Genomic DNA, 288,358 nt, shown 5'->3' with positions numbered 1-288,358 from the left:
CAGGGTTAAAGAACAGTCAGGATTAAAGAACAGTCAGGATTAAAGAACAGTGCCAGGATTAAAGAACAGTCAGGATTAAAGAACAGTCAGGTTTAAAGAACAGTGTCAGGGTTAAAGAACAGTCATGATTAAAGAACAGTGTCAGGATTAAATAACAGTCAGGATTAAAGAACAGTCAGGATTAAAGAACAGTTTCCGGGTTAAAGAACAGTCAGGTCTAAAGAACAGTATCAAGGTTAAAGAACAGTGTCAGGGTTAAAGAACAGTGTCAGGGTTAAAAAAACAGTCAGGGTTAAAGAACCATATCAGGGTTAAAGAACCGTATCAGGGTTAAAGAACCGTGTCAGGATTAAAGACCCGTGTCAGGGTTAAAGAACCGTGTCATGGTTAAAGAACAGTCAGGGTTAAAGAACAGTGTCAGGGTTAAAGAATACTTTCCGGGTTAAAGAACCGTGTCAGGATTAAAGACCCGTGTCAGGGTTAAAGAACCGTGTCAGGGTTAAAGAACAGTGCCAGGGTTAAAGCACAGTGTGAGGGTTAAAGCACTGTGTCAGGATTAAAGAACAGTGTCAGGATTAAATAACCGTGTCAAGGTTAAAGAACAGTGTCAGGGTTAAAGAACAGTGACAGGATTAAAGCACAGTGTCAGGATTAAAGAACAATCAGGATTAAAGAACAGTCAGGATTAAAGAACAGTGTCAGGGTTAAAGAACAATCAGTATTAAAGAACATTGTCAGGATTAAAGAACAGTCAGGATTAAAGAACAGTTAGGATTAAAGAACAGTGTCAGGGTTAAAGAACAGTCAGGATTAAAGAATAGTGTCAGGATTAAAGAACAGTGTCAGGGTTAAAGAACAGTCAGGATTAAAGAACAGTCAGGATTAAAGAACAGTGCCAGGATTAAAGAACAGTCAGGATTAAAGAACAGTCAGGTTTAAAGAACAGTGTCAGGGTTAAAGAACAGTCATGATTAAAGAACAGTGTCAGGATTAAATAACAGTCAGGATTAAAGAACAGTCAGGATTAAAGAACAGTTTCCGGGTTAAAGAACAGTCACGTCTAAAGAACAGTATCAAGGTTAAAGAACAGTGTCAGGGTTAAAGAACAGTGTCAGGGTTAAAAAAACAGTCAGGGTTAAAGAACCATATCAGGGTTAAAGAACCGTATCAGGGTTAAAGAACCGTGTCAGGATTAAAGACCCGTGTCAGGGTTAAAGAACCGTGTCAGGGTTAAAGAACAGTGCCAGGGTTAAAGCACAGTGTGAGGGTTAAAGCACTGTGTCAGGATTAAAGAACAGTGTCAGGATTAAATAACCGTGTCAAGGTTAAAGAACAGTGTCAGGGTTAAAGAACAGTGTCAGGATTAAAGCACAGTGTCAGGATTAAAGAACAATCAGGATTAAAGAACAGTCAGGATTAAAGAACAGTGTCAGGGTTAAAGAACAGTCAGGATTAAAGAACATTGTCAGGATTAAAGAACAGTCAGGATTAAAGAACAGTTAGGATTAAAGAACAGTGTCAGGGTTAAAGAACAGTCAGGATTAAAGAATAGTGTCAGGATTAAAAAACAGTGTCAGGGTTAAAGAACAGTCAGAATTAAAGAACAGTCAGGATTAAAGAACAGTGCCAGGATTAAAGAACAGTCAGGATTAAAGAACAGTCAGGATTAAAGAACAGTGTCCGGGTTAAAGAACAGTCAGGTCTAAAGAACAGTATCAGGGTTAAAGAACAGTGTCAGGGTTAAAGAACAGTCCGGATTAAAGAACGGTGTCAGGGTTAAAAAACAGTCAGGGTTAAAGAACCATATCAGGGTTAAAGAACCGTATCAGGGTTAAAGCACAGTGTCAGGATTAAAGAACAGTGTCAAGATTAAAGAACCGTGTCAAGGTTAAAGAACAGTGTCAGGGTTAAAGAATAGTGTCAGGATTAAAGCACAGTGTCAGGATTAAAGAACAATCAGGATTAAAGAACAGTCAGGATTAAAGAACAGTGTCAGGGTTAAAGAACAGTCAGGATTAAAGAACAGTGTCAAGGTTAAAGAACAGTGTCAGGGTTAAAGAACAGTGTCAGTATTAAAGCACAGTGTCAGTATTAAAGAACAGTCAGGATTAAAGAACAGTCAGGATTAAAGAACAGTGTCAGGGTTAAAGAACAGTCAGGATTAAAGAAGAGTGTCTGGATTAAAGAACAGTCAGGATTAAAGAACAGTCAGGATTAAAGAACAGAGTCAGGGTTAAAGAACAGTCAGGATTAAAGAATAGTGTCAGGATTAAAGAACAGTGTCAGGTTTAAAGAACAGTCAGGATTAAAGAACAGTCAGGATTAAAGAACAGTGTCAGGGTTAAAGAACAGTCAGGATTAAAGAACAGTGTCATGGTTAAAGAACAGTGTCAGGGTTAAAGAACAGTCAGGATTAAAGTACAGTGCCAGGGTTAAAGAACAGTCAGGATTAAAGAACATTCAGGACTAAAGAACAGTATCAGGGTTAAAGAACATTCAGGACTAAAGAACAGTATCAGGGTTAAAGAACAGTGTCGGTGTTAAAGAACAGTGTCGGGGTTAAAGAACAGTGTCGGGTTAAAGAACAGTGTCGGGGTTAAAGAACTGTGTCAGGGTTAAAGAACAGTGTCAGGGTTAAAGAACAGTGTCATGGTTAAAGAACAGTGTCAGGGTTAAAGAACAGTCAGGATTAAAGTACAGTGCCAGGGTTAAAGAACAGTCAGGATTAAAGAACAGTCAGGATTAAAGAACAGTATCAGGGTTAAAGAACATTCAGGACTAAAGAACAGTATCAGGGTTAAAGAACAGTGTCAGGGTTAAAGAACAGTCCGGATTAAAGAACAGTGTCAGGGTTAAAAAACAGTCAGGGTTAAAGAACCATGTCAGGGTTAAAGAACCGTGTCAGGGTTAAAGAACCATATTAGGGTTAAAAAACAGTCAGGGTTAAAGAACCATATCAGGGTTAATGAACCGTATCAGGGTTAAAGAACAGTGTCGGTGTTAAAGAACAGTGTCGGGGTTAAAGAACAGTGTCGGGGTTAAAGAACAGTGTCGGGGTTAAAGAACTGTGTCAGGGTTAAAGAACAGTGTCAGGGTTAAAGAACAGTGTCATTATTAAAGAACAGTGTCAGAGTTAAAGAAGAGTGTCATGGTTAAAGCACAGTATCAGGGTTAAAGAACAGTGTCAGGGTTAAAGAACAGTGTCAGGGATCAAGAACAGTCAGGATTAAAGAACATTGACAGGATTAAAGAACAGTGTTGGGGTTAAAGAACAGTGTCAGAGTTAAAGAACAGTATCAGGGTTAAAGAACAGTGTCAGGGTTAAAGAACAGTGTCAGGGTTAAAGAACAGTCAGGATTAAAGAACAGTGTCAGGGTTAAAGAACAGTCTTGGGGTTAAAGAACAGTGTCAGAGTTAAAGAACAGTGTCAGAGTTAAAGAACAGTGTCGGGGTTAAAGAACAGTGTCGGGGTTAAAGCACAGTGTCAGGGTTAAAGAACAGTGTCAGGGTTAAAGAACAGTCAGGATTAAAGAACAGTGTCAGGATTAAAGAACAGTGTCAGGATTAAAGAACAGTGTCAGGGTTAAAGAACAGTGTCGGGGTTAAAGAACAGTGTCAGAGTTAAAGAACAGTGTCGGGGTTAAAGAACCGTGTCAGAGTTAAACAACAGTGTCAGGGTTAAAGAGCAGTATCATGGTTAAAGAACAGTGTCGGGGTTAAAGAACAGTGTCGGGGTTAAAGAACAGTGTCGGGGTTAAAGAACAGTGTCAGGGTTAAAGAACAGTGTCAGGGTTAAAGAACAGTGTCATTATTAAAGAACAGTATCAGGGTTAAAGAACAGTGTCAGGGTTAAAGAACAGTGTCAGGGTTAAAGAACAGTCAGGATTAAAGAACAGTGTCAGGGTTAAAGAACAGTGTTGGGGTTAAAGAACAGTGTCAGAGTTAAAGAACAGTCAGGATTAAAGAACAGTGTCAGGGTTAAAGAACAGTCAGGATTAAAGAACAGTGTCTGGATTAAAGAACAGTGTCAGGATTAAAGAACAGTGTCAGGGTTAGTTAAAGAACAGTGTCGGGGTTAAAGAACAGTGTCAGAGTTAAAGAACAGTGTCGGGGTTAAAGAACCGTTTCAGAGTTAAAGAACAGTGTCAGAGTTAAAGAACAGTGTCAGAGTTAAAGAACAGTGTCAGGGTTAAAGAACAGTCAGGATTAAAGAACAGTGTCTGGATTAAAGAACAGTGTCAGGATTAAAGAACAGTGTCAGGGTTAGTTAAAGAACAGTGTCGGGGTTAAAGAACAGTGTCAGAGTTAAAGAACAGTGTCGGGGTTAAAGAACAGTGTCAGAGTTAAAGAACAGTGTCAGGGTTAAAGAACAGTGTCAGGGTTAAAGAACAGTCAGGATTAAATAAGTGCCAGGGTTAAAGAACCGTGTCAGGATTAAAGAACAGTGTCAGGGTTAAAGAACCGTGTCAGGGTTAAAGAACAGTCCGGATTAAAGAAGAGTGTCAGGGTTAAAGAACCGTTTCAGGGTTAAAGAACCGTGTCTGGATTAAAGAACCGTATCAGGGTTAAAGAACCGTGTCAGGGTTAAAGAACAGTGTCAGGGTTAAAGAACAGTGTCAGGATTAAAGAACCATCCGGATTAAAGAACCGTGTCCGGGTTAAAGAACAGTCAGGACTAAAGAACAGTGTCAGGGTTAAAGAACAGTGTCAGGGTTAAAGAACAGTCCGGATTAAAGAACAGTGTCAGGGTTAAAAAACAGTCAGGGTTAAAGAACCATATCAGGGTTAAAGAACCGTGTCAGGGTTAAAGAACCGTATCAGGGTTAAAGAACCGTATCAGGGTTAAAGAACCGTATCAGGGTTAAAGAACACTGTCGGTGGTAAAGAACACTGTCGGGGTTAAAGAACAGTGTCAGGGTTAAAGAACAGTGTCAGGGTTAAAGAACAGTCAGGATTAAAGAACAGTGTCAGGATTAAAGAACAGTCTCAGGATTAAAGAACAGTGTCAGGGTTAAAGAACAGTGTCGGGGTTAAAGAACAGTGTCAGAGTTAAAGAACAGTGTCGGGTTAAAGAACCGTGTCAGAGTTAAAGAACAGTTTCAGGGTTAAAGAACAGTGTCAGGGTTAAAGAACAGTGTCGGGGTTAAAGAACAGTGTCAGAGTTAAAGAACAGTGTCAGGGTTAAAGAACAGTGTCAGGGTTAAAGAACAGTCAGTATTAAAGAAGTGCCAGGGTTAAAGAACAGTGTCAGGGTTAAAGAACCGTGTCAGTATTAAAGAACAGTGTCAGGGTTAAAGAACCGTGTCAGGGTTAAAGAACAGTCCGGATTAGAGAAGAGTGTCAGGGTTAAAGAACCATGTCAGGGTTAGAGTGTCAGGGTTAAAGAACAGAGTCAGGATTAAAGAACAGTGTCATGGTTAAAGAACAGTGTCAGGGTTAAAGAACAGTCAGGATTAAAGTACAGTGCCAGGGTTAAAGAACAGTCAGGATTAAAGAACAGTCAGGATTAAAGAACAGTATCAGGGTTAAAGAACATTCAGGACTAAAGAACAGTATCAGGGTTAAAGAACAGTGTCGGTGTTAAAGAACAGTGTCGGGGTTAAAGAACAGTGTCGGGTTAAAGAACAGTGTCGGGGTTAAAGAACTGTGTCAGGGTTAAAGAACAGTGTCAGGGTTAAAGAACAGTGTCATGGTTAAAGAACAGTGTCAGGGTTAAAGAACAGTCAGGATTAAAGTACAGTGCCAGGGTTAAAGAACAGTCAGGATTAAAGAACAGTCAGGATTAAAGAACAGTATCAGGGTTAAAGAACATTCAGGACTAAAGAACAGTATCAGGGTTAAAGAACAGTGTCAGGGTTAAAGAACAGTCCGGATTAAAGAACAGTGTCAGGGTTAAAAAACAGTCAGGGTTAAAGAACCATGTCAGGGTTAAAGAACCGTGTCAGGGTTAAAGAACCATATTAGGGTTAAAAAACAGTCAGGGTTAAAGAACCATATCAGGGTTAATGAACCGTATCAGGGTTAAAGAACAGTGTCGGTGTTAAAGAACAGTGTCGGGGTTAAAGAACAGTGTCGGGGTTAAAGAACAGTGTCGGGGTTAAAGAACTGTGTCAGGGTTAAAGAACAGTGTCAGGGTTAAAGAACAGTGTCATTATTAAAGAACAGTGTCAGAGTTAAAGAAGAGTGTCAGGGTTAAAGCACAGTATCAGGGTTAAAGAACAGTGTCAGGGTTAAAGAACAGTGTCAGGGATCAAGAACAGTCAGGATTAAAGAACATTGACAGGATTAAAGAACAGTGTTGGGGTTAAAGAACAGTGTCAGAGTTAAAGAACAGTATCAGGGTTAAAGAACAGTGTCAGGGTTAAAGAACAGTGTCAGGGTTAAAGAACAGTCAGGATTAAAGAACAGTGTCAGGGTTAAAGAACAGTCTTGGGGTTAAAGAACAGTGTCAGAGTTAAAGAACAGTGTCAGAGTTAAAGAACAGTGTCGGGGTTAAAGAACAGTGTCGGGGTTAAAGCACAGTGTCAGGGTTAAAGAACAGTGTCAGGGTTAAAGAACAGTCAGGATTAAAGAACAGTGTCAGGATTAAAGAACAGTGTCAGGATTAAAGAACAGTGTCAGGGTTAAAGAACAGTGTCGGGGTTAAAGAACAGTGTCAGAGTTAAAGAACAGTGTCGGGGTTAAAGAACCGTGTCAGAGTTAAACAACAGTGTCAGGGTTAAAGAGCAGTATCATGGTTAAAGAACAGTGTCGGGGTTAAAGAACAGTGTCGGGGTTAAAGAACAGTGTCGGGGTTAAAGAACAGTGTCAGGGTTAAAGAACAGTGTCAGGGTTAAAGAACAGTGTCATTATTAAAGAACAGTATCAGGGTTAAAGAACAGTGTCAGGGTTAAAGAACAGTGTCAGGGATAAAGAACAGTCAGGATTAAAGAACAGTGTCAGGATTAAAGAACAGTGTTGGGGTTAAAGAAAAGTGTCAGAGTTAAAGAACAGTGTCAGGGTTAAAGAACAGTGTCAGGGTTAAAGAACAGTCAGGATTAAAGAACAGTGTCAGGGTTAAAGAACAGTGTTGGGGTTAAAGAACAGTGTCAGAGTTAAAGAACAGTCAGGATTAAAGAACAGTGTCAGGGTTAAAGAACAGTCAGGATTAAAGAACAGTGTCTGGATTAAAGAACAGTGTCAGGATTAAAGAACAGTGTCAGGGTTAGTTAAAGAACAGTGTCGGGGTTAAAGAACAGTGTCAGAGTTAAAGAACAGTGTCGGGGTTAAAGAACCGTTTCAGAGTTAAAGAACAGTGTCAGAGTTAAAGAACAGTGTCAGAGTTAAAGAACAGTGTCAGGGTTAAAGAACAGTCAGGATTAAAGAACAGTGTCTGGATTAAAGAACAGTGTCAGGATTAAAGAACAGTGTCAGGGTTAGTTAAAGAACAGTGTCGGGGTTAAAGAACAGTGTCAGAGTTAAAGAACAGTGTCAGAGTTAAAGAACAGTGTCAGGGTTAAAGAACAGTGTCAGGGTTAAAGAACAGTCAGGATTAAATAAGTGCCAGGGTTAAAGAACCGTGTCAGGATTAAAGAACAGTGTCAGGGTTAAAGAACCGTGTCAGGGTTAAAGAACAGTCCGGATTAAAGAAGAGTGTCAGGGTTAAAGAACCGTTTCAGGGTTAAAGAACCGTGTCTGGATTAAAGAACCGTATCAGGGTTAAAGAACCGTGTCAGGGTTAAAGAACAGTGTCAGGGTTAAAGAACAGTGTCAGGATTAAAGAACCATCCGGATTAAAGAACCGTGTCCGGGTTAAAGAACAGTCAGGACTAAAGAACAGTGTCAGGGTTAAAGAACAGTGTCAGGGTTAAAGAACAGTCCGGATTAAAGAACAGTGTCAGGGTTAAAAAACAGTCAGGGTTAAAGAACCATATCAGGGTTAAAGAACCGTGTCAGGGTTAAAGAACCGTATCAGGGTTAAAGAACCGTATCAGGGTTAAAGAACCGTATCAGGGTTAAAGAACACTGTCGGTGGTAAAGAACACTGTCGGGGTTAAAGAACAGTGTCAGGGTTAAAGAACAGTGTCAGGGTTAAAGAACAGTCAGGATTAAAGAACAGTGTCAGGATTAAAGAACAGTCTCAGGATTAAAGAACAGTGTCAGGGTTAAAGAACAGTGTCGGGGTTAAAGAACAGTGTCAGAGTTAAAGAACAGTGTCGGGTTAAAGAACCGTGTCAGAGTTAAAGAACAGTTTCAGGGTTAAAGAACAGTGTCAGGGTTAAAGAACAGTGTCGGGGTTAAAGAACAGTGTCAGAGTTAAAGAACAGTGTCAGGGTTAAAGAACAGTGTCAGGGTTAAAGAACAGTCAGTATTAAAGAAGTGCCAGGGTTAAAGAACAGTGTCAGGGTTAAAGAACCGTGTCAGTATTAAAGAACAGTGTCAGGGTTAAAGAACCGTGTCAGGGTTAAAGAACAGTCCGGATTAGAGAAGAGTGTCAGGGTTAAAGAACCATGTCAGGGTTAGAGTGTCAGGGTTAAAGAACAGTGTCAGGATTAAAGCACAGTGTCTGGATTAAAGAACAGTCAGGATTAAAGAACTGTGTCAGGATTAAAGAACCGTGTCAGGATTAAAGAACCGTGTCAGGGTTAAAGAACAGTGTCAGGGTTAAAGAACAGTGTCAGGGTTAAAGAACAGTCAGGATTAAAGAACCGTGTCAGGATTAAAGAACCGTGTCAGGATTAAAGAACCGTGTCAGGGTTAAAGAACAGTGTCCGGATTAAAGAACAGTGTCCGGATTAAAAAAGAGTGTCAGGGTTAAAGAACAGTGTCAGGGTTAAAGAACAGAGTCAGGGTTAAAGTAGAGTGTCCGGATTAAAAAAGAGTGTCAGGGTTAAAGAGCAGTGTCAGGGTTAAAGAACAGTGTCAAGTTTAAAGTAGAGTGTCCGGATTTAAGAAGAGTGTCAGGGTTAAAGAACAGTGTCAAGGTTAAAGTAGAGTGTCCGGATTTAAGAAGAGTGTCAGGGTTAAAGAAGAGTGTCAAGGTTAAAGTAGAGTGTCCGGATTTAAGAAGAGTGTCAGGTTTAAAGAACAGCGTCAAGGTTAAAGTAGAGTGTCCGGATCAAAGAAGGGTGTCAGGGTTAAAGAAGAGTGTCAGGGTTAAAGTAGAGTGTCTGGATTAAAGTAGAGTTTCCGGATTAAAGAAGTGTGTCAGGATTAAAGTAGAGTGTCCGGATTAAAGAAGAGCGTCCGGATTAAAGAAGAGTGTCCGGATAAAAGAAGAGTGTCAGGGTTAAAGAAGAGTGTCCTGATTAAAGTAGAGTGCCAAGATTAAATTAGAGTGTCAGATTTAAAGTAGAGTGTCTGTCTGTGTTTAGCCTTTTAGGAACGTTTTTAAAGCATCCATCTTGGCGTCAGGTAGCCTATTGCTTAAGAGTGTTGGGCCAGTAATCAAAAGCCGGCAAATTGGAAAAATCTGCCCTTGAGCAAGGCAGGTACCGATGATGTCGCTTAAGGCAACCCCCTGAACCTCTCTGATTCAGCGGTTAAATACGGAAGACATATTTTTGTTGAATGCATTCAGTTTTGCAACTGATTATGTATCCCCTTTCCTTGTATTAATCTTCTCCTTAACTGTGTTTAAGACGTTGGCATAACAACTATTATTTAAAAATTTTTATTTAATTTAATTTCACCTTTATTTAACCAGGTAGGCTAGTTTAGAACAAGTTCTCATTTGCAACTACGACCTGGCCAAGATAAAGCAAAGCAGTGTGACACAGACAACAACAGAGTTACACATGGAGTAAACAATAAACAAGCCAATAACACAAACAAGTCAATGACACAGTAGAGAAAAGAAAGTCTGTATACAGTGTGTGCAAAAGGCATGAGGAGGCAAGCAATAAATAGGCCATAGGAGCGAATAATTACAATTTAGTATAAATGAGCAGATGATGATGTGCAAGAAGAGATACTGGTGTGCAAAAGAGCAGAAAAGTAAATCAAATTAAAACAGTATGGGGATGAGGTAGGTAGATTGGGTGGGCTATTTACAGATGGACTATGTACAGCTGCAGTGATCGATTAGCTGCTCAGATAGTTGATGTTTAAAGTTGGTGAGGGAAATAAAAGTCTCCAACTTCAGCGATTTTTGCAATTCGTTCCAGTTATTGGCAGCAGAGAACTGGAAGGAAAGGCAGCCAAATGAGGTGTTGGCTTTGGGGATGATCAGTGAGATATATATCTGCTGGAACGTGTGCTACGGGTAGGTGTTGTTATCGTGACCAGTGAACAGAGATAAGGCGGAGCTTTACCTAGCATAGACTTATCGATGACCTGGAGCCAGTGGGTCTGGCGACGAATATGTAGTGAGGGCCAGCCGACTAGAGCATACAGGTCGCAGTGGTGGGTGGTATATAAGGTGATTTGGTAACAAAACGGATGGCACTGTGATAGACTGCATCCAGTTTGCTGAGTAGAGTGCTGGAAGCTATTTTGTAGATGACATCGCCGAAGTCGAGGATCGGTAGGATTGTCAGTTTTACTAGGGTAAGTTTGGCGGCGTGAGTGAAGGAGGCTTTGTTGTGAAATAGAAAGCCGATTCTAGATTAGATTTTGGATTGGAGATGTTTAAAATGAGTCTGGAAGGAGAGTTTACAGTCTAGCCAGACACCTAGGTATTTATAGTTGTCCACATATTCTAGGTCGGAACCGTCCAGGGTGGTGATGCTAGTCGGGCAGGCGGGTGCGGGCAGCGAACGGTTGAAAAGCACGCATTTGGTTTTACTAGCGTTTAAGAGCAGTTGAAGGCCACGGAAGGAGTGTTGTATGGCATTGTAGCTCGTTTGGAGGTTAGTTAGCATAGTGTCCAAACAAGGGCCAGAAGTATACAGAATGGTGTTGTCTGCGTAGAGGTGGATCAGGGAATCGCCCGCAGCAAGAGCGACATCATTGATATATACAGAGAAAAGAGTTGGTCTGAGAATTTAACCCTGTCCCCATAGAGACTGCCAGAGGTCCGGACATCATGCCCTCCGATTTGACACACTGAACTCTGTCTGCAAAGTAGTTGGTGAACCAGGCGAGGCAGTCGTCAGAAAAACCAAGGCTATTGTGTCTGCCGATAAGAATACCGTGATTGACAGAGTCGTAAGCCTTGGCCAGGTTGATGAAGACGGCTACACAGTACTGTCTTTTATCGATGGCGGTTAGGATATCGTTTAGTACCTTGAGCGTGGCTGAGGTGCACCCGTCACTGGCTCGGAAGCCGGATTGCACAGCAGAGAAGGTACGGTGGGATTCGAAATGGTCAGTGATCTGTTTATTAACTTGGCTTTCGAAGACTTTAGATAGGCAAGGCAGGATGGATATAGGTCTGTAACAGTTTGGGTCTAGGGTGTCACCCCCTTGGAAGAGGGGGTTGACCGCGGCAGCTTTCCAATCACTAGGGATCTCGGACGATACGAAAGAGAGGTTGAACAGGCTGGTAATAGGGGTTGCAACAATGACGGTGGATAGTTTTAGAAAGAAATTGTCAGATTGTCTATCCCAGCTGATATGTACTGGTCCAGGTTTTGCAGCTCTTTCAGAACATCTGCTGTCTGGATATGGGTGAAAGAGAAGCTGGGGAGGCTTGGGCGAGTAGCTGCAGGGGGGGCGGAGCTGTTGGCCAGGGTTGGAGTAGGAGGAAGGCATGGCCAGCCATTGAGAAATGCTTATTGAAATTTTCGATTATCATGGATTTATCAGTGGTGACCGTGTTACCTAGCCTCTTGCTCTTGTTCTCCATGGACTTTACAGTGTCCCAAAACCTTTTGGAGTTAGAGCTACAGGATGCGAATTTCTGCTTGAAAAAGCAAGCCTTTGCTTTCCTGACTGACTGCGTGTATTGGTTCCTGACTTCCCTGAACAGTTGCATATCGTGGGGAGTATTAGATGCTATGGCAATCTGCCACAGGATGTTTATGTGCTGGTCAAGGGCAGAGTGAACCAAGGGCTATATCTGTTCTTAGTTCTGCATTTTTTGAACGGGGCATGCTTATCTAAGATGGTGAGGAAATTACTTTAAAGAATGACCAGGCATCCTCGACTGACGGGATGAGGTCAATATCCTTCCAGGATACCCGGGCCAGGTCGAATAGAAAGGCCTGCTCGCAGAAATGTTTTAGGGAGCGTTTGACAGTGATCAGGGGTGGTCGTTTGACCGCGGACCCATAGCGGATACAGGCAATGAGGCAGTGATCGCTGAGATCCTGATTGAAAACAGAGGAGGTGTATTTGGAGGGCAAGTTGGTCAGGATAATATCTATGAGGGTGCCCATGTTTACGGATATAGGGTTGTACCTGGTGGGTTCCTTGATGATTTGTGTGATGTTGAGGGCATCTAGCTTAGATTGTAGGACTGCCGGGGTGTTAAGCATATCCCAGTTTAGGTCACCTAACAGAATGAACTCTGAAGCTAGATGGGAGGCGATCAATTCACAAATGGTGTCCAGGGCACAGCTGGGAGCGGAGGGGGTCGATAGCAGGCGGCAACAGTGAGAGACTTATGTCTGGAGAGGTTAATTTTTAAAATTAGAAGTTCAAACTGTTTGGGTATAGACCTGGAAAGTATGACAGAACTTTGCAGGCTCTCTCTGCAGTAGATTGCAACTCCTCCCTATTTGGCAGTTCTATCTTGACGGGAAATGTTGTAGCTGTATGGAAATCTCAGAATTGTTGGTGGCCTTCTTAAACCAGGATTCAGACATGGCTCGGACATCAGGGTTGGCGGAGTGTGCTAAAGCAGTGAGTAAAACAAACTTAGGGGGGAGGATTCTGATGTTAACATGCATGAAACCAAGGCTTTTTCGGTTACAAAAGTCAACAAATGAGGGTGCCTGGGGACACGCGGGGCCTGGGTTTACCTCCACATCACCCGAGGAAGAGGAGGAGTAGGATGAGGGTACGGCTAAAGGCTATCAAAACTGGTCGCCTAGAGCGTTGGGGACAAAGAATAAAAAGAGCAGATTTCTGGGCGTGGTAGAATAGATTCAGGGCATAATGTGCAGACAGGGGTATGGTGGGGTGCGGGGGTAAACCCAGCGGGGGTAAACCCAGGCACAGAGTGATGATAAGAGAGGTTGTATCTCTGGATAAGCTGGTTATAATGGGTGAGGTCACCGCATGTGTGGGAGGTGGGACAAAGGAGGTATAATGAGTGGAACTAGGGGTTCCATTGTAAACTAAAACAATGATAACTAACCTAAACAACAGTCTACAAGGCATATTGACATATGAGAGAGGCATACAGCGAGGCATAAAGTAATCACAGGTGTTGATTTGGAGAGCTAGCGAAGACAACAACAACAGCTAATCAGCTGAAACAACAGGTAAAATGGCGATGAATGGGCAGAGGGTTGGTTAACTACACACAGAGCCTGAGTTCGCGGCTGGGGCCAGCAGATAAACAAACCAAAAAAATAACTATGTAGTGTTTACATTAAGCAGATCTTCCCATCCTGTGTTGTTTTGGACTTTTAACATCTCAAAAGAATCATAAGCATGAATGCAGCATGCTTACCTCTCACAGAGTAACCATATCCTCTGTACTCTTCACATTGTACTCACAGATGACACATAGCTGGCTTTTGAAGCCCACTCGGCAAGAAAGGACTAAATCTGTCATTTCACACGCAGAAGGAAATCCACACTGGGTGGCCATTGTGCCAGAGTCAGCCAGACAATAGGTAGGAGGTGGAGAAACATAATTTTGACATGTACATTGAGCTTATGACAGGGACAGTTTTACTGCTGCTGCCAGAGGGTTGTCTGATGTTACAGTACTTTTACCATCTCTCTCTCTCTCTCTCTCTCTCTCTCTCTCTCTCTCTCTCTCTCTCTCTCTCTCTCTCTCTCTCTCTCTCTCTCTCTCTCTCTCTCTCTCTCTCTCTCTCTCTCTCTCTCTCTCTCTCTCTCTCTCTCTCTCTCTCTCTCTCTCTCTCTCTCTCTCTCTCTCTCTCTCTCTCTCTCTCTCTCTCTCTCTCTCGTCTCCTCCCCCTGCTAACTCTAAGCCTGACATAACTGCACGTTTTGCTTTGTCACTATGTCACACTTCTGCTTCAAGTGAGATGATTCCTCCCTCTTTTCCTCCCACTCCTCCTCTCTTCTCACCATGGCTCTCAGCTGTTTGACCATTCAGAGGTGTGAAGTCCTGATGTCCACCTGGGGACAGACCTGGAACAGAGCAGAGCAGCTGTGGCGATGGTGCAGAGCAGAGCAGCAGTTGGGTTGGCTTTAGTGGTGGGGGGACATAGTGCCTGACGGCTGGTTGGACGGCTGGTTGGACAACTGGGTGTCTTGGAGGTGTAACAGAAACAATCCCATTAAGGGGTGGATCGCCTTTCACACAGATTACTGAGCATCTGTTAGTCCTACTGGAGGGCCAGGGGCAAGGTCCCCACAGGGCTGGTCATGGCTCCCCCTGTTTCCCTCCATTCCCCAGGGACACATAGAGAGGGCTGGTCAGGGACCCCTGGAGCTGCTGACAGAAAATGGACAGACTGTAATATTTGATTTTAGATTATAATGATTATAATGTTTTTAGACAAGTCCAGTTTATTCAATTTTACAATACATTTAGGATGAATAATCAATTATACAGAGATATTTATCCTTCCATTTTTCCTCACCAGGTCTGTAATAATGACAACAAGGACAACACAAGACTATTGTGCATGTCAGAGAGTGTAACCTGATCTTTACTGTACTGTATATCTTCCTTATTAACACATACTGTAGAAATAAAAACCAAGAGGTCCTCCCCTCCACAGTCTGTAATGGATCCTCTGGATGACAGGATCATTCGTTTTCAGCATATCTTTGACACGTGTACATTTTCTCACCAGGTGTCATGTCTATCTTGTCACCAAAAAATATCAACAGTTCTCTGAGAGCTTCGGCCTTAGACTATAGAGGGGAAAGAATAGAACTGACCAGTTCAAGTGTTACACACTGATCCCATCTGTGTTCAGAGTGCCACACACACACACAGACACAGACACACACACACACACACACACACACACACACAAACGTAAAGGAGCAGCAGAGATGTCACGGAGATGACATGGACACAGTGCCATCAAATGATGGTTAACTGAGTAAGTGTAAATGGTAAATGACGGACGCACATCACGTCACAACGACACACTACTACTATCTAAAACTAAAAAGGGTTCTGCGGCCATAGGAGAACCGGTTTTGGTCCCAGGTAGGACTCTTTTAGGATTCCATGTAGAACCTTCTGTGGAAAGGGAGGGTTCTACATGGAACCCCAAATAATTCTACCTGGAACCAAAATGTGTTCTTCAAAGGGTCCTCCTATGGGGACAGTCAAATAAGCCTTTTTGGTATTAGATAGTAGTAGTGTGTCCTTAGCATTAGCCCATTGGAACAGCAGGTGGCAATGCTTTGTGTGACGTGATGTGCATCCGTCACGGATGAGGTGCGGAGGTGGGAGGACAGACCGTGTCAAAGGGCTGCAGTCTCTAATTAGGTGTGGCGGGACAGTGTGTGTTTCTTCCTATAGACTAAGTGTTATTGTGTTATCGTGTTCTCCTCTCTGTTGGGCTGGGGCTCTGTGTTTTTTCTCTGTCTGTGTGTGATGTCGCCTCTCCTTCTCCCTGGGTGAAAGGTGAGAACTCTGAGAAAGCATTCTGGTCTGCTAGAGAGACCTGACTTGTTCTGCATGCTTGACTTGGGGAGGGAGGGAGAGGAGAGGGGGGAGACAGAAGGGGGAAGGATATGGTGAGAGAGGGAGAAAGGAAAGCAGGGGGGGGAGAAACATAGAGAGTACAAGGTCGACAGAGAGACAGGACAGCGAGTGGAAGAAGGAGGTAGGTACAAAGAATAATGAGATAGGGAAAGAAATAAACAGCGGGATTGAGTAAAGGAGAAGCTCAGATAAACATAGAGAGAGAGGAAGAGACAGAGGGACAGAGGGAGACAGATAGACAGAGGGAGAGCTAGAGGGACAGGGAGAGAGATAGACAGAGGGAGAGATGGAAGAGACAGAGAGCGAATAGACAGAGGGAAGAGATAGAGAGGGAAGAGACAGATAGAGGGAAGAGACAGAGGGAAGAGACAGAGAGGGAAGAGACAGAGAGGGAAGAGACAGATAGAGAAGAGAGTTAGAGAGAGAGAAGGGGCAGGCAGACAGAGAGAAGAGGGAAGAGACAGAAGAGACAGATAGAGAGCAGATACAGAGAGAAGAGACAGATAGAGAGCAGATACAGAGGGAAGAGACAGAAGAGACAGATAGAGAGGAAAGAGAGACAGACAGAGAGAGAGAGAGCAGATACAGAGAGAGAGAGAGCAGATGCAGAGAGAAGAGACAGATAGAGAGAAAGAAAAAACAGATAGGGAAGAGACAGATTGATAGAGAGAAGAGATAGATAGAGGGAGAGGGAGAGACAGATAGACAGAGGGAGAGAGAAGAAGAGAGGGCTGTAGCCAGTGTCTGGTCTGGCCTAGTAGTAGTAGTAGTAGTAGTAGTATCTGTTTCAGGGGTGCATCCTCTCATGTCACTGGATACAAGAGGAGTGAGCAGAGAAGAGATGAGAACTAAGATGAGAACATCTCCACCTGTATACATCTTAAGTCTCCACCCCTTACTTATACCCACCACCCACTCTCCACACAGATACTGATCTCAGCTTGAGAATTAAGAGATATTCATACAACATTATTACAGGAACACTGCATTCGGACCCCTTGAAATTTTCCACATTTTGTTAGGTTACAGCCTTATTCTAAAATTGATTAATTGATTTTCCATCATCAATCTACACACAATACCCCATAATGGCAAATCTAAAACAAGTTTTCAGAAAATATTGCTAATTTAAATATCACATTTACTTAAGCATTCCGACACTTTACTCTGTTGAAGCACCTTTGGCAGCGATTACAGTCATGAGTCTTCTTGGGTATGATATGCTCAAGCTTGGCACACCTGTATTCTTCTATGCAGATCCTCTCAAGCTCTGTCAGGTTGGATGGGGAGCATTACTGCACAGCTATTTTCAGGTCTCTCCAGAAATGGTCGATTGGGTTCAAGTCCTGGCTCTGGCTGGGCCACTCAAGGACATTCAGAGACTTGTCCCAAAACCACTCCTGTGTTGTCTTGGCTGTGTGCTTAGGGTCGTTGTCCTGTTGGAAGGTGAACCAACGACCCAGTCTGAGGTCCTGAGCTCAATGGAGCAGATTTTCCTCAAGGATCTCTGTGTACTTTGCGCCGTTCATCTTTCCCTCAATCCTGACTAGTCTCCCAGTCCCTGCCGCGGATAAACATCCCCACAGCATGATGCTGCCACCACCATGCTTCACCGAAGGGATGGTGCCAGTTTTCCTCCAGATGTAACACCTGGCATTCAGTCTTTAGGTGCCTTTTTGAAAGCTCCGGGCAGGCTGTCACGTGCCTTTTACTGAGGAGTGGCTTCCGTCTGACCACTCTACCATAAAGGCCTGATTGGTAGAGTGCTGCAGAGATGGTTGTCCTTCTTGAAGGTTCTCCCATCTCCACAGAAGAATTCTAGAGCTCTGTCAGCATGACCATCGGCTTCTTGGTCACCTCCCTGACCAAGGCCCTTCTCCCCCGCTTGCTTTGGCCGAGCGGCCAGCTCTAGAAAGAGTCTTGATGGTTCCAAACGTCCATTTAAGAATGATGGAGGCCACTGTGTTCTTCGGGACATTCAATGCTGCAGAAATGTTGGTACCCTTACCTAGATCTGTGCCTCGACACAATCCTGTCTCGGAGCTCTAAGGACAATTCCTTTGACCTCATGGCTTTGTTTTTGCTCTGACATGCACTGTCAACTATGGGACCTTATATAGACAGGTGTGTGCCTTTCCAAATCATGTCCAATCAATTGAATTTACCACAATTGGACTCCAATGAAGTTGAAAAACATCTCAACGATGATCAATGGAAACAGGATGCACCTGAGCTCAATTTCATTTCTCATAGCAAAGGTTCTGAATACTTATGTTATTTCATTTTTTATATTTTTTTTGACTACATTTGCAAAATGTTTTAAAAATCTGTTTACGCTTTGTCATTAATGGGAATTGTGTATAGATTGATGAGGATTAAAACTTTAAAATACATTTTAGAATAAGACTGTAACCTGACAGAATGTGTAAAAGTTAAGACGTCTGAATACTTTACGAAGGCACTGTGGTAGTGAACGTTGTCATCAAATGAGTTGGAGATGTATTGACAGCTTTGTGACAGCTTTTTATTGATTGCTTTGTGTGACATATCTTCAAAATCAGAGAAAGAGAAACTGAACTCACATTCCTTTCGCTCCTTCCTCAAATGAACTCAGCTGACACAGTTGTCCGTTTATCTCCCTGAGCATCCACTCCCGTGATGAGTAGACGGGAGAGGGAGGGGAAGGAGGACACAAAAAGTGGAGGGCTTTATAAATAGCAAGCCACTGGAGTGGAGACAGGAGAGCAAAACAAGTTGCTGAACGCTTCATGGCTGCTGTCTTCAAAACAATGCAGATGCGCTTTCATTTATGGCCACTCTCTGGGATGGGAGAAGAAAACTCAGGATCGATCCGTGGCCCTTGCTTTCACCTGTTAAGAGCTTTCCTCATAATTGGCTGCTACCGCCGCGGCTGGGGCTGGGTCCCAAATGGCATCCTATTCCCTATATAGGATAAATGCCATTTGGGATGCAGACTACAACTGCTGCCAAAACCCCTGGCGGCAGCTGCATCCTCCGACAACGCACACTAGTATGTTAAAGTATGTGTAAACCATGGCTATTTTTCTTCCCCTCAGGCTATTGATTTTAAATGAAGTATCAAAGAAAATCTATAGTAATCAACAAATAGAAGGCAACCTGCTGTAGTGTCACATCCAGGGGCTGGGCTTAATCAATTTGGCTGCCTGTCACAACATGTAAGGGTGGAGGGAAGGGGGAAAATGAAGTTTGGAACCTGGATGGAATGGAAAGTGAGTTGTGGGATGGAATGAATCGTTTGTCATTGGAAGAGAGAAAGAGAGCGAGAGCGAGACACAGAGAGAGAGAGAAAGAGGCAGAGAGAGAGACAGAGAGACAGAGAGAGCGAGAGACAGAGAAAGAGAGAGAGAGAGAGAGCGAAAGCAAGGTTGTATGGAGGTACGGGATAGAGATGACAGGCATGTCCGATCCACACCCCTCCCTTCAAATATATGTTCATCCCCCTTTCCTGGAGTCTCCTCTCTGCCTCTCTCCCTCCTCTCCTCCTCACCTCTCCTCTTTCTCCTCTCCTCTCTCACCCTGTGACGGAGCAGTCACCTTCGGTTGGGTATTCTGGTGTAAAAACATTACAGTATCCCCAGGCTGTGTATCATGTTACCGTCAACCGAGGCCCAATCCAAAGAAACCTGTCCAAAATGCTTAATGAATGTCCTAGTGAACTGTGAAACTGGTAGTCTACCTGCCACCACCTGTCAGCACCTAGCCATCTGTCTCTGCCACAGCTCTCCTTACATACTGCATACCTGAACGTTGAGCCAACGTTGGGGCCACAACGTCGACCAGGCAGACAGATTTAACGAACCGAAACAGAATGAGTATTTTGGATTGAATGTGTTGATGTGATGGTGGTTTTGTCAGGCAGATTTCCTACTTTGTGTTTTGGGCCAGTTGAATGAGTCATTTACTGAAGGTGTTAACATACTGTAGGTTCTCTGATCATATCAGTCCTTTCAATTAGATGTTCTGTATTAGTTTGATGACATCATTTGATGTACAGGGCTTTTATACAGACCAATAAATGCATAGAGTGGTCTGTTCTACAGTTTTTTATTCGTATTTATTTTTACCTTAATTTAACTAGGCAAGTCAGTTAAGAAAAATTATCATTTATAATGACGGTGTAAAGGTTTTCCTCCTCTTCTGAGGAGGAGTAGGAACGATCGGACCAATGCACAGCGTGGTAAGTATCCATATTTGAATGAAATCTAACCGAACACTGAATACAAACAAACAAGAGAAAATAAATGAAAACCGAAACCGTTCTGTATAGTAAAACACAGAAAACAACTACCCACCACCCATAGTGGGAAAACAGGCTGCCTAAGTATGGTTCTCAATCAGAGACAACGATCGACAGCTGCCTCTGATTGGGAACCATACCAGGCCAAACACAGAAATACAAAACCTAGAATACACAACATAGAATGCCCACCCCAACTCACGCCCTGACCAAAATAAAACAGAGACATAAAAAAGGAACTAAGGTCAGGACATCACTGTACAGTAAGTAGCTAAGTGGCCTGGTTATCTTCTGTACATAAAGTGGTACGGTAATATTATAATACATGTCAATACTGGAGAAAATATCAAGTTTAGAAAAGGGTCTGCACACTGACCTGACAAAGGGTGAATTAATGTCCTTGTCACGCCCTGACCTTTGATTTGTATGTTTATAGGTTTTGGTTGGTCAGGGTGTGATCTGAGTGGGCATTCTATGTTGGATGTCTAGTTTGTCTGTTTCTGTGTTTGGCCTGATATGGTTCTCAATCAGAGGCAGGTGTTAGTCGTTGTCTCTGATTGGGAACCATATTTAGGTAGCCTGTTTTTGTCATTGTGGGTTGTGGGTGATTGTCTATGTGTAGTGTTTGTGTCAGCACAGTTTGTAAATAGAGTCCCGGTCGTTCATTTATTGTTTTGTTCAGTTTACTTTGTTTTCGTCATCCAATAAAATGATGCATTCACACCATGCTGCGCTTTGGTCCGCTTCTTACGCGATCGTGACAGTCCTGTGATGTAAAGATGTGATTAGAGCACCTGAGTGTGCTGGTGTCACATCACACTTAGCACTTTTCTCTCCACTCAGCCACAGACTGCCTGGTCCAAGTGTCCCCTGCTCCTGCTGTGAAAGTTGGTCTGAATAAAGCTTTACACCCCATCACCTTCACTTATTAGGTGTTTACCTGTGACTTTGTCCCTGCTAGCAGCAGCACTCTAGTGTTCATCAGAAAATGGCCCTCAGGTTGAATAGTCTAATAAAGGGACTGGCACACAGTGTTTGTGTGTCTGTGTGAGCATGCACGCATGCATGCATGCGCGTGTGTATGTGCGTGTGTCAGCCAGTGGTGAGAGAGTGACAACACGAGGGGCATTCTGTTCCCTGCCACTCAGACACAACCACCACAACCCCATGCAGGCCTGCTGCTGTTAAAAGGAAAAAGCTTTTAGAGGTTGTAAATGGCCATGGCGATGGGAGGAATTGTGTGTGTGTGGGGGGGGGTCCAGGCTGGTGAACACCACCTGGGTGAGATTAGCCATTTTATTGAGGCACATAACCTGTCAAATGCTTTCTCACAGCACGGACAGACCCATGATTACCAAAGACTCGTGAGGTTAAATACTGTGCTGTGTTTCCTTCTAAAATGTGACCTTTTTTCTTCAGTCTTGAAATTACTCTGTGTTTTTTCCGTAAATGTACTCCCTATGTTTGAGTTTTTTTTTTTTTTTTACAGGGACAGTGCACATTAATCAATGTTTCAGTAAAAGTGCCGGTTTTAGCCAGCCGGCTAATTTTCAACAGCTAATTTTCAACAATTTTCGCAGTCCCGGGGCAGATTACTAACAACTATTACAATTACGATACAGACAATCAATGAGCAGTGAGCACATGCAGAGCAACGTAGGACAAGCAACACGTAGCATGCACTTCTACCACTCCTTTCTTTAAAAAAAGCTTGTATTCAAAGATTCAGTCGTTTTCATGGCTCCATCTAATTCCAGATCACTCAATTGAAGACCAACACAGGATGACCTGTTCAGATTTGCTGTGTTTCTGGTCCATGAATGCATGTGCTCGCTACTTACACAGGCTGCCATTAAACTAGATATATGAGTTCTGTCACTTTGTGGTAAGCAGCATTAAATAATGTACAGAAATTCCTCAGCGAGCTCTTTTTATGACACAAGCTGTCTGCATCCATCTTCAGTAGAGTTGAATGGAGAGACAGCTAACTGATGAATTGATTATAAGTTCAGGCTTTGAAGCCTTCGCTGTGTTTTCCCCGCTGCGACTGATTACTCATATTTATAACCCCGGCCCATTTAACTGGGCCTGCTGTTAGGTCTGCTGTAACCGCAATATATGGCTCAGCAATTGGTCCTTGTTTAACCTTGGTGATTGTAAAGCTGTCATTCAGGAATAATGTAATATTCACCTTGATGAAGGATGCCAAATATGGGTCATACAGGTTCGACTGAAACAGAGAGAAATTGGAAACTCTGGAGTTTGGTTCTGTGTCTCCAGGAGATTAGTAGAGACTAGAGATAATATACTTAGGATATTACTTGCTGGTCCGGGAGCTGTCGGTCGGTGTGTGACTGACTGCTTCTGAACTCCCAATGAGAATACACAGGGCAAGAGCCTCTCAATTCTTCCTTTTCCACGTCCTCTCCATGTTACTATGACTTCCTTAGGGGACTTCCTGTATCTAATATGTGATTTACTGTTAGCAGGAACAGCTTTGTTGTACTGTGTGAATTGTTATTTTGTGCAAGGATCCTCCTCTCCCTCTCTCTCTCCCCACCCCCCCTCTCTCTCTCTTTCTCTCCTCCCTTATCCCCCCCCCTCTCCCGCCCTCTCCTTCTTCTTCCCTATCCAAATAAATTATTCCATCCCTCCATCTTTTGAATCTGTTTTGCAAGTGGAAAAAATATCTGGCCCCTATCCACTTACTGCATGACAATATATTCATATTGTTGACTTTGTCCTGATGTAATATTGTTTTCTCCGTTTGTGCAAAGCGCATAATTCTCAATCAGTGTAATTTCTGTGTGTGTGTGACAAGGATGCACTAACGTTGCCATAATCAGAGCTGGAGAGGGAGAGAGCCCTGAGCCTTATAGTTTATTTGATTATAGCTGTATCTGCTGAACACACTGGATGCTAATGGCTTTCTCCCATTATTACAACGGCTAGCCTGCCTAGCTACAGTCTTTCCTAGCGTGACTGTCTGTGTTCAGCAGGTCACATCAGGTACCCCTAGAATTTGACTGCGAGCATGTCTCAATTTGGCCTTCCTGTATAGCTAAAAACAAATGGATCTGACTGCATCATGGACCACAATAAGTAACTATTTTCCAGGAATATGAATACTTTTCCTTAATAGTGTCCATCTTACAATAAAAATAAATCTTCATCGTTTTTGATGGATTTATGGCACAGGGTCTTCTCCTAATAATTATTCCTGAAGGAATAATAACTAGCTTAGTTTCAGGTCATGTCTCCACTCTACCTGTGTCCAGCTGTGTCCATGCCTATTAGTCCGTACCTGGCCCTCTAGCCCTAGCATGGTGTGGTGTGATTGACAGGTGAAGGCTCTCACCTGTCATTGGCTGGCAGGGTTGTAAGTGGGATCTCTGGCGCCAGTCCAGTCTAAACAGGGCTTCACCCTACTGTGTCTGTCTCAACAGGTCTGCTGCTGCTCCACGCTCAGCACATCCCGTCACAGCCACACACACTGAGGAACTAGTCATCCATCACTCACTCTGACACACACACAGATACAGACTGATATACACACACACGCACGCAAAACACCATTCTCAACATCAACAGTAAAGAGGTGACTCCGGGATGCTGGCCTTCTAGGTAGAGTTCCTCTGTCCAGTTTCTGTGTTCTTTTTCCCATCTTAATCTTTTATTTTTATTGACCAGTCTGAGATATGTATTTTTCTTTGCAACTCTGCCTAGAAGGCCAGCATCCTGGAGTCACCTCTTCACTGTTGACGTTGAGACTGGTGTTTTGCAGGTACTATTTAATGAAGCTATTTGTTTCTCAAACTAGACACTTGTTTAGTTGTGCACCAGGGCCTCTCACTCCTCTTTATATTCTGGTTAAAGTCAGTTTGCGCTGTTCTGTGAACGGAGTAGTACACAACATCTTCAGTTTCTTGTCAATTTCTCACAAGGATTAGCCTTAATTTCTCAGAACAAGAATAGACTGATGAGTTTCAGAAGAAAGTTATTTGTTTCTGGCCATTTTGAGCATGTAATCGAACCCACAAATGCTGATGCTCCAGAGACTCAACTAGTCTAAAGAAGGCCAGTTGTAGCTTCTTTAATCAGCACGACAGTTTTCAGCTGTGCTAACATAATTGCAAAAGGTTTTTCTAATGATCAATTAGCCTTTTAAAATGATAAACTTGGATTAGCTAACACAACGTGCCATTGGAACACAGGAGTGATTGTTGCTGATAATGCGCCTATGTAGATATTCATTTACAACATTAACAATGTCTAACCTGTATTTCTGATCAATTTTATGTTATTTTAATGGACAAAAAATTTGCTTTTCTTTCAAAAACAAGGACATTTCTAAGTGACCCCAAACTTTTGAACGATAGTGTACATACATACACACATATGCACACATACGAGCACACTCACACATTATGAGGCTTGGGGTATCAGTTCTCATGTCTCTCTCCATGTCACAGTGTGAGCGATAGGAGGGAGGGAAGGGGGGCAGGACTGTGTGTGAGTGATGCAGGAGCCAGACCATCTGTTTAGCTGGGTCAGAGTGTGCTGATATCCCTTCTGTCTTGAACACACACATACAAACTGATACACACACACAGACACAGACACACACACACACACACACACACACACACACACACACACACACACACACACACACACACACACACACACACACACACACAAACACACACACACACATAGCACCGCAGCCCTGCTGCAGATGTTTCAGTTGTTTTTAGGTCAGTGTTGTTTTGGGTTCCATTCCTCCGTTTAGAGCTGAGGGATTAACATGGTGGTTCACTGAGGGACATCTGAAGAAGTGTTAGTTTGGACTGATGCTGAGGGTCACTCTTGTTCAAACAAGTCTCAACCCTAGCATGGTTCATACAAAGATTGTTGATCTGCTTATCATGCTTGTGTTTGAAAACAGTACATGGAAGGATGTATGTTGGCTTGTCTCCTTCAGTCATCTCTGTCCATGATTTACTTGGAATTATTCAAAACCGTTTTTCACGTTTGACTGATTGTCCGTTGTTTCCTTGTGCCTGCTATAGCCATGACTCACTGTGACTGACTGGTGCTAAGGAGACCTGTAGGTGCAGTGAGTCTGCTCTCTCTCTTCTCTGCTTCTGGACTCTGTTGTCTCCAGTTTATCTCCAGTCAGCTGGCAGAGGAAGTCTTGTCTGGTTTGGCTGGATCTGATTCAGAAGTCTTATCTAAGTGTGTCAGGGCTGGGTAGCTGGGTAGTGACAGACAGACAGCTATCAGCCTAGCTCTGGCCTGCCTCAGACCACCCCACACATCTAACCAATGGCAATGACCATAGGAGTTGGCTATGCAGCAGGAACAGATCTGGGACCTGGCTACCCCACATTATTATGGAGAATTTAAAGTTGTCCGTTGTATTAACTTAGCCTAAGGCCTGACAGACAAATAGTAATAATACAAAATATAAATATTTCAATGTTTCCTGATGATAGGAAACCTTCCATGATTGTTTAAAAATGTCCCTTTGTTTTTTTTTTAACTCACTGTCTATCACTAATGAGGAACGCCTGGAACCTCAAAAAGTTGTTATTCTTCACTATGTTTGGAGGTGTGAATGGAACGCTGTTGACTTACTGGTGGAGAGAGCTGGGCTGCGACCGCCATTACTGGATAGTCATTCCAGGTCGGATCATCATTGGAGCGCTGGAGAAACCAGGAAACCAGAGACAGGCCAAATAAACAAGCATGTCAGCCATAGCATGGCCCTCTGACCTCTCCTGTCCCAACTGTTTTCATATCTTCTCAAGGCCTAATGCTAAGAACAAGTGACACTTCTTGTTTGTAAGTTGTGGGTCTCCATTTCTGTGTTATCATTCCCTCTGTCTCCTTTCCTCTCTCAATCCTAGTTTGATCCTAGTCAAGAGAGGATAGTTTTTGTAATTATTCTAGCGCAATTCTGATCAAGCTACTGTTTATCATCTGTATGTGTTGATCCTGGATCATCATTTAACCTGTGTTGGACATCATTTAATCTGTGTTGATCCTGGATCATCATTTAACCTGTGTTGAACATCATTTAACCTGTGTTGATCCTGGATCCTCATTTAACCTGTGTTGATCCTGGATCATCATTTAACCTGTGTTGAACATCATTTAACCCGTGTTGATCCTGGATCATCATTTAACCTGTGTTGATCCTGGATCATCATTTAACCTGTGTTGAACATCATTTAACCTGTGTTGATCCTGGATCATCGTTTAACCTGTGTTGACCATCATTCAACCTGTGTTGATCCTGGATCATCGTTTAACCTGTGTTGACCATCATTTAACCTGTGTTGATCCTGGATCATCGTTTAACCTGTGTTGATCATCATTTAACCTGTGTTGATCCTGGATCATCATTTAACCTGTTTTGATCCTGGATCATCATTTAACCTGTGTTGATCCTGGATCATCATTTAACGTGTGTTGATCCTGAATCATCGTTTAACCTGTGTTGATCATCATTTAACCTGTGTTGATCCTGGATCATCATTTAACCTGTGTTGATCCTGGATCATCGTTTAACCCGTGTTGATACTGGATCATCATTTAACGTGGGTTGATCCTGGATCATCGTTTAACCTGTGTTGACTATCATTTAACCTGTGTTGATCCTGGATCATCGTTTAACCTGTGTTGATCATCATTTTACCAGTGTTGATCCTGGATCATCATTTAAACTTTGTTGATCATGGATCATCGTTTAACCTGTGTTGATCCTGGATCATCGTTTAACCTGTGTTGACCATCATTTAACCTGTGTTGATCCTGGATCATCGTTTAACCTGTGTTGGCCATCATTTAACCTGTGTTGATCCTGGATCATCGTTTAACTTGTGTTGATCATCATTTAACCTGTGTTGATCCTGGATCATCATTTACCTGTGTTGATCCTGGATCATCGTTTAACCTGTGTTGATCATCATTTAACCTGTGTTGATCCTGGATCATCGTTTAACCTGTGTTGACCATCATTTAACCTGTGTTGATCCTGGATCATCGTTTAACCTGTGTTGATCATCATTTAACCTGTGTTGATCCTGGATCATCATTTGACCTGTGTTGATCCTGGATCATTGTTTAACCTGTGTTGACCATCATTTAACCTGTGTTGATACTGGATCATCGTTTAACCTGTGTTGATCCTGGAACATATTTTACCTGTGTTGATCCTGGATCATCGTTTAACCTGAGTTGACCATCATTTAACCTGTGTTGATCCTGGATCGTTGTTTAACCTGTGTTGATCATCATTTAACCTGTGTTGATCCTGGATCATCATTTAACCTGTGTTGATCATCATTTAACCTGTGTTGATCCTGGATCATCATTTAACCTGTGTTGATCCTGGATCATCGTTTAACCTGTGTTGACCATCATTTAACCTGTGTTGATCCTAGATCATTGTTTAACCTGTGTTGATCCTGGATCATCGTTTAACCTGTGTTGACCATCATTTAACCTGTGTTGATCCTGGATCATCGTTTAACCTGTGTTGATCGTCATTTAACCTGTGTTGATCCTGGATCATCATTTATCCTGGATCATCGTTTAACCTGTGTTGATCCTGGATCATTGTTTAACCTGTGTTGGCCATCGTTTAACCCGTGTTGATCCTGGATCATCATTTATCCTGTGTTGATCCTGGATCATCGTTTAACCTGTGTTATCATCATTTAACCTGTGTTGATCCTGGATCATCATTTAACCTGTGTTGATCCCGGATCATCGTTTAACCTGTGTTGATCCTGAATCATCATTTAACCTGTGTTGATCCTGAATCATTGTTTAACCTGTGTTGACTATCGTTTAACCTGTGTTGATCCTGGATCATCGTTTAACCTGTGTTAATCATCATTTAACCTGTGTTGATCCTGGATCATCATTTAACCTGTGTTGATCCTGGATCATCATTTAACCTGTGTTGATCCCGGATCATTGTTTAACCTGTGTTGATCCTGGATCATCATTTAACCTGTGTTGATCCTGGATCACCATTTAACCTGTGTTGATCCTGGATCATAGTTTAACATGTGTTGACCATCATTTAACCTTTGTTGATCCTGGATCATCGTTTAACCCCTTGTTGATCCTGGATCATAATTTATCCTGTGTTGATCCTGGATCATCGTTTAACCTGTGTTATCATCATTTAACCTGTGTTGATCCTGGATCATCATTTAACCTGTGTTGATCCTGGATCATCGTTTAACCTGTGTTGACCATCATTTAACCTGTGTTGATCCTGGATCGTCGTTTAACCTGTGTTAATCATCAATTAACCTGTGTTGATCCTGGATCACCATTTAACCTGTGTTGATCCTGGATCATCATTTAACCTGTGTTGATCCTGGATCATCGTTTAACCTGTGTTGATCCTGGATCATCATTTAACCTGTGTTGATCCTGGATCATTGTTTAACCTGTGTTGACCATCATTTAACCTGTGTTGATCCTGGATCATTGTTTAACCTGTGTTAATCATCAATTAACCTGTGTTGATCCTGGATCACCATTTAACCTGTGTTGATCCTGGATCATTGTTTAACATGTGTTGACCATCATTTAACCTTTGTTGATCCTGGATCATCGTTTAACCCGTGTTGATCCTGGATCATCATTTATCCTGTGTTGATCCTGGATCATCGTTTAACCTGATTGATCCTGGAACATCATTTAACCTGTGTTGTTTCTGGATCATCGTTTAACCTGTGTTGACCATCATTTAACCTGTGTTGATCCTGGATCATCATTTAACCTTTGTTGATCCTGGATCATCGTTTAACCCGTGTTGATCCTGGATCATCGTTTAACCTGTGTTGATCCTGGATCATCGTTTAACCTGTGTTGACCATCATTTAACCTGTGTTGATCCCTGATCATCGTTTAACCTGATTGATCCTGGAACATCATTTAACCTGTGTTGTTTCTGGATCATCGTTTAACCTGTGTTGACCATCATTTAACCTGTGTTGATCCTGGATCATCATTTATCCTGTGTTGATCATCATTTAACCTGTGTTGATCCTGGATCATCATTTAACCTGTGTTGATCCTGGATCATTGTGTAACCTGTGTTATCATCATTTAACCTGTGTTGATCCTGGATCATCATTTAACCTGTGTTGATCCTGGATCATCGTTTAACCTGTGTTGACCATCATTTAACCTGTGTTGATCCTGGATCGTCATTTAACCTGTGTTAATCATCAATTAACCTGTGTTGATCCTGGATCATCATTTAACCTGTGTTGATCCTGGATCATCGTTTAACCTGTGTTGATCCTGGATCATCATTTAACCTGTGTTGATCCTGGATCATTGTTTAACCTGTGTTGACCATCATTTAACCTGTGTTGATCCTGGATCATTGTTTAACCTGTGTTAATCATCAATTAACCTGTGTTGATCCTGGATCACCATTTAACCTGTGTTGATCCTGGATCATTGTTTAACATGTGTTGACCATCATTTAACCTTTGTTGATCCTGGATCATCGTTTAACCCGTGTTGATCCTGGATCATCATTTATCCTGTGTTGATCCTGGATCATCGTTTAACCTGTGTTATCATCATTTAACTTGTGTTTATCCTGGATCATAATTTAACCTGTGTTGATCCCAGATCATCGTTTAACCTGTGTTGACCATCATTTAACCTGTGTTGATCCTGGATCATCATTTAACCTTTGTTGATCCTGGATCATCGTTTAACCTTTGTTGATCCTGGATAATCGTTTAACCCGTGTTGATCCTGGATCATCGTTTAACCTGTGTTGATCCTGGATCATCGTTTAACCTGTGTTGACCATCATTTAACCTGTGTTGATCCTGGATCATCATTTAACCTGTGTTGATCCTGGATCATCGTGTAACCTGTGTTGACCATCATTTAACCTGTGTTGATCCTGGATCATCATTTAACCTGTGTTGATCCTGGATCATCGTTTAACCTGTGTTGACCATAATTTAACCTGTGTTGAACCTAGATCATTGTTTAACCTGTGTTGATCCTGGATCATCGTTTAACCTGTGTTGACCATCATTTAACCTGTGTTGATCCTGGATCATCGTTTAACCTGTGTTGATCGTCATTTAACCTGTGTTGATCCTGGATCATCATTTAACCTGTGTTGATCCTGGATCATCGTTTAACCTGTGTTGACCATCATTTAACCATCATTAATCATTTAATCAACCCGTGTTGATCCTGGATCATCATTTATCCTGTGTCGATCCCGGATCATCGTTTAACCTGTGTTAATCCTGGATCATCATTTAACCTGTGTTGATCCGGGATCATTATTCATCCTAGACAGCTAGTTGTATAAAATAAATAAATAGCATAGATCTGTGTCTGGACAGTGGACACAGCCTATCGTTCATGTCCATGGTTTTCAGCCCTGTCACCCGTAACATTCCATTACTCCACTACTCCCCTCTCACCCTAATCAATAAGATGTAGATGGATCAGTAGCAGCTGCCATGGAGGTTCTATAGAGGTGAATATACAGTCCCTTCTACTGGCCAGCCAGCTGGAACACTGCTGCTAACCTGTAGGCCTGGGAATCACCAGACACATCACACATGTTGGGGGGCCATTTAACCTTTGTTGATCCTGGATCATCGTTTAACCTTTGTTGATCCTGGATAATCGTTTAACCCGTGTTGATCCTGGATCATCGTTTAACCTGTGTTGATCCTGGATCATCGTTTAACCTGTGTTGACCATCATTTAACCTGTGTTGATCCTGGATCATCGTTTAACCTGATTGATCCTGGAACATCATTTAACCTGTGTTGTTTCTGGATCATCGTTTAACCTGTGTTGACCATCATTTAACCTGTGTTGATCCTGGATCATCATTTAACCTTTGTTGATCCTGGATCATCGTTTAACCCGTGTTGATCCTGGATCATCGTTTAACCTGTGTTGATCCTGGATCATCGTTTAACCTGTGTTGACCATCATTTAACCTGTGTTGATCCCTGATCATCGTTTAACCTGATTGATCCTGGAACATCATTTAACCTGTGTTGTTTCTGGATCATCGTTTAACCTGTGTTGACCATCATTTAACCTGTGTTGATCCTGGATCATCATTTATCCTGTGTTGATCATCATTTAACCTGTGTTGATCCTGGATCATCATTTAACCTGTGTTGATCCTGGATCATTGTGTAACCTGTGTTGACCATCATTTAACCTGTGTTGATCCTGGATCATCATTTAACCTGTGTTGATCCTGGATCATCGTTTAACCTGTGTTGACCATCATTTAACCTGTGTTGAACCTAGATCATTGTTCAACCTGTGTTGATCCTGGATCATCGTTTAACCTGTGTTGACCATCATTTAACCTGTGTTGATCCTGGATCATCGTTTAACCTGTGTTGATCGTCATTTAACCTGTGTTGATCCTGGATCATCATTTAACCTGTGTTGATCCTGGATCATCGTTTAACCTGTGTTGACCATCATTTAACCTGTGTTGATCCTGGATCATCGTTAAACCTGTGTTGATCCTGGATCAGCGTTTAACCTGTGTTGGCCATCATTTAACCTGTGTTGATCCTGGATCGTTTAACTTTTGTTGATCATCATTTAACCTTTGTTGATCCTGGATCATCGTTTAACCCGTGTTGATCCTGGATCATCATTTATCCTGTGTTGATCCTGGATCATCGTTTAACCTGTGTTATCATCATTTAACCTGTGTTGATCCTGGATCATCATTTAACCTGTGTTGATCCCGGATCATCGTTTAACCTGTGTTGATCCTGGATCATCATTTAACCTGTGTTGATCCCGGATCATTATTCAGCCTAGACAGCTAATTGTATAAAATAAATAAATAGCATAGATCTGTGTCTGGACAGTGGACACAGCCTATCGTTCATGTCCATGGTTTTCAGCCCTGTCACCCGTAACATTCCATTACTCCACTACTCCCCTCTCACCCTAATCAATAAGATGTAGATGGATCAGTAGCAGCTGCCATGGAGGTTCTATAGAGGTGAATATACAGTCCCTTCTACTGGCCAGCCAGCTGGAACACTGCTGCTAACCTGTAGGCCTGGGAATCACCAGACACATCACACATGTTGGGGGGCGGGGGGATAGAAAGTTAATGGTGTCAATCATTGATAACTGGGCGGAGCCAGGGGCTGTTAATGGTTTTCCCCCGAGAGGGGAGGGGACAAGGGGAGGAGATGGAGGGAGAAAGCTGGGGGATAATGGGGGTGTTGTAATAGGAGGGGAGGGGACAGGAGAAAGAGGAGAGGGACAGAGCGATGAGGGGAGGGAGGAGGGGGACGGAGGGAGGAGGGGGAGGGGTGTGTAACAGGAGAGGTGGTGTTCAGGGAGGAAGCAGTAAGTGTGCAAGCTGTCATGCTGTAGGAGAGTGTGCTCCAGTGAGCTGCATCTGCTGGCAGCCACAGAGGCCATGCCTTGGGGTTCAGGGTTAGAGGTCACGGGGCTAGTCATCCCTCTCTAGGGTGAAGGGATCAGATATCCATCCTCACTAACTCAATAGAATAGAAGAGACAACTCACACGACTCCATTCACCATTCACCATACTCCTGACTCTATAGAATGAGAATTTGTGTTTTGTTATGTTATTGTTTACCAAATGAATGTCAAGTAAATCTGTGGTCAATACCATGGCTTAGTTTGCGTTCTGCCACACTGCAATAACATCATTGAGCGCAGTGTCCCACCTTTTTATTCAATAAACTTCCTTATACCAGAGACAGAGCTTTAGTGAGTGTGTTTCTAAAGGCTTGATCCTCTCATTTCCTTCACTTATTGAAACCTTGTTTCGGTCTCTGAGCTACCACCATCTTAGTTCCTCATCTTAGTTCAGTGGGATAGGGGAGGTCCAGAGGGGAGCGGCAGCCCTGTGAACCAGACAAGGGAGCACTTCCTGTTCCAATCCCCAGTCAGACGTAAATAAACTCAACCTGTTTCTATGCCGGTAGCCCATCTACAGCAGTCTGTCCTGGAGGTCAGGACCACGTCCTCCTTTGACCTAACCACCATCTCTCATGTCATGGAGCCACCCTACCTGACGTTTGTTTTCCCTTGCTGCACTATCTGATCCAGTGTCCACTTTCTGTCTTTCACCCTTTAAAGGCAGGGGGATAAGACCCTGCAGCGCCTCTCTCACTCAGACACGACACACTCCCCCCTGATATCCCCACCAAAAAAAGTCTGGCGACGTCTGTAACCCCTCTGCGCTTCTCCCTCTGTGACCACTAATGGTTTAGTTTGTGTCAGATCACATTTCAATTTTCCCCCTCAAATTTTCAGGACAACTTTCCCTGTTGCACGACTTTAACCAGTCATGAGCTCACATGTTTACGTTTCGATGCAGAGAGTTTGCCACTGGCTCTCAAATAAAACATAGCTGAGATGGACTGTGTTTATGGCACAGCGGGGACTGTCAGAAACACTCGGCCAGCAGATCTGTCCAGTACCGTGGGTATTTGGGGTAAGTAGGGGTAGGTATGGGTGGGTATTGGGGATATTTGCAGTCTCATTTGACAGTTGTCAAGGCCTGGCTCCTGGGTCCCTAGTGTGGCTGATTGGTGACTGGCATATGGCTTAAAAACAAAAATCGATGTTTTGAGTGAGAAGTAGGCATTGGTCTGAAGCCAAAGAAGATAGTAAATTCACAAGCACCGCAATGCCTAATCCACCCATGCTCTACCAAGGTTTTTCAGCACAAAGCTTTCACCTACTACAAACCTTCTCAAACAGCCTAATTCATACTCTTCACAGTACCAGTCAAATGTTTGAACACACCTCTCATTCAATGGTTTTTCTTTATTATGACTATTTTCTACATTGTAGAATAATAGTGAAGACATCAAAACTATGAAATAACCCATATGACATCATGGAGTAAACTGTAACGAGTGCGCTGAAAGTCAGGAAGCAAATTCAGTGAGTGTCTTAATAAATAAACATAACATAATCCAAAACAAGAAAACACAAACAACGCACAGACAAGGAACAGAAATAATGACTCCTGGGGAAGGAACCAAATGGAGTGACATATAAAGGGCAGGTAATCAAGGAAGTGATGGAGTCCAGGTGAGTGTCATAATGTTGCGCGTAACAATTGTTGCTCGTAACGATGGTGACATGTGTGCGCCATAACGAGCAGCCTGGTGACCTAGAGGCCAGACATAAACAAAAAAAGTGTTAAACAAATCAACAAATATTTGATATTTGAGATTCTTCAAAGTAGCCACCCTTTGCCTTGATGACAGCTTTGCACACTCTTGGCATTCTCTCAACCAGCTTCATGAGGAATGCTTTTCCAACAGTCTTAAAGGAGTTCCCACATATGCTGTGCACTTGCTGGCTGCTTTTCCTTCACTCTACGGTCCAACTCATCCCAAACCATCTCAATTGGGTTGAGGTCGTGTGATTGTGGAGGCCAGGTCATCTGATGTAACAGTATGTGGAAATATTGGCTGGGTTTAGATTCAACATAGCTAACTGTTTCCTCGTATGCCAACTCATTTTATCAGCTACAGTTTGTGGGATTCTGATCTGAGGAAATGTAGACTAGCATGTGTGGCAGATGGCGCCAGAGAGTAGGGCTGCCGTCTTATCAGCTCTTAACCAACCATGCTATTTTGATTGTCTTTTCAGGTTGTTCTTAAAACTTGTTTTGTACATAATGTTGCTGCTACCGTCTCTTATGACCGAAAAGAGATTCTGGACATCAGAACTGGGATTACTCACCTCAAGTTGGACGAGGTGTTCTTCTCAATGAGTCGGACGCAAGGGAAATACCATAGACGCCCAACCAGGCCCAGATCCCCGTGATTTGCTGGAAAAGGAAAGTTTGGGGTCACTTAGAAATGTCCTTGTTTTTGAAAGAAAAACAATTTTTTTGTCCATTAAGATAACATAAAATTGATCAGAAATACAGTGTAGACATTGTTAATGTTGTAAATTACTATTGTAGCTGGAAACGACCAATTTTTCTATAGAATATCTACATAGGCGTACAGAGCCCATTATCAGCAACCATCACTCCTGTGTTCCAATGGCATGCTGTGTTAGCTAATCCAAGTTTATCATTTTAAAAGGCTAATTGATCATTAGAAAACCATTTTGCAATTATGTTAGCACAGCTGAAAACTGTCATGCTGATTAAAGAAGCAATACAACTGGCCTTCTTTAGACTAGTTGAGTATCTGGAGCATCAGCATTTGTGGGTTCAATTACAGGCTCAAAATGCCCACTAACAAAGACCTTTCTTCTGAAACTCATCAGTCTATTCTTTTCTGAGAAATTAAGGCTATTCCATGAAAGAAATTGCCAAAAAACTGAAGATCTTATACAACGCTGTGTACCACTCCATTCACAGAACAGCACAAACTGTCTCTAACCAGAATAGAAAGAGGAGTGGGAGGTCCCGGTGCACAATTGAACAAGAGGACAAGTACATACCCCAACCAGAAGCCATGGATTACAGGCAACATCCACACTGAGCTAAAGGCTAGAGCTACGGCTTTCAAGGAGCGGGACTCTAACCCAGAAGCTTATAAGAAATCCCGCTATGCCCCCCGACGAACCACCAAACAGGCAAAGCGTTGTCATGACATTGGCCTAGGGGTTAGGTTTATGAAAGTCATAAATACCTCTTCCCCCCTTTTTCCTCTCTCTACCATACTGATGTTACATTTGCAAAAACCTTGGTTAACATAGAGATTCTGGGAACATCAAAAGGTGGGGGGAAATGAGCTATATTCTGGTAACCGAACAATTGAACATATGCGGTGGTACTTAATAATGAATATGATGTCAGTTTGGTTGTCATCTGGGACATTCTCATCAATGATAAGATGACATAAACTCTACAGTGGAAAGTCTACACATCAGAGTTATCGGATTCACATGTAATTGTTGTTCAATTTAAATGTTTGAATATGAAATTATTTGTGATGGGATGAAATGTGATTTTAGCTTCTAAAATGTGAGATTTGGGTTTTCATAAGACAGGGCTCTGCTCAATCAGTGGCCCGCCCCTGTGAAGGGACATGGGCTATAAAACTTTTCAAACACGCCCTCCTCTCCCTTCCTATATAAGCCCTTGACGACAATATAACTTCCTGTTCCGAAGATGTTAGGACGACGGTCCTATGTCAGAATGGTTCAGATAATAACTACAGAATGAAGCCAACATCAGCGTGAGCTTTGGTTGCAAATGGTATGAACTTTGAACTCTTATTCACTACAGAAGTGATACCTCCTAGCCGTTGAGTTAGCAACAGCAGCTGCAAACGCAGGTTAGGAATGAACAGACAGAGTATCCCGTCTACCACACAACGACGTTACTATAACGTATCAAATTGACAACCAGAGACATTCTTCAAAGGACTCGTTTGGGCAACACGGCCTTCCATCTACCACCAACCTACCGAAGCGCAGCTCAGAGTAAATATTTATTGCATTTTCCTTTTCCAAATGGGCGGTAATTTAGAATGCATAAGATACTGTATTTACGATAGCACAGCTTCGGCCTTTGTTCCTCAGTCCTCAGTTCCTCATCTCCTTCACTCAAACCCAGCCCCTTTTCTTTTGTGTAACAAGCTGTCATATCTGTTCCGCCCGCTAGGGGCGTTTTCCTTTATGACGTAATTTGTAATCACGTTATGATTTAATTATGTGTATGTGTAATTCTGTGTGATTAGTTAGGTATTTAGTAAATAAATGATTAAACCCAATTTTGTATTGCTTGATTTAAATTGCTAGCCAGGGTTCGTGCAGATAACCAAGAATTTACAACTTTCAGATGAGACTGAATTAAGACGAAGATTAATATTGACTGCCATTGATGTAAAATATTACTAGGTCTTTAAGAGTTTATTCAGAAGATAACAGCTCTATAAATATTATTTTGTGGTGCCCTGACTCTCTAGTTAATTACATTTACATGATTAGCTCAATCAGGTAACATTAATTACGGATAAATTATTTTATAGAAAAGCATGTCATATCACTTAATCCGGCATAGCCAAAGACACAACAGCATCAATACAGGAATAAGATCGAATCGCACTACACTGGCTCTGACACTCATTGGATGTGGCAGGGCTTGCAAATTATTACAGACTACAAAGGGAAGTACAGCCGAGAGCTGCCTGGTAACACAAGCCTACCAGACAAGCTAAATAACTTATATGCTCGGCTGCGAGGCAAGTAACACTGAAACTTGCATGAGAGCACCAGCTGTTCCAGACGATTGTGTGATCACGCTCTCCATAGCCGATGTGAGAAAGACCTTTAAACAGGTCAGACGAATTACCAGGAAGTCTCCCTGTCTGAGTCTGTAATACAGAAATGTTTAAAGCAGACCGCCATAGTCCCTGTGCCCAAGAACACTAAGGTAACCTGCCTAAATGACTACTGAACCGTAGCACTTACGTTTGTGGCCATGAAATGCTTTGAAAGGCTTATCATGGCTCACATCCAAACCATTATCCCAGAAACCCTAGACCCACTCCAATTTGCATACCGCACCAGCAGATCCACAGATGATGCAATCTCCATTGCACTCCACACTGCACTTTTCCACCTGGACAAAAGGAACACCTACAGTGAGGGAAAAAAGTATTTGATCCCCTGCTGATTTTGTACGTTTGCCCACTGACAAAGAAATTATCTGTCTATCATTTTAATGGTAGGTTTATCTGAACAGTGAGAGACAGAATAACAACAAAAAGATCTAGAAAAACGCATGTCAAAAATGTTATAAATTGATTTGCATTTTAATGATAGAAATAAGTATTTGACCCCCTCTCAATCAGAAAGATTTCTAGCCCCCTATTGTCCTTTATACAGGTATCGGGCTGAGATTAGGAGCACACTCTTAAAGGGAGCGCTCCTAATCTCAGTTTGTTACCTGTATAAAAGACACCTGTCCACAGAAGCAATCAATCAATCAGATTCCAAACTCTCCACCATGGCCAAGACCAAAGGGCTCTCCAAGGATGTCAAGGACAAGATTGTAGCCCTACACAAGGCTGGAATGAGCTACAAGACCATCACCAAGAAGCTTGGTGAGAAAGTGACAACAGTTGGTGCGATTATTCGCAAATGGAAGAAACACAAAAGTACTGTCAATCTCCCTCAGCCCGGGGCTCCATGCAAGATCTCACCTCGTGGAGTTGCAATGATCATGAGAACGGTGAGGAATCAGCCCAGAACTACACGGGGGATCTTGTCAATGATCTCAAGGCAGCTGGGACCATAGTCACCAAGAAAACTATTGGTAACACACTGCGCCGTGAAGGACTGAAATCCTGCAGCGCCCGCAAGGTCCCCCTGCTCAAGAAAGCACATATACATGCACGTGTGAAGTTTGCCAACGAACATCTGAATGATTCAGAGGACAACTGGGTGAAAGTGTTGTAGTCAGATGAGACCAAAATGGTGCTCTTTGGCATCAACTCAACTCGCCGTGTTTGGAGGAGGAGGAATGCTGCCTCTCCCCAGCCGCCTCCTCCGAGCATGCGCAGACCAGCTGGCTGGTGTGTTACCGGAAATATTCAATCAATCCTTATCCTCAGTCTGCTGTTCCCATATGCCTCAAGAGGGCCACCATTGTTTCTGTTCCCAAGAAAGCTAAGATAACTGAGCTAAACGACTACCGCCCCATAGCACTCACTTCCGTCATCATGAAGTGCTTTGAGAGACTAGTCAAGGACTATATCACCTCCACCCTACCTGACACCCTAGACCCACTCCAATTTGCTTACCGCCCAAATAGGTCCACAGACGATGCAATCTCAACCACACTGCACACTGCCCTAACCCATCTGGACAAGAGGAATACCTATGTGAGAATGCTGTTCATCGACTACAGCTCAGCATTTAACACCATAGTACCCTCCAAACTCATCATCAAGCTCAAGACCCTGGGGCTCGACCCCGCCCTGTGCAACTGGGTACTGGACTTCCTGACGGGCCGCCCCCAGGTGGTGAGGGTAGGCAACAACATCTCCACCCCGCTGATCCTCAACACTGGGGCCCCACAAGGGTGTGTTCTGAGCCCTCTCCTGTACTCCCTGTTCAGCCACGACTGCGTGGCCATGCACGCCTCCAACTCAATCATCAAGTTTGCGGACGACACTACAGTGGTAGGCTTGATTACCAACAACGACGAGACGGCCTACAGGGACGAGGTGAGATCCCTCGGAGTGTGGTGTCAGGAAAATAACCTCACACTCAACGTCAACAAAACTAAGGAGATGATTGTGGACTTCAGGAAACAGCAGAGGGAGCACCCCCCTATCCACATCGATGGGACAGTAGTGGAGAGGGTAGTAAGTTTTAAGTTCCTCGGCATACACATCACAGAAAAACTGAAACGGTCCACCCACACAGACAGCGTGGTGAAGAAGGCGCAGCAGCGCTTCTTCAACCTCAGGAGGCTGAAGAAATTCGGCTTGTCACCAAAAGCACTCACAAACTTCTACAGATGCGCAATCGAGAGCATCCTGTCGGTCTGTATCGCCGCCTGGTATGGCAACTGCTCCGCCCACAACCTTAAGGCTCTCCAGAGGGTAGTGAGGTCGGCACAACGCATCACCGGGGGCAAACTACCTGCCCTCCAGGACACCTACACCACCCGATGTCACATGAAGGCCATAAAGATCATCAAGGACAACAACCACCTGAGCCACTGCCTGTTCACCCCGCTATCATCCAGAAGGCGAGGTCAGTACAGGTGCATCAAAGCAGGGACCGAGAGACTGAAAAACAGCTTCTATCTAAATGCCATCAGACTGTTAAACAGCCACCACTAACATTGAGTGGCTGCTGCCAACACACTGACTCAACTCCAGCCACTTTAATAATGGGAATTGATGGAAATTGATGTAAAATATATCACTAGCCAGTTTAAACAATGCTACTTAACATAATGTTTACATACCCTACATTACTCATCTCATATGTATAGACTGTACTCTACACCATCTACTGCATCTTGCTTATGCAGTTCTGTTCCATCACTCATTCATATATCTTTATGTACATATTCTTTATCCCTTTACACTTGTGTGTATAAGGTAGTAGTTTTGGAATTGTTAGGTCAGATTACTTGTTGGTTATTTCTGCATTGTCGGAACTAGAAGCACAAGCATTTCGCTACACTCGCATTAACATCTGCTAACCATGTGTATGTGACAAATAAATTTGATTTGATTTTTGATGACCCCAAGAACACCATCCCCACCGTCAAACATGGAGGTGGAAAGATTATGCTTTGGGGGTGTTTTTCTGCTAAGGGGACAGGACAACTTCATCGCATCAAAGGGACGATGGACGGGGCCATGTACTGTCAAATCTTGGATGAGAACCTCCTTCCCTCAGCCAGGGCATTGAAAATGGGTTGTGGATGGGTATTCCAGCATGACAATGATCCCAAACACATGGCCAAGGCAACAAAGGTGTGGCTCAAGAAGAAGCACATTAAGGTCCTGGAGTGGCCTAGCCAGTCTCCAGACCTTAATCCCATAGAAAATCTGTGGAGGGAGCTGAAGGTTCGAGTTGTCAAACATCAGCCTCGAAACCTTAATGACTTGGAGAAGATCTGCAAAGAGGAGTGGGACAAAATCCCTCCTGAGATGTGTGCAAACCTGGTGGCCAACTATGAGAAACGCATGACCTCTGGGTTTTGCCACCAAGTACTAAGTCATGTTTTGCAGAGGGGTCAAATACTTATTTCCCTCATTAAAATGCAAATCAATTCTTAACATTTTTGACATGTGTTTTTCTGGATTTTCGTTGTTGTTATTCTGTCTCTCACTGTTCAAATAAATCCACCATTAAAATGATAGACTGATAATTTCTTTGTAAGTGGGCAAACGTACAAAATCAGCAGGGGATCAAATACTTTTTTCCCTCACAGTATGTGAGAATGGTATTCATTGACTACAGCTCAGCGTTTAACACCATAGTGCCTTCAAAGCTCATCACTAAGCTAAGGACCCTGGGACTTAACACCTCCCTCACAACTCGATCCTGGACTTCCTGACGGGCCACCCCCATGTGGTAAGGGTAGGTAACAACACATCTACAGTGCTGATCCTCAACACAGGAGCCCCTCAGGGGTGCATGCTTAGTCCCCTCCTGTACTCCCTGTTCACTCATAACTGCACGGCTAGGCATGACTCCAACACCATCATTAATTTTGCTGATGACGCAACAGTGGTAGGCCTGATCACAGACAACAATGAGACAGCCTATAGGGAGGAGGTCAGAGATCTGACCGTGTGGTGCAAGGACAACAACCTCTCCCTCAACGTGATCAAGACAAAGGAGATGATTGTGGACTTCAGGAACAGGAGGACTGAGCATGCCCCCATTCTCATCGATGGGGCTGTAGTGGAGCAGGTTGAGAGCTTCAAGTTCCTTGGTGTCCACGTCCCCAACAAACTAATGTGGTCCAAGCACACCAAGACAGTCGTGCAGAGGGCGCGACAAAACCTATTCCCCCTCAGGAGACTGAAAAGTTTTGGCATGGGTCCTCAGATCTTCAAAATGTTTTACAGCTGCACCATCGAGAGCATCCTGACGGGTTGCATCACTGCCTGGTATGGCAACTGCTCGGCCTCCGACTGCAAGTCACTACAGAGGGTAGTGCGTACAGCCCATTAAATCACAGTGCCAAGCTTCCTGCCATCCAGGACCTCTATATCAGGCAGTGTCAGAGGAAGGCCCTAAACATTGTCAAACGCACGGCAAGAGTTACCTGAGCACAAAGTCTAGGTCGAAGAGGCTTCTAAACAGCTTCTACCCCCAAGACATAAGACTCCTGAACAGCTTCTCAAATGGCTACCCAGACAATTTGCATTGTCCCCCCTCCCCCCCCACCCACGCTGCTGCTAATCTGTTATTATCTATGCATAGCCACTTTAATAACTCTACCTACATGCACATAATTACCTCGACACTGGTACCCCCGCACATTAACACATTGACTCTGTACCGGTAACCCCTGTATATAGCCCCACTATTGTTATTTACTGCTGCTCTTGAGTTATTTGTTATTCTTATCTCTTACTTTTTTGGGGGGTATTATCTTAAAACTTTATTGTTGGTTAAGGGCTTATAAGTAAGCATTTCACTGTAAGTCTACACCTGTTGTATTCGGCGCATGTGACAAATACAATGTGATTTGATTTAATTTGATTTAGCTAGTAGTGTTTGTGCTGAAACTGACATCTGGCTACACACGTAGCTATCTAACCAGTTAGACTGTATCATGCCGGAGTAACTAGATAATAAATGCCCATTGCATGTATTATAAGTTAATAGCATGGCAGTTAAAGTTTGGTGTGGACTATGCACTTTACTTCCTTAGCTAGCTATGCTTTATGGAAGAATGTAGCTAGCTAGGATATATTGTCAACATTGATTGGTACCTTCTTTTATGCTTGTAGTTAATTGGCTATAATAGCAGCCAACGATGTTCGCTAACTTATTTATTTGTACTCTGATTTAGTTTACACTGACTTCACCATATAAAAAACCATCCTCAGCAAAATATACCTAACTTTATTTGCTTGTGGCTTGATTCTCATCTGACTGGTGCTAGCTAGCTACAGCTGCTAGCATGCTACTCGCTAGCTGCTTCTGTTGCGCAGCAACCAAGTTGTTGGTCCTGTTTCAGAACTGAGATTCGGCTGAAAAGATGTTAGCGTTGTCAAAAATGCTACAAAAAGGTAGCACATCGAAATGAGCACGTGAGTGATACATTTTATAATCTGTTGCACCTAGAAACTTGGTCAAGCCAACATTTTTTTAATCCATTGGTCACTTTATAGACGCTATAGTCTCATTTTAATCCATCTAGTTTTTGAGCTAGGTAGGCACAGAAAATACTATTAAAACTGGTATATGGTTCTCGGTAACAGCCAGACGGTTCATGGGGAGAGGTTGATTTGCTCATTTTCATCGATTGATGTCATATTGGCTTACATATGATGGTAGGGAGCTTCAACCAATGCCTATCAGTGGAGGCTCCTCAGAGGAGGAAGGGGAGAACCATCCTTCTCAGTGAATTTCATAAAAATAAAAATAGTGAAGCATTACAAAGTTATTATTTTAACATAAAACTATACTTAATATTTAATATGTCACCAAATAATGTATTAAAACACATTGTTTTGCAAAGCAGGTCTACAGTAGCCTCAACAGCACTCTGTAGGGTAGCACCATGGTGTAGCCGGAGGACAGATATTTTCAATACAAAACCTAGGAGGCTCATGGCACCGCCTTCCATAGACTTACACAGTAATTATGACAACTTCCAGAGGACGTCCTCCAACCTATCAGAGCTCTTGCAGCATGAACTGACTTGTTGTCCACCTGATCAAAGGATCAGAGAATTAATCTAATACTGAAAGAATAAGCTACAGCTAGCTAGCACTGCAGTGCATATAATGTGGTGAGAAGTTGACTCAAAAATAGAAAGACAATAGGTGAACAGCTTTGAACAAATTAATTTCTTCAAAAAGGAAGGAGAAGCAAGAGAGAGAGAGAAAGAGTGAGAGCTAGCAATATTTTGTATTTTTTTCACTTTCACTTTTGCTTACTTAGGTAGCAAATGCAGCTAGCTAGTTTAGCCTACTCAAACACTCGGATCAAACAGAGAGAGATGCTATGTTACCTAGCTGGCTATGGCTATCCAACACTTGAACTCTTCCAAGTCAAGGTAAGCTTTTGGTTTTATTCATTTATTGCTAAAGGCGCACGCCGGTGTAACTGCTAAACTGCTTGCTAACTGTACACTGTACTGCATGACTGTAGCGGGTTTACTAACGCGTTAGTTCTAGTAGCTATGTTGACTGACATTGGCTAATATGGCGACAATGATGTAGGCTATGTGTAGAGGTTAGCGGTTATAATATAAAGGTTTGGCTTGGAAAGGTTTCTTCACCTGGTCACAAACAGCTAATGTGATGTGCACTGAAGTCCACAAGCGAAGGGAAAAGGTGGGAGGAGGAGAGCATGTAGATGTGAGAAGGAATTATCCAATGATCAAAGGGATAATGTGGTTTGTTTTGGGTGCCTTGAAATTGAACTGTGTTTGTGTGTGATCAGGGGTGTGTTCATTCCACCAATTCTGTTGAAAAATCTTTCTTAAATGTAAGCAAATGGAACCAGACAGGTGTAAACATACCTGAATTTGTCCAATAGAAACTCTGGTTTGCAACTGTTGGACTAATGTTTACACATACATCAGCTACTGTAGATGCAGGCAAGATTGTGCAAGGTGGTATTGAATGTGTGTCTGTTGTGTCTGTTACCTTGATTACTAAAATTTCTCTCCATCTGGTAGCAAACTCATGATGGGTATCGGAAAATGTTTTGTATCATGTAGTAGCCTAAACCTATCGATGTTCCATTGAGCTGGGTGAATGGAATGTGAATGACAGTCATTCAATGTGCTGTATTAGAAATAAGGCCATGCTCCTGAAAAAATAATAATCTTAAACGGCACTGTCCGCCACTAATGCCTATGCTATATTAGGGCATACTCATTGGTAGTAACTGCATTGGTAGAAACCCAAAGTAACACTAGTAATCTTCCAGCATCACAATGGAGTGGACCTCGAATGACTAATTAGGTGTATTTGCCTTTAAAATGCATTGTTTACTCTGACTGTTTTGTCTGATTGACGAGAACCATGTCAGACTAGTGAACTGCACTGACTTCAACCTGAACTACCTCTCTCCTCAGACATCCCCTAAAATCTCTCTCATCAGACATCCCCTAACACCTCTCTCCTCAGACATCCCCTGACATCTCTCTCATCAGACATCCACTAACATCTCTCTCATCAGACATCCCCTAACATCTCTCTCCTCAGACATCCCTAACATCTCTCTCCTCAGACATCCCCTAACATCTCTCTCATCAGACATCCCCTAACATCTCTCTCATCAGACATCCACTAACATCTCTCTCATCAGACATCCCCTAACATCTCTCTCCTCAGACATCCACTAACATCTCTCTCATCAGACATCCCCTAACACCTCTCTCCTCAGACATCCCCTAACATCTCTCTCCTCAGACATCCCCTAACATCTCTCTCCTCAAACATCCCCTAACATCTCTCTCATCAGACATCCCCTAACATCTCTCTCCTCAGACATCCCCTAACATCTCTCTCCTCAGACATCCCCTAACATCTCTCTCCTCAGACATCCCCTAACACCTCTCTCCTCAGACATCCCCTAACATCTCTCTCTTCAGACATCCCTGAACCACCTCTCTCCTCAGACATTCCCTAACACCACTCTCCTCAGACATCCCCTAACACCTCTCTCCTCAGACATCCACTAACATCTCTCTCATCAGACATCCCCTAACATCTCTCCTCAGACATCCCCTAACACCTCTCTCCTCAAACATCCCCTAACATCTCTCTCCTCAGACATCCCCTAACATCTCTCTCCTCAGACATACCCTAACACCTCTCTCCTCAAACATCCCCTAACATCTCTCTCATCAGACATCCCCTAACACCTCTCTCCTCAGACATCCCCTAACATCTCTCTCCTCAGACATCCCCTAACATCTCTCTCCTCAGACATCCAATGACATCTCACTCCTCAAACATCCCCAAATATCTCTCTCCTCAAACATCCCCCAACACCTCTCTCCTCAGACATCCAATAACATCTCTCTCCTCAGACATCCCCTAACATCTCTCTCCTCAGACATCCCCTAACACCTCTCTCCTCAAACATCACCTAACATCTCTTTCCTCAGACATCCCCTAATATCTCTCTCTTCAAACATCCCCCAACATCTCTCCCCTCAGACATCCTCTAACATCTCTCTCCTCAAACATCCCCTAACATCTCTCTCCTCAGACATCCAATGACATCTCTCTCCTCAAACATCCCCAAACATCTCTCTCCTCAAACATCCCCTAACATCTCTCTCCTCAGACATCCCCTAACATCTCTCTCTTCAGACATCCCTGAACCACCTCTCTCCTCAGACATTCCCTAACACCACTCTCCTCAGACATCCCTGAATCACTTCTCTCCTCCGACATCCCCTAACATCTCTCTCCTCAGACATCCAATAAGATCTCTCTCCTCAGACATCCCCTAACACCTCTCTCCTCAGACATCCACTTACACCTCTCTCCTCAGACATCCCCTAACATCTCTCTCCTCAGACATCCCCTAACACCTCTCTCTTCAGACATCCCTGAACCACCTCTCTCCTCAGACATCCCCTAACATCTCTCTCCTCAGAAATCCCTGAATCGCCTCTCTCCTCAGACATCCCCTAACATCTCTCTCCTCAGACATCCCCTAACATCTCTCTCTTCAGACATCCCTGAACAACCTCTCTTCTCAGACATCCTTACATCATCTTTCTCCTCAGACATCCCCTAACATCTCTCTCCTCAGACATCCCCACACCACCTCTCTCCTCAGACATCACTGAATCACCTCTCTCCTCAGACATCCCCTAACATCTCTCTCCTCAGACATCCCTGAACCACCTCTTTTCTCAGACATCCCCACATCATCTCTCTCCTCAGACATCCCCTAACCACTCTCTCCTCAGACATCCCTGAACCACCTCTCTTCTCAGACATCCCCACATCATATCTCTCCTCAGACATCCCCTAACATCTCTCTCCTCAGACATCCCTGAATCACCTCTCTCCTCAGACATCCCCTAACCACTCTCTACCCAGACATCCCTACACCACCTCTCTCCTCAGACATCCCTGAATCACCTCTGTCCTCAGACATCCCCTAACATCTATCTCCTCATCCCTGAACGCAGACATCCCTGAACCACCTCTCTTCTTAGACATCCCCTAACATCTCTCTCCTCAGACATCGCTGAACCACCTCTCTTCTTAGACATCCTTACATTATTTTTCTCCTCAGACATTCCCTAACATCTCTCTCCTTAGACATCCCCACACCACCTCTCTCCTCAGACATCCCTGAACCATCTCTCTTCTCAGACATCCCCTAACATCTCTCTCTTCAGACATCCCTGAATCACCTCTCTCCTCAGACATCCCCTAACATCTCTCTCCTCAGACATCCCCTAACATCTCTCTCTTCAGACATCCCCTAACATCTCTTTCCTCAGACATCCTCTAACATCTCTCTCTTTAGACATCCCTGAACCACCTCTCTCCTCAGACATCCCCTAACATCTCTCTCCTCAGACATCCCTGAACCCCATCTCTTCTCAGACATCCTTACATCATCTTTCTCCTCAGACATCCCCTAACATTTCTCTCCTCAGACATCCCCTAACACCTCTCTCCTCAGACATCCCTTAACATCTCTCTCCTCAGACATCCCTGAACCATATCTCTTCTCAGACATCCTCTAACATCTCTCTCCTCAGACATCCCCACACCACCTCTCTCCTCAGACTTCCCCTAACATCTCTCTCCTCAGACATCCCTGAATCACCTCTCTCCTCAGACATCCCCTAACATCTCTCTCCTCAGACATCCCCTAACATCTCTCTCCTTAGACATCACTGAACCACCTCTCTTCTCAGACATCCCCTAAAACCTCTCTCCTCAGACCTCCCCTAGCATCTCTCTCCTTAGACATCCCTGAATCACCTCTCTCCTCAGACATCCCCTAACACCTCTCTCCTCAGACATCACCTAACATCTCTCTCCTCAGAAATCCCTGAATCACCTCTCTCCTCAGACATCCCCTAACACCTCTCTCCTCAGACATCCCCTAACATCTCTCTCCCAGACATCCCCTAACATCTCCCCCCCGCAGACATCCCTGAATCACCTCTCTCCTCAGACATCCCCTAACATCTCTCTCCTCAGACATCCCTGAACCACCTCTCTTCTGAGACATCCTTACATCATCTTTCTCCTCAGACATCCCCTAACATCTCTCTCCTCAGACATCCCTGAATCACCTCTCTCCTCAGACATCCCCTAACACCTCTCTCCTCAGACATCCTTGAATCACCTCTCTTCTCAGACATCCCCTAACACCTCTCTCCTCAGACATCCCCTAACATCTCTCTCCTCATACATCCCCTAACATCTCTCTCCTCAGAAATCCCTGAATCACCTCTCTCCTCAGACATCCCCTAACACCTCTCTCCTCAGACATCCCCTAACATCTCTCTCCCAGACATCCCCTAACATCTCCCCCCCGCAGACATCCCTGAACCACCTCTCTCCTCAGACATCCCCTAACATCTCTCTCCTCAGACATCCCTGAACCACCTCTCTTCTGAGACATCCTTACATCATCTTTCTCCTCAGACATCCCCTAACATCTCTCTCCTCAGACATCCCTGAATCACCTCTCTCCTCAGACATCCCCTAACACCTCTCTCCTCAGACATCCTTGAATCACCTCTCTTATCAGACATCCCCTAACACCTCTCTCCTCAGACATCCCCTAACATCTCTCTCCTCATACATCCCCTAACATCTCTCTCCTCAGACATCCCAGAACCACCTCTCTTCTCAGACATCCACTAGATGGCTCTGCTAAGGAAGCAGCCAGGGAGCCACTGATCCAGAATCAGTGGCTGTTCCTTCCCTCTAGAACAGCTCCTGTGGTTCACTGATACTCTACGCTGTTAAGATTAGAGATGAAGGAAACAGGGGGAATCAGACCATGTGTAGTCATTCCTCTGCCGTGTGCTGTCAGCAGAATAACTCCCTGCCTCTGTGGCGCTGAGAAACAACTGCTTTCGTTCCTTTGTGTGTGGAGAGGGTCCTTGTTTCCCACTGCTGTTTGGAGGAGCTGTCCGAGACTGAGATCCAGACAGACCTATGTTATATAGGTCTGTCTGGATGAATCAGAGAGACTATGTTATATAGGTCTGTCTGGATGAATCAGAGAGACTATGTTATATAGGTCTGTCTGGATGAATCAGAGAGAGGGGGGGTGACTATGTTATATAGGTCTGTCTGGATGAATGAGAGAGAGGGGGGGTGACTATGTTATATAGGTCTGTCTGGATGAATGAGAGAGACTATGTTATACAGGTCTGTCTGAATGAATCAGAGAGACTATGTTATACAGGTCTGTCTGAATGAATCAGAGAGACTATGTTATACAGGTCTGTCTGGATGAATCAGAGAGAGGGGGGTGACTATGTTATATAGGTCTGTCTGGATGAATCAGAGAGAGGGGGGTGACTATGTTATATAGGTCTGTCTGGATGAATCAGAGAGAGGGGGGTGACTATGTTATATAGGTCTGTCTGGATGAATCAGAGAGAGGGGGGTGACTATGTTATATAGGTCTGTCTGGATGAATCAGAGAGAGGGGGGTGACTATGTTATATAGGTCTGTCTGGATGAATCAGAGAGACTATGTTATATAGGTCTGTCTGGATGAATCAGAGAGAGGGGGGGTGACTATGTTATATAGGTCTGTCTGGATGAATGAGAGAGAGGGGGGGTGACTATGTTATATAGGTCTGTCTGGATGAATGAGAGAGGGGGGGGTGACTATGTTATATAGGTCTGTCTGGATGAATCAGAGAGAGGGGGGTGACTATGTTATATAGGTCTGTCTGGATGAATGAGAGAGAGCGGGGGTGACTATGTTATATAGGTCTGTCTGGATGAATCAGAGAGAGCGGGGGTGACTATGTTATATAGGTCTGTCTGGATGAATCAGAGAGAGCGGGGGTGACTATGTTATATAGGTCTGTCTGGATGAATCAGAGAGACTATGTTATATAGGTCTGTCTGGATGAATCAGAGAGACTATGTTATATAGGTCTGTCTGGATGAATCAGAGAGAGGGGGGTGACTATGTTATATAGGTCTGTCTGGATGAATCAGAGAGAGCGGGGGTGACTATGTTATATAGGTCTGTCTGGATGAATCAGAGAGACTATGTTATACAGGTCTGTCTGGATGAATCAGAGAGAGGGGGGTGACTATGTTATATAGGTCTGTCTGGATGAATCAGAGAGAGGGGGGTGACTATGTTATATAGGTCTGTCTGGATGAATCAGAGAGAGGGGGGTGACTATGTTATATAGGTCTGTCTGGATGAATGAGAGAGAGGGGGGGTGACTATGTTATATAGGTCTGTCTGGATGAATCAGAGAGAGGGGGGTGACTATGTTATATAGGTCTGTCTGGATGAATCAGAGAGAGGGGGGGTGACTATGTTATATAGGTCTGTCTGGATGAATCAGAGAGACTATGTTATATAGGTCTGTCTGGATGAATCAGAGAGAGGGGGGGTGACTATGTTATATAGGTCTGTCTGGATGAATCAGAGAGACTATGTTATATAGGTCTGTCTGGATGAATGAGAGAGACTATGTTATATAGGTCTGTCTGGATGAATCAGAGAGACTATGTTATATAGGTCTGTCTGGATGAATGAGAGAGAGGGGGGGTGACTATGTTATATAGGTCTGTCTGGATGAATCAGAGAGACTATGTTATATAGGTCTGTCTGGATGAATCAGAGAGACTATGTTATATAGGTCTGTCTGGATGAATCAGAGAGAGGGGGGGTGACTATGTTATATAGGTCTGTCTGGATGAATCAGAGAGACTATGTTATATAGGTCTGTCTGGATGAATCAGAGAGACTATGTTATATAGGTCTGTCTGGATGAATCAGAGAGAGGGGGGGGTGACTATGTTATATAGGTCTGTCTGGATGAATCAGAGAGACTATGTTATATAGGTCTGTCTGGATGAATCAGAGAGAGGGGCTATGTCGTAGTTGAAGAGTCGTCCCAGTGTTGGAGATGCACACAGTAATCCATGTCGGGTGCACACAGTAAACCCTCCTTCATCCTGTCAAGGTGGGACTAAGAGAGGGGGAAAGGAGGAAACTGAGGAAATATCCTCTTTCTTGGACGTCTTGCTTCCTGATTTATTAGATTGCTAATGCATACAAAGCAGGATTTTGACGAGTTGAGTTGGGATTCATAAAATGCGTTTAAGACCTGTATTGTTGATTGTATGGAGTTTGCATTCCTATGGTACACACACACACACACACACACACACACACACACACACACACACACACACACACACACACACACACACACACACACACACACACACACACACACACACACACACACACACACACACACACAGAGAGCTGTTTATGTATAATCACCCTGGCAAATTGACTGCAGCATTCATAATAGAAATGATTCTGGATCTACCAGAAGGTTTTGTTAGTGCTGTATGAGACGTGTTTACCATGGCTTCACTAGGCATCTATTTAGGACTCTTGAAGTGCACACTACAGCATGTGATTTTCTACTGTAAACTAAATTCAAAAAATTTTACTGAAAAATAAACAATTTGAGGAACTGGCCATTTTAAGATTTGGTTATGGTTTTGGTTTTGAAATTGTGTGATTTAGATTAGAGCTCCACAGCCTCCATGACAGACACATAGACACATTAACCTGACGACTTGCAGGAACGAATATCCCAACACCAGACAGTCCCACTCAGTACAGACTGCAATACATCTCACTGTCCAATCAAAAGTATCTGTTAGAATGTTGTTACAGCACCCATCAACAAACCACACTGAAAATCTCTGGTGGGGAGGATAGAGGTAGAAATGTATAGTGTTGGAGACAGCAGGATGGTCCTGCACAGTATTTATATGAACATGGGCTGAGAGGACATTTCTCTCACTCATTTAATAACTGAGTTTAACTTTAGAGTGAAGTGATATCTGATTTATTTTGTGTTGCGGGTCAGCTCTGTCAAATCAGTTATTTCATCTCTCCAATTTTGAGCAACAAATAAAAATGTGTGTATGTGTGTGCTTGTGTGCCTGCCTGTGTTTGCCTGTGTTTGCCTGCGTGCTCTCACTCCTGGGTTTTGTAGCAGTAGCAGGCTGTCAGGCCTTAAGGCACAGAGTTCACCACGGGCCACCCTGGGCCACCCTGCATCACTCCTAGTCCTTCTAATGAACTCCCAGACAGTTGTTCCCCATCTGTTGCCCCAGGTCCCCCTCCCTCCCTCTCCTCTCCTCCCTTTCCTTCCTCCTCATCTCTCCCCCCTCTTCTCCCCCCAGTCTGTCAGCTAATTAGAGTATGGGGTGGCAGTGGAGGGGAGGGGTGGGAGGAGCAGAAGGCCAAGGAGGGGGGAGTACAAAGACCCATCTGGCCTGCCCACTACTACACCACTCCTCCCAGTCCTCTGTCCTTTCTGCCCATTAACCTTCGCTTAGCCTTTTGATTAGCGTGTGGAACGCAGGCCACAAAGGAGGATAATTGGATACAACTCCCTGGCTGTCCTGTCATTCAAGTTTGGGCCAGGGTTGTGCCTTCCCTCCTCTCTAACCGTCCCCTTGTGTTTGTCTGCAGCCTGGCTATATGGTTGAATGAGCCTTCATCCCAAATGGAACCCTATTCGATATATAGTGCACTACTTTTGATCAGAGCTATATAGGCACTACTGTTTATAGGCAATAGGGTGCCATTTGGGATGCAGATAATAAATGAGCCTCTGATCTGATCTAGTTACTGGTCAGTCAGTCAGTCTGACCCTGGAGGAAGAACAAGCCAGGAAGAACAGATAGAATGTTAGAATTTCCACAGTCCTGTATTTGCAGTATGTTTGGTCAACTATCAGGAATTTAAAATGGCTCCTCTTTGTTCTTGTCTCTGAATAGGAATCTGTCAGTTAAATGAGTGAGAGAAATGTCCTCTCAGCCCATGTTCATATAAATACTGTGCAGGACCATCCTGCTGTCTCCAACACTATACATTTCTACCTCTATCCTCCCCACCAGAGATGTTCAGTGTGGTTTGTTGATGGGTGCTGTAACAACATTCTAACAGATACTTTTGATTGGACAGTGAGATGTAGTGCAGTCCGTACTGAGTGGGACTGTCTGGTGTTGGGATATTCGTTCCTGCAAGTCGGCAGGTTGATGTGTCTATGTCTCTGTCATGGAGGCTGTGGAGCTCTAATCTACCTCACACAGCAGGTAAAACAGAGGACAGAATATAGATTCTATTCAGTAGACGTTGGCTGTAACCTGATCGTTTTTCCTCATGCCAGTCCGACATATTTCTGGCTACCTCATCACTAGGCAATAAAGAAGAAACCTGCACACTGCTCTTGCTAGTATCACTGCTTTTAATAAGCTTTAGGTATCAGCCTCAAGGCCTTCGTCAAGCTCTGGGGAAGAACTTGAGGCCGATACGTAAAGCTTAATGAAGGTCAGTGATACTAGCGAGAGCAGTGTGCAGGTTTCTTCTTTTTTCTCATGTTATTCAACTGTTACCGTGCACCTGCAACAAAGATAGCTCAGATGTTCGAGTGGCTTTTGAATTTGTACCTCATCACTAGGAAAATCCTTCTTGTGGCTCGTCAGTGATTGACAGAGAAGGAGCTTACATGAAATTGAGGGGAAAGCTTCCTCTGTTCCTAGTTGAAATGTGATCAGGCTTGCAGGCCTAGAGAACAAAAGCACCCACACTGGAAGACTGGCATAGTGTCTGGTAGAAGTTGGCATGGTTAGGAAGTTGGTGAACATCTGTGAACTTTTAGAACCGTTTGAGACAAACCATCTCCATCATCATACCATCCCCAAAACCCACATACATAACAAACCCACATACACAACCACACAGACACAACCACACAGACACAACCTCACAGACACAACCACACAGACCCAACCACACAGACCCAACCACACAGACACAACCACACAGACACAACCTCACAGACACAACCACACAGACCCAACCACACAGACCCAACCACACAGACACAGCCACACAGACACAACCACACAGACACAACCACACAGACCCAACCACACAGACACAACCACACAGACACAACCTCACAGACACAACCACACAGACCCAACCACACAGACACAAGCACACAGACACAACCACACAGACCCAACCACACAGACATAACCACACAGACACAACTACACAGACACAAACACACAGACACAACCACACAGACACAGACATAACCACACAGACACAACCACACAGACACAACCACACAGACACAACCTCACAGACACAACCACACAGACCCAACCACACAGACATAACCACACAGACACAACCACACATTCACAACCACACAGACACAAACACACAGACACAACCACACAGACCCAACCACACAGACATAACCACACAGACACAACCACACAGACACAAACACACAGACACAACCACACAGACACAGACATAACCACACAGACACAACCACACAGACATAACCACACAGACACAACCACACAGACACAGACATAACCACACAGACACAGACATAACCACACAGACATAACCACACAGACACAACCACACAGGCATAACCACACAGATATAACCACACAGACATAACCACACAGACACAACCACACAGACACAGACATAACCAGACAGACACAACCACACAGGCATAACCACACAGACATACCCACACAGACATAACCACACAGACACAACCACACAGACATAACCACACAGACACAACCACACAGACATAACCACACAGACACAACCACACAGACACAAACATAACCACACAGACACAACCACACAGGCATAACCACACAGACACAACCACACAGACACAACCTCACAGACACAACCACACAGACCCAACCACACATACCCAACCACACAGACACAAGCACACAGACACAACCACACAGACCCAACCACACAGACATAACCACACAGACACAACTACACAGACACAAACACACAGACACAACCACACAGACACAGACATAACCACACAGACACAACCACACAGACACAACCACACAGACACAACCTCACAGACACAACCACACAGACCCAACCACACAGACATAACCACACAGACACAACCACACATTCACAACCACACAGACACAAACACACAGACACAACCACACAGACCCAACCACACAGACATAACCACACAGACACAACCACACAGACACAAACACACAGACACAACCACACAGACACAGACATAACCACACAGACACAACCACACAGACATAACCACACAGACACAACCACACAGACACAGACATAACCACACAGACACAGACATAACCACACAGACATAACCACACAGACACAACCACACAGGCATAACCACACAGACATAACCACACAGACATAACCACACAGACACAACCACACAGACACAGACATAACCAGACAGACACAACCACACAGGCATAACCACACAGACATACCCACACAGACATAACCACACAGACACAACCACACAGACATAACCACACAGACACAACCACACAGACATAACCACACAGACACAACCACACAGACACAAACATAACCACACAGACACAACCACACAGGCATAACCACACAGACACAATCACACAGACACAACCACACAGACATAACCATACAGACATAACCACACAGACACAGACACAACCACACAGACACAACCACAACCCTGTGCCTCTGTAAAGTGCTGTCTCTTCAAACAGAGAATCTTTAACCTAAAGGAATCTGAGGAAGTATGTAAATATTACCTGACTGCCGACTACCACAGACAGAGAAAGATACAGTAGGCTGTTCATTTAGCTAAAGCTATTACCACTCAGTCAGTCAGTTAAGATGTTTGGTGTTCATTTTAAGATACACAAATGAAACTTTCAAGTCACACTACAAGCACAGTTTGTCAGTTCTCACAATTGACCTCACTTGTTGCCTGTCAAAACGGCTTAAAATGAAATATGTGGGTTTAGAAATGTTTTATCTAAACAACAGCATGAATTAATGTAATACATTAAAACATCTCAAAAATTAAATCAATGCATAAGTAGGCTATTTCAGATCAAGATCAATCATTTGCTAATAAGAGGACAGATCTTATTGATCATTTGAAACCTTGATAGAAGGAGAACCGCCCTCTCTCTCTCGCGCTCAGTGAAATGATTTAGTAAGCGGAAGGATGATGAATAAATGATGTGTTTTTAAACACTCTTGCTGAGTGTTTTCAATAGGAAGTTAATTCCTCCCCTTCAAAGGGTGTTCAATGGGCTAAGTATCTCAACCATGTCAATGGCTATCTGGCCTTTTGATGGAGATGGACTCTTCTCTCTCTCTGTGTCTCTCTCCCTCTATGTGTCTCTCTCTCTCTCTCTCTCTCTCTCTCTCTCTCTCTCTCTCTGTGTCTCGTCTCTCTCTCTCGCTTTCTCTCTCTCTCTCTCACACTCTCTCTCTCTGTATCTATCTATCTATCTATCTCTCTGTATCTATCTCTCTCTGTATCTATCTATCTATCTATCTATCTATCTATCTAGCTATCTCTCTCTCTGTATCTATCTATCTATCTATCTATATATCTATCTATCTATCTATCTATCTATCTGTCTGTCTGTCTGTCTGTCTGTCTGTCTGTCTGTCTGTCTGTCTGTCTGTCTGTCTGTCTGTCTGTCTGTCTGTCTGTCTGTCTGTCTGTCTGTCTGTCTGTCTGTCTGTCTGTCTGTCTGTCTGTCTGTCTGTCTGTCTGTCTGTCTGTCTGTCTCTGTCTCTGTCTCTGTCTCTGTCTCTGTCTCTGTCTCTGTCTCTGTCTCTGTCTCTGTCTCTGAATTCAATTCAAGGGCTTTATTGGCATGGGAAACATGTGTTACAGTGTTTTTCGATTGCTAAACGACAGCGGACACAACTGGAGTCACATGTGCAAAACTCTAACTACAGTCTGCACAGCAGCAGTTCATGTGGACCAAACTCTAGTTCATTTTTCATTGCTTGAACACAGTTTTCAAAACTCTACACACTTATCCCATGACTTTAACCACAACCTGCACAACACTGGATTTACAGCACTTTGTTCAAATGCTAACACACTGCTGTCAAAACTGTGAACCACACATTCAAAACGGAATAGATTTCAGCCTTGTGCCTTTCAAACACTGAAAGCTGAAAGGCTAAGCAGGTGTCTTGTTTTAGACTTGTTAGTGAACACACACACATATTACAGTATATATAGGTAGAGCTCAGAAAGACTCATTTTGGAAATGGAACAAGGAAGATGGATTCGTGGAGGGAGAAGGGTGGCAGGGAGAGGGCGGATGCGTGGAGGAAGACAAAGAAGACAAAGAGTGAACACTGGAAAGACCTGGAAAGACCACATTCATTTGTATTTATTGATGAAGCTGGATTTAACCTTGCCAAAACACGGCGCAGAGGAAGGAATGTTATAGGTCAAAGGGCCACTGTGGAGGTTCCAGGCAAAAGGGGGGGAAATATCACCATGTGTGCTGCAATGGCCAATGATGGTTTGCTTCTCAACACACCACTCATTGGCCCATACAACACAGAAAGGCTTATAGCTTTCCTAGAACAGCTCTATGCTCAGCTAGTGCCAGCAGAACAGGGGGAGCCAGTAAGTTTTTCTCATAGTTTGCGATAACATTGCTTTTCACCACTCTGCAGCTGTCACAGATTGGTTTGCAGCACATCACAGATTTATGGTTTTGTACCTGCCTGCATATTCACCCTTCCTCAACCCAATAGAGGAGTTTTTCTCTGCCTGGAGGTGGAAAGTGTTTGGTCACCACCCACATGACCAAATGTCTCTTTTGGAAGCCATGCGTGCCGGATGTGAGGACACGAGTCCAGAGGACTGCCAGGGATGGATAAGGCACTCCAGAAGGTTCTTCCCCAGGTGCATGGCAAGAGAAAACATTAGATGTGATGTTGAAGAAAACCTGTGGTCTGATGCTAGAGAGAGGCAGGATTAGCCCCTCAATTATTTGTTCGAATTACAGTATGTACTTTTAGTTTCTACCTTTTTTTTCTCATTATTGTAATTCTGTAAATTACTACAGACTATTGAAGCAAACTGCTAATTTTCATTTACCTTAAATAATTGTTATGTTCTAAAAATTTTAATAAATCATGTGAAAGAATGTCACTCTTTTCTTTGAAGAAAATATTACTTTGTATGAAGTCACTGATATTGTTCAAACTGTAAAGATGAAACGTTTGTATTTTCTGTATTGGTGTTTGATGCTAGTGTTTTTACTCTCAGTGTGTTCTGAGTGACAGTGCGTGTTATCTCAGTGAGGGTTGTGCATAGTGTTTGGCTGCACAGAGCGTGTTTTGAGCCATGTGTTAAGAGTTGTGTTGCTTGGAATGAGTTTTGCAGGTGATGTGAACTGTTTAGCTCAGGTGACTGTTGGTAGTGCAGACTGTAGTTAGAGTTTTGCACATGTGTCTCCAGTTGTGCCCACTGTCGTTTAGCAATCGAAAAAAACTGTAACATTGCCAAAGCAAGTGAGGTAGATAATATATAAAGTGAATATATAAAGTGAAAAACAATCAAAATTAACAGTAAACATTACACATACAGAAGTTTCAAAACAATAAAGACATTACAAATGTCATATTATATATATACAGTGTTTTAACAATGTACAAATGGTTAAAGGACACAAGATAATATAAATAAGCATAAATATGGGTTGTATTTTCAATGTTCTTCACTGGTTGCCCTTTTCTCGTGGCAACAGGTCACAAATCTTGCTGCTGTGATGTCACACTGTGGAATTTCACCCAGTAGATATGGGAGTTTTTCAAAATTGGATTTGTTTTCGAATTCTTTGTGGATCTGTGTAATCTGAGGGAAATATGTCTCTCTAATATGGTCATACATTGGGCAGGAGGTTAGGAAGTGCAGCTCAGTTTCCACCTGGGCAGTGAGCACATAGCCTGTCTTTCTCTGTCTCTGTCTCTCCCTTATATCTCTCTCTCCCTGTCTCTCTCTCTCTCTCCCTGTCTCTCTCTCTCCCTGTCTCTCTCTCTCTCTCTCCCTGTCTCTCTCTCTCTCTCGCTCTCTCTCTCTCTCCCTGTCTCTCTTTCTCTCTCCATCTCTCTCTCTCTCTCTCTCTATCTCTCTCTCTCTCAATTCAATTCAATTCAAGGGGCTTTATTGGCATGGGAAACATGTGTTAACATTGCCAAAGCAAGTGAGGTAGATAATATACAAAAGTGAAATAAACAATAAAAATTAACTGTAAAAATTACACATACAGAAGTTTCAAAACAATAAAGACATTACAAATGTCATATTATATATATATATATATATATATATATATATATATATATATATATATATATATATATATATATATATACAGTGTTGCAACAATGTACAAATGGTTAAGGGTACACAAGGGAAAATAAATAAGCATAAATATGGGTTGTATTTACAATAGTGTTTGTTCTTCACTGGTTGCCCTTTTCTTGTGGCAACAGGTCACAAATATTGCTGCTGTGATGGCACACTGTGGAATGTCACCCATTAGATATGGGAGTTTATCAAAATTGGGTTTGTTTTCGAATTCTTTATGGATCTGTGTAATCTGAGGGAAATAATAGTGTCTCTAATATGGTCATACATTGGACAGGAGGTTAGAAAGTGCAGCTCAGTTTCCACCTCATGTTGTGGGCAGTGTGCACATAGCCTGTCTTCTCTCAATAGCAAGGCTATGCTCACTGAGTCTGTACATAGTCAAAGCTTTCCTTAAGTTTGGATCGTTCACAGCTTTGTGGAAGTTACCTGTGGCGCTGATGTTTAGGCCAAGGTATGTATAGTCTTTTGTGTGCTTTAGGGCAACGGTGTCTCTCTCTCTCACTCTGTCTCTCCGTCCCCTGTATGAGGAAAGACCTCCCTGCCTCTGGTAAAATGGAGACAGGGGTGGTGGTGCTAGCTCACCCTGACTACTGGGGGGTGAGGGGTGGTGGTGCTAGCTCACCCTGACTACTGGGGGGTGAGGGGTGGTGGTGCTAGCGCACCCTGACTACTGGGGGGTGAGGGGTGGTGGTGCTAGCTCACCCTGACTACTGGGGGGGTGTGGGGTGGTGGTGCTAGCTCACCCTGACTACTGGGGGGTGTGGGGTGGGGTTGCACTTTTGAGATTTAGCAGGAATGTTTTGGGGGATCGCTCTGTTTCGGATTTCACCTCAGCTCTCTTCTGGGGGGGAGGGATGGGGGCAGGGCCCGGGGAGGGATGGGGGCTGTGTAGGGGGAGGAGGTGGGAGGGATGGGGCTGGGTAGGGGGAGGAGGTGGGAGGGATGGGGCAGAGCAGGGGGAGGAGGTGGGGGAAATCTTTCCTCTGTGAAGATAATTTGATACTCTGACTTGGCTGGCTGTTCTTGACTGTGTCTTGTTCTGCCCGTCACAGAACAATGCAGATGGAGTAATATTTCAGGTCGGAGGGGAACACTGATTCTGCAGGCAGGTAGCTGCTACTTCTTCTAACCCTCCCCTCCTCCATCCCTCCCTCCCTCCCCTGCTCCTCCTCCCTTCTCCAGTCCCACACATTCCTCACGGCTCCAGTAAACCCTCCATTCAACACACAGTAAAGCACTGCAATACACTGCTACCCAGTAGAAGCCTGTTTTCTCTGCCTCCATCCTAACCTGTTTTTCATCACTACAGAGAACACAGGCTGTGTCCAAATACCCATATTAGCATACTACATACTTAAACTGTGTACTATGTACTCATCATCGCATACTATTTAGCATGTACCGTTTAGTCAAATGTATGCAGTGTGCCATGGCTGTAATGCAGTAGCGGCTCCTGACTGGCTGAGTAGGTGGATTTTTCCAAATTCAACAGACATGCATCGCATTAACCAGCCTGATAATAGCTCATTTCCTAATGTATTAATTTCTCTAAACTCTGAATAGAATATGAATGGAGTTATAGGCCTACTCAGGCTGGTTATAGGTATACTATCACATTCAACCTATACCATAGCCCATATAGCCTGTCGATCCTATTTAAAAAGGAACTGAATATTAGGAAGGTGTTCCTAATGTTTTGTATACTCAGTGTATATAAATTAAATCAAATAGCCTAGTACACACACTAAAGCTGTTCAAATGCTCAAGTCAAAAGGCTATTGCACAGAAAAACGTGAACAGTCGGGTTCATCGCACATTCAGAACCACTGGACAGCAACATAATAAACTAAAGTACTGATCATTGGGAACGAGATCAGAATGACTGCTAAGACTTGATCCATAAATTAAATAGGTAGCCACACCTACAAAACTAAAACAATCCATATGTTCAAATCAGAAGGCCTGATGAACATGACATCATTAACACAGCCACATCCTGAGTCCTCGGTGCAGAAACTCAGAAATCAGAAGGCCTGGTGAACATGACATCATTAACACAGCCACATCCTGAGTCCTCGGTGCAGAAACTCAGAAATCAGAAGGCCTGGTGAACATGACATCATTAACACAGCCACATCCTGAGTCCCCGGTACAGAAACTCAGAAATCAGAATGGCCTGACGAACATGACATCATTAACACAGCCACATCCTGAGTCCCCGGTACAGAAACTAAGAAATCAGAATGGCCTGACGAACATGACATCATTAACACAGCCACATCCTGAGTCCCCGGTACAGAAACTCAGAAATCAGAAGACCTGATGAACATGACATCATTAACACAGCCACATCCTGAGTCCCCGGTACAGAAACTCAGAAATCAGAAGGCCTGATGAACATGACATCATTAACACAGCCACATCCTGAGTCCCCGGTACAGAAACTCAGAAATCAGAAGGCCTGATGAACATGACATCATTAACACAGCCACATCCTGAGTCCCCGGTACAGAAACTCAGAAATCAGAAGGCCTGGTGAACATGACATCATTAACACAGCCACATCCTGAGTCCCCGGTACAGAAACTCAGAAATCAGAATGGCCTGACGAACATGACATCATTAACACAGCCACATCCTGAGTCCCCGGTACAGAAACTAAGAAATCAGAATGGCCTGACGAACATGACATCATTAACACAGCCACATCCTGAGTCCCCGGAACAGAAACTCAGAAATCAGAAGACCTGATGAACATGACATCATTAACACAGCCACATCCTGAGTCCCCGGTACAGAAACTCAGAAATCAGAAGGCCTGATGAACATGACATCATTAACACAGCCACATCCTGAGTCCCCGGTACAGAAACTCAGAAATCAGAAGGCCTGATGAACATGACATCATTAACACAGCCACATCCTGAGTCCCCGGTACAGAAACTCAGAAATCAGAAGGCCTGATGAACATGACATCATTAACACAGCCACATCCTGAGTCCCCGGTACAGAAACTCAGAAATCAGAAGGCCTGATGAACATGACATCATTAACACAGCCACATCCTGAGTCCCCAGTACAGAAACTCAGAAATCAGAAGGCCTGATGAACATGACATCATTAACACAGCCACATCCTGAGTCCCCGGTACAGAAACTCAGAAATCAGAAGGCCTGGTGAACATGACATCATTAACACAGCCACATCCTGAGTCCCCGATACAGAAACTCAGAAATCAGAAGGCCTGATGAACATGACATCATTAACACAGCCACATCCTGAGTCCCCGGTACAGAAACTCAGAAATCAGAAGGCCTGATGAACATGACATCATTAACACAGCCACATCCTGAGTCCCCGGTACAGAAACTCAGAAATCAGAAGGCCTGATGAACATGACATCATTAACACAGCCACATCCTGAGTCCCCGGTACAGAAACTCAGAAATCAGAAGGCCTGATGAACATGACATCATTAACACAGCCACATCCTGAGTCCCCAGTACAGAAACTCAGAAATCAGAAGGCCTGGTGAACATGACATCAATAACACAGCCACATCCTGAGTCCCCAGTACAGAAACTCAGAAATCAGAAGGCCTGGTGAACATGACATCAATAACACAGCCACATCCTGAGTCCCCGGTACAGAAACTCAGAAATCAGAAGGCCTGATGAACATGACATCATTAACACAGCCACATCCTGAGTCCCCAGTACAGAAACTCAGAAATCAGAAGGCCTGATGAACATGACATCATTAACACAGCCACATCCTGAGTCCCCAGTACAGAAACTCAGAAATCAGAATGGCCTGATGAACATGACATCATTAACACAGCCACATCCTGAGTCCCCGGTACAGAAACTCGGAAATCAGAAGGCCTGGTGAACATGACATCAATAACACAGCCACATCCTGAGTCCCCGGTACAGAAACTCAGAAATCAGAAGATGGTTTAGTATTTAGTTTAAAAGCTTTGACAAAGGCCTTGAGAACAAGAAACACTTTTCAATGAGAAAACAGAAATTCACTTTAGGTATAATAAAAAAAAAAAAATACATCTGTTTTAAAAGATGTAGCCTACGATGCAATACTTGTGATGATTTTAAGGAGAACAAAAACGACTTATCCTACATTTGAACACCACCGCAGAAGCTTCAATATTCGGCATCTTCCCAATTAAGTAGCCTAGTTTTGTTGTTTGGCTACTTGAAGAGTCTTAGGGCCTATCACTCCCAGCCCACCTCTTCCAATGCATTATGGAAGTGTTCATCTAATTGTGCTAGATGAAGAGCCTAAGTGAGTATAACGTCCTGGCATTAAAACCATACTTGATTTTAAAAATTCACATACTATGAACATAACCGCGGGAAGTAAGGGTGGTGAGGGTTCTGCATAATAATAATAAAATATATATATTTTTTTTTTCTCCTCAAAATTTGTGCACTGGGCCTTTACTAATCCTCTATTAGCCAATCGATATAGCCGTCTGCAGTGCAGCTACCCTCAAACATCTTCCCGCACTATGACTATAAAACATTCTATTTTCGCGTATTGAGAATGTGTCATGCGTGATTTTCCACTACATGTTGATTTCGGTAGCGCATCCACATATGTAAAGGATCAGCTGTTGTCGAAGCTGAAATTGTATTGTAGTATTGGGACAATTACACTCAGTTATCAAACACAGCTTTCTTTGCAGTTCATTACATTCTCTTTCAAAGAAGAACATGCTTGCATTTAAACCAAATTAATAGTTTTTCTCTGTTGTTTATAAAGAAGCAAATATTTCCCTTCACTTGTTTTTCCCTCTGTCCTGCTCTGATGTACCGACTGTCCATTAGTTCTATTCCTCACTGTAGAAGCTTCTTGTTTGTAAGTTGTGTGTCTGTCGCCATGTCTGTGTTATCATTCTCTCTCTCTCCATCTCTCTCTCTCTCCATCTCTCTCTCTCTCCCCCCGTCTCTCTCTCTCTCCATCTCTCTCTCTCTCCCCCGTCTCTCTCTCTCCATCTCTCTCTCTCTCCCCCGTCTCTCTCTCTCCATCTCTCTCTCTCTCTTCCGTCTCTCTCTCTCTCCATCTCGCTCTCTCTCTCCATCTCTCTCTCTCTCCATCTCTCTCTCTCCCCCGTCTCTCTCTCTCTCTCTCCATCTCTCTCTCTCTCCCCCGTCTCTCTCTCTCTCCATCTCTCTCTCTCTCCCCCCGTCTCTCTCTCTCCGTCTCTCTCTCTCTCCCCCCGTCTCTCTCTCTCTCCATCTCTCTCTCTCCCCCCGTCTCTCTCTCTCTCCATCTCTCTCTCTCTCCATCTCTCTCTCTCTCCCCCGTCTCTCTCTCTCTCCATCTCTCTCTCTCTCCCCCCGTCTCTCTCTCTCTCCATCTCTCTCTCTCTCCCCCCGTCTCTCTCTCTCTCCATCTCTCTCTCTCTCCCCCGTCTCTATCTCTCTCCATCTCTCTCTCTCTCCATCTCTCTCTCTCTCTCCATCTCTCTCTCTCTCCCCCCGTCTCTCTCTCTCCATCTCTCTCTCTCTCCCCCCGTCTCTCTCTCTCTCCATCTCTCTCTCTCTCCCCCGTCTCTCTCTCTCTCCATCTCTCTCTCTCTCCCCCAGTCTCTCTCTCTCTCCATCTCTCTCTCTCTCTCTCTCTCTCTCTCTCGCTCTCCATCTCTCTCTCCCTCCCCCGTCTCTCTCACTCTCTCTCTCTCCCTCTCTCTCTCTCTCCCCCCGTCTCTCTCTCTCTCCATCTCTCTCTCCCCCCGTCTCTCTCTCTCTCCATCTCTCTCTCTCTCCTTCTCTCTCTCACTCCCCCCGTCTCTCTCTCTCTCCCTCTCTCTATCTATCTCTCTCTCTCGCGCTCTTCCCCGGTCTCTCTCTCTCCCCATCTCTCTCTCTCTACCCCATCTCTCTCTCTCCCCCGTCTCTCTTTCTCTCTCTCCCCCCGTCTCTCTCTCTCTCTCTCTCTCTCTCTATCCCTGTTTCTCTCTCTCAATTCAATTCAATTCAATTCAATGGGCTTTATTGGCATTGCCAAAGCAAGTGAGGTAGATAATATACAAAAGTGAAATAAACAATAAAAATTACAGAAGAAATTACATACAGAAGTTTCAAAACAATAAAGATATATATATATATGTGTGTATATATATACACTGTATATATATATATATATATATATATATATATATATATATATATATATATATATATATATCTCCCCCCATCTCTCTCTCTATCTCTCTCTCTCTCTCTCTGTAAGTCTGAACTCATACCATTTCCACCACTAAAAGCTTCTAATGGACTGGAATGGCCACTCCAGCCCTCATTATCATTAGCTAAGTTTCCTTTCTGCCCATTAATGTATAAAAGCTATGTATATTTATAATGCTTTTACAGGGCTAGAGGGACGATCGATATCATAATCTACCGCTGTTGGAGGAATATGAAGTCAAGTTCTGCATTAGGGAGAAAATAACGGTTTGAAACTGCAAAACAAGGAAGTCTGTTTGATCAGGGTGTGGTTTTGCTTCTAGAATGTGGATGTGTCTGTGTGCTGATACAGGTAGATGGGATAGCGAGTTACTTTTCCTCTTCCTGTTCTATAAAGGTTCTGATTGGGAGAAGGTATTTCTTTCATTACATCCACTCCTTCAGCCTATTGTTTGACTTTCACCTGACATTGTTAGGCAAATGGCTCGTTCCACAAACGGAAAGCCTTGTGACATTATGTGTGTACATTTTGATAAAACACTCAAGTTAACAGTTGGATCACATACATATACGCTATAACTAAACAAATCCATGTTCAACATTTGAATAGTCATGTTTTTAGAATCAACAAAAATGTGTCCCACGTCATGTTTCTCTGACTTCTAGGAATATTTGAACCCACTTAACCTCCAGATGTGTCCAGGTTTTCTGCATCATTGTAAAGCCCTAGTTATTCTGTTGCTTTGACACTCATTTCTGAACATTATTATTTATTCCATGTGATTAGTGATTATTTAACATTTGTCCCTCTTGTTTTAATATATTAATACCATTCCTTAAAACATATATTCTAAAGAAACATTGAACATCTAATAGTCAAATCATAGTGTAAAAGCAGGTGTGCTGGTTGTAGTCTTTTAGGCCATTTCCTGGTGTTTTGTCTGCCCAGCATAACACGCCCTGTTGTCTACAGTCAGATGTTTAGATTCCTAGATTTATGGTTGAGCTCATCTCTGTTGCATATCAAAAGCTTCCATTCCCCGTAACAAGCAGAGTTATGGTGGATTGAAGATGAAATGTTATGGTCAAACCTGTTACTAGAATTGGCACCTTTTATAGTATTGTATGTATTTTTTTACTTCTGGAGATGGGAAAACGTGTTTGTTATGAAGTTGAACATGTGCTATTTATGACAGCATGCTATTATTATGTTAATGTTAACATGACCAAATTACACTACCCAAAAGGCACTCTATTTGTGGAACGACCCAAATGTTAACTTGATGATTAGTCTTATTGTGATGATTAGCATATTTATTAGGGCATGCCTGGAGTGCTCGGGGTCACAGATTAATGCTCCATGACAAGACACTTCCTGAACAGGTTGTCCATATTGGTACCGGCATAGCAGAGAGAAGGAGAGCAGAGCAGGCTGATGAAGGTGGTCTGGCGGTAGAGAATGACCAGGCTGAGAGGGCTTCCCCAGCACCTCTGCTTCCTGTGGCTGAGTGGCTGAATGGAGGGGCGGGTTGGTGCTGGGACTTTGTGGAGGGCTGGGGGTCAGCTGGCTTTATGAGCCATTCCTCTTCTTATCAGTGGTGTTGAGAAGCCTGAGCTGCAGGAGGGCAGTGAGGGCAGTGAGGGCTCCCAGCATCTCAACTGCTTTCCATATCAGCTCTAAACTGAACCTGTGATAACCCTGTCAATGCTGACCTCCCTCCCAGGCCAGGGAGCTGTAAACCCAGGGCCCTGATGGTGGTCCACAGTATCACTCCTCTACCTCTCTGGGTCATCTTGTACCAGTCTGCCAGTCAGGATCACTCCTCTACCTCTCTGGGTCATCTTGTACCAGTCTGCCAGTCAGGATCACTCCTCTGCCTCTCTGGGTCATCTTGTACCAGTCTGCCAGTCAGGATCACTCCTTTACCCCTCTGGGTCACCTGTACCAGTCTGCCAGTCAGGATCACTCCTCTACCTCTCTGGGTCATATTGTACCAGTCTGCCAGTCAGGATCACTCCTCTACCTCTCTGGGTCATCTTGTACCAGTCTGCCAGTCAGGATCACTCCTTTACCCCTCTGGGTCACCTGTACCAGTCTGCCAGTCAGGATCACTCCTCTACCTCTCTGGGTCATATTGTACCAGTCTGCCAGTCAGGATCACTCCTCTACCTCTCTGGGTCATCTTGTACCAGTCTGCCAGTCAGGATCACTCCTCTACCTCTCTGGGTCATATTGTACCAGTCTGCCAGTCAGGATCACTCATCTACCTCTCTGGGTCATCTTGTACCAGTCTGCCAGTCAGGATCACTCCTCTACCTCTCTGGGTCATCTTGTACCACTCTGCCAGTGAGGATCACTCTTCTACCTCTCTGGATCATCTTATACCAGTCTGCCAGTCAGGATCACTCCTCTACCTCTCTGGGTCATATTGTACCAGTCTGCCAGTCAGGATCACTCCTCTACCTCTCTGGGTCATCTTGTACCAGTCTTCCAGTCAGGATCAGTCCTCTACCTCTCTGGGTCATATTGTACCAGTCTGCCAGTCAGGATCACTCCTCTACCTCTCTGGGTCATCTTGTACCAGTCTGCCAGTCAGGATCACTCCTCTACCTCTCTGGGTGATCTTGTACCAGTCTGCCAGTCAGGATCACTCCTCTACCTCTCTGGGTCATCTTGTACCAGTCTGCCAGTCAGGATCACTCCTCTACCTCTCTGGGTCATCTTGTACCAGTTTTCCAGTCAGGGTCACTCCTCTACCTCTCTGGGTCATCTTATACCAGTCTGCCAGTCAGGATCACTCCTCTACCTCTCTGGGTCATCTTATACCAGTCTGCCAGTCAGGATCACTCCTCTACCTCTCTGGGTCATCTTGTACCAGTCTGCCAGTCAGGATCACTCCTCTACCTCTCTGGGTCATCTTGTACCAGTCTGCCAGTCAGGATCACTCCTCTACCTCTCTGGGTCATCTTGTACCAGTCTGCCAGTCAGGGTCACTCCTCTACCTCTCTGGGTCATCTTGTACCAGTCTGCCAGTCAGGATCACTCCTTGACCTCTCTGGGTCATCTTGTACCAGTCTGCCAGTCAGGATCACTCCTCTACCTCTCTGGGTCATCTTGTACCAGTCTGCCAGTCAGGATCACTCCTTTACCTCTCTGGGTCATCTTGTACCAGTCTCTCTGGATCTGTCCAGCTCTGAACTTCAGCCAGAGACATACAGTAACTTCAGCTTAAGTTAATCTCCTTCCAGTACCAGTATCGACCGCCACCTCTTAAATTACTCCTGTAATGAACTAATAAGACAACAGAGGGAAGGCGAGACATTCTCCTCTTTTGAAGCATCCTCGTCCCTGAGGCTTGATTTTCATCTTGTTATCATTCCATTAATGAGAGAATAATTTTCTAACTGAAAACTTTTGATTTTAATATGTCCGCGATTCGTGGCTTTGCGACACTCCGGAAGCTTCGGTAGACACAGGGGTTTGGGAGAAAATATAATATAATATAATGGAATGGAATATTGTCCTATTTGTCCAATCTTGTTTACAAACCTGTTCATTTTACACCAACAGACAAACAAACGAAGAAACCATCACCCAGACATGTATCAACCAATCAAATGTGTTTATACAGCTCGTTTTACGTTCTGTACTATACCTTCTAGTGTCCCAGTGAAGGTCAAGTGTCTGCTGTTGGAGAAGAAAAGGCTTTTGTTACACATAAATAACCAGCTCCTGACTGTTCAGAAATATGTACAGCCATTTTCTGAGACGCTGACATCTCAAAGTCCCCAAGAACACAACATTAGCAATATGTTATCTCTCTCTCTCAGCTTTTTTCTCTCTCTCTCTTTATACACCCTCCCCATCTCTCCCAGAGGCCTGTAATGATTGATTTTTGTTTTGGTAATGTTACTCCCTCTCAGAGTTTCCTTGAACCAAGCGGGCAGCAGATTGGCCACGCTAAGTGTTGCTGTAATTCATGTGATGCTGGGGAGGAGAGATTATGAGAAGCCCGTGATAGATTATGTTTGGAATTACAAAGACGTGATATACCACAGTGTTAGTTAGTTCTACAAATCTAACTCTGCAAGGTTCCAAAAGGGTTCTTCAGCTGTCCCCATAGGAGAACCCTTTTGGGTTCCATGTAGAACCCTCTGTGGAAATGGTTCTACATGGAACCCAACATGTTCTACCTTGAACCAAAAGAGTTCTACCTGGAACCAAAAAGGGTTCTTCAAAGGGTCATCTTATGGGGTGTGGTGAGTTTTTGTTATCACTGCTAAATGTATGAACATTATTGAAATATTACTGAAATGTCAAGAAATGCTAACCATGAAGCAACCTGTTCATACAGTACACAACATCTGGATATTCAATTCAAATAGAAGTCTTTATCAGTATCTATTTGAGTAATGAAACACGACAATGCTGCAATAGTTTTGTTCAGTTGAAGTACAGTTTGTACAGTCCAAGTGTCTTCTCTCCACAGTAATCCCCTGGAGACAAACTGCTAATGGGGTAGATTCTCCAGGCTGTCACTTGCTTCCCTTTAAATTATCCGTGTGTGCACGGTGTGTGTGCGCCCGGGTATGCGTGCACAGTGTGCGTGTCAAATCCCTGCGGGTCGGTTTTGTCTCTTTGGGGGACTAGTGATCCCAGTATGTCTGCTCTGAGTGGCCCTCTGCAGCTACATTCTCATATTATTGGCTTAGAGGAGAGAGACTCCCGAGTGGTGCAGCGGTCTAAGGCACTGCATCTCAGTGCAAGAAGTGACACTTCAGTTCCTGGTTCAAATCCAGGCTGAATCACATCCGGCCGTGATTGGGAGTCCCAACGCTGGGTGATGCACAATTGGCCCAGTGTTGGCTGGGGTAGGAAGTCATTATAAATAAGAATTTGTTCTTAACTGACTTGCCTAGTTAAATAAAGTAATAATAATATACACTACAATTCAAAAGGCCAGCATCCCGTTGTCTCCTCTTCACTGTTGACATTGAGACTGGTGTTCTGCGGGTACTATTTAATGAAGCTGCCATTTGAGGACTTGTGAGGCGTCTGTATCTCAAACTAGACACTCTAATGTACTTGTCCTCTTGCTCAGTGGTGCACTGGGGCCTCCCACTCCTCTTTCTATTCTGGTTAGAGACCGTTTGTGCTGTTCTGTGAACAGAGCATTGTATGTGAACACAGCATTGTATGAGATTTTCAATTTCTCGCCTTCATTTCTCAGAACAAGAACAGACTGACGAGTTTCAGAAGAAGGTTCTTTGTTTCTGGGCATTTTAAGCCTGTAATTGAACCCACGAATGCTGATGCTCCAGATACTCAACTAGTCTAAAGAAGGTCAGTTGTATTGCTTCTTTAATCAGCACGACAGTTTTCAGCTGTGCTAACATAATTGCAAACGGGTTTTCTAATGATCAATTAGCCTTTTAAAATGATAAACTTGGATTAGCTAACACAACGTGCCATTGGAACACAGGAGTGATGGTTGCTGATAATGGGCCTCTGTACGCCTATGTAGATATTCCATAAAAAGTATTCCGTTTCCAGCTACAATAGTCATTTACAACATTAACAATGTCTACAATGTATTTATGATAAATTTGATGTTATGCATGGATGCAACGTGTGTGTGTGTTTGTGCAGATCCATTGTAACTCCAGTAGGTGCTGCTGGAGTGCAGTAGAACATGTACAAGTGGAGGTGTGTGTGTGATTCTGGTCCTTAGAATCTGGGCTCAGCACCAGCCTGCTGTCAGCATATACAAGCCCAATACCCACAAACCCTCCAGAGACTCAACAAGACAAAGCTACGCACACACACACAAACACACACTCTGCTAGCGCCTTGACTGATTCACACACATACATACCTCTTGTCTGATCAGTGAAGGACAGAGCAACGACTCTCAGAATGAGAGAGAGAACTCATCTTTTACATGAGAGAAAGGAGGGGTCTGATACCTCACACTGTTGTTGGCAGACACTACTACAGTCCGGATCATATTAACAAGTTCTTTAAACACCAGGAGTAAATAAACAGGACTAAACGGGCTTAGGGAGTTTTGTAAACAAACACTACTCCTCACACAATGATTTGTCACAGACTCTTCTTTTCCCCCTTAGCTTAGAGTAGAAACGTAATAGAAAATGCTTCATTGTTATACAATAGCCATTACTTTGTACTTTCTCACACATTGTAATTATATGATAGGGGAAATGATGTTTTCAGTTAGAAATGATAGGGGAAGGTGAAAGGCAGATGTGCTGTCCTAGTGAAAAGTGATTAAGACTACAGAGGGACATAGTGTGATGATGGTATCAGGGTTCCGTTGGCACAGATTTTAATTTCACTCTCTGAGAGTATTAGAGGACATGTTGCGTGAAATAACTTGGCAGGTTACTCAGATATTTGCTTGGCTATATGAGTAATCATTTCCTGTTTATTGTTTTGGCAGGATTTATACCAAAGGAGCAATCAGCCACAAGATAAGGATCAGTTTTTGTCTAAAAGTACAGTATATGTTTACTACGGAGACTATGTGAGAGGTTTCTTTCAGGTCATGTTTAAGAGTCCAACATGAGCCCTGGTCTAGCCCTGGGTGTACCCTGTCATATGTCTATACAGTAATATTAACCCTTTATATCCTGGGCCTGCAATCCCCTGGTCCAGCAGCAGCCACTGACAAGGTTAATCTATTTAGAGTAGGTAGGAAGATTACACAGTTTATTATCCACATCTCCTCTTCTCTCTCCCCCTTCCTCCGTCTCCGTCCACCAGGCAGCATAGGCCAGGTCCCAGCTCCCAGCTCACAGCTCCCTCCGAAACTAATCCCATGTCTACAAGATAAGGCTGTATTATGGGAGAGAGAGATTAACAATATGCCCGTTGTTTGTTGCCCCGTGCAGTCTGGCAGGCGGGTGGGCACGGGTAGTGCAGGCGAGCGGGCACGGGTAGTGCAGGTGGAGCGGGCACGGGTAGTGCAGGCGGAGCTGGCTGGGTAGTGCAGGCGGAGCGGGCACGGGTAGTGCAGGCGGAGCGGGCACGGGTAGTGCAGGCGGAGCGGGCACGGGTAGTGCAGGCGGAGATGGGCACTAAAGCGAAGAGTCGGGTTGTTAGGAAGCCAGAGATGTCGGATATGAACTCTGACAGGGAGAGAGAGAGGGGGTTAGAGGTAGGGGAAGAGCGACATAGGGGGAGAGAGAGAGAGTAAGGGAGAGGGGGGGGGGGGGGGGGGGAATGCACAATGCATCCGGCTGAGATAGTCCCGACCTCCAGATGAAACTCTGCTGCATACTTCCCCAGTAACAGGAGAATGGGGAAAGCATGTCACCCACCAAACCACTGACATGGCCTGTCAGCATGGAGGGGTGGAGAAGAGGAGGGGGAGAGGGAGGCACACACACACACCAGTAGTATTATGCGCAGGTTAATCACTGGCAATTATAGGAAGGAGGAGCAATCAAAAGGCAGTGATGTAGATGAAGGCCCTGGCTGGGTGGAAGACAGGGCTGTGTCATCATAAACCACTTGTGTCTCAACCCGTTTGTTCCTGAAACATTGAACAGTGAATGTTATAATCCCTGAGGACTGGGAGGGGCTGATATATGTGTAGTTACTGACTGGTACACTGTTGTGGTACTATGAGCTGGTGTTGATGAGGACGATAAACAGATGGACCTTTTAACAGCAGCTTTTTAAAAGGGATGTCTGTGTGGTCCAGACTAATAAGGTATATTAGTAATAATAATTCATCTGGTTCCATGATTGCTAATCACAAACATAACAATGACATTATCCTCCTCCATATCTTTCTTAACTCTGATTAAGTAGATAATCCTATTCAAATGTAACATGTCTTGTTTTAATAACCAGTTTAAACACATATCTGTTGGTGATAATAAATGAAATCCAACCAAAATAAATTCAAACAACAAACTAACCTGCGTGTTCTATTTCTAAACTGCTGTTTTGAATCCAGGTTCATTGAGCAGCGGCCCAGGCCCTCTATAACATCCTATAGTCTTTGAAATACCCTCTGGGGGTTTTATGTGCCTAGATGTTCCGTGTAATACTCCAATTTGCAGCTGATGAATATGTATGACGTTAGGCAGCGTGCAGTCCCAGTGCCGCTGTGCATCTAGCCAACACGTTTATCAGTTATGTTCTGTCCCAGACCATTTGTATTAGGTTGCTGACAGTCGACAGCTGTTCTGCCTTTAATAAGATTAGAGTAAAGAAATTAGTAGTGGTCTCTTTAATCTGCCATTTAACAGTGGAGGCCACCTGGGGCTCTCTGCCTGCCTTGTCCTCTACACTCTGAATGGCTAATGAGAGAGAGGGGAGGAGAGGAGAGACGCTTGGCATTAACCCTAGAGAGAGGGCCCAGCACACAGCCATAGCACTTCTCTCTCCACTGCACATCCCCCCTTAACCTCACTGCTCCACAGCCACACACATGCATAAAGCTTATACTATAAGTGTTCATGCTCAAATGGATTGAAATTGATTCTCTGAGATGATGATGAACTTGATGGAGTTGATAGTGAATGATCAGCATAGTGTCTATGTGCAAACAATGACTTCTCCATTGTGTATTGTTCTACTGTGCCTTTATTGGCAACAGCTAAACACTTGCCAGCAATTAAAAAAAATATTTTCTACCTTAATTTCACTCGACAAGTCAGTTAAGAACAAATTCTTATTTACAATGACGGCCTAGGAAAAGTGGGTTAACTGCCTTGTTCAGGGGTAGAATGACAGAATTTTACCTTGTTAGCTCAGGGATTTGATCTAGCAACCTTTCGGTTACTGGACCAATGCTCTAACCACTAGACTACCTGCACCCCAAATAACACAGGATCAGAGAAATACTAACCTCAAACAGCCTGATACGGTCTGAGGTAGAAAAAAAAAAACATATATATATATATATATATATATATATATATATATATATATATTATTATTATTTTTTACCTCAGACCGTATCAGGCTGTTTGAGGTTAGTATTTCTCTGATGTGTATATATATACATAAAAAAACATGAGACAATATTTCACCCTGCAAATACAGCCTGATTCCTTCTTAGCGGGAGTCTGTAAACGTTGGTTAGCGAGGTCTGGTCTCCCGTCCCGGTGGGAGCAGCAGTGGGTTAGGGGAGAGGCAGAGCATGCAGAGCCACACAAACAGGCCTTTTTTCTGGGCATATCGTTCAGGCAGCCTGGGGGCTGGAGGTGGGGCTGTCGCTGGACCCCTGCCCAGAAAGCACAGTTTGGAGGGTGTCTCAGCTTACCTCTGTCTGTACTCTGCTCTGCTGACTGACTGACTAAATGACTGACTGACTGACTGACTGGACTGACTAACTGGACTGACTGGCTGAGTGACTGAAAGGAGCCTGTATTATAACTTCTGATTCCTCCACTCCAGAACTCTCCTCCTTCTCTCCTCTTCTATTCTCTTCTCCTCTCTCTTCCCTTCTCTTCCTCTCCTCTCCTCTCCTCTCCTCTCCTCTCCTCTCCTCTCCTCTCCTCTCCACTCCTCTCCTCTCCTCTCCTCTCCTCTCCACTCCACTCTCCAGCTCAACAGATTGTTGCATCTGATCTGAGGAATATGTCATATTGTCTTCCTCTATTGGCCGTACACCTCTCTGAGATCCCAGCAATCAGTTATGACATTTCCACTGTAGAGACATTTACCTTCCTGAAAGCTGAGGCAGATATATTTTCACAATATTCAAATCTCCTCGATCTGTAGCTACCAGGAGTGCTGTGTATACAGTGCCTCACCAGACTAACGTTACAAACTGCATGCGGTTTTATGATGTTTATGCCCGATGAGGATTTGGTTGAAAACAAGGAGCAGATGGGAAAAGTTAGTGTCGATATGGAAATGTTTATGTCAAGACTTAAACATGGTTTTACTTTGAAAAATGCATTATATGAGTCAGATCGGTTTGTTTCGTTCCTTGTGAAATATACTCTGAGAATATCCGCCCATGTTGGATTCTAGATGGGAGTATGTAGCTAGGATGAACAGGGCCAGACATTTTCCTGACAACGTGATCTGACCAGGAAAACACTAGGGCAGGAGTTCTCCCTGCAAGTCACTTGGTCATTGAAACTAGCGATGATGAACCATGGTTACATACACTATTGTACAGATCTTTGCTGAAACAGGTGCTACAGCGGGAAGTTTACTGAGGTCATTGATTATCATGTTTCCCTGCAAAAGATCACTTCAAATCAAATCAAATGTTGTTTGTCACATGCGCTAGATACAACAGATAGACCTTACAGTGAAATGCTTACTTACAAGCCCTTAAACCAACAATGCTTTTAGAAGTTAAGATTTTTTTATGTAGGTGTTAAGTAAAAAATAGATAAGTAGAAAATAGAAAAGAAAAATAACAAATAATTAAACAGCAGCAGTAAAATATCAAGCGAGTCTATATACAGGTGGTACTGGTACAGAGTCAATGTGCGGGAGCACCGGTTAGTTGAGGTAGTTGAGGTAATATGTACATGTAGGTAGAATTAAAGTGACAATGCATAGATAATAAACTGAGAGTAGCAGCAGCATAAAGAGGGGTCTGGGTAGCCCGTTGATTAGCTGTTCAGGAGTCTTATGGCTTGGTGGGGAAAGCTGTTAAAAAGCCTTTTGGACCTCGACTTGGCGCTCCGGTACCTCTTGCCGTGCGGTAGCATAGAGAACAGTCTATTTGGTATTATTGTGTTTTATTAGGATCCCCATTAGCTGTTGTAAAAGCAGCAGCTACTCTTCCTGGGGTCCACACAAAACATGACATAATACAGAATGACACCGCCTGGTATAGAGGTCCTGGGTGGCAGGAAGCTTGGCCCCAGTGATGTACTACCTTCTGTAGTGCCTTGCGGTCGAGGCCGAGCAGTTGCCATACCAGGCAATGATGCAACCAGTCTCAATGGTGCAGCTATAGAACCTTTGACGGATCTGAGGACCCATGCCAAATCTTTTCAGGAACTTGAAGCTCTCAACCTGTTCCACTACAGCCCCATCGATGAGAATGGTGGCGTGCTCAGTCCTCCTTTTCCTGTAGTCCACAATCATCTCCTTTGTCTTGATCACGTTAAGGGAGAGGTGGTTGTCCTGGCACCACACGTCCAGGTCTCTGACCTCCTCCTTCATCTCTGTGAATGTGCCCTGGGGTGTAATGGACTGTGCTGCTCTTACTGCTCTGTGCCACAGGACCTGTACAGGACAGGTCATTGAGTGGATGATCGATGGTTTTCTGATGGGAACCCGAAGTTGCCTGCTTGTCTCTCGTATCTCTCTTCTCTGAGTATTGGTCAGCTGGTCACAGATTAGATTGGTGGTTGACAAGGTGGAATCTGACAAGACAAGTGAGTGGGACACTTCCTACACACACACACAATCACAAACAAATACACATACACGCAGGCACGCACACACGCAGGCACGCACACAGACACACACACACACACACATACACACACATACATACAGTGCCTTGCGAAAGTATTCGGCCCCCTTGAACTTTGCGACCTTTTGCCACATTTCAGGCTTCAAACATAAAGATATAAAACTGTATTTTTTTGTGAAGAATCAACAACAAGTGGGACACAATCATGAAGTGGAACAACATTTATTGGATATTTCAAACTTTTTTAACAAATCAAAAACTGAAAAATTGGGCGTGCAAAATTATTCAGCCCCTTTACTTTCAGTGCAGCAAACTCTCTCCAGAAGTTCAGTGAGGATCTCTGAATGATCCAATGTTGACCTAAATGACTAATGATGATAAATACAATCCACCTGTGTGTAATCAAGTCTCCGTATAAATGCACCTGCACTGTGATAGTCTCAGAGGTTCGTTAAAAGCGCAGAGAGCATCATGAAGAACAAGGAACACACCAGGCAGGTCCGAGATACTGTTGTGAAGAAGTTTAAAGCCGGATTTGGATACAAAAAGATTTCCCAAGCTTTAAACATCCCAAGGAGCACTGTGCAAGCGATAATATTGAAATGGAAGGAGTATCAGACCACTGCAAATCTACCAAGACCTGGCCGTCCCTCTAAACTTTCAGCTCATACAAGGAGAAGACTGATCAGAGATGAAGCCAAGAGGCCCATGATCACTCTGGATGAACTGCAGAGATCTACAGCTGAGGTGGGAGACTCTGTCCATAGGACAACAATCAGTTGTATATTGCACAAATCTGGCCTTTATGGAAGAGTGGCAAGAGGAAAGCCATTTCTTAAAGATATCCATAAAAAGTGTTGTTTAAAGTTTGCCACAAGCCACCTGGGAGACACACCAAACATGTGGAAGAAGGTGCTCTGGTCAGATGAAACCAAAATTGAACTTTTTGGCAACAATACAAAACGTTATGTTTGGCGTAAAAGCAACACAGCTGAACACACCATCCCCACTGTCAAACATGGTGGTGGCAGCATCATGGTTTGGGCCTGCTTTTCTTCAGCAGGGACAGGGAAGATGGTTAAAATTGATGGGAAGATGGATGGAGCCAAATACAGGACCATTCTGGAAGAAAACCTGATGGAGTCTGCAAAAGACCTGCGACTGGGACGGAGATTTGTCTTCCAACAAGACAATGATCCAAAACATAAAGCAAAATCTACAATGGAATGGTTCAAAAATAAACATATCCAGGTGTTAGAATGGCCAAGTCAAAGTCCAGACCTGAATCCAATCGAGAATCTGTGGAAAGAACTGAAAACTGCTGTTCACAAATGCTCTCCATCCAACCTCACTGAGCTCGAGCTGTTTTGCAAGGAGGAATGGGAAAAAATTTCAGTCTCTCGATGTGCAAAACTGATAGAGACATACCCCAAGCGACTTACAGCTGTAATTGCAGCAAAAGGTGGCGCTACAAAGTATTAACTTAAGGGGGCTGAATAATTTTGCACGCCCAATTTTTCAGTTTTTGATTTGTTAAAAAAGTTTGAAATATCCAATAAATGTCATTCCACTTCATGATTGTGTCCCACTTGTTGTTGATTCTTCACAAAAAAATACAGTTTTATATCTTTATGTTTGAAGCCTGAAATGTGGCAAAAGGTCGCAAAGTTCAAGGGGGCCGAATATTTTCGCAAGGCACTGTACATACACACACTCATCCCGCCACTCTGTTTCTCTCTTTGTCCATAGGAATGTGTCACACCACTCTGGTAATACACGCAAGCAGTGAAAAGGAAAGCATTCAAGAAACGTCAGACCAACTGTTTATTATAACCATGACTTGAGAATCCCATTATTGTATATTTTAACAAAGTGTCAATATTTGTGTGTGTCAGCTGTCAGGCTCCAGCTGAAGGAACTAGGAAGGCTCTATGACAGGTGTCCAGCTGTATGGTCACACACACACACACACACACACACACTACTCAGCAGGATCACATTTAGATGAGTGCTGATTCTACTCGCTGTGTATTATTTGTTATGACTTCTGGCACTGTGTCAAATGGAAAATGGACATTAAGTTTTAAAGGTGATTCCTTGTGAAAATAATATTACAATTTGATCCACCTTTTGTTTATTAATACAATTACGAGAAACCAACATCTCATCATGATTTCACAATTTTGAGAAATGCGCTTGACAGATTACAAAAAGTCTTTAGCTAATTGAAACAATATCCAAAATGACATTCATTGGCCAATAGAACAGGACACACTTTGGCTGTTGGTGTAATTCAGAAGAGCGATTGTAGAATTACAAATGTATTCATATGCATTTTGTCCTCTTTAGTATTTATTAAATGATTTAATTTCAGTTTCATTTTAAATGTATATCAATGAGTATTACTGTATGACTGTAGACTATAATTCCCCTCCTCTCCATAGCTGTGTGACCTGCCTCAGTGGGAGCATGTTTAGTCCACAGCAGAGTCTCCTGAGCCTGGCAATTTTTTAATTGAAAAGTTATGTTCTCTTGGCATGAATAATTCAATAGAGAGCTACTGGAATTAGAACAGCATGGAGGTGACAATTCATCCACTAGTATGCACTATCTATAGCAGGGGTATTCAACTCTGACCCTACGAGGTCCAGAGCCTGTTGGGTTTCTGTTTAACCTGATCATTAATTGCACACATCTGGTGTCCCAGGTCTAAATCAGTCCCTGATTAGAGGGGAACAATGAAAAATGCAGTGGGACTGGCTTTGAGGTCCAGAGTTGAGTTTGAGGGTACTACACTGTACAGAGATTCCTAGTTTGTTACTGTACAGAAGAGACTATAGAGCTTCACAGTATGACAACTACAAGATGAAAGATTTTATATTTTTGGATAGTATTGTTTGTAATAGATGCATGTTAACTAAAGGTGTGTGTTGTTATTTAATCGTGTTGGAATAACTGTCAATTTGCAAAGATGTTATGACATTCTCAGATTGTTTTTCTTTGCATTGACATCTACCACGTGATGCTTTGTCCTCATTGGTTCATCTAAAGGAAATACAGTAAAGCTGAATGTGTCAGTGTATTGTGTAAACTGAACCATACAGACTAAACTAAATAACTCAGTCTAGTATACTGTCATTCAGTCAAACATACAGCATATGGAAAATATTATATGCAGAGTTGACATTGTTTCGCTGCTAGTTGGTTCAAATTTTGAGTGGCACATGCTGTAATATTATACAGCAAAGCCAGGTGTCATAACCAACTCAATTGCTGTTATGAAATGTTAGTAAATCCAGATTATGTTCAGATACACACACCGTCTCTCACTCTCTTTCTCTCTCTCTTTCTGTGCCAAAGTTATTGTTGTCCTGCTGTGGGTCTAAATGGTTCACAGCCAGATGATGACAGTTGAAGGTCCTTGGTAGTTAGCCTCTCAGCAGTTATCTGAGCAGGCTAACACACAGACACAGACACACATACACACACACACACACACACACACACACACACACACACACACACACACACTAACAGGGGGGACGCAGGGTACCCTTACACCCTGAGAAATACTTCTGAGGCTTCTCACCCTCCTGGTTCTGGCACAGCACCAGAACTAATCTGTCACGGTGGGTTTTAAACCACTAACTGTCACGCCCTGGCCATAGCGAGGCTTTTATTCTCTATTTTGGTTAGGCCAGAGTGTGACTAGGGTGGCCGTTCTAGTTTCTTTATTTCTATGTTTTCTATTTCTTTGTTTTTGGCCGAGTGTGGTTCCCAATCAGAGGCAGCTGTCTATCGTTGTCTCTGATTGGGAATCATACTTAGGCAGCCTTTTTTCCAACCTGGTTTTTGTGGGTAGTTGTTTTCTGTATAGTTGATTTGCCTTACAGAACTGTTCGTTTTTCTCTTTGTTATTTTATTTGAGTGTTTTGATCAATAAAGAATCATGAACACTTACCACGCTGCGCTTTGGTCCATGCCTTCCGACGAGAGACATGACACTAACTTTAGCCCTGAGCTAATGAATAATAAAACAACCTGCTATTATTCATGTTCCAATGTTACAGGATGATTCTCACCTACACCAATCATCTCCAGGAGTGAGACAAATACTGTTAGAATGAGCTACTCCTCTCTTATTTTGCCTATTTGGACTGTTTAATTATGTTGACAGCTTTTTTTGTTACTGTTAGCAGTCCTAAGAACATATACACAAATTGTTCCTGTGGAATGCATAAATATTTCAAAGCCAAAGTAATGCAACAACATTCTGGAGTTTTCCTGCAAATTCTCTTACTGACTGGTTTGTGTTCATCATAGACACATCTCAATATTCTCTCCCCATAGTGACAGACCTGGGTTCAAATACTATTTGAAATGATTTTGCTTGCCTGGCTTAATGGAATTCCTGGCAGACTAGGGTATTTAAAATAGTTCAAATAATATTTGAACCCAGATCTGCTGGTCTGTACCCAACTGACCAGGTCTGCTGATCAGGCAGGGTTCTCCCCGTAGCCTGGTGATGAAACTGATCTCCATGTTAACGTGAGCCAAACATTTGTATTTCAGACTGCGTCTGTGTGTTAGCTAGCAGTGAAGTGCTGTGCTGGACCTCTGCCTACTGGGGAAAAACCTACCATGGCCAGGGTTCTGGAATTACAGCTGACTAGGGTTCCAGCCAGGTCTCCATGGCTGAGCAGTATTTAGGACATTTAGCTTGAGTCCCAAATGGCACTCTACATAGGCCCTGGTCAAAAGTAGTGCACTATATAGGGAATAGGGTGCCATCTGGGACGCATCCTAAGATGTTGTTGATACTCTGGGGTTTCAAGCAGATACATCATTCATATGAATAACTTGTTAATAGATAATGTTTAATATTTATGAAGTGCTTTTAATTGAGCCCACTTTTTACTGCTGTGTTGCTGGCAGAGAAAGAGTCAGGCAGGGCTAGCAGGGGAAGGGTCTTTAGTTGTAGCCGGTGTTGATGTAAGTGATCAGGGTTGGCCTGACTCCCTGGGTGTTCTGCCATTAATGGATATCACTGTGTTTTGATAAATAGTGGCTCGACCGGGAGGATTGACTTGTAAAATACCACAGAAAATGTATGTGTCGTACCTGCCTTAAGAAGTTTGACTACTGGATACTCCCTACTTGAAACACCACGTACATACACATACTGTAATTCCTATACTCTTCACTCCCCTCTCTCTCTCTTACTCTTTCTGTCTCACACACACACACACACACACACACACACACACACACACACACACACACACAGTGCTAATTGTCATCTACCACCAACCACTGCTCTGGCTACCTCCCAGCCAATTTTCTGTATTTCAGCCATTGCATTTCTCAGTTCTAAAAATATCATAGTTTAAATTATAGGTGGATTTTTTGTACATTTTTTACAGGGTGTATTTCACCTGATGAGTTCAGGATTTGTAGCTATACACCCTACGCATTTCCGTTGCCATCTTATAGGCTTTTATGTGATCAGTAGAGAGCAAAACCTTCAGAACAAGCTAGAAATATGACAACAGAATCACTATTAATATGAAGCTCTTGGAAAGATGCCCGGAAGAAAATATCCTTGGATGTTAACTTGGAAGCAATTTGGCCTTTTGGCCTCTCATCTCAGTCTGGTCCATACAGTATGTTATTGGGCAATGCTCCATTCAATGTTACTACGTACACTGCTGGTGGATGCAAGATTACAAGTCATTGAGTGATCAGTGCAGTGGGTCACGTAAACTAGCTGTCAGATTGATATCAAGGAAACACATAATCAGGCTTGTCTCATCTTTTATAGGGTTAGGGTTAGGATTAGGTTTGGGTTATGGTATGGTTAGTGTTAGGGTTAGGTTAGGATTAGGTTTGGGTTAGGTTAGGGTTAGCGTTAGGTTTAGGGTTAGGGTTAGGTTAGGATTAGGTTTGGGTTAGGGTTAAGGTTAGGATTAGGTTAGGGTTAGTGTTAGGGTTAGCGTTAGGTTATGGTTAGGGTTATGGTTAGGGTTAGGTTAGGTTAGGGTTAGAGTTAGGGTTAGGTTAGGATTAGGTTTGGGTTAGGGTATGGTTAGGGTTAGTGTTAGGGTTAGGTTATGGTTAGGGTTAGGTTAGGGTTAGTGTTAGGGTTAGGTTATGGTTAGGGTTAGGTTAGGGTTAGGTTAGGATTAGGTTTGGGTTAGGGTATGGTTAGGGTTAGGTTAGAGTTAGGGTTAGGTTAGGATTAGGATTAGGTTTGGGTTGGGGTTAAGGTTAGGATTAGGTTAGGGTTAGTGTTAGGATTAGGGTTAGGTTATGGTTAGGGTTAGGTTAGGATTAGGTTTGGGTTAGGGTATGGTTAGGGTTAGTGTTAGGGTTAGGTTATGGTTAGGGTTAGGTTAGGGTTAGTGTTAGGGTTAGGTTATGGTTAGGGTTAGGTTAGGGTTAGGTTAGGATTAGGTTTGGGTTAGGGTATGGTTAGGGTTAGGTTAGAGTTAGGGTTAGGTTAGGATTAGGTTTGGGTTGGGGTTAAGGTTAGGATTAGGTTAGGGTTAGTGTTAGGATTAGGGTTAGGTTATGGTTAGGGTTAGGTTAGGGTTAGGTTTGGGTTGGGGTTAAGGTTAGGATTAGGTTAGGGTTAGTGTTAGGATTAGGGTTAGGTTATGGTTAGGGTTAGGTTAGGGTTAGGTTAGGGTTAGAGTTAGGGTTAGGCCATATAGTCAGTACTAGTAGGAGGAGAGTCTAGTTGGACAGAGATGTGAGGAAAAACAGATGATGACCCTAATGTTAAGGACCAAACCCTAGTTTCTTCTCATTGTCCCAGGCCAGTACACACACAGGCCCTGTCAGTGAGAACCCCTAGCAGAAAATAACCAGATTAAAATACTTGAGGGCCATAAGGTATTTGCGCTTTTTGACAGCACTTTTGACCTCATGTGGTGTTCCTCACATAAAAATGTTATAAAAATGAAACACTTTTACACTGTGGCACTGGCTACTATCCCTTATAACATTGAGCCTCCTCAGTCAGCCAGACAAATTACACTCAAAAAGCATCTGTTGTGTTGCAGGGAAACCATAGAGGAGGATAATGTCATAACAGCAGCTTAAGTTCAAGTGACAGGTGACCTGTTGAGTGCTGCTTGGGAGAAGAGAAGGAGGAGACATAGAAATGTTCATAATTACCAGTATGTGAAAGTGGCCTGTCTTGACTGACAATCGTAACAAAGAGAGGGAGCGTGAGAGAGGTGGGGGTCAAGGGGGAGAGGGGGCAGGCGAGGGCAGGTTTAGAGTTATAAACAATACTCTCAGTTAGAATACTGGTGTGTTCTAAAGAACCTAAAGTAAATGTTGGGATTGTGACCGACTGGGAGGTCCTGTCTGAGAGGTGATTGATTGACAGCTCTCTCCCCCTGGACATCACTGAACTGTAGCAGGGCAGGGCTGTGTCCATCCTCATGGCAGACAGACATACCTGAGACTAGACAGACAAGGTGAGACAGATCCCTGATCCCCCTGATCCTTCTGGCCCCTCCCCTCAGGGCTCCTCCCTTCAGGCTGACCGGTCACCCAACAACACAGGCAGAGTCGACATGGCGACAGACAGAGTAATAGCCCAATTACCAGTGATTTGTTAGGGAGTGGGCGGAGAGAGAATTCTCCCTGGACCAGTCATTGGCAGACAAATTAGCGATATCACAATAATACATCGCTGGACGGCCGTGGTGGGCTACTGGGTTTTAGCCCTTAAAGGTGGAGGTATCGAGTGTCGCTGAGACTATTGTGGCTACAACTACAGGGAATTCTATTGTGACTTTTGTGTGGAGGAGGAGGGATTCGTTTTAGTTTTTCACTCCAGTCAGCGCTTTGCTTTCTCATCCCTTCACCCACTTTCAAATGTATTGTGTTTAGTTCAAAGTTTAAAATATCCTGAACTAAAATATAAGCGCAACATGCAACAATTTCAACGATTTTACTGAATACAGTTCATATAAGGAAATCATTCAATTGACATAAATTCATTAGGCCCTAATCTATGGATTAGGGCTAACCCTAACCCACCCACCTGGGAGCCAAGCCCAGCCAATCAGAATAAGTTTTTCACCACAAAAGGGCTTTATTTCAGACAGAAATACTCCTCAGTTTCATCAGCTGTCCGGGTGGCTTGTCTCAGACGATCCCGCAGGCGAAGAAGTCAGATGTGGATGTCCTGGGTTGGTGTGGTTAGACGTGGTATGCGGTTGTGAAGCCAGTTGGACATAGTATCAAATTGTCTTAAACCATGTTGGAGGTGGCTTATGGTAGAGAAATTAACATTCAATTCTCTGGTAACAGCTCTGGTGGATATTTCTGCAGTCAGTATGCCAATTGCACCTTCCCTCAAAACTTGAGACATCTGTGGCATTGTGTTGTGTGACAAAACTGCACCTTTTAGAGTGGCCTTTTATTGTCCCCAGCACAAGGTGCACCTGTGTAATGATCATGCTGTTTAATCAGCTTCTTGATATGCCACACTTCAGGTGGATGGATTATCTTGGTAAAGGAGAAATGCCAACTAACAGGGATGTAAACACATTTCTTCACAACATTTGACAGAAATAAGCTTTTTGGAAATTGACATTTTTCTGGGATCTTTTCAGCTCATGAAGCATGGCACCAAGACTTTACATATTGCATTTATATTTTGGTTCAGTATACATTAAAACAGCAGTAGTTTGTTTTATGAAAATGTGTTTTATTAAAATGTTAAATAAATATATTTATATTTAGGTGGTTGAAGCCCTAACGCACCATATTCTATCACAGTTGGCAGCTCTCCTTCCAAATGCTAAGTAGTGCTGCTTAACATGCTCTGGCACTGTGCCTCAGTACACTAACTGTCTGGAGCGAGGGGTTGAATGCCCACCACTTCCCCACAGCTAGGCTATATCATGTTCTGCTTCATCATTCTTCCCAGGCTCTCTCCTCTCAGAGTGGGTCTGTCTGTCTGTCATCTAACAAATCTTTTTTTACTGGGCCAATGAAATGTGCGAGCTGCTGGTTTTCCAATCCTGGACAGACGCGGTGGTGGACGGAAAGGATGGAAGGCTTCCATTTCAGTAATGCAGTAATTTCCTCTGATCTGTAGACAACGGCTGGTCGCTGGATGTTTGCTGCTGTCCAAGCCATCAGTCCTTTCTGGGTTGGGGAATGTGGGTTGCATCCCAAATGGCACCCTATTCCCTATTATGACCAGGATCCATGAGCCTCTGGTCAAAAGTAGTGCACTATATAGGGAATAGGGTGCAAGTTGGGGAAACGTCCTGTGATGGTGATCTATAGGGTACACAGACAACAGGAAGAGGTTGACCTGCATTCTCAACTACTCACCATAAAGTCTCACTTCCATTACCGACTGGGCATCTGTGTTTCAGTGTCTTTGAGGAAGACAGATAGAAGTCGATTCCATGTTATAGGGATGCTTTGAAGTAATAGTTGTAGTATCTGTGGATGTGGATGTGGTCAATCTGATGGAGGCTCTGTCTTTGCACAGTATCCGTAATATCTTAAGGAGCCAGACCACAGCTACTCAGATACATCAAACCAATTATTAACAGTGGCAGTAGAATCAAACAACCATTTTGCATGTTTTTTCTTCATACTAACCACATAATCTCATTTCACAAGTTAAGTAGTAACATCTATGCATGGTGCCAAAAACCTTGTTGAAGTGTTTTTTCAGACATTCTTGCCTGTGTCTTCTGAATGCTCTGTGCATACTGCTTACCTCAGCACCCACTCCAGCTGACTTGTGTTGTAATGACATTACAATGTGTTCCAAATGGGTCCCTCTTCCCTTTATAGTGCACTACTTTGACATGGGCTCATGCCATTTGAGATGCACTCACTGAGTCATTCCACAGGCCCACCACAACCCCTCCACTCCACTCGACTCCACCACACAGTAGCCAGAGAATGCTAACTGTTTATGGTGAGGAACACATGATACTAAGTTTATCTATGCAAGTTATTTAGCAGCTTTCAATAGTGAGGGATGTTGGTTGGGATTCTGTTGGCATATTGCTGGCTGGTAGGGTTTTGTGATGATTCTGTTTGAGTTCTTGTGAAATGTCTAAATGTCTGTGCTAAAAACATATATATTGTTTTACCCCTTTTTCTCCCCAATTGGTAGTTACAGTCTTGTCCCATCACTGCAACTCCCCTATGGACTCGGGAAAGGCGAATGTTGAGAACCATGCGTCCCCCGAAACACGACCCTGCCAAGCCTCACTGCTTCTTGATACACTGCTCGCCTAACCTGGAAGCCAGCCGCACCAATGTGTCGGAGGAAACACTGTCCAGCTGGAAACCGAAAGTCAGCATGCAGGTGCCCGGCCCGCCACAAGGAGTCACTATAGCACGATGAGACAAGGAAATGCCGGCCAAACCCTCCCCTAACCTGGATGACGCTGGGCCAATAGTGCGCCGCTTCATGGGTCTCCCAGTCACGGACTGCTGTAACACAGCCTGGGATCGAAACTGGGTCTGTTGTGACGCCTCAAGCACTGCGAAGCAGTGCCTTAGACCGCTGCGCCACTCGGGAGGCCCCCTCGGTTTTCTGTTCAAATTGAAATGATAACTTACACGGAAGCAGCCTTTAATGCATCAATATTTCACATAGCATCCCCCTATTATTTACCTTTATTATACAGGCCAGGCGTTTTTGACAGGTATAAACTTACTTGGATTTCCCCCCTAACTCAACAAAGACAAACTTGTCTTCAGCGCTGTCTCTGATGAGGACATCAAGCCCTTATGGCGTCCATTTAGTGCCATCTGACAGCCCTGACCCGGCAGTGTCCGGGAGACGCATTGATTTCAGTAGGAAGCTGTGGAAACTTAGTGTCCGTCTGACTCAGATTCAGAAGACGTTAGAGGGATGGAGGATGGAGGGGAATTGGCTGCAGTTACAATGGTAGTAGCCATGCCCAGATATCTCAGTACAGCATTAAGCCTTGACCAGGCAACCTCTCACACAATCAGGCCCTTACATTGTGGAGGTATTGGCATACACCTTCCCATCCTGTGCTTAGCGTGCCCCAGAGTTAGGGATACCCGCACGTCGCATTTATGACAGGAAGTTTAGACTCACCACCCGAGGGGAATCTAGTCCAATTTAGAAATGAAAATGTTTGCTGACTCATTATAACATTACAAAATTGTTTGGGATTTAACTTGGTACAGACATATACAGTACACACACACACCAATTTGCTTCAGCTCTTCAAGATCAGACAGATTAATGTTTGTTTGTTTGTGTACCTGCCTGTCCTGCCTGTCTGCCTCAGCCAGACAACACTGACATTTATTGGGTTTAACTGACTGTGGACCGACCAAGACTAATTACATAATGAGTTTATTAGAGGTAATTATCTTGAATCAAATATTCAGTATTACGTTGCGTCCCCCTTTCATCCAGTAAGGAACAAGGAGGTCTTTTCAGGATATGGCTCTGCTCTCCAGCTGTCTGGAGTGTGTAATCGCTCCATTTTATAACTATTTTAGCTCTGGAGCCAAAGACTGCATGTCTTTTCTATCACATTGGGAGTTATTTGGGAGTTATCAGGAAGACCAGCTCTTTCACACATTGATATATGCAGTAATAGTAGGATTCCATTAAGGCTGTGAAGGTTGTCTGCTGACTCCTGACTCTAACTCTTGTCCATAGACTCCCGTTCCTTAGACTCTGTACTCTGCTGTAACAAGGATGACATTAGTTAGTTCAACAGTCAGAAAAAATAAGCTTAAACCCTCATCCAAAGAAAGATCCCTTCAGCCCATCAGCTTTGTGAAACCTCCACCAGGTTGTGTGTGGGGGGGGGCATTACCTGTCCTCCTAGCACATAAGATATCACTTCACTTCTCCATCACAATGCAGGTTTAAATGGTTCAACTGTATAATGACATGTGCAGGAATGTACAGAGCCTTGTCCAGACCCCAGCTTAGTCCTACCGTAGTACCCATATCATTAGAACTGCTTCCCAAATGGCACCCTATTCCCTAACTAGTCACTACTTTTGACCAGAGCTTTATGGAACCTTGTCATTAGTAGTGCACTATATAGGGAATAGGGTGTAATTTGGGATGCATCCTTTAGCTGTCAAAGTCACATTCCTATGGGATTTAGAGTATTCCTACCAGCTTCTGTTTTAGCACCACTAGAAAACAGAGAGTTTGGTGGGGGTGAATTAAGTGCGTCCTCTGTGTAACAGACGGCCAAAGAAGTAAGAGGTCTAAGTATATAAATCAGGTGAACACATTTTGTGCTACACACTATGATCTATAATTTTTTTTAATTAACTAATTGATTATAACAAGCCCTCATCATACAGCCATACAGACAAGCCCTCGTGCCTCAGAGCCACTGCAAACCCTAATTTTGCTTTCAGTTACCCAATGAGTTCCTGAACCTGATAGGCATGTTAAAGAAGGGCTCCCAAGTGGCGCAACGGTCTAAGGCACTGCATTTCAATGCTAGAGGCATCACTACAGACCTTGGTTCGATTCCAGACTGTATCACAACTGGCTGTGATTGGGAGTCCCATAGGACGGTGCACAATTCACCCAGCGTTGTCCGGGTTAGGGTTTGGCTGGAGTAGGCCGTCATTGTAAATACATATTTGTTCGTAACTGACTTGCCTAGTTAAATAAATGTAACATTTTTAAAAAGCCTTACCAACACACAGCAGTATTGGTATGGGAAGAGACAGGCCTGGTTAGTGGGTATAGCTGTCACCCACAGGCAGTAAACCACTTGACAACAACATGGCTCTGGTTTCTAACTCCACCAGTCTCCACCAGGTTGTCATAGAGGTTGTCAGCTAATTCCCCTCAGTTTAGACGCTTTTCCTTCCCTCCCGGTATATTCAATCAGAAATATTGATGTAATCTGTGTTTGTTCTGATTGTCATAAAACCAATAAATAAATTTCAATCTCAAAGCTACACTCTTAAAAACTTCTTAGGGCTGCAATCCCGTTAACGGGATGATATGACAACAGCCAGTGAAAGTGCAGGGCGCCAAATTCAAAACAACAGAAATCTCATAATTAAAATTCCTCCAACATACATGTATCTTATACCGTTAAAGGTTAACATGTTGTTAATCCCACCACAGTGTCTGATTTCAAATAGGCTTTACAGCGAAAGCACCACACACGTTTATGTTAAGTGACCACCAACTCACAGAAAAACCCAGCCGTTTTCCTAGCCAAAGAGAGGAGTCACAAAAAGCACAAATAGACAAAAAAAATAATCACTAACCTTTGATTATCTTCATCAGATGACACTCATAGGACTTCATGTTACACAATACATGTATGTTTTGTTTGATAAAGTTCATATTTATATCAAAAAATCTGAGTTTACATTGGCGCGTTACGTTCACTAGTTCCAAAAACATGCAGTGATTTTGCATAGCCACAACAATTCAACAGAAATACTCATCATAAATGTAGATGAAAATACAAGTTATACACATGGAATTATAGATATACATCTCCTTTATTCAACCGCTGTGTCAGATTTCCAAAAAACTTAACGGAAAAAGCAAACCATGCAATAATCTGAGACGGCGCTCAGAAAATAAATAACATTTTCCGTCATGTTGGAGTCAACAGAAATCAGAAATCACATTATAAATATTTCCTTACCTTTGATGATCTTCATCAGAATGCACTTGATTTGTTCGAAAATGGCCATTATTTATGTCCAAGTAGCTACTTTTGTTAGCGCGTTTAACACACAAATCCAGACGCTCTTGCAGGTCCATCCGAACGTCGGACGAAAACTTCAAAAAGTTATATTACAGGTCGAAGAAACTTATCAAACTAAGTATAGAATCAATCTTTAGGGTGTTGTTATCATAAATCTTCAATAAAGTTCCAACCGGAGAATTCCTTTGTCTGTAGGAAAGCCATGGAATGCAGGTCACTCTCATGTGAATTGCGCGGTGACCAGCCTTTGGCTCTCTGCCAGACACCTGACTCATTCAGCTCCCATTAAGCCCCACAACACAGTAGAAGCCTCATTCAAGTTTCTAAAGACGGTTGACATCTAGTGGAAGCCCTAGGAATATATCCCACTGTGAATTCAATAGGGGCTGGGTTGAAAATCGACCAACCTCAGATTTCTCAATTCCTGTTTGGATTTCTTCTCAGGTTTTTACCTGCATATGAGTTCTGTTATACTCACAGACATCATTCAAACAGTTTTAGAAACTTCAGAGTGTTTTCTATCCAATACTAATAATAATATGCATATATTAGCAACTGGGACTGAGGAGCAGGCCGTTTACCTTGGGCACCTCTGGGCACCTTTCATCCAAGCTACTCAATACTGCCCCTGCAGCCATAAGAATTTAATTAAAGCATATAGGATGTATCCTACAAGCACTAGAAATAACTGTACAATGTCCTACTATCATGCATCCCATTCCCAATACTCAATCAGTAGACACACAGCACCATTGCCTTGCAGCCCAAACTTGATGTTTCGGTGTTCTCATTGTTGCTCCTGCAGGGCTACCATTAGGAAAAGACGTTTCCTCACCGAGCATGACCTCTGACCTGGGCTAATCTGTCATGGACAGACAGGTCAGGGAACGCTCAAGGCTCAGCGCAAACCTGAACAGTCACATAGCTGCTGGACTGGACATACACCCACAATGGCCACTGGAGCCATAGTCTCTCACAAATAATCTCTGCTACAAACCTGGGTTCAAATCCTTTTAGCATTGGCTGTAGCCTGGATGGAGTGCCAGATGGGTGGGGTATGCACTTTTGCGAATATTCCATTGGTTCTATTTTGCCAGGTAAGCTCAATCAAACACAGATAAAGCATTTGAAATTATTTCAACTAGTATTTGAACACAGGTTGTCTCTTCTCATCTGGGACATTGAAGGATGGGGGGACAACATGGCTGAACTAAATCAGGAACAATCAAACAGCGAGAAGGAAGGAAGCTAAAGCAGAGCCATGCCGTTATTCATACCTTGATGTGTACTGTAATTACAGCTCAACTGACCTCCTGAGGTTATACACCACACGCACACACACACCATGCTAACCCTAACCCTATTCGAACCAGCTGGGGGTAGAATACTGTTTTATTTACATTTTAAATAATGGACTTCCTTCATGTCAGTGGTATAATCACCTTGTGGTTCATATTATCTAACATCCAATACTGCAGCAAGCAGCAAATAAGCGCCACAGGCTGCAGAGGTTGAACCCACTCTCCTTTTCTCTGACAATCTGATGAAAATCTCCTATGGCTCTGCCATGCCCCAGATCATGTACTCTAGAAAACAAGGAAAGGATTAGAGTGAGTTTAAGCAGGGGAACCTTCAGGTGTTTTAGGACTGTTCCTCAGGTGGGCTCAGCCTGTGCGTTCCAGCCCAGTAAGTCCCCACCTAAGTGGGATTCTTAACATGCACTGAAGGAAGATACTATCAGTCACATACTGCTCTGGTTCGGACTGTGCTTTTTTTCTCTTTTCAATGTTTTATTGTTGTTTTTAATGACTGTGTGCGCGGTTTGGTCTGTAACAAGCCTCTGATACAGGCAGAGTTGGATCAAAAGCCATGAAACAAAATTACAATTCAGGTTTATTTATGCCAAGGAAAACATGTTTTGAAAGATCTTCTTTGTCAAGTTGGGGGGTAGTGGATAGGTCAGGATTGTTTTAGTGTTGTTGCTGTGTTTAGTAATGTGTCAGTTTGGAGATGCCCCAACACACTCACAGTTGCACTTTCGCACGCACGCACACACACACACACACACACACACATACACACACACACCTTCTCTCTCGGAGGACCTGAGCCCTAGGACCATGCCTCAGGACTACCTGACATGATGACTCCTTGCTGTCCCCAGTCCACCTGGCCGTGCTGCTGCTCCAGTTTCAACTGTTCTGCCTGCGGCTATGGCATCCTGACCTGTTCACCGGACGTACTACCTGTAGTGGTAGAGATACTTTTAATGATCGGCTATGAAAAGCCAACTGACATTTACTCCTGAGGTGCTGACTTGCTGCACCCTTGACGACTACTGTGATTATTATTATTTGACCATGCTGGTCATTTATGAACATTTGAACATCTTGGCCATGTTCTGTTATAATCTCCACCCGGCACAGCCAGAAGAGGACTGGCCACCCCTCATAGCCTGGTTCCTCTTTAGGTTTCTTCCAAGGTTTTGGCCTTTCTAGGGAGTTGTTCCTAGCCAACGTGCTTCAACACCTGCATTGCTTGCTGTTTGGGGTTTTAGGCTGGGTTTCTGTACAGCACTTTGAGATATCAGCTGATGTACGAAGGGCTATACAAATAAAATACTATTATGTCAGGGTGGGGGGCAGCAAGTTGTTTTCTATCTCAAGAAGCTATGATATAGTAAATTATGTTCAGGAACTGTCAGGGTGGAGGCATCAAGTTGTTGTCTATCTCAATAAGCTATGATTTAGTAAATCATGTTCAGGAAGTGACAACCTAAATCATATATTAGGTTAGTGTCTTCAGAATTCACATACTCACTTCAAATTACTTTTATGTTCTAGCCAGTTCACATCTATGTTCATATTCAATGATTATGTGATGAGAAATACATAGAGATGATAATTAATTGTACATGTAAATGAGACTATCATCTTTACATCTTAATTCTTCCCAATGGATCTCCATACAGGCAGACATGAAGCCTGGCTGCTGCAGGATGTTCAGAGGAGGGGGTGGATGAGGTCTTTCTCCTCATTCATCAACCAAAGCAACAAAAGGTGCCTCTGTAAATATTTCAACTGGTTTGACACCTTGGTCGTGTCCCACAGCAGGCAGTCTGTTGCCTCTCAGAGAGACCCATTGTGTTCAGTGAGGGTGGTGAGGAGAGGCCTGCTTTGTGCCGTGTGCTGCCCTGATAACTCACTGTGTGTGTGTGTGTGTGTGTGTGTGTGTGTGTGTGTGTGTGTGTGTGTGTGTGTGTGTGTGTGTGTGTGTGTGTGTGTGTGTGTGTGTGTGTGTGTGTGTGTGTGTGTGTGTGTGCCCTTTGAGGAGGCAGCAGTGCTTGCATGCATAGCGTACAGCAGCGGACTGACTAGGTTTGCGTCCCAAGTGGTCTCTGGTAAAAAATTGTGCACTATGTAGGGAATAGGACATACTTTGTGACACAGACTGGAGGATTAAAGCCCTGGTTGGTTCCCTGTCCTGTGTCTAACTGGCTGCCATGCATGCTCCAACGCCTTGGCACAGGGGACACAGTGTGCCACAGTTGGCCTGTTCACTATCTCTGTTCCCCAGGCTACTTAAGTCAGCCATGTCCCTTGATACCATCACACCACCATCAGTAGAGTGGGTCTTCAGGGAGGTTTCTAATAAGAGTAATGTCTTCCCTCGCGTCAATCGCTCCGCCTGCGACCATTCAACAATTTACGGAGAGATTACAGATTCTAATAAAAATGTTGTAGTCTTAATTAAAGGATCTGCTCCTGATTTTATGACAGTTCCCCCCTTCTGTTGCTACTTCTCCAATCTAATTATACTGATATACCTCATTAGCATGAGCTGGCCATTGTTCAGCTCATTTGCATATTATATTTGATAATTGAATGAGGAGGCTGGTGATTAAATTAGAGGGAATGACAGATGATTCAGCTCCCGGTCCGTAAGGAACAATTAACAGAAGCTGGGAATTAGAGCTAGTTCATTTTCATGCATATTCATTTTGTTCCCCAGCTGGTTGCACTCTTGCTAATTTGAAATAGGCTCTGCACTACTGTGAAGTTGTGAGTCTACTCTTTACTCGCCACTGCAGATCACAAGCTGCTGTGTTGTGTTCCTTCCTGCTTGGCATGCTCTTCAGACCCTGTCACAGATATACATCTGTCTAAAATGGCACCTTATTCCTAATATAGTGCAGGACCTATAGGGCTCTGGTCAAAAGTAGTGCACAATAAAGGAATCAGGGTGCCATTTTGGACACCCAGAGAGAGAGCTGTAAAGGCTATGTCAGATGAAAGATAACACTTGGTGAATTGAAACATGTTTTGAAAGTGTAGCTTCATCACTGAGGCAACACGTTTACAGGATGAATGATAAGACAGATTGGAGCAGTGTTGAGACATTCATTTCTGAGCACTTCTAGTGTAAACACAGACTACTCCTAGCTGGAGTCTGTTACATTTACAACTGTTGCTGCTGCCATGGCTTTACTGATGCCTGCCTGGTCTAGAAAACACAAACACAAATACAAATGTTTTTTTTAATCAAATATGTTTGTTTTTTTTTTTTAAGTAAAACATGGTTTTAAGTGTCTATTTTCATGATAATTACATTTCCACATTCCAATTATACAAATGTTCAAATTCTGCAAATTAGCATTTTAATTGTTAAGAGCCATGTTGAGAAAAACATGTTATTTTTACACGTTTGAAAGCGTTCCTCTTATGTTATTAATCCTAAAGACATGTCCTCCTGGACAATGTAGAACAAGGCTCCCTGGAATGTTTCCACGCTGGATCCAGGTTCCAAGGCGTCCATACAGGCAGGATAAATGTTTAGAGGGGATATTTGGAGCAGCTTTAGCCTTTCACATGGTAATGTAAGCACTGGCGGCAGAAGAAAGCTGTCCTGACCCGGGGGGCACGCCGTGACACAGCCCCCTGATTCACCGCCCCCAGCCCGGAGCTTTGTTTATGTGTGTGCACAAGAAATAATGCAGAGCATAAAACAGGAGAACTTTGAAGGGGACCCACTACCCTGGATGATAAATGTTGCCTGCTCTAAGGGTATAAATAATCCATCCAATAGCACAAAAGTCATTTCAGGAGTGACTTATACATCGTCATTTGTACAATAACATTGGGGCATGTTTCCGCTCTCTCTACTGGGAACCTATCAGACTAGGGGTTTAATCATCCTCCTGGCGTTCCACACTTCTAACTTCTGAAGAAGACAGTTTGTAGTGAAGATATACTGTTTTTTTGCGATGTTTTTTTGCAATATTTAAAATAAAATGCTTAATTTGTTACCATTTGTATTAACTCCATTAGGCTACTGTAATTCAGTTGATTACTTTATCATCATTATAGGTAAGCAGAGTTACACCAGCAGGCATAGCTTTTGTGTCTTTATGTTTCTGTTGGACAAACTGATAGTTATTATTTTTTAAGATGGTTGTAACGTAATGCAATAATCTCTCCAGCAGTATGAAAGTGGTGGAGAATTCAAAAATCAGACATTTTCTATAGCCTAGATGATTAAAATAAACACTTATAGATGAATAAGGTGGTGATTAAATATATTTACCTTTAGTTTCAAAAAAATTAAACGATTTTATGTGAGTTTGTGGCACTGTTTCTTTCAAGTTCCACTGCTGACGAACACAGTTAACCAGATATGGATATTTAAATCCGTTTGTAAGATCTTGTTGTTCTTGGTTTCCCTATTCATTGCCTTGCGAAATCTGTTCTCTTCCTACCCCAGTATACATCAATGCACAGACTGTCGTCTCATTGTCTGAACAGAGACAGTTTTAGGAGGCAGCGGAATTTACACAACCTTAGTTTGCTCTCATCTCACTATCTGTCAGTAGGTGGTAGGAGCTGTTAAGTGAAGTCCTTACATCAGTCACTTCCTCACAAGGGCTCTCTCTCTCGCTCCCCCCTCTCTCTCTCTCACTTTGTCTCTCTCTCTCTCTGTCTTTCTCTCTCTCGCTCATGGTGTCTCTCTCTTTCTCGCTCTCTCTGTATCTCTCCTGGTCTTTCACTCTCTTGGTCTCTCTCTCTCTTCTTTCTTCATCTCTCTGATGCGGCCTCGGCTCTTATCAGTAACTTGACCGTGCCCACTTCCAGACTTCCAGCTAATGTAAATGTTTGCAGAGAAGATGGAGATCTGTTCTGTTGTTGTGTGTTTTGGGGGGGGGGGTTGAGATGAAACTGAGATTTGTGGAGCGGTAACACACACACACACACGCATGCACACACACACACTCAAGTCTCAAAGTTAAGGATGGCCAAGGTGTATAGACTAGCAAGGTAACAGGAACTGTAGCAATGTGTGTGTACTGATATATCTTTCCCTCTCTCACTCACTGAGTGCTTATGTAAGGAGAGAGTACAGTGTATACCAGCTACGCCCCCTGAGTAATTAGTGTTGTGTTCTCCATTAGGTACCTTGACCTCTGTTGCAAGAACATTTGTGACTCACAACCTGGATTCAGCCTTATGTAGCAAAATGTGAAGTTGTGTTTTTTTACATTGGATAAGAGTAGAGACTCAGAGCTACAAAATTGTATATCATACACTGCATTTGAGGAACAATGGGAAAGTAATTCTGCTTTGAAAGTTGATCAACTTGTAAACTGACATTTTAGAAAATTGCCTTTGAATGTTTTGGTATCTAGTGAAGAGCTCTTTGTCTACACCCACTCAGCATCGTTCACACCCTCTTAAGCTTTAGTCCCACCCATCTCGTTTTACCTCTGTATAACATGAAAACAGCCCAACTAGCTCTGCTGGCAACAATTTCATTATGCTTTTTTGCAGACGTTTACTGACACCGGCCGTATTCAACGGATGTTGTACACACGTCACGTAACATTAGCTAACGAGCCAGCCAGCTAACGTTAGCTAGTTAAACAACAATGAACAACAGACTCTAACTAGAAAAGCAAACAGCTCTGGGAAACGAATAATAACGTCTGCTAGGGAGCCAGCCAGCTAACGTTAGCTAGCTAGCTAACAGTACACTTGATCTTAAGATCTTAAGACATATAGTTGGCTAGCTAGGTAAACAATGAACCTAGCTAGGTAAACTATGTTAAGACCACACATGTAACGTTAGCTAATGAGCCAGCCAGCTAACGTTATCTAGTTAAACAACAATGAACAAAGTGCCAAAAATGCCTAACATTAGGCTCTAACTAGAAAAGCAAACAGCTCTGGGAAACAAATAATAATGTCCGCTAGGGAGCCAGCCAGCTAACGTTAGCTAGCTAGCTAACAGTACACTTTAGCTTAAGACATATAACTAGCTAGCTAGGTAAACAACGTTTAAGATCACACATGTCACGTAACGTTAGATAAAAAATCAGCCAGCTAACGTTAGCTAGTTAAACAACAATGAACAAAGTGGCAACAATGCCACAGTGCTGGGAGCTAACCAACCAGCTAGCTAACATTAGGCTCTAACTAGAAAAGCAAACGGCTCTGGGAAACAAATAATAACATCAGCTAGGGAGCCAGCCAGCTAACGTTAGCTAGCTAGCTAACAGTACACTTTATCTTGAGATGAAACCATTTTCTGTCAAAATTAGAAAGGTGTAATATCTGAAAATGTAGCTAGCTAACGCTTGACTATTTTACCTGTATACATCAACATGCATCATGGACACATCTCCCTGTCAGGAATGCCATACCACGGTTGCCCTTAATTTGAAGATGTAATCCAGAGACAGGTGTTTTCTCCATCTCTTTAGCTATCATACTCTAATTCCACTGATTTCAAAACTTGATCTTCCAGAAAATGGAGAGCAACACTTATGCAGCTCCACCACACAATACATTTTTTTAAAAGCCGTGTTTGACCTCAAATAGACAGACACTTTCAACATGGCAGACCCATCCTCTTTCGACATGTCCAGCCCACTCATTATCTCAGCCAATCATGGCTAGTGGGAAAGTTGCTACTTTTTCTGTGGCTTAACCAACAAGGCTCCTAATTTAACAATTTTATTCGTATTTACAGATGGCAAACAAGTTTGTTATTAAGGTGCATGAAAGTTCACATGTTCAAGAAGGCATTTCTGCCAAAAAACACATTTTGATTAACAAATATTTTTTATGTTCAAACAGCTCTCCTGTGAAGTCGTGACTTGCGACATACGCCTAGTTTCCTGAATCGGGTCATATTTAGGTAGTTCTGTGTTACCTGATTTCATGTTTAAGTAGGCCTATTACACATTTAACTTGTCATCCATTATTCTCTCCTTTAATTGTTTATGTCCTGCTCCTCCGTACCGTCTGTTATTTTTCCCTTTCTTTGCTTTTCCATTCACTTGTAAAGCTAATCCAAATGTACATCTTCAGGGTGACGTCCTTAACCTCACGGTTCACAGTCATTGTAACGTTACAGACTTAATAACCAACTGCCCGACTAAAGACCCACTGTTGACCGTCTTGAACTACCTAGTTTCACAAAGTTAAGTTTACGTACCATTTGTTTTCCCAGAATAACTTCTTTAAGACTTCTGTAATGGGATGCCGTAAAAGCGCAGCAGCCCTGTCTGAGAGAAACACCCACCAGTTGTACTTCAGAAAGGGCAGATCTGTCAGGGCTAGGTCGCATTTTACGGTGTCTCCCTGTAATTGAGGGCTGATTCATCGGTTCGAACGCTTGTCATTACTTTTATTACCTTGAGGGTCTGGGTCTGGGTAGCTGATACCTCTGTGAATGAGGTAGGATCCAGTTCAGTGCCAAAGGCCTGTGGGTGAGGAGGAACAATGAGAGCAAAGTCATTTTTCTCCCCCGGCTGTATAGTTACTGGACTGGGGGGAAGCAGCTTTGAAAGGGCCACAGTTTTTGACACAACCCACTGGCCCTGGCACTGGCTGGCGAGTCTTGTTTTATGTCTTCTCTGCAGGGCACACACACGCACACACTTACATGCACAAACACACACACACACTTGAAGAAGGACAATTTGTTTGGCTGTTTGATGCTCCTCTAGACACAGGCTGGTAGAGGATTATATGTGATGGCTCAGTGATTAGTGGTTGTGGTGGTACGGCTACAGTAGTGTGCATTTGGTTCCAGGCTCTTGCTTTAACACAGACATCAGTTGTCCTAAAGTCCCGCTAACTTCTGAATGCTTGCATTATGAGGCTGACTACCTGCATGGTCCCTCAGGGAAGATGTTTATTCGGTATTGCTTTATGGATTACGTTACAGGTATATGTCCTGCTGAAAGAATCATTTCCCTGGGATTTCATTTTGGATTTATGAAACGCCTCTGTTGCCAGGTTCTCTTTAAGCATCCTGGCAAAGAAGATAATCATTGATTCACTGTGAAGCTTCGCGGTGCTCTCTCAAAAACAACCAAACGCTACTGTGAGGATAACCAGATCACACATGCAGAGAGAGAGAGCGAGCAAGAGAGAGAGGGTGAGCGAGAGAGAGAGAGAGAGCGAGAGGGCGAGAGAGAGAGAGAGGGCGAGCGAGAGAGAGAGAGGGTGAGCGAGAGAGAGAGGGAGAGAGAGAGAGAAGGAGAGAGAGAGAGAAAGGGCGAGAGAGAGAGAGAGAGAGAGAGAGAGAGAGAGAGAGAGAGAGAGAGAGAGAGAGAGAGAGAGAGGAGAGAGAGAGCGAGAGGGCGAGAGAGAGAGAGAGAGAGAGAGAGAGAGAGAGAGAGAGAGAGAGAGAGAGAGAGAGAGAGAGAGAGAGAGAGAGAGAGAGAGAGAGATGGAGAGAGAGAGAGAGAGAGAATGTGGAGTTGACATTTCCAGAGTTCCATTCATAATTTTTAGAAGCAGATCTTTATATTCTGTTTAGTTAGTGCTATAGGAACTTAGCATTTTCGTATGACAGAAAAAATAATACCTTGATCAAATTAATAATCCAAATAAATTCATAATTAAATTCAAAATGAATGGACATGATACATACCATGTGAAAATACATACATTATGTGAAAACTGTGGTGCAAATACCTTCATAGCTCTCTGACTTGATGATGTGAACTTCAACTTCAAGTGACATGACGTGAACGTCCCATCTATTTGTTCTAGCTTTGCCTTCAACATTTGTCTCAATTCCACCGTTGTGTGCATTCATCCTTATGAGAGAGAGGTGGTGTTGTTTTAAACCTCTTCCAAAGCATCTTAAGATAGCTCTTCATTTGATACTGCACTGTTTGGAGGGAGCCTTTGAATGCTGCTGTAGAACCTAGTCCAGAAGGGCTTCACCTTTCAGATGATAAAACAGTGAATTATTGGTTTGTTTATCACGCTCTTAAACCCCAAAGTGCATTATTAAACAGAGAACACATTAAAAGGGGTATTGTTAAAAGTATTTTAAAAATCTTGTAAATCCCAGTAATTTATGTCGTCATGGTCAAGAACCTTCACCCTGGCCTTCTGGTTCCAATTTAGGCCTTGCTGTCTGGGTCTGGGTTAGTCTGTACCTGGGACTAGGATGCTGCAGTCACTACACTTTGGAAGCTAGAGAAACACACCGGAGGTCATGTCAGTAAATTGTAGCTGGGAAAAGGTAATAGTGTAGTGCCATTTTTCCAGACACAATTTACTGATCTGACCTCCACAGAGTTTCTCTTTCTACCTTCCTTCCATACTGACCACAGCCTGCCCTGACCCCGGCCCCAGCCTCTAGGGAAAGACAATAACGGTTCAGACCAGCAGACTAACTACGTCCCAAATTGCGCCCTATTGCCTTATTAGTGCACTAAGTTTGGCCAGGGTCTATGGGGCTCTATTCAGAAGTAGTGCACTATATAGGGTGTAGGGTGCCATTGGGACGCAAACCCAGAAGAGTCACCAGACCCCTTGGCTTCTTCTGCCTTGTGTGTTGATCCTTTCCTCTTCTCCTCTTCTCCTCCTCTCCTCCTCTCCTCCTCTCATCCTCTCCTCCCCTCCTTAATCAAACAATCTGGGGAGTGATTGGATTTTAATATTACTGGGCCCAGTCATAATGGTGTGATGGACGGATGGAGGGGATGGTCGGCAGGGCCCTGGTGGATTGGAGCAACATGTCAGCTGCTCAACCCCACCCAGGGTTGGTTCCATTAATGGTATTGCTTAATTTCTTAAAGTGGCGGTAACACCGTGGGAGCTGGGTCACCGTGGTTGGTAGAGCCAGACCCTGCAGACTCTGCTCTGCCCAGCTGTCTTGTCCTGGACTGGGCTATTACTGTAACAATGGAGGCAGGCCATCCCACGAATACAAGGTGATTAATTCAGCAATACTATTTCAGTCAGTAGTTTTGAGATATGAGTCAGAGTTGGATTCATTTAATACCATTTAAAAACCTCTCCTGAACTGACATGAAATTGACCCCAACCCTGACATGAATAGGCGTACCAGAGCGTCTAACATATCATTTTCTTTGATGCTTATCTTTGATGCAGTTGTTTTTTCCCTTCACTAAGTGACTCTTCCTCAATGCCTCATTGTCTCACAGCAATGACAGGTGATGTATGATGTATCTCACAACTAACTGCCTAATAACAGTTTGGTTCAGTGGAAAGGGATGTAGTATAGCTAACCCTTCACTGTGTTTTATAGGGAATAATTGTTGAGTGGGTGGCTTTGACCTTTATTTCTCCTCTTAATGGACGTTTGTGTGTTTTGTTTTTGCGCTAGATTTATGGTGGGTGGGGCTGGGTGATTTACGACGCTCTGACACTGTCGGCAGTGGGACCAGAGTGACTGACTGTACTCTGTGTGTGTTCCAGGTGATCCCATGCAGTCTGGCCACCAGCCCTGTGAGCTGTACACACATATGCACGGATGCGCATACATGCACATAAACACACACACATATAAATGAATACACACATACAGAAAAACAGACAGACAGACACGCACACACACAATATCTCTGTTGCCTACCCTGTGCTCTGGTGAGCTGATTCTTGGCTGATATAGGAGTTCAACCCTGTTCAGTTCTCTTATCTGTGCTTTCTGTAACAGCCCCCCACACAAACCAGGACATCTATAGTAGGATATAACCCCCACACACACACGAGGTCATCTATAGTAGGATATAACACACACACACACGAGGTCATCTATAGTAGGATATAACACACACACACACACAAGGTAATCTATAGTAGGATATAACACACACACACACGAGGTCTTCTATAGTAGGATATAACACACACACACACACAAGGTCATCTATAGTAGGATATAACACACACACACCAGGTCATCTATAGTAGGATATAACCCACACACACACACACAAGGTCATCTATAGTAGGATATAACACACACACACACACAAGGTCATCTACAGTAGGATATCTGACCATTCCTGGAGCAATACATACTGTCAATTAAATATAGAGTTCAGAATATATAAATATGTCTAATGATATAGCCTATATAACTGCTGGGTGAGAAGAGAATGTGTTGGCTAGTGTGTTTTTATGTTTTTCTCATACCACACCAACTAAATATTAAAACAAGAGCTACGGAATACTTACTGTGTTATTATGCCATTGACAATTATCCCTGTATGGCCCAGGCCTTCTCCTCCTCCTCCTCCTCCTTCTTCTCCTCCTCCTTCTCCTCCATGCTTTTAAGGTTGACAATATCTGAATAATTACTTCATGGTGTCACTTTCCCATAAAAGCAGCATCCATTCCTCCAGATCGATAGAACACAAGTATCCAGTATTACATTGGGATGTTGACACACACACACAGTGCTCTTTCATTATCTGTGTAACCTAAGATGATTAAATTCTTGTCACTAGAAGTTAAATTGGCCATTACCCATCTAAGATGAATTGGTCCTTAAATGTCCTATTTAAGAGACCTGACAGTAAGTGCATGGGGGGGGAGTGCAAATACTCAGTGCTGTTCATAATTTATTTGTTGACAGATGGAGTCAAAATAACATTTAGCTGTGGACATGTGTATTGGAAAATACCGAAAGACATAAAGGAGGATCCTTCAAAAAATAAGAACAGTATTTTGACAAACCCATTGTAAGCAGGAACAATAATATTATCTACTGTATGTGATGTAGCTAGTGATAGTGAAAATTCCTCTGTAAAGGGGACACGTTATTTGCTTTAACTCCTCCCAGCCTTTTCATAGTCGATTAAGGGTCAATAAGCCGTTCTCATTTCTCTGCATGGATCACATCAGTGGTAACTGCCATTGCTCATCATTTAACCTGACTTTAATCCTTAGTTTTCATTGTTATTCCTCAATATACAATGTTGCATGCTACTCTCTCCTCCCAGTCCTATTATTTGTCTCTTTTAAAACGCCCCATAGTCTATATTAAATCAAGCTGTCAGAGTGATTCCCTTGAGATGTTGGACTTGCAGCTTTTCCTTCCAGGTCAGTATGGCGGCCTCTCTTCCACGCTCATGCCTTGGCATTCATCTTTTAACGGCAAATGTGTATAGGCTACTATTCAATTAAACCTTAAATGTTAAATGTATCTGTCATTATTTTTTATACAAAAGTTATTATGGTCTTATGACAGCCCAAAATATGCATTATTAGTTTGTATCTGGCTCTTTTATTATGATAAACTAAACCAATATAAATTATATTTGGAGCTAATTTAGTATTACACTAATTAGCGAAAGAATGATGCCAACCACACACCCCTTCTCGGTGTAGAACATTGGTGAGTTAGGTCTGGACCACTGTAACCTGCGCTATACAGTACTGCTCCATTCACTTTGCACTGCGTCTGATGGGACTGGGACAACACGCTGGAATCTATCCAAACAGGACCTGCTATTCGATTTCACAAGTCCAACCAATTAGAGTGTTGCATCACACCTTGACTTATGTAAATTGTTTGGTGTATTCAATCATTCATGATGTGGTACAATGCCCCTCAGAAGAGTCCAGTTGCACTGAGTGACCAGGTAGCAACTAAATGCCCTGTTGTTTTTAGACCGAGACAGTTGGCAGGCAAGCAGTCCTTATTTTCTCAAACACATTAATGAGGAATCAATAAAATGTTAATTGCATATATTGTGCAAGTGTCCGCTGAATCACAGATGCAAATGCAAAGGTAGGCTATATGACTGGATAAATGGATTGAAATCATAGTAATAATTTTTTACTCCTCTAAAACATAACTATTCATTTTTTCTGAATGGGATCAATTCATTGGTTGACAGGACTAGGTCAGAAAACGGGTTGTCATTCGGTTAGACCATATATTATTGTAATGGTGAAATTCTGTAGTGTCTCTCTAGTTAGCCTTAATAAATGTCATTAATTTCCTGCGCTATCTCAGTGTGTGTGTGTGTGTGTGTGTGTGTGTGTGTGTGTGTGTGTGTGTGTGCGCGCGCGCGCACGATCAGAACGCTCCCGCGAGCGGGTGTTAATAGTGTTTGTTGTGGTTCTGGTTTAACGCAATGGATAGACACGCCCATTGAATAGCTGATAAAAGATCAACAACAGACACTACATAGATGTTGCACTATCTTAAGTTTTTAGAACGTTCCAAACTTTTGGCATGAACTTTGCGTGCATGACTTTTCTTGAATGTTCTGTTTACACTGGCCAGTCGTTTTCATGGAATTTCGTAAGTCATGATTTTATATTTTCTTTTGCAATTAGTGTTGCCAACAGTGATTAAATCATACAGGCCTTAACTGGCGCGGTTATCAGCAAGCGCAACTGGAAACGTAATAAAATAAATGTAAATATGCAATGGTCTTCTCCAGGCTGCCCTGTGCAAAGCATCAATTAAAGCGAATTCAGGTTGATGTTATAGGATTATGTGATGGCTGTCGTGTGGTATTTAAAAAAAAAAGTGTAATAAAAAATGATTTGATATTATTAAGTGTTTTTATATTTTTATGTTGTAAAATATCAATAGATATGAGAAGTATAGGTTAAAATCCATCTGAAATTCAACTAATTCGACAGGATATCATGCACTATTTTTGCAGTATTTTTGCAACGGCCTACTCTGATAATTCCTGCAAAGAAATAGGTCAGATTGACTAAGGTTTGATAAAGTTGACATGTTTATTTGACCTATGATCTCGCTTAGATTTATCGATTGTGTTTGAAATAGCCTACCAATTCCAACAAAATTACCATAGGCCTATCCTTTTCCCACACTATTTTGCCCACTCTTAATTCACAATCCAAATTAAATATTCCAGGCATTTTAAGTGTATAGGGTTGAAATGTGTTTTACCTTAAAGGGAAGAATACAACTTTGTAAATGTTATGAATCTACAGTATAATAAATGTGTATCTAGGACATTTGTCTCTTGAAACTTTCCTCTCCAGGCAATATTGTTATTCCTCTGTCAGTAACTTCTGGTTATCTGCGGTTATCTCTAACAGGCAGCATTGTTTCCTGCAAAGTCTCTAAAACAGCTCAATTACACATCTATTATCTACCCATTGTCATTCAAACTTCCGATTAAGATTTCGGTTTTTGTTTTGTGTTTTCAGTTGTTTTCATTTTATTAGGAATGCAAATGTTTATGTGTGTATGTAGGTATGTATGTATGTATGTATGTATGTATGTATGTATGTATGTATGTATGTATGTAAGTATGTATGTATGTATGTATGTATGTATGTATGTATGTAAGTATGTATGTATGTATGTATGTATGCATGTATGTATGTATGTAAGTATGTAGGTAGGTAGGTAGGTAGGTAGGTAGGTAGGTAGGTAGGTAGGTAGGTAGGTAGGTAGGTAGGTAGGTAGGTAGGTAGGTAGGTAGGTGGGTATGTAGGTAGGTAGGTAGGTAGGTAGGTAGGTAGGTAGGTAGGTAGGTAGGTAGGTAGGTAGGTAAGTGTGTCCATATATAAGTATGATAATATTATTACAGTGTATAAGCCCATGTAGTCTGGGAATCATGAAGATGCATGACACTATAATGAAATCAATCAATCAATAAATCGTAGGCCTAGCCAATAGTTGAGTTGAATTAGGATAATGGTGTTTAATACAAATTAAATTATATCTACAAGGTATAGAATTTCATTCCTGAGTCTACTTTTATCCTGTGATATTATGGTCAGACATTAAAATAACAAGTTAGACCCACTTTTAAACGGAATTTATAGTCAACTACAAATGGGATAATTAATAACAGGCTATATATTTCGTCTAAGTCTACTGTATTTTTTTTGTTAATTGTTCCTATTATCTCAAATTATTTGATGAGTGCTAACTAATTGTGTCCAGGTAGCCTAGTCTTTACGTAGCCCGGTTAAAAACACACAAAGGTACTTGGTTTGAGATGTCATTACTGAGACGTCTGACCCGTGCGTAATAACGCAATTGACTGAGTGGAATGAAAATAAACTGCGGCCAGATTAGGGTGGGTTTACGAGCTGATCTCTCCCCTAAACTAGCTCTTTCCAAAGAGAGAAGTGGGTTTGTTGTGGCTTCATTCAATGTATCGTTTGCAGGTGATGCCAGGCGCAGATAAGAAGCCACCGATCCTTGTTGGCTGTCTAGACTTGTGACTTACACAGTGAAACTGGATTGATCACAACACAAATTCGCCCCTAGAAAGTAAATGACCAGAAGCCAATCCACCTTAATTCCAATCTCCCAGCCTCAGAAAAACTATTGTTAAGCATTAGGTAGGCTGCGCTAACCCTCAAATTGAGGGTGTCTTATTTACTTTAAATAATATATATTATTGTTCATTGCACATGCAAGTTTTAAGCTCCAATGTTTTTTAAAGTTAAAATGATTAAATAGCCTGCGTAATAAAACCAACATAATAACATGATACTAAGGATTTCCCCCAAATCAATAGGCCTATCAGATTAGCATGATAATAGTTATAACATTCAACATTTATATGCAAATGCATTCATCAATGGATCCTCAGTATTCGATCATTGCCGTTTTAATCTATCATTTTGTATCGCAATTAAATAGGTCTACTTTTCGCAGTGATAAATAGGGAACTATAACCGATTGTAAACTTATTCACCTTGTTAGTAGAATTATTATTTTTTATAAATTCAGAAATATATTGGCGTTTGATTTGTTGTATATAGGCCTACACCTCTGTGGTTTAGAAGCTCGGTGAACTGGGGGCCTATAAGGTTTGCGTGAAGCATACTCGTTTTGGGAATACCTTTGGTTGAAGGTTTTGATGTTTATAGCTCAAATAACCACTGGTCCACTTGATGAACTGCATGCCACAGGCTGAGTGAGGGAACGGGGGTGTAAGCCTAGTGAGGGAACGGGGATGTAAGCCTAGTGGGGGAACGGGGGTGTAAGCCTAGTGAGGGAACGGGGGTGTAAGCCTAGTGGGGGAACGGGGGTGTAAGCCTAGTGGGGGAACGGGGGTGTAAGCCTAGTGAGGGAACGGGGGTGTAAGCCTAGTGGGGGAACGGGGGTGTAAGCCTAGTGAGGGAACGGGGGTGTAAGCCTAGTGAGGGAACGGGGATGTAAGCCTAGTGGGGGAACGGGGGTGTAAGCCTAGTGAGGGAACGGGGGTGTAAGCCTAGTGGGGGAACGGGGGTGTAAGCCTAGTGAGGGAACGGGGGTGTAAGCCTAGGGAGGGAACGGGGGTGTAAGCCTATCTTGGGAAATTCTACAAGAGTTTATGCAAAGACTGTGTACCTTAGACATTATAAAGATGTAACAGTTTATTTTTGATCAGTTATTACTTCCTTTATGAATCGTTGTCCTGACAATAAATAACAATAACTTACTTTTGTTAGAGAGGCTCAAACAACCTGCCCTTTTCCTATTAAGATCAAATATTTAACAACAAGAATCTGTTTTATATAATCTTCGGAAATCATGCTCCTTTTTAAGACAAACACACGAGTCTATGGACTTGATAACGAAATAAATGTATCAAAAATCACATAAAGAAACCAAGAGACGATATGTTCACAATGAATTGAAGAATGTCCATCTGGTTCGACATCAAATGGCTCCAATGTAATATGGAGGGAGGCTGTTTTGTAAATCCATCACGAGAATCTTCTATCTTCTTTCGGTTCATGCAACGAAGTTCGGTTTTTCTTTTGTCACTGATATCCTCAAAACTGCTGAACTGAGTCTTAAAGAAGGGCTTTCGTTCGCGTTGCTTTATAGTGCCGTTAGGTAATTGTTCAACATTTAGAATATGTCATTTTCTCCTCCATGTCCGAAACGACTCCTCTGTCTTTAGGACGCTGTGATGAGCTGGTCACATGCAGGGGACCGGGGCGGGAACATGCTAGGCCTGGGACCGAGGCTGGTGGCTTGGTCTCACGTCTCCACGGGACTGGGTACCATGCTGTTCGGGGTGTCGGGTAAGTGCGATGACAGAGAAGTCACGTCGCTGCCGGATGAGTTTCCCAATGAACCCGATTCAGAGAAAGACACCTGTAATGTGCAAAGACAGTGATGTCAAAATAAATATGTTCTGGCTTTGTTTAGGCTACAAATGTTGCCACTTCTGACGTTGAAAATTGCCATTTAACGTTATTACTTATAAAATGTAAATTGATGACATTAAAATGAAGAAAAAAACTCAGAAAGTGTCGTCATCAAAATTAATGCGTGCGTGTGTGTGTGTTTACGCGCGTGCGTGCGTTCGTGTGTGAGAGAGAGTTTGAATGTGTGTTCGTGCGTAATTACGTGTACCCACATGTGCACCCACCTTAGCATGCAAGTATAGAATGTCTCCTCTATCTTACCAGTTGTTGAAAGGCCGGCTGGTCCAGATCACTCTGCAGGGCGAACTCGCTGAGGGCCTTCCAGGGCGGCTGGTAGGTCTGCACCTCCACGGAGTTACCCTGCACCGTGTTGTCGTGTCTGATAGGGCTTCTGGCAACCAGAGGCGTACCTGTGAGCCCCTGTAGACTCTAATACGAGATTAGAATAGGAAATCCAAATTAAATCTACACTTTGGTAGAGTCGAAGAAAATAATCAAGTTCCCAGATCAGAATGTCAGCATTTTGTTATGTAGTCTTTGCTTTCCAGTACAGGTCATGCACAATTGAATTCTTGATTAATTATTTATTGGCAGGTTGAATACAGAAAAACAATAATGAAAGAACAGCTAGTGGAAATGACCGGCCTCGGACCAAGGGTTATTCAAGTGTGGCACTGGTCAAATCATTCCAGAAAAACGAATTCTTTGCCTTTAATAAGAGGTAACCATTTGGCCACAAGTACTTCTTTGCTGACCAACCTAGACTCATGGATAGACGTAACATAGTAAACGAAAATCTTGGAGACTTATGATATGTACGTTTGGTATGGTATTAATTTGTGGATGTCTATCATCCATTTCGCATGAAATGTTACGAATTACAATTCGTATGATGTGTTACTAATTGCAATTCTTATATCCCGGATTCTCGTTTACTATGTTAAGTCTAGTCTATGAGACCAGACTGTGCTGACATACCTCAACTATCGCAAAAATGTAAGGATTCAACGATGAACCAAACATAAAGAAAAAGTAGTAGGCTAGAGGAAGTATAAAAAATATTTCCGAGATTAACTTACGAAGATGCTTACAGTCTTATCACTGTGTTGCTGCTGCTGAAGTTGCTTCATAAGAATAGATCTCTTTTTGTCTTTGCATCTTTTATTCTGGAACCAAACTCGAATAACCCTTGGGCTGAGGCCGGTCATTTCCACCAGTTGTTCCTTCATTAGCGCATCTGGCCGCGGATTGGCGTTGTAGCAGGTCCGTAACGTGTGGAGCTGTTTCTCGTTCAAAACGGTTCGCACTCGTGTTGTCTTCTCTGACTGCTTGTGAACGTGGTTTCGGTGTGGTGCCCGTACTGTCACCGGCTCTGCTGAAGAGAGGCGGAATTATATTTAATAAAAAAGGAAATTAACTAAAGTTTGACTTATATTGCTATGAGTGTCATTGTTATTATTGTTATTATTAATTATTATCCCAGGCTATGCAAATACGTTTTTTCCTGGAGCATGTTCCTTGCCATAGGTTATATAGACCGTTAGTTACTCTTATTAATCTAAAATATAACTTATTGAACTCTTGCCATGCGTTATAATATATATATATATATATATAGAGAGAGAGAGAGAGAGAGTACGTGTGGATGGAGAGACTGTTATCGTAAATATATATATTTAACCATCCACACGTACTCCATTTGATCTTGGTATTCCCCCCTAAAAATACATCGCCCATATTGAGCAACAATTATGTCTAGGCCCCAATGACAATGTAATTCTAAAAGCATGTAAGCTTTATTGCATTATAGTTCAATATGCTACAGATTCCCATCCGCGCACTATGACACACTCCTTGTTTATGTCATGCATTAAGTTTTTGTTAAATTAAAAATACTTAGTCAATTAGGCAACAGAAACTGTGTGTAGGCCTACTCGTTAACATTTCTATCTACTACAATTCTTTCATTTGCACATTAAGAGATTATCTGTAAAATCGTATTTATTGTTATCCAGATGATCCTGATAGGCCTAGTCAAGGAGTAGGGATTAGCCTAACCTTTGAAGTTATTATAGCCTACTGTATTTGTATTATTGGGTCATGTAAATTAAGCTATCAAAATCCTTTAAAAAATCCAACGTCACTTAATTTCAAAATCTATCCATTTTAAAAGCTTGGTTTAAAATGAAATCATATCTCAGTGATTTTCCATGGAAAAGTTTAAAGGTCAGTCTGATATTGGTCGCCTATTGCCTAATATAGCCTAGTTATTGACATCTTAATGACTCAAAGCTTGCATCTGATTTTTTTCTGGAGTCTACCGATCGTTATGATCATAAAATTAGGCCTATCGATAATTCTAGGAAATATATTTAGAACTATTATTATCAGGCTATTATTAGGATCATTAATATAACAATGAACATCATCATTCTGATTAACATGATTGCCTCCATATTATTATTATTATTGTTGTTGTTGTTCTTCTTCTTATTATTATTATTATTACAGAAGTCAGTGGTGGTGTTGTTTTGGATGTGCAACTGACCTGCTAAGTGTAGTGATCTGTTGGAGTGGATATGTCCGGGGCTGATTGGGCTTCCGGCAGAGCTCCGCTCCATTAGTAAACTGTGGTCCGCCCGACATAGCAGCTCCTCATCCCGGAGAGAGAACTCATCCCCCGGCAAGAGCTGCCTGCTACACACGGAACATCTGAAACACTCGATGTGGTACACGTTGTCCCGGGCTCGCATCACCAAATCACTGCTGCTGAATCCCAGGTTACATTTTGCACATTTTATTCCAAATAACCTGCAAGGAATAAATGAAAAAAAAACGTATTGAATTAAACAACAACTTCTAACAGCCATTTGATTAGTTGTTACTGCAGTTTTTGTTCCAAGTTTGACATTACTAGGTCTACTTCGAACGTCAGAAACAAGGCTAAGATAAATATTACTGTGCATTGTTTAGCCAGGATCAAAGTATAAAAGCTAACTTGAACGAACTATTTTAATTGTAGAAAAGCTGCTTAATTGTAGGTCAAATGGCCTTTTATGCGTTGAACAACAGATACATTTTGCATGGAATTACGCAGACTGAACACACTTTTTTTTTATAAACCTTCCAAAACAAGGACATTTGTATTTTTAGGCCTAATAAGCATCTGTGATTTAGGTACAAGTCTTGCATGTATATGGATATGCTATATTTTAGTTTGTAGGCTACCTCCTCATTCACACCAACGTTAAAATACGTTCAATCACTAACAAAATATCTCCAAAGAATTTCAATTCCTACCTTACATAATCTCTTTTGCAATAGGTTTTTCCGTCCCGTACGAAGCAAGTGCATGTCTCATCCAGGTACTGGCTGCACTCTGCACACTTCAGGCAGGCTGCATGCCACTCCAGGTCCGGGGAAACTCTCAGAATGTACTGGTCATGTATCTGACTTCCACAGCCTACACACATCGCGAATCCGGACTTCTCTGCAGAGAGCACAGACATTGTAACCATTCTTTCCCATGTACACAGTTAATGACACCTTAAATCACACTTTTTGAGAGCCACTGGCCTACATGTCACTTCTTCGTCTTAAATTGTCTTATACAGAGCGAAATACTCCCAGTTTCTCACTGTATTACACTAAAACCTGTTCTGAAATTATGCATAATCGTTTAGAAAGAAATCTAAGATAAAATGAACTATAAACAAGAAAAAGTCCGCATTATGTATAACAAAACAATACCAATACGAATATATTATATTTGCTTTATGCAAATAAATATATGAAACACGATGGCATTTGAATGCGATAACAGAATATGTTTTAATTTCAGAGGCTACGATTTGTAGGGTAATCTTCAACACTGGGAAAGGTGGATAAAAATACTTGCAAAAAAATGCCACTTACTTTTGGAATGATCCCCCATATCACCCAAGAAAGAAGAGTTGAAAATAATATCCACCATACAGGAATGATGACGGGATTGCGATAAGATGCAGAAAAGAAGTAAGAAGGAGAAGAAGAGGAGAAAGGAGGGAGGTGAGTAGCCTGTGCCTGGCTGTCTGATAACTTCAGTTCGGACTGTGGGACGTCCCCGGGAAGAGGCGCTGCAGTGTCCCACACACTCTCTGACGTCACGCGTAAAACTGGACAGCCATTCGTCCCACATAACATATTCCCACTGTCATATCAAGTCTCGCTAGAGATTTTAAAGAATTAAGTAGTTCGAAAATGTTTATTTATTTTGAAACAGTTGGTTATTTGTTAGAATGCAATAGGTAATTCTAAGGTAATTTTGGGGCTTGGATATTTGCCTGCGTTTATGGTGAGCTTTTTTGGTTGATGTATTATTTCCTGACAATTACTGCAAATTATTTTAAATCTGTACACTTTTATTAGGCCTACATTGTAATTGTAATTAGCAGGAGTAAGCATTAAATTGCATGTTTTTCCTGAGACAGAGGAGAATGCACACAGAAAACCCGTCATGACACCTGATACCATGTGAATCAGTACATCCATCTACTCGAGAACAACAAGGACACCTACTGGAGGAACATTAGAAGTACAATTTTACTGCTTCATGACAGGACAGGAGAGCAGCGCAGTGAGCCACTCTAGACTGGTACCTGATTTTTAGTTATACATAAAATAAAATGTATCCACAAAGTTTCTGTATTGAATTTGTTCTATTTCATATATCAAATTAATAAAATGTAGGTAGGTTCCTTTCATTGTCTCGGAATTTTGGAGTATAGGGCTCTCTTTATATAATTTTACATCAGCTTGTATTTTTCCAATTAAATATAAATGTTTATGTCATGGAATAAATATATGTCTATGGATGGAATGGAATGCTTACACCATGTATTTTATAGCCTACAGTACACCCATTCTCAAATCCCTGGTCTTTTGCACTTTAAAAGGGCCTTTGAATTCATAATGAAATTATTAGATAGGGCTATTTCCTGAGTTCACTGTTTAAAGTGAAAGAGACCCGGAGATATCAGACTACATTGTTCTCGCGAGATACAAGAGTGGAGAATTAACTGATGCCTCTCAGCTGCCTGTTTACATTGTCATGAAACAGGCAGGGAGCAGGTCTCGAACCCTCGACCATCGAGCCCGAGGTCCGGCGCGCTATCGACTGTGCCGCAAAAGCATTATAAACCCAGGGTCGTTACAATATCAAGACAAATAGGTAGCATACATTTTGCTGATTAGCTAGAAAGCTAGCCAGTTATGTTCACAGCAATTAACAGAATAAGTTTGGGACAATTGGTAAGTAAAACTCCAGTGTTGACAAATGCAGCCATTTCTTCTACCGTTTCAGATCGTCACCAACGTCTAGTTGGCTAGGCAGACTGAAGTCTGTCTGAGGTCAGTTCAAGACATGGCATGTCGACAACATACTTTCACTCTAATTTGCAACTGCACTGTTAGCTACATACATTGTAGCTATTAACGGTTATCGTGTCTGAGTAGATGGAGCATGAAACTGATCCACATTTTGGCAATATAACTAACTACAGTACAGTGTGTCACCTGACTTGGGTTAAACTAAACTAGCAAGTGATTTTGTTATCTTGGGAGGACAAAACACACAGTTGACCTGACATGGCTAAAGCCTTCCCTTTGGTGTTCGACAAACGTATTTCATATTGCCTTTATTCCCTGTCGTGCACAGTGTGTTTTATATTGACCTTTGTACACACTACTGTTTACACTGTTAATTTGATAGAGCCAGTCTGATAATATGCCTTAAACCTATGCCAGCTGTCTAGTTTATCATTCAAGGCCAAAATACCAAAATAGTAGTTATTGACAATCAGAAATGTCAATTCAATGGCCTAAACTAAGTCTTATTTTTAAAGCAGTTTCATTATGGAGATTGGTTGTGTTCTCTCCTGCAGCCCTGTCTGGTCCAGAGGTTTCAGAGTCTGGTAATAGCAGGGCACAACAACAACCAGCTCAAAGCCATCACACTAAACGTCATTACTGCTGCCAGCAAGGTGGGAGGAGAGGTCACCTGCCTGGTGGCTGGAACCAACTGTGCCAAGGTAGGACTGTCAGTACGATGCCCCACAGAGGTGGCAACCCCTCTTATCTGGAGAGCTACCAGTGTGCATGCATTTAAAAAAATGTTACCTTTATTTTACCAGGTTGGTCTCATTGAGATTAAACATCTCTGCAAGAGAGACCACATTTTGACCAAATTTTGCTTCAACCCTACACTAATGCACCTAATTCAGCTAGACTAATTGTGATTCTGGTGGGTAGAATCAGGTGTGTTTCAGGAAGGCTTGCGCAATAGCCCAGCTCTGCTGGAGGATGGTTGGCTACTCCTGCCATAACAGCTGTTCGGTCACACATCAATGGAAGTTATGTTTTAATGTGGTATTTCATACGTATGTCACACTTGTGCAGTACAATGTAGTTCTTTCATGATATACGGCTGGCTGATATGGTTAACTGTTTATTTCTGTGTTGGATTCTTCTTTAGCAGGTTGCAGACCAGATCAGTAAAGTTCAGGGGGTCAAGAAGATTCTAGTGGCTCAACATGACTGCTACAAAGGACTGTTACCATTCTGGGATGGGATAGTTTTGTTACGTTCTGAGGTCTGTGTGGATATGCTTAGTTCAAATACAGATGCCGGAGATGTTGAGATGATATTTACTGTTGGAATGATGGAATGACATGATACTTTCTTTTGGTCTAAATATGTACTTTAACCCTGGTCCTCTTTTCTCCATACAGAGGAATTGACTCCTTTGATTCTTGCTTCCCAGAAGCAGTTCATCTGTGCAGGAGCTTCTGCTTTTGGGAAGGTGAGTTACTGACTGTAACACAACAGTGTTCACATGTCTGCATTTCCCCCATATTATTAATAGCTATATAATGATCAAATCCTTCCTTATCATGGGAAGTTTATTATGTATCCAGACATGCATGAATTATAGTGCATTTTATCATCATAGCAACATCTAGTTGATCTGATTTACCATTTTTAAACATTATGCTTTAATGCTTCTGAAAGTTTTTTTTTTCCTTCCAATTTTACCCAGTAAGTGTAGTACTACCCCTCAATTACTACCCCAGTAATCTGTCATTCTGCAATAGAACTGTCAACTTGCTGATCTAATGGTATTTCTATTGAATTAGGATGCATTAAACAATATCTTATGTATTGTAATCCAACTCATATTGACTGAGGCTGGGTTGTCTGGTCTCGATTTCCCTGAGTAGATGAATGTGTTTTAGATGATGCATCCTAATGCTGTCTGGTCTTTGATTGAATTTATTTTACTAAAAACATCATCAGCAATCATTTGTCAAAGATGACTTTGAATTCCATTGTCCATCCTTGGGCTAAACTTCACACAGTTTTGTATCTGAGTCTCCATAGCCCAGCCTAGTTTTATCCAACTCACAGAGGGCAGTTTGTATCCGTCATGGTACTATAGCATTATTGACATCATCTACTATAAACTGTTTCTGTAGGGACACATTATTTGTAATAGTTTCAATTTGGTCTTTATTGTACTATTGTACCAAACTTTGCCAAGTCCTTAAAATGTTGAGAAACATTCCCATTTTAAAACAATCAACCTCCTCATCACCTCTGTGTCCTGAGAGATCCACAGGGTGATATGTTTGAATTAAAGAATATCATCTCAATACCGTATTATGCTCAACAGAATCTCCTTCCCAGAGTGTCAGCCAAGCTGGATGTTGTAACTCTCTCTGACATCACCGAGGTCAAATCTCAAGACACCTTCGTTAGAACAATTTATGCTGGTGAGATTCCTGTTGCAATATCTTTTATAATTAACAACTATTCCATTGAGGTATAAAACGACCCCAAATATTTTGTAAGCACACTAATTATTATGCATTACAACATAGTTTCTTATCGCTGCAGGCCTGTTCTTAGCACAACCTATAATGCATACGTAAACAGCAGAATAAATGATTAGATAGATTTCAGTATTGGTGTAGTGCTCTGCTAATGGGCTGGGGTCAAGGGTTAAATGGAGATGATTGTTCTATATTCATTAGTAAAGTGATGAGGCTATAGTAGTTCATGTTGTTGTTTCTGACCTCTTAATGACTACAGAGATCCACCCTGGTCATCCCAGCTGTCAGTCTGAAAGCCTAAAAGCCTCCCTGAAGAAGAATAAGCTCAGATCATATTTTGATTGGGCACATTATAATCATAAAATATAGATGGGTCTGATTTAAAATGATCCACTTTAACTTTGGCAAGAGCCTGACTCTTCCTGGTTGGAAATTCAGTGGGGGTTTTTAACCATTTTGCTGCTGCATTTTTGCCAGACAAAGGTCTTACACTTGGATGTTTTGGTGTTGTCAGACAGTCCAATTAGTAATACACAATGCATATGCCAGGAACCGCCCTAGCTTCATACAATGCAAGTTCTTACAATGCAAATAATTACAATGCAAGTCTGTTCTTTCATGTTTTTAATTATTACTGTGAACATTTGCCATTGTATTTTTTAGAATTGCCTGAATTGCATCGCATGTAAAACAGACAATGGCATTTATCAGAGAATAACCAACAACGCAAAAGCTTAATTGAATCACCAAATTATTCTAAATACTTTTTCTTATTGCGTTTTTTTGCTCTAAGAATATATTCCAATATAACCAAGCAAACACATTGCATGTGGTGTTACTGTACGTGGTGTCTGTACTACAGGTAATGCCCTGGCCACAGTGAAGTGCAATGAGAAAGTCAAGGTGTTCACAGTGAGGGGAACTTCCTTTGAACTTGCTGCTGTGGAGGGAGGCAGTGCTGCTACTGAACAGGGTACAGTACTCTTCCATTACACTGTTGACAGCAGCGCCACTCAGTAACCTTTCTCTGTCTCTCATCATAACAGTGATGTTTTCAATACCTGATAATGGCTCCCGAGCAGCATATTCAGATGCAAGTGTAAAGAATATTTTGCACATTTTAATTTGACTGCGTTTTGAGATGGATTTTTAGTTATGTCTGTCCGTTCTGTTGCAGTTGCCTCACCCTCTCCTGCGGGGATGTCAGAATGACTTAAGCAGAGCCTGACCAAGAGCGATCGACCAGAGCTCACTAGTGCCAAAGTGGTAGTGTCCGGAGGAAAGGGCTTAGCTTTACACTGTCTGACTGCTTCAGCCAATGTGTCATTCACATTCCCTGGCCTCTCATTCTGTTAGGTCATTGTGACCAAGCACTTGATTTCTTTGTCCCATTAGGACGAGGGCTGAAGAGCGGTGTGAACCTCAAACTGCTGTACGACCTCGCTGACAAAATGGGTGCTGCAGGTATAAATAACCATGTGTGTGTACATCAGAGAGAAGGAGAGAGAGAATCTTTGAGAGTGAGTGGGTGCATGTGTGAGGGTCAGTGGAAAGTGTGTGAGTGTGCTCTTCATGTGGTCAGTTGTCTGTGTGTAACTGCGTGGTATGATCATGTGTATTAATAACCTGCTGTATGTTGTGAATGCAGTGGGGGCTTCCAGAGCTGCTGTGGATGCTGGCTACGTCCCCAATGACATGCAGGTCGGCCAGACTGGCAAGATTGTAGCACCTGTAAGTGATACAACACACACCCTTTTATTGTCTCTGTTATTTCACTGTGTCACAGCAGAAACCAACGTACAATATTTATTAGTGAGCAACCTGACAAGAAAATAATAACATAACTTTAATAAATTGTATATGATTATGTTTCAGTTTTTCAGCATCACACTATCATATTAAAAGTTCTGTAAAATTATATTTTAATTTAGTTATTTTGGATTACAAATGTAATTATGTTTGGTCTTGTTGAATGACTTTAATTGAACTGTATGTGCACTTTTGCTGACCTTCATTAGCCTACAGTTCATTCAGAAACTATTCAGACCCCTTGACTTTTTTCACATTTTGTTACAGCCTTATTCTAAAATGGAATAAATAGTTTTTCCCCCCTCAATCTACACACAATACCCCATAATGACAAAGCAAAAACAGGGTTTTAGACAGTTTTGCAACTGTATATACACTACCGTTCAAAAGTTTGGGGTCAACTAGAAATGTCCTTGTTTTTGAAAGAAAAGCACTTTTTTTTTGTCCATTAGAATAACATAAAATTGATCAGAAATACAGTGCAGACATGGTTAATGTTGTAAATGACTATTGTAGCTGGAAATGGCAGATTGAAATGGAATATCTACATAGGCGTACAGAGGCCCATTATCAGCAACCATCACTCCTGTGTTCAAATGGCACGTTGTGTTAGCTAATCCAAGTTTATCATTTTAAAAGGCTATTTGATCATTAGAAAACCCTTTTGCAATTTTTAGCACAGCTGAAAACTGTCGTGCTGACTAAAGAAGCAATAAAACTGGCCTTCTTTAGACTAGTTGAGTATCTGGAGCATCAGCATTTGTGGGTTCGATTACAGGCTTAAAATGCCCAGAAACAAAGAACCTTCTTCTGAAACTCGTCAGTCTATTTTTGTTCTGAGAAATTAAGTCTATTCGATGTGAGAAATCGCTAACAAACTGAAGATCTGGTACAGCGCTGTGTATTACTCCCTTCACAGAACAGCGCAAACAGGCTCTAACCAGAATAGAAAGAGGAGTAGGAGGCCCCAGTGCACCACTGAGCAAGAGGGACAAGTGTATTAGTGTCTAGTTTGAGAAACAGACGCCTCACAAGTCCTCACAAGTCCTCAACTGGCAGCTTCATTAAATAGTACCCGCAGAACACCAATCTCAATGTCAACAGTGAAGAGGCGACTCTGGGATGCTGGTCTTCTAGGCAGAGTTCCTCTGTCCAGTGTCTGTTCTTCTGCCCATCTTCATCTTTTCTTTTTATTGGCCAGTCTGAGGTATGGCTTTTTATTTGCAACTCTGCCTAGAAGGCCAGCATCCCGGAGTCGTATCTTCACAGTTGACGTTGAGACTGTTTTGTGGGTACTATTTAATGAAGCTGCGATGGCATGATGGTTGCTGATAATGGGCCTCTGTACGCCTATTTCATTTAAAATCTAGTAATTTACAACAATAGTCATTTACAAAATTAACAATGTCTACACTGTATTTCTGATAAATGTTATGTTCTTTTAATGAACAAATAATGTGCTTTTCATTCAAAAGCAAGAATTTGTAAGTAACCTCAAACTTTTGAATGGTAGAGTATGTAAAACTTTTTTTTACATCACATTTACTCAGTACTTTGAAGCACCTTTGGCAGCGATTGCAGCGTCGAGTCGTCTTGGGTATGACGCTACAAGCTTGGCGCACCTGTATTTTGGGCGTTTCTCCCATTCTTCTCTGGAGCAGGTTTTCATCAAGGATCTCTTAGTAATTTTCTCCGGTCGTCTTTCCCTCGATCCTGACTAGTCTCCCAGTCCCTGCTGCTGAAAAATATCCCCACACCATGATGCAGCTACCACCGTGCTTCACCGTCGGGATGGTGCCAGGTTTCCTCCAGACGTGACGCTTGGCATTCAGGCCAAAAAGTTCAATCTTGGTTTCATCAGATCAGAGAATCTTGTTTTTCATGGTCTGAGAGTTTTTAGGTGACTTTTGGAAAACTCCAAGGTAGCTGTCATGTGCCTTTTACTGAGGAGTGGCTTCAGTCTGGCCACTACCATAAAGGCCTGATTGTTGGAGTGCTGCGGAGATGGTTGTCCTTCTGGAAGGTTCTCCCATCTCAACAGAGGAACTCTGCAGCTCTGTGAGAGTGACCATCAGGTTCTTGTTCACCTCCCTGACCAAGGCTCTTCTCCCCTGATTGCTCAGTTTGGCCGAGCGGCCAGTTCTAGGAAGGGTCTTGGTGGCTACAAACTTCTTCCATTTAAGAATGATGGAAGCCATTGTGTTCTTAGGGACCTTCAATGCTGCAGACATTTTTTGGTACCCTTCCCCAGATCTGTGCCTCGACACAATCCTGTCTCGGAGCTCTACGAACAATTCCTTAGGCCTCATGGCTTGGTTTTTGCTCTGACATGCACTTTCAACTGTGGGACCTTGTATAGACAGGTGTGTGCCTTTCCAAATCATGTCAAATCAATTGAATGTACCACAGCTGGACTCCAATCAATTGTAGAAACATCTCAAGGTTGATCAATGGAAACAGGAGCTCAATTTCGAGTCTCACAGCAAAGGGTCTGAATACTTATGTAAAGAAGATATTTTTGTTTTTTTGAAATTTGCAAACATTTCTAAAAACCTGTTTTCGCTTTGTCATTATGGGGTATTGTGCGTAGATGAGGACATTTTAAAAATAAAATAAAAATGTAATTCAATTTTAGAATAAGTCTAACATAACAAAATGTGGAAAAAGTCAAGGGGTCTGAACACTTTCTGACTGCCCTGTATTTTCTCGATCTTGATGTTCCAAGATGGCCTATCTGTCTCCTACATTCAATTGTGTGTACAGTGTGTTAGTTAGCAGATTTGTGTGGATTTGGGTGTGTACGTGTGCCAAGACTGCGGAGGCTGTGTATGTTTTGGCAAAGCCAACAAGACAGACCCCTCACAGTAAAGGGAATTATCCTTAGTCGAGTTGCATATTCCGGTTTTCAGGAATACAGCTATTTTCAAACTAGCTTCCTTTTCCTCTGAAAACCAAATGTGGGAACTCCGCTCGGGCGCTTCTCTTATGCCTGCTACATCAGGTTAAAGGGAATTAATACAGGCAAGCACACACTTGTTATCCGAAACAATACAAACAAAATCACAATGTGTGACAATACTCTGTATTGTGACATTATTTTAAATTGAATAAGCTTAAAAAGGCTAAATTGGTCATTTGGCTCGCGACAGGGATATCCCAGCTGTCATCAGACCCACATTAGGGCAGTCTGAAGCGGCTGTGATGTAGTTAATGGCTGATTTTTAAGGTCTTAAATGATTTACCAGTCCCATTAGGAAGGAGACTTAAGTGCTGTGAGTCCACCCTGCCCCTCAAAATCGACAACTCTGCCAATATTGTTGTTTCCTGTTTACATTGTGTACAATCACAGAATGTATGCAACATCCTAAACCAGTAACCATTCATTGCTTGTGTATTGCAATTAATATTCAAAACAAATCAGGTCACTGGAAATATAATTGATGTAATCAAATGTAATATACTATTTACAGTAATATTATATATACAGTACCAGTCAAGTTTGGAATCACCTACTCATTCAAGGGGTTTTCTTTATTTTTACTATTTTCTACGTTGTAGAATAATAGTGAAGGCATCAAAACTATGAAATAACAAATATGGAATCATGTAGTAAACAAAAAAGTGTTAAACAAATCAAAATATATTTGAGATTCTTCAAAGTATCTGTCCTTTGCCTTGATGGCAGCTTTGCACATTTGGCATGCTCTCAACCAGCTTCATGAGGTAGACACCTGGAATGCATTTCAATTAACAGGTGTGCCTTGTTAAAAGTTAATTTGTGGAATTTCTTTCCTTAATGCGTTTGAGCCAATCCGTTGTGACAATGTAGGGGTGGTTTACAGAAGATAGCCCTATTTGGTAAAAGTCCATATTATGGCAAGAACAGCTCAAATAACCAAAGAGGAAATAATATTCCATCATTATTTTAAGACATGAAGGTCAGTCAGTGCAGTCACAAAAACCATCAAGCGCTATGACTAAACTGGCTCTCATGAGGACCGCCAGAGGGAAGGAAGACCAGCCTCAGAAATTGCAGCCCAAATAAATACTTCACAGTGTTCAAGTAACAGACACATCTCAACATCAGCTGTTCCGAGGAGACTGCGTGAATCAGGCCTTCATGGTCGGATTGCTGCAAAGAAACCACTACTAAAGGACACCAATAATAAGAAGAGACTTGCTTGGGCTAAGAAACCTGAGCAGTGGACATTAGGCCAGTGGAAATCTGTCCTTTGGTCTGATGAGTCCAAACTTGAGATTTTTGGTTCCAACCGCTGTGTCTTTGTGAGACGCAGAGTAGGTGAACGGATGATCTCTGCATGTGTGGTTCCCACCGTGATGCATGGAGGAGGTGGTGTGGGGGTGCTTTGCTGTTGACACTGTCAGTGATTTTATTTAGAATTCAAGGCACACTTAACCAGCATGGCTACCACAGCATTCTGCAGCGATACGTCATCCCATCTGGTTTGCACTTAGTCCCACTGTCATTTGTTTTTCAACAGGATAATGACCCAACTCCTCCAGGCTGTGTAAGGGCTATTTGATCATTAAGGAGAGTGATGGAGTGCTGCATCATATGACTTGGCCTCCACAATCACCCGACCTCAGCCCAATTGAGATGGTTTGGGATGAGTTGGACAGCAGACTGATGGAAAGGCAGCCAGCAAGTTCTCAGCATATGTGGGAACTGCTTCAAAACTGTTGGAAAAGTATTCCAGGTGAAGCTGATTGAGAGAATGTCAAGAGTGTGCAAAGGGTGGCAACTTTCTAAATCTAAATTATATTTTGATGTATTTTTTTTTTTTTGGTTACTACATGATTCCATGTGTGTTATTTCATAGTTTTGATGTCTTCAGTATTATTCTACAATGTAGAAAAGAGTCAGGTGCACTTTTGACTGGTACTGTATATATTTAAAGTTGTAGGTATATTTCGTACACAGTAAGCAGTGGATGGTATGTCTACTAATTCTACCTCCTAAGTCTCCATTATTCCATGACAAGCCTTCTGAAATGCTCTGACCCCCCCCCCCCCCCCCCCCCCCCACACACACAAAGAAATCACATCTTTCCTCATGCCAGTCTGAGAGGGGAACCATGTTGTGGATTTATAATTTATCATTCTTCAGAGGTGATGCAGTATTCACATGATAATTAGGATACATTTTTGATTGCTGCCTGCGGGCATTTCTGCATTGTTGGCTTCAGGAACCTGGGCCATTATGACCTTATTAGTGTAACTGTCAGTGGCCTGTTTTAGTTTACACATGCGTTGTCGTGTATTTTATTATGAACTGCACTCATCAGGAGAAAACTTATTAGTGGCTTTTACAAGACGCCGTGTCACTTAAATGAGGAGAGCAACACCTCCGCTTGACTCAATGTATCAGTCAAAATAACGCTGGCAAAATGAATGTTTCAATTACTGTATTCTTGTTAATTATTTACAAAGACTAAGTATTTTACTTGAAATGGGATACAATAACAATTGATTAAAATAATGACATACAATTGTTTCAGGTTTTGTCATAAGGAACAAATAATTAAAGATTTATAATATAAGGCTATTGTTAAGTGAGAGCACTGTAAAGGCATTGGTGGTTTCTGAATGATGCAGGTTGATATAGTCTTTTACTTATGATTTTAGAGGACTAAAGTAATAATTTCAAGTGATAACTTTATAATTTTCTCATCTTCACAAGCATTGTCACATGTAAGCCAACAGTAGAAATATAACAAAATAAAGACTTCAAATCTTTTCATATGCTTTTCAAGGCATTGAATATCATAGATTCTTCTGTCAAACCAGTTATAGGACTCAGTCCTGAGATGCCACCGAGCCAGTCTAACAGTATTTAGTATCGTTAGCCAACCTGTTGTCCTTTGCTGTCTGTTTGCACACAGCAGCATCCCGTGATCACCTGGTTGATTAATTCCGTTGTGTCACAATCTGGCTGTGTGTACAGGAGCTTGTGTTCTCACACCTGAGGGGAGCTGTGCTGTGTGAACCACTGGGTTTCAGCATCACTTTGGGGGATTTTATTAACAGGCCAACGAGTGCACCAAGTCCCTGCCCTGCTGCCACGGCTCACAGCAGCTGTGGAGAGGCCAAACACCAGACAGGCAAGCAGACAGACAGGCAGAAGAAGAGGGAAAAACTGCCCAAGCTTGGCAAATCGTCTGGCCATTCTCCTCCTCTCCCTACATATACTTTAAAAACATTCAGGGCTAAATGAACCCCCCAAGTCTAGCAGTTTGTAGTGGAAAACTTTCAAAAAGCTGTTTATACCTAGCTGGGGACCTACTTGGAGGCTAACGGGGAGAAGCTTTTCTATTTTTTATTTTCTCTCTCCCAGTCTGGGGGGAAAAAGGCCTCTGGATTGACAGTGCCTTTCATACTGTATTATCCAGCCTGGCTTTTAACTCCGGGAGAACTGTGTTCACAAATTGATGCTCTGTTCCTCTGGGGCTGCAGCTGAAACATTAAATCCTACTGAAATATTCATATGTGAGTGCATTTAGTTGAAAGCAATTGATGTGCTGCTCCCTGGAGAATGGATGGTAATGTTGCAGCCAGGGGCCCAGGCCCCCACACTCTGGCTGTCAGACACCCTAAAGGACCACACTCTGGTCAGAGCCATTGAGATGTATGGTCAGGAATTGACTGCCTACCGGGTCAGAGTATGGTGTAAATGGTTCCGGGGAATTAGGGTTCAGTTTGTGGTTCTGGTGTTGGTCACTTATGGTCACTGCAACTACTGGTTATGAGAGCCTATCTCGTAAGGCTGTGGTCATAGGGATTCTCTGATGGCCATGCTGTGTATGTATGTGTGAAAACACGCATCATCTTCTCATTTTAAGTTGTTGAAAAGTAATGGTTAAATCAATAGTCTTACATATTATATTGTGGCCAAACATTTTCATTCATTTGGTTGAGACTTTTTTTTGTTTCAGAATATATATTTTTTTGGCCAAACCTTTTCATTCATTTGGTTGAGACTTTTTTTTTTTCAGAATATATATTTGTTTTGGCCAAACCTTTTCATTCATTTGGTTGAGACTTTTTTTTTTTCAGAATATATATTTGTTTTGGCCAAACCTTTTCATTCATTTGGTTGAGACTTTTTTTTTTCAGAATATATATTTTTTTGGCCAAACCTTTTCATTCATTTGGTTGAGACTTTTTTTTTTCAGAATATATATTTTTTGTTCACCCTACAATATCTCTGTTTATTAAAACTTGAAAGCTGATTTATTTTATTTATTTATGTCTGTGTAGTATTATTGCAATAATATAAATGTTTCGTTATATGAATTACATTTTTTATAAAATGGCCAGTCAGTATATAATAATGTATTATGTTTTATTTCCAGGAACTCTACATCGCAGTGGGCATCTCTGGAGCTATTCAGAACCTGGCTGGGATGAAGAACAGCAAGGCAAACCACATCACACACATCAAACTAAGCAGTCTAAATAAGCTAGTGGTATTATTGTGGTATAGCTGTGTTATTACTTGTGGATAATACTTCTCATTTAAACAAATGTAAATAGATTTGTTCTACTGATGAAATTTTTTTTTTTTTTTATATATTTGAGGATGCAAGATGTTCTGAATTTTTCTAGTACTCCAAAAAAATACAGGATGTGTTTTATACAGCAATATATTTTTGAAGCAAGTTGTGCTTTTTAAAACATTGTTTTTTGCTGATTCTTACTGTCGCAAGTCATGCATAAGTACGTATAGTTATGGGGCTTGTGCGTCTGATTGCTAAATTAACTGTGGTGTTGATTTATTTTATTAAATTCTTCTGAGCTCTTTGTGATGTAGCGCCTTGTCACCAGGAGAGTGATAAATACGTCTCACCCTCATGTTTATCACAATTTCATGTAGCTAAGCTTATTCTACCGCCTTTTATGGAATTTGCACTAGTGATGGATTAACAAGTAAAGATATACATACAGTAAAACAATGGAGATACTGATTAAATGTCATATTGATTTAAAATAAATTGTATTAATGTTAATTAAAAAGTGTTAATTAATTTAACATAATTTACAACTCTTTGAAACTGTTTTTTAAAATGTTTATCTTCAGTCAATCATTTGATATCTTCAAGTTATCTGAAAGTATAAAGATCACCCATTCCAATAATCAGTCCAGTTAACACTGTTACTGTATAGGCTGATTTGGGTGTCATACAAAATGGGTGTCATACAACTGCACCAATTTACCTAATTAATAGTATTACAGTAATTCACTCTTTCAGAATGTCTATATATGAGGAGGATTTAAATGAACTTGGTCAGAGTACTTTTTCTTATTTATATTCCTCTTTTTTCAATGTATTTGACCCACTTTTACAGCAAGTGGAGGGCAGAATACATCTGTCCCTGGAAGAGAACTGTTTTATGTAAATGTAAAATGGAGAAACTCTTTCGTAGCCATGACAACAGTCTCCTGAGTGGATTTCTTCCACCAAGGCGAGCTATCTGCTCCGGGTTCCCGTGCACTTAAGAAGTGTGTTTTAAAAGGGAACCCGAAGAAGCTTTTTAAAGAATTATGTATAATTTATTTGTATTTTCTCTCTTGCTTCTTAAGAGAAGAGTAGAGTGTGTGGGATGTGTTCTGGATGTGTCAGACCACAGTATTATGTACTATTATGCAGCCATAGTCCCATATCTATTTGTTTTGTATGAAATTTACTCTGCTTCTACGTATATCCTGCCGCTTGATGTCACGGAGCTGTTTTCAAAATCACTTTCATCCACTTAAAAAAAACACATTCATATGTGACATCACTTAAGTGCAGCTAATTTGGGTTTGTATGTTTGCTGCTTTAACAATCTATCTAATCTAATCTAATCTATAACATGAGAGAGTAGTAAGGGATGGTAATACAACTTTATTTTATTTTGTTCTTTTTCTTTTCTTTTTTTACTTCATTTTGATTCTTATCATAGTGACTGATATTGTCCTAATGTCGGATGCTGACTCACTGCTTTAGGATGTGGATCATCAGTTTGCATAGCAATGTATCTTTCATTTATGATTTAAGTGTTTGGTTTAGCCTCAATTCAAATTCTGAGGCAATCCATGTACAGTATGCATACCGCTTTGCATTTACATTCAGAGGACAGGTTAGTACATGTACTGAGACGAACTGTGACACATGTTTTATTTCTAGATAATCGTTGCCATCAACAAAGATCCAGAGGCACCTATTTTCCAGGTGGCTGACTACGGTTTGGTGGAGGATCTTTTCAAGGTAAGACTGTCAATGATGACACAATTAGATATTGTGATATTAAAGGTGTGAAATGAATCCCTATATGGAGGTAGATATTTAGTTAATCTTAAGGAGGTGGACCTAGATCTTCAGCATTGGCTAAATGAAGTATTATACACCACACCTTGTATAGGTTTAGTGAAGTGCTATGATTGTTATCCAAGTCAACACTGATACACTGGATTTAACCTGTATGGTGCCCAGTATTTCTAATTCATGACAGCATTTAAAGTGTCAGTGTTCATGTACTTGAGATCTGCTTAGTCCTGATGGGTAAATTGTGGTGAGGAGTCTTGAGGGAAATATCCATCACACCCTCATGCCATCATTACAGATCCCTGTCACACCCTGTCCATCTCTCCTTTAAGAGTCATTCTTCTAGTACCCTCAGGAGGATTTAAAATAGGTTTATTAATATGATGTGTAATTGTTATATTAATAATATGGACCTTATTCTACCAAAAGTGGTTTCCTGATAAAAGCAAACATAACATTGGTTTTGACTGAATTAGGTTGTCACGTTCTGACCTTAGTTATTTTGTTATGTCTTTGTTTTAGAATGGTCAGGGCGTGAGTTGGGTGGGTTGTCTATGTTCCTTTTTCTATGTTTTGGTATTTCTGTGTTTGGCCTGGTATGGTTCTCAATCAGAGGCAGCTGTCAATCGTTGTCCCTGATTGAGAACCAAACTTAGGTAGCCTGGTTTCACCTTTGAGTTGTGGGTGATTGTTTTCTGTTTAGTGTTTGTCACCGTACAGGACTGTTTCATTTTGTTTCATTTCATTGTGTCGTTATTTTGTTTTCTGGTGTTCATGTAAATAAAGTATCATTATGGACACTTACCACGCTGCGCATTGGTCCGATCTCTCTTACTCCTCCTCAGAGGAAGAAGACAAGCGTTACATAGGTCCTTAATTAGCTATAAATTATTATAAACTGGCTGGTTCAAGCCCTGAATGCTGATTAGCTGACAGCCGTGGTATATCAGACCGTATACCACAGGTATGAAAAAACATGTATTTTTACTACTCTAATTAGGTTGGTAACCAGTTTATAATCGTAATAAGGCACTTCAGGGGTTTGTTGTATATGGCCAATATACCACGGCTAAGGGCTGTATCCAGGCACTCTGCATTGCGTCGTACTTAAGAACAGCCCTTAGCCGTGGTATATTGGCCATATACCACACCCCCTCATTGCTTAAGTATACAATAGCAAAACACATTTGAAAAGCGCAAGAAAGAGGTGATATCTTAGATTTCCTCTTCAGTTAATGATGCTGTAATAAGACACATCAACGACTGATCGACTAATGTTACTGCATTTAAACTGACTCCCTCTGAGCCTTCATTCAAACATTTCAATTATTAAGGGAAATGTCTAATGGTCACTGTTAATTAACTCTTCTTCTTCTCTGATTGTGTCATTGAGGCACTTCCTGGTTCACTAGAGACCTCCCGCAAGCCATTTCCTGTGATCAGAGGCCCAGGCTGTCAGTTAGACGCTCATTAAAAGTATTCCTGTGTAATAATGTCATTCATTGTAAAAGCATTTTGTGACAACTGTTGATGTAGAAGGGGTTCTATAAATGAGTTTGATAAAATTAATTGAATAGTTAGGTTTATCATTATAAATCATTAAAGGGCACCTTCCATTTGCCGTTCAGTCTTAAACAATGGGGATTCATTAGCTTGGTGGTGTAGCCATCTATTTGACCTGTTTTAAAGGCAATGTTAATGTCTGGTTTTCCTTCTCATACATTTGAATATTATTCAGTTGTTTAATCTCAGAAAGCAAAACTTCTAGAGACCTTGTGCCTTACTGAGTTGTGCCTTATTCAGTTACATCTGTTAACTAGGTTTCTGGGATTAGCCTAAAATAACACTGAGTGAAATCGTGTTTAAATGAATATGCAGTTAAGTTCTTACTCTCTCCGACTGTAAACATTTCTCTGTTGAGTGCCTGGATCCAAACCTGGTAAATCAGTTATTGTGATTGATAGAATAGGAACCATTTGGAACTGTATATTACTCCACCTAATGAAAAAGCAGATGTACTGAATTATTGAACTCGTGAATGTATCAGTGGATAGTTCATGAGAGGACCTCCTGCTCAGAGAGTAACTTCCACTCCTCAACCTTAACAGGAACTACCTGATAGTTAAACTAAGGGGACTGCCTGGTGTTGGCTGTCATATTGATTCTGTGTTCCTATTCACTCCTAATTGACATGTTCAGGTAACTTTGGCAGGGCTCAACGCCACAGGGTTCCAGGCAGCACTTCTACCCTCTAGTTTAGGCATAAAGACGGAGGTGGCCGATCCAGATCCAGTGCCCAAGCTTTGCCAGACTCTTCAGGAGGGACCCTTTGTGAGAAGTGAAAGCCTAGTGGCTTTTTCCATTTGTTTACCTCATCATTTATTAAACAGTGCCGTTGCGTGTGATCGGCCGGTTTTGGTGACTAGGTGTTTAAGTTAGTAATATTCTGCTGAAGTGGTGGGTAAGTAGAGATAATAATAACAGGCAGGTCCAGAACTGTGACAATAGTTCTCATCTTACCAGTGTTTACGTACACTCTGATTTCATATAACAGTCAAAGACAATGGATGTGTCATTTGTTGTTGTTGCCAAGGGGTATGAGAACTGTTTGTACTTGTAGGCTGTTCCTGAGATGACTGCAGCATTGAAGAAGTGATCGCCATCATGATCCAACCAAGATCCTATAATACTCCGAAATCTGAAGATGAAACATTAACCACCATAAGCTTCCAGTTTTAACTACCCAAAAGAAAATCCTGCCTTATACTGCATTTCATGCTTTGTGTGCATTTTGAAATGGGTGCTTAAAATGTCTACATCTAATACATATTTTATTGTGATATATATAATATTTTTAAGGAATAATAAAGCCAGTGGATATGCTACAATGTCTCAAAACTTGTTCCTTTCAATTTGTTTTTGTTGAGGATTTGAAATCTGATCAAATGGATGTTTGGGCTTTCCTTTTTGGAAAGCTACAGTATCAGAATAATACACTGTTATATCACGGTGGATAATGTTGTAATAACACTATTATCCAGCATGATATATAACACTATTATCCACCATGATATAAGTGTATTATTCTGATACTGTAGCTTTCCATTATCCACTGTGATCTATGACATTATTATCCACCATGATATATATCACGGTGGATAATGGAAAGCTACAGTATCAGAATAATAGTGTTATATATCACGGTGGATAATGGAAAGCTACAGTATCAGAATAATAGTGTTATATATCACGGTGGATAATGGAAAGCTACAGTATCAGAATAATAGTGTTATATATCACGGTGGATAATAGTGTTATATATCACGGTGGATAATAGTGTTATATATCACGGTGGATAATAGTGTTATATATCACGGTGGATAATAGTGTTATATATCACGGTGGATAATAGTGTTATATATCACGGTGAATAATAGTGTTATATATCACGGTGGATAATGGTGTTATATATCATGGTGGATAATGGAAAGCTACAGTATCAGAATAATAGTGTTATATATCACGGTGGATAATAGTGTTATATATCACGGTGAATAATAGTGTTATATATCACGGTGGATAATGGAAAGCTACAGTATCAGAATAATAGTGTTATATATCACGGTGGATAATAGTGTTATATATCACGGTGGATAATAGTGTTATATATCACGGTGGATAATGGAAAGCTACAGTATCAGAATAATAGTGTTATATATCACGGTGGATAATGGAAAGCTACAGTATCAGAATAATAGTGTTATATATCACGGTGGATAATGGAAAGCTACAGTATCAGAATAATAGTGTTATATATCACGGTGGATAATGGAACGCTACAGTATCAGAATAATAGTGTTATATATCACGGATAATGGAAAGCTACAGAATAATAGTGTTATATATCACAGTGGATAATGGAAAGCTACAGAATAATACAGTGTTATATATCACGGTGGATAATGGAAAGCTACAGAATAATAGTGTTATATATCACGGTGGATAATGGAAAGCTACAGAATAATACAGTGTTATATATCACGGTGGATAATGGAAAGCTACAGAATAATAGTGTTATATATCACGGTGGATAATGGAAAGCTACAGAATAATAGTGTTACATATCACGGTGGATAACGGAAAGCTACAGTATCAGAATAATACGGTGTTATATATCACGGAGGATAATGGAAAGCTACAGTATCAGGATAATACAGTGTTATATATCACAGTGGATAATGGAAAGCTACAGTATCAGGATAATACAGTGTTATATGTGATGGTGGATAAAGGAAAGCTACAGTATCAGAATAATATGGTGTTATATATCACGGTGGATAATGGAAAGCTACAGAATAATACAGTGTTATATATCACGGTGGATAATGGAAAGCTACAGTATCAGAACACTATAGTGTTATATATCACGGTGGATAATAGTGTTATAGAATCACAGTGGATAATGGAAAGCTACAGTATCAGAATAATACAGTGTTATATATCATGGTGGATAATAGTGTTATATCACGGTGGATAATGGAAAGCTAAAGTATCAGAATAATACGGTGTTATATATCACGGTGGATAATGGAAAGCTACAGAATAATACAGTGTTATATATCACGGTGGATAATGGAAAGCTACAGTATCAGGATAATAGTGTTATATATTACGGTGGATAATGGAAAGCTACAGTATCAGAATAATACGGTGTTATATATCACGGTGGATAATGGAAAGCTACAGTATCAGAATAATAGTGTTATATATCACGGTGGATAATAGTGTTATATATCACGGTGGATAATAGTGTTATATATCACGGTGGATAATGGAAAGCTACAGTATCAGAATAATAGTGTTATATATCACGGTGGATAATGGAAAGCTACAGTATCAGAATAATAGTGTTATATATCACGGTGGATAATGGAAAGCTACAGTATCAGAATAATAGTGTTATATATCACGGTGGATAATAGTGTTATATATCACGGTGGATAATAGTGTTATATATCACGGTGGATAATAGTGTTATATATCACGGTGAATAATAGTGTTATATATCACGGTGGATAATGGTGTTATATATCATGGGGGATAATGGAAAGCTACAGTATCAGAATAATAGTGTTATATATCACGGTGGGTAATAGTGTTATATATCACGGTGAATAATAGTGTTATATATCACGGTGGATAATGGAAAGCTACAGTATCAGAATAATAGTGTTATATATCACGGTGGATAATAGTGTTATATATCACGGTGGATAATAGTGTTATATATCACGGTGGATAATGGAAAGCTACAGTATCAGAATAATAGTGTTATATATGACGGTGGATAATGGAAAGCTACAGTATCAGAATAATAGTGTTATATATCACGGTGGATAATGGAAAGCTACAGTATCAGAATAATAGTGTTATATATCACGGTGGATAATGGAACGCTACAGTATCAGAATAATAGTGTTATATATCACGGATAATGGAAAGCTACAGAATAATAGTGTTATATATCACAGTGGATAATGGAAAGCTACAGAATAATACAGTGTTATATATCAAGGTGGATAATGGAAAGCTACAGAATAATAGTGTTATATATCACGGTGGATAATGGAAAGCTACAGAATAATACAGTGTTATATATCACGGTGGATAATGGAAAGCTACAGAATAATAGTGTTATATATCACGGTGGATAATGGAAAGCTACAGAATAATAGTGTTACATATCACGGTGGATAACGGAAAGCTACAGTATCAGAATAATACGGTGTTATATATCACGGTGGATAATGGAAAGCTACAGTATCAGGATAATACAGTGTTATATATCACAGTGGATAATGGAAAGCTACAGTATCAGGATAATACAGTGTTATATGTGATGGTGGATAAAGGAAAGCTACAGTATCAGAATAATATGGTGTTATATATCACGGTGGATAATGGAAAGCTACAGAATAATACAGTGTTATATATCACGGTGGATAATGGAAAGCTACAGTATCAGAACACTATAGTGTTATATATCACGGTGGATAATAGTGTTATAGAATCACAGTGGATAATGGAAAGCTACAGTATCAGAATAATACAGTGTTATATATCGTGGTGGATAATAGTGTTATATCACGGTGGATAATGGAAAGCTACAGTATCAGAATAATACGGTGTTATATATCACGGTGGATAATGGAAAGCTACAGAATAATACAGTGTTATATATCACGGTGGATAATGGAAAGCTACAGTATCAGGATAATAGTGTTATATATTACGGTGGATAATGGAAAGCTACAGTATCAGAATAATACGGTGTTATATATCACGGTGGATAATGGAAAGCTACAGTATCAGAATAATAGTGTTATATATCACGGTGGATAATAGTGTTATATATCACGGTGGATAATAGTGTTATATATCACGGTGGATAATGGAAAGCTACAGTATCAGAATAATAGTGTTATATATCACGGTGGATAATGGAAAGCTACAGTATCAGAATAATAGTGTTATATATCACGGTGGATAATGGAAAGCTACAGTATCAGAATAATAGTGTTATATATCACGGTGGATAATGGAAAGCTACAGTATCAGAATAATAGTGTTATATATCACGGTGGATAATGGAACGCTACAGTATCAGAATAATAGTGTTATATATCACGGATAATGGAAAGCTACAGAATAATAGTGTTATATATCACGGTGGATAATGGAAAGCTACAGAATAATACAGTGTTATATATCACGGTGGATAATGGAAAGCTACAGAATAATAGTGTTATATATCACGGTGGATAATGGAACGCTACAGTATCAGAATAATAGTGTTATATATCATGGATAATGGAAAGCTACAGAATAATACAGTGTTATATATCACGGTGGATAATGGAAAGCTACAGAATAATAGTGTTATATATCACGGTGGATAATGGAAAGCTACAGAATAATACAGTGTTATATATCACGGTGGATAATGGAAAGCTACAGAATAATAGTGTTATATATCACGGTGGATAATGGAAAGCTACAGAATAATAGTGTTATATATCACGGTGGATAATGGAAAGCTACAGAATAATAGTGTTATATATCACGGTGGATAACGGAAAGCTACATTATCAGAATAATACGGTGTTATATATCACGGTGGATAATGGAAAGCTACAGTATCAGGATAATACAGTGTTTTATATCACAGTGGATAATGGAAAGCTACAGTATCAGGATAATACAGTGTTATATGTCATGGTGGATAAAGGAAAGCTACAGTATCAGAATAATATGGTGTTATATATCACTGTGGATAATGGAAAGCTACAGAATAATACAGTGTTATATATCACGGTGGATAATGGAAAGCTACAGTATCAGAATAATAGTGTTATATATCACGGTGGATAATGGAAAGCTACAGTATCAGAATAATAGTGTTATATATCACGGTGGATAATGGAAAGCTACAGTATCAGAATAATAGTGTTATATATCACGGTGGATAATGGAACGCTACAGTATCAGAATAATAGTGTTATATATCACGGTGGATAATGGAAAGCTACAGTATCAGAATAATAGTGTTATATATCACGGTGGATAATGGAACGCTACAGTATCAGAATAATAGTGTTATATATCACGGATAATGGAAAGCTACAGAATAATAGTGTTATATATCACAGTGGATAATGGAAAGCTACAGAATAATACAGTGTTATATATCACGGTGGATAATGGAAAGCTACAGAATAATAGTGTTATATATCACGGTGGATAATGGAAAGCTACAGAATAATACAGTGTTATATATCACGGTGGATAATGGAAAGCTACAGAATAATAGTGTTATATATCACGGTGGATAATGGAAAGCTACAGAATAATAGTGTTACATATCACGGTGGATAACGGAAAGCTACAGTATCAGAATAAAACGGTGTTATATATCACGGAGGATAATGGAAAGCTACAGTATCAGGATAATACAGTGTTATATATCACAGTGGATAATGGAAAGCTACAGTATCAGGATAATACAGTGTTATATGTGATGGTGGATAAAGGAAAGCTACAGTATCAGAATAATATGGTGTTATATATCACGGTGGATAATGGAAAGCTACAGAATAATCAAGTGTTATATATCACGGTGGATAATGGAAAGCTACAGTATCAGGATAATAGTGTTATATATTACGGTGGATAATGGAAAGCTACAGTATCAGAATAATACGGTGTTATATATCTCGGTGGATAATGGAAAGCTACAGTATCAGAATAATAGTGTTATATATCACGGTGGATAATAGTGTTATATATCACGGTGGATAATAGTGTTATATATCACGGTGGATAATGGAAAGCTACAGTATATATCACGGTGGATAATGGAAAGCTACAGTATCAGAATAATAGTGTTATATATCACGGTGGATAATGGAAAGCTACAGTATCAGAATAATAGTGTTATATATCACGGTGGATAATAGTGTTATATATCACGGTGGATAATAGTGTTATATATCACGGTGGATAATAGTGTTATATATCACGGTGAATAATAGTGTTATATATCACGGTGGATAATGGTGTTATATATCATGGGGGATAATGGAAAGCTACAGTATCAGAATAATAGTGTTATATATCACGGTGGATAATAGTGTTATATATCACGGTGAATAATAGTGTTATATATCACGGTGGATAATGGTGTTATATATCATGGGGGATAATGGAAAGCTACAGTATCAGAATAATAGTGTTATATATCACGGTGGATAATAGTGTTATATATCACGGTGAATAATAGTGTTATATATCACGGTGGATAATGGAAAGCTACAGTATCAGAATAATAGTGTTATATATCACGGTGGATAATAGTGTTATATATCACGGTGGATAACAGTGTTATATATCACGGTGGATAATGGAAAGCTACAGTATCAGAATAATAGTGTTATATATCACGGTGGATAATGGAAAGCTACAGTATCAGAATAATAGTGTTATATATCACGGTGGATAATGGAAAGCTACAGTATCAGAATAATAGTGTTATATATCACGGTGGATAATGGAACGCTACAGTATCAGAATAATAGTGTTATATATCACGGATAATGGAAAGCTACAGAATAATAGTGTTATATATCACAGTGGATAATGGAAAGCTACAGAATAATACAGTGTTATATATCACGGTGGATAATGGAAAGCTACAGAATAATAGTGTTATATATCACGGTGGATAATGGAAAGCTACAGAATAATACAGTGTTATATATCACGGTGGATAATGGAAAGCTACAGAATAATAGTGTTATATATCACGGTGGATAATGGAAAGCTACAGAATAATAGTGTTACATATCACGGTGGATAACGGAAAGCTACAGTATCAGAATAATACGGTGTTATATATCACGGTGGATAATGGAAAGCTACAGTATCAGGATAATACAGTGTTATATATCACAGTGGATAATGGAAAGCTACAGTATCAGGATAATACAGTGTTATATGTGATGGTGGATAAAGGAAAGCTACAGTATCAGAATAATATGGTGTTATATATCACGGTGGATAATGGAAAGCTACAGAATAATACAGTGTTATATATCACGGTGGATAATGGAAAGCTACAGTATCAGAACACTATAGTGTTATATATCACGGTGGATAATAGTGTTATAGAATCACAGTGGATAATGGAAAGCTACAGTATCAGAATAATACAGTGTTATATATCATGGTGGATAATAGTGTTATATCACGGTGGATAATGGAAAGCTACAGTATCAGAATAATACGGTGTTATATATCACGGTGGATAATGGAAAGCTACAGAATAATACAGTGTTATATATCACGGTGGATAATGGAAAGCTACAGTATCAGGATAATAGTGTTATATATTACGGTGGATAATGGAAAGCTACAGTATCAGAATAATACGGTGTTATATATCACGGTGGATAATGGAAAGCTACAGTATCAGAATAATAGTGTTATATATCACGGTGGATAATAGTGTTATATATCACGGTGGATAATAGTGTTATATATCACGGTGGATAATGGAAAGCTACAGTATCAGAATAATAGTGTTATATATCACGGTGGATAATGGAAAGCTACAGTATCAGAATAATAGTGTTATATATCACGGTGGATAATGGAAAGCTACAGTATCAGAATAATAGTGTTATATATCACGGTGGATAATGGAAAGCTACAGTATCAGAATAATAGTGTTATATATCACGGTGGATAATGGAACGCTACAGTATCAGAATAATAGTGTTATATATCACGGATAATGGAAAGCTACAGAATAATAGTGTTATATATCACGGTGGATAATGGAAAGCTACAGAATAATACAGTGTTATATATCACGGTGGATAATGGAAAGCTACAGAATAATAGTGTTATATATCACGGTGGATAATGGAAAGCTACAGTATCAGAACACTATAGTGTTATATATCACGGTGGATAATAGTGTTATAGAATCACAGTGGATAATGGAAAGCTACAGTATCAGAATAATACAGTGTTATATATCATGGTGGATAATAGTGTTATATCACGGTGGATAATGGAAAGCTACAGTATCAGAATAATACGGTGTTATATATCACGGTGGATAATGGAAAGCTACAGAATAATACAGTGTTATATATCACGGTGGATAATGGAAAGCTACAGTATCAGGATAATAGTGTTATATATTACGGTGGATAATGGAAAGCTACAGTATCAGAATAATACGGTGTTATATATCACGGTGGATAATGGAAAGCTACAGTATCAGAATAATAGTGTTATATATCACGGTGGATAATAGTGTTATATATCACGGTGGATAATAGTGTTATATATCACGGTGGATAATGGAAAGCTACAGTATCAGAATAATAGTGTTATATATCACGGTGGATAATGGAAAGCTACAGTATCAGAATAATAGTGTTATATATCACGGTGGATAATGGAAAGCTACAGTATCAGAATAATAGTGTTATATATCACGGTGGATAATGGAAAGCTACAGTATCAGAATAATAGTGTTATATATCACGGTGGATAATGGAACGCTACAGTATCAGAATAATAGTGTTATATATCACGGATAATGGAAAGCTACAGAATAATAGTGTTATATATCACGGTGGATAATGGAAAGCTACAGAATAATACAGTGTTATATATCACGGTGGATAATGGAAAGCTACAGAATAATAGTGTTATATATCACGGTGGATAATGGAACGCTACAGTATCAGAATAATAGTGTTATATATCACGGATAATGGAAAGCTACAGAATAATACAGTGTTATATATCACGGTGGATAATGGAAAGCTACAGAATAATAGTGTTATATATCACGGTGGATAATGGAAAGCTACAGAATAATACAGTGTTATATATCACGGTGGATAATGGAAAGCTACAGAATAATAGTGTTATATATCACGGTGGATAATGGAAAGCTACAGAATAATAGTGTTATATATCACGGTGGATAATGGAAAGCTACAGAATAATAGTGTTATATATCACGGTGGATAACGGAAAGCTACATTATCAGAATAATACGGTGTTATATATCACGGTGGATAATGGAAAGCTACAGTATCAGGATAATACAGTGTTTTATAGCACAGTGGATAATGGAAAGCTACAGTATCAGGATAATACAGTGTTATATGTCATGGTGGATAAAGGAAAGCTACAGTATCAGAATAATATGGTGTTATATATCACTGTGGATAATGGAAAGCTACAGAATAATACAGTGTTATATATCACGGTGGATAATGGAAAGCTACAGTATCAGAATAATAGTGTTATATATCACGGTGGATAATGGAAAGCTACAGTATCAGAATAATAGTGTTATATATCACGGTGGATAATGGAAAGCTACAGTATCAGAATAATAGTGTTATATATCACGGTGGATAATGGAACGCTACAGTATCAGAATAATAGTGTTATATATCACGGATAATGGAAAGCTACAGAATAATAGTGTTATATATCACGGTGGATAATGGAAAGCTACAGAATAATACAGTGTTATATATCACGGTGGAGAATGGAAAGCTACAGAATAATAGTGTTATATATCACAGTGGATAATGGAACGCTACAGTATCAGAATAATAGTGTTATATATCACGGATAATGGAAAGCTACAGAATAATACAGTGTTATATATCACGGTGGATAATGGAAAGATACAGAATAATAGTGTTATATATCACGGTGGATAATGGAAAGCTACAGAATAATACAGTGTTATATATCACGGTGGATAATGGAAAGCTACAGAATAATAGTGTTATATATCACGGTGGATAATGGAAAGCTACAGAATAATAGTGTTATATATCACGGTGGATAATGGAAAGCTACAGAATAATAGTGTTATATATCACGGTGGATAATGGAAAGCTACAGAATAATAGTGTTATATATCACGGTGGATAACGGAAAGCTACATTATCAGAATAATACGGTGTTATATATCACGGTGGATAATGGAACGCTACAGTATCAGGATAATACAGTGTTTTATATCACAGTGGATAATGGAAAGCTACAGTATCAGGATAATACAGTGTTATATGTCATGGTGGATAAAGGAAAGCTACAGTATCAGAATAATATGGTGTTATATATCACTGTGGATAATGGAAAGCTACAGAATAATACAGTGTTATATATCACGGTGGATAATGGAAAGCTACAGTATCAGAACACTATAGTGTTATATATCACGGTGGATAATAGTGTTATAGAATCACAGTGGATAATGGAAAGCTACAGTATCAGAATAATACAGTGTTATATATCATGGTGGATAATAGTGTTATATCACGGTGGATAATGGAAAGCTACAGTATCAGAATAATACGGTGTTATATATCACGGTGGATAATGGAAAGCTACAGAATAATACAGTGTTATATATCACGGTGGATAACGGAAAGCTACATTATCAGAATAATACGGTGTTATATATCACGGTGGATAATGGAAAGCTACAGTATCAGGATAATACAGTGTTTTATATCACAGTGGATAATGGAAAGCTACAGTATCAGGATAATACAGTGTTATATGTCATGGTGGATAAAGGAAAGCTACAGTATCAGAATAATATGGTGTTATATATCACTGTGGATAATGGAAAGCTACAGAATAATACAGTGTTATATATCACGGTGGATAATGGAAAGCTACAGTATCAGAACACTATAGTGTTATATATCACGGTGGATAATAGTGTTATAGAATCACAGTGGATAATGGAAAGCTACAGTATCAGAATAATACAGTGTTATATATCATGGTGGATAATAGTGTTATATCACGGTGGATAATGGAAAGCTACAGTATCAGAATAATACGGTGTTATATATCACGGTGGATAATGGAAAGCTACAGAATAATACAGTGTTATATATCACGTGGATAATGGAAAGCTACAGTATCAGGATAATAGTGTTATATATTACGGTGGATAATGGAAAGCTACAGTATCAGGATAATAGTGTTATATATCACGGTGGATAATGGAACGCTACAGTATCAGGATAATACAGTGTTATATGTGATGGTGGATAATGGAAAGCTACAGTATCAGAATAATACAGTGTTATATATCACGGTGGATAATGAAAAGCTACAGTATCAGAATAATACAGTGTTATATATCACAGTGGATAATGGAAAGCTACAGAATAATAGTGTTATATAAAACAGTGGATAATGGAAAGCTACAGAATAATACAGTGTTATATATCACGGTGGATAATGGAAAGCGACAGTATCAGAATAATACGGTGTTTATATATCACAGTGGATAATGAAAAGCGACAGTATCAGAATAATAGTGTTATATATCATGGTGGATAATAGAAAGCTACAGTATCAGAATAATACGGTGTTATATATCATGGTGGATAATGGAAAGCTACAGTATCAGAATAATATAGTGTTATATATCACGGTGGATAATAGTGTTATATAATCACGGTGGATAAAGGAAAGCTACAGTATCAGAATAATACAGTGTTATATATCACGGTGGATAATAGTGTTATATCACGATGGATAATGGAAAGATACAGTATCAGAATAATACAGTGTTATATATCATGGTGGATAATGGAAAGCTACAGAATAATACAGTGTTGTATATCACGGTGGATAATGGAAAGCTACAGTATCAGGATAATAGTGTTATATATTACGGTGGATAATGGAAAGCTACAGTATCAGGATAATAGTGTTATATATCATGGTGGATAATGGAAAGCTATAGTATCAGGATAATACAGTGTTATATATCACAGTGGATAATGGAAAGCTACAGTATCAGGATAATACAGTGTTATATGTCATGGTGGATAATGGAAAGCTACAGTATCAGAATAATACGGTGTTATATATCACGGTGGATAATGGAAAGCTACAGAATAATACAGTGTTATATATCACGGTGGATAATGGAAAGCTACAGTATCAGAATAATACAGTGTTATATATCACGGTGGATAATAGTGTTATATAATCACGGTGGATAATGGAAAGCTACAGAATAATACAGTGTTATATATCACGGTGGATAATGGAAAGCTACAGTATCAGGATAATAGTGTTATATATTACGGTGGATAATGGAAAGCTACATTATCAGGATAATAGTGTTATATATCACGGTGGATAATGGAAAGCTATAGTATCAGGATAATACAGTGTTATATATCACAGTGGATAATGGAAAGCTACAGTATCAGAATAATACGGTGTTATATATCACGATGGATAATGGAAAGCTACAGTATCAGGATAATAGTGTTAGATATCACGGTGGATAATGGAAAGCTACAGTATCAGGATAATACAGTGTTATATATCACAGTGGATAATGGAAAGCTACAGTATCAGGATAATACAGTGTTATATATCACAGTGGATAATGGAAAGCTACAGTATCAGAATAATAGTGTTATATATCACGGTGGATAATGGAAAGCTACAGTATCAGAATAATAGTGTTATATATCACGGTGGATAATGGAAAGCTACAGAATAATACAGTGTTGTATGTCACGGTGGATAATGGAAAGCGACAGTATCAGGATAATAGTGTTATATATCACGGTGGATAATGGAAAGCTACAGTATCAGGATAATAGTGTTATATATTACGGTGGATAATGGAAAGCTACAGTATCAGGATAATAGTGTTATATATCACGGTGGATAATGGAAAGCTACAGTATCAGGATAATACAGTGTTATATGTGATGGTGGATAATGGAAAGCTACAGTATCAGAATAATACAGTGTTATATATCACGGTGGATAATGAAAAGCTACAGTATCAGAATAATACAGTGTTATATATCACGGTGGATAATGGAAAGCTACAGAATAATAGTGTTATATAAAACAGTGGATAATTGAAAGCTACAGAATAATACAGTGTTATATATCACGGTGGATAATGGAAAGCGACAGTATCAGAATAATACGGTGTTTATATATCACAGTGGATAATGGAAAGCGACAGTATCAGAATAATAGTGTTATATATCATGGTGGATAATAGAAAGCTACAGTATCAGAATAATACGGTGTTATATATCATGGTGGATAATGGAAAGCTACAGTATCAGAATAATATAGTGTTATATATCACGGTGGATAATAGTGTTATATAATCACGGTGGATAATGGAAAGCTACAGTATCAGAATAATACAGTGTTATATATCACGGTGGATAATAGTGTTATATCACGGTGGATAACGGAAAGATACAGTATCAGAATAATACGGTGTTATATATCACGGTGGATAATGGAAAGCTACAGTATCAGGATAATAGTGTTATATATCATGGTGGATAATGGAAAGCTATAGTATCAGGATAAGACAGTGTTATATATCACAGTGGATAATGGAAAGCTACAGTATCAGGATAATACAGTGTTATATGTCATGGTGGATAATGGAAAGCTACAGTATCAGAATAATACGGTGTTATATATCACGGTGGATAATGGAAAGCTACAGAATAATACGGTGTTATATATCACGGTGGATAATGGAAAGCTACAGTATCAGAATAATAGTGTTATATATCACGGTGGATAATAGTGTTATATATCACGGTGGATAATAGTGTTATATATCACGGTGGATAATGGAAAGCTACAGTATCAGAATAATAGTGTTATATATCACGGTGGATAATGGAAAGCTACAGTATCAGAATAATAGTGTTATATATCACGGTGGATAATGGAAAGCTACAGAATAATACAGTGTTGTATGTCACGGTGGATAATGGAAAGCGACAGTATCAGGATAATAGTGTTATATATCACGGTGGATAATGGAAAGCTACAGTATCAGGATAATAGTGTTATATATTACGGTGGATAATGGAAAGCTACATTATCAGGATAATAGTGTTATATATCACGGTGGATAATGGAAAGCTATAGTATCAGGATAATACAGTGTTATATATCACAGTGGATAATGGAAAGCTACAGTATCAGAATAATACGGTGTTATATATCACGATGGATAATGGAAAGCTACAGTATCAGGATAATAGTGTTAGATATCACGGTGGATAATGGAAAGCTACAGTATCAGGATAATACAGTGTTATATATCACAGTGGATAATGGAAAGCTACAGTATCAGGATAATAGTGTTATATATCACAGTGGATAATGGAAAGCTACAGTATCAGAATAATAGTGTTATATATCATGGTGGATAATGGAAAGCTACAGTATCAGAATAATAGTGTTATATATCACGGTGGATAATGGAAAGCTACAGAATAATACAGTGTTGTATGTCACGGTGGATAATGGAAAGCGACAGTATCAGGATAATAGTGTTATATATCACGGTGGATAATGGAAAGCTACAGTATCAGGATAATAGTGTTATATATTACGGTGGATAATGGAAAGCTACATTATCAGGATAATAGTGTTATATATCACGGTGGATAATGGAAAGCTATAGTATCAGGATAATACAGTGTTATATATCACAGTGGATAATGGAAAGCTACAGTATCAGAATAATACGGTGTTATATATCACGATGGATAATGGAAAGCTACAGTATCAGGATAATAGTGTTAGATATCACGGTGGATAATGGAAAGCTACAGTATCAGGATAATACAGTGTTATATATCACAGTGGATAATGGAAAGCTACAGTATCAGGATAATACAGTGTTATATATCACAGTGGATAATGGAAAGCTACAGTATCAGAATAATAGTGTTATATATCACGGTGGATAATGGAAAGCTACAGTATCAGAATAATAGTGTTATATATCACGGTGGATAATGGAAAGCTACAGAATAATACAGTGTTGTATGTCACGGTGGATAATGGAAAGCGACAGTATCAGGATAATAGTGTTATATATCACGGTGGATAATGGAAAGCTACAGTATCAGGATAATAGTGTTATATATTACGGTGGATAATGGAAAGCTACATTATCAGGATAATAGTGTTATATATCACGGTGGATAATGGAAAGCTATAGTATCAGGATAATACAGTGTTATATATCACAGTGGATAATGGAAAGCTACAGTATCAGAATAATACGGTGTTATATATCACGATGGATAATGGAAAGCTACAGTATCAGGATAATAGTGTTAGATATCACGGTGGATAATGGAAAGCTACAGTATCAGGATAATACAGTGTTATATATCACAGTGGATAATGGAAAGCTACAGTATCAGGATAATACAGTGTTATATATCACAGTGGATAATGCAAAGCTACAGTATCAGAATAATAGTGTTATACATCACGGTGGATAATGGAAAGCTACAGTATCAGAATAATAGTGTTATATATCACGGTGGATAATGGAAAGCTACAGAATAATACAGTGTTGTATGTCACGGTGGATAATGGAAAGCGACAGTATCAGGATAATAGTGTTATATATCACGGTGGATAATGGAAAGCTACAGTATCAGAATAATACGGTGTTATATATCACGATGGATAATGGAAAGCTACAGTATCAGGATAATAGTGTTAGATATCACGGTGGATAATGGAAAGCTACAGTATCAGGATAATACAGTGTTATATATCACAGTGGATAATGGAAAGCTACAGTATCAGGATAATACAGTGTTATATATCACAGTGGATAATGGAAAGCTACAGTATCAGAATAATAGTGTTATACATCACGGTGGATAATGGAAAGCTACAGTATCAGAATGATAGTGTTATATATCACGGTGGATAATGGAAAGCTACAGAATAATACAGTGTTGTATGTCACGGTGGATAATGGAAAGCGACAGTATCAGGATAATAGTGTTATATATCACGGTGGATAATGGAAAGCTACAGTATCAGGATAATAGTGTTATATATTACGGTGGATAATGGAAAGCTACAGTATCAGGATAATAGTGTTATATATCACGGTGGATAATGGAAAGCTACAGTATCAGGATAATACAGTGTTATATGTGATGGTGGATAATGGAAAGCTACAGTATCAGAATAATACAGTGTTATATATCACGGTGGATAATGAAAAGCTACAGAATAATACAGTGTTGTATATCACGGTGGATAATGGAAAGCTACAGAATAATAGTGTTATATAAAACAGTGGATAATTGAAAGCTACAGAATAATACAGTGTTATATATCACGGTGGATAATGGAAAGCGACAGTATCAGAATAATACGGTGTTTATATATCACAGTGGATAATGGAAAGCGACAGTATCAGAATAATAGTGTTATATATCATGGTGGATAATAGAAAGCTACAGTATCAGAATAATACGGTGTTATATATCATGGTGGATAATGGAAAGCTACAGTATCAGAACACTATAGTGTTATATATCACGGTGGATAATAGTGTTATAGAATCACGGTGGATAATGGAAAGCTACAGTATCAGAATAATACAGTGTTATATATCACGGTGGATAATAGTGTTATATCACGGTGGATAACGGAAAGATACAGTATCAGAATAATACAGTGTTATATAATCACGGTGGATAATGGAAAGCTACAGTATCAGAATAATACAGTGTTATATATCACGGTGGATAATGGAAAGCTACAGAATAATACAGTGTTATATATCACGGTGGATAACGGAAAGATACAGTATCAGAATAATACGGTGTTATATATCACGGTGGATAATGGAAAGCTACAGTATCAGGATAATAGTGTTATATATCATGGTGGATAATGGAAAGCTATAGTATCAGGATAAGACAGTGTTATATATCACAGTGGATAATGGAAAGCTACAGTATCAGGATAATACAGTGTTATATGTCATGGTGGATAATGGAAAGCTACAGTATCAGAATAATACGGTGTTATATATCACGGTGGATAATGGAAAGCTACAGAATAATACAGTGTTATATATCACGGTGGATAATGGAAAGCTACAGTATCAGAATAATAGTGTTATATATCACGGTGGATAATGGAAAGCTACAGTATCAGAATAATACAGTGTTATATATCACGGTGGATAATGGAAAGCTACAGTATCAGAATAATACAGTGTTATATATCACGGTGGATAGTGGAAAGCTACAGTATCAGGATAATACAGTGTTATATGTGATGGTGGTTAATGGAAAGCTACAGTATCAGAATAATACAGTGTTATATATCACGGTGGATAATGGAAAGCTACAGTATCAGAATAATACAGTAATATATCACGTTGGATAATGGTGTTATATATCATGGTGGATAATGGAAAGCTACAGTATCAGAATAATAGTGTTATATATCACGGTGGATAATGGTGTTATATATCACGGTGGATAATGGTGTTTTATATCACGGTGGATAATGGTGTTATATATCACAATGGATAATAGTGTTATATATCACGGTGGATAATGGCACATTTATGAAGGACAAAGAAAATCAGTGTGCTTCAAAATGTTCAAAATGTGTAGTTTCTGAATGAACACTGAAGTGCTCAATTACACTATAAAAAAGGATGTCTAATTAAGAATGCAAATAAATTTGTTAAGACATACACGCCAAACGTTTCTTCCGCTAACCCTAAGTAGAGGAAAAGCATTGTCGCCAAAGGAGGGTGGTGTGATCGTTCAGCTGGAAATAAAACGCTACATCAGCTCTTATTGAAACCCATAATGACTTTACTTCACATGATCATGGTCCTCAAATAACATTAGACCCAACCCCCACTTTACTGTCCCCATGTCTTAATGAATACTTCTGAAACACTTAGGCCTTGTTATTAATTAACAATTAAACATACAATTTACTTGTAAACACTTGACAAGCAACAAAATGGGTAGTTTATGTCCTAAATTAATTATTTGATCGAAAGTTAATTAGGGGGTTTAATCCTCATTACCAGACATTTATAATGACAAACCTTGTTAACCAATTACATTTTTGTTGTGACAGGTCTCTCCAATGGTAATAGATATGAATCATTTATTTCATTTCAGAGCGATATGCAAATAAGTTGACAGTTGCTAATGCAAAAGTGTTGTAGGGTGATGTTGTAGAGTCTGGAGCCAATGGGAAGGCTCAGTCATATCTGATAAAGAGCCCACATGTAAAACAAACTCATTCATATTCATGTAGAGGATTCTATCTCGAATTATGCAAATTAGAATACATCGTAGTACTTTTTGGTCTGGAATGTATTCTACTGTGTCATTTCATGTATTGCTTTGTAAAGGACATCCATATATACATAATGTCCCTTGGTAAATGCAAGTAATGAATATTAGAGTGAATACGAAAATCTCTGCTACCAATGTACAACATATTATAATTGAAAATGGCATGGCTCATGTACAATGTAAAGCAACAAAATGGGACCAAAATATAGTTAATGTTACAAAGGTTTATTTATTATTTGAATGGCACCACCTGATATTTGGCAATGAGTTCCCCACATATTAAGTTTACAAAACATCTGTAAAGATTAAAGTGCACAGGATTGGCTAGCCATGTTCAGGCTGCAGATCTTTTAAAGAAAGGTTCATGCTACCAGCACTCCAATCTAAAACACCAATCCTCCATCACAGCTCATAATCAGATTCACATGCTTTTCTTATGCTGGACCTCTTGGGATCCTTTAGGGCCATTCACCACCTATCCTCATACTTTTAATTCCTCCATCATTTCTTCAATTGCCTGTTCTTGGATCTGGCTAGAAAATACCAGGCTTGATATGGTTGATGTTCCTCTACCTCTACAAACCTCTTTATCTCTGTTATAGAAAGACAAAAGTATAGTAAGAAAGTGTCTGTTTATTTGGCACAGACAGTTTGTCCAGAGAAAGCACCCTGTGGCTTGGTTGTTAGAGCAGAGAGAACTGCACACTTACAGTAGCTAATACAAATAAAAAGAAAGCAAAAACACCACCCACTCCCACTCCCACTCCCACCCAACTTAGATATTAGAATATCAAATCTGTCTTGCAGTTAACATAGGAACACTTGAATAGGCTTGTTCTGTAAAGGCTTGAATATGGCCCATTGCTGGTTTTATTTCAAACTGTTTTGTTTCACATTTGGGGCCCCATTTAAAGTGGGATTTCCTGATGATGGTTCTTTCTAGGCCCACACGTCTCCTCTGTCCTCACTGGGTCATTGTTGTGCAAATGGGGCATTATTCAAAGTCACCCCAAGATTGAGTTCGAGGAGGGCTGTGTCTGTCTGTCTGTCTCTGTCCGGAGCCCCACAGAGAAGGGAAGACTAACATGAGAGCGGTAGCCTAGCCCCAGATCTGTTTGTGCTGTCTTGCTAACAGATGGTCTTTGTAACGCCAGGTTTGATCTTGGAACAGGCTCTGACTTTGTTTGAAGCATGAGGATTTGGAGAAACCAGGTCAGTCAGTTCTGTCTTGAGCTGTATGCTCTGTCCTCTGGGATGAACTATTGCCCTTTTCACGCTGTTGTTCCGACCCGAGCCAACCAGTGCTAGCTCTGACATATTCTTTCCACATGTCCTTTCCAGCACGGTTCAAACAACTATGGTGGATGCATAACCAGGCCAGCACAATGCAGCTCAGTTCGGATTGGCTTAGCTCAGTAGTGTGAATCAACCCTATGTATCAGGCAGACGGCCCAGTGGACCATCAGCAGGGCCCAGTAGCCTATACTTCTCCTCCAAAGAGGACTCAGGAGTGCCGCCCTGCAGGTGGATGAGAGGCTTAGTCTGTAGGAGCACAGTGGCTGCGGCTCGGCCCTGTCTCTGGCCCCGGCTCTGGTACTGGTTTTCCTCCTGATTCTTCCAGTTGTAGATGTTGATTCTGTGCTCCAGCTCTGGGCTGGCCTTGGCTGAGCTGGCAGGACTGGGAAGCTTCAGGTTAACTGGGTCCACCAGGCCTTTCTGGGCCAGACAGGAGTCCTCAGGCAGGGACGAGAGCAGCTCCTGGACTACCACGCTGGGGTCCTGTGGAAGGGGAGGCTGGGCTGAGGTCAGACCCAGGCCCAGAGGGCTGCAGTAGGGCAGGGACGTGAGCAGCTCCTGGACTACCACGCTGGGGTCCTGTGGAAGGGGAGGCTGGGCTGAGGTCAGACCCAGGCCCAGAGGGCTGCAGTAGGGCAGGAGGAAGCAGCGCTGGCCCTGGGTGTTGGAGTGCTCGGTGTTAAAGTCCCTGTCCTGGGTCTGCTTCTGGGACTTGTAGTCCAGATAAGGCCCCCGGGCCTTAGTATGGGCATTGTAGTTCCTAGCCTGGGTGTGGTAGTCCCTGGCCGTGGTGCTGCTGCTGCAGTCCGTAGTAGACGAGCGCAGGGTGTGGCTGCTCAGGCTATGGGGGCGGGCCGTCAGACTGCCACTGGACAGTGATACGCTGGTGGAAGTGTCACTCACAGCGCTACTCATTTGCTCCACGCCCAGCAGAGGATTGTTGTGGGCGGGGTAATGGGTCGTAGGGAGGTGGACATCGATGGCTGCCGTGGTGATGACACGAGGACCCCCCATGTCTGAAATGACACATCATCCAGTACATCAGACTGGGGAAGATACAGTAGGTATACAGCAGAGTTGCCCCATATACATTACCAGCTATACACTTTACCCAAGATCCACTAAGTCACTCACCACTACTTTGTTCACTGTAGTACTGGCTGATATAGTTGTTCATGTCGTCATGATGGACAACAGGATCTGGATAACAGATAAAAGAAGCATGATGATGTAAACACAGTGCAAAGCAATCCCTAGATGTGGGAACAGTACATTTCACTTTTAGGTGGTGAGACATCTGACATCTTATCTATCCATCCAAGTGTACAGGTGCTTTACCGACTTAACCCTGGTTTCCAAATCACACCAAGATGGTGTTGTGAGGCTCAAGTACAGTAGTGAATGTGAGAGCAACCATGCTTTGGTATAGAGTTCTCTTTGTGTCCTCAGCCAGACAGCCAGGGCCTCAGTGGTGAATGGTTCTGCCCTGATACGCTCTTCAGTGTTCACTTGATTGGGCCTGAGCTCAGTGTTTGTCCACTGAGTGGTGCCCAAAGTACCCTGAGTGCCTGGGCCGATCCCCCAGGACCACAGCAGACTCTGACGGGTAATTTCATTTATTTTTCAGCGTAAAATATTAATCCAGGGAAGGGAGGGAGGGATGGATGGAGGGTGGGGGGGGGCACCCCTGGAGAGGAAGCATTGCACTCACTAAAACACGACCAAGACAATCACTCAGTGATTAATAACACATGAGGATGAGGTCTCAGAGAGAAAGAAAGAATGAAAGAAAGAAAGAGAGCAAAACAGAAAGAAAAAGCGAGAAAGAAATAGAAAGAAAGAGAAAAAGAAAGGATGGACAACATGAAAGGCCCTCTCTCTCTCTCTCTCTCTCTCTCTCTCTCTCTCTCTCTCTCTCCCTCTCTCTCTCTCTCTCTCTCTCTCTCCCTCTCTCTCCCGCCCTCTCTCTCCCTCTCTCTCTCTCGCTCTCCCTCTCTCTCTCTCTCTCTCTCCCTCCCTCTCTCTCTCTCCTCTCTCTCTCTCTCTCCCTCTCTCTCCCTCCCTCTCTCTCCCTCTCTCTCTCTCGCTCTCCCTCTCTCTCTCTCTCTCTCTCCCTCTCTCTCCCTCTCTCTCTTTCTCTCTCTCTCTACCTCTCTCTCTCCTTCTCTCTCCCTCCCTATCTCTCCCTCTGTCTCTCTTCTCTCTCTCTACCTCTCTCTCTCTCTCTACCTCTCTCTCCCTCTCTTCTCTCTCTCTCTCTCTACCTCTCTCTCTCTCTCTCTCTCTGTCTCTCTCTCTCTCTCTCTCTACCTCTCTCTCTCTGTCTCTCTTCTCTCTCTCTACCTCTCTCTCTACCTCTCTCTCTCTCTCTCTCTCTCTCTCTCTCTACCTCTCTCTCTCTTTCTCTGTCTCTCTCTCTCTACCTCTCTCTCTGTCTCTCTTCTCTCTACCTCTCTCTACCTCTCTCTCCCTCTCTTCTCTCTCTCTATCTACCTCTCTCTCTCTCTCTCTCTGTCTCTCTCTCTCTCTCTACCTCTCTCTCTCTCTCTCTACCTCTCTCTCTCTCTCTCTCTACCTCTCTCTCTCTCTCTCTCTCTCTACCTCTCTCTCTCTCTCTCTCTCTCTCTACCCCTCTCTCTCTCTATCTGTCTCTCTCTCTCTCTCTGTCTCTCTCTGCTACCTTAAAGGAGACGTTTTCTTTTTTACAACCAAATCTCTATGTTTGATGTAAATGGCATGTTATAGAAGGGTCCAAACACCTTTTTGATAAACTTACCCCAAACAGAAAATCACTTCCTCATCCTCGTTGTGTAGTATGGGGGCCCCGAAAAAACACGTTGTGGATAAAGTTCATAATGACACAATTTCACATGTACAACATCTAAAGCCCTGCATCACTATACTGAGAGCTTTGCCATTTCTAAATTGATGTATTTGGGTATTTTTGGGGTCACCATACTAGACAAAAAGGATGAAGAAGTGATTTGCTGTTTGGGGTAAGTTTATCAAAAACACGTGAAATGCCAAAAAAGGTGTCTGGACCCTTCTATAACATAAAAAAAGAGAGATTTGGTTGTAAAAATAAAACTTCTCCTTTAAGTGAGGTATTCACATTTAATTTTGGTACTTTGTCCTCTTCCCCCAGCAGTACAACACATAGAGAAGTTGTGTGAACTTCCAAGAAGTTGATCTGAAAGCAATTACTGTGCTTTTCACCTACAACTCTGTGTGGTCAATTTGGTATGTTCCTCAAAATCAACAGCTGCTCTCTTGAGAAGTGACAAAACCACAAGTCCCTCGTGACCAGTAGACAAAATGTGTCTCACCTTTTCTACCTCCTTTTGAAACAAGCTTAGTTTTCAACAAGGAAATAGACTTCGCAGTAGAGTGCCTCAATTAGAATGAATGACACTTTGATGGCATCCCTTGGGCCAGAGGGCGGAGAGAGAGAGGGGGGAGAGAGAGACGTGAGGAGTCCTAACCCAGTCCACGGTCTGTCCTTGCAGGACTGCCTGAAGCCTAAGTGCTCCTCCTGTCCCAATACTCCTTCCATGTTCTGGAAAAAAAAACATGCTTGTTCCTAAGAGCCAGATTTCCCACAATCCCCTGGGGGTGGTGGTGTGGCGTCTCCTGGTGCCCTATTGTGGTTTCCAGGTGAAGAGGAGCAGATGTTCACAGTGGCCCTCTCTCTCCTCAGACCTCAGAACAAGGCCCAATGCACAGAGCACTCTGTACCTGAAACAGCCTGGCTGAGGTGGGGTGTGTGTGTGGGTGGGTGAGTGTGTGTGTGTGCGTGTCTGTATGTTTGTGTGTGTGTGTGTGCATGACTGCATGTGTGCCTGTGTGTGTGTGTGACGTGCCGTTAGGAGAACATGCTTGTTGTCCCCAGGTTTCATCACATCCTAAAAGCTTTTCTGCCCTCTTATTGATATTGCACTGCTTGCGGTCAGAGGTGTGGTGTGTGTGTTGTGTGTGTGTGCCTTGCCTGCGGTCAGAGGGGTGTTGTGAGTTACCGTCAGTGTTTTAAGAGGCTAGGGCCTGGAGACTAGCTCAGGGCTACTGCTGCTAGATCAGTTTGACACTGCTCTGACACCCCATTCACCTGATGTTACATTGGATGGGACTTTTTGTCCTACATAATTATGTACATACTTTATGTACAAACCTCTCTGCTGGTTCTGTCAGGATGCCTTTTCAACCATACAGACGAATGTAGAACTTTATTAAAATGAGTCACAGGCCTCCCGAGTGGTGCAGTGGTCTAAGGCAGTGCTAGCTCCTGGTTCGAGTCCAGGCTCTGTCGCAGCCGGCCGCAACCGAGAGACCCATGGTGCGGCGCACAATTGGCTCAGCGTCGTCCGGGTTAGGGGAGGGTTTGGCTGGCAGGGATGTGCTTGTCCCATCGCGCACTAGCGAGCCAGATATACGGTGTTTCCTCTGACACATTGGTGCAGCTTGCTTCCAGGTTAAGCGGGCATGTGTGTCAAGAAGCAGTGTGGCTTGGCTGGGTCGTGTATCGGAGGACGCACGGCTCTCGACCTTCGCCTCTCCCAAGTTCGTAGAGGAGTTGCAGCGATGAGACAAGATGGTAACAACCAATTGGATACCACGAAATTGGGGAGAAAAAGGGGTAAAAATAAAATAATAAAATGAGTCAAGTTCATTGTTTTTGGTCTGTGGTGAAGTAATTCATAATTAGGATTTACAGCTGCCTCTTGGAACAGCAGTATTCATCAGACTCAATATTCTTACATGGTCCAGAATATAGCAATAACCATGAAGAATATGAAAGAGCTAGTATCTATTTTATCTCATGGTCTGAGGATCATGGTATGGAGTATTACATATACTGTTATAGTTAGGGACAGAAAAACTCTGGGCCCTAGTTTCCCTGGATGTGACATACACTACATGACAAAAGGGGTGTCCATATCCTTTTGTATATATAGTGTAGCTTATAGGTACAGTTTTGGCGAGTGTACCTGCTGGGGTCTCCCTGAGGACTCCATGTCCCTCATCGTCAGACTCCCCAGGGCCCTGGCTCTCCACCACCTGGTAGCTGCTCCTCTGTTTGCCCCACACATGGTGGATCTGCATAGCAGCCTCCTGCTCTGCAGCCAGGTCCAAGTCCTGCTGGGCCAGGTGGGCCCGGAGCTGTCTGATCTCAAACTGAGGGAGGGGGGAGACAGAGAGAGAGAGAGTGACAGAGAGAGAGAGAGAGTTGGTCTGGAAAAGGCATACACACATGTATTCTTCTAGCTGAAATCTTGGTGTATTGATGTAACAATATGTCAGTGTTGACTAACCTAACCTTTTACTCCCAGACAGGCCCTTTCAGCATGATCCCAGGCATTCTGTAGGCTAAGTGGTTCTATTACTAGCTATAGGATCAATGCTTTCACTGGGGTTTCCTCTGGCCTGATGGCTCATATTGACAAACAGACAGTCAGATTACACATGAACTGTTTGTTTGTAGCGTTACACTGAGGAGCCCATCATTACTGGACTGTTTTGTACAACAACGTGTTTCCATTGATGTACAGTTATGGCTTCTCCCTGTATTGATCTTGGGACCTTGAGTCTTGGAAAGAAATGTAGTCCTTTAGTTCAACTGACTAGAGGAGTGCAGTCATTAATCAATCAATCAAATGTATTTATAAAGCCCTTTTTAAATCAGCAGATGTCACAAAGTGCTCATACAGAAACCCAGGCTAAAACCAAACAGCAAGCAATGCCGATGTAGAAGCAGAGGGGCGAGGGAAAACTCCCTAGAAAGGCAGGAACCTAGGAAGAAACCTAGAGAGGAGCCAAGCTCTGAGGGGGGGCCAGTCCTCTTCTGGCTGTGCCGCGTTGAGATTATAAGAGTTACATGGCCATTAGGGCCAGATTGTTCTTCAAGATGTTCAAACGTTCATAGGTGACCAGTGACAGTGATAAAAATAACAACATGGAAAATATGTGTTGTCTACAACTATATGGGAAACATCTTTCCAAATATATTTTACTATATTATGTTGCGTGCTTATGAGTATTGTGGGTTCATAATATCACAAGATCAACTTTTCTTGTGCCTGTTTATTACGGATTTGCCAATTTGAAGAAACATCGTCTCTGATGTCTGTTGAAAATGCGTTGGCTACACATTGAACTCTTCTGTGAAGTGTTACTGCCCCCCTGTGGTAGCAATTGAAATAGCAGCCTCTGGAAATCTGAAACAACCTCAAACATAACCCTAACCCAGGCATCATGTCCACATCCTGCTTCAACTTTAACCTTGAACCCTAGCCTCAACCACAACCCTAACTCTAGCTTCATGTCCACATCCTGCTTCAACCCTAACCCTAACCCTCAACCCTAACCCTCAACCCTAATCCTACCCTCAACCACAACCTAACCCTAACCCTCAACCCTAACCCTACCCTCAACCACAACCCTAACCCTCAACCCTAACCCTACCCTCAACCACAACCCTAACCCTACCCTCAACCACAACCCTAACCCTACCCTCAACCACAACCCTAACCCTACCCTCAACAACAACCCTAACCCTAGCCTCAACCACAACCCTAACCCTACCCTCAACCACAACCCTAACCCTAGCCTCAACCACAACCCTAACCCTACCCTCAACCACAACCATAACCCTACCCTCAACCACAACACTAACCCTACCCTCAACCACAACCCTAACCCTACCCTCAACCACAACCCTAACTCTAGCCTCAACCCTAACCCTAACTCTACCCTCAACCACAACCCTAACCCTCAACCACAACCCTACCCTCAACCACAACCCTAACTCTACCCTCAACCACAACCCTAACCCTAGCCTCAAACACAACCCTAACCCTACCCTCAACCACAACCCTAACCCTAGCCTCAACCACAACCCTAACCCTACGCTCAACCACAACCCTAACCCTACCCTCAACCACCAACCCTACCCTCAACCACAACCCTAACCTCAACCACAACCCTAACCCTACCCTCAACCACAACCCTAACCCTAGCCTCAACCACAACCCTAACCCTACCCTCAACCACAACCCTAACCCTACCCTCAACCACAACCCTAACCCTACCCTCAACCACAACCCTAACTCTAGCCTCAACCACAACCCTAACCCTACCCTCAACCACAACCCTAACCCTAACCCTACCCTCAACCACAACCCTAACCCTAGCCTCAACCCTAACCCTAACCACAACCCTAACCATACCCTCAACCACAACCCTAACCCTATCCTCGACCACAACCCTAACCCTACCCTCAACCACAACCCTAACCCTAGCCTCAAGCACAACCCTAACCCTACCCTCAACCACAACCCTAACCCTAGCCTCAACCACAACCCTAACCCTAGCCTCAACCACAACCCTAACCCTAATCCTACCCTCAACCACAACCCTAACCCTACCCTCAACCACAACCCTAAACCTACCCTCAACCACAACCCTAGCCTCAACCCTAACCCTACCCTCAACCACAACCCTAACCCTACCCTCAACCACAACCCTAAACCTACCCTCAACCACAACCCTAACCCTACCCTCAACCACAACCCTAACCCTAGCCTCAACCACAACCCTCAACCACAACCCTAACCCAACCCTCAACCACAACCCTAACCCTACCCTCAACCACAACCCTAACCCTACCCTCAACCACAACCCTACCCTCAACCACAACCCTAACCTCAACCCTAAACCTACCCTCAACCACAACCCTAACCCTACCCTCAACCACAACCCTAACCCTACCCTCAACCACAACCCTAACCCTACCTTCAGGTCCACATCCCAGTTCAAACCTAACCCTAACCTCAACCTTAACCATTACCATAGCATCATATCCACATGCCGGCTCAACTGTTAACCACAGCCCTAACCCTAATCCTACCTTCATGTCTAAATATCTATTGCTGCTCATTGGACCCTATGATCACTCGGCTACACAGCTGATGCCTGCTGGACTGTTCATTAACACGGTACTTCATTTTGTTTATCTGTCGGCCCCAGCCTCGAACTCAGGCCCTGTGTGTAGCTAACTGACCCTCTCTGCCCATCCATCGCCATTTACCCGCTGTTGTTGTCTTAGCTGTTTACTCGTTGTTGTCTCACCTGTTGTTGTCTTAGCTCTCCCAATCAACACATGTGATTGCTTTATGCCTCTCTCCAATGTCTATATGTCTTGTATACTGTTGTTTAGGGCAGTTCTCATTGTTTTAGTTTACTGTTTTCATTGTTCTAGTCCTGCTCAACATGCCTCAGATAGCTCCTTTGTCCCACTCCCCACACATGCGGAGACCGCACCTAACTTAACTAGAGCCTCCAGAGATGCAACCTCTCTCATCGTCACTCAATGCCTAGGTTTACCCCCACTGTACTCGCACCCTACCATACCCTTGTCTGTACACTATGCCCCGAATCTATCCTACAACGCCCAGAAATCTGCTCCTTTTATTCTCTGTTCCAAAAGCACTAGATGACCAGTTCTGATAGCCTTTAGCTGTACCCTCATCCTACTCCTCCTCTGTTCCTCTGGTGATGTAGAGGTTAACCCAGGCCCTGCAGTGCCCAGCTCCACTCCCATTCCCCAGGCACTCTCATTTGTTGACTTCTGCAACCGTAAAAGCCTTGCGTTCATGCATGTTAACAATAGAAGCCTCCTCCCTAAGTTTGTTTTATTCACTGCTTTAGCACACTCTGCCAACCCTGATGTCCGAGCCGTGTCTGAATCCTCGCTTAGGAAGGCCATCATAAATTCTGAAATTAGAGATAGCCTGCAGAGTTTTGTTATACTATCATGGTCTATGCCCAAACAGTTCAAGCTTCTACATTTAAAGATCCATCTCTCCAGAAATAAGTCTTTCACTGTTGCTGCTTGTTATAGACCCCCTTCAGCCCCCAGCTGTGCCCTGGACACCATATGTGAATTGATTTCCCCCCATCTATAGTCAGAGTTTGTACTGTTAGGTGACCTAAATTGGGATATGCATAACACACCGGCCTTCCTACAATCTAAATTAGATGCCCTCAATCTCACACAAATGATCAAGGAACCTACCAGGTACAACCCCAAATCCGTAAACATGGGCACCCTCATAGATATCATCCTGACCAACTTGCCCTCTAAATACACCTCTGCTGTTTTCAACCAGGATCTCAGCGATCACTGCCTCATTGCCTGCGTCCGTTATGGGTCCGCGGTCAAACGACCACCCCTCATCACTGTCAAACGCTCCCTAAAACACTTCAGCGAGCAGGCCTTTCTAATCAACCTGCCCGGGAATCCTGGAAGGATATTGACCTCATCCCGACAGTCGAGGATGCCTGGTTGTTCCTTAAAAGTGCTTTCCTCACCATCTTAAATAAGCATGCCTCTTTCAAAAAAAAATGTACTAAGAACAGATATAGCCCTTGGTTCACTCCAGACTTGACTGCCCTTGACCAGCACAAAAACACCCTGTGGCGTACTGCACAAGCCTCGAATAGTCCCCGCGATATGCAACTTTTCAAGGAAGTCAGGAACCAATACACACAGTCAGTTAGGAAAGCAAAGGCATCCTGCAGCTCTAATTCCAAAAAGTTTTGGGACACTGTAAAGTCCTTGGAGAATAAGAGTACCTCCTCCCAGCTGCCCATTGCACTGAGACTAGGAAACACTGTCACCACTGATAAATCCACGATAATCAAGAAATTCAATACGGCTAGCCTCTACGGCTGGCCATGCTTTACACCTGGCTACCCCAACCCCGGGCCAACAGCTCTGCACCCCCTGCAGCAACTGGTCCAAGCCCCCCGCTTCTCCTTCACACAAATCCAGACAGCTGATGTTCTGAAAGAGCTGCAAAATCTGGATCCCTACAAATCAGCTGGGCTTGACAATCTGGAACCTCTCTTCCTAAAATTATCCGCCACCATTGTTGCAACCCCTATTACTAGTCTGTGCAACCTCTCTTTCGTATCGTCTGAGATTCTTAAGGATGGTTAAGCGGTCGCGGTCATCCCCCTCTTCAAAGGGGGAGACACTCTAGACCCAAACTGTTACAGACCTATATCCATCCTGCCCTGCCTCTATAAAGTCTTCGAAAGCCGGGGGGGTGGTAGGGGACGCCATGTGCGACTGACGTGTTTTCCGTTTGCTCCCGTGGTATTCTTAAAGTTTATGTGAATTCTGCAGCAGAACCGTATTTATTTTCAAATATTAATTTGGTGATCCCTTTCCTTAAAAACCAAGACTACTTTGCTTCCGAATGTCAGCATGTCGACCAAACATAAGGCCAAGAGCATGACTTTGAGAAAACCCGGCCTACAAGACCCGCTCTCATCACCGCCCTCTCCTGAGTCTGAGGGCCCGGGGACGCACACTTTACCCGGGGGCGCGGCTTGGCCTGGAGGCACTGAAATGAACATTCTCGAGGCGATCAAACTACTACGCTCTGAGATAGTTGAAATGAAAACACAGGTGGTTGCTACGATTGAGGCCAGAATACAGGAGGTTTCTGATACTTTAAAAGCAGATTTAACCATCCTGCGGAACGAGACTGTGCCAGCAATCACATCACTCAAAACAACAACTGCGTCACACACTACAACGATTGCAGCACTGGAGACCTCCGCTACTAATGTCTCCGATTTAACTACATCCCTGGAGGCTGAAGTTAAACGCCTAGCTGCGGATTTGAAAAAGGTGAGGGAGAGCTGTGTGAGTTTAGAGGGATTCTCTCGCCGCAATAATCTGAGACTTGTATCAGTCCCAGAGTCCGCGGAAATCCATTGCGCCACGGATTTAGTTTCAGGGCTGCTGAAGGATGTTCTTGCCTTAGATGAAAAGCCCCTGATTGATCGAGCCCACCGGTCGCTGCGCCCAAAGCCCCGGGATGGGGAGAGGCCCCGTGACATAATTCTTCAAGTGCACTTTTTTCATGAAAAGATGGAGATCCACCGACGAGCCTGCAATACTTTCAAGGACAGAGCTTTTCCATCTACCACTCCCCCACTGTTTCCAGGCAGCGCGCAGCTTTCGGACAGGCCAAACGAGTACTTCGGGACCATCCAAGTGTGAAGTATGGACTGCATCCGTTTGCATTGACCCAGTAAACAGTAAATGTCTCCCGAGGCTACACGGTTTCTGGGGCCTCACTTTAATTTTAAAAGTTTTGAGCGTCATTTATGCCCAGCAAACGTTCAACGTTGCGCACACATAGTTTTTTGGTATTGGTTGTAAGCTGTCTCAGCTTCAACTAGACTACTATTATAATTACTATTATTTTTGATTGTCTTACTACGATTTCCTTACTTCAAATTAGATTTTTGGCTGAGAGCCATTTATACATTTTATTTATTTTCTCTCTCAATGCCTGTTATAAGACTGGGAATACAATTATATACATCTACAAGTGGTGCTTTTGTCATTCCGTTTGCACAAGGGATTCGCCTTTTTTTTATTTGAAAAAATACATACAAATCTTTCTTTTTGCTGCTTGATCCACTAACAAAACGCGACTTTAAAGAGCGGGACTGTGGGTTTAGGTTTAAGGCCGCACTCTCACAGACATACTGTGCGAAGAGAACATGTTCTATTTAGGCTTGTACCTCGTTTGGGGAGGTATTGTCTGGGATGGGATGGGGGGATGGGGGGGCAAGTTGAATTGTTCAGTTCTAATGTTGTCATTCTGTCTTTTTAGTTTTTTTTTCTGGTTTTTTTCTGTACTTTTTCCAAACATTTACCACCGTACATTATTATTCTGAGACAAGTTATTCTGGGGGTTTTGGGTGCTCATTGCTTTTCCATTCTATGCTCTAATGACAGGGTTGAATAACGGGAATGCCCAGAGGGGCCGAAATAATACGATCAAGTACATTTCTTGGAATACCAAAGGGGTTAACAACCCGGTGAAGCGTAAGAGGGTGTTGACACACTTAAAGGGTTTGAATGCAAATATTGCATTTCTACAAGAGACTCACTTGAGGACTGGTGAGCATTTTAGGATGCGTAAGGACTGGGTTGGTCAAGTGTTCCACTCGAACTTTCATAGTAAATCAAGAGGTGCTGCTATTCTGGTTGATAAAGCTACTCCCTTTGTAGCTTCTGAGGTTATTGCTGATCCTAAGGGACGATACGTCATAGTAACCGGTGAACTGTTTTCTACCCCTCTTGTTTTGGCTAGTGTTTATGCTCCCAATTGGGATGACACAAGTTTCATTTCTTCCTTTCTGTCTGCTATTCCCAATTTAGATTCTCATTTGTTGATTTTAGGGAGGGATTTCAACTGTAAAATGTCCCCAGTTCTTGACAAGTCCTCACAAACAAATACAGGCCCATCTAAATGTGCCCTACTTATTCAATCCTTTCTTCAGAAATATGCTATGTTTGAGGCCTGGCGTTTCCTACATCCTACAGATAGACAGTATTCCTTTTATTCTCATGTTCATCAAACATACTCCCGGATTGATTACTTCTTTTTGGACAAAAAAACTTCTGCCTAACCTTCGGCAGTGTACTTACGAGAGTATTGTTATCTCTGACCATTCACCATTAGTGCTTGAACTAGAGTTTCCCCAGCGACCTCCTAGGTGTTATCAATGGCGTCTCAACCCCATTTTACTCTCAGATAAGGAGTTTGTCAATTTCATTTCTTCTGAAATGACCTTATTCTTAGAAACTAATTCAACACCAGGTATGTCCTGCTCTACCATATGGGAGTCTCTCAAAGCATACCTACGTGGCCAAATTATTTCTTATACAGCCAACCAAAACAGAGTTCGCTCCCAGCGACTTCAGGACCTGAGCGAATCCATAGCCACATTGGATGAGAAGTATGCTACGGATCCTTCCTCTGATCTGCATAAAGAGCGCCAACTACTCCAATCTGAATTTGATGAGCTTTCTACCAGGCAAGCTGAACAGTTACTCTTGCGAGCTCGATACAAAGTCTATGAACAAGGCGACAAGGCCAGTAAACTCCTTGCGCATCAGATCCGTAAATCTGAGGCCTCACGTTTAATCCCACAAATAAGGACCCCGTATGGTGCCACCACAGTTATACATAAAGAGATCAATGATCAATTCAAACAATTTTACTCTGCGCTATACACCTCTGAATCCCCTCAAGACCCCTTGTTGATTGACTCCTTCTTTAATGGCTTGAATATGCCTTCAATTGATACAGACTCCCATGACTGTCTAGAAGAAGAATTTACGCTTGAGGAGATTGCAACAGCAGTGTCCGCAATGAAAAGTGGTAAATCACCGGGTCCGGACGGTTTTCCAACCAAATTTTACAGGACGTTTTCTGGTCTGCTTTGCCCATTCTTGTCTCGACTATTTGCAGAGTGCCTCAATACTTCAAAGCTACCGCCTAGTCTTTATCAGGCTTCAATTTCATTACTACTAAAGAAAAACAAAGACCCCCTGGAATGTGGATCCTATCGCCCAATCTCGCTTTTAAACTGTGATTACAAAATCCTAGCTAAGCTTTTAGCCATCCGTATGGAAGGCTTGCTGCACCAAGTAATACACTCTGACCAGACTGGCTTTGTGAGAAATAGGCATTTATTTTTCAATATTATGGTGCCTATATACTGTACTCCCCAGCGTCGGAGGACCCGGAGGTGGTGGTCTCACTTGATGCCGAAAAAGTGTTTGACCGCGTTGAGTGGGATTACCTAACAGCTGCCCTTTATAGATTTGGCTTTGGCCCCAAATTCATTGCGTGGATAAAGATTCTTTATTTTTCCCCCATGGCTTCGGTACGGACTAATAACTTGTCCTCTGACTATTTTCCCTTGCACCGCGGATCCAGACAGGGTTGCCCACTCTCCCCCTTGTTGTTTGCTTTGGCAATCGAGCCTCTCGCCATTGCACTACGCTCTAATGATGCCATTCAAGGCATAATCAGGGCGGGCTGGGAGCAGAAAGTCTCGCTATATGCTGACGACCTCCTTTTGTTTATCTCCAACCCCGATACCTCATTGCCACGTGCCCTATATGTTCTTAAAAAGTTTGGATCAATCTCAGGGTACAAGCTGAATCTAGGCAAGAGTGAGCTTTTTCCAGTAAACAAGGCTGCTTTAAAGTGCTCTTTCACAAGTTCTCAGTTTAGGATTGTCCGGGATCAATTCACTTACTTGGGAGTAAAAGTGACAAGGAAATATTCAAATTTGTTTCAGGAAAACTTTGTTGCTCTAGCAGACAGATTGAAACAATCTTTTACTTTTTGGAATTCGCTACCCCTTTCTCTTATCGGAAGGATTAATGTCATTAAAATGAATGTGTTGCCCAAATTTTTATATTTGTTTCAATGTTTAACCATTTTTATTCCAAAATCTTTTTTTATTTCACTGGATCAAACATTCATGCATTTTATTTGGGATGGCAAGGTACCACGGATTGGTAGAAAAAATGTACAGAAGCCTAGGTCATTGGGGGGTTTAGCTCTACCAAATTTTCAGACATACTACTGGGCTGCAAATTTCAGAGCCGTTCTGTACTGGCTGCAGACTGATCCTACGGGCCCTAGACCACTCTGGGTCCAGATGGAGTCTGAATCGTGTAAACCTGCAGCACTTTCCTCTGTGCTGTGCTCGTCTCTCCCAGTGTCCCTAGGCAAAAGGTGTGCCAACCCAATTGTAAAGCAGTCTCTTAAAATTTGGAATCAGTTCCGTTTAGCCTTTAGCCTCCGAGGCTTTTCTCTATCAGGCCCAATCAATCAGAACATTTTATTTCCTCCATCTTTGAATGATGGGGCTTTTGGCATTTGACACTCACTAGGCCTTTCCTCGCTAGCCCAATTATTCTTTGATTATACATTTGCCTCTTTTTCTCAGCTGCAGGAAAAGTTCAATCTCCCCAATCCCACTTTTTCCGCTATCTCCAGACTAGAAACTTTGTCAGGGCTAACACACCTGGATTTCCCAATAGGCCTGCGAATACAGCTATAGAGAGCATCTTGGAGCTGAACAAACTTCCTAGGGGCGCAATTTCAGATGTACAGTATATGCAATCATTCATGACTTACAGAACCCTTCTTTGGTGCCTTTAAAGACTCGATGGGAAAAGGATTTGGGGGAGGAACTTGGGGAAGACGCCTGGGAATCTGTGCTGCACAGGGTGCACTCGTCCTCTTTTAGCACTAGACACAGCCTCATTCAATTCAAGGTGGTTCACCATATCCACTGGTCGGGGGCCAAACTTGGAAGAATATTCTCTGATTTTGATCCTACCTGTGTCAGATGTAAGGTGGAACCAGCCACACTGTTGCATATGTTTTGGGGCTGTCATAAACTGTCAGGTTTCTGGGAATTAATATTTAAATGTTTCTCTGATATATATGACACTGTTATAGATCCGTCTCCCCTTACAGCCCTTTTTGGAGTACTGCCCATGGGTACCCTCCTATCAAGAATCCAGTCGGACACTGTTGCTTAAACAACTCTTTCAGCTAGACGGCTAATACTACAGAGCTGGAAGATGGCAGCTCCCCCATCTTATAAATATTGGGTGAGGGATGTGTTGTGCTCTCTGAAACTAGAAAAAAATTAATTCAATTCACGTGGGAACCCCAAACTGTTTGATGAGGCTTGGGCTCCATTCCGGTCTTACTTTAAACGGTCCATCCTCTGATGGCATTCCAATTAATAACAAAATAAGTTTGTGACTGAAGGGTTGGAGGAGCTTCTCTCTGTGTTTTTGCTGGGGGGGGGGGGCATTAAGGTCGATGTGCTTATTGATTGTGGTCCGCAGATGCCTTGTTCATCTTGCCCAGGCAGAGACTGAAGTGTGAGCTTGTTTTTCCCAGTTATTTTTACATTTTGTTCATGCCTACATGAATAATTATTTTTTATTTTTTATTTTAAAGCATTGTAAACGTTTTTTTTGTCCACTGGATGGTCGGTCTGTGGCCATGACCCTCTGTGAGTGGTTGCATTTCTCCACCCTTATCCCTTGACTGTTTACAGGAACAATGGTGAGGTGTTTGCTCTGTCCCTGTACTATAGATTGCCCTTTAACCTCTGTAGCCTTCTGCCTGGTGTGTTTAACTTGTCTAAAGTATGGTATCTTTAAAGCAATTTTTTTTCTTCTAGTTGAGTATATTATTTATATTGCTTTGTCTTGTCTGTGTGTGTGTATGTTCAAAACTTAATAAACAGAGTAAAAAAAAAAAAAAAGTATTCGAAAGCCAAGTGAAAAAAAAGATCACAGACCATTTTGAATTCCACCGTACCTTCTCCGCTATGCAATCCAGTTTCCGAGCTGGTCACAGGTGCACCTCAGCTCTGCTCAAGGTCCTAAACTATATCATAACCGGCATCGATAAAAGACAGTACTGTGCAGCCGTGGCCAAGGCTTTCGACTCTGTCAATCACCATATTCTTATCGGCAGACTCAACAGCCTTGGTTTCTCTAATGACTGCCTCGCCTGGTTCACTAACTACTTCTCAGATAGAGTTCTGTGTGTCAAATCGGAGGGTATGTTGTCCGGACCTCTGGCAGTCTCTATGGGGGTGCCACAGGGTTCAATTCTCGGGCTGACTCTTTTCTCTGTATATATCAATGATGTCGCTCTTGCTGCGGGTGATTCTTTGATCCACCTCTACGCAGACGACACCATACTGTATACGTCTGGCCTTTCTTTGGAAGGAAGAATCACTACTTTCGACAGTTCTGATATGTGGACAACTATAAATTCCCAGGTGTCTGGCTAGACTGTAAACGCTCCTTCCAGACTCACATTAAGCATCTCCAATCCAAAGTTAAATCTAGAATTGGCTTCCTATTTCACAAAAAAAGCCTCCTTCTCTCATGCTGCCAAACATACCCTCGTAAAACTGACTATCCTACCGATCCTTGACTTTGGCGATATCATTTACAAAATATCCTCCAATACTCAGAAAATTGGATGCAGTCTATCACAGTGCCATCCATTTTGTCACCAAAGCCCCATATACTACCCACGACTGCAACCTGTATGCTCTCGTTGGCTGGTCATCGCTACATATTCGTCGCCAAACCCACTGGCTCCAGGTCATCTATAAGTCTTTGCTAGGTAAAGCTCCACATTATCTCAGCTCACTTGTTTGACATCATTGGAAAATCAAAAGAAATCAGCCAAGACCTCAGAAAAAATGCCTGAAGGTACCACGTTCATCTTTACAAACAATAGTACGCAAGTATAAACACCATGGGACCATGCAGCCATCATACCGCTCAGGAAGGAGACGCATTCTGTCTCCTAGAGATGAACATACTTTGGTGCGAAAAGTGCAAATCAACCAGAACAACAATAATGAAAGAAAAAGGAAAAAGCTTGCAAGCCGAAGAACACCATCCCAACCGTGAAGCATGGGGGTGGCAGCATCATGTTGTGGGGGTGGCAGCATCATGTTGTGGGGGTGCTTTGCTGCAGGAGGGACTGGTGCACATCACAAAATAGATGGCGTCATGAGGGAGGAAAATTAGGTGGATATAGCAACATCTCAAGACATCAGTCAGGAAGTTAAAGCTTGGTCGCAAATGGGTCTTCCAAATGAACAATGACCCCAAGCATACTTCCAAAGTTGTGGCAAAATGGCTTAAGGACAACAAAGTCAAGGTATTAGAGAGGCCATCACAAAGCCCTGACCTCAATCCTATAGAACATTTGTGGGCAGAACTGAAAAGGCGTGTGCGAGCAAGGAAGCCTACAAACCTGATTCAGTTACACCAGCTCTGTCAGGAGGAATAGGCCAAAATTCACCCAATTTATTGTGGGAAACTTGTGGAAGGCTACCCAAAACATTTGACCCAACTTAAACAATTTAAAGGCAATTCTACCAAATACTAATTGAGTGTATGTAAACTTCTGACCCACTGGGAATGTGATGAAAGAAATAAAACAATTAATAAATCATTCTCTCTACTATTATTCTGACATTTCACATTCTTAAAATAAAGTGGTGATCCTAACTGACCTAAGACAGGGAATTTTTACTAGAATTAAATGTCAGGAATTGTGAAAAACTCAGTTTAAATGTATTTGGCTGAGATGTATGTAAACTTCCGACTTCAACTGTATATCACTCCAGTGTTAATTGCTAAATTGTAATTACTTCGCCACTATAGCCTATTTATTGCCTTACCTCCTTACTTCATTTGCACACACTGTTTACAGATTTTTCTATTGTGTTATTGACTGTACGTTTGTTTATCCCATGTGTAACTCTGTGTTGTTGTTTGTGTCACACTGCTTTGCTTTATCTTGGCCAGGTCGCAGTTGTAAATGAGAACTTGTTCTCAACTGGCCTAACTGGTTAAAAAAATGTGAAATAATGTAATTATTATTAATTTAAAAAAAGTCCTGGTTCAACCTTAGCCCTAGCCTCAACCATAACCTAGCTTCAACCAAAACCCTAACCATAGTCTCACCGCTATCTGTGAGGTGATGGTGCGGGGACTTACTGCCTGCTCCTGGCAGATCTGTGTGAGTCGTTCCAGCTGCTCCTCCCTGACAGCCTTGATCTTCTCACACTGCAGGATCTCCAGCTCCATCTCCACCTTCACCTGCAACACATAGGCTGAGAGAGGGAATAGATAGTTAGAGAGAGGGAAGAGACAGAGAGAAAAGAGATAGTGAGAGAAGAGACAGATAGAGAGAGGGAAGAGACAGAGAGAAAAGAGAAAGTGAGAGAAGAGACAGATTGTTAAGGTGAGTGAATGAGGACCCAAAAGCGAACTAACTTAAACAGAGCTTCTTTAATAACAAAACATAGGTAGGCTCAGATAGACCGGCAGATTCCGACAGGACAGGACAAGGTTACAGCAAACATGACGATAGTCTGGCTCAGGCATGAAACACAAACAAACAAGAATCCGACAAGGACAGGAGCAGAAACAGAGGGAGATATAGGGACCTAATCAGAGGGAAAAAGGGAACAGGTGGGGAACGGGGTGAATGGGTAGTTAGGAGGAGACAGGGAACAGCTGGGGGAAAGAAGGGGAGAAAAGGTAACCTGACACGACCAGCAGAGGGAGACAGGGTGAAGGGAAAGGACAGAGACAAGACAACATGACAGTACCCCCCCACTCACCGAGCGCCTCCTGGCGCACTCGAGGAGGAAACCTGGCGGCAACGGAGGAAATCCTCGATCAGCGCACGGTCCAGCACGTCCCGAGAGGGAACCCAACTCCTCTCCTCAGGACCGTACCCCTCCCAATCAACAAGGTACTGGTGACCACGGCCCCGAGGACGCATGTCCAAAATCCTGCGGACCCTGTAGATGGGTGCGCCCTCGACAAGGATGGGGGGGGGGGGGGGGGAAGACGAGCGGGGGCGCGAAGAACGGGCTTAACACAGGAGACATGGAAGACCGGGTGGACGCGACGAAGGTATCGCGGAAGAAGAAGTCGAACTGCGACAGGATTAATGACCCGAGAAATACGGAACGGACCAATGAACCGCGGGGTCAACTTGCGAGAAGCCGTCTTAAGGGGAAGGTTCTGAGTGGAGAGCCAAACTCTCTGACCGCGACAATATCTAGGGCTCTTCGTTCTACGCTTATTAGCAGCTCTCACAGTCTGCGCCCTATAACGGCAAAGTGCAGACCTGACCCTCTTCCAGGTGCGCTCGCAACGTTGGACAAAAGCCTGAGCGGAGGGGACGCTGGACTCGGCGAACTGAGATGAGAACAACGGAGGCTGGTACCCGAGGCTACTCTGAAAAGGAGATAGCCCGGTTGCAGACGAAGGAAGCGAGTTGTGGGCGTATTCTGCCCAGGGGAGCTGTTCTGACCAAGACGCAGGGTTGCGAAAAGAAAGACTGCGTAAGATGCGACCAATAGTCTGATTGGCCCGTTCTGCTTGACCGTTAGACTGGGGGTGAAAGCCGGAAGAGAGACTGACGGAAGCCCCAATCAAACGGCAAAACTCCCTCCAAAATTGAGACGTGAATTGCGGACCTCTGTCCGAAACGACGTCTGACGGAAGGCCATGAATTCTGAAAACATTCTCGATGATGATTTGTGCCGTCTCTTTAGCAGAAGGAAGCTTAGCAAGGGGAATGAAATGAGCCGCCTTAGAGAACCTATCGACAACCGTAAGAATAACAGTCTTCCCCGCTGACGAAGGCAGTCCGGTGACAAAATCTAAGGCGATGTGAGACCACGGTCGAGAGGGAATGGGAAGCGGCCTGAGACGGCCGGCAGGAGGGGAGTTACCGGACTTAGTCTGCGCGCAGACCGAACAAGCAGCCACGAAACGACGCGTGTCATGCTCCCGGGTGGGCCACCAAAAACGCTGGCGAATGGAAGCAAGCGTACCCCGAACGCCAGGGTGGCCGGCTAACTTGGCAGAGTGAGCCCACTGAAGAACGGCCAGACGAGTAGGAACGGGAACGAAAAGAAGGTTCCTAGGACAAGCGCGCGGCGACGGAGTGTGAGTGAGCGCTTGCTTTACCTGCCTCTCAATTCCCCAGACAGTCAATCCGACAACACGCCCCTCAGGGAGAATCCCCTCGGGGTCAGTGGAGGCTACTGAAGAACTGAAGAGACGAGATAAAGCATCAGGCTTGGTGTTCTTAGAGCCCGGACGATAAGAAATCACGAACTCGAAACGAGCGAAAAACAGCGCCCAACGCGCCTGACGCGCATTAAGTCGTTTGGCAGAACGGATGTACTCAAGGTTCCTATGGTCAGTCCAAACGACAAAAGGAACGGTCGCCCCCTCCAACCACTGTCGCCATTCGCCTAGGGCTAACCGGATGGCGAGCAGTTCGCGGTTTCCCACATCATAGTTACGTTCCGACGGGGACAGGCGATGAGAAAAATACGCGCATGGGTGGACCTTGTCGTCAGAGAGGGAGCGCTGAGAAAGAATGGCTCCCACGCCCACCTCTGACGCGTCAACCTCGACAACGAACTGTCTAGAGACGTCAGGTGTAACAAGGATAGGAGCGGATGTAAAACGATTCTTGAGGAGATCAAAAGCTCCCTGGGCGGAAACGGACCACTTAAAGCACGTCTTGACAGAAGTAAGGGCTGTGAGAGGAGCGGCCACCTGACCGAAATTACGGATGAAACGACGATAGAAGTTCGCGAAGCCGAGAAAGCGCTGCAGCTCGACGCGTGACTTAGGGACGGGCCAATCAATGACAGCTTGGACTTTAGCGGGATCCATCTTAATGCCTTCAGCGGAAATAACAGAACCGAGAAATGTGACGGAGGAGGCATGAAAAGTGCACTTCTCAGCCTTCACAAAAAGACAATTCTCTAAAAGGCGCTGGAGGACACGTCGAACGTGCTGAACATGAATCTGGAGTGACGGTGAAAAAATCAGGATATCGTCAAGGTAAACGAAAACAAAGATGTTCAGCATGTCTCTCAGGACATCATTGACTAATGCCTGAAAGACAGCTGGAGCGTTAGCGAGGCCGAAAGGAAGAACCCGGTATTCAAAGTGCCCTAACGGAGTGTTAAACGCCGTCTTCCACTCGTCCCCCTCCCTGATGCGCACGAGATGGTAAGCGTTACGAAGGTCCAACTTAGTGAAAAACCTGGCTCCCTGCAGGATCTCGAAGGCTGAAGACATAAGAGGAAGCGGATAACGATTCTTAACTGTTATGTCATTCAGCCCTCGATAATCTATGCAGGGGCGCAGAGACCCGTCCTTCTTCTTGACAAAAAAAAACCCCGCTCCGGCGGGAGAGGAGGAGGGGACTATGGTACCGGCGTCAAGAGCTACAGACAAATAATCCTCGAGAGCCTTACGTTCGGGAGCCGACAGAGAGTATAGTCTACCCCGGGGGGGAGTGGTTCCCGGAAGGAGATCAATACTACAATCATACGACCGGTGTGGAGGAAGAGAGGTGGCCCTGGACCGACTGAACACCGTGCGCAGATCGTGATATTCCTCCGGCACCCCTGTCAAATCACCAGGCTCCTCCTGTGAAGAAGAGACAGAGGAAACAGGAGGGATAGCAGACATTAAACATTTCACATGACAAGAGACGTTCCAGGAGAGGATAGAATTACTAGACCAATTAATGGAAGGATTATGACAAACTAGCCAGGGATGGCCCAAAACAACAGGTGTAAAAGGTGAACGAAAAATCAAAAAAGAAATGGTTTCGCTATGATTACCAGAAACAGTGAGGGTTAAAGGTAGCGTCTCACGCTGAATCCTGGGGAGAGGACTACCATCCAGGGCGAACAAGGCCGTGGACTCCCTTAACTGTCTGAGAGGAATGTCATGTTCCCGAGCCCAGGTCTCGTCCATAAAACAGCCCTCCGCCCCAGAGTCTATTAAGGCACTGCAGGAAGCTGACGAACCGGTCCAGCGTAGATGGACCGACAAGGTAGTGCAGGATCTTGAAGGAGAGACAGGAGTAGTAGCGCTCACCAGTAGCCCTCCGCTTACTGATGAGCTCTGGCTTTTACTGGACATGAAGTGACAAAATGACCAGCAGAACCGCAATAGAGACAGAGGCGGTTGGTGATTCTCCGTTCCCTCTCCTTAGTCGAGATGCGGATACCTCCCAGCTGCATAGGCTCAGCTCCCGAGCCGGCAGAGGAAGATGGTAGTGATGCGGAGAGGGGGGCAACGGAGAACGCGAGCTCCTTTCCACGAGCTCGGTGACGAAGATCAACCCGTCGCTCAATGCGAATAGCGAGTTCAATCAAGGAATCCACGCTGGAAGGAACCTCCCGGGAGAGAATCTCATCCTTTACCTCTGCGCGGAGACCCTCCAGAAGACGAGCGAGCAAAGCCGGCTCGTTCCAGCCACTGGAGGCAGCAAGAGTGCGAAACTCAATAGAGTAGTCTGTTATGGATCGATTGCCTTGACATAGGGAAGACAGGGCCCTGGAAGCCTCCTCCCCAAAAACAGATCGATCAAAAACCCGTATCATCTCCTCCTTAAAGTCCTGATACTGGTTAGTACACTCAGCCCTTGCCTCCCAGATTGCCGTGCCCCACTCACGAGCCCGTCCAATAAGGAGAGATATGACGTAGGCGACACGAGCAGTGCTCCTGGAGTAAGTGTTGGGCTGGAGAGAAAACACAATATCACACTGGGTGAGGAACGAGCGGCATTCAGTGGGCTCCCCAGAGTAACACGGCGGGTTATTGATTCTGGGCTCCGGGGATTCGAAAGCCCTGGAAGTGGCCGGTGGATCGAGGCGGAGATGGTGAACCTGTTCTGTGAGGTTGGAGACTTGGGTGGCCAGGGTCTCAACGGCATGTCGAGCAGCAGACAATTCCTGCTCGTGTCTGCCTAGCATCGCTCCCTGGATCTCGACGGCTGAGTAGAGAGGATCCGAAGTCGCTGGGTCCATTCTTGGTCGGATTCTTCTGTTAAGGTGAGTGAATGAGGACCCAAAAGCGAACTAACTTAAACAGAGCTTCTTTAATAACAAAACATAGGTAGGCTCAGATAGACCGGCAGATTCCGACAGGACAGGACAAGGTTACAGCAAACATGACGATAGTCTGGCTCAGGCATGAAACACAAACAAACAAGAATCCGACAAGGACAGGAGCAGAAACAGAGGGAGATATAGGGACCTAATCAGAGGGAAAAAGGGAACAGGTGGGGAACGGGGTGAATGGGTAGTTAGGAGGAGACAGGGAACAGCTGGGGGAAAGAAGGGGAGAAAAGGTAACCTGACACGACCAGCAGAGGGAGACAGGGTGAAGGGAAAGGACAGAGACAAGACAACATGACACAGATAGAGAGAGGGAAGAGACAGAGAGAAAAGAGAAAGTGAGAGAAGAGACAGATAGAGAGAGAAGAGACAGATAGAGAGGGAAGAGACAGATAGAGAGAGGGAAGCGACAGATAGAGAGGGAAGAGACAGAGAGAGAGTGAGAGGCCTAAACATCAGTGCCACAGGTAACTTCCACAAAGCTGTGAACGATCTGAGAGACAAAGCAAGAAGGGCATTCTATGCTATCAAAAGGAACATAAATTTCAACATACCAATTAGGATCTGGCTAAAAATACATATATATATATATATATACATTTATAATATGACATTTGTAATGTCTTTATTGTTTTGAAACTTCTGTATGTGTAATGTTTACTGTTACTTTTTATTGTTTATTTCATTTTTGTATATTATCTACCTCACTTGCTTTGGCAATGTTAACACATGTTTCCCATGCCAATAAAGCCCCTTGAATTGAATTGAATTGTCAGAAGAGACAGATAGAGAGAGGGAAGAGACATATAGAGAGGGAAGAGACAGATAGATAGAGGGAAGAGACAGATAGAGAGGGAAGAGACAGATAGATAGAGGGAAGAGACAGATAGAGAAGAAATAGTGAGAGAAGAGACAGATAGAGAGGGAAGAGACAGATAGATAGAGGGAAGAGACAGATAGAGAAGAAATAGTGAGAGAAGAGACAGATAGAGAGGGAAGAGACAGATAGATAGAGGGAAGAGACAGATAGAGAAGAAATAGTGAGAGAAGAGACAGATAGAGAAGAAATAGAGAGAGAAGAGACATATAGAGAGGGAAGAGAAAGATAGATAGAGTGAAGAGACAGATAGAGAAGAAATAGTGAGAGAAGAGACAGATAGAGAAGAAATAGAGAGAGAAGAGACAGATAGAGAGAGGGAAGAGACATATAGAGAGGGAAGAGACAGATAGATAGAGGGAAGAGACAGATAGAGAAGAAATAGTGAGAGAAGAGACAGATAGAGAAGAAATAGAGAGAGAAGAGACATATAGAGAGGGAAGAGAAAGATAGATAGAGTGAAGAGACAGATAGAGAAGAAATAGTGAGAGAAGAGACAGATAGAGAAGAAATAGAGAGAGAAGAGAGATAGAGAGAGGGAAGAGACAGATAGAGAGAGGGAAGAGACAGATAGAGAGAGGGAAGAGACAGATAGAGAGAGGGAAGAGACATAGAGAGAGAGGGAAGAGACAGATAGAGAGAGGGAAGAGACAGATAGAGAGAGGGAAGAGACAGATAGAGAGAGGGAAGAGACATAGAGAGAGAGAGAAGAGACAGATAGAGAGAGGGAAGAGACAGATAGAGAGAGGGAAGAGACATAGAGAGAGAGAGAAGAGACAGATAGAGAGAGGGAAGAGACAGATAGAGAAGAAATAGAGAGAGAAGAGACAGATAGAGAAGAAATAGAGAGAGAGAAGAGACAGATAGAGAGAGAGAAGAGACAGATAGAGAGAGGGAAGAGAAAGATAGATAGAGTGAAGAGACAGATAGAGAAGAAATAGTGAGAGAAGAGACAGATAGAGAAGAAATAGAGAGAGAAGAGACAGATAGAGAGAGGGAAGAGACAGATAGAGAGAGGGAAGAGACATATTTGATATGTATTTATTTATAGGGGACAATGCACATTAATCAACATCAATATTACAATAATGCAACATCCATGTAAATGTGCCGGGGTTAGCCAAAATATTATTTTTACCTTTAGTCCCAGGATAGGTAAGGACCTTTACACAGTCACAATACACATACTCACTAAAACAATATAACATACCAATACATTACATCCAATAATATATGTGACCGACCGGCTCAAATCGGTCTTATGTAGCAACATTTGATATTATGTTTTTTTACATTGGATAAAAGTAGAGATATCATCATTCCAACAACAATAACTTATTTGTAATAAAAACACTATCATCAACTGTCATCTTACATAAGAGGAACCACAGATAACTCATGTGTACAGGTTTGGATAGATTTGGGCCATGTTTTCAAATTAAATGTAAAAGTACAATAATCAGTGCAGATAGAGAGAGGGAAGAGACAGAGAGAGAAGAGAGAGAGGGAAGAGACAAAGAGAGAGAGAGTGAGGAGACAGAGAGGAGATAGAAAAAGAGAGAGAGAAGAGACAGAGATAGAGAGAAGATAGAGAGGAGATGAAGAGAGAGAGGGAGTGAGAGAAGAGACAGATAGAAGAGAGATAGAGAGAGATAGTGGGAAGCGACAGAGAGAGAAGAGATAGAGGAGACAGAGGGAAGAGATAAAGAGAGAGAGAGGGAAGAGACAGAGAGAGGTGAGCATAGCCTTGCTATTGAGAAAGGCCGCCGTAGGCAGGCATAGCTCTCAAGAGAAGACAGGCTATGTGCACACTGCCCACAAAATGAGGTGGAAACTGAGCTGCACTTCCTAACCTCCTGCCAAATGTATGACCATATTAGAGACACATATTTCCCTCAGATTACACAGATCAACAAAGAATTCGAAAACAAACCCAATTTTGATCAACTCCCATATCTACTGGGTGAAATTCCACATTGTGCCATCACAGCAGCAACATTTGTGACCTGTTGCCACAAGAAAAGGGCAACCATTGAAGAACAAACACCATTGTAAATACAACCCATATTTATTCTTATTTATATTCCCTTGTGTACTTTAACCATTTGTACATTGTTACAACACTGTATATACACTGCTCAAAAAAATAAGGGAACCCTAAAATAACACATCCTAGATCTGAATGAATTAAATATATATTTAAATACTTTTTTCTTTACATAGTTGAATGTGCTGACAACAAAATCACACAAAAATTATCAATGGAAATCAAATTTATCAACCCATGGAGGTCTGGATTTGGAGTTACACTCCAAATTAAAGTGGAAAACCACACTACAGGCTGATCCAACTTTGATGTAATGTCCTTAAAACAAGTCAAAATGAGGCTCAGTAGTGTGTGTGGCCTCCACGTGCCTGTATGACCTCCCTACAATGCCTGGGCATGCTCCTGATGAGGTGGCGGATGGTCTCCTGAGGGATCTCCTCCCAGACCTGGACTAAAGCATCTTCCAACTCCTGGACAGTCTGTTGGTGGATGGAGCGAGACATGATGTCCCAGATGTGCTCAATTGGATTCAGGTCTGGGGAACGGGCGGGCCAGTCCATAGCATCAATGCCTTCCTCTTGCAGGAACTGCTGACACACTCCAGCCACATGAGGTCTAGCATTGTCTTGCATTAGGAGGAACACAGGGCCAACCGCACCAGCATATGGTCTCACAAGGGGTCTGAGGATCTCATCTCGGTACCTAATGGCAGTCAGGCTACCTCTGACGAGCACATGGAGGGCTGTGCGCCCCCCACCAAAGAAATGCCACCCCCCACCATGACTGACCCACCGCCAAACCGGTCATGCTGGAGGATGTTGCAGGCAGCAGAACGTTCTCCACGGCGTCTCCAGACTCTGTCACATCTGTCACATGTGCTCAGTGTGAACCTGCTTTCATCTGTGAAGAGCACAGGGCGCAAATGGCGAATTTGCCAATCTTGGTGTTCTCTGGCAAATGCCAAATGTCCTTCACGGTATTGTGCTGTAAGCACAACCCCCACCTGTGGACGTCGGGCCCTCATACCACCCTCATGGAGTCTGTTTCTGACCGTTTGAGCAGACACATGCACATTTGTGGCCGGCTGGAGGTCATTTTGCAGGGCTCTGGCAGTGCTCCTCCTTGCACAAAGGCGGAGGTAGCGGTCCTGCTGCTGGGTTGTTGCCCTCCTACGGCCTCCTCCACGTCTCCTGGTAGCACCTCCATGCTCTGGACACTACGCTGACAGACACAGCAAACCTTCTTGCCACAGCGCGCATTGATGTGCCATCCTGGATGAGCTGCACCACCTGAGCCACTTGTGTGGGTTTTAGACTCCGTCTCATGCTACCACTAGAGTGAAAGCACCGCCAGCATTCAAAAGTGACCAAACCTCAGCCAGGAGGCATAGGAACTGAGAAGTGGTCTGTGGTCACCACCTGCAGAACCACTCCTTTATTGGGGGTGTCTTGCTAATTGCCTATAATTTCCACCTGTTGAGTATTCCATTTGCACAACAGCATGTGAAATGTATTGTCAATAAGTGTTGCTTCCTAAGTGGACAGTTTGATTTCACAGAAGTGTGATTGACTTGGAGTTACATTGTGTTGTTTAAGTGTTCCCTTTATTTTTTTGAGCAGTGTATATATAATATGACATTTGTAATGTCTTTATTGTATTGAAACTTCTGTATGTGTAATGTTTACTGTTAATTTTTATTGTTTATTTCACTTTTGTATATTATCTACAGCCATCTCTCTCCTACAGAGCCCAAGGACAGCAGCACAATTAGACCCAACCAAATCATGAGAAAACAAAAAGATAATTACTTGACACATTGGAAAGAATTAACAAAAAAACAGAGCAAACTAGAATGCTATTTGGCCCTACACAGAGGCAGAATACCTGACCACTGTGACTGACCCAAAATTAAGCAAAGCTTTGACTATGTACAGACTCAGTGAGCATAGCCTTGCTATTGAGAAAGGCCGCCGTAGGCAGACATGGCTCTCAAGAGAAGACAGGCTATGTGCTCACTGCCCACAAAATGAGGTGGAAACTGAGCTGCACTCCCTAACCTCCTGCCCAATGTATGACCATATTAGAGAGACATATTTCCCTCAGATTACACAGATCAACAAAGAATTCGAAAACAAATCCAATTTTGATAAACTCCCATATCTATTGGGTGAAATTCCACATTGTGCCATCACAGCAGCAAGATTTGTGACCTGTTGCCACGAGAAAAGGGCAACCAGTGAAGAACACACACCATTGTAAATACAACCCATATTTATGCTTATTTATTTTATCTTGTGTCCTTTAACCATTTGTACATTGTTACAACACTGTATATATATATAATATGACATTTGTAATGTCTTTATTGTTTTGAAACTTCTGTATGTGTAATGTTGACTGTTAATTTGTATTGTTTATTTCACTTTATATATTCACTTTATATATTATCTACCTCACTTGCTTTGGCAATGTTAACACATGTTTCCCATGCCAATAAAGCCCTTGAATTGAATTGAATTGAGAGAGAAGAGACAGATAAAAGAGACAGAGAGAGAAAAGAGACAGAGAAAAGAGACAGAGAAAAGAGACAGAGAAAAGAGAAAAGAGACAGAGAGAGAAAAGAGACAGATAAAAGAGACAGAGAAGAGAGAAAAGAGACAGAGAGAGAAAAGAGACAGATAAAAGAGACAGAGAAAAGAGACAGAGAAAAGAGACAGATAAAAGAGACAGATAAAAGAGACAGAGAAAAGAGACAGAGAGAGAAGAGACAGATAAAAGAGACAGATAAAAGAGACAGAGAAAAGAGACAGAGAAAAGAGACAGAGAAAAGAGACAGAGAAAAGAGACAGAGAAAAGAGACAGAGAAAAGAGACAGAGAGAGAAGAGACAGATAAAAGAGACAGAGAAAAGAGACAGAGAGAGAAGAGACAGATAAAAGAGACAGATAAAAGAGACAGATAAAAGAGACAGAGAAAAGAGACAGAGAAAAGAGACAGAGAAAAGAGACAGAGAAAAGAGACAGAGAAAAGAGACAGAGAGAAGAGCCAGAGAGAAGAGACAGATAAAAGAGACAGAGAGAAGAGACAGATAAAAGAGACAGAGAAAAGAGACAGATAAAAGAGACAGAGAAAAGAGACAGATAAAAGAGACAGAGAAAAGAGACAGAGAGAAGAGACAGAGAGAAGAGACAGAGAGAAGAGACAGATAAAAGAGACAGAGAAAAGAGACAGATAAAAGAGACAGAGAGAGAGAAGAGACAGAGAAAAGAGACAGAGAAAAGAGACAGAGAGAAGAGACAGAGAGAAGAGACAGATAAAAGAGACAGAGAAAAGAGACAGATAAAAGAGACAGAGAGAGAGAAGAGACAGATAAAAGAGACAGGGAAAAGAGACAGAGAAAAGAGAAAAGAGACAGAGAGAGAGAGGGAAGAGACAGAGAAAAGAGACAGATAAAAGAGACAGAGAGAGAGAGAGAGAGAGAGAGAGAGAGAGAGAGACAGAGAAAAGAGACAGATAAAAGAGACAGAGAGAGAGAAGAGACAGATAAAAGAGACAGGGAAAAGAGACAGAGAAAAGAGAAAAGAGACAGAGAGAGAGAGGGAAGAGACAGATAGAAGAGAGAGAGAGAGAGAGAGAGAGAGGGAAGAGACAGATAGGAGAGAGAGAGAGAGAGAGAGAGAGGGAGAGAGAGAGAGGGAGAGAGAGGGAAGAGACAGAGAGAGAGAGAGAGAGAGAGAGAGAGAGAGAGAGAGAGAGAGAGAGAGGGGAAAGAGACAGATAAAAGAGACAGAGAGAGAGAAGAGACAGATAAAAGAGACAGGGAAAAGAGACAGAGAAAAGAGAAAAGAGACAGAGAGAGAGAGGGAAGAGACAGATAGAAGAGAGAGAGAGAGAGAGAGAGAGAGAGAGGGAAGAGACAGATAGGAGAGAGAGAGAGAGAGAGAGAGGGAGAGAGAGAGAGGGAGAGAGAGGGAAGAGACAGAGAGAGAGAGAGAGAGAGAGAGAGAGAGAGAGGGGGGAAAGAGACAGATAAAAGAGACAGAGAGAAGAGAAGGAAGAGACAGAGACAGAGAGAAGAGAAGGAAGAGACAGAGACACACAAGACATAGATCTGCTCTGGTATTGACTTCAGCTAAGTCATATCCCCTCTTCTGTTCTACACAGTGACCTTAGTGCACAGCTGCTCTCCTGCTACTGCTGACTCTCCTGAGTAGGGCCATATTACTAGGCCATACAGACTGGGAAGCAGCAGAGTGAATAACCAAGCCCTCTACACCAGAGGAGACCTACTAGTGAACTACTAACAGCAGGCAGTGCCTGCAGCCATCTCTCTCCAGCAGCACTGCTCTGTTCTGCTCTCCCATAGCCTATTAATAGAGCTGTTGATGTGAACATGCAGGAAGAGGGAGGGAGACAGCAGAGGGGGCAGGTAGGAAGAGCACAGCAGAATGCATGGGGAGGGAGAGCAGAGGGGAGAGGATGAAACAGCGGAACTCGTGGCCGGGGAGAGCAAAGGGGGGAGACAGGCACAGTTGAACTCACAATTAACAAGGGGAGCAGAGCAGAGGGGGCAGGCAGGCACAGCCAATTTCACATTCACCAAGGGGAAGGGAGCAGAGCAGAGGGGGCAGGCAGGCACAGCCAAATTCACATTACCAAGGGGAAGTTGAAGTGGGGGATTATAAGCTGCCCAATTTGTGCATGGCTATAAAAAGCATGTCAAAGACGTACGACTGCTGCTGGCATGGCAGGACATGCCAAGCAGCAGTGTAATTCGCACCATGGTTGATTCCACAGCACCTCTGTCACAAGAGCCTTTTCCACTTTCACCTCTCCTCTCAGCTCAGGCCAAGTGCAAAGCCCCTGGCCTCCATCTCTCTCTCTCTCTCTCTCTCTCTCTCTCTCTCTCTCTCTCTCTCTCTCTCTCTCTCTCTCTCTCTCTCTCTCTCTCTCTCTCTCTCTCTCTCTCTCTCTCTCTCTCTCTCTCTCTCTCTCTCTCTCTCTCTCTCTAAGGTCTGTAGGTTGATCACGCACAGCTCTCACTGAGACTGAGATCTGTAGGTTGATCATGCACAGCTCTCACTGAGACTGAGGTCTGTAGGTTGATCACGCACAGCTCTCACTGAGACTGAGGTCTGTAGGTTGATCATGCACAGCTCTCACTGAGACTGAGGTCTGTAGGTTGATCATGCACAGCTCTCATTGAGACTGAGGTCTGTAGGTTGATCATGCACAGCTCTCACTGAGACTGAGGTCTGTAGGTTGATCACGCACAGCTCTCACTGAGACTGAGGCCTGTTGGTTGATCATGCACAGCTCTCACTGAGACTGAGGTCTGTAGGTTGATCATGCACAGCTCTCACTGCGACTGAGGTCTGTAGGTTGATCACGCACAGCTCTCACTGAGACTGAGGCCTGTTGGTTGATCACGCACAGCTCTCACTGAGACTGAGGTCTGTAGGTTGATCATGCACAGCTCTCACTGAGACTGAGGGTGACCTCCTGTTAGAAATCAATCTGCATTACATTAGCATAACATAGAACAGCCAATATAGTCATTATCATGGCTTTTCTAAATCTGTTTAAACAGGGCTTAGGATCAATACCAGTTTATGTAGGAGAACGGGTGGCAATTTACTTTGAGGGACGATCAATAATTATATTGTTGTGAATAGTAAATAATGTGTATAATCATGGGGAGAATGGGGTCGTGCTGCCAATCATGTATTGAATAAGCCATAGACTTTATCATCCTTAGGTGAAGTATGATATTTTTGAATTTAGCGCTAAAATCAAAAATATAATACATTTTTGTCATTTTTGTCATTTAGCAGACACTTTTATCCAGAGCAACTTACAAAGTGCATTCATCTGCAGATAGCTAGGTGAGACAACCACGTATCCTAGTCGTAGTCCCTCTCGTAGAAGATCAGTCAGGTGTAATAATTAAGGACTGATAGTTCAAGTTCAAAGTCCTCTGTTGGTACAATGTAAGGTTGTTGAATTTTTCAATAATATCTCACTAGAACCAATCATACCAAACTAACTAACCATCCATCCATCTAAGAGTAATACCAAGAACACTAAGGGAAGCTGTTGACTGAGAGGGATGATGACTTCACCTAGGTCAGGATGACTCTAGTAAGACATCCACCGGCAGGGCAGGGCAGGGCAGGGCAGGGCATGGCAGGGCAGGGCGACAGACAGGGCGACAGACAGGGCGACAGACAGGGCGACAGACAGACAGACAGGACGACAGACAGGGCGACAGACAGGGCGACAGACAGACAGACAGGGCGACAGACAGGGCGACAGACAGGGCGACAGACAGACAGGGCGACAGACAGAAAGACAGACAGGGCGACAGGGCGACAGACAGGGCGACAGACAGACAGAGCGACAGGTGCGACAGACAGACAGACAGACAGGGCGACAGACAGGGGAAGCAGGGACACAAGGGAGCGTCTGGTCTGCGCCACCCGCAGTCTCACCGTCGATGATTCTCTTGACCCTCCAGATGCGCAGGGTGATGATGAGGCTGATGGCGTCCCAGGGACTGCTGGGGCCGTTGGCTACCGTGGAGGCTACCATAGGGGCCAGGGACAATACGATGACTGCCCCGTCAAACACCTGCAGGGAGCAGACACCCAGACACACACACACACACACGCAAGCACATACAGACATGCCCACACATGCAGGCATGTGTACACACAAACACACATCACATGCCACACTGTCACAGACTTAGGAGATATTACACACTGTCATTAGAAGATATTACACGCTGTCATTAGGAGCTATTACACGCTGTCATTAGGAGATATTACACGCTGTCATTAGGAGATATTCCACGCTGTCATTAGGAGATATTACACGCTGTCATTAGGAGATATTCCACGCTGTCATTAGGAGATATTACACGCTGTCATTAGGAGATATTACACGCTGTCATTAGGAGATATTCCACGCTGTCATTAGGAGATATTCCACACTGTCATTAGGAGATATTCCACACTGTCATTAGGAGATATTCCACACTGTCATTAGGAGATATTCCACACTGTCATTAGGAGATATTCCACACTGTCATTAGGAGATATTACACACTGTCATTAGGAGATATTCCACACTGTCATTAGGAGATATTACACACTGTCATTAGGAGATATTACACACTGTCATTAGGAGATAATACACACTGTCATTAGAAGATATTACACACTGTCATTAGGAGATATTACACACCATCATTAGGAGATAAAACACACTGTCATTAGGAGATATTACACACGGTCATTAAAGGAGATATTACACACGGTCATTAAAGGAGATATTACACACTGTCATTAGGAGATATTACACACTGTTATTAGGAGATATTACACACAGTCATTAGGATATATTACACACTGTCATTAGGATATATTACACACTGTCATTAGGAGATATTACACACTGTCATTAGGAGATATTACACACTGTCATTAGGAGATATTACACTCTGTCATTAGGAGATATTACACACTGTTATTAGGAGATATTACACACTGTCATTAGGATATATTACACACTGTCATTAGGATATATTACACACTGTCATTAGGAGATATTACACACCATCATTAGGAGATAAAACACACTGTCATTAGGAGATATTACACACGGTCATTAAAGGAGATATTACACACGGTCATTAAAGGAGATATTACACACTGTCATTAGGAGATATTACACACTGTTATTAGGAGATATTACACACAGTCATTAGGATATATTACACACTGTCATTAGGATATATTACACACTGTCATTAGGAGATATTACACACTGTCATTAGGAGATATTACACACTGTCATTAGGAGATATTACACTCTGTCATTAGGAGATATTACACACTGTTATTAGGAGATATTACACACTGTCATTAGGATATATTACACACTGTCATTAGGATATATTACACACTGTCATTAGGAGATATTACACACTGTCATTAGGAGATATTACACTCTGTCATTAGGAGATATTACACACGGTCATTAGGAGATATTACACACTGTCATTAGGAGATATTACACACTGTTATTAGGAGATATTACACACGGTCATTAAAGGAGATATTACACACTGTCATTAGGAGATATTACACACTGTTATTAGGAGATATTACACACTGTCATTAGGATATATTACACACTGTCATTAGGATATATTACACACTGTCATTAGGAGATATTACACTCTGTCATTAGGAGATATTCCACACTATCATTAGGAGATATTACACACTGTCATTAGGATATATTACACACTGTCATTAGGAGATATTACACACTGTCATTAGGAGATATTACACACTGTCATTAGGAGATATTACACACTGTTATTAGGAGATATTACACACTGTCATTAGGAGATATTACACACTGTCATTAGGATATATTACACGCTGTCATTAGGAGATATACCATGCTGTCATTAGGAGATATTACACACTGTCATTAGGAGATATTACACACTATCATTAGGAGATATTACACACTGTCATTAGGAGATATTACACACTGTCATTAGGAGATATTACACACTGTCATTAGGAGATATACCATGCTGTCATTAGGATATATTACACACTGTCATTAGGAGATATACCATGCTGTCATTAGGAGATATTACACACTGTCATTAGGATATATTACACACTGTCATTAGGAGATATTACACACTGTTATTAGGAGATATTACACACTGTCATTAGGAGATATTACACACTGTCATTAGGAGATATTACACACTGTCATTAGGAGATATTACACACTGTCATTAGGAGATATTACACACTGTCATTAGGAGATATTACACACTGTCATTAGGATATATTACACACTGTCATTAGGATATAGTACACACTGTCATTAGGATATATTACACACTGTCATTAGGATATATTACACACTGTCATTAGGAGATATTACACTCTGTCATTAGGAGATATTACACACTGTTATTAGGAGATATTACACACTGTCATTAGGATATATTACACACTGTCATTAGGATATATTACACACTGTCATTAGGAGATATTACACACCATCATTAGGAGATAAAACACACTGTCATTAGGAGATATTACACACGGTCATTAAAGGAGATATTACACACGGTCATTAAAGGAGATATTACACACTGTCATTAGGAGATATTACACACTGTTATTAGGAGATATTACACACAGTCATTAGGATATATTACACACTGTCATTAGGATATATTACACACTGTCATTAGGAGATATTACACACTGTCATTAGGAGATATTACACACTGTCATTAGGAGATATTACACTCTGTCATTAGGAGATATTACACACTGTTATTAGGAGATATTACACACTGTCATTAGGATATATTACACACTGTCATTAGGATATATTACACACTGTCATTAGGAGATATTACACACTGTCATTAGGAGATATTACACTCTGTCATTAGGAGATATTACACACGGTCATTAGGAGATATTACACACTGTCATTAGGAGATATTACACACTGTTATTAGGAGATATTACACACGGTCATTAAAGGAGATATTACACACTGTCATTAGGAGATATTACACACTGTTATTAGGAGATATTACACACTGTCATTAGGATATATTACACACTGTCATTAGGATATATTACACACTGTCATTAGGAGATATTACACTCTGTCATTAGGAGATATTCCACACTATCATTAGGAGATATTACACACTGTCATTAGGATATATTACACACTGTCATTAGGAGATATTACACACTGTCATTAGGAGATATTACACACTGTCATTAGGAGATATTACACACTGTTATTAGGAGATATTACACACTGTCATTAGGAGATATTACACACTGTCATTAGGATATATTACACGCTGTCATTAGGAGATATACCATGCTGTCATTAGGAGATATTACACACTGTCATTAGGAGATATTACACACTATCATTAGGAGATATTACACACTGTCATTAGGAGATATTACACACTGTCATTAGGAGATATTACACACTGTCATTAGGAGATATACCATGCTGTCATTAGGATATATTACACACTGTCATTAGGAGATATACCATGCTGTCATTAGGAGATATTACACACTGTCATTAGGATATATTACACACTGTCATTAGGAGATATTACACACTGTTATTAGGAGATATTACACACTGTCATTAGGAGATATTACACACTGTCATTAGGAGATATTACACACTGTCATTAGGAGATATTACACACTGTCATTAGGATATATTACACACTGTCATTAGGATATAGTACACACTGTCATTAGGAGATATTACACACTGTCATTAGGAGATATTACACTCTGTCATTAGGAGATATTCCACACTGTCATTAGGAGATATTACACACTGTTATTAGGAGATATTACACGCTGTCATTAGGAGATATTCCACGCTGTCATTAGGAGATATTACACGCTGTCATTAGGAGATATTCCACGCTGTCATTAGGATATATTACACGCTGTCATTAGGAGACAATCCACGCTGTCATTAGGAGATATTCCACACTGTCATTAGGAGATATTCCACACTGTCATTAGGAGATATTCCACACTGTCATTAGGAGATATTCCACACTGTCATTAGGAGATATTCCACACTGTCATTAGGAGATATTACACACTGTCATTAGGAGATATTCCACACTGTCATTAGGAGATATTACACACTGTCATTAGGAGATATTACACACTGTCATTAGGAGATAATACACACTGTCATTAGAAGATATTACACACTGTCATTAGGAGATATTACACACCATCATTAGGAGATAAAACACACTGTCATTAGGAGATATTACACACGGTCATTAAAGGAGATATTACACACGGTCATTAAAGGAGATATTACACACTGTCATTAGGAGATATTACACACTGTTATTAGGAGATATTACACACAGTCATTAGGATATATTACACACTGTCATTAGGATATATTACACACTGTCATTAGGAGATATTACACACTGTCATTAGGAGATATTACACACTGTCATTAGGAGATATTACACTCTGTCATTAGGAGATATTACACACTGTTATTAGGAGATATTACACACTGTCATTAGGATATATTACACACTGTCATTAGGATATATTACACACTGTCATTAGGAGATATTACACACCATCATTAGGAGATAAAACACACTGTCATTAGGAGATATTACACACGGTCATTAAAGGAGATATTACACACGGTCATTAAAGGAGATATTACACACTGTCATTAGGAGATATTACACACTGTTATTAGGAGATATTACACACAGTCATTAGGATATATTACACACTGTCATTAGGATATATTACACACTGTCATTAGGAGATATTACACACTGTCATTAGGAGATATTACACACTGTCATTAGGAGATATTACACTCTGTCATTAGGAGATATTACACACTGTTATTAGGAGATATTACACACTGTCATTAGGATATATTACACACTGTCATTAGGATATATTACACACTGTCATTAGGAGATATTACACACTGTCATTAGGAGATATTACACTCTGTCATTAGGAGATATTACACACGGTCATTAGGAGATATTACACACTGTCATTAGGAGATATTACACACTGTTATTAGGAGATATTACACACGGTCATTAAAGGAGATATTACACACTGTCATTAGGAGATATTACACACTGTTATTAGGAGATATTACACACTGTCATTAGGATATATTACACACTGTCATTAGGATATATTACACACTGTCATTAGGAGATATTACACTCTGTCATTAGGAGATATTCCACACTATCATTAGGAGATATTACACACTGTCATTAGGATATATTACACACTGTCATTAGGAGATATTACACACTGTCATTAGGAGATATTACACACTGTCATTAGGAGATATTACACACTGTTATTAGGAGATATTACACACTGTCATTAGGAGATATTACACACTGTCATTAGGATATATTACACGCTGTCATTAGGAGATATACCATGCTGTCATTAGGAGATATTACACACTGTCATTAGGAGATATTACACACTATCATTAGGAGATATTACACACTGTCATTAGGAGATATTACACACTGTCATTAGGAGATATTACACACTGTCATTAGGAGATATACCATGCTGTCATTAGGATATATTACACACTGTCATTAGGAGATATACCATGCTGTCATTAGGAGATATTACACACTGTCATTAGGATATATTACACACTGTCATTAGGAGATATTACACACTGTTATTAGGAGATATTACACACTGTCATTAGGAGATATTACACACTGTCATTAGGAGATATTACACACTGTCATTAGGAGATATTACACACTGTCATTAGGAGATATTACACACTGTCATTAGGATATATTACACACTGTCATTAGGATATAGTACACACTGTCATTAGGATATATTACACACTGTCATTAGGATATATTACACACTGTCATTAGGAGATATTACACACTGTCATTAGGAGATATTACACACTGTTATTAGGAGATATTACACACAGTCATTAGGATATATTACACACTGTCATTAGGATATATTACACACTGTCATTAGGAGATATTACACACTGTCATTAGGAGATATTACACACTGTCATTAGGAGATATTACACTCTGTCATTAGGAGATATTACACACTGTTATTAGGAGATATTACACACTGTCATTAGGATATATTACACACTGTCATTAGGATATATTACACACTGTCATTAGGAGATATTACACACCATCATTAGGAGATAAAACACACTGTCATTAGGAGATATTACACACGGTCATTAAAGGAGATATTACACACGGTCATTAAAGGAGATATTACACACTGTCATTAGGAGATATTACACACTGTTATTAGGAGATATTACACACAGTCATTAGGATATATTACACACTGTCATTAGGATATATTACACACTGTCATTAGGAGATATTACACACTGTCATTAGGAGATATTACACACTGTCATTAGGAGATATTACACTCTGTCATTAGGAGATATTACACACTGTTATTAGGAGATATTACACACTGTCATTAGGATATATTACACACTGTCATTAGGATATATTACACACTGTCATTAGGAGATATTACACACTGTCATTAGGAGATATTACACTCTGTCATTAGGAGATATTACACACGGTCATTAGGAGATATTACACACTGTCATTAGGAGATATTACACACTGTTATTAGGAGATATTACACACGGTCATTAAAGGAGATATTACACACTGTCATTAGGAGATATTACACACTGTTATTAGGAGATATTACACACTGTCATTAGGATATATTACACACTGTCATTAGGATATATTACACACTGTCATTAGGAGATATTACACTCTGTCATTAGGAGATATTCCACACTATCATTAGGAGATATTACACACTGTCATTAGGATATATTACACACTGTCATTAGGAGATATTACACACTGTCATTAGGAGATATTACACACTGTCATTAGGAGATATTACACACTGTTATTAGGAGATATTACACACTGTCATTAGGAGATATTACACACTGTCATTAGGATATATTACACGCTGTCATTAGGAGATATACCATGCTGTCATTAGGAGATATTACACACTGTCATTAGGAGATATTACACACTATCATTAGGAGATATTACACACTGTCATTAGGAGATATTACACACTGTCATTAGGAGATATTACACACTGTCATTAGGAGATATACCATGCTGTCATTAGGATATATTACACACTGTCATTAGGAGATATACCATGCTGTCATTAGGAGATATTACACACTGTCATTAGGATATATTACACACTGTCATTAGGAGATATTACACACTGTTATTAGGAGATATTACACACTGTCATTAGGAGATATTACACACTGTCATTAGGAGATATTACACACTGTCATTAGGAGATATTACACACTGTCATTAGGAGATATTACACACTGTCATTAGGAGATATTACACACTGTCATTAGGATATATTACACACTGTCATTAGGATATAGTACACACTGTCATTAGGATATATTACACACTGTCATTAGGATATATTACACACTGTCATTAGGAGATATTACACTCTGTCATTAGGAGATATTACACACTGTTATTAGGAGATATTACACACTGTCATTAGGATATATTACACACTGTCATTAGGATATATTACACACTGTCATTAGGAGATATTACACACCATCATTAGGAGATAAAACACACTGTCATTAGGAGATATTACACACGGTCATTAAAGGAGATATTACACACGGTCATTAAAGGAGATATTACACACTGTCATTAGGAGATATTACACACTGTTATTAGGAGATATTACACACAGTCATTAGGATATATTACACACTGTCATTAGGATATATTACACACTGTCATTAGGAGATATTACACACTGTCATTAGGAGATATTACACACTGTCATTAGGAGATATTACACTCTGTCATTAGGAGATATTACACACTGTTATTAGGAGATATTACACACTGTCATTAGGATATATTACACACTGTCATTAGGATATATTACACACTGTCATTAGGAGATATTACACACTGTCATTAGGAGATATTACACTCTGTCATTAGGAGATATTACACACGGTCATTAGGAGATATTACACACTGTCATTAGGAGATATTACACACTGTTATTAGGAGATATTACACACGGTCATTAAAGGAGATATTACACACTGTCATTAGGAGATATTACACACTGTTATTAGGAGATATTACACACTGTCATTAGGATATATTACACACTGTCATTAGGATATATTACACACTGTCATTAGGAGATATTACACTCTGTCATTAGGAGATATTCCACACTATCATTAGGAGATATTACACACTGTCATTAGGATATATTACACACTGTCATTAGGAGATATTACACACTGTCATTAGGAGATATTACACACTGTCATTAGGAGATATTACACACTGTTATTAGGAGATATTACACACTGTCATTAGGAGATATTACACACTGTCATTAGGATATATTACACGCTGTCATTAGGAGATATACCATGCTGTCATTAGGAGATATTACACACTGTCATTAGGAGATATTACACACTATCATTAGGAGATATTACACACTGTCATTAGGAGATATTACACACTGTCATTAGGAGATATTACACACTGTCATTAGGAGATATACCATGCTGTCATTAGGATATATTACACACTGTCATTAGGAGATATACCATGCTGTCATTAGGAGATATTACACACTGTCATTAGGATATATTACACACTGTCATTAGGAGATATTACACACTGTTATTAGGAGATATTACACACTGTCATTAGGAGATATTACACACTGTCATTAGGAGATATTACACACTGTCATTAGGAGATATTACACACTGTCATTAGGATATATTACACACTGTCATTAGGATATAGTACACACTGTCATTAGGAGATATTACACACTGTCATTAGGAGATATTACACTCTGTCATTAGGAGATATTCCACACTGTCATTAGGAGATATTACACACTGTTATTAGGAGATATTACACGCTGTCATTAGGAGATATTCCACGCTGTCATTAGGAGATATTACACGCTGTCATTAGGAGATATTCCACGCTGTCATTAGGATATATTACACGCTGTCATTAGGAGACAATCCACGCTGTCATTAGGAGATATTCCACACTGTCATTAGGAGATATTCCACACTGTCATTAGGAGATATTCCACACTGTCATTAGGAGATATTCCACACTGTCATTAGGAGATATTCCACACTGTCATTAGGAGATATTACACACTGTCATTAGGAGATATTCCACACTGTCATTAGGAGATATTACACACTGTCATTAGGAGATATTACACACTGTCATTAGGAGATAATACACACTGTCATTAGAAGATATTACACACTGTCATTAGGAGATATTACACACCATCATTAGGAGATAAAACACACTGTCATTAGGAGATATTACACACGGTCATTAAAGGAGATATTACACACGGTCATTAAAGGAGATATTACACACTGTCATTAGGAGATATTACACACTGTTATTAGGAGATATTACACACAGTCATTAGGATATATTACACACTGTCATTAGGATATATTACACACTGTCATTAGGAGATATTACACACTGTCATTAGGAGATATTACACACTGTCATTAGGAGATATTACACTCTGTCATTAGGAGATATTACACACTGTTATTAGGAGATATTACACACTGTCATTAGGATATATTACACACTGTCATTAGGATATATTACACACTGTCATTAGGAGATATTACACACCATCATTAGGAGATAAAACACACTGTCATTAGGAGATATTACACACGGTCATTAAAGGAGATATTACACACGGTCATTAAAGGAGATATTACACACTGTCATTAGGAGATATTACACACTGTTATTAGGAGATATTACACACAGTCATTAGGATATATTACACACTGTCATTAGGATATATTACACACTGTCATTAGGAGATATTACACACTGTCATTAGGAGATATTACACACTGTCATTAGGAGATATTACACTCTGTCATTAGGAGATATTACACACTGTTATTAGGAGATATTACACACTGTCATTAGGATATATTACACACTGTCATTAGGATATATTACACACTGTCATTAGGAGATATTACACACTGTCATTAGGAGATATTACACTCTGTCATTAGGAGATATTACACACGGTCATTAGGAGATATTACACACTGTCATTAGGAGATATTACACACTGTTATTAGGAGATATTACACACGGTCATTAAAGGAGATATTACACACTGTCATTAGGAGATATTACACACTGTTATTAGGAGATATTACACACTGTCATTAGGATATATTACACACTGTCATTAGGATATATTACACACTGTCATTAGGAGATATTACACTCTGTCATTAGGAGATATTCCACACTATCATTAGGAGATATTACACACTGTCATTAGGATATATTACACACTGTCATTAGGAGATATTACACACTGTCATTAGGAGATATTACACACTGTCATTAGGAGATATTACACACTGTTATTAGGAGATATTACACACTGTCATTAGGAGATATTACACACTGTCATTAGGATATATTACACGCTGTCATTAGGAGATATACCATGCTGTCATTAGGAGATATTACACACTGTCATTAGGAGATATTACACACTATCATTAGGAGATATTACACACTGTCATTAGGAGATATTACACACTGTCATTAGGAGATATTACACACTGTCATTAGGAGATATACCATGCTGTCATTAGGATATATTACACACTGTCATTAGGAGATATACCATGCTGTCATTAGGAGATATTACACACTGTCATTAGGATATATTACACACTGTCATTAGGAGATATTACACACTGTTATTAGGAGATATTACACACTGTCATTAGGAGATATTACACACTGTCATTAGGAGATATTACACACTGTCATTAGGAGATATTACACACTGTCATTAGGAGATATTACACACTGTCATTAGGATATATTACACACTGTCATTAGGATATAGTACACACTGTCATTAGGATATATTACACACTGTCATTAGGATATATTACACACTGTCATTAGGAGATATTACACACTGTCATTAGGAGATATTACACACTGTTATTAGGAGATATTACACACAGTCATTAGGATATATTACACACTGTCATTAGGATATATTACACACTGTCATTAGGAGATATTACACACTGTCATTAGGAGATATTACACACTGTCATTAGGAGATATTACACTCTGTCATTAGGAGATATTACACACTGTTATTAGGAGATATTACACACTGTCATTAGGATATATTACACACTGTCATTAGGATATATTACACACTGTCATTAGGAGATATTACACACTGTCATTAGGAGATATTACACTCTGTCATTAGGAGATATTACACACGGTCATTAGGAGATATTACACACTGTCATTAGGAGATATTACACACTGTTATTAGGAGATATTACACACGGTCATTAAAGGAGATATTACACACTGTCATTAGGAGATATTACACACTGTTATTAGGAGATATTACACACTGTCATTAGGATATATTACACACTGTCATTAGGATATATTACACACTGTCATTAGGAGATATTACACTCTGTCATTAGGAGATATTCCACACTATCATTAGGAGATATTACACACTGTCATTAGGATATATTACACACTGTCATTAGGAGATATTACACACTGTCATTAGGAGATATTACACACTGTCATTAGGAGATATTACACACTGTTATTAGGAGATATTACACACTGTCATTAGGAGATATTACACACTGTCATTAGGATATATTACACGCTGTCATTAGGAGATATACCATGCTGTCATTAGGAGATATTACACACTGTCATTAGGAGATATTACACACTATCATTAGGAGATATTACACACTGTCATTAGGAGATATTACACACTGTCATTAGGAGATATTACACACTGTCATTAGGAGATATACCATGCTGTCATTAGGATATATTACACACTGTCATTAGGAGATATACCATGCTGTCATTAGGAGATATTACACACTGTCATTAGGATATATTACACACTGTCATTAGGAGATATTACACACTGTCATTAGGAGATATTACACACTGTCATTAGGAGATATTACACACTGTCATTAGGAGATATTACACACTGTCATTAGGAGATATTACACACTGTCATTAGGATATATTACACACTGTCATTAGGATATAGTACACACTGTCATTAGGAGATATTACACACTGTCATTAGGAGATATTACACTCTGTCATTAGGAGATATTCCACACTGTCATTAGGAGATATTACACACTGTTATTAGGAGATATTACACACTGTCATTAGGAGATATTACACACTGTCATTAGGAGATATTACACACTGTCATTAGGAGATATACCATGCTGTCATTAGGAGATATTACACACTGTCATTAGGATATATTACACACTGTCATTAGGAGATATACCATGCTGTCATTAGGAGATATTACACACTGTCATTAGGAGATATTACACACTGTCATTAGGAGATATTACACACTGTCATTAGGATATATACCATGCTGTCATTAGGAGATATTACACACTGTCATTAGGAGATATTACAAACTGTTATTAGGATATATTACACACTGTCATTAGGAGATATTACTCACTATCATTAGGATATATTACACACTGTCATTAGGAGATATTACACACTGTCATTAGGAGATATTACACACTGTCATTAGGAGATATTACACACTGTCATTAGGAGATATTACACACTGTCATTAGGAGATATTACACACTATCATTAGGATATATTACACACTGTCATTAGGAGATATTACACACTGTTATTAGGAGATATTACACACTGTCATTAGGAGATATAACACACTGTTATTAGGAGATATTACACACTGTTATTAGGAGATATACCATGCTGTCATTAGGAGATATTACACACTGTTATTAGGAGATATTACACACTGTTATTAGGATATATAACACACTGTTATTAGGAGATATTACACACTGTTATTAGGAGATATAACACACTATCATTAGGATATATTACACACTGTTATTAGGAGATATTACACACTGTCATTAGGAGATATTCCACACTGTCATTAGGAGATATTCCACACTGTCATTAGGAGATATTCCACACTGTCATTAGGAGATATTACACACTGTCATTAGGAGATATTACACACTGTCATTAGGAGATAATACACACTGTCATTAGAAGATATTACACACTGTCATTAGGAGATATTACACACCATCATTAGGAGATAAAACACACTGTCATTAGGAGATATTACACACGGTCATTAAAGGAGATATTACACACGGTCATTAAAGGAGATATTACACACTGTCATTAGCAGATATTACACACTGTTATTAGGAGATATTACACACAGTCATTAGGATATATTACACACTGTCATTAGGATATATTACACACTGTCATTAGGAGATATTACACACTGTCATTAGGAGATATTACACACTGTCATTAGGAGATATTACACTCTGTCATTAGGAGATATTACACACTGTTAATAGGAGATATTACACACTGTCATTAGGATATATTACACACTGTCATTAGGATATATTACACACTGTCATTAGGAGATATTACACTCTGTCATTAGGAGATATTACACACGGTCATTAGGAGATATTACACACTGTCATTAGGAGATATTACACACTGTTATTAGGAGATATTACACACGGTCATTAAAGGAGATATTACACACTGTCATTAGGAGATATTACACACTGTTATTAGGAGATATTACACACTGTCATTAGGATATATTACACACTGTCATTAGGATATATTACACACTGTCATTAGGAGATATTACACTCTGTCATTAGGAGATATTCCACACTATCATTAGGAGATATTACACACTGTCATTAGGATATATTACACACTGTCATTAGGAGATATTACACACTGTCATTAGGAGATATACCATGCTGTCATTAGGATATATTACACACTGTCATTAGGAGATATTACACACTGTCATTAGGAGATATACCATGCTGTCATTAGGAGATATTACACACTGTCATTAGGAGATATTACACACTGTCATTAGGAGATATTACACACTGTCATTAGGAGATATTACACTCTGTCATTAGGAGATATTACACACTGTTATTAGGAGATATTACACACGGTCATTAAAGGAGATATTACACACTGTCATTAGGAGATATTACACACTGTTATTAGGAGATATTACACACTGTCATTAGGATATATTACACACTGTCATTAGGATATATTACACACTGTCATTAGGAGATATTACACTCTGTCATTAGGAGATATTCCACACTATCATTAGGAGATATTACACACTGTCATTAGGATATATTACACACTGTCATTAGGATATATTACACACTGTCATTAGGAGATATACCATGCTGTCATTAGGATATATTACACACTGTCATTAGGAGATATTACACACTGTCATTAGGAGATATACCATGCTGTCATTAGGATATATTACACACTGTCATTAGGAGATATTACACACTGTCATTAGGAGATATACCATGCTGTCATTAGGAGATATTACACACTGTCATTAGGAGATATTACACACTGTCATTAGGAGATATTACACACTGTCATTAGGAGATATTACACTCTGTCATTAGGAGATATTACACACTGTTATTAGGAGATATTACACACGGTCATTAAAGGAGATATTACACACTGTCATTAGGAGATATTACACACTGTTATTAGGAGATATTACACACTGTCATTAGGATATATTACACACTGTCATTAGGATATATTACACACTGTCATTAGGAGATATTACACTCTGTCATTAGGAGATATTCCACACTATCATTAGGAGATATTACACACTGTCATTAGGATATATTACACACTGTCATTAGGATATATTACACACTGTCATTAGGAGATATACCATGCTGTCATTAGGATATATTACACACTGTCATTAGGAGATATTACACACTGTCATTAGGAGATATACCATGCTGTCATTAGGAGATATTACACACGGTCATTAAAGGAGATATTACACACGGTCATTAAAGGAGATATTACACACTGTCATTAGGAGATATTACACACTGTCATTAGGATATATTACACACTGTCATTAGGATATATTACACACTGTCATTAGGAGATATTACACACCATCATTAGGAGATAAAACACACTGTCATTAGGAGATATTACACACGGTCATTAAAGGAGATATTACACACGGTCATTAAAGGAGATATTACACACTGTCATTAGGAGATATTACACACTGTTATTAGGAGATATTACACACAGTCATTAGGATATATTACACACTGTCATTAGGATATATTACACACTGTCATTAGGAGATATTACACACTGTCATTAGGAGATATTACACACTGTCATTAGGAGATATTACACTCTGTCATTAGGAGATATTACACACTGTTATTAGGAGATATTACACACTGTCATTAGGATATATTACACACTGTCATTAGGATATATTACACACTGTCATTAGGAGATATTACACACTGTCATTAGGAGATATTACACTCTGTCATTAGGAGATATTACACACGGTCATTAGGAGATATTACACACTGTCATTAGGAGATATTACACACTGTTATTAGGAGATATTACACACGGTCATTAAAGGAGATATTACACACTGTCATTAGGAGATATTACACACTGTTATTAGGAGATATTACACACTGTCATTAGGATATATTACACACTGTCATTAGGATATATTACACACTGTCATTAGGAGATATTACACTCTGTCATTAGGAGATATTCCACACTATCATTAGGAGATATTACACACTGTCATTAGGATATATTACACACTGTCATTAGGAGATATTACACACTGTCATTAGGAGATATTACACACTGTCATTAGGAGATATTACACACTGTTATTAGGAGATATTACACACTGTCATTAGGAGATATTACACACTGTCATTAGGATATATTACACGCTGTCATTAGGAGATATACCATGCTGTCATTAGGAGATATTACACACTGTCATTAGGAGATATTACACACTATCATTAGGAGATATTACACACTGTCATTAGGAGATATTACACACTGTCATTAGGAGATATTACACACTGTCATTAGGAGATATACCATGCTGTCATTAGGATATATTACACACTGTCATTAGGAGATATACCATGCTGTCATTAGGAGATATTACACACTGTCATTAGGATATATTACACACTGTCATTAGGAGATATTACACACTGTTATTAGGAGATATTACACACTGTCATTAGGAGATATTACACACTGTCATTAGGAGATATTACACACTGTCATTAGGAGATATTACACACTGTCATTAGGAGATATTACACACTGTCATTAGGATATATTACACACTGTCATTAGGATATAGTACACACTGTCATTAGGATATATTACACACTGTCATTAGGATATATTACACACTGTCATTAGGAGATATTACACACTGTCATTAGGAGATATTACACACTGTTATTAGGAGATATTACACACAGTCATTAGGATATATTACACACTGTCATTAGGATATATTACACACTGTCATTAGGAGATATTACACACTGTCATTAGGAGATATTACACACTGTCATTAGGAGATATTACACTCTGTCATTAGGAGATATTACACACTGTTATTAGGAGATATTACACACTGTCATTAGGATATATTACACACTGTCATTAGGATATATTACACACTGTCATTAGGAGATATTACACACTGTCATTAGGAGATATTACACTCTGTCATTAGGAGATATTACACACGGTCATTAGGAGATATTACACACTGTCATTAGGAGATATTACACACTGTTATTAGGAGATATTACACACGGTCATTAAAGGAGATATTACACACTGTCATTAGGAGATATTACACACTGTTATTAGGAGATATTACACACTGTCATTAGGATATATTACACACTGTCATTAGGATATATTACACACTGTCATTAGGAGATATTACACTCTGTCATTAGGAGATATTCCACACTATCATTAGGAGATATTACACACTGTCATTAGGATATATTACACACTGTCATTAGGAGATATTACACACTGTCATTAGGAGATATTACACACTGTCATTAGGAGATATTACACACTGTTATTAGGAGATATTACACACTGTCATTAGGAGATATTACACACTGTCATTAGGATATATTACACGCTGTCATTAGGAGATATACCATGCTGTCATTAGGAGATATTACACACTGTCATTAGGAGATATTACACACTATCATTAGGAGATATTACACACTGTCATTAGGAGATATTACACACTGTCATTAGGAGATATTACACACTGTCATTAGGAGATATACCATGCTGTCATTAGGATATATTACACACTGTCATTAGGAGATATACCATGCTGTCATTAGGAGATATTACACACTGTCATTAGGATATATTACACACTGTCATTAGGAGATATTACACACTGTCATTAGGAGATATTACACACTGTCATTAGGAGATATTACACACTGTCATTAGGAGATATTACACACTGTCATTAGGAGATATTACACACTGTCATTAGGATATATTACACACTGTCATTAGGATATAGTACACACTGTCATTAGGAGATATTACACACTGTCATTAGGAGATATTACACTCTGTCATTAGGAGATATTCCACACTGTCATTAGGAGATATTACACACTGTTATTAGGAGATATTACACACTGTCATTAGGAGATATTACACACTGTCATTAGGAGATATTACACACTGTCATTAGGAGATATACCATGCTGTCATTAGGAGATATTACACACTGTCATTAGGATATATTACACACTGTCATTAGGAGATATACCATGCTGTCATTAGGAGATATTACACACTGTCATTAGGAGATATTACACACTGTCATTAGGAGATATTACACACTGTCATTAGGATATATACCATGCTGTCATTAGGAGATATTACACACTGTCATTAGGAGATATTACAAACTGTTATTAGGATATATTACACACTGTCATTAGGAGATATTACTCACTATCATTAGGATATATTACACACTGTCATTAGGAGATATTACACACTGTCATTAGGAGATATTACACACTGTCATTAGGAGATATTACACACTGTCATTAGGAGATATTACACACTGTCATTAGGAGATATTACACACTATCATTAGGATATATTACACACTGTCATTAGGAGATATTACACACTGTTATTAGGAGATATTACACACTGTCATTAGGAGATATAACACACTGTTATTAGGAGATATTACACACTGTTATTAGGAGATATACCATGCTGTCATTAGGAGATATTACACACTGTTATTAGGAGATATTACACACTGTTATTAGGATATATAACACACTGTTATTAGGAGATATTACACACTGTTATTAGGAGATATAACACACTATCATTAGGATATATTACACACTGTTATTAGGAGATATTACACACTGTCATTAGGAGATATTCCACACTGTCATTAGGAGATATTCCACACTGTCATTAGGAGATATTCCACACTGTCATTAGGAGATATTACACACTGTCATTAGGAGATATTACACACTGTCATTAGGAGATAATACACACTGTCATTAGAAGATATTACACACTGTCATTAGGAGATATTACACACCATCATTAGGAGATAAAACACACTGTCATTAGGAGATATTACACACGGTCATTAAAGGAGATATTACACACGGTCATTAAAGGAGATATTACACACTGTCATTAGGAGATATTACACACTGTTATTAGGAGATATTACACACAGTCATTAGGATATATTACACACTGTCATTAGGATATATTACACACTGTCATTAGGAGATATTACACACTGTCATTAGGAGATATTACACACTGTCATTAGGAGATATTACACTCTGTCATTAGGAGATATTACACACTGTTAATAGGAGATATTACACACTGTCATTAGGATATATTACACACTGTCATTAGGATATATTACACACTGTCATTAGGAGATATTACACTCTGTCATTAGGAGATATTACACACGGTCATTAGGAGATATTACACACTGTCATTAGGAGATATTACACACTGTTATTAGGAGATATTACACACGGTCATTAAAGGAGATATTACACACTGTCATTAGGAGATATTACACACTGTTATTAGGAGATATTACACACTGTCATTAGGATATATTACACACTGTCATTAGGATATATTACACACTGTCATTAGGAGATATTACACTCTGTCATTAGGAGATATTCCACACTATCATTAGGAGATATTACACACTGTCATTAGGATATATTACACACTGTCATTAGGAGATATTACACACTGTCATTAGGAGATATACCATGCTGTCATTAGGATATATTACACACTGTCATTAGGAGATATTACACACTGTCATTAGGAGATATACCATGCTGTCATTAGGAGATATTACACACTGTCATTAGGAGATATTACACACTGTCATTAGGAGATATTACACACTGTCATTAGGAGATATTACACTCTGTCATTAGGAGATATTACACACTGTTATTAGGAGATATTACACACGGTCATTAAAGGAGATATTACACACTGTCATTAGGAGATATTACACACTGTTATTAGGAGATATTACACACTGTCATTAGGATATATTACACACTGTCATTAGGATATATTACACACTGTCATTAGGAGATATTACACTCTGTCATTAGGAGATATTCCACACTATCATTAGGAGATATTACACACTGTCATTAGGATATATTACACACTGTCATTAGGATATATTACACACTGTCATTAGGAGATATACCATGCTGTCATTAGGATATATTACACACTGTCATTAGGAGATATTACACACTGTCATTAGGAGATATACCATGCTGTCATTAGGATATATTACACACTGTCATTAGGAGATATTACACACTGTCATTAGGAGATATACCATGCTGTCATTAGGAGATATTACACACTGTCATTAGGAGATATTACACACTGTCATTAGGAGATATTACACACTGTCATTAGGAGATATTACACTCTGTCATTAGGAGATATTACACACTGTTATTAGGAGATATTACACACGGTCATTAAAGGAGATATTACACACTGTCATTAGGAGATATTACACACTGTTATTAGGAGATATTACACACTGTCATTAGGATATATTACACACTGTCATTAGGATATATTACACACTGTCATTAGGAGATATTACACTCTGTCATTAGGAGATATTCCACACTATCATTAGGAGATATTACACACTGTCATTAGGATATATTACACACTGTCATTAGGATATATTACACACTGTCATTAGGAGATATACCATGCTGTCATTAGGATATATTACACACTGTCATTAGGAGATATTACACACTGTCATTAGGAGATATACCATGCTGTCATTAGGAGATATTACACACTGTCATTAGGAGATATTACACTCTGTCATTAGGAGATATTACACACTGTTATTAGGAGATATTACACACTGTCATTAGGATATATTACACACTGTCATTAGGATATATTACACACTGTCATTAGGAGATATTACACACTGTCATTAGGAGATATTACACTCTGTCATTAGGAAATATTACACACGGTCATTAGGAGATATTACACACTGTCATTAGGAGATATTACACACTGTTATTAGGAGATATTACACACGGTCATTAAAGGAGATATTACACACTGTCATTAGGAGATATTACACACTGTTATTAGGAGATATTACACACTGTCATTAGGATATATTACACACTGTCATTAGGATATATTACACACTGTCATTAGGAGATATTACACTCTGTCATTAGGAGATATTCCACACTATCATTAGGAGATATTACACACTGTCATTAGGATATATTACACACTGTCATTAGGAGATATTACACACTGTCATTAGGAGATATTACACACTGTCATTAGGAGATATTACACACTGTTATTAGGAGATATTACACACTGTTATTAGGAGATATTACACACTGTCATTAGGATATATTACACGCTGTCATTAGGAGATATACCATGCTGTCATTAGGAGATATTACACACTGTCATTAGGAGATATTACACACTATCATTAGGAGATATTACACACTGTCATTAGGAGATATTACACACTGTCATTAGGAGATATTACACACTGTCATTAGGAGATATACCATGCTGTCATTAGGATATATTACACACTGTCATTAGGAGATATACCATGCTGTCATTAGGAGATATTACACACTGTCATTAGGATATATTACACACTGTCATTAGGAGATATTACACACTGTTATTAGGAGATATTACACACTGTCATTAGGAGATATTACACACTGTCATTAGGAGATATTACACACTGTCATTAGGAGATATTACACACTGTCATTAGGAGATATTACACACTGTCATTAGGAGATATTACACACTGTCATTAGGAGATATTACACACTGTCATTAGGAGATATTACACACTGTCATTAGGAGATATTACACACTGTCATTAGGAGATATTACACACTGTCATTAGGAGATATTACACACTGTTATTAGGAGATATTACACACTGTCATTAGGATATATTACACACTGTCATTAGGATATAGTACACACTGTCATTAGGAGATATTACACACCGTCATTAGGAGATATTACACTCTGTCATTAGGAGATATTCCACACTGTCATTAGGAGATATTACACACTGTTATTAGGAGATATTACACACTGTAATTAGGAGATATTACACACTGTCATTAGGAGATATTACACACTGTCATTAGGAGATATACCATGCTGTCATTAGGATATATTACACACTGTCATTAGGAGATATTACACACTGTCATTAGGAGATATACCATGCTGTCATTAGGAGATATTACACACTGTCATTAGGAGATATTACACACTGTCATTAGGAGATATTACACACTGTCATTAGGATATATACCATGCTGTCATTAGGAGATATTACACACTGTCATTAGGAGATATTACACACTGTTATTAGGATATATTACACACTGTCATTAGGAGATATTACACACTATCATTAGGATATATTACACACTGTCATTAGGAGATATTACACACTGTCATTAGGAGATATTACACACTGTCATTAGGAGATATTACACACTGTCATTAGGAGATATTACACACTGTCATTAGGAGATATTACACACTATCATTAGGATATATTACACACTGTCATTAGGAGATATTACACACTGTTATTAGGAGATATTATACACTGTCATTAGGAGATATAACACACTGTTATTAGGAGATATTACACACTGTTATTAGGAGATATACCATGCTGTCATTAGGAGATATTACACACTGTTATTAGGAGATATTACACACTGTTATTAGGATATATAACACACTGTTATTAGGAGATATTACACACTGTTATTAGGAGATATAACACACTATCATTAGGATATATTACACACGGTTATTAGGAGATATTACACACTGTCATTAGGAGATATTACACACTGTCATTAGGAGATATAACACACTGTCATTAGGAGATATTACACACTGTTATTAGGAGATATACCATGCTGTCATTAGGAGATATTACACACTGTCATTAGGAGATATAACACACTGTTATTAGGAGATATTACACACTGTCATTAGGAGATATAACACACTGTTATTAGGAGATATTACACACTGTTATTAGGAGATATACCATGCTGTCATTAGGAGATATTACACACTGTTATTAGGAGATATTACACACTGTTATTAGGAGATATAACACACTGTTATTAGGAGATATTACGCACTGTTATTAGGAGATATAACACACTATCATTAGGATATATTACACACTGTTATTAGGAGATATTACACACTGTCATTAGGAGATATTACACACTGTCATTAGGAGATATAACACACTGTCATTAGGAGATATTACACACTGTTATTAGGAGATATACCATGCTGTCATTAGGAGATATTACACACTGTCATTAGGAGATATTACATTGAGGTTTATTATATGAGGAAGATTACAATGCACGTAGACTTTTTGGCAGCATTTAACAGTTAACAATTGTAATGTGAATTGATTTGAGGGAAAAAAATTGTTCAATGATAAAACTCATGATTTCTCGAGAGAAAGTTATTATATTTTCAGTACTTGCTATGAAGCTTGCGTAATTAATCTTACCTCTACTTTGTTCTCAATGTAGTCCCAAATCCCAAGGACTACAATCCTGAAGACTGTCTGTGAAAAGAGGGAGAGAAAGGATGGAAGGGGAGGAGAAAAGCCAAATACAACCTCTCCCATGATATGCAAAATATTCTCACTCTCCTCAGGTTTCAACACATCTACAACACATTCTGAAACGTCATTTGAATATGGACAAAAAAAGAGGACAAGTTACAGTCTCCATTTTTATACTGCTGCTGTGAACGTAGGCTTTCTTTGACTCAAGCCTTCCTATCTACATGGTCACAGAAAGTAACATATACAGTTGAAGTCGGAAGTTTACATACACCTTAGCCAAATATATTTAAACTCAGTTTTTCACAATTCCTGACATTTAATCCTAGTAAAAATTCCCTGTCTTAGGTCAGTTAGGATCACCACTTTATTTTAAGAATGTGAAATATCAGAATAGTAGAGCGAATTATTTTTTTCAGCTTTTATTTCTTTCATCACATTCCCAGTGGGTCAGAAGTTTACATACACTCAATTAGTATTTGGTAGAATTTCCTTTAAATTGTTTAACTTAGGTCAAACGTTTCAGGTAGCTTTCCACAAGCTTCCCACAATAAGTTGGGTGAATTTTGACCAATTCTGTAACGGTTTTCTTCTATCTCCTCCTCTGACGAGGAGGTGTAGCAAGGATCGGACCAAAATGCAGCGTGGTTGTTATTCATGGTATTTTAATGAAGAAAAACTATACATGAATAAACTAACAAAACAATAAATGTGTGAAAACCTAAACAGCCTATCTGGTGACAACAAACACAAAGACAGGAACAATCACCCATGAAACACTCAAAGAATATGGCTGCCTAAATATGGTTCCCAATCAGAGACAACGATAAACACCTGCCTCTGATTGAGAACCACTCCAGGCAGCCATAGACTTTGCTAGAGAACCCCACTAAGCCACAATCCCAATACCTACAAAAACCCCAAGACAAAACACACCACATAAATAAACCCATGTCACACCCTGGCCTGACCAAAATAATAAAGAAAACACAAAATACTAAGACCAGGGCGTGACACATTCCTCCTGACAGAGCTAGTGTAACTGAGTCAGGTTTGTAGGTCTCCCTGCTCGCACACGCTTTTTCAGTTCGGCCCACAAATGTTCTATGGGATTGAGGTCAGGGATTTGTGATGGCCACTCCAATACCTTGACTTTGTTGTCCTTAAGCCATTTTGCCACAACTTTGGAAGTATGCTCGGGGTCATTGTCCATTTGGAAGATCCATTTGCAAACAAGCTTAAACTTCCTGACTGATGTCTTGAGATGTTGCTTCAATATATCCACATCATTTTCCTTCCTCATGACGCCATCTATTTTGTGAAGTGCACCAGTCACTCCTTCAGCAAAGCACCCCCACAACATGATGCTGCCACCCCTGTGCTTCACGGTTGGGTGTTCTTTGGCTTGCAAGCTTCCCCCTTCTTCCTCCAAACATAACGATGGTCATTATGCCAAACGGTTATAATTTTGTTCAGACCAGAGGACATTTCTCCAAAAGGTACGATCTTTGTCCCCATGTGCAGTTGAAATGGCAGTTTTGGAGCAATGGCTTCTTCCTTGCTGAGCGGCCATTCAGGTTATGTCAATATAGGACTCGTTTTCCTGTCGATAAAGATACTTTTGAACCTGTTTTCCCCCGGCATCTTCACAAGGTCCTTTCGCACCAAAGTACATTCATCTCTAGGAGACAGAATGCCTCCTTCTTGAGCGGTATCATGGCTGCGTGGTCCCATGGTGTTTATACTTGCGTACTATTGTTTGTACAGATGAACGTGGTACCTTCAGGTGTTTGGAAATTGCTCCCAAGGATGAACCAGACTTGTGGATGTCTACAATTTGGCTGATTTCTTTTGATTTTCCAATGATGTCAAACAAAGAGGCACTGAGCTTGAAGGTAGGCCTTGAAATACATCCACAGGTACACCTCCAATTGAATTAAATGATGTCAATTAGCCTATCAGAAGCTTCTAAAGCCATGACATAATTTCCAAGCTGTTTAAAGGCACAGTCAACTCAGCGTATGTAAACCTCTGACCCACCGGAATTGTGATACAGTGAATTATAAGTGAAATAATCTGTCTGTAAACTATTTTGGAAAAAATGACGTGTGTAATGCACAAAGTAGATGTCCTAACCGACTTGCCAAAACTATAGTTTGTTAACTTCTTGAGTGTAGGGTGCAGGATTTTTGTTTTTGGCAAAAAAAATTGAAACTGCCTATTTCTCAGGCCCAGAAACTAGAATATGCATATAATTGTCAGATTAGGATAGAAAACACTCTAAAGTTTCCAAAACTGTCAAAATATTGTCTGTGATTATAACATAACTGATATTGCAGGCGAAAACCTGAGGAAAATCAAACCAGGAAGTGCTGTTTTTCCTGAAAGCATCCATTGGATGCCTTGCCTTCATTTAAAGGGATATCAACCAGATTCATTTTCCTATGGCTTCCTCAAGGTGTAAACAGTCTTTAGACATAGTTTCAGGCTTTTATTTTGAAAAATGAGCGAGAAAGATGACATCGCATCAGTGATAGCTGGGTGTTAGCAGAGTTTTGCTTGCGCAACAGAGTGGGGCAGCCATTGTCTTTCCCTCTCCTATTGAAAAAGCGACAGTTACGGTTGATATATTATCGATTATATATTTTAAAAAGAAGCAGAGGATTGATTATAAAAAACTTTGACATGTTTCTGTGGACATTACGGATACTATTTGGAATTGTCGTCTGCGATGTCATGACCGCTCGAGCCTGTGGATTTCTGAACATAACGTGCCAAACAAATGGAGGTATTTTGGATATAAAAATAATCTTTATGGAACAAAAGGAACATTTATTGTGTAACTGGAAGTCTCGTGAGTGCAAACATCCGAAGATCTTCAAAGGTAAGCGATTTTGTAACGGTTCTCTTGGGGTGAAGTAGAGGCGGACCAAAACGCAGCGTGATTATATTGATTCATGTTTAATAAACAAAGATAAACACTACAAAACAATAAACGTGGAAAACCAAAAACAGCCCTGTCTGGTGCAAAACACAGAGACAGGAACAATCACCCACCAACACACAGTGAAACCCAGGCTACCTAAATATGGTTCCCAATCAGAGACAACTAATGACACCTGCCTCTGATTGAGAACCAAACTAGGCCGAAACATAGAAATACCCCAAAACATAGAAAAACAAACATAGACTGCCCACCCAACTCACGCCCTGATCATACTAAATAAATACAAAACAAAGGAAATAAAGGTCAGAACGTGACAGATTTAATCTATTGCTTTTCTGACCTTCATGACCAATCTACTTGGCTGCTAGTGTTTGTAATATTTTGTCTACTGAGAGAGATGTTCTTACATAAATGCTTGTTATGCTTTCGCCGAAAAGCTGTATTGAAATCTGACACGCCAGGTGGATTAACAACGAGCTAAACTGTGTTTTGCTATATTGCACTTGTGATTTCATGAAAATTAAAAATTTGTAGTAATTTAATTTGAATTTGGCGCACTGCAATTCAGCGGGTGTTGATGAAAATGATCCCGCTAAAGGGATGGGTGCAAAATGTGTGGAGTGGTTGAAAACGTGTTTTAATGACTCCAACCTAAGTGTATGTAAACTTCCCACTTCAACTGTATCTTTGAAGGGTACTTTTTACAAGTCTTTCGATCAATTAGAATGTGGGAAAGGATATTGATCCTGAACACTGTACAATGGCCCTCCTAATTGTCTGATCTTACCTGATCCATTACATACATCTACTGTATGTACAGTAACACACACTAGTGTTGGGTTGGGGGGTTCCTTTATTTTGAAAAGGAGGATGATAGAGTTACATTCTAATCTGGGTTGGGAGGGTGCTTTATTTTGAAAAGGAGGATGATAGAGTTACATTCTAATCAGGGTTGGGAGGGTCCTTTATTTTGAAAAGGAGGATGATAGAGATACATTCTAATCAGGGTTGGGAGGGTCCTTTTTTTTGAAAAGGAGGATGATAGAGATACATTCTAATCAGGGTTGGGAGGGTCCTTTTTTTTGAAAAGGAGGTTGATAGAGTTACATTCTAATCAGGGTTGGGAGGGTCCTTTATTTTGAAAAGGAGGATGTTAGAGTTACAATCTAATCATGATGGGTGACAATGGGCCATTCCCATCTGACACCTTTCATCTATAGTGTCAGGGAGTGTTATAAGGTGTTGGGTGGATCATATGACTGTAACCCAAGCCCTAAACTTGTTAACCTCCTCTTGAATTATTACTTAACCCTGTGTGTGTGTGTGTGTGTGTGTGTGTGTGTGTGTGTGTGTGTGTGTGTGTGTGTGTGTGTGTGTGTATGTGTGTGTGTGTGTGTGTATGTGTGTGTGTGTGTGTGTGTGTGTGTGTGTGTGTGTGTGTGTGTGTGTGTGTGTGTGTGTGTGTGTATGTATGTGTGTGTGTATGTGGGTGTGTGTGTGTGTGGTGTGTGTGTGTGTGTGTGTGTGTGTGTGTGTGTGTGTGTGTGTGTGTGTGTGTGTGTGTGTGTGTGTGTGTGTATGTGTGTGTGTCTGTGTGTGTGTGTGTGTGTGTGTGTGTGTGTGTGTGTGTGTGTGTGTGTGTGTGTGTGTGTGTGTGTGTGTGTGTGTGTGTGTGTGTGTATGTGTGTGTGTGTGTGTTTGTGTGTGTGTGTGTGTGTGTGTGTATGTGTGTGTGTGTGTGTGTATGTGTGTGTGTGTGTGTCATTACCTCAGTGAAGAAGAGTGAAAGGATGGCAAGGCTGATCCAATGGATGACGCTGGCAAATTGAATAGCATTGGCAACTGGAATAAATAACAAAAGAGAAAAATATGGATATTAAAGGACGATTCCACTTTTACTGCTTGTCTTAATGGAATCAAGAGCAACACTACCATGTCCTGTGAATGTCTACATCTGTCCAGCCATATTTCTTTTTTCTCAAAATCTGGCAGAAGAATGGTGCATTGACATTACATCATGCCTTTTACCACTATTCCTCATTTCCATCTAACAGTGTTGTGAATGCTCCCGCTCTACTTCTCCTTCCCCATCCATCAGTCCATCAGCCCATTTATCCCTCCCTTTATCTCCCTGTATCCCCCCATCTCCCCCATCCTCCTCCCCTTCTTCCTACTCCCTCCATGTGTCTTCCAGAGCTGGCAACAGGACAGCCAGGACAGTCGGAGTCTATGGTAATGCATCTGTGACTGGTGTCCTGTCGTGTCCAGAGCAGAGAGAGGATCATCTGTCAATACAGACCTGTCTCTTGAGGTGCGTCTCAAACTGTGTCCTATTCCCTGTATAGTGCACTTCTTTTGATCAGGGTACAAAGGGTTCTGGTCAAAAGTAGTGCAGTATATAGGGGATGGGATACCATTCGGTACGTAACCTTGGCTTACAGTCCGTAATGTAATGCGATGATGCCCAGACAGTCAGTGCTGTTGAGTAGAGACCAGTTCATAGACTCATTTACTATCCCGGTTGGCAATGCTGTTTCTCTCTCATATGGGCCTTTTAGTCGCCGTAGTTTCCTCTCATTGGTAAGAAATGTAATCATGTTTATAAAACAGGTTGGAACGCATGTTAATGCAGCATCATGATAATTGTCTCTATGGGCTGTAATCCCAAAACATGCGTCACAGAATCAAGGAAGCACAGGACTACCCAAGTCTAACTTTCTACAGTCACTAGAACACAGTGTATAAGGATCCTCCTTTACTGTCAATGGGAAAGATAGTTACATTGTAGATGCTTGGTGTCTATGAGGAGTTCCAGGGTCAAGAAGACCACCACCAGGATGACCAGGGCCACCAGGAAACAGTTGAAGCCTGCACTGAGCAGACACACCTGCCACAGGGCTACCCTCCGCCCACAGCACGGCTTCAACCAGTTAGACCTGGAGAGAAGGAGAGAGGAGAAAGGAGGAGAGAGGGATAGAGGAGAGAGGAGGAGAGAGGGATAGAGGAGAGAGGAGGAGGAGAGGGGAGGAGGAGAGGGGTAGAGGAGAGGGGAGGAGGAGAGAGGGGTAGAGGAGAGAGGAGGAGGATAGAGGGATAGAGGAGAGGAGGAGGAGAGAGGGATAGAGGAGAGAAGAGGAGGAGAAAGGGATAGAGGAGAGGGGAGGAGGAGAGAGGGATAGAGGAGGAGGAGAGAGGGAGAGAGGATAGAGGAGGAGAGGAGAGAGGAGAAAGGAGGAGAGAGGGATAGAGGAGAGAGGAGGAGGAGAGAGGGATAGAGGAGAGAGGAGGAGGAGAGAGGGATAGAGGAGAGAGGAGGAGGAGAGAGGGATAGAGTAGAGAGGAGGAGGAGAGGAATAGAGGAGAGAGGAGGAGGAGAGAGGGATAGAGGAGGAGGAGGAGAGAGGGTTAGAGGAGAGAGGAGGAGGAGAGAGGGATAGAGAGAGGAGGGGGAGAGAGAGGGATAGAGGAGAGAGGAGGAGGAGAGAGGGATAGAGGGGGAGGAGAGAGGGATAGAGGAGAGAGGAGGAGGAGAGAGGGATAGAGGAGGAAGAGAGACGGATAGAGAGAGGAGGAGGAGAGAGGGATAGAGGAGAGATGAGGAGGAGGAGAGAGGGATAGAGGAGAGAGGAGGAGGAGAGAGGGATAGAGAGAGGATGAGGAGAGAGGGATAGAGGAGAGAGGAGGAGGAGGAGAGAGGGATAGAGGAGAGAGGAGGAGGAGAGAGGGATAGAGAGAGGAGGAGGAGAGAGGGATAGAGAGAGGAGGAGGAGAGAGGGATAGATGAGAGAGGAGGAGGAGAGAGGGATAGAGGAGAGAGGAGGAGGAGAGAGGGATAGAGGAGGAGGAGAGAGGCATAGAGGAGGAGGAGAGAGGGATAGAGAGAGGAGGAGTAGAGAGGGATAGAGGAGAGAGGAGGAGGAGGAGAGAGAGGGATAGAGGAGAGAGGAGGAGGAGGAGGAGAGAGGGATAGAGGAGAGAGGAGGAGGAGAGAGGGATAGAGGAGGAGGAGAGAGGGATAGAGAGAGGATGAGGAGAGAGGGATAGAGGAGAGAGGAGGAGGAGGAGAGAGGGATAGAGGAGAGAGGAGGAGGAGAGAGGGATAGAGAGAGGAGGAGGAGAGAGGGAAAGGAGAGAGGAGGAGGAGAGAGGGATAGAGGAGGAGGAGGAGAGAGGGATAGAGAGAGGAGGAGGAGAGAGGGATAGAGGAGAGAGGAGACGGAGAGAGGGATAGAGGAGAGAGGAGGAGGAGGAGAGAGGGATAGAGGAGAGAGGAGGAGGAGAGAGGGATAGAGGAGGAGGAGAGAGGGATAGAGAGAGGAGGAGGAGAGAGAGGGATAGAGGAGAGAGGAGGAGGAGAGAGGGATAGAGGAGGAGGAGAGAGGGATAGAGGAGAGAGGAGAGAGGAGGAGGAGAGAGGGATAGAGGAGGAGGAGAGAGGGATAGAGGAGAGATGAGGAGGAGGAGAGAGGGATAGAGGAGAGAGGAGGAGGAGAGAGGGATAGAGGAGGAGGAGAGAGGGATAGAGAGAGGATGCGGAGAGAGGGATAGAGGAGAGAGGAGGAGGAGAGCGGGATAGAGAGAGGAGGAGGAGAGAGGGATAGAGAGAGGAGGAGGAGAGAGGGAGAGAGGAGAGAGGAGGAGGAGAGAGGGATAGAGGAGAGAGGAGGAGGAGAGAGGGATAGAGGAGGAGGAGAGAGGGATAGAGAGAGGAGGAGTAGAGAGGGATAGAGGAGAGAGGAGGAGGAGGAGAGAGAGGGATAGAGGAGAGAGGAGGAGGAGGAGGAGAGAGGGATAGAGGAGAGAGGAGGAGGAGAGAGGGATAGAGGAGGAGGAGAGAGGGATAGAGAGAGGATGAGGAGAGAGGAATAGAGGAGAGAGGAGGAGGAGGAGAGAGGGATAGAGGAGAGAGGCGGAGGAGAGAGGGATAGAGAGAGGAGGAGGAGAGAGGGATAGGAGAGAGGAGGAGGAGAGAGGGATAGAGGAGAGAGGAGGAGGAGAGAAGGATAGAGGAGGAGGAGAGGAGAGGAGGAGGAGAGAGGGATAGAGGAGGAGAGAGGGATAGAGAGAGGAGGAGGAGAGAGGGATAGAGGAGAGAGGAGGAGGAGAGAGGGATAGAGGAGGAGAGGAGGAGGAGAGAGGGATAGAGGAGGAGGAGAGAGGGATAGAGGAGGAGGAGAGAGGGATAGAGGAGGAGAGGAGGAGGAGAGAGGGATAGAGGAGAGAGGAGGAGGAGAGAGGGATAGAGGAGGAGGAGAGGAGGAGGAGAGAGGGATAGAGGAGAGAGGAGGAGGAGAGGAGGAGGAGAGAGGGGTAGAGGAAAGAGGAGGAGGAGAGAGGGATAGAGGAGAGAGGAGGAGGAGAGGAGGAGGAGAGAGGGATAGAGAAGAGAGGGATAGAGGAGAGAGGGACTAGAGAGTCAGTGTTAGTACACCAAAGACAGGGAGAAAGTACTTGTTTACAGACACAGGTTTGTATTCACCATTTAATTCTTTCAAAGATCTTACTGTACCAACCGACTGTATGCTGACTGATGTTCCTTCTGTTTGCCAGCAGGGGGTGCTATTTAACACATATAACCGCATCAATGCAATGTAGTGAACCAGTTTCTAAACCCAACCTGGGTTTGTTGGGCCGGGGCAGTGGAGGCGGAAGAGTGTGAACAGAACAGAGGCTGCATTAAGACAGAAAGACACTGAGGCTCTTTGAGTTGGTGACTTGTCTCTCAGGCATATCAGTGAGAGGATTAGTAAAGCAACTCTATTCAGAGGGCAATGAAGGGGTTGACTATATATTAGAAGACTCCATACAACAGTAACACATTTCAAGTTAATGAAAGAAAACACATGGATAAAATCTTATACAGAGCTCTTTCCCAGACCCACTGTTCTCTCCCTCTATTAGCAGTGGGAGACAGACAGGAGAAACGATGCCAGAGCTCCAGCCAGAATGGAAACTTGGCTCGTCCTCTTCTACACCTTTCACTGCTCCCCATGCACTGGGCCTGGCATACAGTGAGCTTGGCTAATCACACCACTTCTGTGATCATGTCTTCATTCCCTAGCATGGTGCTAATTAGAGCTAAAACAATCAGTGGCAGTGGGCAGAATCAGTGGCAGTGGGCAGAATCAGTGGCAGTGGGCAGAATAAGTGGCAGAGGACAGAATCAGTGGCAGTGGACAGAATCAGTGGCAGTGGGCAGAATAAGTGGCAGTGGGCAAAATCAGTGGCAGAGGACAGAATCAGTGGCAGTGGACAGAATCAGTGGCAGAGGGCAGAATCAGTGGCAGTGGGCAGAATCAGTGATGGTGGACAGAATCAGTGGCAGAGGGCAGAATCAGTGGCAGTGGACAGAATCAGTGGCAGAGGACAGAATCAGTGGCGGTGGGCAGAATCAGTGGCAGTGGGCAGAATCACTGGCAGTGGGCAGAATCAGTGGCAGAGGGCAGAATCAGTGGCAGTGGGCAGAATCAGTGACGGTGGACAGAATCAGTGGCAGTGGGCAGAATCAGTGGCAGTGGGCAGAATCAGTGGCAGAGGACAGAATCAGTGGCAGTGGACAGAATCAGTGGCAGAGGGCAGAATCAGTGGCAGTGGGCAGAATCAGTGATGGTGGACAGAATCAGTGGCAGAGGGCAGAATCAGTGGCAGTGGACAGAATCAGTGGCAGAGGACAGAATCAGTGGCAGTGGGCAGAATCAGTGACGGTGGACAGAATCAGTGGCAGTGGGCAGAATCAGTGGCAGAGGGCAGAATCAGTGGCAGTGGGCAGAATCAGTGGCAGTGGGCAGAATCAGTGGCAGAGGGCAGAATCAGTGACGGTGGACAGATTCAGTGGCAGTGGGCAGAATCAGTGGCAGAGGGCAGAATCAGTGACGGTGGACAGAATCAGTGGCAGTGGGCAGAATCAGTGGCAGTGGGCAGGATCAGTGGCAGTGGGCAGAATCAGTGGCAGAGGACAGAATCAGTAGCAGTGGACAGAATCAGTGGCAGTGGGCAGAATCAGTGGCAGTGGGCAGAATCAGTGGCAGAGGACAGAATCAGTGGCAGTGGACAGAATCAGTGGCGGTGGGCAGAATCAGTGGCAGTGGGCAGAATCAGTGACGGTGGACAGAATCAGTGGCAGTGGGCAGAATCAGTGGCAGAGGGCAGAATCAGTGGCAGTGGGCAGAATCAGTGGCAGTGGGCAGAATCAGTGGCAGAGGGCAGAATCAGTGACGGTGGACAGAATCAGTGGCAGTGGGCAGAATCAGTGGCAGAGGGCAGAATCAGTGACGGTGGACAGAATCAGTGGCAGAGGGCAGAATCAGTGGCAGAGGGCAGAATCAGTGACGGTGGAAAGAATCAGTGGCAGAGGGCAGAATCAGTGACGCTGGACAGAATCAGTGGCAGAGGGCAGAATCAGTGGCAGTGGGCAGAATCAGTGGCAGAGGGCAGAATCAGTGACGGTGGACAGAGTCAGTGACGGTGGACAGAATCTGTGGCAGAGGGCAGAATCAGTGACGGTGGACAGAATCAGTGACGGTGGACAGAATCAGTGACGGTGGGCAGAATCAGTGGCAGAGGGCAGAATCAGTGACGGTGGACAGAATCAGTGACGGTGGACAGAATCAGTGGCGGTGGACAGAATCAGTGGCAGAGGGCAGAATCAGTGGCAGAGGGCAGAATCAGTGACGGTGGACAGAATCAGTGGCAGAGGGCAGAATCAGTGGCAGAGGGCAGAATCAGTGACGGTGGACAGAATCAGTGGCAGAGGGCAGGATCAGTGACGGTGGACAGAATCAGTGGCAGAGGGCAGAATCAGTGGCAGTGGGCAGAATCAGTGGCGGAGGGCAGAATCAGTGACGGTGGACAGAATCAGTGACGGTGGACAGAATCAGTGGCAGAGGGCAGAATCAGTGACGGTGGACAGAATCAGTGACGGTGGACAGAATCAGTGGCAGAGGGCAGAATCAGTGACGGTGGACAGAATCAGTGACGGTGGACAGAATCAGTGGCAGTGGGCAGAATCAGTGACGGTGGACAGAATCAGTGACGGTGGACAGAATCAGTGGCAGAGGGCAGAATCAGTGACGGTGGACAGAATCAGTGACGGTGGACAGAATCAGTGACGGTGGACAGAATCAGTGGCAGAGGGCAGAATCAGTGACGGTGAACAGAATCAGTGACGGTGGACAGAATCAGTGGCAGTGGGCAGAATCAGTGACGGTGGGCAGAATCAGTGGCAGTGGGCAGAATCAGTGGCAGAGGGCAGAATCAGTGACGGTGGACAGAATCAGTGACGGTGGACAGAATCAGTGGCAGTGGACAGAATCAGTGACGGTGGACAGAATCAGTGGCAGTGGGCAGAATCAGTGGCAGTGGGCAGAATCAGTGGCAGTGGGCAGAATCAGTGGCAGAGGACAGAATCAGTGGCAGTGGACAGAATCAGTGGCAGTGGGCAGAATCAGTGGCAGTGGGCAGAATCAGTGGCAGAGGACAGAATCAGTGGCAGTGGACAGAATCAGTGGCAGAGGGCAGAATCAGTGGCAGTGGGCAGAATCAGTGACGGTGGACAGAATCAGTGGCAGAGGGCAGAATCAGTGGCAGTGGACAGAATCAGTGGCAGAGGGCAGAATCAGTGACGGTGGACAGAATCAGTGGCAGAGGGCAGAATCAGTGGCAGAGGGCAGAATCAGTGACGGTGGACAGAATCAGTGGCAGTGGGCAGAATCAGTGACGGTGGACAGAATCAGTGGCAGAGGGCAGAATCAGTGACGGTGGACAGAATCAGTGGCAGTGGGCAGAATCAGTGGCAGAGGGCAGAATCAGTGGCAGTGGGCAGAATCAGTGGCAGTGGGCAGAATCAGTGACGGTGGACAGAATCAGTGGCAGTGGGCAGAATCAGTGGCAGTGGGCAGAATCAGTGGCAGTGGGCAGAATCAGTGGCAGTGGGCAGAATCAGTGACGGTGGACAGAATCAGTGGCAGTGGGCAGAATCAGTGGCAGTGGGCAGAATCAGTGACGGTGGACAGAATCAGTGGCAGTGGGCAGAATCAGTGGCAGTGGGCAGAATCAGTGGCAGTGGGCAGAATCAGTGGCAGTGGGCAGAATCAGTGACGGTGGACAGAATCAGTGGCAGTGGGCAGAATCAGTGGCAGTGGGCAGAATCAGTGACGGTGGACAGAATCAGTGACGGTGGACAGAATCAGTGGCAGAGGGCAGAATCAGTGGCAGAGGGCAGAATCAGTGGCGGTGGAATGGAATAAAGCTGTATTTATTATCAGGGTTGGTGTCGATTCCATTTCAATCCAGTCAAGAAGTAAACTGAAATTCTAATTATTTTATTTCCTGAATTTACTGATATTCATTGACATGGAATTGACCCCAAATCAGATTTTTATACAGTCAGGCAGGAGTTGTGTAGAGTGACCATTGGACTGTTACTGATAGGACCAAGGCACGGGCAGGGAGCAGAGCAGAAAAGAGAAGTCCTGGAGGATTTGGGCATGTGGCTATCAGGGTATTCCCCCTCACACACACATATATTCCCAGGGTAGAGATGCTTGTATGTATCACATCCTCAGTTGAGGGCAACTGCTGCTGTTGTTGAGTCATTAGTAGGGAATGAGGCTTGGTTGGAATGACTTTAGATGTTTAAATGGGGCCATTTAGTCTAAATGTTAAGCGACATGTGGATATGAATATGCAAGTGATACTGTATGAGCCTCATAATATTATGTAGGAATTGTTACATGAACTGTGTCTTACTTACTCATGCAAACGAGGACGATACACCATTTGGGTGTGTGTGTGCTTATAGGATGTGCCCAATTATACCACAGTGAGTGACAAACAGGCATCCTCTCTGAGGGATTCATATTTGTCTTCTCCATTCATTCAGACTTCACCCTGAGTAGGCTAACACGAGGCAATGAGCAAAGGACTCTTACAGCAGCTGCTGAACAGTTCCCCTCACCTCCTTCTGCTCCTCTCAGTCTCTCTCTCTCTCTCTCTCTCTCTCTCTCTCGCTCTCTCTCTCTATGTGGTAGGTACACTTGGCACTGGCAAAGCCACAAGCCCGTAAACAATGCTAGGCTAATCTAATAGAGCCATAATCACGCTGTTAGCAATCATCTTTCTGGCGCTCGGTGAGGTTCGGTGGGGCTGGAGTGTGTATGGTGGTCCAGATGGTGTTGACTCTGCTCTCTCTCTCTCTCAGTGGCCGTGTCTCAGCCAGACTCACAGGATGCAGTTACCACCATGCCAGCCTGGGCCTGGACACCTCATCTCCTCATCCCCTCATTTCCTATCTCATCTCCACAACGGAGAGGGGACAGACAGCAGGGTGGAGTCATATGCTAGAGCTCATTTTAGAAAACTGCCATAGATTTAACAGATCTGCTCAGATTTGTACATGTTTGTTGTCATTTGGCAGTTACTCTTGTCCAAAGCAACTTACAGGAGCGATTAGAGTTAAGTGCCTTGCTCAAGGGCACATACAGATTGTTCACCTAGCCGGCTCGATAAGCGATAGGCTACCTGCCGCAGATCAGCTGTTAGGAGAATAGTAATACCTTGGAAATGAAAGAATAAAGTGTACACAAAGTCTTCTGATGTCTTCAGTGTTCAGTGTCTATAAACGCCTTACTCAAGACCCTGCTGGTGATACATAATGAGACATCTCCAACCACCCCACCTGACAGCATACACTATGTTACCATCCATGCTTTCTTAGAACAAACTCCAGCTGCTAGGCCTCAATCCCTGTTTTACCCTCCAAACATGGCCATGCTAAAAACCATGAGACCCATGCAGCTTTTAGACTGTAACACCAGTGTTAAACTAATGTATACACCCTTATCTTATACTAGGTCAATTGTGGTTCCATAGCTAGGGCTGACAGTGGGGACTTGAAGAGCAGAATCAACAACCTCTGCAGAATCAAAACAGTTGATTTGTGAGAAGGTGTTAAAAGTTCACAGTTAGCCATTGTTATGTAAATGCCAGCTGAAAAGTACCACTGGCCTGGCTTTGGCCCCAAGTGAGAGCAGGTTTGCCGGATCCATGACCCAGTGAGACCCGGGTTCTGACCCGCGTAGATGGAAACAGAAAAGTCTGAGTATTTTGGGTAAAACACTGGGCTTAATCCTGTATGGAAATGAACCACTAAGACAGTGGTTCCCAACTCCAGTTCTCGAGTACCTCCAACTAGTAGACATTTTTATTGGAGCCCCGGACAAGCAAACCTCCATCCATTCTACTGTTCTATCTGTCACAGGGATATAGAAGAAAGACAATGTCACTAGTCATCTCAGTGAAGTATATACGAACAAAAGAACATTAAGGAATGGAGACGATTTTAATATATAATAGGAGGTGTCAGAGGAAAGCCCATAAAATTGTCAGAGACTCCAGTCACCCAAGTCACAGACTGTTTTCTCTGCTACCACACGGCAAGCAGTACCAGAGCGCCAAGTCTAGGACCAAAAGGCTCCTCAACAGCTTCTACCCCCAAGCCATAAGAATGCTGAACAATTAATAAAATCGTCATGGGACAATTTACATTGACCCCCCCACCCACCCTTTTGTACACTGCTGCTACTTGTGCATAGTCACTTCACCCCTACCTACATGTACAAATTACCTCTAACTTGTACCCCCGCACACTGACTCTGTACTGGTGCCCCCTGTATATAACCTCATTGTTATTCTTATTGTGCTACTTTTTTTATGTTTGTCTACTTGGTAAATATTTTCTTAACTCTTCTTGAACTGCACTGTTGGTTAAGGGTTTGTCAGTAAGCATTTCATGGTAAGGTCTATACTTGTTGTATTCAGCGCATGTCACAAATAAAGTTTGATTTGATTAGATTTTTCCCATCAAAAAGGCTCCAGCTGTGAAAGGCATGTATTGTCTTTAGTTCATGGATATAGACCTACACAACATTGTGTAACATTTGACTTTCTAACATCTGGTGGTGACCTTACTTGACAGTTGAAGGGGTTGCATTGATTTACTTTGGGACAATTCTCTGCAGTTATATTCTACATTAAAATCCATCTCAGGAACGCATTATTTCATAGTTCATTTATACTGCCCTCCGCAGAGAGGGTAAAATATGGTCATTTCTCCCAAACAATAAAAAGCCTTGAGTAGGAGTTGTAAAACAAGGTATTAAAGATAAATTACTCTGTTCACAAGCTGAATGTGCTGAAAAACACTACAGGGCCTCATTACTAAAGGAGAAATGGTACTTTAAAAGAACTGTAAAAACTGCATAAGAGTAACAACATGTAACTGCCAAAATAAAGGAAACACCAACATAGCGTCTTAATAGGGTGTTAGGCCACCACGAGCCAGAACAGCTTCAATGCACCTTAGCAGAGATTCTACAAGTGTCTGGAAACACTATTGGAAGGATGTGACACCATTCGTCCACAAGAAATTCCATAATTTTGTGTGTTTTTTTATGATTGTGGAAAACGCTGTCTCAGGCGCCACTCCAGAATCTCCCATACAGTAAGTGTTCAATTGGGTTGAGATCTGGTGACTGAGACGGCCATGGCATATCGTTACATCGTTTTCATGCTCATCAAACCATTCAGCTATCAAACCATTCAGTTACTAAACCATTCAGTGACCACTCGTGCCCTGTGGATGGGGCCATTGTCATCCTATCGGGGCATAGCCATGGTAGCCAAAACATTGTCCTGCCCAGCATTCTTATACATGACCTAAAACATGATGGGCTGTTAACTACTTAATTAACTCAGGAAACACACCTGTGTGGAAGCACCTGCTTTCAATATACGTTGTATCCCACATTTACTCAAGTGTTTCCATTATTTTGGCAGTTACCTGTACTTTACAATTACTTGTCCCTTAAAAGACAATAATGGCTGAATTCCTGGCCAAGAACTGGACTAAAAATCACTTTGAATAAAGATTCTACATTGAACATGCTTTTCAGTCCAGGAGTAGGCACGTTCTTTAGAAAGTCAGCCCTGTATGTTTTTGCAAACAGTAGGTCAACAGACAATAAAGACATCAGGGGCTTGATTCAATCCATATAGAGGAAGTTTAACCCTATAGCCCGATTCAATTTGAAAGGTCATTTCTGATTGAGCGGACCTATGCAGCGGTTACTGGGAATGCCTTTAAATTTCAATCGCGCTATAGCACTGAACTTCTGCGATACGGATTGAATCGAGCCCTCTTCACTCATCCACTCAAGGAAAGACCAACACCAGACTATGTCACAGACGAGGGCCTGCAGAAAGGGGTTCATCATGGACATGACATCACATAGGCTACACTCTGAGGAGTCAACAAAACAATGACACACCAGACAGCCTAAATATGGACAGCACTTATGTCCTTAACTCATGTCTGGACATGGATGTCCCAAAGGAACACACTCTGACACTCTGACACCCTTTCTCTTTTATGCATTATTCCTGTGTCTCTCTCTCTCTCTCTATCTCTCTCTCTCTCCCTCTCCCTCTCTCTCTCTCTCTCTCTCTCTCTCTCGCTCTCTCTGTCTCTCTCTCTCTATCTCTCTCTCTCTCCCTCTCCCTCTCTCTCTCTCTCTCTCTCTCTCTCGCTCTCTCTGTCTCTCTCTCTCTCGCTCTCTCTCTCTCTCTAATTCTTCCTGTCTTTCATGCAATCTCCCTCTATTTATTTCTATGGTGCTCTCTTCCTGTCTCTCTCTGTCTCTGTTGCTCTCTCCATCTCTCTCCCTCTTCACACGTCTGCTTAGGACAGGTTGATAACGGCATCAGTGGAGCCCTGGTGGGGGAGATTGAGCCGTGCTGGACAGGGAAACAGAGGAGGTAGATTAAATCATGCTATCAATATGACCGAGCGGAGCGGGCAAGGAGTGTGGGGCTAAACACAGCAATCAGCCAACATCCCTCCCTCAGAGTGCAGACGGTCCATGATAAAAGACTGCAACTCCTACACACACTGACTGACTGCAGTAGATGATATGCCACCTCTTTCTCTCTGATCTCTTATTTTCCTTCATCAGGGCTCGGATTAGAACAGTCCTTATCAGCCAATCACAGATGATTTGTATAACACAGACTATTTGCTCAAGGATCACAGCAACATCAGGGGGAACAGGAGGATTGAGCTGCCTTCATTTCCCTTTCCTCCCTTCCTTCCCTTGAAACACATTATCAGGACGTGACCTTTTAGATCATTCCAGGAAATATAGACCTACTCACTGGCTCCTGAGTGACTAGAGAGAGAGAGAGAGGGAGAGGACAATTGAGGACCAACTCAGAAGTATTGAGGTATTCTTAAGGTATTGTATTGTATTGACTGGAAGTCTTTCACTGAACTGAACTTCTTGAGGTATTGTATTGACTGGACGCCATTCTCTGAATTATATTATGGCATTCAAATTCATAAACAATCCTTCAGCTAGCACAAATCTCATTGCTGCTGTGGCGCGGAGCAGGCCCCTTTGATAATGTATAGAGTCCATCTTCTGACTAACTGAAGCTTAAGATCATTACTAAACTAAGGACCCTGGGATTAAACACCTCCTTCTGCAACTGGATCCTGGACTTCCTAACAGGCCACCCCCAGGTGGTGAGGGTAGCAAAAAACATCCCACCTGACCCTGTTCAGGGGCCCCTCAGGGGTGCGTGTTTAGTCCCCTCCCGTACTCTCTGTTCACCCACGACTGCGTGGCCATGCACAACTCTAACACCTTCATTAAGTTTGCAGATGACACGATGGTCACCGACGACAATGACACAGCCTACTGGAAGGAGGTCAGAGACCTGGCAGTATGGTGCCAGGACAAGAACCTCTCCCACAATGTCAGCAAGACAAAGGAATTGATCGTGGACTACAGGAAATGGCTGGCCGAGCACGCCCCCATCCACATCGACAGGCTGTAGTGTAGCAGGTTGAGAGCTTCAAGTTTATCGGTGTCCACATCACTAAGGAATTATCATGTTCCACACACACCAACACAGTCATGAAGAGAGCACAATAACGCCTCTTCCCCCCCAGGAGGCTGAAAAGATTCAGCATGAGCCCTCAGATCCTCAAAAAGTTATTTAGCTGCACCATTGAGAGCATCTTGACTGGCTGCATTACCTCTTGGTATGGCAACTGCTTGGCATCTGACAGAAGGCGCTACAGAAGGTAGTGTGTACGGCCTAGTACATCACTGGGGCCTAGCTCCCTGCCTTCCTGGACTTCTATACCAAGCGGTGTCAGAGGAAGGCCCTAAAAATGGTCTGACTCCAGCCACCCAAGTCATATACTGTTCTCTCTGCATCCGCATGGAAAGCGGTACCGATGCATCAAGTCTGGAACCAACAGGACCCTGAACAGCATCTACCTCCAACCAACAATAAGACTGCTAAGCTAGTTACTGTAAAAAGTTAACAAATAGCTATCTGTATTGCACTCTTGACTCATCACATACGCTGCTGTTACTGTCTACTATCTAACCTGTTGCCTAGTCACTTTATCCCTACCTAAATGTACATATCGACCTCAATTGCCTCGTACCCCTGTACATCGACTCGGTACTGGTACCCGTGTATTTAGCCAAGTTACTGTTACTCATTGTGTATTTATTCCTTGTGTTATTATTTATATTTTTTCTGTTTGCATTTCAATGTTAGTCTACACCTGTGGTTTACGAAGCTTGAACAATACGCTGTCCAATGCCTGACCTTAGTTCCTTTTGTATGTTTCTATTTTAGGTTGGTCAGGGCGTGAATTGGGGTGGGCATTCGATGTTTGTTTTCTATGTTGTTATATTTCTATGTGTTTGGCGTAGTATGGTTCTCAATCAGAGGCAGGTGTCATTCGTTGTTTCTGATTGAGAACCATACTTAGGTAGCCTGTTTTCCCACTCTTGTTTGTGGGTGGTTGTTTTCTGTTTTGTGTCTTCACCAGACAGAACTGTTTCGGGTTCATTTCGGTCTCTTATTGTTTTTGTCATTCCGTGTTCTGTTCTATTAAATAATCATGAACACTTACCACGCTGCGCTTTGGTCCTCACCTTCTTCCACCAACGAAAACCGTTACAAGAATATGTTTCTGAGGGACTAATGAATTGGTCCTGCACACAATTTCTACTTTATCTTTCTGTTATTTCTGTTGGCTTGAGTTCCAACTTCCAACAAAAACCTCAACTGGAGGAGTTGAATGTGAATCTGAGGTGAGATTTTCTGGCATACATTTTTATGACTTTGTCTATTGTACAATAGCAATGTGACCCCCATGGCTGAAACGGAGAGAGAGATACACAAGTGCCATATAGCATTGAGGAAAGAACAGGGGCCTCCTCCCTCACAGGGCAGTGAACTTAACCTTCTTGCCTCACAGGGCAGTGAACTAAACATTCCTCCCTCACAGGGCAGTGAACAAAACCTTCCCCCTCACAGGGCAGTGAACTAAACCTTCCTCCCTCACAGGGCAGTGAACTAAACCTTCCTCCCTCACAGGGCAGTGAACTAAACCTTCCTCCCTCACGGGGCAGTGAACCAAAACTTCCACCCTCGCAGGCAGTGAGCTAAACCTGCCTCCCTCGCAGGAAGAGAACTAAAACTTCCACCCTCACAGGGCAGTAAACTAAAACTTCCACCCTCACAGGGAAGTGAATTAAAACTTCCACCCTCACAGGGAAGTGAATTAAAACGTCCACCCTTACAGGGCAGTGAATTCAACCTTCCTCCCTCACAGGGCAGTAAATTAAAACTTCCTCCCTCGCAGGCAGTGAATTAAACCTTCCTCCCTCGCAGGCAGTGAATTAAACCTTCCTCCCTCGCAGGCGGTGAATTAAACCTTCCTCCCTCACAGGGCAGTGAACTAAACCTTCCTCCCTCGCAGGCAGTGAATTAAAACTTCCTCCCTCGCAGGCAGTGAATTAAACCTTCCTCCCTCGCAGGCATTGAATTAAACCTTCCTCCCTCGCAGGCAGTGAACTAAACCTTCCTCCCTCGCAGGCAGTGAACTAAACCTTCCTCCCGCGCAGGCAGTAAACTAAAACATCCACCCTCACAGGGCAGTGAACTAAACCTTCCACCCTCACAGGGCAGTGAATTAAAACTTTCTCCCTCACAGGCAGTGAACTAAACCTTCCTCCCTTGCAGGCAGTGAACTAAACCTTCCTCCCTCGCAGGCAGTGAACTAAAACGTGTAGTCCTAATGACAACTTACTCCCCCCTTGGCTGATTCCAAATTCAATCTCACCTGACAAATATGAACAGTCAACCATGGCAGGGTGGTGTGCCTCTCAAACTGCTCCCCACAAAAACACTAGTTCCCGCCAGCTAGTTTTCGCTGCCTGGGCCCACACACAAAGGCTTCTACTAAAGCAAGCGTGGAGAGGATAATTTATGTATTCTAGCAATGAAAATGGACAGTTACCATTAGAACTACATCAATCCTACTGTATAATGAATAATAATGCTTGATTCTCAGCCTGGGTTGGAGTCAACCCTGCCCTCTGTAACCCAGTTGTTGTTATAGTAACTACAGTGGTATCTCTCCTACAGGGTTAGTGAATTAGTGTTCCAAGCAGCCCACAGGGGCACTATTCTATTTATTTAGCAGAGCAACACACAACAATGAGTCCTGCTCCTGAGACTTGTTAACATGGCTAACAATGAAGATGATCTGGGTTGAGGATGATCAAGTTCAACTTGTATTTTCACATGGACAGGTACACTGAATGCTTAACTTGCGAGCCCTACCCAACAGCGCAGTATTCAATATTTTTTAAAAAATCCACTCATCTGTAATGTCGAGAATAGTAAAACAGCTCTTGACTACCCTCGCCCTGTGTGGCACTTGGTGGGAGGAGTAGAAGGTCATTCTGGATGCATCAATAGGTAAACGTGTAAAAGAAGGGTACTGTATATTTTTAACACAATAGCATTTCGATTAGAATTAAGCCATAAAGCCAGAGGTGTGGTATATGGCCAATATACCACGGCTAAGGGCTGTTCTTGAACACAATGCAACATGGAGTGCCTGGATATAGCCCTTAGCCATAGTGTATTGGCCAGATACCACAAACCCCTGAGGTCCTTATGGCTTAATTCTAATATAAATGCTATTGTGTATACCATGGCTGTCAGCCAATCAGCATTCAGGAATCAAACCACCCAGTTGTAGTGTCACTTGATATCAAGCTTCAAAAACTCATATGACTTTGACATACGTGCGTCCCTCACCTCTATCAAACTTCACCTGATTCTAATCTCTCGTGGACAGACGCATGTAACATAAATGGTATCGTAGCTTCTGTCAACAGACTGTGGGATGTGACAACTAATGAGGAACTTTGTTCCGGTGCACAGATTTTTCCTCACTGATCATTTGGACAAATCAAGACTTCGCAGGTGCTCACAGCTTTAGAATTTCAGAAGGGGAGGGGAGATTTGGCCCATAGACTTGCCCGAAACTTGCAGAAGAGGGGTGGAGCTACCATCCTGCTTCTGCTCCTCATTGTAGCATGTTTTCTAACATACTGTATCTCCCCCAGAATTCATCAAGCATCTGATGCAATTACGCAAGATTTTAGTTCTGGGTTTCTGAGACCAAGTCCTGATCACACTCTCAATCCTCAACACACCCTGTTCATGATCCAGCCAGGGGAGTTTCACTTCACCCACTGCAGAAAAAGACGTTTTAAAATTCAAGATGTACTTTGCCAGAGAAATAGCCTTTTAATACAGGTTAAAGTGAGATAGATCTACCTGCGTCTGCAGTGAAGCTGACAAGCTGCTCTGAGCTAATAGGTTTTTCCCAGGACAGTTGATCTCTTTCCCTCTTAGCCAGAAAAGCAATCTCACACTTTGCATGTCTGTGAATATCAACCACCACCGCTGCCATGGCTCTCCCTGCCTCTTCCCTCCTGTCAGGGGGGGGGGGGGGGGGGGGGGCAGGATGTGGCAACAGAGCGGGGAGGCTGGGTCTATTTGAAGGGCCCGTTGTGGGCTCTGCACTGATCAGCCTATACTCCATGTGTTGGATAAGGTGTTGAAACTGTACAATCTCAGGAACACACATATATCCTTGGAGACTTCCTATAGCATTTGTCTACATGTGCAGAGGTAGGACAGTTAGGAGACTCAGCAAAACACAACTACAGTAAAGTTTCATCTCAACATTCAAATCATTTCAAATTTTGGCAACACTTCACTTGACACCCAGTGTCATAACACTTTATGACACAGTCATAACCATGTCATAATATGTCAACAGCTGACATAACTTATCATACATAACCTGTCAGAATATGGTCATAACACTGACATGACCCATATAGTTAGACCTGACATATTGTGTTACTTTATGGCTGGTTATGACACCTACATAAGAGTGTCAAAACCCACATTTATTCAAATGTGTTTTTTCTCTGCCAAGAAGTTTACTTTCGCCTGAAAGTTTGTTTCTTAAATCCTTTGTTGTTGTAATGAATTCTTTACAGTCATGTTTTTTCATCATATTTTAAATAACTTGTAGAAAATATATTTTATGACAATGCCACGGAGCATTATGACCATCCTGTGTCACTTTACTTGGACTAAGAAAATACACTTTATGACACTGTCAAGAAGCATTATGACCATCCTGTGTCACTTTACTTGAAATAAGAAAATGCTCTTTAAACACTGTGAAGAAGCATTATGACCATCACTGCCCTGATATGTAATGTCTCCAAACCCCCTCTGATTTTAAATCAAGATCTGGTTTTGGTATTTTTCATTTAAATGTACGCAGCCTGTTGTCAAAAAATGTATGGGGTTAGGATTTGGGCTAAATCAACTGATGCTGATGTAATTGTGTTTTCTGAAACCTGGCTCAGCGAGTCTGTTTTTGATAAGGATATGTTTATAAGTGGTTACAATGTTTATCGCACTGATCGGGTTAAGAAAGGTGGGGGTGTGGCTATATATGTAAAAACTAAATTCCTTGTAAGTGTGGCAAAGTCTGAAACTATTTGTAAACAGTTGGAATTTCTTGCTTTGAATATTGAGGTTTCAAATGGTCTCTCTATACATTAACTGTGATTGGCTGCTATAGACCCCCCTCTGCTCTCGGTGATGCATTTTCTTCTTTGACGCACCTTATGTCTAAACTTCTTTACAGTGAAATGATCTTGATTGGTGATCTCAACTGGTGTTGGTTAAAGCCGATGTCTGATGATTTAAAAAAAAATATGTAATTCTATTAATCTTACCCAGTTGATTAACTCACCCACTCGCCCAAATCTTAAATGCCCAGATACATCTACCCTGATTGATTTGATATTGACAAATGTTCCACATAAATATTCTGTGTTTGGGTTTTTTTGTAATGATTTAAGTGACCATTGTGCTGTTGTTGCTGTTAGAAATACTAAGGTTCCAAAGACAAACCCACATTTTATTCGTAAGAGAAATTTGAAGTGTTTTAATGAGCAGGCTTTCTTTCATGATTTGTTTTATTTTGACTGGAGCAGATTGAGCTTATTCCTGATGTGGAAACTGCCTGGAAATTCTTTCATGATAGTTTTTTCCAAATAGTAAACAAACATGCCCCATTCCGCAGGTTCAGGGTTAAAGGGCGGGTTAATCCATGGTTTTCTTCTGATCTGTCTTGTATTATTCACGACCGTAATCTAGCCTGGGCTAAAGCAATGAAATCATGTTCTGATGCTGATTGGCTTATTTTTAGGCAGTTACGAAACAAGTGTTATTTTCTTCTCAGGAAGGCCAAGTCTGAACATTTTATGTCTGTTACCACTGATAACCTGAATGACCCTAGAAGGTTTTGGAAGGCTATTAAGTCTATGTCTGGTAACAGTAACGTTAATAAATTACCGTCATGTGTTTTGAAGGACTCTGTTGCTGTATATGACAAAACTGAAATGCTGAATTGTTTCAATGAGAACTTTGTATCATCTGGTAGGCTGTTTGATTCAGTGTCCTCTGTCTCTGTACAACCCTGTGTGGATCGGGCATCGGGCTTCAGGAAGAAGCATAGCACAATTTCAGCAGCCATGAAGGTTTTAAATGATATTACTGAAGCCCTTGACAAAAAACAGCCCTCTGTCTCACTTTTTATTGATCTCTCTAAGGCTTTTGATACAATTGATCATGCTATACTAAGGCAGAGATTGTCGAGTGTAGGTCTTTCAGAGCATGCAGTTGGATGGTTTGCTAACTATCTGTCTGATAGAACTCAGTGCACTCAATTTGATGGGCTCATGTCTGTTAAATTGTCTTTAATGGTGTGTCCCAGGGCTCTGTACTTGTTCCTCTCTTATTCACTATTTATATAAATGATTTAGACAAACATTTCCAAAATGCGCAACTTCATTTTATGTTATTTACTGTTGTGCCTCGTCTCTTACAAAAGCTTTCCAGAACTTGCAAACTGCTTTATATAATGTTCAACATATCTTGTGTCAATTGAAGCTTATCCTCAATACTGACAAAACTAAACTAATGGTGTTTTCTAAAGCAAGAAATAAACCTCTGAACCTTTAACCTGTCAGGGCAAGGAGATTGAGGTTGTAACCTCATATAAATATCTTGGAATTTTAATTGATGACGGCCTCTCTTTTAAATTGCATATTCAACAACTTACAAAAATAATGAAGCTGAAATTGGGATTTTATTTTAGGAATAAGGCCTGTTTTTCTTTTGAAGCAAGAAGGAGGCTAGTATCAGCTACATTTATGCCTTTACTAGACTATGGGGATATTTTATACAGTGCCTTGCGAAAGTATTCGGCCCCCTTGAACTTTGCGACCTTTTGCCACATTTCAGGCTTCAAACATAAAGATATAAAACTGTATTTTTTTGTGAAGAATCAACAACAAGTGGGACACAATCATGAAGTGGAACGACATTTATTGGATATTTCAAACTTTTTTAACAAATCAAAAACTGAAAAATTGGGCGTGCAAAATTATTCAGCCCCTTTACTTTCAGTGCAGCAAACTCTCTCCAGAAGTTCAGTGAGGATCTCTGAATAATCCAATGTTGACCTAAATGACTAATGATGATAAATACAATCCACCTGTGTGTAATCAAGTCTCCGTATAAATGCACCTGCACTGTGATAGTCTCAGAGGTCCGTTAAAAGCGCAGAGAGCATCATGAAGAACAAGGAACACACCAGGCAGGTCCAAGATACTGTTGTGAAGAAGTTTAAAGCCGGATTTGGATACAAAAAGATTTCCCAAGCTTTAAACATCCCAAGGAGCACTGTGCAAGCGATAATATTGAAATGGAAGGAGTATCAGACCACTGCAAATCTACCAAGACCTGGCCGTCCCTCTAAACTTTCAGCTCATACAAGGAGAAGACTGATCAGAGATGCAGCCAAGAGGCCCATGATCACTCTGGATGAACTGCAGAGATCTACAGCTGAGGTGGGAGACTCTGTCCATAGGACAACAATCAGTCGTATATTGCACAAATCTGGCCTTTTTGGAAGAGTGGCAAGAAGAAAGCCATTTCTTAAAGATATCCATAAAAAGTGTTGTTTAAAGTTTGCCACAAGCCACCTGGGAGACACACCAAACATGTGGAAGAAGGTGCTCTGGTCAGATGAAACCAAAATTGAACTTTTTGGCAACAATGCAAAACGTTATGTTTGGCGTAAAAGCAACACAGCTGAACACACCATCCCCACTGTCAAACATGGTGGTGGCAGCATCATGGTTTGGGCCTGCTTTTCTTCAGCAGGGACAGGGAAGATGGTTAAAATTGATGGGAAGATGGATGGAGCCAAATACAGGACCATTCTGGAAGAAAACCTGATGGAGTCTGCAAAAGACCTGAGACTGGGACGGAGATTTGTCTTCCAACAAGACAATGATCCAAAACATAAAGCAAAATCTACAATGGAATGGTTCAAAAATAAACATATCCAGGTGTTAGAATGGCCAAGTCAAAGTCCAGACCTGAATCCAATTGAGAATCTGTGGAAAGAACTGAAAACTGCTGTTCACAAATGCTCTCCATCCAACCTCACTGAGCTCGAGCTGTTTTGCAAGGAGGAATGGGAAAAAATGTCAGTCTCTCGATGTGCAAAACTGATAGAGACATACCCCAAGCGACTTACAGCTGTAATCACAGCAAAAGGTGGCGCTACAAAGTATTAACTTAAGGGGGCTGAATAATTTTGCACGCCCAATTTTTCAGTTTTTGATTTGTTAAAAAAGTTAGAAATATCCAATAAATGTCATTCCACTTCATGATTGTGTCCCACTTGTTGTTGATTCTTCACAAAAACGCAAAACCCTTATGCACCACTGCACTTTGTATATCAGGGTTGGCTCTAGTCACTCATAGGCTCAGTCACTGGTATACTTTTATTTACATAGCCATTTTGGGTTTACTACCTTTTTATTTTGGCATTTTTATTGTTCAGAAATTTGGTGGGTACTCTCTTCGTTCGCAGGACTTTATCCTGCTAACTGTTCCAAACGTCCGAACTGAATTTGGTAGAAGAGCTTTTATGTACTCTGCGCCATCGTCTTGGAACGCCTTACAAAATACTTTTAAACTGGAAGAACTTGTCCCGATGTCACGTTCTGACCTTTATTTCCTTTGTTTTGTATTTATTTAGTATGGTCGTGAGTTGGGTGGGCAGTCTATGTTTGTTTTTCTATGTTTTGGTTGGTCAGGGTGTGATCTGAGTGGGCATTCTATGTTACATGTCTAGTTTGTCTAGTTCTATGTTTGGCCTGATATGGTTCTCAATCAGAGGCAGGTGTCATTAGTTGTCTCTGATTGGGAACCATATTTAGGTAGCCTGGGTTTCATTGTGTGTTTGTGGGTGATTGTTCCTGTCTCTGTGTTTTGCACCAGACAGGGCTGTTTTTGGTTTTCCACGTTTATTGTTTTGTAGTGTTCGTGTTTATCTGTTTTTATTAAACATGAATCAATATAATCACGCTGCGTTTTGGTCCGCCTCTACTTCACCACAGGAAAACCCTTACACCCGATTGGTATTTTAAATGATGAATGACCTTGAGACTGATTCCCAGACCTGTCAATGTTTTTAATTTGCTGTTTTTGATTTTGTTATACTCTTGTAAATTCTATGGTTTTTACTAGATTACTTGTAGTTTTTCATGTTGTTTGTCTGTAATTTTTGTAATGACTTGGTGCTGCCCATCTTGGTGAGGATGCTCTTGAAAAAGAGATTTTAAATCTCAATGAGCCCTTCCTGGTTAAATAAAAATATATTTTAAAAATATTTAAAAAAATCATATAAACCAGATAGGTCTGTCACGTACATGCCCTTATGTCAGTCATCAGTCAAAAAGAGGGTGTCTTGTCCTGCTCCTGAAATCTGCTCCTGCATTCATCCCAGTCATCAGTAACAGAGCATTGGGGTAGGTGCATGTCTGACATCAATGTGTGCTCAATTATAATGATAATTTAATATGGTCAGTTTCCCCCAAAGTGTTATAACATAAACATACTGTTGACACGTAGGCTATGGTGAAATGGAATGTTTTGTCTTGTGTGGTAGTTTTTGTGGGTTTTTACACTTTTATGTAGGTGTCATAACCAGCCATAAAATAATGCAACATGTCAAATCCAATTGTATTTGTCACATACACATGGTTAGCTGATGTTAATGCGAGTGTAGTGAAATGCTTGTGCTTCTAGTTCCGACCATGCAGTAATATCTAACAAGTCATCTAACTTTTTCACAACAACTACCTTATACACACAAGTGTAGAGGAATTAATAAGAATATGTACATAAAAATATATGGATGAGCGATGGCCGAACTGCATAGGCAAGATTCGGTAGATGGTATAGAGTGAAGTATATACATATGAGATGAGTAATGTAGGGTATGTAAACATTATTTATATTGGCATTGTTTAAAGTGGCTAGTGATACATTTATTACATCCAATTTTTAATTATTAAAGTGGCTAGAGATTTGAGTCAGTATGTTGGCAGCAGCCACTCAATGTTAGTGATTGCTGTTTAACAGTCTGATGGCCTTGAGATAGAAGCTGTTTTTCAGTCTCTCGGTCCCAGCTTTGATGCACCTGTACTGACCTCGCCTTCTGGATGATAGCGGGGTGAACAGGCAGTGGTTCAGGTGGTTGTTGTCCTTGATGATCTTTTTGGCCTTCCTGTGACATTGGGTGGTGTAGGTGTCCTGGAGGGCAGGTAGTTTGCCCCCGGTGATGCGTTGTGCAGACCTCACTACCCTCTGGAGAGCCTTACGATTGTGGGCGGAGCAGTTGCCGTACCAGGCGGTGATACAGCCCGACAGGATGCTCTCAATTGTGCATCTGTAAAGGTTTGTCAGTGTTTTGGGTGACAAGCCAAATTTCTTCAGCCTCCTGAGGTTGAAGAGGCGCTGCTGCGCCTTCTTCACGACGCTGTCTGTGTGGGTGGACCATTTCAGTTTGTCCGTGATGTGTACGACGAGGAACTTAAAACTTACTACCTTCACCACTACTGTTCCATCGATGTGGATAGCGGGGTGTTCCCTCTGCTGTTTCCTGAAGTCCACAATCATCTCATTTGTTTTGTTGACATTGAGAGTGAGGTTATATGTCACAACAGGTCTAAATTGTATTGGTCACATACACATATTTAGCAGCAGATGTTACTTGAGTGTAGCGAAATGCTTGTGTTCCTAGCTCCAACAGTGCAGTAATATCTAACAATTTACAACAATACACACAAATCTAAAAGTAAAATAATGGAATTAAGAAATATAGAAGTATTAGGACGAGTATATCCAGTACCAGTCAAAAGTTTTAACATACCTACTCATTCAAGGGTTTTTGTTTATTTGAACTATTATCTACATTGTAGAATAATAGTGAAGACATCAAAACTATGAATAAACACATATGGAATCATGTAGTAACCAAATAAGTGTTAAACAAGTCCAAATATATGTTATATTTGAGATTATTCAAAGTAGCCACCCTTTGCACACTCTTAGCATTCTCTCAACCAGCTTCACGAGGTAGACACCTGGAATGCATTTCAATTAACAGGTGTGCCTTGTTAAAAGTTAATTTGTGGAATTTCTTTCCTTCTTAATGTGTTTGAGTCAATCAGTTGTGTTGTGACAAGGTAGGGTTGGTATACAGAAGATAGCACTGTTTGGTCAAAGACCAAGTCCATATTATGAACTGCTCAAATAAGCAAAGAGAAACAACAGCCCATCATTATTTCAAGACATGAAGGTCAGCCAATCCGGAACATTTCAAGAACTTTGAAAGTTTCTTTAAGTGCAGTTGCAAAAACCATCAACGATATGATCAAATCAAGATCAAATCAAATTGTATTTGTCACATGCGCCGAATACAACAGGTGTAAACCTTACAGTGAAATGCTTACTTACGAGCCCCTAACCAACAATGCAGTTTCAAAAAATACAGATAAGAATAAGAGATAAAAGTAACAAGTAATTAAAGAGCAGCAGTGAAATAACAATAGCGAGACTATATACAGGGGGTACCGATACAGAGTCAATGTGCGGGGGGCACCGGTTATTTGAGGTAGTATGTACCTGTAGGTAGAGTTATTAAAGTGACTATGTATAGATCACAACAGAGAGTAGCAGTGGTGTAAAGAGGGGGTGAGGGGAGGGGGCATGATGAATGAAACTGGCTCTCATGAGGACCGCCACAGGAAAGGAAGACCAGCCTCAGAAATTGCAGCCCAAATAAATGCTTCACAGAGCTCAAGTAACAGACACATCTCAACATCAACTGTTCAGAGGAGACTGCATGAATCAGGCCTTCATGGTCAGATTGTTGCAAAGAAACCACTACTAAAGGACACCAATAAGATGAAAAGACTTGCTTGGGCCAAGAAACACAAGCAATGGACATTAGACCGGTGGAAATCTGTCCTTTGGTCTGATGAGTCCAAATTTGAGATTTTTGGTTCCAACCGCCCTGTCTTTGTGAGACGCAGAGTAGATGAACGGATTATCTCTGCATGTGTGGTTCCCAACGTGAAGCATATTTCGCAGGAGGTTGTTCGATGGTGTGAGGGTGATTTGCTGGTGACACTGTCTGTGATTTATTTAGAATTCAAGGCACACTTAACCAGCATAGCAACCACATCATTCTGCAGCGACATGCCATCCCATCGGGTTTGCTCTTAGTGGGACTATCATTTGTTTTTCAAAACAGGACAATGACCCAACACACCTCCAGGCTGTGTAAGGGCTGTTTGACCAAGAAGGAAAGTGATAGTGCTGCATCAAATGACCTGGCTTCCACAATCACCTGACCTCAACCCAATTGAGATGGTTTGGGATGAGTTGGACTACAGAGTGAAGGAAAAACAGCCAACAAGTGCTCAGCATATGTGGGAACTCCTTCAAGACTGTTAGAAAAGCATTTCAGGTGAAGCTGAGGGAATGCCAAGAGTGTGCAAAGCTGTCATCAAGGCAAGGGTGGCTACTTTGAAGAATGTTTAACACTTTTTTTCTTGCAACATGATTCCATATGTGTTATTTCATAGTTTTGATGTCTTCACTAGTATTCTACAATGTAGAAAAACCCTTGAATGCTTAGGTGTGTTCAAACATTTGACTGGTACTTGTATATACAGTGGGGAGAACAAGTATTTGATACACTGCCGATTTTGCAGGTTTTCCTACTTACAAAGCATGTAGAGGTCTGTAATTTTTATCATAGGTACACTTCAAATGTGAGAGACGGAATCTAAAACAAAAATCCAGAAAATCACATTGTATGACTTTTAAGTAATTCATTTGCATTTTATTGCATGACATAAGTATTTGATCACCTACCAACCAGTAAGAATTCCGGCTCTCACAGACCTGTTAGTTTTTCTTTAAGAAGCCCTCCTGTTCTCCACTCATTACCTGTATTAACTGCACCTGTTTGAACTCGTTACCTGTATAAAAGACACCTGTCCACACACTCAATCAAACAGTCTCCAACCTCTCCACAATGGCCAAGAACAGAGAGCTGTGTAAGGACATCAGCAATAAAATTGTAGACCTGCACAAGACTGCCAAGTGTCACATATGGAGGAAACCTTGGTCTATCTCTACAGTGAACCATGGTGGTGGCAGCATCATGCTATGGGGATGTTTTTCAGCGGCAGGGACTGGGAGACTAGTCAGGATTGAGGGAAAGATGAACAGAGCAAAGTATAGAGAGAGCCTTGATGAAAACCTGCTCCATAGCGCTCAGGACCTCAAACTGGGACGAAGGTTCACCGTAGCCGTACCAGGCGGTGATACAGCCCGACAGGATGCTCTCAATGGTGCATCTGTAAAAGTTAGTGAGGGTCTTATGGTCCAAGCCAAATTTCATCACCCTCCTGAGGTTGAAGAGGCGCTGTTGAGGCGCTGGCGGCTTCTTCACCACACTGTCCGTGTGGGTGGACCTTTTCAGATTGTCAGTGATGTGTACGCCGAGGAACTTGAAGCTTTCCACCTTCTCCACTGCGGCCCCGTCGATATGGATGGGGTCGTGCCCCCTCTGCTGTCTCCTGAAATCCACGATGAGTTCCTTCATTTTGTTGCCGTTGAGGGAGAGGTTATTTTCCTGGCACAACTCTGCCAGGGCCCTCACTTCCTTCATGTCTCGTCATTGTTGGTAATCAGGCCTACCACTGTTGTGTCGTCTGCAAACTTAATGATTGAGTTGGAGACGTGCGTGCGTGGCCACGCAGTCATGGGTGAACAGGAAGCACAGGAGTGCATTGTGATATACTGTATGTGTTTAGAGAGAGATAGAGAGAGAATAGCTGTTTGACGAATACACCCCCAACTCTCCACCTCAGCTCTGTCCAGGCCCAGAACCACTTGTCTGTAGTCCTCCCTTGGGCAGGCAGACAGAACGATGTCTCCAGGAGATAACAAGGTGTCTGGCTGGTGATTCCCATGGTGGCTGAAGACAACATGCTCTGCTCTTTCATTTCATCAGTCCAAATTGGCCGGCCCGGTTAAGCATCCAGAGTATGCTTAATGCCACAAAGTAGTGCTTTAACATTCTGCACTCCTAGCCAGTCACTGTGACTGATTTGTATTATAGTTATCTATCTGTGAGGAAAACAAAGTCCTCAATGCCATAATGGCTTTAAGTAATCACTCAGGATAGAATGCACTTTGTTGTGGGACTAGAAGGAACTACAGTATCAGCTAAAATATGAAAATTATGAAAATGGGCCAACCAAATCATTATTTCCCATATGGAATATTTGGACTCTTGGACCTGGACTGGTGTAGTGGCCATGAAGAGAGGGATGTATTTATGGGATGTTATGTTTCCTCCTCTTCCTCCAGTACCACCAGGACACTGCATTTAGATGGGCCATCTGGCCCTGCAGCAGAGTGCTCCCAGTCCCAGTCCCTCTCTGAGCTCGGATCACATATTCACAGCGGTGAGATCAGCGACATATGCTTCTGCTCCCGATACCACCCATGTCTGGCGTCCAACCACACGCTGGTCAGTGATCTGGGAGATGACATCATTCCGGTAACGTTGTGTGTGTCGTGGTGTGTGTGTTTTTTGCACCCATTCGGATTGACTCCCTAATAGGCTGCCCAATGCTCCTCTAGCATGGACAACATACCACCCAAGTTGAGCTGAAATGCAAAAACACCCACACAAACGACACCTACGGAAAAAACATCCACACAAACGACACCTACGGAAAAAACACCCACACAAACGACACCTACGGAAAAAACACCCACACAAACGACACCTACGGAAAAAACACCCACACAAACGACACCTACGGAAAAAACACCCACACAAACGACACCTACGGAAAAAACACCCACACAAACGACACCTACGGAAAAAACACCCACACAAACGACACCTACGGGTGACAGAGAAAGAGAGAGAGACAGAGAGAGACAGAGAAAGAGAGAAACAGAGAGAGACAGAGAGAGACAGAGAGAGAGAGAGAGAAACAGAGAGAGAGAAAAAGAGAGAGACAGAGAGAGACAGAGAGAGACAGAGAGAGAAACAGAGAGAAACAGAGAGAAACAGAGAAACAGAGAGAAACAGAGAGAGACAGAGAGAGACAGAGAAAGAGAGATACAGAGAGAGACAGAGAGAAACAGAGAGAGAGACAGAGAGAGACAGAGAGAGACAGAGAGAGAAACAGAGAGAAACAGAGAAACAGAGAGAGACAGGGAGAGACAGAGAGAAACAGAGAGAGACAGAGAGAGAAACAGAGAGAAACAGAGAGACAGAGAGAAACAGAGAGAGACAGAGAGAGACGGAGAGGAAGAGGGAGAGGGAGAGGGAGAGAGAGGGAGAGGGAGAGGGAGAGAGAGAGAGAGAGAGAGAGAGAGAGAAGAGAGGGGAGTGCAATGAAAGTCCATCCCACGCCACCTTGATCCTCCGAACGGGAGGCACTTCCTGGTTAGACAGGAAGATGGATGACCTCAACTCTATTAATAACTGAGCTCCACTTACCATGGCCTGTGTGTGTGTGTGTGTGTGTGTGTGTGTGTGTGTGTGTGTGTGTGTGTGTGTGTGTGTGTGTGTGTGTGTGTGTGCGCCAAAACTGCTAACACTGTAACTTCCCCCTGAAGCTAGCTAAAAACAACCACCTCCCCCAATGTCGCCCACGCCTCCTGCCTACTGATAGATATGCTACATTATAACAGCGCAGTGTGGTTACAGTAAAACCAACCTCCTGCATGCACGTGTGGGCCTTTTCCATCCTTCCTCACAGAAACAGGGACTCATGCAAACCAAACCAAAGGTTCCTGCATGGTTCCTCTGTAGCTTTTTGTCCATTGAGATATGTTATGTCTGAATGAGTGTGTTTGACAGGAGTGGAATAAGGTCTAGGGATAAACTCAAGGCATTTTATCAACATTTAACCCTCTAATATTCAGTTATGAGGAGATTTTCTGCAGAGAGAGGAGAGACATAGACAGTGATATATGAACAGAGAGAGAGAGAGAGAGAGAGAATGTTCTGCAGATAGAGAGACAAAGAGAGAGCCTATCTGGATGTTGGAAGGCACCACTGAAGGAGCTGTGCTAATCCTAATGAAATGTGACAGGCAGACATAAACTTGAATATGAAGTGAACCATGATTACAGACGATTAGATAACAATCACTACGTACTGCAGCCAGAGAGCTTGTGTGCCTGCCCTCGATTTCTCGCTGTCTGTGGTGTGTGTGTGCGCACATGTGTGTGTGCATGCATGCGTGCGTGCGTGGGTGTGTGTGTGTGAATTGCCTGTAGTCTGAATCCGCATGTGGAGTGGAGTAGGGGCAGAGGAGTAGGGGGACTGTGGAGTATGGGGGGCAGTGGAGTAGGGGGGCTGTGGAGTGGGGGGGGGGGGCAGTGGAGTAGGTTGGGCTGTGGAGTAGGGGGGCTGTAGAGTAGGGGGACTATAGAGTAGGGGGACTGTAGAGTAGGGGGGACTGTAGAGTAAGGAGGACTGTAGAGTAGGGAGGACTGTAGAGTAAGGAGGACTGTAGAGTAGGGGGGACTGTAGAGTAGGGGGGACTGTAGAGTAGGGGGGACTGTAGATTAGGGGGGACTGTAGAGTAGGGGGTACTGTAGAGTAGGGAGGACTGTAGAGTAGGGGGTACTGTAGAGTAGGGAGGACTGTAGAGTAGGGGGGTCTATAGAGTAGGGAGGACTGTAGAGTAGGGGGGACTATAGAGTAGGGAGGACTGTAGAGTAGGGAGGACTATAGAGTAGGGGGGACTGTAGAGTAGAGAGAACTGTAGAGTAGGGGGACAGTAGAGTAGCGGGGACTGTAGAGTAGGGGGGACTGTAGAGTAGGGGGGACTGTAGAGTAGGTAGGACTGTAGAGTAGGGAGGACTGTAGAGTAGGGGGGACTGTAGAGTAGGGGGGACTGTAGAGTAGGGGGGACAGTAGAGTAGCGGGGACTGTAGCGTAGGTAGGACTGTAGATTAGGGAGGACTGTAGAGTAGGGGGGACTATAGAGTAGGGAGGACTATAGAGTAGGGGGTACTGTAGAGTAGGGGGGACTATAGAGTAGGGGGGACTATAGAGTAGGGAGGACTGTAGAGTAGGGGGGACTATAGAGTAGGGAGGACTGTAGAGTAGGGAGGACTATAGAGTAGGGGGGACTGTAGAGTAGGGGGGACTGTAGCGTAGGGAGGACTGTAGAGTAGGGGGGACTATAGAGTAGGGAGGAATGTAGAGTAGGGAGGACTGTAGAGTAGGGGGGACTATAGAGTAGGGAGGACTGTAGAGTAGGGAGGACTGTAGAGTAGGGGGGACTGTAGAGTAGGGAGGACTGTAGAGTAGGGAGGACTGTAGAGTTGGGAGGACTGTAGAGTAGCGGGGACTGTAGAGTAGGGGGGACTGTAGAGTAGGGAGGACTGTAGAGTAGGGAGGACTACAGAGTAGGGGGGACTGTAGAGTTGGGAGGACTCTATAGTAAGGGGGACTGTAGAGTTGGGAGGACTGTATAGTAGGGGGGACTGTAGAGTAGGGGGGACTGTAGAGTAGGGGGGACTATAGAGTAGGGAGGACTGTAGAGTAGGGGGGACTGTAGAGTAGGGGGGACTATAGAGTAGGGAGGACTGTAGAGTAGGGAGGACTATAGAGTAGGGGGGACTGTAGAGTTGGGAGGACTCTATAGTAAGGGGGACTATAGAGTAGGGGGTAGTGTAGAGTAGGGGGGACTATAGAGTAGGGGGGACTGTAGAGTAGGGGGGACTGTAGATTAGGGGGGACTGTAGAGTAGGGGGTACTGCAGAGTAGGGAGGACTATTGAGTAGGGAGGACTATAGAGTAGGGAGGACTGTAGAGTAGGGAGGACTGTAGATTAGGGGGGACTATGGAGTAGGGAGGACTGTAGAGTAGGGGGGACTATAGAGTAGGGAGAACTGTGGAGTGGGGGGGGGCTGTAGAGTAGGGGGACTGTAGAGTAGGGGGGCTGTAGAGTAGGGGGGACTGTAGAGTAGGGAGGACTGTAGAGTAGGGGGGATTGTAGAGTAGGGGGGCTGTAGAGTAGGGGGGACTGTAGAGTAGGGAGGACTGTAGAGTAGGGGGGACTGTAGAGTAGGGGGGACTATAGAGTAGGGAGGACTGTAGAGTAGGGAGAACTGTAGAGTAGGGAGGACTGTAGAGTAGGGAGGACTGTAGATTAGGGGGGACTATAGAGTAGGGAGGACTGTAGAGTAGGGAGGACTGTAGAGTAGGGAGGACTGTAGATTAGGGGGGACTATAGAGTAGGGAGGACTGTAGAGTAGGGGGGACTATAGAGTAGGGAGAACTGTAGAGTAGGGAGGACTGTAGAGTAGGGGGGCTGTAGAGTAGGGGGGACTGTAGAGTAGGGAGGACTGTAGAGTAGGGGGGACTGTAGAGTAGGGGGGACTGTAGAGTAGGGAGGACTGTAGAGTAGCCGGGACTGTAGAGTAGGGAGTACTGTAGAGTAGGGAGGACTGTAGAGTAGGGAGGACTGTAGAGTAGGGAGAACTGTCGAGTAGGGAGGACTGTAGAGTAGGGAGGACTAAGTCACTACATAGGCACCCTAAGTCCCAGGCCCATTGACACACACACACACACACACACACACACACACACACACACACACACACACACACACACACACACACACACACACACACACACACACACACACACAGCAGGTTGACATGAGAGCCTTTCTCTTGATTAATCTCCACCACTTCAGCCCCACTAGATGTTGCTACTGAACTACACCCAGCCTCTTGTTGCAGCACAGTGATAAAATAAAGACTCTGTGGAACAAACACTAGCTGCATACGGTCACTGTACCCATGAAGTCAGCAATAAACACCATAGCAAAGTCAAGTTTGGTACCCGATCAAGCCCTGCACATTATTCACAGAGTAAAGTTATAAGAGACATGGTTCTAATTGACCTCTTGGAGATGAGATGTTCACATTTACAATAAACGTTTCCTTTGCTAAATGTAGAACAGTTATCATACAGATAGTGATACATGCTGTCTGAAATCAGAGGGGTTCTACTCAGTATGACTGTCCACTGTCTCTCATTCAATGAACCATCCTTTTCTTGATGAAATACCTACATTGTGTTGTTGTGAGATTCTCATTTCAGAGTACACGCTCCGTTACGTGTTACAGTATTCAGTGTTACAGTGTTCTCTCTCTCTCTTCTCTCCTCTTCTCCCTCCCTCCCTACACCCCTCCCTCTCTAAGAGCAGATGAGCCACCTAATGCAGACAGAGAAGGCAATCCACTTGTCTGTAGAGAATCAGAGGACACCAGGACACATTCCTCTCTGAGATACATTATCAATTTGATGGGCCTGGTGGATTTCCACCTCCTCCCTGTACTGCTGCTATTGATGCCTCCCAACTTCACTTCATCATTCAGCAGCTACGGCAATAAAGCAGGAACATTTCCCTCCCATTTCCCACCTATAAAGGTGGCGTTCTCTCTCTTTAGAATGTTGTCTTGTTCCCACAGCAGTCAATCCTGAACCAAAAGGGTTCTTCCTGGAACCAAAAGGGTTCTTCCTAAACTCAAAGGCTAGAGACACTCAAAGGCTAGAGAGTGACCATCATAGACCACAAAATCAAATTGTAAACATGATACAATATTATGGCTGTCAGTAGTTAAATGGTGTTACTAAAGGTCACTAAGAGGAATGAGGTTTGCTGCTGTTGTCCAAGGAGGGCTGATCGATACGGTAATAAGCAGACAGAAGCACGTACGTAAGCATTCAGGAGCTAACACTGCTGAAACCCACAGAATAATATTGGGTGAATCTCAAGTGCAGGTTCCTCACCTCGGACCTTCTCCTCCAATGAGTTTTGCGAAAGAGGTGAGAGGACACAAGGAATCAAGGAAATACAATTGAAATTGACCCATGGTGCCCCCAGGCCTAGAGGACACAGGTTTGACTGACACCTTCCCATCACCTGGCTAATAGCCTTCTTTAACAGGGATTCACCCTTGAGTCCTTTACTATGGAGCCAGTGCCACCTCTGATGCTGAATCCTAATGGAGTGACCCAGGGGAGGAGGGACCAAACGCAGGCCTGATAATGATGATTGGTGTTCCATTTAAGGTGTACTCCAGATAGAACAAGTTTGTGCCTCGTGGATTTAAATGTTGTTGTTTTTTACTAGGATCCCCATCTTCCTGGGGTCCACACAAAACATGGAACATGACATAATACAGAACATTAATAAACAAGAACAGCTCAAGGACAGAACTACATACATAAAAGGCACACGTAGCCTACATGTCAATAACATACACACAAACTATCTGGGTCAAATAGGGGAGAGGAGTTGTGCCGTGAGGTGTTGCTTTATCTGTTTTTTAAAACCAGGTTTGCTGTTCATGTGAGCAATAAGATGGAAGTGAGTTCCATGCAATAATGGCTCTATTTGGGAAATGGGATTTCATTAAATGTAATGTAGCGCATGATAACTTTTACTACTCCCACTGACAGGATTTTTACAAGCAGCCATTTTGCACTAATGACTTGGATATGAAATAGTGACCCTGACAGTAATGTAGTTGAAGTAGTACTGCTGTGGTAACATACAGGTCAAATCACCTTCAAACCAATGATGGACAATTCCTGTGTTTGGGCCCATACACAGCCAGCAGATTTCACAACAAGCAGAACTACAAAAACAGTGTGACATAGGCATGGTATTCTCTGTTGTGCAGCAGGGACAGGGAGTAGCTAGCTACTGTGTGTTGCACTTTTGACATGAAAATGGGGCAAACGAGAGATGTAGCCTGTGAGCTCACAGCATCATGATGAGACAACAACAGTAATGTGTTAGTGTCAGCATTGCACTGCCCATTGTTGACAGTGTGTCTGTAGGATCCATCTGTTTAAGGGGCACGGCTGATAGCTGGCAAACACTGAGCCTAGTGGAGTGAGACCTGATCTGGTGTCAAACGGAGTGCTTGGAAGGGAAGGTGTGTGTCTGTTTGGGATGCTGGATCGTAAAGCTAAAGCATATGGTGTTGTTTATCTGGACTCACAGGAAGAACCAGGTCTGAGTCACTATTTCTGGACAGGATGCCATTACAATACGGCAATACAGGGACTGTGTTTTTACTGTATAATGAAAGAGACAATCTGTTAAGACCATACAGTAACAGACGTGCAGGGAAGCTAAAATAGCCTGGGACCTCATCCATCACACATCAACCTTACAATTCTGGTTAAGGGTAGAAAATGGAACTGGCAGTGTCACAAGTAAGGTAAACTATGGATGTTGCCATATAGGTCTTGGAGGAGCACAGTACATTCAGGGGATGTGTTTAGACCTTCATAGGAAATATATGTAGACCAAATAGAAATGATGAATCTGTTTATCACTGACGGACATCCCCTGTGTTGTAGCTACAGTACTGGCTGTGAGTTAAACAGGACCAATGTATCATGAGATTGAACATCATCCATACTTCTCCCTCTGTGTTGGCCAATGTACCATTAGCATAACTGACATGGTACATGGCGGTGTGTTCCTGCCCTCCTTCCCAGCCGTCACTGTTAAATGCTTGATGTACTGCATAATTATACATGACACCATATTCAATTACATCATTTCGTCTCACATTCTCAAACCAGAAGCAGGTCGTTTCTGAGGATAACTGGGAATATATCATTTCCAAGGTGTGGAAAGTCATTAATAGAAAAGTCTGCCAGGTCCCAAGATCTTTGCAAACCATTATGAACCGTTGTAGATGCGTGCGAGGTTTGGACCTGTTTGTGTAATGGCTGAAGTCTGTAAATAAAGCCACAGCGTCTTACCCTTCCCTATTGAGGTTCGGACCTATTGGTGTAATCAATTAGCTATCTACTGTACAGTCAGAACGCGTCAGTGCCTTTCAATGGATGAATACAGTTGTATTGCCTCACCCTTCCCTGTTGTCGTCCTCATCCAGGTTAGAGAGGAGCTGTGATCCGGCCAGGGAGAGGTCCAGGTGGGCCAGAGGAAGGTCCCTGTAGCCAAAGCTGACCAGCTGGACAGGAGCCATGCAGGAAGGGTTCATCTCCTGCACACCATGCTCCTCCACAGGGTCTGGCTGGGAGATGATCTCCAGGTCTGATAGGCCTCCAGCCTGCTGCTCCACCACGTCACTAAACACACAGGGAGAGAAGACGACTGTGTTAGCCCACTGAGCTCAAAGCCTCTTCACCTTCTAACTCCACTGGCTCTGGCTTCACCCTTTACCTCCAGGTCCTACAACACAACCGCCTGCTCAACCATTTACCTCCAGGTCCTACAACCCAACCGCCTGCTCAACCATTTACCTCCAGGTCCTACAACCCAACCGCCTGCTCAACCATTTACCTCCAGAACCTACAACCCAACCGCCTGCTCAACCATTTACCTCCAGGTCCTACAACCCAACCGCCTGCTCAACCATTTACCTCCAGGTCCTACAACCCAACCGCCTGCTCAACCATTTACCTCCAGGTCCTACAACCCAACTGCCTGCTCAACCATTTACCTCCAGGTCTACAACCCAACCGCCTGCTCAACCATTTACCTCCAGGTCCTACAACCCAACCGCCTGCTCAACCATTTACCTCCAGGTCCTACAACCCAACCGCCTGCTCAACCATATCCTTAAACACAATGTTGTGTGTTGCTGGAGATCCAGATCATATATCAAAGTCTGAGAATCAAAACTATGAGATGAAGGTGCTCATGTGTTACTTTGAAACAAACAAGACAGGGAAATAAAGTCCATTGAAGTGCTGTAGAAAAACACCAACTTGGCTATTGGCGAGTTGGTGCATCAATGATATCTGATTGAAACACACACAGTGACCTGAGTAGTGGTAGAGGCTGAGCCTCTTCTGTAGGGAAGTAGCAGAGCACCATGACAAAGGGAACAAACTGAGCATATCCAGTGATTTGACATGGATTATTGTCTGATATGCATGACTTCCTCCGTTGGGGTTTCAACAAAAGTTGAAATGATACAAACAGAAAGTTATTGAAAAAGCTCTGTCCTGTCGCACAATAGAACAAACATTAACATTATTCTGTCTCACTCCTGCCAAGTGTTAGCATTTCATCAAACAGGCAGACTGAACTTATAGACGTTAAATCGGTACCCACACTCTAAGAAAACAAAGTTATATCTAGAATCTAAAAGGGTTATTTGGCTGTCCCCATAGGAGAACCCTTGAAGAACCATTTTTGTCTCCAGGTAGAACCCTTTCCACAGAGGGTTCTACATGGAACCCAAAGGGGTTCTCCTATGAGGACAGCTGAAGAACCATTTTGGAACTATTTTTTCTAAGAGTGTAGGTCAACTGATTTTGCAAACACACACTGAGGGAGCACAAAGCACAACACCTGACACTGTTGTTTCATTCTCCTCTGTAGTATAGTTAAACACCTCTATACAGCTGTGTCAGCACCTCCAGAGTATGTATACTGTAATACATCAGAAGTTTCTATTGTGGGCCAGGCCTCTAGCAGCATCACACAGCCCATCACTCAGCCCATCACACAGCCCATCACACAGCCCATCACACAGCCCATCCACAAGCTTCAGTTGTGCCCTGTGGAGCATATTTTTAGACCAGAGCAGATGCGGATGTATCATGTCTGCTGTGACGTTGCTCTCCTCTACCCTCACAAGCCCAGTGGAGTGCCTCACAAGCCCAGTGGAGTGCCTCACAAGCCCAGTAGAGTGACTCACAAGCACCCCACTGTCAGATGAGTGGATCGGAGCTCTTACAAATGTGAAGTTAGGAACGAGAGAAGAGGAGTAGGAAGAGAAGTGGGAGAAGATGAGGAGGAGTAGGAAGATAAGTGGGAGAAGAGGAGGAGGAGTAGGAAGAGAAGTGGGAGAAGATGAGGAGGAGTAGGAAGAGAAGTGGGAGAAGATGAGGAGGAGTAGGAAGAGAAGTGGGAGAAGAGGAGGAGGAGTAGGAAGAGAAGTGGGAGAAGAGGAGGAGTAGTAGGAAGAGAAGTGGGAAAAGAGGAGGAGGAGTAGGAAGAGAAGTGGGAGAAGAGGAGGAAGAGTAGGAAGAGAAGTGGGAGAAGAGGAGGAGGAGAAGGGAGAGAAGAGGAGGAAGAGTAGGAAGAGAAGTGGGAGAAGAAGAGGAGGAGAAGGAAGAGAAGTGGGAGAAGATGAGGAGGAGTAGGAAGAGAAGTGGGAGAAGATGAGGAGGAGTAGGAAGAGAAGTGGGAGAAGAGGAGGAAGAGTATGAAGAGAAGTGGGAGAAGAGGAGGAGGAGAAGGAAGAGAAGTGGGAGAAGAGGAGGAGGAGAAGGAAGAGAAGTGGGAGAAGATGAGGAGGAGTAGGAAGAGAAGTGGGAGAAGATGAGGAGGGGTAGGACGAGAAGTGGGAGAAGAGGAGGAAGAGTAGGAAGAGAAGTGGGAGAAGAGGATGAGGAGACGGGAGAGAAGAGGAGGAAGAGTAGGAAGAGAAGTGGGAGAAGAGGAGGAGGAGAAGGACGAGAAGTGGGAGAAGAGGAGGAGGAGTAGGAAGAGAAGTGGGAGAAGAGGAGGAAGAGTAGGAAGAGAAGTGGGAGAAGAGGAGGAGGAGAAGGGAGAGAAGAGGAGGAAGAGTAGGAAGAGAAGTGGGAGAAGAGGAGGAGGAGAAGGGAAAGAAGAGGAGGAAGAGTAGGAAGAGAAGTGGGAGAAGAGGAGGAGGAGAAGGAAGAGAAGTGGGAGAAGATGAGGAGGAGTAGGAAGAGATGTGGGAGAAGATGAGGAGGAGTAAGAAGAGAAGTGGGAGAAGAGGAGGAGGAGAAGGAAGAGAAGTGGGAGAAGATGAGGAGGAGTAGGAAGAGAAGTGGGAGAAGATGAGGAGGAGTAAGAAGAGAAGTGGGAGAAGATGAGGAGGAGTAGGAAGAGAAGTAGGAGAAGAGGAGGAGGTGAAGGGAGAGAAGAGGGAGGTTGTAAGCAGTCTCCCACTGATTCACAGTCAGTGATTGTCCTCTCTCTCTCTCTCTCTCTCTCTCTCTCTCTCTCTCTCTCTCTCTCTCTCTCTCTCTCTCTCTCTCTCCCTCTCTCTCTCCACTGGGCTGTACTGTGAGACGCTCCACTAGGCTGTACTGTAAGGAGCAGTGAGGCGCTCCACTGGGCTGTACTGTGAGGAGCTGTGAGGCACTCCACTGTGCTGTACTGTGAGGCGCTCCACTGTGCTGTACTGTGAGGCTCTGTGAGGTGCTCCACTGTGCTGTACTGTGAGGCGCTCCACTGTGCTGCACTGTGAGGCACTCCACTGGGCTGTACTGTGAGGCACTCCACTGGGCTGTACTGTGAGGTACTCCACTGGGCTGTACTGTGAGGCACTCCACTGGGCTGTACTGTGAGGCACTCCACTGTGCTGTACTGTGAGGCGCTCCACTGTGCTGTACTGTGAGGCGCTCCACTGGGCTGTACTGTGAGACACTCCACTGGGCTGTACTGTGAGGCGCTCCACTGGGCTGTACTGTGAGGCGCTCTACTCTGAGGCGCTGTGAGGCACTCTACTGTGCTGTACTGTGAGGTACTCCACTGGGCTGTACTGTGAGGCACTCCACTGTGCTGTACTGTGAGGCGCTCCACTGGGCTGTACTGTGAGGCGCTCCACTGGGCTGTACTGTGAGGCACTCCACTGGGCTGTACTGTGAGGCACTCCACTGGGCTGTACTGTGAGGTACTCCACTGGGCTGTACTGTGAGACACTCCACTGGGCTGTACTGTGAGGCGCTCCACTGGGCTGTACTGTGAGGCGCTCTACTCTGAGGCGCTGTGAGGCACTCTACTGTGCTGTACTGTGAGGTACTCCACTGGGCTGTACTGTGAGGCGCTCCACTGTGCTGTACTGTGAGGCACTCCACTGTGCTGTACTGTGAGGCGCTCCACTGTGCTGTACTGTGAGGCACTCCACTGGGCTGTACTGTGAGGCGCTCCACTGTGCTGTACTGTGAGGCGCTCCACTGTGCTGTACTGTGAGGCGCTCCACTGTGCTGTACTGTGAGGCGCTCCACTGGGCTGTACTGTGAGGCACTCCACTGGGCTGTACTGTGAGGCACTCCACTGGGCTGTACTGTGAGGCACTCCACTGGGCTGTACTGTGAGGCGCTCCACTGGGCTGTACTGTGAGGCACTCCACTGGGCTGTACTGTGAGGCGCTCCACTGGACTGTACTGTGAGGCGCTCCACTGGGCTGTACTGTGAGGCGCTCCACTGTGCTGTACTGTGAGGCGCTTCACTGTGCTGTACTGTGAGGCGCTCCACTGTGCTGTACTGTGAGGCGCTCCACTGGACTTTACTGTGAGGCGCTCCACTGGGCTGTACTGTGAGGCGCTCCACTGTGCTGTACTGTGAGGCGCTTCACTGTGCTGTACTGTGAGGTACTCCACTGGGCTGTACTGTGAGGCGCTCCACTGGGCTGTACTGTGAGGCGCTCCACTGGGCTGTACTGTGAGGCGCTCCACTGGGCTGTACTGTGAGGCGCTCCACTGTGCTGTACTGTGAGGCACTCCACTGTGCTGTACTGTGAGGCGCTCCACAGGACTGTACTGTGAGGCGCTCCACTGGGCTGTACTGTGAGGCGCTCCACTGTGCTGTACTGTGAGGCGCTTCACTGTGCTGTACTGTGAGGTACTCCACTGTGCTGTACTGTGAGGTACTCCACTGGGCTGTACTGTGAGGCGCTCCACTGGACTGTACTGTGAGGCGCTCCACTGGGCTGTACTGTGAGGCGCTCCACTGTGCTGTACTGTGAGGCACTCCACTGGGCTGTTCTGTGAGGCGCTCCACTGGACTGTACTGTGAGGCGCTTCACTGTGCTGTACTGTGAGGTACTCCACTGGGCTGTACTGTGAGGCGCTCCACTGGACTGTACTGTGAGGCGCTCCACTGGACTGTACTGTGAGGCGCTCCACTGGACTGTACTGTGAGGCGCTTCACTGTGCTGTACTGTGAGGTACTCCACTGGGCTGTACTGTGAGGCACTCCACTGGGCTGTACTGTGAGGCACTCCACTGGGCTGTACTGTGAGGCGCTTCACTGGGCTGTACTGTGAGGTACTCCCCTGGGCTGTACTGTGAGGCACTCCACTGGACTGTACTGTGAGGTACTCCACTGGGCTGTACTGTGAGGCGCTCCACTGTGCTGTACTGTGAGGCGCTCCACTGGGCTGTACTGTGAGGCGCTCCACTGGACTGTACTGTGAGGCACTCCACTGGGCTGTACTGTGAGGCGCTCCACTGGGCTGTACTGTGAGGCGCTCCACTGGGCTGCGCCTTCAGGTTGTGTAATTATGAGACTTCACAGGGCTGTGGGGTCTGGGTTTAGAAGGTCAGACAGTGCTCCAGTTGTACTCTAGCTCAGTCATCCTCCTCATCCTCCCCTTCCTCCTCCTCATCTCATCCTCCCCCTCCTGCACCTCCTCATCTCATCCTCCCCCACCTCCCCCTCCACCTGCTCCTCTACCTCATCTGCCTTTACCTCTTCCCCCACCTTCTACTCCTCCTCCTCACCCACATTCTCCTCCTCCACCTCCTCACCCACATTCTCCTCCTCCTCCTCCCCCACATTCTACTCCTCCTCCACCTCCTCCCCCACCTTCTACTCCTCCTCCTCCACCTCCTCACCCACATTCTCCTCCTCCTCCTCCCCCACCTTCTACTCCTCCCCCACCTTCTACTCATCTTCCCACACATTCTCCTCCCCCACCTTCTCCTCCATCTCCACCTCCACCTCCCCCTACACCTCCACCTTCACTTCCAACTCCTCAAGGCTAAGTAAAACAATATCGACCTCCTACATAATGAAAGAAAACCATCTTGTAGTTCCATTATAAGTATTAAGAGATAAGTCAACAGTAATGGTCTGTTGATAGGATCAGGGTTGACCTGTGCAGTTGGAGGGCAGTGCCCCATCACCATCACTAGGACCAGGGTGTGCAGTAAAGTGCTTGTGTTGTGGGGAGTCAGTGGCCTCGGAGGCACCCAGGACCAATCTAATCTCTACAGTGACTCACTAACCTTCACAAGGACAACGAACACGACGGACTGGGAGCAGACCACACCTGGAGTGGTTCCTACTGTATGTCCACGAACACACACACACACACACACACACACGCACACGCACACGCACACACACACGCACACACACATACACACTGAATACACACACACACACACACGCGCACACACACACACACACACTCACACACACACACACACGCACACGCACACGCACACGCACACGCACACGCACACACACACACACACACACACACATATCCAGGTGTGTTCTTCTGACACACATTCACATAAGAAATAGTTAAAGAGGTTAACAAGGATTTCTAAGGAAATTCTCACGATAAGCCTGACGAATAACAGTGTCTGTCTTGTGAAACAGAGAGGTTACATGGTACACATAATCAGTGGAGAAAGCTCTCTCTCTCTTACGAGCTTGGCACGCATCATCCCGAGCTGAACCCCCATCTGAAATGTTAATGTGGTCTATGTTTGAAGGCCAGCATTATGACTAATCCCTACTTAATATGCTCCCCTCCAACACTGGTTTTCTTTTTCCAAGTACACAGAGACCTCTGGGAAGAAATACTAGTCAGGAAGTGACTCTTTTACCTCAGAGTGAGGAGTAAATCAGAGTATATCACCTTTATTCACCAATTACATTTACATATAATAATATTACATACATTTACCTGGAATGGTGCTGGCAGCAGCAGAGAAAATATACAGCATCTCGTCTTGGATCAAAACACTACTTGAACACAGTAGGCCTAAATGATAGTGACCCTGAGTGTTTCCCAGTGTGGGTTTGTGTACATGAGACAATGACCTTATAAAATGGGGAAAAAATTAAATAAATACTACTATTCGACTATAAGTGAGACCAAGTAAACTCAAGGAACTATAGATGCCACAGTCAAGATCAGGCCTAAAGACGTAAGCCTCCACTTCAGTCTCCTTGGTCCTCTCGCCCTACACTACACGTCTCCATTAGACCAGACCTGTCCTGGCCTCTCACCATCCCTACTGATCAACACAGCCATCTGATCAGTCATGGCAGATCCAAGCTGTTCAGAGCCCCACACCTCATCATCTCATCCCAGCACAACTGCATGTAAAGCAGGGACCCAGTGCTGTGGCTAGCTGCCAATGGAAGTATATGGACAGTAGTGGCCCAAGACTCCTGTCGTCTTGTGTGGCTCAGTTGGTAAGAGATTGTGAGTTAAATTCCCACAGGGATCACATATGTGTACTACAAAGTCACACAGCAGAAAAGCTCAGAAGAATACTTTATATACAGTACATACATACAATACATAGAACTCACTCTAAGACAATGGAAAAAGCCATGGCACTCTGCAGAGGTTATGTGTATTAGTGGGAAAGACAAGAAGAGTCTCCCTTGGGGCATTGGGACACATACACACAGCCTGCCCCTTCAGCCAAATGATAGAATTAGAAGTGTTATGGGCCAGGTCGAAAAGGTCATTATTCATGTTGCATAATTGGCTTAAGGCAGTCCACTGACCATACAGAAGGTCACGCAACTGGGAGCAACCACAAAGAAGATCATCGCACCACTTGCAATGTACCGTTGTTTGTGTAAGTTGGACAGACACATCAGTGTTTCATACAGTGGAGGCTGCTGAGGGGAGGACGGCTCATAATTATAGATGGAACGGAGCAAATGGAATGGAAACCATGTGTTTGATGTATTTGATACCATTCCACTGACTCTGCTCCAACCCTCCCCAATTAACGTGCCACCAACCTTCCATAGTTTCATAATCCAGAAAAGCAACACCAATCCATATTCTAGTGTACTTGGGTTGGTTGGACTAGGCTACAGTATGTGATCAACACACCTTAAAGTACTCAGGTTGTGGAAAGCCCTGCAGAGCTAAACCCACCCAACCTGGCCAAGTAAAAAGCAGCAGCTGTCTGATTGTAACCACCAGCTGCTGCAGAGAACATTGGAGAAGCTAGCCATCAGTATGAGTTAGTGTTCAAGGCTCCACCATATCTAACAGTGTGTTCCATGTGTACAGCATCTCTAGACACTTGATGCACATCTCGCATAGCACTCCATTCAACCCATGTGCATGCTCACTCCACTCCATTCAACCCATGTGCATGCTCACTCCACTCCATTCAACCCATGTGCATGCTCACTCCACTCCATTCAACCCATTTACATGTTCACTCCACTCCATACAACCCATGTGCATGCTCACTCCACTCCATTCAACCCATGTACATGTTCACTCCACTCCATACAACCCATGTGCATGCTCACTCCACTCCATTCAACCCATGTACATGCTCACTCCACTCCATTCAACCCATGTACATGCTCACTCCACTCCATTCAACCCATGTACATGCTCACTCCACTCCATTCAACCCATGTACATGCTCACTCCACTCCATTCAACCCATGTACATACTCACTCCACTCCATTCAACCCATGTACAGTACCAGTCAAAGTTTTGGACACACCTACTCATTCCAGGGTTTTACATAATAGATAATAGAATAACAGTTAAGACATCAAAACTATGAAATAACAAATATGGAATCATATTTGATTCGTTTAACCAAAAAAGTGTTAAACAAATCAAAATATATTTTAGATTTGAGATTCTTCAAAGTAGCCACCCTTTGCCTTGATGACAGCTTTGCACACTCTTGACATTCTCTCAACCAGCTTCATGAGGTTAGTCACCTGGAATGCATTTCAATTAACAGGTGTGCCTTGTTAAAAGTTCATTTGTGGAATTTCTATCCTTCTTAATGCGTTTGAGCCAATCACTTGTGTTGTGACAAGATAAGGGTGGTATACAGATGATAGCCTTATTTGGTAAAATACCAAGTCCATATAATGGCAAGAACAGCTCAAGTAAGCAAATATCAATGACAGTCCATCATTACTTTAAGACATTAAGGTCAGTTCATCCGAAAAATGTCAAGAACTTTGCAGTTGCAAGTGCAGTCGCAAAAAAGTTCATTAGAGAGTTACCAGACTCAGAAATTGCAGTCCAAATAAATGTTTCAAAGAGTTCAAGTAACAGACACATCTCAACATCAACTGTTCAGAGGAGACTGCATGACTCAGACCTTCATTTTATTTTACTTAACTAGGTAAGTCAATTAAGAACAAATTTTTATTTTCAATGACGACCTAGGAACAGTGGGTTAACTGCCTGTTCAGGGGCAGAACGACAGATTTGTACCTTGTCAGGTTGGGGATTTGATCTTGCAACCTTTCATTTACTAGTCCAACGCTCTAACCACTAGGCTACCTGCCGCCCCATGACCGAATTTCATGCTTTGCTGGTGACACTTTCAGTGATTTATTTAGAATTCAAGGCACACTTAACCAGCATGGCAACCACAGCATTCTGCAGCGATATGCGGGTTTGCACTTGTCATTTGTTTTCAACAGGACAATGACCCAACACACCTCCAGGCTGTGTAAGGGCTATTTGACCAATTAGAGTGATGGAGTGCTGCATCAGATGACCTGGTTTCCACAATCCCCCGGCCTCAACCCAATTGAGATGGTTTGGGATGAGTTGGACCGCAGAGTGAAGGAAAAGCAACCAACAAGTGCTCAGTATATGTGGGAACTGCTTCAAGACTGTTGGAAAAGCATTCCAGGTGAAGATTGTTGAGAGAATGCCAAGAGTGTACAAAGCTGTCATCAAGGCAAATGGTGGCTACTTTGAAGAATCTAAAATCTAAAATATATTTGGATTTGATTAACACTTTTTTGGTTACTACATGATTCCATATGTGTTATTTCATAGTTTTGATGTCTTCACTATTATTCTACAATGTAGAAAATAGTAAAAATAAGAAAAACCCTTGAATGAGTAGGTGTGTCCAAACCTTTGACTGGCACTGTACATGCACACTCCACTCCATCCAACCCATGTACATGCTCACTCCACCATCCAATCCATGTACATGCTCACTCCACTCCATACAACCCATGTACATGCTCACTCCACTCCATTCAACCCATGTACATACAAATAGTAAAAATAAGAAAAACCCTTGAATGAGTAGGTGTGTCCAAACCTTTGACTGGCACTGTACATGCACACTCCACTCCATCCAACCCATGTACATGCTCACTCCACCATCCAATCCATGTACATGCTCACTCCACTCCATACAACCCATGTACATGCTCACTCCACTCCATTCAACCCATGTACATGCTCACTCCACTCCACTCAACCCATGTACATGCACACTCCACTCCATTTAACCCATGTACATGCTCACTCCACTCCATTCAACCCATGTACATGCTCACTCCACTCCATCCAACCCATGTACATGCTCACTCCACTCCATTCAACCCATGTACATGCTCACTCCACTCCATTCAACCCATGTACATGCTCACTCCACTCCATTCAACCCATGTACATGCACACTCCACTCCATTCAACCCATGTACATGCACACTCCACTCCATTCAACCCATGTACATGCTCACTCCACTCCATTCAACCCATGTACATGCTCACTCCACTCCATTCAACCCATGTGCATGCTCACTCCACTCCATTCAACCCATGTACATGCTCACTCCACTCCATTCAACCCATGTACATGCTCACTCCACTCCATTCAACCCATGTACATGCTCAATCCATTCAACCCATGTACATGTTCACTCCACTCCATTCAACCCATGTGCATGCTCACTCCACTCCATCCAACCTATGTACATGCTCACTCCACTCCATTCAACCCATGTACATGCTCACTCCATTCAACCCATGTACATGCTCACTCCACTCCATTCAACCCATGTGCATGCTCACTCCACTCCATCCAACCCATGTACATGCTCACTCCACTACATTCAACCCATGTACATGCTCACTCCACTTTGTCTTGATGCCTTTCCTAATATTACAGTATGTGCTAGCCTATGTGTACACTCGCCTTGACTTTATGCAGGAAATCTCCATAATGATAAATGAGTCTGGTTTCAGGAAGGTGTAGGCATGGCATGTTTCAGGCAGGCACAGTGTGACCAGTCTCATCTGACCTTTACAGATACCAGGACTGGGAGACACACTGATGATGAGAGACCCTCCTGGACAGCTGCTGTGCTGTACTGTCAGCAGAGGAAAGGTCTTGGCTCTTTACAGTCGGACTGAACTGCAGTGTGTTTGAGGTTACCTGAGGCTCAAAGCTAAGGAGTCCGCGTAGAAAAGTGATCAGTGAAATGGGAATGGGCTGTATTATGATATAGACTTGATTTGTAATATGTTAAACGATATAACTTCCAGAAAGGATTTTCTAGGCAGAAAATCATCAGGAATGAAATAAAGTACAGTTTCAATCCAGACATTTGCTAAGAGGCAAATCACCTACAGCATGAAATAGCACCCTCTTCACAACAACAACAAAAAAAATGTTTCCGGCTACTAAACCTAGATGCATGTAACGGAGATTTCCTAACAGATTCCTTGTTATCTTCTGTAATAGATGAGGTCTAATAGATCAGCTGGCCCAAGCATCCATCCATCTCTGTGTTACTGTTCTGCTTGGAAAAGACTCACAGGAACATGACCCTGCTCAGACAGACACCATGTGCTTGTCAACCGCAGCATGCTGAACAACAGAGGCAGAGCCCTCCAACCTCCCCACCCTCCTGTTGGCATTGAATAAACAACAGGGTAAACAGCGACGGAGAGAAAGATGAATGGTGCTGTTCTGCAACGACAACCCTTCAGAATCTTAAACAACTGGGCCCAAAGATAGGCTACAGCCCTACGCCACTGACTGAGCAGGACAGAGTGACAGAATAGAATCGGACGGACAGAGAACAGTGAAGGAGGGCTTTTCATTTACCATTAATGTATTACACGTTTGGATAATGAGCATGGCTAGTTACATACAGCCTGCTGAAGACTAATAATTAAGTCAAGTGAGACCAAATAAGCTCAAGGAACTATAGATGCCACAGTCAAGATCAGGCCTAAAGACGTAAGCCTCCACTTCAGTCTCCTTGGTCCTCTCGCCCTACACTACACGTCTCCATTAGACCAGACCTGTCCTGGCCTCTCACCATCCCTACTGATCACGCAACTGGGAGTAACCACTAAGAAGATCATCACTGCATAAGCAATTGTTAATTAGTCGGGTATGTTTCTGCAAGGAAATGTTGAACTATCTTGTTTCTATCTCTTTATCTATCGCTCTCTCTTTCTATCTCACACACAAACACATTCTCTCTCACACACACTCATCAATAAATCAACCAATCAAAAGACTTGAGGATAGCAAGAAAAAATGGCAAGGTAAGAGGAATTTGTGAAAGAGTGGCTAGACTGCAGAATTCCAAATGAGCTGACCGATGAGGTGCCCCTCTGCAATATCATTGAGCTCTGCCTCTCTCTGTAACAGGGCCATTGTAATTTCCCTCTCTCTTTCTCCCTCTCGCTCAGCCTCTCTCTGTCTCTGTCTCCCTTTCTGTCTCTCTCTCCCTCTTGCTATCTCTCTCTCACTTTCTCTGTGTGTGTGCGTGTGTGTCAGTGTGTTTGCGTGCATGCCTGTGTGTACAATACCATATTTATTATTCAGGAAGAGAGGTGAGAGGAGGTCAGAGAAGTCTGGTAAAGAGGGAAACGTCTTACTGAGCACAGATCGTGTTCTGGGAGGAGACATCTTACTGAGCACAGGTCATGTTATGGGGGGAGAGAGATCTTAATGAGCACAGGCCATGTTATGGGGGGGGTCTTACTGAGCACAGGTCATGTTATGGGTGGGAGAGATATCTGACTGAGCACAGGTCATGTTCTGGCGGGGAGAGAGATCTTACTGAGCACAGGTCATGTTCTGGGGGAGAGAGATCTTACTGAGCACAAGTCATGTTCTGGGGGAGAGAGATCTTACTGAGCACAGGTCATGTTCTGGGGGAGAGAGATCTTACTGAGCACAGGTCATGTTCTGGGGGAGAGAGATCTTACTGAGCACAGGTCATGTTCTGGGGGAGAGAGATCTTACTGAGCACAGGTCATGTTATGGGGGAGAGAGATCTTACTGAGCACAGGTCATGTTATGGGGGAGAGAGATCTTACTGAGCACAGGTCATGTTCTGGGGGAGAGAGATCTTACTGAGCACAGGTCATGTTCTGGGGGAGAGAGATCTTACTGAGCACAGGTCATGTTCTGGGGGGGGGACAGAGAGGAGATACACACACTGGGTGGTGTAATGTACTATACTTACTGAGGGTTAGCCATGTTGGTGGATGGTGATGGAGAGAGGAAGAGGAGGAGGCTATGTTCTTCACTCAGTTCTCTCAGCCTCTCTTAGCTTCTGAGTTCGCCACACCAGATATACTCTGCTGGACTCATGTTGAACCTGGGGATTGAATTAAATATCAATTACACCTGACATGTACTACAACCATATTACATCCGTATTACACTAAGATGTTCATGAGTTCAGTAAAACATTGTATAATGGCACCAGAAACAGTATGGGGATACTAAGACAATGAAGAACTATAATTGTAGCTTGAATAGTAACCTACAACAGCAATTCTTCAAAGTAAAAGATGATTCATTCTATGTCTATAGTAAGAGCACATTACCTGCATGTCTGTTGGATAATACTCCTAAAGAGCTGCTCTCACCATAGAATGAGTCCATTGTTGAGTTAAGGCTGGGAAAATCCATTACGCTTGACACAGGACATGCATGAGTGAAAACCTACCCAGGTGCTTGGTCTTTATTTAGATATGATTGATGACAGACAGTGACACATTATTATGGCAATCCCCTGAGAGTATGGTAGGCTATGTATGAGTCATTCAATAACACTTTAAACGCAAGACATACACTACAGTACCAATACTTTAAATGGAGAAGATGTGAGAGACATTACAGGTCAAATCTTTCTGTGTTGCCCATAAATTACATTTCAGATGGTGCTGGTGAGAAGGTATATTGAGAAACTTCTACTAAAGACTACAACAACTGGAGGTTGTTAGCACATCCCAACTTACTGTATAAAGGGTTATGTTAAGCAAATTCTCTTGAATACCATTTTTTCGACCATGGTGTTTGAATGGTGAGAGTTCATAGACTGTGCTTTGCCTGATCAGCACAACATATCAAGTAGAGGTCTGTCCACTGGTCTCTGCATGACCTTAATAAGCTACAGGAGCCTATCAGTTCAGATCCATCTCGCCTCTAATCTACTTACTATATAGTGCACTACATTTAAGTGAGCCTATGTAGGCCATTTGGAACATGCGCTGGGTCTCACACAGTTCATTGAATAGTAAAGTAGGCTAACGGTCCCCTTACTTCATAACTGAGGTTTCTTCACACGTACTTCATTTTACAAGGCTTTTCTGTAGTATTGCATAAAATTCAAAGCACAACTGAGCCCCATATCCACGTCAAAACCAAACTGACAGGTAGCTTGACATGCAAATGTTTGCCTTCCTGTTTGAGAACTAATAATAATGTAACCCTATTGGAAATTGTAATTGAAACGGACTAAACCAAGCATTAATCCACGTTAGGACTATACTTAGTCGCTGTAGTACCTGAATATAGAAGCAGAGACTCGAGAGACTATAGTAGCCTAGTGCGTGAAGCGGGGGTGGTCCCCGTGGTAGGCTACACCGAGGGAGTGCCCCGGCAATGTACAACTAATCTATTATTCAGTTGAACCAAAGAAGAACCTTCCTACCTGTCTTGATTTACATTGTTGACAGTCTAATCGAGCCTCCCGTTGGCCGCGTGCTCGTGATAATGTCTCCCTCTGTGATGATCAGCGTGAGTGAGGCTCGTGCTCCAAGCTCGTGGCGATGTGTAGGCTGCTGCCTTCCTTAGCACTTTTACATTGGACAAGCACCCCTGCTGCTGCTGCTTAGAATCCTTTGCAACACGAAAAGACTGGAGCCGAAATGCAAGCACCATCGTCGTTCAGCAAGATTATATTAAGTGTCCCTGACTGACCACCAAATAACCAGCATCGTTGGAGAGTGGAGGAAGAAAGGTCAGAACGTTGTGTGTGTTGTTGGCTACACCGCTCCAAAATTGCTAGTGAGGGTTGAGGGCTTCCCCCGCGATCGCAGAAGGGACTCCTTGCTGCCGAATATAGACCTCCTCTTCCACAAGGAGCTGTCTAGGTGCTGAAAACGTGATTAACCTCCGGCTTCTCTAGTGCGGCGCTGTGATGCCTGGCTCTCTCCCTTTCAAAACCGAGAATAGTAGCATAATCCCCGCGAAACAACGTCAAAAACATTGCCGTTTATTTTCTTGCCGAATAGGGGCAGTATTGAAGCTATAACATTGTCATTGCTTGCTTCGGTCACGAATCCCATGTTTGCTCTCTGTTGATTCTAGTTCCAAATCCTGATAACCGAATGAAAACTGAGGTACAGTCACCTCACTTGATTTGTAGGCCTGTAGCTTTATGCCCGAGCTGCCTTTTTCCATAGGTTTTACGTTTTTTATCGTTTCGGAAATTCAAGATACTATGGGAATATAAATGATCTTTCTACCAATTGGCTTAACAGTTTGTCATTCACCAGGAATAGCCAGTCGATGGTTAGAGCGCACATCAATCAATCTCATAGCGTCTTCGCAGCCTTATATCAAACACGCCTGCTTGTCAAGGTTAGGCTTTCGGAAATGGTAGATATGAAATAATAGTAGTCTATGATAGAGCAATTCTGAACAATTAGGCCTGTTATATAAGAAAACATATGCAAATGTAAGGCTTTACTATTCTGTTATTCTTTCATTTAAATGTTAATATGAGTACATTGGTTGTAGAATATGATATTGGAAGATGTTCTGAAAATAATTAGATGCACATTTTTTTCTCCATTATGATAAATCAGGATACCTAAACCTAGAGAAAGCCAGAGAGTGAGAAGACATTTCAATGGCAGTCATTTATTTAAATGTATTGAATTTGAAATAAATCAAACATATTTGGCACACATAGTTGAAAAGTGCTTGTACACCTTAAACATTTTGCTCATCATATTAATTCCAGGGAAAACGATTTAAAGAACAATTTTAAAATAATCCCATTAGCTCTACAATGAACATAATGAAAGTGTATAAGGTAACAAAGATGCATGTTCCTAAAATATGTCTGCTATTAAAATAAGTTTGTTATCCAGATGAAAACCTCTGTTGAGTGTACAGTATTATTTGGGAAAAGTTAGGTCACAGAAAACTATGAACAGTGATCTTACATTTCCCCCATTACAGAGTATCCGGCTATACTGAAAAGTTATACCTTAAAATAGCTTATTCTAAATAAAAAAACGATGCAATCAAAACCATTTAGCCAAACATATAGGTTGGTAAAATTGCACATTCATCTCCAAAGAACTGTTTTGAACTTCCTAAACATTGCTCATGTGTTCATACCTTCATACCTCATAAACAAAACAAATACTGTCATCAGGAATGTCTTCAGAATCATATGTTCGTAAATTCAATGAATTAAGCAGAATATTGTACAGAATCCCAACTACAAAACTGTTTGTACATGGTATGTTTATCACACAATCATATAATGGCTGGAATACCCTGTTTGGGAGTAGAACACGTAAAATAACACATTTTAAAACCATCAGCTCCAATGAAGCAACAAATATGAAGAACGACACAACAGAGAGAAAGATTTTGTCTAAACCACAGAATCCATGAGTAAATAGAAGCTAGTGAGTAAATTCCACAATAACAGCACAAACTCTCATTCTGTTATCAAACTCTTCATCTTAAACATTTTTTTTTTTTAACTAGGCACGTCAGTTAAGAACAAATTCTTATTTACAATGACGGCCTAGTGCCTTGTTCAGGGGCAGAACAACAGATTTTTACTTTGTCAGCTCAGGGATTCGATCTAGCAACATTTCAGTTACTGGCCCAACACTCTAACCACTAGGCTACCTGCCGCCCCACTGTTCACTGTTCTGTTCTTCAAGTAAATGTCTTTATAAAAGTCATCCTTATGCAGAGAGTTGTATGGTTGGTTTAACTTTGCAATCATTGCTTTCTGTTTGACATAAAATTTCAAGTGAAAAATCAGAGTCTCAGCCTCACTCTGTTATCGTGGAATTGCCCAGTGTGTGAAATAGTCTTATAAAGGTAGGAGGAATAGGCCTTGATTTAATTGCATTTCAAAAAGGGTTTCTCCATAGCTAACACTAAAAGAGGGGCATGTGTCAAAGCACATACCGGAGAAAACATTGAAATCAAGACAAACTGAATTTTTCTCAAAGGTTCAAAACATGTTACTTTCCTTATCTTCTTAACTAAAAAGTGCCTGATCGGTAATCTCAACAATTATTTATAATAATTAATAACAATTATATTTGTTAATTGGACATGAAGTGTCAGTAACTTTTCACTATAAGGTGTAAGAAACCATCTGGTCAAGATTAGTTAGTTAGTTTCAGTTCTTTGTTTTGAATATGAGCGTAACATTTGGTGAGTAATTCAGGATAATATATATGTGTTTTAAATGGGGAAGTCCACTGTATTATTTTGTAACAAAGGACTGACATGAAGGGACAGTATTTTCTTCTCTGATTCCCATCAGCACCTTGTTAAACTCACTAACATATCAGCAATATTTCCTATTCATGTTTCAAACTGATCAATGCATGATCAAGTAACTATTTACCTCTATTGCAGCAGATAAAACATTGCATTTCCCTTCCAAAATTGACAAAGTTAAAACTTTACATTGGGAAAAGTTGAACACAACAAAAAGAAAGACATGTACATGTTGTAAGCCACTTCAAACAGCATCACATACCACCATGGCTGAGAGATAAGATTCTACAACCAAAATGTTGTTGATCCTGATTGTTACGTGCACAGGCAGTCTTCTGAACTAGACACCCGGGTTGTATTCATTAGGGCACGCCATTTCAAAACATTTTGCAACGTAAAACGGGTGTTTCTTATTGGACTAGTTATGATAGTACCTCTCTGCTTCTTCCGGTTTTCTTCTGTTTTGTACCTAATCAATAGGAACCTGAAGTGAACAAAACAAACTGTAGTTTGAATGTAAATATGACCATCGACTCCTCAGCCAAGGTGAACTAGGGTCATAACAGTGGTGTATCCATGCTGCAGACTGTCCGTATCCGTGTCACACAGAGTATAGTCCTCCTTCACGATACGATCACACCCAATCTCCCCGTTACCAAAGAAGCCAAACAGTGGGATGTTGGGGAACACCTTGCGGAAGGTGTCAGCCTCCACGTTACGTTGGTTGTTGTAATAGTTGTGTCCGCGGCCCACGCAGGCAAACATGAAGCCCAGGGTGTTCCTCTCTGGGAGGTTGGCGGCTTTCAGTCTCCGTATGGTGGCCTCGGCAGCCTTGGGGCTGCTCACGTCCTGCTCCAGGAGAACACTGGCCCCCTGGATCCTTGGACCGCTCAGAGCCAGACCCACCACGCCGTACGACCCCCGGCCACAGCTACGGAGAAAGACAGACCACTGTCACATAACTATATAGTAATACTATAAGCCAAACCCTAACCCCGGGACCACTCAGGGCCAGACCTACACCACCGCACCAGCCCCAGCAAGTTACAGAGAACGATCGCGGGACAGACAAAAACAAAGTCACAGCTGCATAGTAAGAGTAGGGATTCCCAAACGTTTCATGTCAGGGCCCTCTGAATATGATGAGGCTCCATCTGAGGACCCCCACTACCTTAAAAAAATATGTTGTTTTGCCGCTTGGTAGATTACTAGGAGGTCGTAATAAATAAGACCCCAGACCCATGTTTGAGAACTCCTGACCCTTCTCAGCATTGAAAAGAACAGTACATGTTACAGATCACTCAGGTACTCACCACTCTCTTTCAGGGGAGAAGACATTCTCCACATGGCCCCCAGCGATGAGAGCCTTGCTGCGTGCCAAAGGCTCCAGGACCTGGTTAAGGAAGCGGGCTGCTCCGGGTTTGTAGGCTTCATAGCCAAAGAGCAGCACCACACGCAGATCAGGGTTATTCACCAGCCCTGAGGGGACAGGACGACAAGAGAGGGGTCAGAGATGGAATCATATTATGGTGGACGGTTGGCTAGAGCCATGGATGTGTTTAGCATACTGTAGAAATGTTTGTTGCCATCTCTTTTCTGTAAATATTGGTATTTATCACTCACACTCATATACTAATCCTAGTATCAACTTTACACTGCAAGGTTTGTATTGGGCTAGAACAAGACCTGCACTGACCAGCTTAATGGTTGACTGTGGTACCCCTATGTGGCAGAGCGGAGAAAAGTATATTTCTGAACTGGTCATCATAACTTCAACTCGGTCACACCAACCTGCTTCCTCCAGGTGTGACTCTGAGATGGTGCGTTTGCAGAAGTGAAAGGGGCGGATGTCCACTCCCTCCATCCTAGGGAACATGATAGCATAGCCAGCTTCTCCTTCTTGGAACTCCTTCGGTGGACCCGAGTGGGAGCCACTGGGAGTTACTGTGGGGGAAGATGAAGAGAGACTCAGCAGCAACTCTTGGGAGGACATTGGAAGTTTGCTTTAAAAAAAAATATCTACATTTTGGCAAATGCCTTCTTCAGGGTTACTGTGGGAAAAGGCAGAAGGACAAATCATACTGTCAACCAATGTCCTTTTCCTTATATTGGTAAATGTATCACCTGTATGATGTACATTTAACGTAGTTAGCTAGCTAACAGTAATTGCATTTTAACATATTGCATGGCGTTCCACTTCTCTGGTTGTCTTAAGCACTCAATCTACGTGGCATAACACTATTTAACACATCAATATTACCTAGCTAGATTTTCAGTTCACAAGCAAAGACACTATCTGCATACTTGGTTGATGGAGTGTCACTTCTCTCCAGCTTAGTGATTATATAGAGGAATATAGAGCACAGATCCTGTTGTCAGTCCTGGAATACTAGGGTATCTATCGACATATCTAGTCGCCATGCTTCTCTTCCCAGCTCCCAAGCAGAGCACCCTATGTTAATAAGGCAAGGGGAGATGAATGTGGACCATCCCCTGTTGACACTCCTCTGTGATGAGAATGCACAACACACATCAAAGAGGAAAGGTCCTGAATGTCATGCACCGCCAGCAGCCTGTGTCATGAGTTATGGCACAAGAGCTAGCTATCAGTGGTTAGTGTTGTAGGAATTATGTGTTATAACATATTATAACACATGAAACAGTTACCACACGGTGTTCTGGTCATTAGGAAGGGAAATATGAAAATACTGTAGTTCTTACAAACAACACCAGGCGTGGCGATGGCCATGATGTCACATCCATTGGGGAACAGCTTGTTCAGTTCCTCCACTGAGTCTGGACTGTGGTGGGTCTTGCGTGCTGCAAGAGGGGATACAGGTTAGAACATGCCTTACATTTAGATTGTTACTGACTGTGACTAATATAAGCAGCAGGTTTCACAACTTAGCCTTCAACTTTTAATAACTTCCCATGTGTTTAGTAACAAACTAAATGGAAGTTGGCTAGTAGATAAGAGGCCACAGTACTCTTTACTTCTCGGCCCAGCATTATTAGTGTGCTTTACTACAGAGTAGTAAATGTAGTACATGTTAAAATCAAATCAAATCAATTTATATAGCCCTTCGTACATCAGCTGATATCTCAAAGTGCTGTACAGAAATGTTACATCTTACCCTTTTTCTGCTTGTAGCAAGAGTCTTGTCCACTGAAGGTATCGCTGTCCACCATAACCAAGACTGTTTTGGGCAGCAGGTATACATTCTGCAAACATTAAGAGAGAGGTGTTTCTACAGTTTTCAATAATGTCAGACTCCACATACTGCACACAGACTGTCTTCCACTGTAGGTGCCAGGCTATAACTTTACTGTGTTCTACTAGCCTACTTGTAGGAGTGTTGCACCAGCATACAGATATGCATAATGTCGAACAAGCATGCCTCTGGCTAATCTCAGTTAACCCAGAACTAAAGTCTTGCGTAATTGGTCAGACACTCGATTAAGCTCTGGGTCTGTACATGTTAATAGAAGAGATGCTAGAATGAGGAGTGGAACCGGATTGAGGAAATCCACTCTTTGCAAGTTATGGGTAAATGTATGGGCCAGATGTCCCCTCCCATTCCAAAATTAGAAAATATGGTAACACCTGCAAAATCTTGATTTGTCCAAATATAAAACCAGTGATGAAAAACTGGAACTACTTCTGCTCGTTATCAATCAGAGCTCATAGTATAAAGACAAATCTACGGTACCATTTATGTTTGTCGTCTGTTCACGAGATACTACTCTCTCTGGCATGCAATCATGTCAGCTCTATTCATGACACTTCTATCAACAATTCATGAACGATCTCCTGAAAGAGACCCTGTTGTAATTTATTGTGTATTTTCAGTAGTCAAACTGACCTCCACTTCTTCAGCCAGGCTGTGGCAGAGAGCATGGCCGTCATAGTTGGACGGTCCAGAGGCAGACACCCACGTCAACTTCTGCTGGACCCTCAGTACTCTCCGTGCACAGTTCATCCACAGTCTGCAAACACTGCACAATAAGGAAGACAGTCGTCGTTAGCTCTCACTCTCACCCTGGCATGACAAGGAAGTTGTTTAAAAAAACATGATACCTACGACCAGTCTGAGGATAACTAGCTAATGTTAGCTAGATTCCAAGCATTTCTTAGCTAGCTAATTTAGCTGTCAAACACATATGTAATACAAGATTATTACTAAAATACTGTTGTGCTACCTGTTAGCTAGCTAGCCAACGTATGCTAGTTTCACATGGCTGCACGCCTTTTTTGCGAGCAAAACGTATACAGCTAACAGACACATTTGGTGTATATTGCTAGTTAGCTACATATATTCAGTTCCAGTCCTGTTTAGAACTTGGAACGTGCATTGCCATTGTTGATAAAACACTGTGCTTGCTAACGTTAGCTAGCTAGCTGACTGTGGCTAATCGGTCAGTGTTATCCAGAATCATTGGGACAATACTATCCCCACCCCCCGAAACCCTACCCTTACCGGGGGGGACGTCCCAATGTTCCCCGATAGCACGGGCCGTTGCTAATCTAGCTAGCTACCTAACGTTAGCTAGCTAGTCACTTACCAAGCAATTTGGAGCAGGGATTTGGTTGGTACAAACATCAAAATTCTCTCCACTACTTCTGCCACATTACTGAGAATGTATTCTGCCGTGCATTCATCCGAAACGCCAGAAAAGTCTGTATTTCCATCCATATTTCCTTCGCAAGATCTTGGCAGCTAGCGACGGATTTGTCTTTTGACCTTTCACTAATGCAAATTGCATAGCTAAATATCGAAAGCAGTTTTCGGGAGAAAATACACAATTACTGCCACCTAGTGGCGAGTACACTTTATCTGCCTAGTATGTATAAATCAAATCAAACGTTATTTGTCCATGCGCCGAAAACAACAGGTATAATATATCTTACAGTGAAATGCTTACTTACAAGCCCAAGACCAACAATGCAAATAGTCTGGGTAGCCATTTTATTAGATGTTCAGGAGTCTTATGGCTTAGTGGTAGAAGCTGTTTAGAAGCCTCTTGGACCTAGACTTGACCCTCCGGTACCGCTTGCTTGCTGTGTGGTAGCAGAAAGAACAGTTTATGACTAGGGTGGCTGGAGTCTTTGGCAATTTTTAGGGCCTTCCTCTGACACCACCTGGTATAGATGTCCTGGATGGCAAGAAGCTTGGCCCCGGGGATGTACTGGGCCGTACGCACTACCCTCTCTAGTGCTTTGCGGTTGGAGGCCGAGCAGTTGCCATACCAGGTAGTGATGCAACCCGTCAGGATGCTCTCGATGGTGCAGCTGTAAAACCTTTTGAGGATCTGAGGACCCATGCCAAATATTTTCAGTCTCCTGAGGGGGAATAGGTTTTGTCATGCCCTCTTCATGACTGTCTTGGTGTGCTTGGACCATGTTAGTTTGTTGACGATGTGGACGCCAAGGAACTAGCTGTCAACCTACTCTACTACAGCCCTGTCGATGAGAACGGGGGCGTACTCGGTCCTCCTTTTCCTGTAGTCCACAATCATCTCCTTTGTCTGGAGAGGTTGTTGTCCTTTCACCACATAATATGTGTGTGTGTATATATATATATATATATATATATATATATATATGTGTGTGTGTGTGTGTGTCATATATTCATGGATTGCATTTTCAGTGCATTGGCATTTGAGAAAGAATTATCCTCATAAAAAACACAATTTTATCACTCCAAATAAAGTTTTTTTTGTTTTGTTTCTATATCACTGCAAAATAACACAGATAGTAGTCTATGCATGGTCCTGGAAATATCATTTTTTTAATTAAAAGGATCAATTCAAGGTGGTACCACCTTGGTTGATTATAATGATTATATGTTTTGTAAGTAGTATTAGACTGTGTTTACAGATTTTTTGGGGCAAAAAAAGTTTGTCTAATTTGCCAAAAGACCAATTAGAGAAAAAGTTCAGAAATGGGATACATGTGTAAACAGCCTTGGAGAGCGAGTTAATGATCATTGTGCAGTAGCTTCACACCAACACTAGAGTGTAGTCTTCACACACTACATCTGCTTCCACTTGTAAAAAAATATGAGCCAGAGCTTTCTAAAGGGCATTTACAAGTCAAATGGATTTCAACAAAATCACAGTTGACTTAGTGGAGACTGGACTACGATTCTAACTGTACCCCTTATCTACAGTGTAACCACTGTAAAATAATAGCACAGATTACAGATGTCAACATGTTTTCTGAAAGTGACACTTCATAAATGTGATTGTGGGTTTTTATTTATATATTACATTCACATAATAAAATGAACAAGAGACACCATCAAATCAAACATGTATACTATTTGACAACAAAAAAAACATTCCTGTGGCAGACACTGGACATGAAATGATCTAGGTCGATCTATTTGAGATTAAATTAACATGCTGGAGGTACATATTGCACATGCTTACTTTCTTGCACATGCTTACTTTCTTTTAAATATAAGTACTGTATATCACTGAGGCACCAGCACATACATATGAAACATGTACATAAAGAAACATGGACAATAAATAACTAAGGAACAAGTTACAAAAGCAGAATAAAAAAGTACAAATGTTAAACCTTGGCTTCGGTTATGGCTTAATTGGTCAAGAGTAATCCTGTTCATTATAATAGCTTGAATAAATCAAGTGCACATTTTATCAATTAAATGTCACTTTAACATACAAAAATAAATGGTATATGAGTCAAGTGACTGCTCAGCCATATGTTTGCTTTGCTGTCTAGCTAACATCCAGTTAAAGTCCATTGTGTTTGTTTTCTCAGCCCCTCTGAGAGCTGAGAAAACAGTCAAGCCCCAGAGATCTCCACAAAGAGGGCACGGAGGAGCCCTCCATGGCAACGGCAGGTGAGTGTTTGTGTGATCATGGTGTAATGCTGGACCAGGTCACAGCAGGTGAGCGGTGCAGTCTTGTGTGATAATGGACCATGTTGTTGCATGTTATTGAGGTCCATGAGTGTCTGATCCAACATTTGACACAAGTCAAAGTTCTCATCATTAGCCTGATAGAGTTTGTCTGTCAATATACAGTACCATTAAACATGTTCAATTCATCACTATGTGTGCAACATAAAAATTAAGCCTGCAGTCTATTATTTTTGACCACAATGAAAATGACTTAACCAAGAGTTTCACAGACCCAATAATATTGAATGAAGATTGTTATAGTTAAAACATTAAAAGGTGGTCCCTGTGTATATTCTTAGTCAACCACAGTCAGTAGATATTGTTATAATGCACACTCATATCAAGCCTTATCATACATTGTGGGTCAGTTTCACAGACCCAGATTATGCCCAGAATTACTCCTGTACAATGGACAATCTTTCAGTCATAGACTTATAGACAGTGATCCAGTTTATGTTATCTAAATCGAATTGCTGTTCATGAAATAACAATTCCAGATGTTGGTTAACTAAACTAAAATAGGCCTGCGCTTAAATCCATCTGTGAGTCTGTGAAACCTGCCCTCTTCACCTGCAATGTGAACATGCATTTCATTTCTCTGATGCTCCGCATTATCTACAGTCCAATTCATTCTTCCCGATAAATATGATCCAATATGTATATGTTTTTTGTCTTTGCCTGACTCTTAGGTTTGTGTCAGAGACACACATTAGCCTATATTTCCATCACAGCATCAGACAAATGTCTACGGCCAATGACATGACAAGACAAAGGTATTTTAATGTTGTGCCACAAATGAAGAGTGCCTTTCATTTTGTTTCATCCAATTTGAGCACAGTGGTAATTTCACAACACATCCAGTAATAGTTTATTCCTGATTTAACACCACTCTCAGTTCATTGTAAAGAAGACGATTTTTCTCAAGCTGCTGGTACAGAGGGTCTTTGCAGTCAGAAAGCAGGTTAAGAGAAAATAGAATAGAGAGAACAAAGTGTGTTAGTACAGAAGATAGAGTCTTGTGTCATGCTACAACAGCACACACAACAAATACCATGGTTTTCTACCCTCTGCCTAAATGATCACATCTATATGCAAACTAAGAAATGGCTCCCTCACCTCAATGTGGAGATGGTGTCACTGTGAAATGACTGAATTATATGTTTACAGAACATCCCCAATGTTACACGTCACTATTATATTTTGGCTTTGAACATGAAGCAAAGTGTGACTGTCGGGAATGCTGAGGATGCTGAAACAGGTACATTTTCAGTTTCTGATCAATCCATGTCAATTACTCGGCTGGTTAAAGAAGTTGAAACCATGCCTGAGGTTGGTAGAGAGGTCATGGCCGCAGCCCTCTGCACTTAAACAATCCACTGCATGAGTGGGGTCAAATCCCTGTCCCACCGCACCTCTACACAATCTTTTTTAGCTCTCTCTCCCTCTTAATTTCTTGCCTATCCCTGTCAATAAACACCTGTATACTTTTTTAAAAGAATAAGCTCGGTGGATGTGCTTTTGTCCAAATGTAAGCACATTTTTTGTTAATACTACTACCATAGTACATAGTGCCAACCAAAATCAAATCGAAAAACATATGTTTGTGAAGAGGAGATTTCGGTTTTATTCAAAGCTGCTCAGTAATAAATTAAACAGAGAAACATTTAAAGACAGGAAATGAAATGAAGGAAATTAAGAACTACAGATTTGAAGGGTAAGGATGGCTGACATGGATGGATGTAAAGTTTATTTTACAGAAAGCAAAATGAGTCAGGGTTCTGTACAAAAGGTGGTCTATAGGATGACAGCAGCAGCAGAGGCCCAATGTGCGGTGGTGCTGTGGTAAAGAAGAGATGTGGAGACATAGGGGACAGGATGTTGGGCGATACTGCCACATAGTTGTAGTAGAGAGAGGCCTCTCAACCAGCGGGTGGCGTCTGTGATGGTTGTGAAATGATGTAAACAATTTAACTGGAAAAGAATGAGAGGAAAAACAAAACGCGTTGGAGGGACAAATCGTAGAAAGGCACGTGACTGATATGACATGCAGGATGGAAACCACAGCACACAGAACAGAAAGCAGAGCCAGGTACTCAAAAAGGGTTGAGAGGTACACTATTCTGGAAGTTCAATTTAGATGTTTCTAAAAGCATGTAACAACTGATTGTACAATGCATGTTAGATTCTATATAGTTTTCTCAGCCTAACAAAAAAGCCACTAGTTAACTACAAAAGGCAAAAGCTATTTGCTGTTGCATGGCAGAAGCGTAAAGTGAGTCAGATTAGTAGGCACTGAAACTAAAACGTGAGTGGAAAAATCCAAACAAATGAAACATACAAAAAATATGCCACTAGAGGGAGTATACAGTAGAAAAAATTGTGAGTGGGTGGGACCTATGCACAACGCACAAGCAGACACAAGCAGGTGATAGATTACATGGAGGTCATGTCGTTGAGGGCGTGGTCCAGCTCCTCGCTGATGGCCTTGTACTTTAGCTTCTGTGCATACAACTCATCTATTATGGGTGGAGTGGAGGAGGAGGAGAGGTGGAGGAGATGACATCGATGGGGTGATAATGAAGGAGGTTGGGGACAACAACAGAGATGATAGACAGAGCAAAGAAAGGAGGGGAAAAGGTAGGAAAAAACAATGGATTGTCAGAGAACAAATAAATAAAATTGAATGTCAAACCAAAAAAAAGAATAAGGGAGCAATAGGATGTGCACAGGCCACTAATGCCCTGTTCGATTGTTTAGACCAATCAGGAAATGACTAACCGAAACCCTGATGAAGGCAGCTTGGTGTTGAAATGTTTGTATCTAATTAATACATATTACATTGGAGTGGTATAGTGTGTCGCTGCTTTCTTTTCCAGAAGGAAATGACAACATGGTCTCCAACCAAATTATATAGAGCTCCATTGTGAATGCTTTGTAATTCCACAGTTACAGTGCCACAGTCACACCAACAGCAGCATGAGACATTTCGTTCCCTGGCCTGCACTAGCCTAACAAATGCTGACTGTGGGTCTGCATAATGTCAGCTGTGGCACTGGCCTAGTCTGCCTAGCACAGAACTGACTGTGCAGAATGTAGATGCAGTATCTGATGACACCACAGAGGAGGTGATGAAAGGTTAGACTTCACACATTACTCTTTTTAAAATTATTCAAGCTCTGACAAGTTGGTTGTTGATCATTGCTAGACAGCCATTTTCAAGTCTTGCCATAGATTTTCAAACCAAAACTGTAACTAGGCCACTCAATGTCATCTTGGTAAGCAACTCCAGTGTATATTTGCCCTTCTGTTTCAGATTATTCTCCTGCTGAAAGATGAATTTGTCTCCCAGGTTTTCCTCTAGGATTTTGCCCTTGCTTAGCTCTATTTTGTTTATTTTTATCCTAAAAATCTCCCTAGTCCTTGCAGATGACAAGCATACCCATAACATGATGCAGCCACCACCACGCTTGAAAATATGAAGAGTGGTGCTCAGTGATGTGTTGTATTTGCCCCAAACATAACACTTTGTATTCATGATATAGAGTTAATTTCTTTGTCACATTTTTTGCAGTTTTACTTTAGTGCCTTATTGAAAACAGGTTTTTTGAATATTTTAATTCTGTATAGGCTTCCTTCTTTTCACTCTGTCCTTTAGGTTATTATTGTGGAGTAACTACAATGTTGTTGATTCATCCTCAGTTTTCCCCCATCATAGCTATTAAACCCTCACTGTTTTAATGTCACCAATGTCCTCATGGTGAAATCCCTGAGCGGTTTCCTTTCTTTCCGGCAACTGAGTTAGGAAGGACGCCTGTATCTTTGTAGTGACTGGATGTCACTTTTTGTAGTGACTCCTGTCTCAGCCTCCAGTATTTATGCTGCAGTAGTTTATGTGTCGGGGGGCTAGGGTCAGTTTGTTATATCTGGAGTACTTCTCCTGTCCTATTTGGTGTCCTGTGTGAATCTAAGTGTGCGTTCTCTAATTCTCTCCTTCTCTCTTTCTCTCTCTCGGAGGACCTGAGCCCTAGGACCATGCCCCAGGACTACCTGACATGATGACTCCTTGCTGTCCCCAGTCCACCTGGCTGTGCTGCTGCTCCAGTTTCAACTGTTCTGCCTTATTATTATTCGACCATGCTGGTCATTTATGAACATTTGAACATCTTGGCCATGTTCTGTTATAATCTCCACCCGGCACAGCCAGAAGAGGACTGGCCATCCCACATATGCTCTCTCTAATTCTCTCTTTCTTTCTCTCTCTCGGAGGACCTGAGCCCTAGGACCATGCCCCAGGAATACCTGACATGATGACTCCTTGCTGTCCCCAGTCCACCTGACTGTGCTGCTGCTCCAGTTTCAACTATTCTGCCTTATTATTATTCGACCATGTTGGTCATTTATGAACATTTGAACATCTTGACCATGTTTTGTTATAATCTCCACCCGGCACAGCCAGAAGAGGCCACCCCACATAGCCTGGTTCCTCTCTAGGTTTCTTCCTAGGTTTTGGCCTTTCTAGGGAGTTTTTCCTAGCCACCGTGCTTCTACACCTGCATTGCTTGCTGTTTGGGGTTTTAGGCTGGGTTTCTGTACAGCACTTTGAGATATCAGCTGATGTACGAAGGGCTATATAAATACATTTGATTTGATTTGATTTGATGTATTGATACACCATCCAAAGTGTAATTAAGAACTTCACCATGCTCAAAGGGTTATTCAATGCGTGTGTTTTAGTTTTTTTACCCATCTACCATTTGGTACCCTTCTTTGCAAGAAATTGGAAAAGCTCCCTGGTCTTTGTGGTTGAATCTGTGTTTGATATTCACTGCTCGACTGAGGGAACTTACAGGTAATTCTATATGTGGAGTACAGAGATGAATGAGGTAGTCATTCAGAAATAATTTTTAACACTATTATTGCACACAGAGTGTGCCAATGCAACTTATTATGTGACTTGCTAAGCAAATTTTTACTCCTGAACTTTAGGCTTGTCCTAACAAAGGGGTTGAATACTTATTGACTCAAGACATTTCAACGTTTCATTTTTTAATTAATTTGTGAACATTTCTAAAAACATAATTCCTCTGATATTATGGGATATTGTGTGTAAGCCAGTGACAAAATGTAATCAATTTTAAATTCAGGCTGTAACACAATACAACAGGGTGTGAATACTTTCTGAAGGCACTGTATATGTCCGGTTTTACTATACAACTTACCTCAGATTTTCACATAGAAAATGCTTCACAATATATGAAATGAAAGGAAAAAAGGTCCATACCCTCCAGATCATCAATGGTCTTCTCAAGCTTGGCCACGGACCTCTCAGCGAACTCAGCACGGGTCTCAGCCTGTAGCACAAGAGGCAGACAAGATGTGATGAGTGTCTCCCATCCTCACCACACCAAAACATGTTCCAACATAAATATATAATACAATGTCTAGTGTTCTCCACCCTTTCTATGGTTGTAAAGTGAATGGAAACATTAGCTAATTTGCCAATGCTAAAGGGAACTCACCTCCTTTAGCTTGTCTGTGAGAACCTTGATCTCCTCCTCGTACTTGTCCTCCTTCTGTGAGTACTGTAGTGACATAGTGGAGCGCAGGTCAGAGAGTCATCATCACAGCACTACCGACATGAACTGGTTCAAGGGATAACAGGCAGAAATGAGTGGGCCTACTCAATAGAGTTACCTCCCTGTATCTCTATGGCTACACTAGCAGGCAATGGGGATATAACCCGACTGCAACGACCTGAGAAGCAATACATTTGTCTAAACAGACACCTACCTTCTCTGCCTGAGCCTCAAGAGACTTCAGGTTGTTTGTGACTGTCTTCAACTCTTCCTCAAGTTCAGCGCATTTGCTGGTGTTTTAGGTATGGTAAGGAGCAGATGAGGGGTAGGAACGAATGCAATAGGAGGACCGACGGGGGAAAGAAACAAGAGTTATAACAGGGCAATAAGCACACAATAAGAGTAACAGCAGGTTGTCTCCAAAGCAGTAAATTGTGCTGTATTTTGTGGTTGGTTCCAAAGTTTTTACCCTTCAGAGAGCTCAGCACGCTCCTCTGTACGTTCCAGATCACTCTCAATGATGACCAGCTTACGGGCTACCTGTTTTCACCCATAATAGGACAACACATCACTATACCACATTGGTGCACCAAGCAATCAATATGTTATATGTTTATTTTCATGTACAGGTCTATATGCTGTCTGTTTCCCACAAGCGCGCGCGCGCACACACACACACACACACACACACACACGAGGACCTCAGAAGTACAGTGCCTTCAGAAAGTATTCAGACCACTTCAATTTTTCCAGGACATTCTGAGACTTGTCCCGAAGCCACTTCTGCGTTTTATTGGCTGTGTGCTTAGGGTTGTTTTCCTGTTGGAAGGTGAACCTTCGCCCCAGTCTTTGTTCCTGAGCACTCTGGAGCAGGTTTTCATCAAGTATCTCTGTGTACTTTGCTCTGTTCATCTTTCCCTCGATCCTGACTAGTCCCTGCCGCTGAAAAACATCCCCACAGCATGATGCTGCCACCACCATGCTTCACCGTAGGGATGGTGCCAGGTTACCTCCAGATGTGACACTTGGCATTCAGGCCAAAGAGATCAATCTTGGTTTCATCAGACCAGAGAATCTTGTATCTCATGATCTGAGTCTTTAGGTGCCTTTTGGCAAACTCCAAGCGGGCTGTCATGTGCCTTTTACTGAGGAGTGGCTTCCGTCTGGCCACTCTACCATAAAGGCTTGATTGGTGGAGTGCTGCAGAGATGGTTGTCCTTCTGCAAGGTTCTCCCATCTCCACAGAGGAACTCGAGAGCTCTGTCGGAGTGACCATCAGGTTCTTGGTCACCTCCCTGACCAAGGCCAGTCTCCCCCGATTGCTCAGTTTTGTCGGGTGGCCAGCTCTAGGAAGTGTCTTGGTGGTTCTAAACTTTTTCCATTTAAGAATGATGGAGGTCACAGTGTTCTTGGGGACCGTCAATAATGCAGACATTTTTTTGTACCCTTCCCTAGATCTGTGCCTCAACACAATCCTGTCTCGGTGCTCTACAGACAATTCCTTCGACCTCATGGCTTGATTTTTGCTCTGACATGCACTGTCAACTGTGTTAACACTTTATCAATGACTGTGATGTTAATCCTAAGTCTATTACAGGGCTTCATTTTGTCGATACAAAAATCTATTTTTTTTATAGACAGGTGTGTGCCTTTCTAAATCATGTCCAATCAATTTAATTTACCACAGGTGGATTCCAATCAAATTATAGAAACATCTCAAGGATGATCAATGGAAACAGGATACACCTGAGCTCAATTTCGAGTCTCATAGCAAAGATTCCGAATACTTATGTACATAAGGTATTTCTTATCTTTAATGAATTTATTTTTTTTAAATAAAAAAACATTTTTGCTTTGTCGTTGTGAGCTATTGTGTGTAGATTGATGAGGATTTATTTTTATTTAAACCATTTTAGAATAAGGCTGTAACGTAACAAAATGAGGAAAAAGTAAAGGGGTCTGAATGCTTTCCGAAGGCACTGTATATCATAAAGTTTCAGCCTAAGGAATGCTAGGAAACTCACCTCCTCGTATTTCCTGTCAGCCTCCTCAGCGATGTGCTTAGCCTCCTTCAGCTGGATCTCCTGCAGCTCCATCTTCTCCTCATCCTTCGATGCTCTGTTTTCAATCACCTTCATGCCTCTGGAGGACGGAATAAACAGGGGGAACATATGTCAGGGATAGGAGGACATTGCATGTTGTCTTGTTTTTTAAAGAAATAAAATGTTGATCAACTAAAAGGAACAGGAGGACATTAATCTGCAGCCCAACCGTCCACACACTGTGGGGGCCATAACTACATTTGGCACTTGGCTATTGTAACACAATAAATCTGGTACAGTGTGCGTATGCATATTTTACATGAACTCTTCTCAATAAGTGTGCTAGTTAAAGAGATTGAACATGATCTTAAGCACTTACAAATTTGTCACATATTGTACTTATTGGAATTCATGACATACTGTATCATATGAATTGCAGAATATTGTAAAAAAAAAAATGCAGGATGTAACATATCATAAGAAATGGATGTCGTTGTACACAATTGTGCACAATTTTCGCTCGGCTTGGCTTCTTCTAAAACTACTGGCTGAAATTATACAATCCCTTTATAATGCATCCTTTACTGAACACTTTTAAGAGTGAAATGATAATATTATTACTGTGGTCATGTGGATTGATGTCATCTATATGGGTTCGGTGTTGATGACTGTGTTTGAGACAGACTGACGGGTCTGATGATGGCTGGGTCTATACTCCTAGAAGAAATGGTTCCAAAAGGGTTCTGCGGCTGTCCCCATAGGAGAATCCTTTTTGACTCCTGGTAAAACCCTTTTAGGTTCCTCTGTGGAAAGGGTTCTACATGGAACCCAAAAGGGTTCTACCCGTAAACAAAAGTGGTTCTTCACATTCTTCTCTTATGGTGACAGCTGAAAGAACCATTTTTGGTTCTAGATAGCACCTTTTTTTGTCTACGAGTGTAGTGTATGATACAGAGTCGGAGTCTCTGCTCTGCTCACCTCTCACTCTCATCAGCAGCCTTCTCAGCCTCCTCCAGCTTGGTCAGAGCTGTGGCCAGACGCTCCTGAGCACGATCCAACTCCTCCTCAACCAGTTGGATACGTCTGTTCAGGGAAGCTACATCAGCCTCGGCCTAAGTGAGCACAACATGGGGAAACCACAATGTCAACCTGATGCACACTCAGACAGTCACACTTTCTTGCAAAATACAGTATCTGGAGAGATGTGTAATGGAGGAGGTTGGGGGTCATATTTGGACAACTCTGTGGGGGGCTTCTTAACACTATAGGGGATTAAGGTTTACATGTGTGAGAAATGGATAAGGGCCCAGACCACACTGTATTTTATTTAACCTTCATTTAATAGCCCACCCAATTTACCTACCTCATCCCCATACTGTTTTTATTTATTTACTTTTCTGCTCTTTTGCACACCAGTATCTCTACCTGCACATGACCATCTGATCATTTATCACTCCAGTGTTAATCTGCTAAATTCTGCTAAATTGTAATTATTCGCCTACCTCTTCATGCCTTTTGCACACAATGTATATAGACTATTTTATATTTTTTTATTCTGTGTTATTGACTTGTTTATTGTTTACTCCATGTGTAACTCTGTGTTGTCTGTTCACACTGCTATGCTTTATCTTGGCCAGGTCGCAGTTGTAAATGAGAACTTGTTCTCAACTAGCCTACCTGGTTAAATAAAGGTGAAATAAAAAATCAAAATCAATTAATAAGTCAGTTAAGAACAAATTCTTATTTACAATGACGACCTACCCCAACCAAACCCTAACTCGGACGACGCTGGGTCAATTTTGCGCCACCCTATGAGACTCCCAATCACAGCCGGTTATGATACAGCCTGGAATGGAACCAGGGTCTGTAGTGACCCCTCTAACACTGAGATGCAGTGCCTTAGACCACTGCACCACACGAGAGCCCATGTAATTTCATGCTAATCTCCAACATTATATATAACATTCTATAGACAAGATTGTATAAAATATACATTTATATAGGTCTAATTGGTATGTTTGGAAAGGCACTGACCAATATAAACATAATAAGCTGCCAATTATGTAAATGCATGTAGCTACAGGAGGTGTAGGATGATAGTGTATGATCGACTGGAGCATGCTGAAACTGCAGCAGCCTAAGCTAATGTGTTTATTTTGGAGCCTTCCTGCCTGGCACGTTTTACCATTAAATTGATTCTCACTGTCCCATTTCTCCATCCTTTTAGCACATCACATGACATACAAAATATAGATTTTTTTAGTACCGTAAAATCATCTATATTCTGTCTATCGTTCTACCAAGCGTGTTGATCAGATTTATACTAATACTGTCGTCAGGCAGGCTGCAGACTAATTGTCTTAAATTATTAGCCAGGGCTTACGGATTCTCTCGCATCCCTCTCCAGACCCAGTTCCTTCTGCCGCCTCTCTGCCGAATCTTCTGCACCGTCAGCCTGCTCTTGTAATGCTTTAATTTTCCTTTTTACAGCTTCCAACGACGTTAGCCCGGCCATTTCGCTTGTTTACGCCTATGTCTTTTTCTAACGGTTCTCGGGACAGAAACGCGCAACGATGCCGGGATGAGAAAATCTGCTCACGTCTCTGTGGTTTTTTCCTACAGCTACTGGGGAGGCTGGGACTTGCGCTATGACACCGGAAGTAACACATTTCATACATTGCGCAAAATTTCCTCAAAATATACAAAATATTTCGTTAAAGAGGTTTTTATTTATTGTATTATAGTGAGATAATATGATTATGTCATAATGACTTATTGGCCATTAGCCTATAATGGGCACTCTGCTCAGAGCACCCCAACCCCCTTCCCCCTACAGGCTCATGCTAGTGGTGCTGTGATTGCGCATCATATCTGGGATATTCACTTATTATGGGGGGATTTAACCTATAATAAACGTTTTAAAATAAGCATTTAAAATGTATTTAAAGATAAACATCGATTATAAGGACAAAAGTAACATGATTATCCCAATTCATAATAATGATAGATCTATAGGTTACTTTAAGTATAAATATTTTTGGTACCATTTCTGTTTAATGTTTTTTTTTTACTATAATAACTATCATAATTTGGTGTTCTTTCTAAACTCACACAATAAGATGCATGTTTCTTTTAAGAACAAAACGTTTAATTATTGGCATCCCCTACAACACTCAATAAAAGGAGAAGTAAACGTTTTAATTTGACGAGTGGAATATAATGTATGATACCTACAAATCTAAATTAAACGTATTTAAAATATTCAAAACCTTCCACCAAACTTTCAACTGAAGTTCTAAACGGGCCCCCAGTTTAACCAAACAGGGTACACTGCCTAAACCTGTCAGCTGTATCTTGGCCATATAAAACACAGCTAAATTTAACCTTCTGCTTACATCTTCGAGGAGGGTGGCACACAAGGCACATTTGTTAGGCCTACAGTTGGTCTACTCAGTCTTATTCGGTTTCAATGAACACATGTGGAATATTGCGAATGGCAGGCCAATGGTCGAGCCTAATGAAGACGCAGGTATTAACCATAAACAATTATGTAGGCTATTCCAAACTGAAACAATAAAATAATCCTAACTTATATGTATATTTGTATGATGACTAGGCCTAGAATGAAAAATGTTGAGGTTCAATGTTAGCAGACTGTTCGTGGTCCTCCTGAAAGTACTTTAACACTTCGGACAGGTTTATGCAAATTTACGTCTGTGGCTTTCTTCTCGGCGAGTTCAAGTTTCTCCTGGGCATCTTTAAGAGACTCAGAGTACTTGTCCAACTCATCCTCTGTTCCTTTCAGCTTCTTCTGCAGCGTTACCAGGTCATCCTCAAGCTGATAGTTGGTGGATAATATCATCAGTCATAAACAGAGATGACGCACAGCCAGAAACAGACAAAAAAGGGAAGAAAACAAAAGCCAAGAGTCATGGACAGAAGGCAAACACTTACAAATGCTTCATGATATCTTTGTCTTTGTACAAGTATTTACATTTAATGTATTCAATCCACTCAACACTAGAGTGGCATACTTTAATCAATAGACTACGCTATTCATGTTTTATGGTAAAAAATCTAACGCTGATCAAAGAATATTAGTTTATAGTAGGCTTAATCCTGCATAATAAATGAATCGGTCAAACAGGAAATATTTTCTAAAACTTCCTGGAGTCCAATAATAAAATATTGTCACGCCCTAAAAACAAATATATTCCTAATACGATTAAATACAACAATCAATACGGATTCTCATACTCATCCTCTGAGACTTAATTTAATCCATATCGAGAGAGAGAACGCTCCAAAGCCCTCCGTGCCCAAACATTTGACGCACAGTGCCAAAGGCACCCGTGCGAAACAAGACTGAACCCGATTTCTCTATGGATGCCAACCTGTTTGCTCTTGTCCTCCGCTGCCTTCTTGTCCCCCTCAGCTCCCTCAGCTCTGTCCAGGGCATTCTCCTTGTCTAGTTTAAGCATCTGCATCTTCTTCTTGATGGCGTCCATGACTGCTGTGTTGTTGGGGTGGCCTCACCAACTGACAAAAAACAAACTGAGTTAAAACGCTGAGAAGCTCCGCGCGTCTGAACCACACTGAACGTGAAGCAGGAGTGCAAGCTCGAGCCGACTGTAGCTTGTCAAATATGTACTATAGCAGAGGAGTTACTAGATCCCCATGGATAGCAAAAACTTTTTGGGGAAACGGCAGCTGCTCTCTTCCGCGGGTCCTGCATTTTTTATGGCTCTCCTCGGCGATTCGCTGATCCAGTACATTTTACCGTTGATAAGACTATGTATGGGTTATGGGCGAGAAAGTGGCACCCCCTCAAAGACGTCTGTTCCTTTTTCAAACACTGTTCTTAGACGTAGGTTACAGCCAAGAAAGTCCGTTTGGGGAGTGGGGGTCAGTTTATGCACAAGGAAGTGAAGGTGAACAACAAAAACATGATCTTTGACTGGAATTGCTCATTTCATTCTGGTAGTATAACTTACATTTGCTCAACACAGCAGTTCAAAGAAGGCTTGATAGAGTCATATTTATAGGAATAAATAATGGCATAGTAATCGTTGTTTATGTTACCATTCCTCCAACCAAATTCATGTTTAAAATAATTGTGTCTCCCACACTATGAATCATAACACCTGAGAGATGGGGTCAGGTAACTTTGATCTCCAAAGACAAAATAAACTGTTATTAAAGCAGACAAATGTAGTCTAATGTTTAAAAGGGATTGTCCCTGGGAGGGGTGTCATATTATCTATGCTGAAGTGTTCTGTCAGTGATACCACACAGTAGAGAGAAGAGGAGCACGTCAACAAGTCCCTCAAGATATTGTTCACAGTCTGAAGAGGGGCATCAGATAGTGTTATATTCAACAGTGGCATAACATTGAGCTTATAAGTAAGTGCCTTGGAATTCATTCAAAATAGCCACAGGGTAAGAAACGAGTGCTTTGGCATTTCAGCAATGCCCCTCTTTCTCTGTGACAGCTCACAGGTCCAGGGGAGTCAGTCACAGCTGTCACACATGGACAGTGGAGGAGGAACCAGAGACCTGTCCAAACACACTGTGATTGGCTGCATGGTATGGACATATACCCTCAAGTTCACTTTTACCTAAATCATTTCTAGGATATATCTTTATGGGGAAGATAATGAAAAAATTTGGTCTAGTACTTACATTTATAGTACATTTTACTTTATAGTACTCATACGTACAGAACATTGGTTTAAACTTTAGGTGATATGTGTGTGAAAGTTACTGCTGTTGTAGGCCTATACCCCATAAAGGAGAAGAACAGAACAACAACACAAACAATGACATCTTTATATCACCATATCCTGGGTTTGGTCAGTGACATCTACTCAAATAACCTCTTCTTATTGTCCTCTCTGTTCCTCCCATGTTTTCTTGAGGGGTATTTTTAGGAACGTCTTGTTTGCACAAGTTGCACCTGTTACATACTGTACATAGGGCTTCAACAAGGATTATTCTAAGATCCTCAAAGTTCGTTGAAGAACCTTAGGGTTATTGACACTGAAAAATGCCCCCAAAAGTTACTTCCAAGAACCCCATAGGAGGTGGGGTTCATCAAGGAACCTCCTTAGTTCTTGTGGGTTCTTGCAGGTGCCTAACTGCCCAACAGAAACATTTGGATTTGAATTTGAGAAAACAGCAGGTTCAGGCACTTAACTAAACATTTGGAAGATCTCCTCAATTTAAGGTTTCTCCCTTGTATGATCTAAATTGATATTGTTTTATGGTGATACTATCTATCTTTTCATATTTGTGCAAATGGCTGTGTTTGGCACTTTCTCGCTTTTAAAATTAGTTCTAAAACAGAAAATAGACACAATTCAGTGGATGTCAATCAACAAAGAGGTATGAGTATGTTGAAGGCTATAGCTGCATTGGGTGCAGATGACTAAACTGCCAACTTATTTGTGTGTGTCTGTAGGTATACTGACGAGGAGGCACACAAAGGTATGTACAATTGGTATTGCTTTGTCGCATGAATGTTATGCAGATCACATGTTGGCCCATCGTACCTTCTACACTATGCAATCTAGTTTCCGAGCTGGTCATGGGTGCACCCCAGCCACGCTCAAGGTCCTAAACTATATCATAACCGGCATCGATAAAAGACAGTACTGTGCAGCCATCTTCATAGACCTGGCCAAGGCTTTCGACTCTGTCAATCACCACATTCTTATCGGCAGACTCAACAGCCTTGGTTTCTCTAATGACTGCCTCGCCTGCTTCATCAACTACTTCTCAGATAGAGTTCAGTGTGTCAAATCGGAGGGCCTGTTGTCCGGACCTCTGTCAGTCTCTATGGGGGTGCCACAGGGTTCAAGTCTCAGGCCGACTCTTTTCTCTGTATATATCAATGATGTTGCTCTTGCTGCGGGCGATTTCCTGATCCACCTCTATGCAGACGACACCATTCTGTATATAACTGGCCCTTCTTTGGACACTGTGCTAACAAACTTCCAAACGAGCTTCAATGCCATACAACACTCCTTCCGAGGCCTCCAACTGCTTTTAAATGCAAGTAAAACTAAGTGCATGCTCTTCAACCGATTGCTGCCCGCACCCTCCCGCCCGAATAGCATCACTACTCCGGACGGTTCTGACTTATATTATGTGAACAACTACAAATACAGTTGACGTTGGAAGTTTACATACACCTTACATTTACACTCAAATACATTTAAACTCAGTTTTTCACAATCCCTGACATTTAATTCCAGTAAAAAGTCCCTGACTTAGGTCAGTTAGGATAACCACTTTATTTTAAGAATGTGAAATGTGAGAATAATAGGAGACAATGATTTATTTAATCTTTTATTTCTTTCATCATATTCCCAGTGGGTCAGAAGTTTGCATACACTCAATTAGTATTTGGTAGCATTGCCTTTAAATTGTTTAACTTGGATCAAACATTTTGGGTAGCCTTCTACCAGCTTCCCACAATAAGTTGGGTGAATTTTGGTCCATTCCTCCTGACAGAGCTGGTGTGACTGAGTCAGGTTTGTCGGCCTCCTTGCTCACACACACTTTTTCAGTTCTGCCCACAAATTTTCTATAGGATTGAGGTCAGGGCTTTGTGATGGCCACTCCAATACCTTGACTTTGTTGTCCTTAAGCCATTTTGCCACAACTTTGGAAGTATGCTTGGGGTCATTGTCCATTTGGAAGACCCATTTGCGACTAAGCTTTAAATTCCTGACTGATATCTTGAAGTGTTGCTTCAATATATTCATCAAATTTTTCTTCCTCATGATTCCATCTATTTTGTGAAGTGCATCAGTCCCTCCTGCAGCAAAGCACCCCAACAGCATGATGCTGCCACCCCCATGCTTCACAGTTGGGATGGTGTTATTTGGCTTACAAGCCTCTCCCTTATTCCTCCAAACACAACAATGGTCATTATGGCCAAACAGTTCTATTTTTGTTTCATCAGATCAGAGGACATTTCTCCAAAAAGTACGATATTTTTCCCCATGTGCAGTTGCAAACCGTAGTCTGGCTTTTTTATGGCGGTTTTGGAGCAGTGGCTTCTTCCTTGCTGAGCAGCCTTTCAGGTTATGTCGATATAGGACGTGTTTTACTGTGGATATAGATCCTTTTGTACCTGTTCCCTCCAGCTTCTTCACAAGGTCCTTTGCTGTTGTTCTGGGAGTGATTTGCACTTTTCTAGGAGACAGAATGCGTCTCCTTCCTGAGCGGAATGATGGTTGCGTGGTCCCATGGTGTTTATACTTGCGTACTATTGTTTGTACAGATGAACGTGGTACCTACCTTCAGGCGTTTGGAAATTTCTCCCAAGGACGAACCAGACTTGTGGAGGTCTCCAATTGTTTTCTGAGGTCTTGGCTGATTTCTTTAGATTTTCCCATGATGTCAAGCAAAGAGGCACTGAGTTTGAAGGTAGGCCTTGAAATACATCCACACGTACACCGCCAACTGACTCAAATTATGTCAATTAGCCCATCAGAAGCTTCTAAAGCCATGACATCATTTTATGGAATTTTCCAAGCTGTTTAAAGGCACAATCAACAGTGTATGTAAACTTCTGACCCACTGGAATTGTGATACAGTGAATTATAAGTTAATTAATCTGTCTGTAAACAATTGTTGGAAAAATTACTTTTGTCATGCACAAAGTAGATGTCCTAACCGACTTGCCAAAACTATAGTTTGTTAACAAGAAATGTGTGGAGTGGATGAAAAATGAGTTTTAATGACTCCAACCTAAGTGTATGTAAACTTCCGACATCAACTGGATGTGTATAAAAACAGTTTTTTATACAGTTTTTATTCACATTTACCACAAAAACCAAGGTATGAATACTGTCGTGCACATTTGTTAATCAACTGTATAATATATAATATATATATAATAATATACAATCTTGTTAGGTTAGGAAACCGCTCAGGGATTTTACCAATGGTGACTTTAAAGCAGTTACAGAGAAAACTGAGGATTGATCAATAACATTGTAGTTACTCCCCAAAAATATTACAAAAGACCTGTTTGCAACAAGGCACTAAAGTAACACTGCAAAAATGTGGCAAAGCAATTATATTTTTGTCCTGAATATAAAGTGTTGTTTGGTGCAAATCCAATACAACACATTACTGAGTACCACTCTCTATATTTTCAAACATAGTGGTGGCTGCATCATGTTATGGGAATTATTGTAATCTTTAAGGACTGGGGAGTTTTTCAGGATAAAAAAGTAATAGAATGGAGCTAAGCACAGGACAAATCCTTGAGGAAAAATCCTAGTGGAATACTAGAATTTTTTAAAGAATAATGTGCAAATTTTGCACAATCCAGGCGTGGAAAGCTCTTAGAGACTCACCCAGAAAGACTCACAGCTGTAATCGCTGCAAAAGGTGCTTCTAGAAAGTATTGACTGAGTGGTGTGAATACTTTCATTTCATTTTCAATAAATTTGCAATAATTTCTAAAAACATGTTTTCACTTTGCCATTATGGGTTATTGTGTATAGATGGGTGAGAAAATGAATCAATTTAGAAAATAAGACTAACATAACAAAATGTGGAATAAGTCAAGGGGTATGAATACTTTCTGAAGGCACTGTATGTACTTTGAAGCAGACTGAAGCATTAGATAAATAGTTTGCAGTGATCACTAATGTTCTCCCTGGGGTGTCTGCCCATCTCATTTTATGGCAGGCACTACACAGGCAGC

At 42.2% G+C, this 288,358-nt stretch overlaps 5 protein-coding genes and 1 long non-coding RNA gene across 18 annotated transcripts; 2 read left to right on the top strand and 4 right to left on the bottom strand.

The window, feature by feature from the left end:
• Positions 1-108,264: 108,264 nt before the first annotated feature.
• LOC110526637 (insulin gene enhancer protein ISL-3) lies at positions 108,265-113,167 on the bottom strand. Of its 8 annotated transcripts, none has more exons than XM_021607773.3 (6): positions 112,978-113,167; positions 112,363-112,552; positions 111,611-111,873; positions 110,142-110,437; positions 109,324-109,491; positions 108,265-109,009 (listed from the first exon to the last, which is right to left on the bottom strand). In XM_021607773.3, exons 1-6 carry the CDS (start codon positions 113,033-113,035, stop codon positions 108,893-108,895), a joined length of 1,092 nt encoding a protein of 363 aa, XP_021463448.2. In that variant the 5' UTR covers positions 113,036-113,167; the 3' UTR covers positions 108,265-108,892. The 8 variants fall into 8 exon arrangements, with proteins under 8 accessions (XP_021463448.2, XP_021463451.2, XP_021463450.2 ...); XM_021607776.3 differs by having other exon boundaries at positions 110,154-110,434; XM_021607775.3 differs by having other exon boundaries at positions 110,154-110,437; positions 112,978-113,152.
• Positions 113,168-113,653: 486 nt separating this feature from the next.
• On the top strand, positions 113,654-117,231 carry LOC110526638 (electron transfer flavoprotein subunit alpha, mitochondrial-like). Its single transcript, XM_090221650.1, has 5 exons — positions 113,654-113,677; positions 114,984-115,130; positions 115,574-115,690; positions 115,862-115,900; positions 117,190-117,231. The coding sequence occupies exons 1-5, from the start codon at positions 113,654-113,656 to the stop codon at positions 117,229-117,231; spliced, it is 369 nt and encodes a 122-aa protein (XP_090077776.1).
• A 31,841-nt stretch (positions 117,232-149,072) lies between these two features.
• LOC110526636 (transmembrane protein 266-like) lies at positions 149,073-262,176 on the bottom strand. The gene is made up of 11 exons (XM_090222653.1): positions 261,248-262,176; positions 259,772-259,906; positions 246,423-246,644; positions 212,345-212,499; positions 211,332-211,405; positions 206,560-206,616; positions 182,974-183,112; positions 168,602-168,717; positions 155,142-155,328; positions 151,294-151,359; positions 149,073-151,175 (listed from the first exon to the last, which is right to left on the bottom strand). Exons 2-11 carry the CDS (start codon positions 259,783-259,785, stop codon positions 150,295-150,297), a joined length of 1,911 nt encoding a protein of 636 aa, XP_090078779.1. The 5' UTR covers positions 259,786-259,906; positions 261,248-262,176; the 3' UTR covers positions 149,073-150,294.
• Positions 262,177-262,445: 269 nt separating this feature from the next.
• On the bottom strand, positions 262,446-269,057 carry LOC110526633 (F-box only protein 22). The gene is made up of 7 exons (XM_021607766.3): positions 268,645-269,057; positions 267,945-268,077; positions 267,216-267,303; positions 266,803-266,901; positions 265,873-266,025; positions 265,395-265,560; positions 262,446-265,012 (listed from the first exon to the last, which is right to left on the bottom strand). The coding sequence occupies exons 1-7, from the start codon at positions 268,773-268,775 to the stop codon at positions 264,619-264,621; spliced, it is 1,164 nt and encodes a 387-aa protein (XP_021463441.2). The 5' UTR covers positions 268,776-269,057; the 3' UTR covers positions 262,446-264,618.
• A 1,264-nt stretch (positions 269,058-270,321) lies between these two features.
• Positions 270,322-285,151, bottom strand: LOC110526634 (tropomyosin alpha-1 chain). 6 transcript variants are annotated; one of them, XM_021607767.3, is made up of 10 exons: positions 283,026-285,151; positions 282,344-282,469; positions 279,610-279,743; positions 278,614-278,731; positions 277,059-277,129; positions 276,804-276,879; positions 276,533-276,595; positions 276,295-276,364; positions 273,451-273,529; positions 270,322-272,984 (listed from the first exon to the last, which is right to left on the bottom strand). In XM_021607767.3, exons 1-10 carry the CDS (start codon positions 283,137-283,139, stop codon positions 272,981-272,983), a joined length of 855 nt encoding a protein of 284 aa, XP_021463442.1. In that variant the 5' UTR covers positions 283,140-285,151; the 3' UTR covers positions 270,322-272,980. The 6 variants fall into 6 exon arrangements, with proteins under 6 accessions (XP_021463442.1, XP_021463443.2, XP_021463444.1 ...); XM_021607768.3 differs by lacking the exon at positions 273,451-273,529 and having other exon boundaries at positions 270,322-271,955; positions 283,026-283,558; XM_021607769.3 differs by lacking the exons at positions 282,344-282,469; positions 283,026-285,151 and adding an exon at positions 281,015-282,193.
• Positions 273,476-275,728, top strand: LOC149971443 (uncharacterized). Its single transcript, XR_016492316.1, has 2 exons — positions 273,476-273,650; positions 275,028-275,728. It is a non-coding gene; the product is annotated as an uncharacterized LOC149971443 (long non-coding RNA).
• Positions 285,152-288,358: the final 3,207 nt, after the last annotated feature.

This window comes from Oncorhynchus mykiss, chromosome 26 (assembly GCF_057628025.1).
Source record: "Oncorhynchus mykiss isolate SJ-2025 chromosome 26, ASM5762802v1, whole genome shotgun sequence".
Taxonomy (NCBI): domain Eukaryota; kingdom Metazoa; phylum Chordata; class Actinopteri; order Salmoniformes; family Salmonidae; genus Oncorhynchus; species Oncorhynchus mykiss.
The sequence above is the reverse complement of the archived record's forward strand: the minus strand, read 5'-3'. Positions and strand labels throughout refer to the sequence as shown.

What these genes read in the sequence shown, in the direction of transcription:
- LOC110526636 (XM_090222653.1), bottom strand. An exon ending in GAGGACGACAACAGGGAAGG is followed by an intron (nt 212,500 to 246,422) that starts GTGAGGCAATAC and finishes CCTTCTCTCCAG; the next exon opens with GTCTAACTGGTTGAAGCCGT. An exon ending in TTTCACTCTTCTTCACTGAG is followed by an intron (nt 206,617 to 211,331) that starts GTAATGACACAC and finishes CTCTTTTCACAG; the next exon opens with ACAGTCTTCAGGATTGTAGT.
- LOC110526637 (XM_021607773.3), bottom strand. Translation starts at nt 113,035, where the DNA reads ATGGTGGATATTATTTTCAACTCTTCTTTCTTGGGTGATATGGGGGAT. An exon ending in TGCAAAAGAGATTATGTAAG is followed by an intron (nt 111,874 to 112,362) that starts GTAGGAATTGAA and finishes TATTCCTTGCAG; the next exon opens with GTTATTTGGAATAAAATGTG. An exon ending in ATAAGACTGTAAGCATCTTC is followed by an intron (nt 109,492 to 110,141) that starts GTAAGTTAATCT and finishes ATCTCGTATTAG; the next exon opens with AGTCTACAGGGGCTCACAGG.
- LOC110526638 (XM_090221650.1), top strand. Translation starts at nt 113,654, where the DNA reads ATGACAGGACAGGAGAGCAGCGCA. An exon ending in CTGGAACCAACTGTGCCAAG is followed by an intron (nt 115,131 to 115,573) that starts GTAGGACTGTCA and finishes ATTCTTCTTTAG; the next exon opens with CAGGTTGCAGACCAGATCAG. An exon ending in GAGCTTCTGCTTTTGGGAAG is followed by an intron (nt 115,901 to 117,189) that starts GTGAGTTACTGA and finishes TAATGACTACAG; the next exon opens with AGATCCACCCTGGTCATCCC.
- LOC110526633 (XM_021607766.3), bottom strand. Translation starts at nt 268,775, where the DNA reads ATGGATGGAAATACAGACTTTTCTGGCGTTTCGGATGAATGCACGGCA. An exon ending in TTGCTACAAGCAGAAAAAGG is followed by an intron (nt 266,902 to 267,215) that starts GTAAGATGTAAC and finishes CCCCTCTTGCAG; the next exon opens with CACGCAAGACCCACCACAGT. An exon ending in CGCCACGCCTGGTGTTGTTT is followed by an intron (nt 266,026 to 266,802) that starts GTAAGAACTACA and finishes CTTCCCCCACAG; the next exon opens with TAACTCCCAGTGGCTCCCAC.
- LOC110526634 (XM_021607767.3), bottom strand. Translation starts at nt 283,139, where the DNA reads ATGGACGCCATCAAGAAGAAGATGCAGATGCTTAAACTAGACAAGGAG. An exon ending in CTGACAGGAAATACGAGGAG is followed by an intron (nt 277,130 to 278,613) that starts GTGAGTTTCCTA and finishes GGGTGAAAACAG; the next exon opens with GTAGCCCGTAAGCTGGTCAT. An exon ending in CGTGCTGAGCTCTCTGAAGG is followed by an intron (nt 276,880 to 277,058) that starts GTAAAAACTTTG and finishes CTAAAACACCAG; the next exon opens with CAAATGCGCTGAACTTGAGG.